At 27.6% G+C, this 208,762-nt stretch overlaps 13 protein-coding genes and 1 pseudogene across 24 annotated transcripts; 11 read left to right on the top strand and 3 right to left on the bottom strand.

Moving 5' to 3' along the window:
• The first annotated feature begins 5,535 nt into the window (after window positions 1–5,535).
• LOC132922371 (protein D3-like) lies at window positions 5,536–7,951 on the top strand (annotated as a pseudogene).
• A 1,727-nt stretch (window positions 7,952–9,678) lies between these two features.
• Window positions 9,679–10,471, top strand: LOC132923269 (aminomethyltransferase, mitochondrial-like). The gene is made up of 3 exons (XM_060987139.1): window positions 9,679–9,735; window positions 10,009–10,402; window positions 10,461–10,471. Exons 1-3 carry the CDS (start codon window positions 9,679–9,681, stop codon window positions 10,469–10,471), a joined length of 462 nt encoding a protein of 153 aa, XP_060843122.1.
• Window positions 10,329–12,298, top strand: LOC132922372 (aminomethyltransferase, mitochondrial-like). The gene is made up of 3 exons (XM_060985859.1): window positions 10,329–10,402; window positions 10,537–10,619; window positions 10,825–12,298. The coding sequence occupies exons 2-3, from the start codon at window positions 10,550–10,552 to the stop codon at window positions 11,055–11,057; spliced, it is 303 nt and encodes a 100-aa protein (XP_060841842.1). The 5' UTR covers window positions 10,329–10,402; window positions 10,537–10,549; the 3' UTR covers window positions 11,058–12,298.
• On the bottom strand, window positions 12,121–19,348 carry LOC132922370 (putative leucine-rich repeat-containing protein DDB_G0290503). Of its 2 annotated transcripts, XM_060985856.1 has the most exons (13): window positions 19,068–19,348; window positions 18,927–19,005; window positions 18,728–18,847; window positions 18,518–18,646; window positions 18,237–18,465; window positions 14,863–14,946; window positions 14,375–14,539; window positions 14,171–14,313; window positions 13,783–14,000; window positions 13,191–13,361; window positions 12,729–12,818; window positions 12,291–12,476; window positions 12,121–12,218 (listed from the first exon to the last, which is right to left on the bottom strand). In XM_060985856.1, exons 1-13 carry the CDS (start codon window positions 19,142–19,144, stop codon window positions 12,176–12,178), a joined length of 1,734 nt encoding a protein of 577 aa, XP_060841839.1. In that variant the 5' UTR covers window positions 19,145–19,348; the 3' UTR covers window positions 12,121–12,175. The 2 variants fall into 2 exon arrangements, with proteins under 2 accessions (XP_060841839.1, XP_060841840.1); XM_060985857.1 differs by lacking the exon at window positions 13,191–13,361.
• A 7,043-nt stretch (window positions 19,349–26,391) lies between these two features.
• On the top strand, window positions 26,392–34,148 carry LOC132921919 (polyphosphoinositide phosphatase). 2 transcript variants are annotated; one of them, XM_060985162.1, is made up of 14 exons: window positions 26,392–26,742; window positions 26,829–27,024; window positions 27,100–27,307; window positions 27,576–27,640; window positions 27,961–28,208; window positions 28,944–29,139; window positions 29,509–29,707; window positions 29,785–30,010; window positions 31,330–31,555; window positions 31,640–31,775; window positions 32,463–32,666; window positions 32,745–32,891; window positions 32,998–33,168; window positions 33,560–34,148. In XM_060985162.1, the coding sequence occupies exons 1-14, from the start codon at window positions 26,656–26,658 to the stop codon at window positions 33,771–33,773; spliced, it is 2,523 nt and encodes an 840-aa protein (XP_060841145.1). In that variant the 5' UTR covers window positions 26,392–26,655; the 3' UTR covers window positions 33,774–34,148. The 2 variants fall into 2 exon arrangements, with proteins under 2 accessions (XP_060841145.1, XP_060841146.1); XM_060985163.1 differs by lacking the exon at window positions 26,392–26,742 and having other exon boundaries at window positions 26,889–27,020.
• A 623-nt stretch (window positions 34,149–34,771) lies between these two features.
• On the top strand, window positions 34,772–37,816 carry LOC132920986 (PIH1 domain-containing protein 1-like). Its single transcript, XM_060983767.1, has 7 exons — window positions 34,772–35,037; window positions 35,121–35,202; window positions 35,300–35,485; window positions 35,946–36,092; window positions 36,744–36,973; window positions 37,042–37,188; window positions 37,642–37,816. The coding sequence occupies exons 1-7, from the start codon at window positions 34,975–34,977 to the stop codon at window positions 37,678–37,680; spliced, it is 894 nt and encodes a 297-aa protein (XP_060839750.1). The 5' UTR covers window positions 34,772–34,974; the 3' UTR covers window positions 37,681–37,816.
• Window positions 37,817–39,129: 1,313 nt separating this feature from the next.
• On the bottom strand, window positions 39,130–54,318 carry LOC132920985 (ankyrin-1). 3 transcript variants are annotated; one of them, XM_060983765.1, is made up of 27 exons: window positions 53,189–54,117; window positions 50,306–50,493; window positions 48,742–48,843; window positions 48,284–48,385; window positions 48,084–48,200; window positions 47,785–47,985; window positions 47,585–47,690; window positions 47,113–47,408; window positions 46,921–47,014; window positions 46,575–46,783; window positions 46,203–46,466; window positions 44,807–45,070; window positions 44,625–44,731; window positions 44,309–44,555; window positions 44,029–44,235; window positions 43,812–43,956; window positions 43,537–43,736; window positions 43,228–43,425; window positions 42,953–43,159; window positions 42,747–42,878; window positions 41,282–41,488; window positions 40,946–41,206; window positions 40,470–40,878; window positions 40,179–40,393; window positions 39,922–40,057; window positions 39,727–39,855; window positions 39,131–39,643 (listed from the first exon to the last, which is right to left on the bottom strand). In XM_060983765.1, exons 1-27 carry the CDS (start codon window positions 53,334–53,336, stop codon window positions 39,381–39,383), a joined length of 5,154 nt encoding a protein of 1,717 aa, XP_060839748.1. In that variant the 5' UTR covers window positions 53,337–54,117; the 3' UTR covers window positions 39,131–39,380. The 3 variants fall into 3 exon arrangements, with proteins under 3 accessions (XP_060839747.1, XP_060839748.1, XP_060839749.1); XM_060983764.1 differs by having other exon boundaries at window positions 39,130–39,643; window positions 39,727–40,057; window positions 53,189–54,120; XM_060983766.1 differs by lacking the exons at window positions 39,131–39,643; window positions 39,727–39,855; window positions 39,922–40,057; window positions 40,179–40,393; window positions 40,470–40,878 and having other exon boundaries at window positions 41,045–41,206; window positions 41,292–41,488; window positions 53,189–54,318.
• A 3,013-nt stretch (window positions 54,319–57,331) lies between these two features.
• Window positions 57,332–74,815, top strand: LOC132920368 (medium-chain acyl-CoA ligase ACSF2, mitochondrial-like). 3 transcript variants are annotated; one of them, XM_060982705.1, is made up of 15 exons: window positions 57,332–57,446; window positions 65,131–65,203; window positions 65,283–65,373; window positions 66,641–66,830; window positions 68,079–68,207; window positions 68,905–69,128; window positions 69,199–69,301; window positions 70,060–70,164; window positions 70,253–70,407; window positions 70,696–70,870; window positions 71,002–71,109; window positions 71,420–71,568; window positions 72,116–72,257; window positions 73,144–73,254; window positions 73,333–74,815. In XM_060982705.1, the coding sequence occupies exons 3-15, from the start codon at window positions 65,306–65,308 to the stop codon at window positions 73,459–73,461; spliced, it is 1,788 nt and encodes a 595-aa protein (XP_060838688.1). In that variant the 5' UTR covers window positions 57,332–57,446; window positions 65,131–65,203; window positions 65,283–65,305; the 3' UTR covers window positions 73,462–74,815. The 3 variants fall into 3 exon arrangements, with proteins under 3 accessions (XP_060838688.1, XP_060838690.1, XP_060838689.1); XM_060982707.1 differs by lacking the exon at window positions 57,332–57,446 and adding an exon at window positions 61,525–61,581; XM_060982706.1 differs by lacking the exon at window positions 57,332–57,446 and adding an exon at window positions 62,345–62,496.
• Window positions 74,816–80,032: 5,217 nt separating this feature from the next.
• LOC132920367 (medium-chain acyl-CoA ligase ACSF2, mitochondrial-like) lies at window positions 80,033–91,058 on the top strand. Of its 4 annotated transcripts, none has more exons than XM_060982704.1 (15): window positions 80,035–80,234; window positions 80,425–80,499; window positions 80,597–80,693; window positions 82,062–82,251; window positions 82,441–82,569; window positions 83,617–83,840; window positions 85,661–85,763; window positions 86,289–86,393; window positions 86,504–86,658; window positions 86,939–87,113; window positions 87,233–87,340; window positions 87,670–87,818; window positions 89,848–89,989; window positions 90,472–90,582; window positions 90,661–91,058. In XM_060982704.1, exons 3-15 carry the CDS (start codon window positions 80,623–80,625, stop codon window positions 90,787–90,789), a joined length of 1,791 nt encoding a protein of 596 aa, XP_060838687.1. In that variant the 5' UTR covers window positions 80,035–80,234; window positions 80,425–80,499; window positions 80,597–80,622; the 3' UTR covers window positions 90,790–91,058. The 4 variants fall into 4 exon arrangements, 3 of the variants coding, with proteins under 3 accessions (XP_060838687.1, XP_060838686.1, XP_060838685.1); XM_060982703.1 differs by having other exon boundaries at window positions 80,035–80,366; XR_009660724.1 differs by lacking the exon at window positions 90,661–91,058 and having other exon boundaries at window positions 80,033–80,499; window positions 89,871–89,989.
• Window positions 91,059–95,805: 4,747 nt separating this feature from the next.
• Window positions 95,806–109,654, top strand: LOC132923121 (nose resistant to fluoxetine protein 6-like). Of its 2 annotated transcripts, XM_060986952.1 has the most exons (13): window positions 95,806–96,811; window positions 100,241–100,461; window positions 101,355–101,572; window positions 101,840–101,940; window positions 102,084–102,277; window positions 104,357–104,520; window positions 105,830–105,998; window positions 106,274–106,467; window positions 106,837–106,978; window positions 107,064–107,253; window positions 108,622–108,764; window positions 108,856–108,965; window positions 109,340–109,654. In XM_060986952.1, the coding sequence occupies exons 1-13, from the start codon at window positions 96,439–96,441 to the stop codon at window positions 109,341–109,343; spliced, it is 2,223 nt and encodes a 740-aa protein (XP_060842935.1). In that variant the 5' UTR covers window positions 95,806–96,438; the 3' UTR covers window positions 109,344–109,654. The 2 variants fall into 2 exon arrangements, with proteins under 2 accessions (XP_060842935.1, XP_060842936.1); XM_060986953.1 differs by lacking the exon at window positions 100,241–100,461 and having other exon boundaries at window positions 96,599–96,811.
• A 2,154-nt stretch (window positions 109,655–111,808) lies between these two features.
• Window positions 111,809–128,069, top strand: LOC132922265 (nose resistant to fluoxetine protein 6-like). Its single transcript, XM_060985683.1, has 13 exons — window positions 111,809–112,591; window positions 119,149–119,369; window positions 120,541–120,758; window positions 121,590–121,681; window positions 121,791–121,984; window positions 123,441–123,610; window positions 124,052–124,220; window positions 124,407–124,600; window positions 125,519–125,660; window positions 125,745–125,934; window positions 126,609–126,751; window positions 127,255–127,410; window positions 127,721–128,069. The coding sequence occupies exons 1-12, from the start codon at window positions 112,354–112,356 to the stop codon at window positions 127,357–127,359; spliced, it is 2,076 nt and encodes a 691-aa protein (XP_060841666.1). The 5' UTR covers window positions 111,809–112,353; the 3' UTR covers window positions 127,360–127,410; window positions 127,721–128,069.
• Window positions 128,070–132,052: 3,983 nt separating this feature from the next.
• On the top strand, window positions 132,053–139,470 carry LOC132922405 (nose resistant to fluoxetine protein 6-like). The gene is made up of 13 exons (XM_060985906.1): window positions 132,053–132,445; window positions 133,069–133,295; window positions 134,290–134,507; window positions 135,653–135,744; window positions 135,909–136,102; window positions 136,334–136,503; window positions 136,636–136,804; window positions 137,499–137,692; window positions 138,061–138,202; window positions 138,292–138,481; window positions 138,606–138,748; window positions 138,932–139,041; window positions 139,263–139,470. The coding sequence occupies exons 1-13, from the start codon at window positions 132,169–132,171 to the stop codon at window positions 139,345–139,347; spliced, it is 2,211 nt and encodes a 736-aa protein (XP_060841889.1). The 5' UTR covers window positions 132,053–132,168; the 3' UTR covers window positions 139,348–139,470.
• Window positions 139,471–143,489: 4,019 nt separating this feature from the next.
• LOC132922853 (nose resistant to fluoxetine protein 6-like) lies at window positions 143,490–150,922 on the top strand. Its single transcript, XM_060986572.1, has 13 exons — window positions 143,490–143,860; window positions 144,382–144,608; window positions 145,656–145,873; window positions 146,445–146,536; window positions 146,701–146,894; window positions 147,126–147,295; window positions 147,426–147,594; window positions 148,517–148,710; window positions 149,019–149,160; window positions 149,250–149,439; window positions 149,567–149,709; window positions 149,890–149,999; window positions 150,222–150,922. Exons 1-13 carry the CDS (start codon window positions 143,584–143,586, stop codon window positions 150,304–150,306), a joined length of 2,211 nt encoding a protein of 736 aa, XP_060842555.1. The 5' UTR covers window positions 143,490–143,583; the 3' UTR covers window positions 150,307–150,922.
• Window positions 150,923–162,995: 12,073 nt separating this feature from the next.
• Window positions 162,996–201,749, bottom strand: LOC132919241 (uncharacterized). 2 transcript variants are annotated; one of them, XM_060980644.1, is made up of 14 exons: window positions 201,348–201,749; window positions 190,247–190,912; window positions 189,109–190,178; window positions 188,834–189,021; window positions 185,456–185,563; window positions 185,261–185,374; window positions 173,825–174,036; window positions 170,608–170,689; window positions 170,306–170,416; window positions 169,870–170,207; window positions 169,576–169,793; window positions 166,292–166,446; window positions 166,116–166,206; window positions 162,996–165,200 (listed from the first exon to the last, which is right to left on the bottom strand). In XM_060980644.1, exons 1-14 carry the CDS (start codon window positions 201,354–201,356, stop codon window positions 164,696–164,698), a joined length of 3,867 nt encoding a protein of 1,288 aa, XP_060836627.1. In that variant the 5' UTR covers window positions 201,357–201,749; the 3' UTR covers window positions 162,996–164,695. The 2 variants fall into 2 exon arrangements, with proteins under 2 accessions (XP_060836627.1, XP_060836628.1); XM_060980645.1 differs by lacking the exon at window positions 185,456–185,563 and having other exon boundaries at window positions 201,348–201,747.
• Between the last annotated feature and the right edge of the window lie 7,013 nt (window positions 201,750–208,762).

The raw sequence follows: 208,762 nt of genomic DNA, 5'->3' as shown, positions 1-208,762 counted from the left end.
ACGACGCCGCCCGATTACTGCAGTACCAAATATTACGGTGATAGAAGATAGTGGTACGTTACAACGGCGGCGGAAATTTTTCACAGGTCAGCGTTGCCGTGGTCAACGGCAATCCCAATCAAATTACCTGCCGGTGAGGCAAGCGTCAGATTGATATATTGTATAATGTATATATACATGCGGCATTCCGTGCGCATGCCGATGCAAAACTGACAGCACGATGCCAGTGATGACGTGATGTAATTATGTCAATACAATTTTTTTGATATTCTATAATGAACAAGTATATAAATCTTCACCACTGTCACTGTCAGGATAATATATATATATATAATATATATGGATCTCGTTCAGTACCATCGTCACTACGACACACACACGCATGCTGACCATTGGCTATGAGTTTCCATAATCCCACGTCACATACGATATTTGATTTATTTTTAATTTTTATATTTTTACAATATCTTGGTGACACGTCTCCGACACTGACATTCTATTTTTGTACGATCGCAAATCACCATTTGCGTATTGGTTCGGCTTCTTTATCGGTCGCCGTATTATTTTTATGCATCATCGCCGATTATGCGTTCGGCCGTTCGTCAGCCTCCTCCCTCCTCCTCCAACGACGTTTTTATATGGACGTGCGTCCGAGTGTGCCACCACTTCATGGCAACCTACTCGGTGTTAAATGCTTCGGTACGTTTTTAATATTTTTATCGTTGTTGTCCGGCTTCTTCGCCGATTGTTCCATCGCCGCACGCCAAATTCTCTACCATTTGTCGTTACCTTTGTACGTGCAATGCAATGCACGCAGTGTCGCTCTAACTATATACCGTTATATTATATGACGTTTCGTGCCCATCATCAAGCAGTCGGTCACATTGTTACGTAACGATTAATATTGTCGATCTCCCGTACATCAGTAACAATTGCCATAACTGATATTGGTATGTCATTAAGGGAGCGTCGGTGTCCATTCCGCAGTACCGCTAGCCACCGTGTCGCCGTCGCCGCCGAGACGATCGTAAAAGGCGGGTGTCGTTCGGCTGGCCGCCGTGCAGAGGGGGTCTTATGCGTCTACAACCGACCGTGCGATACCCGTGAACTCGTTACACGACGGGGTGCCGGAGAACGTGTGTTGGTGGTTTATCGCCAAACTCCGTAGTGCCTCCTCTTTTTCGTACCCGCGATCCTGCATCGCTGCAGTCGTCTAATGCGACGGCTTCACCTAAGAACCACGATTATACGTACGTCGTCGGTTCGCCAACAGCGACATTGTATATCTATGTGTAATTCCACGCTGTTTACGTTAACGCTGCCAATATGGTAATCTGTTACACTTCAGATGCCGGCCGTTGCTATATAAATCACCATAATATATACGTATAACTGATAATGGTAACTGATTACAATATTATACAAAATAGTTAATATGATACCGCGGCGTTTTATATAGATAATTTAGCAGCACCTCTGTAATGAGCACATACAATATTATTATTATTATTATTATTTATAGTAATATACTTATTATTGTCTATACACTATATACACGATTTTTATTGTTTAATATAAACATATCTTGTTATTTACATTTTATTTGACAACCTACAGTAGAATAATAATTAAAAGTAAACAATACATTATTTCAAATTTAATTGGTGTTTGGATGAAGTATAAACTAGATGTGTATATGTTACTGTCCCCCCCACCTCGATACCATCGCCACAAACACACAACTTAATTACTGATACATTAAAAATATGAAAACACAATAATTTAAATTGTTTTCAACTATATACTTTTAAAATTGTATCAATAGGTAATGTAATTGTTAACATTTAATGTTTAATAATTAAACTTTAATTGAATATTATAAGTTATAACAATAAACAATTGCTATAAATTGTCAATATAGTGTTAATAATATTATAATATGCCTAGTAATCATAAGAAACATTTAAAAATAAAAAAATAAACAGTATTTTAGTTTATCGTGTTATACATGGAGAATAAAATATGGTTCGTTATAACTTATTACTATAACATACTATTTTTAACTCAGCAACTCAAAAAACATTTTGAAATATAAAGCAGAACATACGAGACTAATACTTAAAAATATATCTCGATAAAAAGTGTAAGTATTGTGTTTTAAGCTTATATACGGACTCTGAAAATGCAAAATAATCCCCGATATAATACATTTGGATCCATGTATATTTTATTTTTAGCACATAAGTAGGTACGCGACAAAGGACTATCGAAGATAAAACTGTTCCTGCAGTATAGAATATATTTGTAATGTTTCTTGTAACCATATTGCACCTAAATTCCTCAAGACGTGTTTCTTACGAATATAAATAGTTTTAAATTTTTAATATTTTATTATAAATTATAATATTATGATAGAAACTATGCATACAGGACGGGGGTAAGCGATAAGTAACTTGAAGTTGCTAAAGATATTATAGAAGGCTGATTTTTAAAATTTTAAAATTTAGCGTGCCAGACATGGCAGACAGCATAGATTTCTATGCTCAAAGCTAGCTGAGTAAAAAAAAGGTCAATAAAAAGTATCAACATTTATTTATATTTACAGCTTGTTTAAATGTAAGATTTAAGGACGTGTAGTTGCAGATAATAATTCAGTAGAATCGACTTCTATTTCTAAAGTTGAAACTCCTAATAAATATCCTAGGGTTTCATCTGTTGGGTGATTTTTTTTTACTTTAATTGTATATCCTTCGTTGTAGATAATGTCAATTCACATGGTATGTAAGAAGTTTGAAACACAAATAACATTTTCAGTGCAAAATCTCATAGAAATTCATACATTTCAACTGGTAATTATTGGTATTTCCGTCAATAACTTATCATTTTTGAGCGGACAATTTTGAAACATTAAAATTTTACTATAAATTTAAATTTCATTTTAATCAGCACATTAGTTGAAGTTTTATAGGAACCGAACATTTGGCTGGATCATGGACTACCCACCGACGAAAAATTTGTCATTGAGCTGAAGGAAAATGTGTCGGCACTGGGCTTCGTTTCAACCCGGAAGAAGATTGGCAGCATCAATAAGAAGCTCATCTTAATATCAACTGTCGAAAGGATTTGTTTGTATTATATTATAATTTTTAAAATCGTAGTAGGTACAGTATACTATATATTATTATATAATATTTATTAGTGATGAAGAATTGTCACAAAATTGATGGAAAATGTATCGGCTGTATTTCAACACGGAGGACGTCTGGCAGCAGCAAAAAGAAATTCAACTGATAATCAACTGTCCAAAGGATTTGTTTGTATTATAATATAATTTTTAGAATCGTAGTAGGTATAGTATACTATATATAAATATATAATATTTATTAGTGAAGAAGAATTTGTCACAAAGCTGATGAGAAATGTGTCGGCACTCGGCTTCGTTTCAATCCGGAGGAAGATTGGTAGCATCAATAAGAAGCTCATCTTAATTTAGTTGTCCCCTTACGCATTAGCGCTCATCTCTCATCCACTCATCTAACACATTGACTATCGCCAGCCGGCAACACACATATATTATACACATTACCCGTTTTATATTATATAATATTATTAATACCTACATAGTTTAAGTTTTGTATATTTTTTTTTTATTATTTGAATGCATTCATATGATCAGTGGCGTATTTAGGAATTTTAGGATTTTTTCTAGAGGGGTTTGGGGGTTTAACCTCCTCTCCCCTGAAATTTTTTTGTGTTTTATTATGTGGTAGTAAAATAACCTACCTATACAATATTATAATAAAAATTAGAACACAACTTTTTAGCTTAAAACCCCTCCCGATATTAATTTTCAGTTACGGCCTTGGTTAGTAATAATAAATAAATTGCACTATTAAAAAATTAATATTGAAGTACCTACCTATGCTAAATTGCCAAAAAATTAAAAATCTGAGTTTATAACAATAATTTTTTTTTTACAAATTATTTAAAATTGTAAATATAATATTCAGTAGCGTACGCAGGATTTAAGTTCGATTAGGGTTTTCACTATGGATTGATAGAGCTCCGCCCTCACACCTCCAGACCTACTTATAGATAAACTAGTTAATATCACCAACATTTTATAACACAAAATAATTCTTTCAAATTCCAATGTTTGTATTGTCTTCTTTTGTTTTCTTATTCTTTTCTTACCATAATCTATACTTTATAGACAATAGAAATATTATTTAACATATTTAACATAAAAAAAATTTGAGAGGAGGAATAAATTTCGTGGAGGGTTAAAACCCTAGAACCCTACCCCTACGTACGCCACTGATAATATTAGTGGATTATAGTATGATATATCATATTATATTAATTATAAAACCTTCATGGTTGACTAAAAAATATTATTATTGTAGACTATAGTTACCTTGTACCAACAAATATATAGGTACATATGAACCTATTCATTATTAATATAAATGAAAATGGAACCTGTGGTAATTATAAAAAGTATAGGTACCTATATTGTAATTTTTAGGTATGTGCATTATGTGCATTATGCATATAATGACAAAAAGCGGATATTTTAACGTATGGTTTATAAATTATTCATCACCCATACTATATAATAATAACTTCTTAATTCTATAAGGAAATCGCTTTATTGTGTATCTGCAAGGTAGGTAAACATTCTAAACTTAGTATGGAAACTAAATTACTACTCATTTTATAAAACTGAATTGAATAGTGATGGTTATTTGGATATACTGTGTTTAAAAAAATCAAATATGAATAAAATGGCGGGGACAAGTATTTTTATAATGTATATTATTATATTTATTTTCAGCAGTGGATATACAATACTTATACTAAAATCGTCAACTATAAGTTGAACATCCATTCTTTTATTTGGACTACCCAAATGATAAAAATCTTAGAATTTCCGAAAATGTTTCAATATACTCGTATAATAATAATTTAATAGCAAGCACTTTTAATGGATAGCATAGCGCGCATAGGTACCTATTTTATTATAGTAAACCGTTTATGGTCATAATAATTTATTTTTATTGTCAGTGTGAATTATAAAATTAACTATTAAGATTAACAGTGTAAATATTTTGTTACACCTGTAGTAGAATAAAAATATGTAGTGAAGCTGTAAATATTGCTATGTGGTTTTTTATTCAAATGTGGTGAAGAATATATAAAAATGAAGAGTTAAATTAATTTTATTATAATATAATATTATGTCTGAATGTGTGAAGCGTTAATTTAATAGTTACTAAATAATACGTAAACTTTACGTGGGTAATGTGATATTTTATTTTATCAGTCACGCAATTTGTAATTATTATGTAGTACAATATTGCATATGTAATATTTGGTTGTTGTTGTATATAATATGTTTTATGATTTGCACCAATATTTTTTCAATTATATTTCGCTATTACATTTTTAATCATATAGGTATTAAAAATGATTAAAGGTAACAATAACAAAGTACTTATTTTTTTACTCCTGATAATTATGTTGAAATTTAGTTTATATTGTGATATTGATAACTATATGTATAATATGTTCCATGTAAATAATCTTTTGCTGTATATTATTGTAAAATTAATATGACCTTCAGAAACCAAAGAATTAGGTTCTGAGTACCCAGTACTTAGTAGTTTTAGTACATAATATTATTTTATTATTCTCCATGTAAAACTCTGAGTGAGTGTTTTGAGCACATTAATAGTTGTTAGATCGTCAACTAGTACAGATTCTTTAGCTTTATATCTATTGGTTTATTGCACTTTGGAGACGAATATGTGGCGATTTAGCTTATGTATAGTAAGAAATTATTTTGATACAAACATTTTTATTTTAACGATTCTATGTTTTATTAAATAAACTTATTCTGCATTCTACTACAGATATGTATTATGATCGGCGTATCTGCACACACATGTAATATCAATCAAGCAATGGAAAACCAACAAGTGGTTACTGATGTTATTATCGTTGCTCTAAAAGAACTTGTACAAGTAAATAAAAAAAAACATTCACACCTAGCTATATCTATTATCAAATTTAGTCAAAATTTAAATTTCATGCGATAATAAATAATATGAGTAGAATTGTGCCCAATTTTATTTTTTAATTCCAGTTATAAAAACCCACGAAGACCCATGAATTATATTTTCAAGCTTTATACAAAAATAAATATGATAAATAATTTAGGAAAAGTAGTATTATAAGTAAATATTATTACATAACCCAAGATATATTCAAATAAAAATAGTTTATTTTTAACCATACCTACATCGACTCATTGACCTATCAACTAATTGCTAATACTCAATTGGATTGAGTCAATTGATAATTGTTTACAGATATAATACGAGAAGGTTTGATTAATTTAAATTTAAGAACTTCTGTTAGCTGAATCAATTAAAATTATTGAAAATATTAAAAGTAAATTAAATGAGGTATGCAAAAAGGTGTTAAATGTACAATAAATTTAAACAACTACACAAGTCATTGAAAAAAATATGGATTTCTGCGATTCTGAAATACATCAAAAGTTATTATAGACCAATACCTTTCAAGCTATTCATTTCTTACTACTTGGTATGTTCCAATATCTAAGTATTTTCGATGGATCTAGAAAAAAGTTTTTTTCGGTTTAAAAACATGTTTACGATAGGTAAACCGGCATACATTTTCTTTTGAAAATATTTCGAAGTCTTTAATTGTTAATTTAAAATCGAAATAAAAAATATTTTAAAAATCTACCTATATTAAAATTGATTTTTATGTATAGCTTTACCTGTTGGTTTCTTAACTTTTTAGTGATGAATACTTAGTGTTTCAATTTATATTTAGAAAGAATTTTCATTGATATAAATATTATTTATCTGTAAAATTCTATCGGTTTATCAAAAAAAATAAATAATAATAATAAAACAACTTTACACTGTAAAGATATGTATCACGATCGACGTATCTACGCACAAATCCAATGTTCGTCATGCTATGGAAAACCAACAAGTGGTACCTGATGTCATTCCAGTTGCTCCAAAAGACATTTTACAAGTAAATGAAAATAAATCATACTTATCTAGTTAAATTATCTTAAATTGAAATAAAAATAAAAATATTGATTGTAGGTAAATTATGCAAGTGGCATGAAAGCATTACTTGGAAATGAACTTACGCCTGTGAAAGATATGCCATCAGTTATTTGGAATGCTGATCCTAATTAATTTTATACGTTATGTTTGACTGGTAAGTATATTATGGTAATTTTAATAATTAAAAAGTATATTAGCATAATTTTTTAAATTTTATACTAAGAATCTGATGCTCCGACTCGTGCTGAACCTTCAATGAAGGAATGGCATCATTGGTCGGTGGGAAATATTCCTGGTGGAAATGTGAGCCAGGGAGAAACGCCAGGGTTCAGGACCTTCGCCAAATACAGGTATAATAATAATTAAAATATCTATAGACTGATCAGTGATCACTAACTAATAACAGTAATAACTGTTTTAATTTAAAGATAAAAATAACAATTAAGGATTTTGCAGGACTAAATCGTTACGTGTTTTTAGTATACCAACAACCGTCAAAACTGTTATTCGATGAGCCACGTTTAAGCAATAGGTAATATAATATTAAACATAATACAAATTATAAATGATTAGATACCGATATGTCTATATATTATTTTCTATCCGACTAATTCACCAATTTAATGGGTAGCTGTATGGTTAACCATTAAGAATAATAATTTCTTATAATATATTCCTTATACTTTTTGTATAAATCTGTCGAACACCGTGAGAAATTTTCAATCAATAAATTTGCATTGAAGTACAATTTAGGAGCACCTGTGGTTGGTAATTTTTATTTGGCCCAGTACGATGATTATGTTCCAACTCTATACCAACTTATAGGAATCAACTAATTTCATCTTAAATTGTATTCATTTATTTAAAAATTATTGAAAATAATATTTAAGCAGCTTTTTAGCTTTTTGAGTTAGCAGTATTTTATATAATTTGTTAGTAAATTAGTAAAATAAAAATAATTTTTTTTATAAAAAATGAATATTTTTTTTTACTTTACTATTATATTGATGAATATTTCACATTAATTATAACTTATAAGTAATATTGTATTTATTTAATGACGAGTTTATACCATAATAATGATTTTTTAAAATTTTTAAATATGTTTAATGACTATATTAATTATTAAGATTTTTTTTATTACTTATGGAGTGTCCTGTAGTGATATAAACTTCTATTTTCTAAATGAAAATCTCCCTTTTTACTAAAAATGATTTAGAGAATAATTTATTTAAACATTTTGATATATCTAATTAAAAATTCGTGCAAGTAGTTTTACAGTTATTAATATTTTTATATTAAGGATAAAAATCCTTACAAATAGTTTAAAAAAAATATAAAATATATAATATATTGGATTTAGGGTTTTTATAATCAGATAATTTTTATAAATTATAAATATTGATAGATTAATATTAATTACCTACTAACATTTTTATGTTATCATACCACTTATATCTTATAAATCCACTACGTGAATCTATTATCCTTAGTACACAAAGTTAAATAGTTAAATTCTTCGATTTTTTGTAGTTTAATAATATAGATTCAAATTAATTATTAATTAGTATTCATATTTTATAATGATACATAATTGTATTTCTTATTAATATTCTCGTTTACTCTCAAGACCTATTATTCGTGTACTAAAATATTTAAATAGGTGTGTATAATATTCCTTTTTATGTAGTTATCAATATTGTTGAACTTTGACATATCTTACACATTTATTTAATAATAGTACCTATCAATTTTACTATTATATTTGTTGATAAAAATTGATATACATTTAAAGTTGTGAACATTCCCCTTGTACCAATTTGCTACGCTATGGCTGTAACTTGATGGCAGCGCGGGCTAAAGCTTTGCTTAATACCTAAAGCTTGAAAATTTAACTCAAAACTTTTTATTTAGTTTTTTTCATTGGAAATTAAAAAAAAGTTTAGTATAAAGCTACTTAAATTTTTTCGAGTGATATAAGTTAAATGTTGACAACATTAAAGGTGATTCAAATTAAAATAATTAAGTGTTCTGAAAAAATTTTTGTTATTCAACAAATATTAATCGTAGAAACATAAAATATTTGACTACCACTTAAATTATAATTTTCTATAAAAAATTTAATTTTCAAAATGTTGAGACTAATTTTAAGATAATTTCTTTATAGGTATATCTTATCATAATTCATAGATTATTTAATTATTAACTGTTCTGTATTCAATTATTAATCAAAAATTACAAAAAAAAAAAAAGTTGTATAAAACAATAACAATTGTTGAGTGGAATTTTCCCTCCCTCTTTACAGCTTCAAAAAATCCGACAGGCTAATACTAATTTTTGTCAAGGTTCATGGATATACTAAATACTAATAATAACAAAACATATGCACGCACCTGTACCCTCTATTATTTGCCCCTAATAATAATATTATATTTGTATCGATGCAATTTGTTGTTTAGATCTGGGAGCGGGAAAAAGTGCGCTGAGCTTGTTCATAGACGACCAGACGGGTGGTATACTGGACGATTTGATCATAACGAAAACGAATGGGGATTATTTGTATATGGTGACTAACGCTAGTTGCAAAGAACAGGACATGCGAATGTTAACCGAACAATTGGTGAGTATTTTTTTGTTATTCCTGATAACTTTATTGAGCACATGAATGTTTTGACTTTTAATAAAATTGACCAATTAGATCCAATTTTCTACCAAAAATCATATTCAAAAATGAGCATTGAAGCATTTTCATGATTCCTATAAAAGGCAACAGACGAATAAGAACACATCGTAGTGAAATCAATACATACATCGTTTAGTTCAGAATCTTAAATATTATTTTTCACTAGTTTTCACTTATTTCGTAATCTCGCCTCTACCAACACATTCCTAGATTTTCTATTGTGAGCACTGCCGGAAATCGCCATCTCATGTCTTCTCGTTGGGTTTTCAGGCCATTGTCAAATCGAGTGGCCAAGACGTGAGCTTGGAGATTTTGGACAGCGATGAACAGCCACTACTGGCCTTAGAAGGACCCCGTGCTGCTGTCGTTTTGCAGTCGGCAGTAGGCGAATCCATCGATCTGTCGAAGCTTTACTTCATGGACTCGACTACGGCCACGGTCTGCTGCGTGCCGGACTGTCGGGTTACCCGGTGCGATTACACCGGCGAAGATGGTTTCGAAGTGTCCGTGCCCTCCGATCGGGTCGAGGCGATCGCCGAGGCGTTCGTCGCTCACGACGACGTGAAATTGGCCGGACTGGGCGCCAAGGACACTCTGAGGCACTGTAATCGACCGATCTGTTTTATTTTGTTATATTATATAATTATTATCGTTCTCGTCAGCACTGCGTTAGGCGTGCCACGATCGTATAATTATGTAATAATGTCATATACGTGATAATTCAATTTTCGTTTGCAGGTTGGAAGCCGGTATGTGTTTGCACGGATCAGATATAAGCATTGAAACGACGCCGGTCGAAGCTGCGTTGATGTGGACCATAAGTATATAATATATATATATACCTATATAATTTGTATAATATATCTGTACGCCTCGTTTATTGTTTTTCCTCCCAATATTACCGCCCCGTCCATTGTCCGGGATGTTGCACTGCACGGTGTAATATATAATATATATATATATATTATATATGTGTGTATGTTTTGTTTTCACAACGTAAGATTTCTGTCATTTATTTCCTTTCAGGCCGTAAGAGAAGAGACGAACAACGGTTTCCCGGCGCTTCTGTGATTCTGAAACAACTGAGCGACGGCGCACAACATAAGAGGGTCGGTCTCGTACAAAAATCTCACGGTGCTCCAGTCAGGGGCGGAGCTATCTTATTTAATGCAGTAGACGGTGAAAAAATCGGTTCGGTGACTAGCGGATGCCCGTCTCCGACATTATCCCAGAATATACGAGGTGTGGCTAATAAATAACGAGATTTTCTCTGTAAAAACTTTTTATTTATATTTTTTGATGGTTTAACATTTTTCCCCTTCTATATACTCCCCTCCATGTTTGACACATCGCTCCATTCTAATTTTCCATTGGTTGAAACAGTGTTGGAAATCCTTTTCTTGCAATGTCTTTAACATCTCTGTCGCTTTTGTTTTTAGAGCTTCAACTGACTCAAAATGTGTGCCCTTTAACGCACTTTTTAGTTTTGGAAAAAGCCAAAAGTTGCATGGAGCGAGATCTGGTGAATATGGGGGGTGTTGAAGCACTGGAGTTCGATTTTTAGCTAGAAATCGCTTTATAGATAAGGCACTGTGAGCCGGCGCATTGTCTTGATGCAAGATCCAAGAGTCATTTTCCCACAACTCAGGCCACTTTCTTCTTACTCGTTCTCTGAGTGTTCTCAATACTTGAAGGTAATAATGTTGATTCACAGTTTGTCCCTGAGGTACCCATTCTGTTATTATTACACCCTTAATATTGAAAAATACGATCAACATGGCCTTCAGTTTGGACGACCCACCCGTTGATTGTCTTCATCTTCTTCAAGACCCTCACGAAATCGTTTGTGCCACTCAAAAACACGTGGTCGTGATAGGACACTATCTCCATATACTTCAGTTAATAAATTAAAACTTTCGGACGCAGATTTTCCAAGTTTCACTAAAAATTTTAAATTAATACGTTGTTCAATTTTTTCGTCCGGCATGATTTCACATGACATTCAACACGTAAGAGGTCAATTTAAACGACGCTTACACATAGACTACAAAACGGAAACTGACTAAACTGGTATTGTTCGATGCAGTGATATTCATAGATTACAAATATACTACCATTATACCCTTATCTACTCATGCCTTATCGCTAAGTAGATAGTCTCGTTATTTAATAGCCACACCTCGTAGCTGTATGGGTTATGTAGACAGTAAATTTGCCAAAAATGGAACGGAGATACAAGCAGAGGTCCGAGGACAGAAGATACCTATGGTTGTCACGAAAATGCCATTTGTGAAAGCAAATTATTATTCAAAACCCAAAAAATAACAATTTAATATTTAATTTATAATAACATAACATAATAACATAATATTATCCATCACAGAGAACTGCGTGAAGTTGACATTGGTGAAATATTTGATCTAAAAAAAAAGAATAGAATATACAATTTTAGTGGACAATGAACGTACCTAATTATTAAATATTTCTCATACTTTTTATTCCTCCTTCTATTGCGATGTTGTTTTTTTTTGATAATCGAATACTTAGATCTAAATTTTGAATTATCTATTATTCGTCTTAGTTTTCTATTTTTTTTATAAATTTTACAGCAGTTATATTTTAGTTGATTGATTTTTTGTTTAAATCCTTCAATCATATTGTGCATTTCATTTCTCCACCTATAATTTTGTTTATAATTTAAATAAATTTAGTTTGAAGTATTTATATTATTATTATTGATATTTATTGATAAATGATAATTATGTACTAGATAACTACTAAATTATTTTAACTATGTTTATTATTTTATTAATAATGAATAACTACTATGTATGGTTATCACTGTATCTAAAAATTAATAATCATTATTAAAAGTAGTATTTAAACTACTCAATAATAGTTTATTAAAAGAATAATATAATTTATCTTACATCTCCATCACTTGTTTTTGTGCTTCTACGTGTTGAATAAGTTCATTAATTTGAGTTTCTTTTTGCTCAAAATTGTCTTCTGGTCGTTTCCTAATAAAATATGATATTTTATTTTATTTTAGAATATGAATATTTTATTAAAGGTATATATTATTTAATATTTTGAATGTAAAACTTGGAAATCATTAAAATTTCCTACGAATTTATACGACTACATCATACTACTTGGCATGAATCAAAATAATTGATAATACATTTTAATTATGATTTCAAACTTTTTTTTAAATCATAAAATTGTATAACACTTTTTAAACATTGCTCACATAAAACTATTATTAAATTTATGTATATTTTTAAAATTTGTTTTATTGATGTTATTTTTTGCCATACAGACTTAACAAAATCTGTTTTTATCACTTTTTAATTGTAGTACTTGTTAACAGTTCAACGTATTATCCTTACAATTTACTAATTTCCAATTCCAGTGTTTTTATTCTATCTGATGCTCCCAAAATGATTCCATTATTTTCAGATATTTCATTTATTGCTTTGTTTAAATGATTTTCTAGTGATTTTGTTGTATCCTTTAAAAACGCTATTTCCATTAAATATTTATTTTTTTTTCTCGCGTAACTGTAAACATTATCAAGTTTGCCATTTTATAAAAAGCTGTATACTAATACGTATTAAACCAATAGTGATTCTTAATTTGTAATTACTAATTAGTCATCATTTATCTTTGTCAATAATTATATATAAATTGTATTTTTGGAAAAATGTAAATTGATGCAATTAAACATCTGGCTATAATATTTATCATACTTATAATTTACTGGTAAGTTTTTTTGCTATTATTCAAATGTTTATATTTAAGTTTTTACGATCGAATTTCAATTTTTTATTTAAATAATTGATGTTTAATCAATATTAGTTTATTAATTTTTTACTATAGCAATATATCGCACGCAAAATTCAAATAAAAATGACGGTTGTTTTCGATTAATTTTGAAATTGTATGGTTATTATTTAATTAGGCATTTGTTTTTAAACAGACCTCTTTTGTAGTTTCCTATTTGTTTCTTTAAGAATTTCATTATCTGCTATTAAATTGCTGAATGTGTTTTCATACTCTTTGATTTGTTGGGAAAACATTGTCAATTTCTTAGAGTCTGGTTCATTCTCGCACTTCTGACTGATAGATTTATATTTCTTATCTATAATTTCATACTCTTTAGATATCTGTTCGGTTTTATTAAACATAATTTGTTTTTCCTGGAATTTATAGAGTTATTTAAGTCAGACCATAAATTTAAAGTATGCACATCCAAAATGTATTCCAACATTGAGATTATTTAATGTATAGATTTTCTTAATTTTCTTAATAATTATTAATTAGACAATTTTTATTAATGAAGTATTTAATAGGCATTTAAAATACACACCGTACGTAGAAACTCAATTTCAACATTAGCCTCACGTAATTTGTCTTTGTAACATGTTTTCACCTTTTCTACTTCTAAGTTGACTTTTGTACCGGCTTCTTGTATTAAATTTGTAAGCTCATTTTCTAATTTGACAATTTTTTCTGAAATTTGTAATTTATTTAATAAGATACATGTATTTTAAATGTTATTTATAATAATGACCATTTGAATTTTTTAAATCCGTTAAAAGTTTATCTTTTTCTGAATATGTTTTTTCTACCATTTCAATTGCTTCTTTAACTCTGTATCTGGCGACATCCACGTCTGTCTGATATTTATAAACAACTTCATGGCACGATTCTAGTGCAACTTCTAATTCCTTACGAACTAATAATAGTAAGTATTATTTTATCATGACATTTTAATAAAAATTATTATAGGAACTAGGCACTCGTAAACATTTTTTTATTAAAATAATGATAGGTGTATTTTTTTCTATATTTTTCTAGCTATTATTAAAATAACGTTTATATTATACATCTTAATTAAATCATATTTATTTATTAGTGAAATTAAATTAATATTATTTTCTTATAACATAAATGACATATAATATATTATATGATAATATAAAACTAAAAATTAATATTAAAAAAAAAAATTATTAAAACGATTTTATTTAAAAACTATAAAGTTATGTTAAACTTTACCTCGATTCGATTTGTCTATTGCTTGGTTTAGACGCAAATTTTCATTTTCAATTATCTTAATTCTTGAAATTTCCATCTGATAACCTAAAATTTTATGTATAAGTATTGAATAATATAGAATATAGATCCATTCTTAGGCTTAAAGAAATTACAAAAAATAAAAAAATACCTATATAATTACCAGCTGCATATTTATGATTTCTTTTTTTTTTATTTGGTGAGGAGAGTAATTATAAAAATTTAAAATATAATCATTAATAAAATGCTAAAATAAGCAAATTAATGATTACCATAATAATAAATAAAAACAAAGTCGAAGTAAAATGGCCTATTTATGTATCAACGAGATTTAGAATACTTTTGAAAATGACTAATTTTGAAATTATTTGATGTACCCTCTCTAGTCTCTATATAGTATAATTATCTCAACTTCTTTATTTTTATAACATTCTTTTTCAAAAAAAAAAAAAAAATTTTTGTAAATACAATTTTCGAATTAATCAATTTTTTTTTAAGCAATTTTTATCAATCAACTTGTATTCTAAACCCAAAATCGGTAAGACAAGAGCTAGGTATAATTAAAAAAATAATGTATTAAATTTGATAGTTGTATATATTTTATCGTTTTAAGCACTTTATAATACATTATACATTTATTATTAAAGTAATATATTATTTATTATTTATGAGTTATTATTTTATTTTATTATTAGTCACATTATAAAATTATATAACTTATATAAAAACATACTCGTATATTTTCAGAAAATACAATTCTACATTTATACATTTTTTTAACAATATTATACATTTTTATTTACAATTTAATTTACGAATATTATATTATAAATTATGTCATAGGAATTTATGTTTCATTAATCTAGTTCGGGGATATCCCGAGTGCGTCCCGTTTTTAATTTTTACCTTTTTTATAGCCCAAGTGCGTCCACAGTCTTATCGACAAATTATATTACAGTGCCTGAGTGCGTCCGCCGTCTTATCGACAAATAATGATGAATAGCCCGAGTGCGTCCTCAGTCCACAGCTGCTATAGCCCTATAGGTATCTATTTAAGATAAAATAATCGAACTTTTAAGATACCTACATGTTTGACGATCGATATGGTGGTTAAAATGTACAACTATAATACTTTCATTTGTGCATTTATGACTGTAAAACACTGGAAACGGTGGGGAAATTAATTTTAGCTCCGATAATAATTTTCTATGATTACAAGTTAAAACTTACTCAGTTACGGTCAATAAGTGCTATAGTGAAATTGTGTGCGAAATAGTGCCGTAATATTATATAATACAAATTGTCAATTTGCAAATTTTAAAAATGTCATTGCCCGAAAACATGCTAGCCAACACGGTAAGGAAATAAAAATTATTGAAAGGTATAAATTAAGATTTCATAAAATATTAAATAATAATGTTAGACGATGGAATTGTACAAACAAAAAGTGTAAAGCATATTTTAAAACCGGTGAAAGTGGAGATACTGTTATAGAGAATAAATTAGATCATAACCATGAAAAAGACGTACAAGACATTATGGTTAGACAAGTTATTCGTAATTCATTAAAAAGAAAAGCACAGGATGAAATTTGTGAACGGCCACTTAAATTAATACATCATGAATTAAGAAAATTAACACAGATACATTAAATAAAACTGATATGAATTGCTTTCGCAAAAGTATATATTTGGCAAGACGATCAAAACTACCAGCAAGACCATGTAATATTCAAAATGTACATGAAGTATTGGATTCGTTAGAAATAAAAACTTATGACGACGAACAATTTCTCATGGTTAATGACAGTAATCAAAATATAGTAATGTTTTCATGTGAAAAAAATTTAAATACTTTAAGTACTGTTAAGACTATATATGTAGATGGTACATTTAAATATTGTACTAAATTTTTTTTACAATTATTTACAATACACGGCTTAAGTAATGGTCATTACATACCTTTAGTGTATTTTTTACTTAATAATAAAGAATGCGAATCATATGCAAAATGTTTTAATATATTAAAAACTGAATGTGTTAAATTAAATTTATGTTGTTCTCCCGAATATATATTTGCGGATTTTGAATTATCTATTCATCTTGGCGCATTAAAAGTTTGGCCAACTATAATTATTAAAGGATTTCGTTTCCATTTGGGGCAAGCATGGTGGCGTCACATTCAAAATTTGGGGTTGAGTAAAGATTATCGCGACCAAACGGAAATAGGTTTATTTTTGAAAAATATATTTGGTTTACCATTATTGAATCAAGAAGATGTAGAAAACTGTATTATTGAAGATTTTATATCTATAATGCCGAAACATGAAAAACTCAACGAATTTATGGATTATATTATAGAAAATTATATAGATTCTGGAGCAAAATTTCCTATTTCCATGTGGGCCGAAATGAATAGTAGTTCTGAAAGAACAACAAATACCTGTGAAAGCTTTCATTCCAAGTACAACTCATTATTTTATACACATCACCCAGACATATATACATTTTTGGAAATATTAAAAAAAATTCAAATTGATACTAAAATAGCAATCCGAACGGCCACACAAACGACAAACAAACCAAAAGGAAGTACGTGCAAGAAAATTACATACATTGAAGACAATATAAAACAATTTAAAAATAATAAAATATCAAGATTCGATTTTGTCAAAAGAATGGCATTTAAACACCAGCCTATATAAATATATAATAATAACAAAACATTTTTTAATAAATTGTATGCTCACCTAAACTTAACGGTGTAAGCTTAAATAAATAAATAATAATAATAATAAAAATAAATAAATAATAATAATAATAATAATAAAATAATATTTTTGGGGTGTAAGCCAGTTCACCTCCTCGTGGTGCACCCTGGGTAATTCTAAATGAACTGGGACGCATTCAGGCTATGTAAAAAATATGACCTTTTTTTTCTTGGGACGCACTCGGATGATACCTTATTCTGGACGCACTATAGGAACTTTAAAAAGGGGTCATTTCGGGACGCACTCGGGAAACTCCCTCTAGTTCAACATCCCGCTTGCAGAATTTAAAAATATTTATATAGTAATGTATGATAAAGTGTACACTGTTTTCACGGACACACGGTATTTATATAAAATTAGTAATCCATAATTAATATATTTAGTTTTATTTGGATATCAAATAAATATTATTTAAATTCATATATGTACTCCATGTTTGACATTGATTTAGTTTACTGTATTAGTGTATTACTGAACCCATCTATGATTATTGATTAATTAATGTTATTTGACTATTTATTAAAAAATTTAATTTTCATAAAAATGTACGGTATGATTTGTAATAAACGACCACACAGTTTCTTACTACAATTTTCTTTTTCGATGCGAATACGTTTGGATTCCAGTAGCAAATATTTGTCATGTAATTCATCATATTTGTCTATCCAATATTGGCATTTATTTTCTACTTCGAGGATCTTCTTAGTATAATTCGTTTTTTCATCACTAGTTTGATCAAAGTTTATCATTGGTTGTAGTTCGCCAATTTTGTTTTGTCGAGATGGTGTGCACATAATATGATTGTTTTCTTTTTCCTAAAATGTTTTTAAAAAAAATTTATGCTAATTTATTATGATTTCTACTAACCTGCAGATCTTGTTTAATTTCATTTTTATTGTGTTGCACACCAAAGGAAACTAATACATTTTTCAATTCTTGTTCTAAAACTCTAAGTGTTTTAGAGTTTTCTTCCAATAAAAAATTTTCGGAATCCTCCTAAATGTGTAGTTTAATAAAATTAAGACATTTGTATTTTTATTTTCTACCATTATAATAGTATAATAAGTATTCACAAACCTTATTGTATTTATTCTGTGATTGCTTTTTAGAAAAATCATTTGTTTCGATATGTTTTTCATTTGGTATTACTGTAGAACTCATACTAGACATTTCATTTACCATGGACATTTTTTCATCCTAATAAATCAAAAGAAAATTTACAAGATTGAATGAAATGAATGATACGTATAATTTAATAATTAATAATTGCAGTTACTTTAAATTTATTCAAATTTTCATCAATGCCAGTCTTGAATGATTTTGATAATTTCAAAAGTTTTTCTAATGGCAAGTCACTGTATAGAAATTGAATAACAATTAAAAATAATTAGTTGTAAATTCTCAGATTCTGTCAAACTTTTCGATCGTGTCAGATTTTTCTCCTGAATTTAAATTTTCCTCCAACGAGTTTGTGTTGTCTTCTGGTGTAGACATTGTGTAAATAGCGCAGCAGCTTATTGAACAAAACAACAATAATTAATAAATTAATGAAAAAAAAAACCACTAAATGAACGAATTCAAATAGATTATATTTTATTTTGTGTTATAAACTATAAATATTTATAGTATAACATATTCATGTAAGTCTGTATAGGTATAATATGATCAAAAAAAAAAATTCAAAACAACCGATAGTAATAGTACAGCTAGGTAGATCATAACAAACTATTATAGGTAGTGTCGTTTAATTTTGTCTCGATACAGTATTTGTTTGTATATAGTAGTCGCGCTGTAATCATGGCAACACGTCACACGATTTTTGAACACTTCAAAGTAGAAAGATGTGTCCATCGTATTACAGCTGTTTCCTGAAAACCGTTAGACCGAAAAATGGTTTCTATGTTATTGTGAATACTGAATTCTACTTGTATCTTAAACTGTATAGATTTCAAGTTATAAGAATTTATAATAAATAATAATATATTATATTATACGATTTAAAAACACTTAGTATGTAATAAAGTGAAGAAAATACCAAAACAAAAATTAACGATCGTTGTTTAAGGGTTTTAAGGAATTATACAAACTTTAATAAAATAAGTAAAAACTCTCATGGCCTCATATCAAAAATAAAGACACTAAGTTTTTTAAACTTATACGTTCATAAATTCATAATATTATAAGATTAAATCGAAATATATATTCCATTCAACGAATTGTTTTTTTTTAAATATTTTATTTGTATTTTGATCGTGGTATAAATAGGCTATAAATATAGCTCATAGGTAAATTGATGTATGTTATTTTTTTTTTTTATTATATACTATAACTTATAGATTGACTTTTTTTTTTTTAATTTGTAAGTTCACATTATTAATTTGTCTAATTTGTATATGCAATAATGATAAAATAACATACAAACGTTTTTTTTTAAATATAACTTCCTAATTCAATGTTATATAAAATAAATACATCACTCACATTGTTCTGCGAGTTCTGCGACCTTTCTAGAAAAACTAAAACTAGAGAAAATAACTAGAAGTCCTCAACCCAAGAAAGATCATAATAATATGTAGATAAGTATAGATTCTTAATTAGCAATAATTACTATAGATAAGTATTAAGTAATAACTAATAACATATTATGAAAATGAAATATAAAAATAAAATAATTTTATTAAAAAACTTTAAAATCGACAACATATATTGGTTAGCGAACTGTTGCTGTTAAAAAAAACAGTGATCGCTTATAGACTTGTGTATACCTTATAAACGTTACATGACATTATACAGCACGAAAACCATTGGTCAAATGCACATTTAAATGTTTAAATGTTATATTTCTTTAATTTGGTATATTATTAGCGTAATATGCTAAGGTATAAGTAGTTTATATAGGTAAGTACCTCCTAGGCATTTAGTATATATTTATGACGTTACATAAATCTATTATTTTAACAATTATTGTATAGACAGGCGATACCCGTTTCTACCAAAAGTGTGTCTTTCCTTTTTCCATCAATATCCGTTTCCGCCAAATAAGATAATATACCACGTTTTTACTAAAACAATTGTATACTAGGTACGCTTATATTAAAAGCTATAACACATTTTATTTTAACACACAAATTTAAATTGTGCAACTTTTACAATTGTTTATCAAATATTGTCCCGTTATAATATAATCTTGGTTAATCAGCATATAAAAGGTAATAAACACGGCAACGGTTTAACTACAATCAAATACCATAAATGTTACAAAAATATAGGTACATTGTTAATATGTGTATTTATACATTTTACATCAATCCGAAAAACTCACAAAAAGTATATTCTACAATTAAAAACAAAATATATCATCCAATTACATGAGTACACACATACATAACAGCTAAAGTATATAAACCATAATATATCATTTTTTTAAACCCAGTATTAGTATATTAAATAAACTTATTACTGTATTAAAGGTTTTAATATAAGAGTAGTATAACAATTGTTTTGGTGAAAACGTTGTTAAGTTAGGTGGATCTTATTTCATATTTGGTGGAAAAGGGAAAAATACGCTTTTGGTGGAAAAAGGAAAGGTTCACTTTTGGTGGAAACGTGTTACGTTATTATTATAACGCATTTGATTTTAATAACCAATTATTTTTCCTTGTCTGATTTGAACGGAACGCGTCTTACACGCCACGGCCGATCCGTACGTTATATTATACTTAAAATATAGATTCCAGGTAAGTTTATTTTTTAACCAAAATATAGTGATTGATATCTTATATATATTGTATTTTTATTATTTTTATTTTTAATTAATGTGGCAATGTTGCATAAAAGTTAGCAGGTAAGAACGTTCTCAATCGTGCTATTAAAATAGGTACGGCCGATAAGGACCGTTCTCAATCGTGTTCTACCCCTTGGCGTGCGCACGGGAGTGTCATAATGGGCTTGCGAATTTTGAGACGATTACCTCACTTCATTAGCTATAGCAAAACATTAAACTAACTATCAAATAAACTGCAAAACTACTCAAGTTTCAAAATGCTATATTTCAAAAATTAATGAATTGCGCCAAATTCTGACTTCACCATCTTTTTTATTATAACATTTATAACTACATACCTATACAAGTTCAAAAAACAAAATCGCGAAAAAAAGGTGTCCGGTAAAGCAGAAATCTGAAATACACTACATTATTTTTGTATAAACACTATATAAATCCATTATCAATTCGATAATCGGAAAAAAGCACCAGAAAATATCTCCGATATAAAAATACGATAAAAAAGCCCTATACTAACAGAATACATAATGTCATTATTTTTTTTTTTATTATTATTATAGGTATTGTACATTTTATAATTTTAAACTTTTATTTCAATAATTAAAAAACATCAACAAATGACCATGGTAATGAATGATTAATAAAATAATTGATATTGTATAGTGACTATATTTTACTAATAATGCCTATATTTAAAGCTAAAATGATCAAATAATATAAATAAAATAAAAATAATAATACCCTATACATTATTATGACGTGTATCACATTACTTTGCTTGTCCGGCACATTGTACAGACAATTTCACTACATTTATGCGTAGAGCAACACATTAATGATAATAATATAATATTACATATATAATATCTAATCAGTGTTTTAACACACCATCTACTATCTGCAGCTGATTTAACTTGACACTTTGTGTAGTATACCGTTATCGTCGAGAACATAATAATATATAGCTGAATGGATATTTTTAGTTAAAAGTCTTTTGAAAAAGAATGTTAGTTCTTATAGGTATAGTACTAATTATGTTCTTTTTCGTTAGAAGATTATAATCGTTTAAAAATGTTATAAGTATTAAAAAAATTAATAATAAATACACATAACGAAAAATTAGTTAGTGTTGTTTGAGTGACGAGTGTATTGGTACACTTAAAATCATATATCGTTTTGGTGCATTATCGTCGAACAGGACGACTAACGTCACACGGAGAAAATGCTGCAATAACCAATAAGTAAACTAATTATGTCGGTATAAGTCCACTACGCACGTTATTCGGCCACCCAAAGACTTAGGTGGCATGGTGGTTAGCTGTAAAATCGAGGTTAACGATGCCGCCCGATTACAGTACCAAATATTATTACGGTGATAGTAGTGGCACGTTACGAGGGCGGCGGAAATTTTTCACAGGTCAGCGTTGCCGTGGTCAACGGTATTCCCAATCAAATTACCGGCCGTTAAGGCAAGCGCCAGATTGATATGTATAATGTATATACATGCAGCATTCCGAGCGCATGCCGATGCCGATGCAAAACTGACATCACGATGTCAGTGATGTAATCCTGTCACTATACAATATTTTGATATGTATAATAAATAAATATATATCGTCACCACAGTCACAGTCGGGATATATATATAATAAATATGGATCTCGTTCAGTACCGTCGTGCCACCTCAAATAGACGTCGTCACTGCAGCACTCAAAGACATGTTGACTATTGGCTGTGAGTTTCCGTAACCTCACGTCATACGTTATTTGATTTATTTTTAATTTTTATATTTTTACAATATCTTGGTGAGACGTCTCCGACACCGACATTGTAATTTTGTACGATCGCAAATCACCATTTGCGTATTGGTTCGGCTTCTTTATCGGTCGCCGTATTATTTTTATGCATCATCGCCGATTATGCATTCGGCCGTTCGTCAGCCTCCTCCCTTCTCCTCCAACGACGTTTTTTTATGGACGTGCGTCCGAGTGTGCCACCACTTCATGGCAACCTACTCGGTGTTATAAATGCTTCGGTACGTATTTAATATTTTTATCGTTGTTGACCGGCTTCTTCGCAGATTGTTCCATCGCCGCACACCAAATCTCTACCATTTGTCGTTACCTTTGTACGTGCAATGTCTTCGCAGATTGTTCCATCGCCGCACGCCAAATTCTCTACCATTTGTCGTTACCTTTGTACATGCAATGCAGTGCACGCAGTGTCGCTCTAACTATACCGTTATATATGACGTTTCGTGCCCATCATCAAGCAGTCGGTCACATTGTTACGTAACGATTAATTGTCGATCTCTCGTACATCAGTAACAATTGCCATAACTGATATTGGTGTCATTAAGGCAGCGTCGGTGTCCACTCCGCGGTACCGCTAGCCACCGTGTCGCCGTCGCCGCCGAGACGATCGTAAAAGGCGGGTGTCGTTCGGCCGTACAGAGTGGGTCTTATGCGTCTATAACCGACCGTGCGATACCCGTGAACTCGTTACACGACGGGGTGCCGGAGAACGTGTGTTGGTGATTTATCGCCAAACTCCGTAGTGCCTCCTCTTTTTCGTACCCGCGATCCTGCATCGCTGCAGTCGTCTAATGCGACGAGAACCACGATTTTACGTACGTCGTCGGTTCGTCAACTACTGCATCGTCGACATGCGACAGCGACATTGTATTTTCGTATAATTCCACGCTGTTTACGTTATCGCAAAATACCATCATTTACACTTCGATGCTATGTCATTCACTATATATATATATATTATATACTAACTTATTATTGTGTGCGTACGTGTCCGACTGCTGGTGTAGCATTATCTATACTATACATATAGTATATGCGACAAGTCCGTCACAAAAAACGTCGAAATACTTACCTTGTCGGAGTCCGACGGACAGACACTTGGACGACAAATCTTGTGGGTCCACGAGTGTGCCGCCGCAAGGTAGGTTTTTTACGTTATCCGCTACAGGTTGTTCCGTCGCCTTCCGCAAACGCAAACCGAGTATATATATATATGTATATATAAAATAATAATATATTATTATTATTATTATTTATTATAATCAACGCCAGACGGCTTTTACAAAATTAACAGACAAGAAGTACATAGATAACAGTAAAAAACATATACAATATATAAGATGTATAACTTATACTAACTTTAATATTAGAGAGAAGAAAAAGAAATAGTAAGTAAATAAATAAAACAACATGGTGTAAATTATGTGATGAAATTATAAGCAGCTACTCCTGTACTTAAATTTTTTTGTTGATCCAAAATTGTAATTTAACTATTTGAACTGAACTAAAAAGTTTGACTATTATAGTTATTACTTAATATTTAAATAGAAATGTATATTATTTGTGTGTAATTATTTTTTTGTTGATATTTAGAGTAGGTACATTACAGATGAATCCAAAGCTGTATCTGAGTGGGGTCCACGGTGTTCGGACTCCCCCCCCCGAAATTTTTAAAAGTAGAAATATTTTAATGGTGAATATAGTTTATTGACTAAAAATGTTCAGCATTTATAATTTAAAAACATGTTGGCCACCGATAAAAAAGACATGTATAAAAAGACAGATTTATTTCTGTATTAAAAAAATTTATTACAATATATTATTATTTATTTTAAAATTTAATACAATTAATACAATTTAAAAAAATTATACCCAAAAATATTTTGAAAATTAAATTAGGTGAAGAAAATACCAAAATACGTCTTTTTAATTTTTAATAAAAAATATTACATATTTTAAATATTCCTAATATTATTAGTAGACTATTATACTAAATAAACTATATCGCCTGATAATTTTTTATTAATAAATGGACTAATTTTGTACATAAAAAAAACCTACGAAAACATTCAAAACAAATTATATAAAAGTTATAGTGGTGGCTTAACTCAATGGACACTAGATGAATATTTGACAGCTATTGCTCACACAATAAAACTATTTTAATTATTTTTTAAACTTTTATTTTTATTAATTGCATTACATTTATAATGAATTTTTTATAACATTGAAAACGTTATTCAATATAGGTACAAAAATAAATCCATGTCTTTTTAACGTTTTTTGATCAAGGTTTTCAAAAATGTTATTTTTCTATATTGTTTCCAAATATTCAATTTTAATTTTTTTTTCTAACAAAAGTTATGTTACAAACTAGTCAAAAAATTATTTAAAAATATTCATAATCTAATTTTTTAAGAATGAATTTATTTTTTAGTGTTAAAACAAGAGTTAAAACATACAAAAACATGTATAATTTTTTTATGATTATATAATGTTTATATGTTGTTAAAGAAGATGCTCTATAATTTTTTTCATGTTTATATATTGTTAAAGCAATTGCTACAATTTTTTTTTTCTATGTTAAACTACTTAACTTTATTAGAGAAAGTAAAAGAATTATGCTACAATAACGAGAATGTAAGTATTTTATTTAATATTTAGGTTCCTATTAATTTCTTTAGATTATCATATGAACTAAGATGAGTTCTAAGTAAAACGTGTGGTAGGTTTAATGCTCAAAAACATTAAAAAAAATCTTACTGTTCCATGTCACCCGAAACTCAATGTGATGACTTGGATCGTCCACTTTTTATATTTTTTTTAACCAAGTTATGGTTAAATTACATTTTTTTTTTTATGCAAATATATTCATTTATACTGTGAGCCTAAAATAGATTTTTTTCAAATTAAAAAAATTAATATTGAAGCTGTAGGAGCCTGGGAAATTTAAAAATCGTGTTCATTTTACCCGTGTTATATGGCAATAACAAAACGGTTTATACTTCGGGTGACGTCACGGTGTGGCTTCTCCCACTCCCAAAATTTCAAAAATGCGAAATGAGGCAACCTGTATAATCTATAAGCCTTGGGTATTATCTATGGCTGTTTGTTATCAGTTATCATTTTATATTTATTGGTTTGGTCGTCCTGTCTTGAGATTTTTTATTATTATATATTTTATTAAATTATAAATGGTAAATACTAAATATTAAATATTGTTTTGTATACCTAAATTACAACTAAACAGGTCCCTAATATAGTAATATATAAAAATATCGAAACTATTTAAAATTTGTGAAACATGAATAATTATAATTTACATAGTGGTTACTAGTTATTAATTATATACACTTTTATAACATATTAGCGTATCTTTGTTATTATTGTTCCACATTATAGTAAGTATGGACAAATCCAATTGTACGTCCCAAATAAAATGTCTTCCAGCCATAAATTTTGTGCAAAAAATTGGAGTATATGAATCTAAAAATGTAAGTATAATTATAATTTTGTTGTATACTTTGTAACTAATCATTTTTATCAAATGAATAAAAAATGAATCCAATTATATTTTCAGAGATATTTTGTTGTTGGATCTAATAATGCTCGTACAAAGTATCGCATTCTTAAAATTGATCGAACAGAAGGCCATGACCTGACAATTGTGGATGACCGAGTTGAGTATACAGAACTAGATATGATAAATTCTTTGAATGTTGGATTACACAGAAATACCAGTCTAAGTAAAATAGCATCAGCATTTGGCATAGTTGGTAAAAATAAATTTTTATTTAAAATAATCAATGTATCAGTGTATCACTACATATTTGTTTATCATTTATGTTAAGGTTTTGTAAGACTACTAGAAGGATATTATATGATTTTAATAACGAAACGTCGTCGTGTTGCTGTGATAGGACGTGAAATAATATATAAAATTGAAGATACGTCTATGATATACTTGCCTAATGATGCATATCGTATTCCTAATGTAAATGAGCCACGATATTTGAAAATTTTTCAAAGTATAGATTTATCTAGCAATTTTTACTTCAGGTAAGGCTGGATAAATGTGTTAGTTTAATAGCATAGAATTATTTTTTTTCATGTGTACTGTTAATGATAGAATTATAGAAACCCATCTCTTTTATAGTTATATTTAAAAAAATGAACAGTATACATCAATCTTAATTGAATTTTTAAGTCTAATTATTTTGTAATTTTTATGTATTTTTTTAAAGAGTGGATGAGAAGTGATTTTCTATACAAATTTGTGTCAAATGTATTGTAATATTAAATACTTATTTAATTTTCTTATATTTAGTTACAGTTATGATGTTACGCATACACTACAAGTCAATATGTCAATTGCACAAAATATTCCAAATGGTTAGTTAATTATTCAAACTATTTGTCTTTTATTACTATTATTATTGTTTTATTATTTTATCTAGAAATAATATATAAAATGACAAATAGTTAAATAATATGTTACTTAAAATATTAATTTGAATATATTTTTAAGATCTTTAAAACTTTCTTTCAGAACTTTTAAAACAATTATATAATATTATAAATCATATTTATTTTCTAAACTTTGCCATTTAATATTTATTATTTGATTTGACATTGAAAATAACTTTAATACATTGTTTCATAATTATTTAATTTTAATTACTTCATTTATATAATTTATATTATTGTTGTAGATTTGTCTACTGGAGAATGTGTATTTGTTACCAGAAGTTGTCCAAATAAAATATTCGTTTGGAATGACTATTTATTAAAAGATGTACGTGACAAATTGCATCCAGATTGGATTCTAAATATAATGCATGGTTTTATTAGTCAATCAAATGTTTCAATTTTTGGACGTCCAATTTATATAACATTAATTGCTCGGAGATCAAATAGATATGCTGGTACACGATTTCTGAAGAGAGGCGCTAATAAAAATGTAAATAATTATTTATTCAATGGTTAATGTGACATCCCACTTAGCTTTCTACAAGAAAATTCAAGGTTTTATTAATTAGTGTTTATAAACACCCTACCAATATTATGCTTTTTAAAGAAAGTTTTCAAAAACTTATTCCTATATTCATAGAAATAAGCTTTTATTTTTAAATGACAACATTTCCTATGTTTTCAAATCATCATATTTAGATAAGAAGATACATTATACAAACTGTGACAATTTACTTTATACATAAATACTATGTACATACCGATACAATAACATATATAGCCATATAGGTATATACATGCATTATATATACCTATGTGTTATTATGTACAAATATAATTTAATTTATATGTTATGTTGGAGATAAATTTGTAAGGAAAATCCAAATTTATTTTTAAGTTTTAATGCAATATACTAAATATTGGCTCCTTCACAAGTTAGGTTAGTACGTACTGTGTCATGTAATATTGTATTTAAAATGGAACTTAATTATATTAATTTAATCTTCAGAAGCATAATAGAGTTAAAAAATATATATAATGTTTACTTTTCTCTTTGGTCTATTATAAGGGTTAATTAATACTATTGTAATGAATAAGTTTCCCAAGTAAGTTGTTGTTAACTTAATTAAAACATTTAATTATATGTTTGTATAAATATAAGAATAAAAAATTATAAAATGTATTATGTATAGATTGATAATATATTAATAAATATTTATTTTAGGGAGAAGTTGGAAATGAAGTTGAAACTGAACAAATAGTTCAAGATCATGGAGCAAGTTGTCAAAATAATATGTATATAAGTTCATTTCTTCAAATGAGAGGTTCAGTTCCTGGTTTATGGAGCCAAGATATAAGTAAAATGGTACCAAAACCAACAATATCATTCGAATTAAATGATCCATTTCATGAAATACCTGGTTAGTAATATATATTTATTTGTTTTATTGATTATTTTGTTTGATTAATCATTAATACTTATTCAAAAACTAACAACGTGGATTTTACTATCATGATGGTTAAGTGCTAAAATTTTTTATAGTTATTGGTTTTTTTAGAATTGCTAATAACTATAGTCTATTAAAAATGAGATCAGTATGAATAGTCAAGTTATGTGCATAAGTGTGGCTTTGTTCTGTGGGACACGACATGTAAATCAGCAGGCGGTTGACTTGGTGGGGACCGTCTCATCTGCTCGCGGTTGGTGAAAACTGGTCGCCACCCTGTACCAATCTCATTTTGAATAGACTATAGATACTTTTATTTATGTTCAATCTTATTTTTTCAAGGTGCTCATTTCAATAATTTGTATAAAAGATATGGTTCACCAACAGTTATTATAAATCTTGTTAAAAAGCGTGAAAAGAAGGTTCATGAATCGCAACTAAGTGATCATTTAGTATCAGCTGTAAAATATTTAAATAAGTTTTTACCGCCTTGTCATCACATTCAGTATATACATTTTGATATGGCAAGAATGAATAAAAGGTATACATCTTTTTGGATTTTCTTTAATAATTTATTTTTTATTAGTACCTATATATTTTATTTATATATTTTATCAGTAAAAATGTGAATGTCATGAGACGCCTTGATGAAATTGCGCGTATGTCAATTTTTAAAACAGGGATGTACATTAATTGTCCACGGATTATAGAAAAACCTACTTTTGGGCAAGATAAAAATGGTACTATACTTCAAAATGGAATAATTAGAGTAAATTGTGTTGATTGCTTAGATCGTACTAACACTGCTCAATTTGTTATTGGAAAATGTGCACTAGCTTATCAAGTATGAATCTATGTTGTATTTATAAATGTATTTGGTGGTGGTGTGAATAGAGCTAATTAGATCTATAACTATAGTTCAGAACTCCAGTGACAGTTATGGTCTTCTAGAAAATAAGGTTATAATATTTTTTAAATTGATAAGTGTATATTATATTTTTTTGAAATGTACATAGATTGTGCCATAGGTATATAGTTATTTTTATTCATAATCACTGTTTAAATTAATACATTTTAGTAGGCCTGATACCAATTTTTATTACTATAGTCTAGTTTCTTTTAGGTACGACCCAGGCAGTCGACTTCTGCGCATGACCTCGTAGCCAACTTTTGTGTTAATAATCACCACTGTGGGGGAATTGATTGGACGTGATCTGTCCACACCAACAAAATCTGGTCGCTTCTAAAAGTGACTCGACTATAGTGTCAAAGAACTTTCATTCCACCTTCTTTAGTTCTTTAGTCAAATTTCAACTGCATTTTACCTATTAGTTTAAAAAAATGTTTTCAACTTAAAAGATTTTTGAGCTTAGTAAAAATATGATTATCACGAGACGCATGGGTAAATTCATTTTCTTATTGAAACTCAAAAAAGCTAGTGGTATTTAACTTCCTTTATGACAATGTCTGAGTTTAGACCGGTTGCATTTTCTTTAGATGTGATATTCATTATCTACTGACACATCTTTTTACATTCCAGATTTTGTACCCATTAAGCTCATGAAATTTTTTTTGTCAAAAATATTTATTTAAGAACTGAAGAGGTGTAAGAGAAAGTTAAAGAAGCTAATGAGGTGGAGTATGAGTTCTTCAACTCTGATAACAAGATCTAGTGTTACATCTACAAATTAATGTAGAAAATAACTATGTACTTGTAGTAGCAATTACCTATAAATTCCATGAAATATATATACATATCAATTTTTTTAAAATTTTGTGATCTCACTTTTTATGTAAGCCTTGTATATGCCAAGAAATCATCCTTTTTTTATAAATATTTTATACTACTCATTATCAGTGGCACCAAATGAAATTATAACAGGCAGTATAAATAATTTGATTGATCCACTCTTTTCTTCCAATTTACCGACCCCTCGGAACTCTGGACATTATTTTTTTTAAGTATAAGTAACTTAATGACATTATTTTGTTTAATAAAATTATAGCAGAAAGATTTGGCCTTTTGTAGTACTCTCTTATTTTTTCCATTCACTCACCAAATTTTTAAGGTGGTTTAAATAAGCTACCTGGAGTGCAATTTAGGCACCACTGCCTAATTTTGCCACTGCCTATTAATTATATTAATAACTTTATATTTTTCAGCTATATTATTTAGGATTATTGCATAAGCCACAATTAGAGTATGACACAGACTGTGTTAGATTATTGGAAGTTTCATATGAGGACCATGGAGATACTTTAGCTTTACAATATGGTGGATCTCAATTAATTCATCGAATAAAAACTTACCGTAAAACTGCTCCTTGGACATCACAAGGCAATGATATTATGCAAACATTGAGTCGTTATTATAGCAATACGTTTTCCGGTTAGATTTTTGTTAAATAATTGTTACTTATCTTTGAACCTAAGTTTAAATATGTTATACAATAATGTATTTGGTTATGTCTAGATACTGAAAAACAAAATGCTATAAATCTATTTTTGGGATTATTTTGTCCAAATGAAAATGAGCCGGCCATTTGGGAACAAAATTTTGATTACTATTTACATCATCCAGAAACAACTTCTTTTCTTTCGAATGACTGGTAAATAGTGATTGTATTTTATAATTTTTTAAACCATTAAGTATTACTAAGTATTATTAGCACATTATTTTTTTCTCTCTCTGGACAACATACAACATAGACAAAGCATATTTACACAAAATCATATTTTTTTTTTATGTTTTTAAGTATTTTTGAAGTAAAATCATCTATTAAAAAAAATTATAGAGAATAATATTTTTATGGTAATGACATATTGATTTGTTTAAATATTGTTTCAAAACAATTTAATATTAATTTAAATTTACCAATTGATTTTTTTATTTATAAAGTCAAATATAAAGTCACATTTATTATTACATAAATAATAAAAAATAATACAAATATAAAACAGATATGTCAAACCTTCAAAAATATTATCTTTAATAATTTTTGTAATAGGTAATTTTATTAATTGTCAAAAACAATTTTACATGAATGTGTTTTGTCTATATTCTGAATGTGAAGAAAAATAATATTGTGCTTACATCATCTCATTGATAGTATTAAGTAATATAAATAATATTATCTAGATTAGTGTTTCTCAACCTTTTTCTTGATCATGACACCCTTACTCACTTAATAGTAAATTGTTTATGAATGCTTTATATTTTCAATAGTTTTATTGGTTAAGAAACACTGATCTAGACTATTAATTTTATAAATACAATACAATTTAATTGTTTGCAGTGTTCCATTGACAAGATGGTGGGATGAATGTGTTATGGACTGTTTGCCATTATCTTGTATGGAAAGCAAAAAAAAATACTTAGAAATATATCCAGCCAATTCATTAAATATAGAGGACCATGATAGCTTTAGTCACTTCTATAAAACAGACGAATTCAGTGTAATGTCTGAAAGTTATACTTTTGAAATTAGTCATTCTGTGAGGTATAGTTTTTGTAATTTATCATTGTCTATAATTTATAAATAACAAAAAATCAATAATTATTTTTTTTCTATATTTAGAGATTTTATGCCAAACTGTGTAACAGATTTCAGTCCATTTTCTATGCGTATTAGACCTGGTAAAAAGCGTGAACAAATCTCTGACAAAACTAGAAATCCTTCTATGACAGGTCATAGCTCTACAAATTCAATCAACTCAAGTAGCAGGTACCTCCTTTATCAATTATTAAAAAATATAATATATTTGATTGTATTGTTACATTAAACTTCATAATTAGTATTTCTATTTACTTAAAACTATGTTTATATTTAGTTGTGGTAGTGGTGAAAGCGATGAAGATATTTCTTTTTCAAAGCGTATTGATTCAACGAGTATTGTGTCAAAAGATAATTCTATCACATTTGATCCTCTACAAACTGAACAGAGCATTTATGGAATTAATCTAGCAGTCACAAAACCAGCAGAAATTGCTATTTATAAAAAGTAATTTTATTGTTATATGATGATTGATAGTTAAACAAAACATAAGCATTAGTATTGTAAAAGTTAACAATTTATAATTTTTTTATTTTTAATAGTGGTTTATCATTCTTCATGAGAATATATTGAAACCTATTTTGAAATTATTTTCTTTAACCTTCAGAAAATAATCAAATTACAACATTTTCAAAAAAAAAAAATTAAATTAACTACTCAATAAAATATTTATCCTAGAAAAATCCATTATTATTGCTTTTGTTTTGTTTAAAATCTAAATGTATTATATCAGTTCATACTAAATATATGTATATACCTATACTTACAGATTGTATACATTTGTTTTAATTATTGAAATTTGATTACACAACTAGAATTTATTATTTTAACTTTACAGGTATATTCTAATGGCAATTAATCCAGCAAGTGTTTTAGTAGTAACACCAAACAGTCAATCTAAATACAATAGCTCATTTAATGTTCCTGTACCAGAAGTTAGTCCTTCGAATATAAGTCTTTATGAATCATATATTGAAAAAGGTTTAATCGGTGAACCCATTTGTAGCAACAAAATGATTTTTCAATATAAAAATTATGTTCAATGTAATTAATAGACACATAATATGATATTATTATTAATGTACTATTTTTAAGAGCAAATAATTATTCATGTTATGTAATTTTTATTATTTTATAAATAGTTTTATAATTATAAATATAATATGTTAAAGTATATAGTATTAAATATTTATCTATTATATACATGGACATAATAGAAGTGGAGAAGATACAGTCTTTCAATGTGTTACTGTTGTTACTGGTGTTCGATATTCTATTATATTTGTTATACTTCTTATATTGTAAATTAAATGTAAAAATAATGTTATCTCTTAAATGTGTGTACATAGTTAAAATGTTATATTTACTATATATTTTAATATTTATATATAAAATAATGTTCAATATATATAATTTATTTTAGTTTATTATATTATTATGATTTACAATATCTCAAACTGAAGATGATGTTTATATATATGTATAAACATCTGTTATGGACTTATATTTGTGCTGTCAACTTTTTATCTGTTAAAATAATTTATTTTTGTGTTTGTAAAGTAAAATACATTATACATTAAGTGTGCATGTAACGTATAGATTAAATGAAGGTACCTAAATAGGTAATAGAAAAAAAATGTCAGGAAATTGAAGTTACAGTAAAAAAGACACATTTTTTGACACTATATTGTTATTGAAGTTAAAATATGCATTGTAAGATTTACACCAGGATACCTTTATGGCTTTTTTTCAGCGATATTTGATACCAAAATAATGGAGAGTGGAGATAAATTTATCAATCAAGATACATTTTTGTTTTTAATATCTTGTCTTTGTATTTAAAAAGTTAGTATACAATAGTATTGGGCTAACAGACATCAGCAGAAGCAATGTAGTATAATAATTATTACAAATTATAATTATAATTGTAGGGTTTTGCAACTCGGTCAGATAACCCCTTATAAAGAATATATAGGCAACTAAGTATACTCTAGTGTGATTTACCGCCTTATCAAAAAGTGATAAGTATAAATCTTTAATCTATGGGCTCCATTCTTAACGTTTCGAATTCATGGATATTTGATGTCCGGTGCATTTTTTGAAAGAGTTTAAGCTGTTTCAATGACTCATATTTAATAATTCGTCATTAAGCTTAATTAATCGTCTCATTTTTTTTCGTTTTATTTGTGCTTTATTGATTCCCAATTCGTATTTATGTTACATTTTTTCAAATTCACCATATGAAGTAATATTATGTCGTCCAAAAACTTTTTAGACGTCGACGAGTCGATTATTGAAAAAAATCTTTTAATTCAAGTACATATAATATATATATTTGTACTCCTATTTACACATTCCAAACGAATCCAAATGTGTAACATAGTATTTATTATTTTCAGAGCAATGAGGAACAAGAATTCGAACAGTTTGTGAGCGGTTTCCTCAATCCTGACTCAGGAAAATTGGTTAAACCAGCTCCAGGTACGATTTTAACAATCTGTTGCTACTACTTAATTAAAAATTAGTTAAATTTGTATAAACATTTGATTGCATAATTTTAAATCTTGTTTAAATGTAGGACTTTGTATAAAATTATTGAAAACCGATAAGTCAAAAGTGTTCATAAACCTCTGCCACCATGCAGATATCCCACCTCCGGATGATATAACAAAAGAAGAACTTGCAGAGGTTTTCAATTCTAAAGATCCTGAAAAATTCTGTATCCCGTTAAGTATTGGTATAGAACACATAGAGACCGATAAATGTAAGTCTAAAAATTTAATTTTTATAACAAAACTTAGAGAGTAGAACTTTTAAAGATAATGTGTTCAATTCAAAAGTTAAAAGTCAATTTGTGTCTTTTATTTTAGTGTTATTACAATTGCGCTTTAAAGAACAAAAGATCTATGAATAAAGTTTCATTTCATTTTTCTTAATTTCTTAATCCTATTAATTGTGCTTTGGTTTTATTTATGTAAAAATTTGTTAAACCAATGAAGACATTATTGCCTTTAAATATTTTTAGTATTATATACTTTAATTAAAGCAAAATTATAATAGGTAAATGATAAATGCAATATTAAAACATTATAAGTTATAATTTATAACTTATAATACATAAATATTAACATAGATTAACAACGTATTTTGACCTAAGTTAGAAATGTGTTTTTTTTTTTAATGCATTGAATGTTAATAGTTTTTATTTTATTTTCATGTTATAGCTAATTTACAAGTTCCTGTGTACGATGTAGCAGTAAATTCAGAATTTTTCAAAAAGTGTCAAAATGATGATGTGTTTCAAACATTCATTGTTTGTGCTACTATAGAAGGAGTTGCTGAAAAGTTCAAATTAGATATAAGCGCAGAAAGTATTTATTATTTATCACTATCTAATTCTTACCATCTTAAGGGCTCTTTATCCTTCAATACTTTTATTCTTAAATCTCTATCACAGAATATAACAATTAGAGCATTGAAGGAGTGCATAATTATTCATTTTGAGAACATAATACCTACTCATCTCATTAGAGTCTTTTGTATTTCTGATTTTACTAATTTTTGATATTATTTTGTGGTATAAATTAATTAATTAAAATGTGATGTACAATGATTGTACTTTTATTGAAATGCTTTGAGTATGGAAAAAGCGATGAATAAAATTTCTTTAACACATTCAGCTCCGATGACGATGTGTAGTTGTCATTAGATGTCGGGTGCTACAAACCGATGACGACCTGTAGTTGTCATAGGACAATTATTTTTATTTGTTATTTAAAATATTTGGCTGTTTGTGATCGATTATTTTACTTAGTATGGCCATTCAGTAAAACTAACAGAACATTTAGAATAACAACAGACAGCTGGTTTCGATTTCCCGGCATTTTTATGTTTATGATTTGTCTGGTCTTCACGCGGCTGGTAGCGCCTGACTTCTGAAATGGACGTGAACGTGTTAAGCCATAATATTGAACTTATCTAATTTAAATTTCATTTTTTAACTTAGTTATGTTATGTTGTAGATCCAATTATATTAAAGAATAGAAAATGCATTGGATCTTTGCAACAACACAGAATTCAACAACGTCCTCCTAGACCATCAACATTTAAAAAAAAACCTTTGATTCAAGAATTAAATTCAAAAGCATCACTTTCTCAGTTAGACATTCATGTTAAACCTGAGTATAAGATTTATGTGCAACCAGAAGATAATCCAAAAAATATAATTTTAGATGTTTGGATGCCAGAAGTGGTAATTTTATAAAAACAAACATTTTACATTACGGCTTTGAATCATTTTTTGTTTATTATTTTCAATAGCATAGTTCACAAGAAATTGATTTAAAATGTGGTGAAGATTGTCTACTATTAACTACAAACAAACAAACAAAATATGAGTTGGATATATGTTTACCATACACAATTAACCAAAAAAATGTTAATGTAACATTTAATACTTCAACTAAAGTAAGTTATTTATATCTACATTTTATTGTACTCTATTGTTATTTATTAATTTATTAAAGTAATAAGACTAGTAAAATTCATTATAGAATATAATATATACTATAATTAATGTTAGTACTAAATATTATAATGTCTAGATAAAACATAATAACAAATAATATTAGTTATAGAAGTTATTCACTATAGGTTAGTCAAAGACAGATGTAACTTAATGTAAGGCATTTATTTTTCAATGTTTCGATTTAATACTAAGTGTGAAAATTTATTTATGATGTCAACATAAAAGTTAATAAATGATATTAAATCTTATAGAATAGTATTAGATATTTTAGTCTTTTGAGTCTTTAATTAACTTAAAACTATAAATTATTATTATTATTTGTTAAATGTTAAAATGTAGAATTGTTTAATAGATTTTTTATAAAAATATAATATAAATTATTTCTTTTTCAGTTTTTATCAGTAATATCACCCATTATTTCTAGCAATTGATTCTCATAGTAAGTATTACAATACTTTTCAATTCTGTTTTATGTATTAATTTTTTTTGCACTTCAAATTTTTCATGTTTATATACATTTAAATAATAAAAGAAATACATGTATTGAATAAAGGAAAAAAATTTTTATATTTCTAGTTTTGATTTTTAAATAACCAAGCATAATAAAAGTATAACAAATTATTATTTAATTGAATTAAAATGTATATTACACTATAGAATAAATACTTTAATTAGACAAGAAGAAAGATATAATATTTTCATTTTAAATTAATGCTACAACTGTTGCTAGCCTAGCTCACGGTTGTGTAAAATGATTTTTTGTGTATATTGTTTACGCATTAACCTCGCTGTAGCCTGAAATGTGGATAAGAGATAAGACCACTTGTTAAACAAATGCTCTGATTTCAGTTTCTTAGCCAAATGTGCATTTTGTGCACATAATATCCTATAAGAGATCATGTTGTACAAAAAGTTTGCCATTATCACTAAACAACATAAAATACATTTCTTTCACTCCTATATGGTTAGATGTGCAGATTAACTAGGTGAAATATTTGAAACCCAAATGGTTCTACTACAGAATCACCCATAAACTAACATTTACTGATATCACAATTAACCAGTTCAAAAAGAACCTCATTTTTTGAAGTTAGCCGTATTATTGGAATCTTATAATATTATAACTAAATTTTATAAACTTGTAAAATTTATTTTACCCACAAGTATGTAGAGCTATTTATAGAATTGAATTTATCTATTACCTCTTTATTAAAATTGTCATTAAAACAACTCGTTACGTATACTAAATACAAATATTATTTTAAATGATTTATACAATAACGATATGGCAATATAATGTCAACATTCTGGTGTAGCAAAAGATAATAAGTAATCAACAGAAAATTTGCATTCTGTTTGTTTTTTGAAAAATGTGTTATAAATTTATAATCAAAGAATATTTATAGAAACATCTTATTATTACTTACTTATTTTAGAAATAATAATTAATGTTATCACATAATAATATAAACTCAATAACACCAACAATTTGTTTTGACCACGATATTTTTACTTTATACTACATGTATACATAATACATGTCACAAACTCACAACTATAGAAACAAATCATTGTCCTTAAGACTTGAATAATAATTATCGGGTATACGTTTTCAAAATTCAAGTAATTTTTAGGAGTAGAAATCCCTGTTACTCCAAAATAGTTTATTGGGTAAGTATTAAACTAAAATACCTCTCGATACCCTTAAGTAACGGGCAACGGCTATCCATAATACATAATTATACCACATACTAGAAGTAGTAGAATATAATTTATAAGTAATAAGTGTCTTAGGTAGGTACCTAGGCAATAGATGCTGTAATATCGTAATATTGCTACCTATCCAAAAATTGTATTTGATTAACAAAATTAAAAAAACATATTTTGTAAAATAATATAAATGTATTTGTTTTTAGCGTACCTACCTATTTTATTATGTACATTAGTTTATGTTTAGTAGGTATATAATATATATATTATATTTATCAAACATTTATCAATAATAATTATAATATTTTATACTATCTGTACATTTATAATTTTTACATTTTACATATTACACATTTACCTATATTAATGTAAAAATAATTGTTATGAAATTATTTACACGTTTTATATCGTTAATTTTTCCTTATGGGATGTTCTTTATGTTGTTTGCCAATACCGGTTGTGGGTCTGACTGAGCTTCACTGTTACTCCTGGTTAATCGTTCCATTGATGCGTTTGAAGCCTTCGTGTCTTCTCTCTCGTCGTTTTCACTAGCCCCTTGCAGTGCTCGATATTTCTTTGCGATAGAATCCCAGTCTGTGACGGTCTCGATACGGTTCGACAAGCTCGCAAAGCTTATCTGCGATCCGTACGGACTCAGATGTACGACACTAACCGATATCGATTCTACACAGCACGTTAAATCAATATTATAATATAATATATGTCCTACCATTTAATTTTATTAATATATAATTGTTTTATCTTACCTCTTGGAACTACTTGCGCCTTTTTCACCTTTGATAGCCATTTATTGCCCATTCGAGTCCTGGCACTTACTCGTCCTTTTGTTTTCATATCGACCATCTGTGATAAACTTGGGCGCTTTTTTTGCTTAACTGTATTTAACAGTTTAGAAAAATTCGTAAGTGTTTCCTGAATATTTTTCTTTCGCGTATTTTTACCTCTTTTCTTGCATATCTCTAGTAAATACATGAACCAAGTCGTAATTAAGTTCAAAGGCGATGGCGTTGTAGTTGTTCTATGCATATTTCTAATCAATTTTGCCAATCCAAACTTCCATTCGATATCAGATTGTGCCTATAATTATTTAATATGAGACGTGTATTATATCATATATGCACCTAACACCTTTAACAGGTAATTTATATAAATAAATTACATTATTTTTGTTTAAACAACGTTAATATGTTGTATTTACCTGAATTCTTTGATAAGTATCACTCATCATAGCAATGAGCAAGTTAATTAGTACGACAACCGAAACTAACATATAGATACCAAAGACAGCTTTAAATAAGTAAACCGTCCACGGAGGTTGGTCGGTGTTAGAAGCCTGTCTCAAGTCGTTGTGTGTTGCCATACCAAATACAGCAAAAAAAAGTAATTCAAATGCATCTATTGGGCTCATTAGTACTATAAAAAAAAATTAATTACGTTTAACTGTACATATATATTTTTTAAACTTGTTTTGCTTATATTTTAGTTTTACCTTCTGCAAAAAAATCTGTTTGTTTTCTTTCTAATTTCTTAGCGATAGGATGGTTCATTGCAACAATTTGCATAGAAAACCCGAATACGAAAATGCTCAGTACTACGAGGAACCTTGCTAAATCTTTCATCAAATCACCAATTATTATAGCCCAGGGTCCGAACAAATGATGGAATGACAAGAAATCCAGAATCTGAACGCACGCCATTAAAAATGATATAGCGAACATTTGATTCCGAAGATACATGACTGTAGGAAGATATGAGTTGGAAACGAGGCCACAAAATCCGACTAAATGAAATGCCACTCCTATCACACTCCATAAGAGAACAGCCAACTTCACCCAACCCAGTCCACTTTTGTCGCTCGGATTAGTTAGTTCAAACAGTAGCAAACCACTTAACCAAACCTAATAATAAATTGATAGGCACGTAAAAATGATTGCAAATGAAATAACTTTGTTATTGATGACTTACCAAAAGTAACCACTCATACCAATATGGAAATAAATTTTGCCGCGCTGCTCTATAGTACGGCGTGATGGCGACCATTTGTAATAGAAGCATCAAATAAACATGAGACGTCAAGTACGACATAAACTTTATGATTGGAACTTTACTATAATTGTGCCAAAGGGGTAACGTAAACACTATCCATAATGGAGGACAAGCAATAAATCCTAAGAACATAAGTAGTGTTTTCCATCCAGCCCAATTCAGTCTTCCTTGCCAAAGTTCCTAAATTTAAACGTATATTAAATTGAATACATGTTAAAAAATACACATTTATATTACAATTATTAATGAACTAACCTGTAGATACCTTTGAACAACAGTATGAGCGATTACTTCTTTTTGCTCATTTTCAATAAGGACGTCTAAAAATTCAGTATTTCGTCTGTCTGAAGCTGTTAGGATGCGACCTGCTGAATCTTGACCAGCAGCTAATGCTAAAAGTTCTGTTGCCATAGTTTCGCATTGTTTTCCCGCGGCTATTAAGTCTTTTGCTCTCTCTTTTTCCTAGTTATCGTACAATATTAATTAATATAATATTAAAATGTATTTTAAATAATCGATCTTGGTAGATAATACCTATAACCTATAATATGTAGATACTTAATTTTACAAAAACGACTTGTAATTTTATAAAAGAAATTTAAGTTAGGTTAAAAATGTTGACCAAGCAATTTTCATTATATGTATAATATAGGTACATACTATATAATGTATAACACAAGTTGTTCTAAAAGATATCTATTTTTCTCACCTATAGTTTATTATTAGTTATTATAATAGGTAGTTGCAATTGCAACGGACTTTGAATTTTGTACTCAATAATTTATTAGTAATTTTAGGTCCTGAAAAACATGAAACTGAAATGAACATTAAACTATTCACACTGAATTCTTAAAAATCTGTGGTTTTGTTTATAATTAGTTACACACTGAGTTTAATTATATTTATGTTTATAATACTTATTTAAAATTGTATTCTTTAATAATTTATATTCTTTATCATTTTAAAAGTGGTTAAGAAGTACCTATTGATATATATTAATATATTATAAACCTAAAATCTATTCACCAAATTATTATAATGCATTAATGCTGCATGTAAAAACGTAAGTAGGTATATCTTTTATATATGTTAATACATAAACGTCATGTACTCATTTAAAGTGTACATACAATTTTCGTTCAGAGTAGATAAATTAATTAAAAGTTATGAGTTGCTTTGTCAGTTTCAGTTTTAATATATGTATATTATATTATATATTTGTGTGAATGCTTATAAAAATTATAAATTATTTAAAAATATAAAAATGATTAATAGAACATAATATTTAGATATTTATAGATACCTAATATGATTATATTTTATAATTGTATTTGTGAGGTAAAGTTTTTCATCCTGTATGGTTAGAATAAATATTATATGGTTGTTTAAATTTAAATTTTATTTTATTTTAATTTAAAATTTATTACTAATTTTTCCTTTTTTGTTTTCCTGGTATAAATTATAATGACATATTATTTGAAATCGTATATGGGGGTTTGTTTTATTTTTCAACACTTATATATATTGTAGTTAATAATTTTCCTTTTTTTATTACTTTTTTAGACAAAAACGCTCACAACTTGAGTCTATCTATTATTATCTAGTTATTTTAATTAACACATTTAAATAAATTTTAGTAGTATAAATTGATTTTATGATAAATGCTTTCTATTATAAATACACGAATTATAAGAATAAAATCTGTATTATATAAATATACCTTATTTGATAAGTTTATATATATACTGGAAAGTTTTGCTGCAGTGTCTACTGGTGCGGGCGATACTAAAATAAATTCTTCAATAGGCTTGTTGTTATGATTTTTGCTGCAAATCATTAGATTGTAGACAAACTAATACGAAAAAAAAATGTTCAATTTTTATTGACTTGTTTTTAAGTAGATAGTTTATATCTCGGTTTTTGTACCCTTCTATCATCCATTAAACCGTAAGTGTCATGTTCTTTTGTCATCAAGTATTCCAACACATCATTATGGCCCTCTTGAGCTGCAAACCATATCGGCGACGCCCCATAGTTGGTTTCAGCTTTTGGAGAGGCACCGGATTCGACTAAGAGTTTTACTACGTCTAAATATCCAGCACGAGCAGCACAGTGCATCGCCGTCCACCCATTCTATTAATTTAATTTTATTTGTATTGTAAACACGGAAAAATAGAACAGTATTTTTTTTTAACACGAACTTTATCTGTGGCGTTAATTTCTGCACCTTGTCCTAGCAAAACTTCAACCATGGCGTAATGGCCATAAGAGGCGGCAATATGCAGACACGTTTTACCATTGAGATCAGAACTATGTAATAAGTCTGCTGCTCTTGATAATAGTAGCCCAACTACAGTCACATGACCACCAAAACATGCCAAGTGAAGTGCATTGTAACCCTAAAAATATAGGTATAATTTAATAATTTGATATTTATTTTGTACCCAAAAACATATATATAGACATGATTATAATAATATAGTAACTTATATTATTTAATAAAAACGTACAGATTCAACTGTAGATGCGTCGACTTGAACTCCGGCCGAATTGAGCAATAATCGGACAACGTTTTCGTTACCACTATAAGCAGCAAAATGTAACGGTGTCATTCCAGATTCGTTACCTAGTACACCTAATACGCTGACTCCAGATGGAGGATCAGACTTGACCGTAGCTGGTATATGAGATAGTAATTCTCGAACAGTATCTAAAATTAGCAATAAAATTATATAACGATTGAAATATTTTATTTACATTTATTATTTGCTTTTTTATACGGTACCTGTTTGACCACAGTATGCAGCCATATGAAGCGCCGTCATACCAAGCCTCTTGCTTGAAATTTTTAGCGACTGAGACGAACGTAATACTTCTAATACAGGTAAATGACCGTTTTGTGCAGCTAAGTGGACAGCTGTAAATCCTGCCTGAAACAATGAATTTTCAAATTTTGTAAAACGTAATTAATAAAAATAAAATAATTGATTTGTAAGTATCACCTTATTTTCGTCCGAACATGATGCTCCTGCCCTGACTAAAACTTTAACCACTTGTGCATGACCTCCTTCGGCTGCTAATTGAAGTGGTGTAGCCTCCGTGATACGATTTCGAGCCGAAATCACGCCATTTTTGTCGAATTTCATTAGTTCAATGATCACAGTAACTGATCCTTGCATTGCTGCTATGTGAGCGCACGTATTTCCATCCTAACAAAAAAAAAAGAAAATTAATTGTAAATTAAACTACCTACGTTCTAAGGTCTACGGAAATAATATTTACTTTAGTGCTAGCTAAAACTAATTGTGGATGTTGTTGCAAAAATAGGTGGACAACTTCTGGAAAATTGTTCTGTGCTGCAATATGAATTGGTTTTTGTCCTTGGTCGTCTGTAGCGTCTATATTGGCGCCCAAATCTAACAGTAATCGACAAACTTCGAGTTGACCTGCAGATGCAGCTAAATGTAGAGGCGTTTGTTTTCTCAGAGTGAGAATATCGATTACAGCGTTATGGTCGTGAATCAAAAACCTTTAGTAAAAAAATTTCAACTGTTATAGGTAAGTTATATTTAATGTAAAAAAAAAATCAAAAGTTAACCTGCAAAGATCAGCAAAGCCGTTCATAGCCGCTAAATGTAACGCTGTCCAGCCAACTCTTGACTTACTGTTTATGAACGCTTTATGAGTTAGTAGAGCATCACATACCTATATTATGAACATTTTTATTGCTAATAATATATTATAGGTAGGTATATTATTTGATGTTATTAATTTCCATACTTTCAAGTATCCCCTTTCGGCAGCTAGATGAAGTGCAGATCGTCCTTCGTTATCGAATACGTCTACTCTTGCATGGTTGTTTAACATGGTGTTTACTAAGCTCATATGACCCCTATGACAAGCAATCAACAAAGGGGTCCAACCGACGCTGGATTGACGGTTCATCGACTGTTGTATTTCGGTTGGTGACATACCATTTAGCATTGCTGTAAGTACATCGTTGTTGCCAGCTACAGCACAAAAGTGTAAAGCTGTTTCGTGGTGCTAAAATAATACATAATAATATATATGGTATCGCAATATATGTTATACATAATAATATGATTTTTTATAACAATTCTACGATTTTCTTTTGATTTGCCAACAGGATTAATTATTATCTATTATTAGTTATAAAATAAATATATGCTCGCCAATCGTTAAAGTATTGATTAAATATTCTGTAAAAACTAAAAACATAGGTTTTGTCCCTATATATTATGATTATTGGTTAAAGTCTTGATGGAACACACGATTTTGAATAGACAATTTACATAATTTTTTATGAAAATAATAATTTAGCATTTAAAATACATTCACAAAGTAATTTACATTTGGCCTCGTGTCAGTGCTACTATTGATTGTAGCGTTATTATAAAATAATTTTGAAACGATTTTTTTTTGCTTACCAGTTACCAACCCCATCAAATAAATAGGTACTTATAATAAAATAACCAATTTTTTATTACCTACTTACAGATAACAACTATTTATCTGTGATGCAACTGTTTAATGATTTTAATAAGTAGGTATCTGAATCCATAAAGTTAACTATTTTATTTTATTTAAAACATAAAATCACAAAATACCTAATATGATAATACGATCATACTGCAGATACATATTTCTTTATCTTTATTACATTAACATATTGAGAAAGATAATTGATCAACAATAGTAGTAAGGTAGTAGTATTAAATTATATTATTATAATATATTATACGAGTAAAATCCACGTGATGATTACTAAAAGTATACCTAAATAATATGTGTGTTTAATTTATTTCAAGTAGTATCTTGATAATATTATGATTTGTTCATTTAAATTCAAATTGTTAACTAGATAAAAACTTAATATAAAAATAAAGTAAACGATTTAATATTGTCTTGCACAAACGTTAAAGCAATTTACCGTTTATGGATTGACTTAATAAGGTATTATGCGGTAGTTATTACGATATTATTTAGCAAAAAGTAGTTACCATTAAACCATTTATTTAAATAGCATAGTTAGGTGTCATATTACTGAATTAGATTGAATCATTATTCGAATTATACCAATAATACTTTCTTTAATTTCATACGAACGAAAAGTAGGTATATTCGAGTGTAATAAATACGTTACATCGAAACTTACTTGTTTTGTCCGTAAATTGATGTCGGCTCCTGCTTCAAAAAGTAATTTTATAACTTTAGCGTCGTTGTTCGGTTTAGACGCATTGACTTCGGTTTGTTTTATATTGGCAGCATAGTGTAGCGCGGACGCGCCGTCTTCGTTCACACTGTTTACGTAAGAATTGGCTACTTCATCTCCTTGTTTCGACTTGACAAAATCGATGAGTTGTCCGACAATATCAGCTTGACAACTTCTGCAAGCCAAATGCAACGGCGTTTCTCCCACCTATATTCCGTTGATTATATATATATATATATATATACGTTGGATTAGAGAAATAACCTAACGATGAAGTATAATTTTGCAACTGTATAGTTTGTATGTATAACGCACTTTGTTCTTGAAAAGAGGATCGCCGCCGTCGTCTAGTAATAGCTGAAGCGTTATGAGATTACCGTACTGGGCGGCCACATGCACGGGCGTTTGTCCATCGTCCATGGCCAGATTGGGACCGGCTCCAGACTTGAGCAGCATAAGAGCACAGCGGTCGCCGTCTTTGACTCTAGCGGCTATGTGTAAGGGAGTTTCCCGTAACTTACCACCTACAAAAAAAACCGTTTACCGATGGTACAATAATAATACGCGTAGTACCAGTGGAAACGATAGACGATATCAGTCTATTTATTAAATAATAATTAATAATATACCTACGTACTACATATTATGATTCCTAACTAACCTCTTACGTGAACGTCGGCTCCGTAACCCAATAACGTTTCAATCACCGCCGGTTTAACGGATTCGACCGCTATATGGAGAGGAGTGTAGTTGTCCTGAAAGTCAAACATAATACTAGATGTGTTAGCTCGGAGATATTTTAACATAATAAAATTAATGTTTATAATTGGCTTATGCCGTATAAATCGCGTACGTTCGTCGTGACGTCAACTTTTTCTCCTTTCTGTAACAACGTGTTGATAATGCCGACGTGCCCGTACCTGGCTGCTGTGTGTATACTCCGGGCGCCGCTTTTGTTCGGCATGTGAAGGTATACACCCTTTTTGAACAACATCATTGCACAGTCCGCGTGACCGTTTAACGACGCTATGTGCATGAGAGTGCTGCCGTCCTTTGTCCTTTCGTATATGGAAGCCTTGAACTTGTCGACTAACAACTCGATGATATTTGCATGGCCGTTTTCAGCAGCCAAATGCATCGGGGTCCGGTCTAAATGATAGCAAATCAAAACCAATATTAAAACGACTCACAGGTTATACCTACACGGCTACACCCAATATGAGAATTACTACTTGTCTAATGTCTATTTATTGGCATACCTAACTATTAAGTGTATTATAGATACTAATATTTACTACATAATATACTTATAGTATAACGTTTACCTTGATTGTCTGTTATAGAAGCACTAGCTCGTACGCCGTAAAAATATTTAACTAAACTTTCGTCTCCGTCGGCCGAAGCTATATGAAGAGCTGTCTGCCCTTGGCCCTATATTGTCCAAGAGTCGAGTTGTAAGTACGAATACATAATATATTATATTAAACAGTTAAACATCAAACGAAATGTCAACTGATATACCTACGTTTTGACTGTCTACGCTAGCACCGTAGTCAATTAGTATTTTTATCATGTCTATGTCTTTTCGTTTGGCCGCTAAATGAATGGCCATGTCACCGGATTTAGTCTTATACTTTAGCTGCTCCGCTGCTTGGGTCGACAGCAGTTCCCGGCACATCGACTGGTTACCAGTTTCCACGGCCAATAGCAGCGGAATTTTACCGTCCTATACAAACGCGCAGAAGAATTGTTGATGGCCGTTATAATATTAAATATTGTATTTCGAATAATAGCTTAAAAAACAATAAATTATGTAAAAATTACCCCGTCAGCGATGGTACGAATGTCTTTTCCACAAGATCCCAGGAGGACTCGAAGTATGCTCGTCGCCGTACCCGTCTGCCTACTAGCCACCATGTGCACAGCCGTCTGTTGTTTTGGCTTTAAACGTAAATGTTTGATGAGTTAACATTTTCAACTAATATAATATTTTAATATGATGTCATAAAAATCAAATAACATACACCTCCTGGACAGTAGACATCTACGCCTTTTTTGGGCAGTAATACTTTTATTACGTCTTCTCTGGAAAACGTTGAAGCCAAATGCAACGCATTAAAATTTTCCTGAAAATTGTACGTATAATATACATTACTATCCAAATAATAGTATAGAGTACTCCGCAATAGGGGCGTAGTTTATTATATACATATTAACGCAAGTCATATTAAATTTATGGAAGACGAACGATCGAGTATTTTCGCGTGACCGGAATATATTTATAAAAAATACTATCTACACAACAGTCTTAATAAATTTGCAACCTGATGATAAGTTTTATGCTTTGGGTAATAATTCTTTTTCATGAGTCATCCGTTAAGTTTTGGTAAATGGTACACAAAAATAGTTTTAAAACTATGGTAATAAATGCGTTAACCAATTATAGGTAAATAATAATATTTATAATATGGCCAGTGCTTACCATATTTCTAATTGTAACATCAGTTCCGAGGTCTATTAAACGTTCTAGGAATGTAGTTTTGCTTTCTTTGACTGCATACATCAAAGGCGTCATTCCATTGCTCTGTAAATACATAATATTATATTATATAAAATGGTTTAATTTTATAAGAAATATTTTAATTATTTCATCTAAATAATTATTTTTAAATTAATTAATTTCATAAGTATAATAATTTATAATTTATTAACGAGTTAAACAAATCAAAGAGATTTCATTACATATAGTGCATACTATACCTACTTTATTTAATATTACAGAATAAAGTCTCTACTGTATAGACGAATCTACGGGGTGTGCCGGATGGGCATTTTTTTTCTTTATAATTAGGGTGTGCCTTACACCCTAATTATAAAGAAAAAAAAATTAAATAATAATAATTAATAATATACATTCACATTAATTAAATTTTTTTTTAAGAGGACGTTGCACCCGCATAATAATATGTTGTTCCGTCTTACACACGTACGACATGACAAAACATGTTTACGCAGTCTGAGTAGAACTCGCTCAATTTTTGTTCTAAAGTATATACCTATTATAAAATTATAAGAGATGACAATATTTCGGAGTGCAAGACGCTGAGGTTTTTTTTAAAAATTAAAATTTTAAAAAGTTAAAGGTTGACAATGATGATACGATGAAAAGAGAAGCTCACAGTAGTGCTACTCTTTACATGAATATTAAATTATGTAATTACAAATTATTAATTTTTAATTAATATATTGTAAAATTAAACAATAAATTATTTTAATAAATACTTAATTATTACATAATACATAGCAATTTAGTATATTGTACTATTGCTCGCTCTCTATAGTACAATACGATGTAACGTTTTTTTGTTAAAAGATAAAATAGGTACGGTAGGTATAGGTAAACTATTATTATTTTGAGCGTTTGCATGAATCAACGTTGTACTTTAAATATTGACGTACCTTTAACGCCATAATCAACTCAATATGATATTTGTATTTTAACTTTTAATATATAATTTATACTTAGAGTTTTATTTTCAAATGGGTTCGGTTAATATTTGTCTTAAAATCAGAAAAACGATTGATGATTTTTAATTTTTTTTTGTATCAATAGGTATATATTGATGAATACCTATGTTAAATACTTAAATAAACATATAAAATATTAATGATTGTATGTACCTAATTTAGTTAAAATAAAATATATTAGATAGTATAATGTATTATAATTGTTGGAATTTCGTCGCGTTGAGGACATTGAGGTCAAATAAATTTTCCTTGTTAACTTTTTTTAGCCCAATTTAGACAATTTACTTTAATCATGTAATGTATGTGTTAAGTTCAAGTTGTGGCCTTTAGGGTAAATCGCGTGTCGACGGACCATGACGCTTTTCCGGTTGTGCTAGTTTTCCAACGTCCACGCGTATTTTGGAATGGACATCAACCCCTATTTTTTTTTCAACCATAAAAAATATATTTGCGCATCGTGGGTACAATTAAAACTTTAATATTCCAATAAAACATAAAAAAAAAACCAGTAGCTATACCTGATCCACTACACCAGCTAACGGTGTTGACGTCACATCCTCGCCACCAGCCGCTACTAGTTTTTCCACTACTTTTAAGGCCTGATCTAATGGTGGCCATTCTGACTTTTGGCATAATTGTAAAATTCGCTGGGCTCCATCTCTAATGGATGAGCCTGGACTAGGTAGAGTTGTTGGTAATACTCCATCTACAAAAACAACGAAAATTGAAAAAATAATAACATAATATAGATTAAATTATTTATAATTTTAAATTTTTTGATTATGTAAAGCCACATATTATATATTTTTAGTATTATTTGGACTGCTGAATTATTACTATTTTTATTACACAGTAATTCGTTAAGCGTTATAAGTTTATTACAGTTAAGTTGTATATTTTATAGATAAACTAAATTCAATTGCTATCTATTTATAATTGATATTTAAATATTAATAATTAATACAGATTTGATATTTAAGTTTTATGTCATATTCTGCTTATTTAAAAAAAATGTATTATGTGGTTGATATTAGTTTTGAAAATAATTTATTTGTAGGTACCTAATTAATATAAGTTATTTAATTTAAACTCATATTTATAGTAACTTTTTAACTTATTGTTAATCTCAACATAAACTCCAATTCCAAAATAATTATAGCATATACCAGATACCTAATGTTCATAGGCTGCAATATGATAAGTACACAATTGACTTAGGTACTAAAAGCCAGTGATTATTATTTATTTTTAAACACATTATTGTTTTTAAAATTATAATTTTGTTCAAAGATAGTATACGTTTTTATTTAATTTTATTTTTTGAAAGGTTATTCTAAATTTCATTATAATTAAAAATATTCTTACATTTTTATTTTTTCATGTTGTAAATGTAGTTTTTGTTTGTTATTTAAATTTCAAATAGAAATTAATTGGCAGAAATTATTGATACTTGACAAACATAAATTAACAAAAATCAAATAATAAACAGATATTGTAGTATAGGTAATAATAAATTATTATTGTTACGAACAATAAATAGTCGTTCACACAATTTATTGAATTAGAATTTGCTTATATAAAGCATTGAGATTTTTACCTATATCTATTTCAATAATATTAATTTAATACAAATATTAAAAACTTAATTGTACATTTATTGTTTATCTATTTCAAGAAAACTGAGTTGCATTTACAATAGCTCTATATTATGAAACACGTAGGAATATTTTTTATTGATGAAATTATTGAATAATGATACAATTCCATATAATGTTAACTATTCGTTATACTATTGAATGATTACACATCAGATATTATTCACTGCACGTGTTGGGTTACGCTATTGTTTTAAATGGCCTATTAAAGTGGATTAATCGGTATAATCGCTGTTCATATTTAACTTTAAGCAGTGGGCGGAGTACTTATTTTCTAAATATATAAACTATAATAAATTTGGAGATTTTTAAGAATTTTACAGCACCCTACATGAGAAGTATTGAGATGCAAAATTCAGATATAAATATATAAGTGAAAATTCAGGTAGTTGCCGTATACTTATCAACTAATATGTAGGTAACTTGTTTGTATTAAAATAGAGTGCCGACTGTAATATAGTTAAATTCTTAATCAACCATGATAATTCTTTGATACGTATTGGTCACATAGTCTTTTTATCTTTATTACGGGGATTGGGAGCGTTGATTTTCTGTCTTTGTCTAACACACAACATAAGATTATAGACGTGTTCTATTTCCAACGTACCGATTAATATAATCAGAGCCGTGCTGTGGGGGGGCCTAGGGGGCATGCGTCTAGGGCGCACGGTTTAAAGGGGCGCCAAAAAAATTGAAATGCATAATGATAAATAAAATAGGGGGCGAATATTTTTAATTTTGCCCTGGGCGCCAAATCTTAACGGCACGACTCTGGATATAATGAAGCGATAAGAATTCTGAATATAGATTTGAATTCGTCATCAAGTGTTCTTCAGATCGACTTTTCCACATTTTTGATTTTTTGATTTTTATTACTCCAAAAATTGAAATATGTCAATTTTTTAATTACTCTTTTTTAATATAACGTTTTTTGGATTTTGAGAGGATAAAATCAAAAATTTGGGAAAGTCGATCTCAAGAAGACTTATTTATGACAAATTCAAATCTGTATTCAGAATTGTTATCATTTCATTATATCAATCGGTACGTTGGAAATAGAATAAGTCTATAATCCTAAGTTGCGTGTGTGTTAGATAAAGATAGGAAATCATCGCTTCCAATTCCCTTAAAAATATATACATTTTTGATTGTTTTATCAATCATATTAAATTTAACAACAATAATTTGGTTTTAATAAATAATATTAAACAATAAATTGTTTCAACATTATTTCTCGAAAAACATAATGCATACTAAACAATATTTGTAAAAAGGTAACTAACTATGCGCGTTGTCTAGAATCTTTAATACAAAAATTTAGAAGATTAAAATCTGTACAATTTAATAAAAAATAGAAAGTAATTTAAATAAATTTTGATTTCATGGATTTCGTAAAAAAAATTACCTATATATAAAGGTTTTACTGTTTGATAATAATACATCATTATTTTAACCGTGCGATTAAAACAAAAAACGATCACCGAATTTAGTGGTTTCATAATATTTATGAATTAATATACAATATAGCCATAATCATATATTTATACTCTGATTTCTTACGCCGCAATTAATAATATGATATCGTTATGGACCGGTCGTGGTTCATGAAACTCGTGGTATTTGTCGATGATATATCGATATGTGTTTCTCGAGCCCCTCGAGATTTTAACGCGATTCGTAAATTCAGCGTGTAATATCAATACAATATTTTGAATTCAAGTCCCACAACGTCGCGGGAAAACTCACCTTTGGTCTCGTCTTTCTTGTCGTCGGTCTTCGACGTGCCACCGGCCGAGGCAGCCGCCTTGTCGTCGGCCGCCGCGGCGGTGGCCGTGGACGACGGAGGCTTGCTGTTGCCGGCCGCCGAACCCCTCTTGCCGGACCCGCCGATCATGTTTTTCGCTGGCGATACAACAACAACGACGACGACGATGCGCTCGCGAGTCTACATCTCAACAGACCGTACGCGAGAAGTCGACGCGGAATTTCTTCACGAACACGCGCGCACCGGCGGCGGTGGAACCATAGCAGATGGGTCGGTCGGACATGACCGCGTGTTCGTTTATAAATATTATGTCGTCGGAATCGACGTACCCGCCCGCTAACAGTAATAACGATAATGTTATATTGCGGTTTACGCGTCGATCCGGACGATCCGCAACGGGTCTCGGGTGCCCGCGAGCCTTGTCTTCGGCCCGCCGAGTTGCTCCGTAACTGGCACTCTGCACGATTATGAGCGACGCACACGGTGCACAGTGTAATGTACGGACACCGCGCACAGTGCGATACTACTACGAATTGTTGTTACGGGTGTAGTACGCGTATCACGGCAGGGCGCTACGGCGTGTTCTCGGGATTTGCATGTCTCCCGCAGCAGACCAATGAAAGCGAACTTGCCGGGACGGGAGAGGCGGTGGCGTACCCGCTGTATATATACCTACGAAAGTTCGCATGCTTACGTGCTCCTTTATACGACACCCCGCCCGTCCGCCCGCCGCGACCGATCACCATCAGCGCCGCCCCCGCGGTCTCGACCGCTCCCCCACGCGATCGCTCTTTCGCCGTCACCGTCGCCGCACGATCCATACCTGTATATACTCCAATATACCCGCGTGCTATCCACGCGGCCTTTCTTCCGTCTGCGGCACATAACTCTACTTAATTTGGGTTAGGAGTGAATGTACACCCTTTTTTTTTTGTTTTAACTTCATATACGTATACCTACATAATATTATATTGTAGTTTTTTTTCCCCAGTGTGCGCGCGTAATTCGACCCGTTTAATACTTAACTCGAATAATTTTAACGGTGGTCACAGCTGATTTAGGCACACGTTATTACAATAATACATAAGCAATAATAGCGTATGTATATATATATATACTATATATATTATAACACTACATTGTGGTAAAATATTGTCATTCTGTTAAATATCGTGTATATTATCTTGCAATTCTGTAAGGATAGACGACTTCCGTAGAGACATCGATATCATTTTATAAAATATATTATATGTTTTGTGACTTTAAAAAATATTTGTCATGTATAATTATAGAATTATACAAATGTGTGCATTGACATTCATAAAAAAAAATCTATAAATATACTACATAATTATTATGTATTTATGACTCATGATTTAGATTCGTAAAATAAACTGTTTGCAGTAAGTTGGTAAATTGAAATTTTTTATAAGTGGTTATAGAATTTTTTTTAATGTATTTTAGAATAATTTTAATTTAAGCTGTAATATTAGGTAAAAGAAAAAAATTTACCGATGGACAAATAAGTTAGGTTAGGTAAAATCAAGGCTGCAACTTATTTGCGCAATATCTATAATTTTTACCTAAAAAATCGGAATTTGTTTGCGCACACGGTTATATTAAATGCACAACTAGTTTTTGTACACGAAAATAATTATATTTTATCTCGGTGACAGATGGGCACAGATAATCATCGATAAAGAGTATGGAAATGTTATTAAATTCCTTACAAACAGTACGTCTCGAGAACTTATAGTGTGTGTGCATAGAATTTGTGACTCTAACCTATATTTACTGAATATGGATTTAGAAATTAGTGAAGTTTTTGAATCGCTTAGTCAATAGAATCAGTTGAACATCGCATAAACTTATGGAAAAAATATACATCTGGCGAAATTGACCAAATTAAATGCATATAAATAATGGGAAACTGTTATTATTATTATTATGGAAAATAATAGACACGTATATTATCCTACATGTATATTCATTATTAACCAATCATATTTTATAAAAATTAAAATTAACATGCATTAACATGCATTTTTAACTTGAACAAGTATTAAATATTATTTATTAACAATTATTAATAAGCAAGTGTTAACATGCATTTTTAACCACACTTATGAGGCTATGAATACATTCATAGACAGTCCTAAGTATGTTAAGGGGGAAGGAAAATGTATGTAATAAATTACTTATCAATAAACAAACTATTAAAGTCTAAAAGTTAACAAACCATGTGTATGGTTACGGCTCAACTGTTCCCAAACGAGTGGCAGTTTTGTGCCCAAACAAGTTGTCTTTTTGGTTTTGTGCGCAAACCAGTACCGCCCAAAATCAACTTTGGTAGACAGGGATGGTTTTCCGGGTTAAGGGTATTATCTAATTTTTTTTTCTTATAAGTTGAGTGATTCTGATTCGTTTTGCTTAAGACTATTTTAATTTAATTGAGCAATTTTGAGAGGTTTTATATTTATTTGGATACTTGTAATTTTTAAGAATTATTTTGTATATTGCCGTTGTGAGTGAATAATTGATTGGATAGAGGGTTGATTAATAGTGTACATCCTGTTAGAAATAAAGACAGCGATGCTATTCGAATCGGTAGTTTTGAGGATTGTATTAAGTATTTTATTTATTAAGTATGGTAATTTTAAGGGTTTATTTTTGTGTAATATGTGGAAAAGTGTTTTGTCTTGGATATTCAGTGGGCTAGCGAGAACCTTAACACTGGAGTTTCAATTCTTATTATCCAAAATTGTACTTATATTATTTTTGATACTATTTGTGGATACCTGTTGTACTTTATTATACATCTACACACGTTTGAAATTTTAGTGTATTGTACAGCTAGTGGATGGTGACCTCCACATAAAGCATCGCGATTGTTCCTTAGATGAGGTTGATTATAATTAGCACAATGAACAAATTTGGAAGGGTAAATAGTGAGAATAGTAAGATTTATGGTGTGAACATGTTCTTAACAGCTAAGACATTGGACGGTTTAATTCAGTTTATGCGATTCTTTGACTTTTAATTCTATATGAAGTAAGTGAACTAATTATATAATTTCCTTGATAAGTTCGGAAAGATTGAAGTCAATAAATAATAAAGACTAACTTTTTTAGGCAAAAAAATATTGATCTTTGCACTATTTGCATTATTTCAATGTTGATTTAGTATTAATTGAATGCACATTAGTTATTGCTATGATATGTAGATGTTTTTGATCTTGAACTTAGGATAATAAGCTAATTATTAAATCACCACCAGCTTGTAGCTGTGTAACCAGTAAACAATGGACCGGATAAGATATTATGAGTTGGAATATCTGACAGGCAAGAAAACGTGTTAAATTATGTTACGTGTCATAATTGAGTTAAAAATTAAAATTGTATCATTATTATTATAGTATATTATCAATACATAAAGTACAGTATATAGTCAAGGCATATAGACTATATATAGACTATATTCAGGTTTATATAACTAGACTAAATGCAATTAGATACCCTTTCATTAATTTTAAATGAGCATACAAAAATACTGTCTTTCAAGTTTTTTCAATATGAAAAAATATAGTTCATTAAATATTAAGACTCAAAAATTGTTATTTTGAATAAATTTTAATATTTTTGTTAATTTTTAGTTATTTATTTTTAATTATTTATATAACCGAAGGTGACCCTCAAATGAAACTATATAGTATTTAAAATCAATTTACAATACTTTTAGGCTTTGGTGTTAGTGAACTGGTATTAGTCTCCATAATATACAAATATACAGTATTAAACTAAACCGTTTTATTTTATATTATTTATAATCAATATTATTACATAGATTAAAAGTGTACAATGTGCATTTGTACACATATTGGTATAAGTGCATTGTTTTGATAAATCACGACTGAAGTCTGAAAACAATCAGTATAGTTAATAAAAATTGAATATGTATATAATTACGGGAAAGGGACCCAACTAAGAAACGCTATTCATGACTTCATGTATTTTAGTTTCAGATTCAGATTGATTATGTAATATATATGTAAATCAATAATTGTTATTATTATTATTTATAATGGTTTCAGATTCCGATTGATTATGTAATATATATGTAAATCAATAATTTTTCGTATGTGCATTTCAATTATATCAGTTCGTGTATAATGTTTCGTGAAATAATATAGACGGGAGTTTATAGGATGCAAAGTGTTGTACAGTTTACAGGTCGATATAGGTAAGTACCTACCTATGTATAATGCATTTATAACTTTATAAGTATTATGTTATAACATTCTATGTATACCAGTTATACATATAAATATTTACTACCGGACGGGTTACGTTTAGTCATAGAATTAATAACCGTACACCACCTTAATTATAATGATATCACATTTCATCTCTGAATTTGCATAGCTAGTATTGGTACCTAGAGTATAAGTATACCAATATTATGCATGCGTCGAATTCAACGAAGATGTAGCAAATTTATTGAGGTTTTTAGATTAAATAAGGCGTATTACTATACTATACTATTGTGTATTACTACATTTAGTCTATATTTAGATCTCAACACAAAATTTTATAAGTAGATACATTACATATAATGAATTAAAATATTTTATATGTAATTATAAAATGCAGATTTTTCATTAAACAATCAATACAAACAAAAATAAAAATTGACATTATCACAAAAGTTAATCAAAACATTTTTTAAATACATTTAAATTTAATAAATAAAAACTATAATGTATAATAATTATTAATAGATTAAATGTTTTAATATTTCCGTAGAAAAATAATTGTGATGCGTTTTTCTTTTTTGGTACTTTTATATCAATGAATACTCATAAAAAAATTTTTCATCGACTCAAAATATTTTTAATTTATGAAATTATTTATTTTCAGTATTTCTGTAACTTTTATGGTCATTTTCGTAGATATTTTAATGTTTTTATTTTATATATTTGTAGCGCATATTTTTTTTAATATTAAGGAAATTATAAACACTTTAACTTATATCCCTATATGAAATTCGGATGGATGACGATTAATACTTGATTATTATTTATTAATAATTAATTACTCTTGTTGTCCTCGTTGCTTATTGGTATAATGCTATTATTGGAAATCACAGCCCTCCAAAAAAGTATCAGCCAATTGCTTTGTTGTATAATACGTATGTGTCAAGTGTAGGTACTTAGTAATTCAGTATAAGTATAAGTTACTGCAATGGACATTGATAAAAAAAATCAAGTTAATAAAGTTTTATTCTCTAGATTAAAAAAAATAACGGTCGTAATACCGATGTTTTCAAAACCGGTTTCACATTAAAATTCCCGTTTTCTTTAACTTTCTTTTTGTTTTTTCCTATTATTTTCAATAGTACAGGGGATTTTTTTTTTTTTTATAATAAAATGTATATCCTAAAAATCCACATACATCAATGTAAAACAAATGCATTCATTGCTTCATTTGGAATCTATAAATAAAATCCAAAAAAATTCGTAATGCTTTTCCCCGGGATAAGTCATTGCCATTATAAACACTTAGTGACAACCGATCCGCATTAAACTGCAATATATTATATTGATAGAATAAGAATATTGGTAAATATACTGTCGCAAAAAACTTTCCGAGTGCCGCAACTGTACAGCCGTATTATATTTATATTACTTTTTAACAATAACAATATTATTATTATCCGAGAATTCATCCGGAAATACAAAAGTGTTTTAAATGTACGTGTTGTTTTGTCAATAATTTTTGTTTCGAAGGCCTAATAACATGCAATTACCGGAAACCGTCCCTCGATACGCATGCAATGTTTGACAGCTACAAGTATAATCCGAGCTTGATATCATTCTGTAATGTTGTCGTTGTAGCTGATATATGCGTATTACTGAACACACACACACTCATTTTTATATGTTTAATGTATATATATTTATTATAATATATACGCACATTTATGTATATCACAACGTATCCCTTTGAATGCACCCGAACGACGTGGTGTGCACAAGGCACCCCCGAAGAAATTAAACTTTGACAACCCTCTCGCGTTTCGTGCGTTCAAACAAACGATTACCCGGCCGGTACGTCGAATAATATCAGACTATATAATAATATTATGTATTCGTGTGTATATTATTACAACATATATGTATATTATTATCTATGTTCGCTCGCAATTCTCATCGTATATTTACATATTTTACTGTTGTTATATCGTATTGTATGTGAATGTGTTACTTAAAAATCTTGACGTTTCATAAAAAATAAAATATAATAATGCGTAATATTTGCCCTAGGTACGTTCGGTTTTCATATTGTACCTTGCACCTTTCCTCGCCACGTGTGTTTGTACAATATAGAGCAAAACGTCTCGAAAGGGTTACATCATATAATATAATTATTATAATTACAACAATAAGTTAATTGTTAATTGTCGTTCAACACAATACCTTTTGTCTGTATGTATCACCTATAATATATACAGCTGTATACATATCATTGTAATATCTTGTAATAATGATATAATATTATGCACATTGTTATTGTTTATTGTTTTTGCATTGATTTCTCACAATGCCAAATTCCTATATACCTATTTACAATATTATATCGACCTTGTATTTTACGGTTAACTGCAAAAAGTGCAGAAATGCATAGGTGGTGTACGTATACAATAATATATAATATTATATAGATATAGTTCGAAATGTAGTTTAAAATGTTTAAATGCATTAAAACTGAATGCAATATTACTACAATAGACTATATATAGTCTATATAGAGCAGTTTTTTTTTAGGGTAGTTATTACTTTTATTGTTATTTGATCCACAAGCGTCTGAGCGACTATCATACTTTGCATTGTTATTATTTTATTGTTTAAAATGATCAACTTTTACCCCGGTAGAAAAACGGCTGTATTATTATATTATATAGGTAGATATTATAATATATGACTATGTACAATATCGTCACGTGCGCGATGAAGGATTTTATGTAAGGAAACACGAATATTATCAGGTATAATGTATTTTGTTTATTGTTTATAGTGTGGTTATTATTTTACCTGTTCCGCTTACCTACCGATTTCGAATTTCCATATAATAATACCAAACTGTACAGTATTACATTATATTGTATACTAATATACTATAGCAGGCTTATAGTTATATTCATTAATAATTAAGTGAATGTTAACAAAACTTAATTCCAGAATGACTCTTAAAGATATTATTTTGACCAATTATAATTTGTTTATATTTTATATAATTATTTAAATATTTTAGTTTCTTACAAAAAACTACTAATACATAAAACACATAATATAATTGTCAATATTGATCATACATATGAAACGCCCAGAAATATATTTAAGTTCAAATCAATTTTAAATTTTAAAAACGACTAATTTTGAACCATTAAATCAAATTTTTTAGAATCATTTCAGTATTTCACATAATATTATTAAATTACATAATAATTATTAGGTCATATAATATGAAACAATTGAACACAGTCCAAATATCAATAAAATTGATCATATTTAGTAAATATTATCATAAAAATAATGTTATTCAAAAATTCGAAACTATCAAACTTGTGTGATAGAGTCCTCATAAATTAATAGTTTTTACACTTATTAATGTAATCCACATAAAAACTCGAGAAAATTTGTAGGTATTAAAAATATTTAAATTTTAATGATTTTAAACATATTAAGTTTATTGACACGTAATTTTTATTATATTGTTACAAAAACAACAGTAGAAAAATATTTGATGAATGATGGATTTGATTATTGTAATTTAGGAAAGAAAAAAATTAATTAAAAAAACTTTTTTTAGACATAATAATATACCTATTTATTGAATCTTAATTGGAAAACATATCTTGCAGCGAGTCACGTTATAGTAATAGATATTTTTAGAGGACTCCAGAATTGAGATTGAAATATTATGGGTTCGACATCCCTTCCTCTAATCACACATATTATTACGTATTTTTTTATGATAAAATTATATTACATATATATTATATTATATAATATGTACATTAACTTTTTGAATTATAATTTATTATCTCTATGATTAATTATAGGCTGTATTAGTATTAATCATTTATTCCTAATGATATAATTAAGGTTTCTTGTCTAATGAATTTGTAGTATTCTTGATAAGGATTTGTTTCGATGTTTGTAATAAACAAAACAAAGGTTAATTTAATCGAAATATTAATCAGCTCTTTAAAGTTCTTCGTTTAACTGTATTTTTAGTAAGCAAATATCCAGTGTGATTTATATTATTATCATTGATACAGGATGTATGTTACAGAAGTTAGTAATAAGTATCAAGTAAGTAAAAACTAAAGAATAACAATGTATTTAAGTTATCCGGATAAGTGAGTGCATAAATGATTTATTGATACTCGTTAATAAGCTATTTATATTGAAAAATCTAATAAAATGTAAAGATTTAATTTCGTTAAGTATGTTACTTCGTACTATCATGATAAATTAATTATGAAAAGTCTGCATCTAAAAACTATTACAATAATTATGACGATCTTTTAATTTATATTACTCATGTACCTATAAGTACAAATGATTTCAAGCAAACACGAGTAGGTATTAATAAAATACCAGTAAATTTTGTATCACAGTTATCTCAGTTATTCTTAGAAATACAGAAGGACACACTTTCTTTGCTCAGAACTGTTTTTTATACGTATTGAGATATTATTAAATTAAATTTTATATTTTTGTCACATTCATTAAAATTCACCTATTTAAAATGATGAGGTACAATATCGTAAATATATCGAATATCGTAATATTCGTAATGAACTATAGGTACAGTAGTGTGATTTCCATGGTTGTTTTTATAATGAGAATAATTAATAAAATAAAAAATATATTATCTTATTTATCATACTATGTTGAATGTTATTATTATAATAGTCATGATAAAAGATGAAAGGTAATTGTGTTAATAATGGATTTTCACAAGTATAGATATGGTTCATCAAAAGTCGAAAAAAAATATATAATTATTTTAAATTGTTTATAATAATATATTATAGTCAAATGTATTACATAATACCTAGTTTATCGCAGTTGCGTTATTACTGTTGTAGTGCTTACTTCTATTCTACGGTTTTTTCGCTCATACAATTATTTATCTTTTTCTTTTCACTTATTAACATATTTTCGAACACACAATAAATAAAACTAAAAAAGCTTGAAGTACATTTCTACTCTACACGTAAGGTAAATGTCAAAACCTATACTTTTATAACATTGAACTTATTTTTAGTTGGTTTAAACACTTTAAACATGAATAATAGTTACCTTAAGCCAGCCCCCGCCACCTGTGCGGTTGTCATGCAGTCCTAAGTCGGCCTTCTTGTCTCTTATCTATTTCATAATAAGTGTCCCAAATCGTCTCTTACTAAACATTACTGTGAATACAACCAAGAAAACGGTCCCACCGTTGGTTATCAGTGTTATCAGTTATCACCAAATCGTACAATCTGACTGACAATTAAAGTTCATCCTCTGACTTCTTGATACCTATTGAATATTACAGGCAAATGATTGTAACAAACGGCTTTGCTTACCTAATATTTATATCTCACCGTAATATAAACAGGATTCTAACATTTTCATATCTGTAAGTTATACACCTCATTGAAACTACTATAAACGAATATAGGACTATTTTCTGTTCAAGATAAGAAATGTAGTCGGCATCCGATCAATGCGCATTGCGCAGGGATGTGGCTAAATTACACGGCAAGCATAATAAATATAAATGTTGACTCGGTGGAGAGGACAAAATACGCGTGTTATTTAACCTCTGCCTGACAAAAACTGGTCACCGCTAAATATTTTTCTCATTTTTAATAGAGTATAGAATTAGCGAAATACTTTGATTTTTTCAAATGAAGCCCAAATCGTCGAAAATAATAATATACAGATTAGTAAAAACCCTAATCTACTACTTACATTTGTTATATAGTCGAAATAATGCACTCTTAGGTTCTACACAGTAGTAGTCATACACCCTAAAGAAAAAAATAATGTTTCAATACATTCATACCGATTTAAAAAAGATAGATATAAACCGTCATCATTTGTTATTCTTTCACAAAGGAATAACATAATTTTTATTAAAAGTGAACTAAAAAAAAGGGGGGTTTCCTACCAGAAATAATTTAAATGTCTACACTCTATAAGCTAAGGCTCTTCTACAATTTATGTTTATTAAAATGTTACCCAAGCTAATAAACTCGGAAATATTCGATCTATCATACTTACATCATTGAATAATTTAAACTTAAGGAATTCAACAGAATAAAAATCAATATCATCTACCAATGCATGCGATGTAAGTGCTACAGCCAGACCCTCTGTTACACAGAATACAGATAGTAAATATTGTTAGATGAATTATATAATATAAAATAATAAATGATTAAGTTAGGCTCTAACTTATAAGCTACATATTCTTCAGGTTATATATAAGATAGGGGTTTTTAATTTAGTAAGTTAATAGGCAATTAAGTAAACTCTTGAAAATTGTTAACGTTATTGAAATTATATAATTTTGTTTTTTAAATATTTTTGATAATTACTTTTTTGAATAACAGGCATATTTAAACTTTATTTCTTAGAAATATATTCTTCTGAGAAGTTTTATGTATGAAATTGAAGTTTAAACTGGTGGTTAATAAGTTATAAGATTTTTTAATATTTACACTTTAGAGCCGGTACAAATTACGGAACGTTTATAAATCGGACGGTTTTTTTATCATACCTATTAAAATATTATCATGCTATAAAGTATAAGGTGTTGATTAAGCGGAGTAGAGTGCCAACAATGCATCATGGTCTCTGCAAAATGTTGGTCACCTAGCTTAATACTCATGAGTACACGATTACAGGTTACGTGTAATTTGTTTTTTCTGAGCAGTTTATTTAAATTCAGATAATTGTAAATAAACTTTTGTACATTTGAATAAGTAAAAAATATTCAATAAATAAAAAATAACTAGGAATTCATTGTTTTACCTGGATATTGAGCTTAGTAATCGTTTGTTGAATCTACCAATTTATTATTTTCTTTTTACTTAAATCGTGATACAAATATATATGACACATTCACACCAGTGATCCTCCGAACTATACGCAGTGTATCAGCATTTTTATTATGCAAGAAAATTATATTTATTTTAGTTAAAATTCGGCAAAATGTTAATTTAATTTGAACTATACATACATACATTATAATATAAATATTCATAATATACCTCAGAGGGAAACAAACTACATTTTAATAAGTTAAATGAATTACCTATTTAATTTAATCTTCTAATATTATGATTAAAATTATTATGCATAGTTTTGGTTATTCATTGAATAAATGAAATGTATTTTGCTTTCGTTTTCCGTTGATAAAGAATAAATCTTGAAAGTAAAACACTTTATTTTACAGTTGAATTTGCGTATGCTCTTTTCAATGTTATCGCGAACACGAAAGCTTAAAAAGTAAAACTCGGTCAGAACTGTATACATTTTTTCGTTTATGTTTTTGTTAAAACAAAACTGTATTTCTGTATCGTATAAACATTTAAAGGTTTTATTTTTATTATTATGGGTATATTCAAGTATCCAGTTTAATTAAATACTACTGTAAAAATCAACCAATTACATTTATTATACTTTCACTTTACTCTCACTGTATTTGCACTCACTGTCAAGTGTCTACAGTCAAATTAATTTATGTCCTTATATATGAGTATATTTATAGCGATGGTTCATTTTATATATTATATTATATATGTGTATACATATTTTTTTTAAATAACACTGATAAATAACATCATATCATATTATTTTCAGATTTTAAAATAATACTGATATTTATTAATCAATTCCAGAACGTCGTCTAGTATATTGAATGGAACAATAAAAGGTAAATACGAATTTATGTTTAAGATTTAATAATCAAAATTATTACTAGCATCTGTCTAAACGATTTTTTTTCATGTTAGGTGACTATAGAATTATTAATAAAATGATCAAATCTTCGTTATTTAAAATAACGAATCTAAAAGGATTACGTGATATTAAAAGATGTCAAATGTAAGTATTTAATGAAAAGAGTTTTACATATTTTTTTAATATAATCATTTATATTCGATATACGTCTATATACTGTATATTTAGTACAGTACCTATACGTTTTAGCGTCTTAAAAATCTCAAAACATTTATTATATTATTATTATTGTAAACGAAATACATTATAATTTATTGTATGGTATATATAAACGTTTTATATAATAATTTCTATATCGATTTGGACAGTTCAACATTTTAATAATAATAATATAATTTACCTGCAAATTTTCAAAATTTGGCTTATATGAAAAATCTCACGCATTACGGCATGAGTGAATATTAATAGGGCATGTCGTGTTTTTTTTATTTTAACTGTGTGAAAACCGCGTAAAGACGAATAACAAGCTGTAGTATTAAAATATATTATCAAATCAAGAGGGTACATGTCACGCGTTCGCCCTCTAGTTTTTTAGACCATTAGATATTTTATTCGGTTAAATGTACCATGTTTACCACGCAACTGGGTCATTTTCGCATGAATGGCCGTGACCTACAAAGCTTTAAGTCTACGACATTTCCGTACAACATGATATAATGAATGAAAATAATCTTGATTTTTAAACGATTGAATAAACCGGACTAACGTTTGGTCTATTACATCTTTTAGGAACATTATTATCTGGCCTTTGTAAAATGCGTTATTGATAATGCTGAATACAGAATAATAATTATTGTGTGACATTTTTATTACACATAAAGGTAGTTAAAAAATAATCTGCCATTTCTGTAAATTGTAGTGTCGTTTAACGTCAAAAGTTAAATTTTTGAAAAAAAGTTCTAAAAAGGTATTTCAAAAAAATTCCTGGAATTTAATTATTTAAAAACGGTTTTTTCCTTATTCATAATTTTTTAAATCTATAATTTGATTGCAATTAACTAATTGATAATTAATAATTACTAGATGGAGTGATAACGTGGAAGTGAGAGAAATTACTTACTGGGAATTGGTAGGTAAAGCACAATATGACATTTTTAATTAAGTACTTACCTATTTGCCTATTACTAGTACTTTGATAGCGAGAAGGGGTTTTTAGATATTATTTATACCAAGTAGTAACGTATAGGGACGTAGGCTATTATTGAATACACAGAAGATAAATTTGGTGATTTACCTGAAGATTTTTTACTAGTGTACATAGAGTTTTCGAATATTTGATAGTATATTGGTATCGTTGATACCCAAATTAATATAAATATGTACATTTTTAATACACAACTTTTTTTTGCAGTCATCGAAGATTTTCGAAAAATAATCACTGGTCAAAGTATAGTTATTTATATGGGGCTTCGAGTGATCCTCTCAAACCTTATACAATCGGAGGAGTTTTCAATGACGCCGTGCAGCAGACTCCGGACCGAGAGTGCCTGGTTAGCCAACACGAGAACAAACGATACACGTTCGCCACCATGGATTCCGAGGTCAGCAAAAATTAAATAATAAAATTATGATTTATTTTATCGAAAGCGATAATAATGATTTGTCCTATATCTCAGCGATTCCCAACTCACTGGCCGTGGGCAGTGCGGAACTGGGTTTCGGACCATATATATTATTAACATTACTAACGTAAAATTTAAAATAATATTATTATATATCTAATTATATTTTTAGTTTTAATAATATTTAATTAACAATAACTATAATGTACTACAAAATTATTATTTTGAGTACTCTGAATGCGATTAAATGTTTTTTGTAAAAAAATAAATAAATAACTTTGTACAGAAATAGTTCGGTTTTTTTTGGGTACGCCCTTGTATATATATATATATATATATATATATATATAGGAATAACGAATTGAATATTAAGAATTAATTTTAAGGCTAAGAGTATCCAGTTTTAATCCAGAAATTGTCTCTTTCGTAGGGGACAAGTAATGTTAAAAAGCACATTAAATTATCAACCTTTAATTTGTGATTGAGTTTAATTCAGTTATTTTCTTAATAAATGTAAACAATTGTTTTTTAAATTCTTCTTTTTCTAATAACTGACGCATATATTGTATATACAGTAGCGTCGCAGTAATCCAGTAAGAACATAGGTTAATCCGAAAGACGCGGTAATCCGAACGACTTCAAATGTACATCGCCATCGTTCTTTTATTGTACTTACGTAGATCAATAAAATAATAATCATAACGATCATTACGACTGCATATCACACGTGCGTCGTTAAGATTCTATACGTCGATAACGAATAATATAATAATAGTATAATAATAAATGAGTATGTATATAGTTTAAAATAATAATAATAATTTTAATTAATTTAAAAAAAAATGTAATCAATTATTATATTTATTGTGTTCAAATAGTTTATACACAAATTAATAAAAAAAATTTTAAGTTTAAATTGCAAGACAATTTTGTAACAACGTCATAGGTAATCCGAACGACCTTTTTCCTCAATTCGTCCTTCGGATTACCGCGACGCTACTGTATATATATATTATATACATACATATTATATTATAAGTGTACTGTTAGTCATTAGTGGGCCTCAAAGATTTTTTTAAAAAATCGATGGCCCGTACAGCTAAAAAAGTTGGATACCGCTGCTATTATATTATGATCTTTATACAATTACGACACGCAACATATAGAAAAATATGTACTTGTATACTTTAAATGAGCATGTTAATTGATTGCCATTAATTTTGGCAGGTGGATAAGTTGTGCAGGAGCTTTATTGCCATTGGCCTCAAACACGGAGACCGGGTTGGAATATGGATGCCTAATTGCGTATTATACTATACGGCGATTATCGCGACAGCTCGTCTGGGACTGATTTTGGTATTTATTTCATTATTTGTTCATTTATTTTTTTGTTTTAATTATTTACTAATAAAAAATAATAAAGTTTACAGTTTATTTTATATGAATTTTGTTTTGGAAAAAAATACCATTTTTTCTTTTTTGAATGTTTCTAAAATATCCTCACTATGCCAATAATTTAAAAAAAAATATGGTCGAATTTTTTTCTGTCTGTCTTTTACATTTTACGCATTGTGGTACATTTTTGATATTATTCTATGTCATCTAAAATATGTGTTAGTAAGTTTGATGTAATGATAAAATGCGGACAAAGTGGTGGATCATTTTTGATTAAAAAAAGTGAGAAATAAATTGATAAATGTATGTCCAACCTATACTTTTTTGATAGCAATGATATTGACATTAGCTTGATCTGTGAGATGTGAATACCATTTTAATTGATAAAAATGAATTTTTTAATTTGTTTACTGGTGTGTAAAATGACAGTAGTTTTATTCAAGGATCTTATTGTTAGTATACTATGTTACTTATGCGATTTAATGCTTTTTTTATATTATATTTATATTATCAGATCATTCAGATCCATATTGATAGAGTATCATAAATCATTATTAATTTATATCATAACATCTATAACAGTATAGTTTTAGTCAGTAAAAATGTATTGATATTAAATTAGATTCGGTCGGTGTCTTTATGTATGTGATTATTTTAGGTAAACATTAATCCAGCGTATCAGAGTGACGAACTAAAACACACTTTAATTCTGGCTGAAGTAAAGTGTCTATTAACCTTAGAGAAGTTTAGAACTCAAAACTATCCTGAAATATTGGAGAAGATTGATTCGGACATTTGGAAGCGACCGTCTAATACGCCAATTAAGTCTAAAACGATACCTATGCTAGAATCAGTAATTTTTGATTCGGAAAACAGTATAAAGTTAGCGTTTGCAAATAATATCATTATATAGGCAATAGTTTTACATTTGATATCCTAATATTTGTTACAGTGGTGCTTATAATTTACAAACATTCTTGGACCTGGGTTTCAATTCAAATTATAGTATTCCTGATGTTCAACCAGACGAAGGATGCATTATTCAGTTTACTTCAGTAAGTCAGAGAGTACATTTTTAAGCTTATTACGTATTATATTATGATATGATATTGTGATGAAATACTATTTTTTATACAAATAATCGATTAATACCGTTTTATTTACGTATGCAATCGGTTTTTTTTTACTTATCATCTCATTTTTATAAATACCATTCGTACATAGATACCGAAGTCAGATACTGATCGTAAACATATTTATAAGTATAATAATATTCTAAAATATAAAATTTCAATGATCATCTTAGTAGTTATCTACAGTTAATACATTTAATAATGACTATTGACTATAGTATTATAGAATACGAATATAATATAAAATTTGTATAATAATTATTATATTAATATTGTAATATCAATTACTGATTATAAACTATATAAATCAGGCATTACGTACCTATCTTATTTTAATAAAATAAAACTGCAGTTTGTAAAATTATGATACTTTGAGAATATGTTTGTTGAAAAAACAAATAATATAATATTGTAATATATAATATTTATTACCTGCAAGTTTTTAAAATTATATGTTTTGAATTACATTGAGTATTTCCATAAATGTTATGTTAACAAATGTTACTCATATAAATAAAAAAATATTTTTCAGTATTGTAAAGATAAACTTTCTAAATAATTTTTTTTATGGTTTAGATCTCAAGTATATTTTTCTGATTGGTATTAATTGTGCACATACCTAAATGTGTTAAATTCTATGTAATACAATTTTTTGTTTTATCAATTGGTAATATTTTTAGGGTACCACTGGTAAGCCAAAAGCAGCGTTATTGAACCACTTTGCTTTAATGAACAACGCATACTCTATTATGAAGCGTTTAGGAATCATTGATGACATTAGTGAAGTATGTATAGTTATAAGAAATATTTTAAAAATAATGTGGTTATATAATAGCCTATCTATCTAATGGTATGAATACTACTTATGTTTAGGGAAAATTACATAAATTCTGCTGTCCAATGCCTTTATTTCATGCTTCGGGATTATCTATTGGCGCTCTTGGACCTATGGTTACCAAATCAACCATTTTTTTACCATCTGGCCATTTTGATCCGAAAGAAACGGTCGATGTCCTCACGAAAGAAAAGTTAGTAAATGTGTTTATTTTATTTTGTTTCAAAAAATAGTTAATTCTAATATGTTTATTAATAATAGTTTGTATTATTTATGATATATAATAAATACTATGGTATGTACTAATTATTGATACATAATATTATTTTTATTACCAAAAATGTTGTTCTTAAATATATCGATATGACGATACTCTGTAGCATTTTGAATTTTTCGGAGTATCAATACAAATTTGTATTGACTCATTTTTAGATATATAAATAAGTAACTATTAATACGAATAATCGTATTATTATTATAGATGTACAGTTTTATTTGGTGCGCCAACGATATTAGTGGACACCATGTCCATTTTCGAAAAACTTCCGCCAGAAAAACAAGATAACAACATTGAGATGACAATAACAGGTGGTGCCACATGTTCTCCGAATTTGATGATTAAGTATAAGAACATGTTTCCACGCGCTAAAATATTGGTATTTTGAAACTGATTATAAAAACTTTTTTTCATAATTTTTCGTAGCAATTTAGTCTTCAATAATCTTGATAATTGAAACAGTATAATTAATATTATAATTATAATTTCCGAATTATTCAATAATTTTAGTCTTTGTTCGGGATGACAGAAACCAGTCCCTGTACGTTTCAACATCTCTCAAACGATTCAGATGAACGGATAATGTCGACGATGGGTTTCATACAAGATCACGTAGAGGTCAGTCGTTAGTATGGTACTTAACAATATTAATTATTCATATCTTGATTTAAATGGGTGATAAAAAGGGTAGTATAACTTATAATATTAATTGCCATATTACAAATTGTTCAGGAAAGCTTTTTTTTAACATTTAAGTTAGCAGTTTACAGTCTCTTTACCCCCACTTAATACCTGTATGTATTATACGTATGTTGCAAAATTAAAGTTACAGTGAATAACTTTACTGTATTATTAATTATAGACTATCGTTGATATTACGAGAAAAATATTACTACCCATGACATATGAGTGTTTTGTCAATTTCTAGGCAAAAGTGGTCGATACCAATGGCAATATGGTACCATTCGGGACACCCGGAGAGTTGTTGATTCGCGGATACTTGAAAATGAATGGTTACTTCAATGACGAAGAAAAAACAAAAGAGACGATTGATTCGAACGGATGGCTACACACAGGGTAAATATATAGTATTTTATTACAGATTGGTTTTTTATCGTGTCTATATCCTCCGATAATATTCATGGCTCTTGATAAAAAATCATCCTGCACAGTAGGGGGCAGGGGTGGCCAAATTTTTTTTGATCACGATCTACTAAAAATATACTTCACCTTTGAGGATCGACTTGCATAGAACATTTTTTTATTATTGAATAACTCTATAGTCTATAATTATTAAGAAACATACTTGCATAAAGATTAATGTGTAAATAAACATATAGAAGTATTATAAACTAATTACTAATTACTACTAATAATATAATAATAAATAATAATTTCTAAAATAAAATTACTGACGTCTAATTAACATATTATTTTGTTGAATAAGTGTGATATTGCATGATCGACTTTGAAATTGTCTGCGATTGACCGTTTGGCCGCCCCAGCTATATACACATGCAGTATGCGTTTAATTGTACTTATATTTTTATATGTTATTAACTCAGTATGGTATTATATATATATATGATATTGCGAGTTTGTATTATTATATGATTATATTTAGAGATCAATTCGTTTTATACGAAGATGGATATGGAAATCACGTTGGCAGATTAAAAGAAATGATTATCCGCGGCGGCGAAAACTTATTTCCTAAAGAGATAGAATACTTTTTGGAGTCTCACCCGATGATTTCACAAGTCCAAGTAATTATATGCACATTTTAAGTATACACTTTGTATGTAATGTAAATACTAAGTAGGTACCTATAGAGTTGATAAAATTTTTAATAATTGAGTATTGGTATTTTACGTCTATCGTTGGGAATATAATATTTGGTATGTCGATTGTGCCTAATATTATTATAAAATAAAATAAAAATTTAATATGATTATCAAGCACTCGTCGTGCACGAAGTTTTATTTGACAAGTATAGTTTTTTGCACAAACACTGTTATTAGATTTTAGTTTACATAGATGATCTATTTTATTGATTCCTGTATCGGCATAAATTTAAATAAATATACATTCATTGAATTTATAAATCTTACATAGGTTAATATAATAAATAATAATAATAATTAATACTTAATATTTTTATTCTTTTGATGAATTATGTAAATAAATAAACCTAAAATATAAAATGTTTAGTGTTAAATTAAATCCCTTTAAAAATAATAATTAGTATCCGTTTTAATCTATTAGTAGTATCTATCACCAAATATAATACATGTAAAAGTAAATTAATTTGAAATCAAGTGAGTGTATTTATAAATAAAATCTTTTAAACTATAATATATGAATCTATTCTATTAATTAAAATTTTTTCGCCCATCTAAGCTTAATACTTTCAAAATATAATGCGACCCACAGGAATACAATTTGAACGTTTTGTGATTTAATTCTTCACGATAAATGGTCGTAACTGTTGTATACTTGTGTAAACTCGTTAGTCGTTATTCGTATAGTTATATACTAAAAACCACACCCTATGGGCTATGAATGCGTACTATTACTATTATTTTGTCCTAATAATATTCTTCTAATCTAATCTTACACGCACACTATAACGATACTCTCTGTTTACCACAGGTATACGGTGTACCCGATGAGCGGATGGGCGAAGAAGTGTGCGCCAGCGTCATTCTCAAAAAAGGGGCTACGGTCACTGAAGCAGACATAAAAGCGTACAGCAAAGGAAAGGTTTGTTTGTGGCGCAGCTTGTTTTTTAATCTACGGAGATAATACACAGCGGTTGTGTCTGTTTATCGTATTTTTCAGATAGCCCATTTTAAGATCCCCAAATACATATTCATCGAAAAGGACGGGTTCCCAATGACAGCATCGGGCAAAGTGCAGAAGCACAAATTAAGCGAGATGGCGATTATGCGGATTTCGAGCCCAACCTAATATAGTTATGATAATACGACTTATTACATAAGCCACCTTTAATCAGTTCTGCATAATTTCCTTGTTGAATCTATCATCTTATGTGTTACCATGGCGATTGCTAATTTTTAAAACTATATATTAGCTGTGCTATGTTTTATCATAATATATTACCATACATAAATATGGCAGCTATATAATTATACGTAAACAGGAAGTCGTGCCGTAATGTTTACAAAGTTCATTATGTAAATAGGCTAAATAATCGTATTTTAATCAATTATTTTACGTTTTTTTTTTTTTTTTTTTTTTTTTTTTCATTTAGAACTTTCAGTATATAACTATTATAGTTCGACAGTTATTACAATATATAATATATGTATAAAAGATTTACAATAAATAGAATCTTAATTATAGCATAATTTAGATAATTTGGTGATTAGATAACAATATAAAATGAAATGATACAATATATTATGGTGGACGTATAACGGTATATGGAATTACAAATTACCTTTATTTAATAAAGCCGTTAGGAGAGACAGGAGGGGTTTTATGATTGCACTGAATTCGGTAATAAAAGATGTAAATAAAGTTTCTATATTAGGAGATAGGTGGGAATGGTTATGATTGGAGGAAGTGGCTTCGGCATATGATGGTTTATCGGTATTGGAATTTAAGGTGGATTTAAGGAAGTTTGTATGAGATTTGGGAGTAGATATGAAATGTTTACGACGAGGTGGTCTGTAATTAAGTTTTTTATAAACGGGACAGCCTTTGTAATTGGCAGGGTGGCTACCTTGGCATAAAGCACACCTGGCCGGAGATTCTGGTGACATAGTGCATACGTCAGATCTGTGTTCTTCGCCACATCTGATGCATCGTGGAATGTGGTTGCAGTAACCCTGAGTGTGCCCGTAAGACAGACAACGATGGCATTGAGGTGGGCCTTTACGTGGATGGGGCTTTTCGACAACAATTTTGGTGTGCAATAGATACTCGATTTTATATAAATCCATGTTGTTGGTGGCTATTTTGAGGTCGACGAAAAATAGAGGTAGAGGTGATTTATCGGAAGAGCGCTTAATGTTATGAACGTGGGTAACCTGGTGTCCCAGTTCCGATAGAGAAGTAATTATATCTTCAGTAGAGGTAGAAGGGTGGAGATTGCGGATCACCACCCGTAATGGACGCTTATCATACTGCTGGTATGAATGAAAACTGATGCTCTTATTTTACGTTAATTGTGTGTATTGTTACTATATTATTTTAAAAATTGATTTATTTGATTGGATTAATAATTATGTATTGCCGCAGTATTACGATCTGTCGCTATAAATTAATAATTATGATAATATAGTATTAGTATCAATAATTCTATTTATTTTTCTATTACTACACATTTGTGGTAGTTAGGTACTTACTCAAAAATATTTCGGTATCTTATACTTATATTGTTGTACAGATTGGTTATTTCATTGTGTTAATATTTTAATGAAAAATTATGTAGGTAATATAATAGAACTGCAAAAAAATATGTGTGACTCATGCAAGAAGGAAATTTCAGTCTAGTGCTACACCCTACACACAATGACAACGACTGAATAGCTCACTTCCCGTCCTCATCATATAAATACATAATACATTTAATATAGGCACTATTTAAAACTTTGAACAAAATATTAATACAATATTATTTTTTTTAATTACATTTATTTAATTCATTATTGTATAAGATCGATGTATACAATTATTAAACGTTAAAATATAGTATGATCAAATTTTAAACAATCATTATTAATAAAAATTTAAAAGCTCAATTATATTTAATTTTATAAATAAACATTGAATAATTTAATTTAGGTACTTTTATTTTTTATAATTTTATATTACCAATTTTATTTTTATCATAATAATATGAGAAATCCTGTAAAAATAAATACAATTGAGTTTCGTCACTATATAGGTATTATGTAAATGTTTGTCGCTAATTAAAAAACGCTTTTTTGTGTAATATTTTCAAATCATGGAATCGAGTAAGTGAAATATAGGTATATTGAAATTATTTTAATAATTAATTATATGATTTAATGATTAAATTTATCGACACATTTATTTTTTTCTTGGCAATTTGTAAATTGACTTCGCATCATTATTGTAAATAGTATCGTTTTTCAATTTTTGAATGAAATAATTATGATTATATTAGCAAAAAAAAAACTAAAAAAATATTTTTATTAAATAATTAAATAAATTATTAATTTAATTTTAATTAGTTAATTAATAAAGTTAACGATAATTGATATACATGTATATTCTTTTAATTAATCATACTGATTTATTTTCTCATAAAATAATATTTTTTATTTATCAACATCTTGTCTAATGGAGGTACCGGTGAATCGTGTTGGAGTGTAAGATCTAAAATACATTTAATTATATAAACTTTATTTTACATATGTATATATTTTATATAACAGTATAGTTAAAAATAATACAGCCAACGGCTTTTAAATTTAGTCACATATATGTTATAAGTACCAATTTAATGAAATAGGTTTCTAGTAGGTACTGACTTTTTAGCTATCTATTGACTTTCAATAATTTTTATTTAAAGTAATAAATAAAGTATTTACGTATAATTTTAGACATTTGAATAGGTTATTTTATTTAAATTTATTGATATAATTAATTTTACCACTTTATATTAATTTATCGATTGATAATGAATATTTAATTGTTGTATATAAATAATGGTTTGTGTGTGAATTATTTAATTAACATAGAATTGTGTACTATAATCTTTAAAAATAGGTCAATTTTAGTAATTAAAAAATATAGTAAATAATTTTAAGTTCATAGTACAAATTGTCTTATAAATAAAACAAAAAAAAAATCAATAAAAAATACTTTAAATAAATTATAAAAACAATCTGCATTAAATATTACATATTATTAATATAAAGATAACTTACAGAAACCGGATTATATATAAATTATAATTTAATGTTGTGTTATATAGAAATAATTATATGCAAGGTACACTTAATGCATCTTGATATTATGTCTATTCTTATGAATAATTAGAAAACACGATTTAGGAAAACAGATTTCTATCCAAATTCTTAATTTAAGGTAATATAACCTCTCTGGAAATATTTTCTAATGGCATAGTCACAAAACAAAATCCATCGCATAGGTATTATAGGTACAGGTACTAAGGATGTCGAGCATTCGATATTTTGAATTTTATTGAATATTTGTTAACGCGTTAATATAATTTTACCTGTACTAGCTGTACTAGATAGATTCATTCTATATAGCTCTAATATGGCATGAGCTCAACAACCAATAATATTTGAATTAGTTAATCACTGCAAAATAATAATAGCACCATTCATATAGAATTATAGACGGTTAAATATCTTATGGAATTTATAAGTACATATATACTTGAGTACCTATAGTCAATATTAAATTAACAATATAATACATTTAACCGTTTTACATTTTTATTTAAATAAAATAAAAATATTGGTACTAGATACTGGTAGTCCGATTACAGTTTGTAGGTAATAATATTATTTATGATTCTTTACAGGCATTTCAGTAGTTGCTTAAAGTTTTAATACCGATAATAAAATAAGGTACAAGCATAATTTTACATAACATATCATATTGTATAAAAAGAGAAATATTACCCTACAGCGTAAAATTTAGTCAAGTGTAGCTACTATAAAATAGTATTTGGTAGGTAATTAACCGTTTAAAAGTTATAACTTTTATGCCCTATATTCTTCAGTTTATAACTAATTTACTATACTTTCTTTTGATGGATTTAATTTTTTTTTTTAATTTTGGAATATCATTTTTCTTAGGAATATGAAAATACAAATGTACCTAATTCATTCAAAAAAGTAAAAATGAAAACGATTACTGTTAAAAATGTTATTTCGTAATAAATTAAAATTGTAAAAAAATAACTTAATGAGGACATTACTTTTTATACAATTAATGGTTAAGTTAAAATCACCCAGTATGAAAGTATAATAAAATAACATTTTATAAAAACAGTTAAGATAAAAAAAACAAGTATGCATTTATTATATTGGTTTAGTGTTCAATGATTATATTATATTTATTCTTAAGTTTTTATTATTATATTGTAGGTATATGTAATTTGGAGATATATTGCTAATTACTATGAACTCAGTTATCTCCAAATGAATTTGTATAATATTCTCGAGTACTTTCAGGTTACGGAAGTGAAATTTTTTTTTTAGTAATTTATTTAAATTGTGATCTGTGAAAAGAAAAACTACTGCACATTACACTAATATTATTAATAATAATTAACTAATTAGAAACAACTAGGAAATTGTTATATAAACTGAGCTTAGATATAGAAATATATATTTGTACATAAATGTAGCACATCCACTCTAGTATTCCATCAAACTAACTGTACCAGCTAGGGTTGGTACTCCTGAAAATTTGATTATTACTGTCCTGGGAATTTCCCGGAATACCAAAAACTATCAAATAAAATAAAATTTTTGTTTTTATAGACAGTTGTCTTTTTATTTATGTATATTTTATACGAGTATAACTACTCTATTATTTTATATAAAATAATAATTTGTTTCAAAATATATATTAATATTATCCAACAAAAGTATAGGAAGTTATTCCTAAAAAGCGCAGTTAATATGTTTAGCAGAAAAAAAGATTAATTTTGTTCTGAGTAGTTAAATATTTACTTTTTACATAATTATGGTTATATAATATAACTAGCTGTCTCCGTGCACTTCGTCGCCCGTACAAAATGCACCCGTGTTAAGTTTAGTTGCCTATAATGCTATCAATGCTAACATTGAGCGTAAGGATAAAAACTATTTTTGGTTTTCTGATTTGGTGTATAGATGGTATCTCTGACATATCAATTTCACATAACTGTCCCGCCTAGAGTTGTATTTTTTCAATTGATTCACCGATTATGTATCATTCGTTTAAAATAATATATTATTCGAATAATCGATAAATAATCGCATAACCGGGATAAAAACTACCCTATCTTATGACGGAGATAAAATAACACACATATTGATCATAATTTCATCAAAATCGGTTGAGTAGATTCAGAATGCATCAAGAACATATGTATATATACTTGTATATTTATAGGTATACAATTTACACAACTTACATATTTATTTTAATTAGTAGATAACTCAGAGGTTTTTTAATTTAGACAAATGCTATTGCGATAGAAACCTTCTCCGTGATATACTCTTTCGTTTAAAAATCAAGAAGATTTGATAAGTAGTTCCAAAAATTACTCTGTACAAAGATTTTCATTTCACATTTATATAGTTAGATTCATAATTTAATTAATATATTATTTGTTGGATTGAGTGATTTTAATTTATAATTATTTTCAATAATAGTTCAACCATATTATACACTTATAGATTTATTTCTATTTTATATTAGAATATTAGATACATAATTTTATAGATTGAGACTATTTTAAATTTTTATAATTATTTTTGTTTTATATTAGAATGTAAAATTATATCCAAAATATACACTATTTACTTAATTATTTTTGAGAAATATTAACTATAATTGACAATTGAATAATTCTATAACTTTCTTTTTCACAATTATTGCAATGCAAAAATATTGAGGGCCTTAATCGAGATAAAAAGCATCCTATATTTTAATTAGGACTAAATAACACACAGTGTAAAAAATTTCATCAAGATCGGTCCAGTAGTTTCGAATTCATCCCGGTCAAACACTGTGACACAATATTTTTGTATATTCTAAGATATTATAAACTATTCGACTACTGATGAAATCATTTATAAATAGTTTTTAAATTTTGAAAAGAATGAGGAAAAAATTAAAAAAGAAAAAGAAAAGTTAAAACAAATATTTTGCTCATTTTTCATAGTTATCACAACAGTAGAGACTCCGACAAAATATTCATATGACGTACACCTAGTATATTATATAAAGCTCCCTCTCAATCAATTGTATATTTGTATCTGTTTGCTTGTTAATATAGATTACATTCTATAGTTAGTTATACAAACCCATCTATTCCACCAATATACAATTAGTTCCGTCAGTATATGTATGAAGTAGGTACATAATATATATGAGTATATGACGTAATATTTATATATTTATTCTTATTGAAACCTTGTTTTTACTTAAGATCAGTGCTTTAATTAATTATTATAATTTAGTAAAAACTTGAATATTTAAGTGATAATATTATATACGTACACCACTATTTAGTCTTTTATTAACTTACTGTAATTAATTTCGTATTTTTTGTATAATTTCCGTGAAATCCGACACGTTCCCGGGAATTGCTCATCCCTAATATCAACTCTATTTTTTTTCAAACTAGAAAAAAATGTCAATAGAATTGGCTCTGGTTTTATACACACTTGACATATTATATAAATATTCATATACCTCATTTGGGATGATGAGAAGGGAGGGGTCGACAAGTTACAATCCAATAAGTCTTAATGAATTATTCAATTTAACTGCAAAATAATATTGTGACTTACATTAGTCGGATCGTAATTCTACTTTCGTTTACCACTGTTAAAAAATAAATTCAAAATGTATAATACTTTATTTTACAGTTGTGTGCGTTTTAATTATTTTCGATAAATGCTATAATAATAAAATTCGGTCAGAACTGTATAAATTGTTTTTAGTTTTAGTTTTTGCTGTATCATACAAACATCTTGAAGTGTACCTTTACCAAAGTATCTCGTTTAATAAAATATTATATAATTTTCAGATAACCAATCATAAAACATTTAACGAATACGTCCCTCTCTCACGGTCAAATTCGTACTTTCTTTGTGTATATAGTGTTGAATCGTATAACATTTATTGTGCATATATATTTTCAATAACACTGATAATGCAATAACATGTATATATTATTTTCAGAATCTTAAATATTGCTAACAGTTGTTAATTAACTTCGAAACGTCTAGTATATTATACAAAGAAAAAACAGTATAGGTAATATACTAATAATTAGGAACTTAATTTTTAAGTTTTTTTAATTTATAAAACAACTACAGTCATTATACTGTTTAAATGATTTTTTTTGATTAAGTGAACTAGATAACTAGAATTAATAAAATGACCAACAGTTCGCTGTTTAGAATAACGAATCTGAAAGGACTACGTGCTCTTAATGGACATAATATAGTGTAAGTATTATTGCAATTACCTATATAGTATATAACTATATATATTAGTACTTAATAATAATAATAAAATAATATACTAACTAATATATTAGTCATTGATGTAGTACCTACCTAATATACTTAAATAATAATAATAATTAATAATTTTGGTAAAATGTTTGGACTCTTACCAAATCTTGTTTGTAAAAGTCCGAGATACAAAAACCATTCGGGGTTTGACCAAACGATGTTGTGTATTCTAGGTTTTACCGAAATCAATTGGTAAATGTCTAAAATTCGGACATTTACCAACAGTAGTCGGCGAAACCTAGGTTTAACCGGTATTCGTACTTTTACCGTAATATATATATATCATACCTAATAATAAATTATAATTATTATTTTGGATGTAATTTTTTATAATTTATTGTACAGTATATAAATATATATATATTTTATGTAATTACAATATCAATTTAGACAGTGCAGTTGCATTATTAGTAAAAAATATGGTTTAACACGAAAAGTTGTCAATTAGCAATAGATTTTTTTAAGCATTACATCGTAGACACATAGGTACTAGAAGTTTAACTGGGCATGTCGTGTTTTTCTTTTTTAATTGCGCCTGTAATCCATACAAAAATTAATATCAAGCTGCAATGTTAAAATGTAATACAGGATGCAGAGGGTAGGTCACTTGTCACGCGTTCGCCCTCCGGTTTTTCTAGCCCCTTAGCCATTTTATTCAGCTAAAAACCTGGAGAAGTAAGGACTACATAAATATACACACACATATATAAATATATAATATACACCAGGCTTACCACGCAACTAGGTCATTTTCACACGAATGGCCGTGAGTCATGACCTACAGAGCTTCTAGTCCACGGCATACAACGTATTCTACGCGATAGCATGGTATAATGAATGAAAACAATTTTGATTTTTAAACGGTTAAATAAACCGCACCAATGTCAGGTTAGGCTAGGTTGTATTACACATAATCGGTAAGTTGTAAAATTCGGAATAACAACCATACCTATCCAAATTATACAAATAAGATTAAAAATAATAATTATTCTTAGTCTCTTTACATATAAGTACATAATGTATTAACCAATATGCATTGTTTGTATGAGCTATAGTGTCGTTAAAAACTTAGAAGTACAATATTCTGTTACTTATAATATGTTGAATATATTCGTAGCCTACACTGTATAGTTATTAGTTTGTAAGTACAATTTATTGCAATATTTTAGAAAAGAGTAAGAAAATGTTTACTAATATTACACCACTTATTAGTGTATTAAATACATAATATAATATTATATTATAGTGTTATTGTACAACAATGTATCCTAATTTAATCAAATTTGCGTTTTTCTGTAGTTATCATACTTTTTCGAGAAATAATCACTGGTCGAAGTACAGCTATGTGTGCGGGACTTCGAGCGAACCACTCAAACCTTATACAATCGGAGGAGTTTTTAATGACGCCGTGCAACAGACTCCGGACCGAGAGTTCCTGGTTAGTCGTCACGAGAACAAACGGTTCACGTTCGCCAGTATGGATTCCGAGGTCAGCAAAAATAAAATAATAAAATATTATGATTCGTTTCGTCGAAAGCGACAGTAATGATTTGTCCTATTTATTATTATCTTTACACCCGTTATACACAATTACGACACGCAACACGCAGAAAAATACGTAACTACTCGTATACTGTAAACGTGCATGTTAATTGATTTATATATTTTTTTTTTTCAGGTGGATAAGCTTTGCAAGAGCTTTAATGCCATTGGCCTTAAGCACGGGGACCGAGTCGGAATATGGATGCCCAATTGCGCGTTTTACTATTTGGCGATTATCGCTACAGCTCGTTTGGGACTGATATTGGTAGATATTAATTCATTTTTTTGATTTTATTGATTGAATACAAAATCAAAAATCAAAATGTATAATATTAATATTTAAGAATTTATTTTGGAAACACATGATGGTCGTGATGACTTCTTCTCTGTTAAGTACTTCTGCAAAGTCTTAATGTATTTTATATATTTTTAATTTTGTATAAATTAATTGTTGTTATTATTCACGCAAAAACATAATATTTAAAAAAAAATTGTGCATTTTTCTCTCGTTTACCATTTAGGATACTTATGTGTTACAGCACGTCTTACTCGTCTCAGACGTATTATTACATACTATTAAGTCATATATTTAGTATACAATTTAACACACTGAAGTTATAGATCTTGATTAATTGAAAAAAATGTCACACATAAAATCCACATATACTCGTAGTATCATTATAATAACATTATAACAGTTTATAACTTTCTATCGCTTATAGTCTAATTATTTCTAAATAATGATTATCAATTTTTATTTTTTTTTAAATAACTTTTGAAGAATTGTACAAATATTTGGTCTTTGAACTATCGTGGTCAGTAAGTCTGGTTCGATAAATATTTTCAAGTTCGATTTTCGAACAATAACAGATGTTTGATAGTTCTTTTCGAATGTTTTTCGTGCCGAGTTCGAATTTCGAACCGAACCGAACATCAAAGGTTCGATTCGAGATTCGAACAGTTCGACCCATTACTAGTTGTGAGGATTTTTATTGTGATTTTAAGGTTTTGACACTGGAACACGTTTATAAGTAGGTGCAGATATTATTTATTGAAGTAGGCATTTAAAACTATTTTAATGATTTTGATATCCTATAATATTATAATTAATATTATATAATATAGATATACTAATTATAGTGCTTCTCAAACTTTTTTGTCATGTGGGTCCTCCTAAATTTAATATGAAACTGTCAAGGCCCTCTTAATCAAAATCATTCATTATTTTATTCATAACCGCACTATAGTTAGATTCAATAAGATTTCAATGATATTGTATTGCTTATGGTCGACGTCTTTATGATGATTTCAGGTAAACGTTAACCCAGCATATCAGAGTGACGAACTACAACACAGTTTAACTTTAGCTGAAGTGAAATGTCTGGTAACCATAGAGAAGTTCAAGACTCAAAACTATCCCGAAATATTGGAGAAGGTCGATCCGGACATTTGGAAGCGACCACCCAACACGCCGGTTAAGTCGAAAATCTTACCCACGTTGGAATCGGTTATTTTTTACTCTGAGAACCGTATAAAGTTAGTATTTACATACAGAGCAGGATTAATGGAATTAGTGGCCCTGCATGGGCTAATTTATTTTTGACGGCCCTAATATTTTACAAAAAAGTTTTTTATAATAATATGTCAATTGATATTTATTAATTAAATAAGAAAAATAGTTTTCCTCTTAAAGAAAGTTTACATTAGATAGTTCATTTATTAAAAAATACTACTTAATTAAGTATTAAAATATAAAATATTAATATATGGTAATAAATAATAATACAAAACTACAAACAAATGTATTTAAAATATTTTTTCTAGATTTACTTGATGCAAAAGTATCTAAAACGTCAACAGATGAGATTTTTTTACACAATATATCATTTTTAATTGTAATAATAAAATTGTTAATGCTTTCAACTTATTTTCAATTCAGGCTTTATTGTAAGGATTTTTTTCAGCTGTACAAATAATAAATTGATGTTATTGTGACTTAAGAGGGCATTTCATAACTTTGCTTCCCCCCAAAAAAGTACATATATGAAAATATATTTTTAAATGAATTATTTAAAGGGTTTACTATTCCAAATAGTAAACTATACTCTATTTTTATTTCCAAGTTATGACTTGTCACTATGGATTTTAAATAAACTGACTTATGAAGTATACTTATACCAACTATTACTATAATAGCCTATATTTGTTATAATATTGAATACAAATTTTAATACCCAAAAGTTTATTCTTATTTTAGAGAAACTTGTTTTTTACAATCATTGTAGCAAATAGGTGTATTAGACCTAAGTTTAAAAGTTACTTCTTATTATTATTATTTTACACATTTCTCAAGTGCACATTTTCGTTTAGTCAACAGCATATTTTATATTTTCTACTGAACTATTAATGTGTACTGCGCCTTACAATAAAGCCTGATTCAATCTGTGTAGATTTTAGTCAATTTTTAATTAGAGTCAAGTGTCAACTTTGATAATGAATACATCACATTTGTTAACGATTTTCTCAAGTATAAATGTATAATCTCATTGCAATATATATATATTAAAAAAACATCAATGACGTTATTATAATTTCGTTTATAAACTTTATAAAGTTTATAAATATTATAATACTACAATTTTAATTATCTGAAGTAACTGTTTAGGTATAATAATAAAAATGATAAATTTATGTTTTCAAATTATCATCAAGATTGTTATGGTAAAACTAGTTCATTTTCAGTTTTAAAGTTAACTTAAAATCTGAATTGAGAAAAAAAAAGATTATAAAAATAATTATTTAATAATAATATTGTCTTCTATCAAGTTCATAAATTAATTTGCCTATAAAAACAAAGAAATTATCGACTTCAAATTTTTTTTCTCACTTAAAATAGATTGATTTTCACATCGTCTTTTTTTTATTTTACCAACGTCTTCATAGTTGACTATAATTTTTGTACTTACAAATTATCATACTTTTCATTGTTATTTCTTTCGTGAAATATAAATTGTTGTAAATAAAGAATTAGGTCACACTCAGACAATAAATCTAACCCAGTTTTACAGAGAATTATTTCAAATGATTAATATGAATGTATCTTTAAATAAATATTATTAAAATAATTTTTTTTTTTTAATTGTATATTTATAATTGTACAAAAGCTGCAAGCCATAATATTTTTTGGGGGCCCCTTGTTTGACGTGCCTTGGACTAGTTGGACTACTTATAGCTCGTTAGCCCCAAACCTTAATCTCGCTCTGTTTACATATTATAATATTATTATATGGTTTTACATATCATATTTTTTTTTTCAATAACTACAGTAATTTATAGTATCATAACTAATATTATAGCGGTGCCTATAATTTACAAACGTTCTTGGACCTGGGTTTCAATACAGACTATAATATTCCTAAAATTCAACCAGACGAAGGATGTAATATTCAGTTTACTTCAGTGAGTAAAAAAATGAACTATTTAGGTTTTTATTATATTATTTTTTTTTTCGTATAACTATTATCTTATTGATCTATGAATTTCCAAGTAACCATAGGACTTCCGAAATTAGAATTACCTTTCAATAGTGTTTGAAATGGAATTTTTTTAGGCAATGAGCGAAGGTTTTCTTTTTTAATAATCAACACGTTTTAATTTTACATCTATACATTTATTACATTTTAAAATCATACATTGCTCTTAAAATTTTTTACATATAGATATAATGTTATAAACTATAAAATTAAATTTATCGCTTTAATAGTCATGCACAATTATAAATAATATAATTAATAATTTCTAACATACTCGTATAATATAATATAATAAAATATTCAGCTTTTTTTATTAACAATGCATTTTAAATTTCTAAATAATATAAACTATAAATCAAATATTATTGCAATAAATTATAAAATAACACTGTCTGTAAACTATTCGTGAAATAAAATGCATTTGAAAATTCATCTATGAAATTATTTATAGGGTACCACTGGTAAACCAAAAGCAGCATTATTGAATCACTTTGCGTTAATAAACAACGCTTATTTTATCATGAAGCGTTTAGGGATCTACGATGATACCAACGAAGTAATTATTATATATTTTACTACCAACTTTGGTTTTGTATTTGTGATATTATATTTAATATTATATTCTTACTTACTATATCTGACGTTATGAGTATTGTATATTTTTAGGGTAAATTACATAAATTCTGCTGTCCAATGCCTTTATTTCATGCTTTTGCCTTATCCATCGCTGTCGTTGCACCTATGGTTACCAAATCAACAGTTTATTTACCGTCAGCCCATTTTGATCCAAAAGCGACGGTCGATGTTCTCACGAAAGAAAAGTAAGTTAATGTATTCAAATCAACGTTAGTATTTTTTATAACGATGATACAATTTAAATTGTGACAGAACATGGTGTAAAATATATATTTACAAATATAATAATAAATATTAATAATTACGTGTATTATTAATATTTGTATAAAAATATAAATGTAGGTATTTGTATAAAACATTATCTGAAAAAAATAAATAAAGAGTAAATACTAAATAGTATTTTAAATATGACAATATAATATAAGTTACTATAATATAATTAAAAAGTGTTATTATTACTTATAGATGCACATTTATATTTGGTACACCAACAGTATATGTGGACACCATGTCCGTTTTCGAAAAACTTCCGCCAGAACAACAAAATAACAATATGAAGATCGCAATATCCGGTGGTGCCCCTTGTTCTCCGAATTTGATGATTAAGTTTAAGAACATGTTCCCAGGCGCTAAAATATTGGTATTTTGAAACTAATTATAATAAAAAAATTTTCATAATTTTTCGTGGCAATTTAGTCTTAAACTTAAATAGTCTTGATAATTGAAACAGTATAATTAATATTATAATTATAATTTTAGTCATTGTTCGGGATGACAGAAACCAGTCCCTGTACGTTTCAAAATTTCTCAAACGACTCAGATGAACGAATAATGTCGACGATGGGTTTCATACAAGATCACGTAGAGGTCAGTCGTTAGTATGGAACTTAACAATATTATTTATTGATTATTCATATGATATAAATGGGTGATAGAAAGGGTGGTATAACTTACAATATTAATTACCATATTAAAAATTGTTCAGGAAAGCTTTTTTTTAAACATTTAAGTTCGCAGTCTACAGTCTCTTTACCCCCACTTAATGCCTTTATGTACTATACGTATGTTGCAAAATTAAAGTTACAGTGAAGAACTTTAATATATTATTAATTAATAATTATAGACTGTAGTGGATCGTTGATATTACGAGAAAAATATTACTACCCATGACATATGAGTGTTTTGTCAATTTCTAGGCAAAAGTGGTCGATACCAATGGCAATATGGTACCATTCGGGACACCCGGAGAGTTGTTGATTCGCGGATACTTGAAAATGAATGGTTACTTCAATGACGAAGAAAAAACAAAAGAAACGATTGATTCGAACGGATGGCTACACACAGGGTAAATATATAGTCTTTTATTACAGAGTGTGATTATTCTATCGGATATTTATATCACATCTTCTTAGTGGTATCAATCTTATTATTTCAATGAATTGAAAGTCCAGATAGCATACTTTAACGAAAATTTCATATCTTGGATATTCATTTAAAATTTAAATAGTGTGATGTGTATTTTATGAAATGACAATACCTAAATTGAACACTTTGGGTAATTATTGTAGTACAAATAATTATGTGTTATAACTTAATTCGCTTATATCGCTTTATTAACTAGAATAGAATATAATTTAATATTTTATTTTTAATGCGTGTATTATTTATGTATAAAATTGAAAATAATTATACATTTATTTTAATTTCTTTTAATTACTATACCAACTTTTACATTGCCTATTCATGACCTAATCTCATATAAAATTCCTTCAATTAAGAAAATTTTCGTCACACGCCAAATATCTTAATAAAAAAAAAATCGATTCAATACAATTTTTGATATATAGAAGCTTTTTAAAATTTAATTTTTTAAAGCATGTAATTACGTAAATATTTGGTTATTTAAAAACGTATATTTACACAAATACTTGAATATTGAATATGGAGTAGTATAAGTAGTATGAATCAGTTTTATACCGTTATCATCATATACAAAAAAAATTATACATATATATATATATATCTGTTGAACCATAACAGTTATTTTAAAAATAATACACGACCTTACTGGTATATCAGTACACCAGTGTACATCCACTTGGTGTAACATCCAAGTGATTCAGTTCTTCCATTAATGAATCGTGAATGACGGTATCAAAAGCTTTTTTGACGTCTCTAATAACGACATCGTCACATCGACCTGGCAGAGCATCAAGGTTTTCAAAAATGTATGTCATAAAAATAACACTACCAGTGTTGGTTGATTTACCTAGGCGGAATCCACGTTGTTTACTAATATTAATATAAGTTCTTCTTAAGCTCAGGGAATTGTGAAGTTGTAACTTCGACAATTTAGGGTTTGACAAGAAGATATAAGATTGAAATTTTATTACTGTGGACATTGTGATAGTTTTCGTAATATCATTATACTCGTAGTTGGTTGTTAAGAAATCTTAGTAGTGGGAGAAGATAAAGTAAATGAAGATGAAATACTTTTTGATCTGATTTTAGTTGGTGATTTATCCATGATTGGGGGCGTCAAACATAATAACTACTTGCAAGTCGAATATGCAACCAAATTGGATAATACTCCTTAAAGTTTAAGCGATGCAGCACAAGATACATAAGTGAACAAGGTTATTGATACATCAGTTCGGAGAATTATAATATGGTTATAGTTGGTTAATAGTAGACACCTCTGGTGGTAAGGCCGATATGGGTAGGTAAACTGATTAGTAAAGAGTGTAGATAGCAACAAAAAGAGTGCCTTTATATGTACCGTTATAAAATGAAATGAGCGGGCTCCGCGGTACAATCGGTAATCCTATTTATAGCCGTAGATAAGGAGTAAGTATTATAATATTACTTCTTCACGCTGTAAACACAAAATACTAAACTTCCTCGAACGTATTAAATTTTGAGCAAACTGACTGAAAATCGACACCAGTCTACACGCGCACTTTTTTTTTATTTAACAGCATTCAAAATGTAAAAAACAAACATGACGTATCATACGAGAAAAGACGAAAAGAACACGGAGCATAAATTATTAATTAAAAATAAAATAAAGAATAATGTTATATCCTTAATCAGTTATTATATTTTTGTTCATAAAACAAAATATACGTTACAAGTATTGAAGTATAATTTAAATAACTTACAATAATAATTACACGAAGTGAACAATATAAGTATTGTGCTATTGTCAGTTTTATAAAATTGGATATCAGTTAATGGTCTCAATACTAATAAAAGAATCCATCTGTATTTAAAGTATGCGTTTAATTCATCAATTGTATACCTGTATAATATGTGTTATTAGCTCAATAATATATGATGCCATGATGTTTATATTGTTATACGATTGTATTTAGAGACCAATTTGTTTTGTTCGAAGACGGATATGGCAATCACGTTGGCAGATTAAAAGAAATGATTATCCGCGGTGGTGAAAACTTATTTCCTAAAGAGATAGAATACTTTTTAGAATCTCATCCGTTGATTTCACAAGTTCAAGTAATTATACAATCTACGTGTATTAAATATAATATATTGTTATTGATATTAAGATAAAATATCTAATAGGTTTATTCGGATTTAATCTGTTATTATTTAGTTTTATCGTTCACGATAGTTCTTTACATACAAATACATATTGGTACACATAGGTTAATTATTGTTAAAATAGCCAGATTACTGGACGTATCGGATTATCGAACGGCCGGATTACCGAGATTCTGTATATTTTAAAATTAACAATAAATAGCTTTAAAAACAGAATTTATCATGTTCAGTAATGGATTAAAATTAAATTCACAAACTAGTAACGAACTATAACTATTGTGTACTTGTGTATACTCGTTAGTTGTTACTCGTATATTATGCTAAAAACTACACTCTATGAACGCGTACGATTACTATATTATTTTGTCCTAATCATATTCTTTTAATACATAATATCTTACACGCACACTATAACGATACTCTGTTTATCACAGGTTTACGGTGTACCCGATGAGCGGATGGGCGAAGAAGTATGTGCCAGCGTCATTCTCAAAGAAGGGGTTACGGTCACTGAAGCAGACATAAAAGCTTACAGCAAAGGAAAGGTTTGTTTGTGGCGCTGCTTGTTTTTTAATACACTGAGATAATACACAACGGTTGTGTCTATTTATCGTATTTTTTAGATAGCCCATTTTAAGATTCCCAAATACATATTCATCGAAAAGAACGCGTTTCCGATGACGGCATCGGGCAAAGTGCAGAAGTATAGATTAAGAGAAATGGCGATCCAACGGATCTCAAGCTTAACCTAATTTCGTTATTTTATAGTGCAAAATGTAGCAATAATTTATGTATAATAATTATTTATTCGTATTCAAATCGTTGTATGAATTCTATGCGAGCTCCGTGGCGATTGATGTGTTTTTGTAACTATAACCACCTATGCTATATTTAATCATAACATTACCATGTTAGAGCTATGAAAACAGGAAGTGATGTTATTACTTTTACAAAGTTCAATAGGTTTATAGCTAAACAAATGTATTATTTATTTATTAAACGCTAATCGCTTGTGACATTATTAATTTATTATTCATTAAACATATTTATTATTTATTGGATTAACATAATTACATACCTCGGTCAGCGGTTATAAATTAAAATATCAGTTTAGATTCTATTTTATTTCTGGTTGCATCTGAATTCTGTCTCAAAAATAAATTTTTTACATCAATATTACGGTGAAAAACACGTTGTATACTAATTTCGTCCTTAATAAAAAAAGACTAACTACAATATTTTTACTGTTTCATAATTTAATAATTCAAAATCTATTAATAATAATTTATATGAATATTATAATTCTTTTTTTTGCCACATTTTCAAAATCGAGACTTCAGAAAACCTTTTTTTATATTATTTATTTGTGTAAATCAATTTTATGATAATATTTAGCGTTATACTCATGCAGAAAATAACACGGAGAAGTTATTTTTATTGCTCTCCAAAAAGTTTGTAGTAACTTGTCTATAGTTTTACTACTTGGTACGTTGGATAAGGTCAACATAGTTTATTAGATTAAACTATTTATTGAACTTGTAAATTAAATAAAAAAATCATTGAGTATTTATAATAAGTTTGTCGAAAAAATATACGCGAGTATTCTACCGGAGAGTATACACTAGTTTAACACTGGAAAGGTATTCGTGAAGGCGTCAATGCAGCTGTTACAAAGTCTGCAACTCATACAAGTACTGTAATGACGAGATATACTGTAATTACTGTAGAATTAATACTGAGATAACGATTTAATATTTCTGAAGCTCTCTGAAAAAGGGGCTTCTATTTATATGGGCCATGCTGTAATTATTAAGGAGAGGATGATTGACGTTATTATATATTTATTCGTATTGTGCTAGGCGCTAGCTAAGCACTAGCCAACGAAGTGGTAACATCGGTGTCTGATCTGGCGAAGTAATGCTGTTGAGACAACTGGACTTTTGACTTACGTTTTTCTGTAGTATCATTGGTTTACTATACGTCTTTGTATTTGTTGAGAATATAAAAATTAAAAATGAACGTTAATACATTAGTTATTTATGAATTAAACAATTATTAAAATGTTATCTATAATATAAAAATAGCAAATTGTAAAAATGTAAATGTATCTACGGGACAAAATTATCACAGGTTTAAATTTCAGTTTTCCATTTAAAAATGTATCATTACATTTTCCTAGTCAAGCTGAAAATGATTATTTTCATTGTGATAATGTGTAGTAAGTATAACATAAAATGGTCATAAATACTATGAGCTAGTTTTAGAGTGGCTAACATTGTAATAAATAGCCCCGGTCTCACCATTAACTAGGTATGTTACAACTGTTACAACTATATGAAACGTTAAACTAAAAGTTTAAAGGTTTTTCAATGAAGTATTGAGAATTTTTTACTTTTAACCTCCAAAGTAAATACCAACTAGATCCAATTCGTCAGAAACAACCACAAAAGTTGAAAATTTAAGCATTTTTACTGCCCCTAAAGATGATAACAAGTAAAAATTAAAAAAATACTGATCATTGTAGACTGTAAATTCAATTTCCGCTCGGAATCTAAAAATATTATCAACTAGAAGTTATTATAAATTTCATGATTTCTTTTACATCATCATTGTACCACCACAGCACGTCCTTTTATAATAATAAACAAAATAATTAATCATACCAAGTTATCGTATATTAATAAGTATATTTGAATATTCATTATAATATGAGAGGTCTCAGCATAGCATTTTCAATTGTTTTTGTTTTTAATTGGAGTTATCAATCAATTTAATTTTTATGCTTTTGTGAAATTGCAACTCTACGAATTGATGTAATAAGTAATACCTAACCTAACCTATTAGGTATATTTATTAAAATTAAAATTATTTAGATTATTCATAATGTCTTATAAATCATATACAAATTTGAATGATAAATATTTAAAACGATATAATATATTTGTATAAATACATAATTTAAACCACTTAGAAATTTAAATAATACCTATATTATTAAATCATATCTTACAATAAAATCCTGTGACAAAAATCCTGTTCCTAAAAGATTATATTAATAATTTGGATGTTGTCGAACAATTTTCAGTATCTCATTACCGTTCAACAATTTAATGGGCTGCGAGTGACGTAAAGTAATGAAAGTTCATTATTGTTTCCTTATCGCAATAAAATATTTCAATAAATGTTACACCGTCTAATCAAACATAGGAACGACGCGTATGATGCGTGCAAAGTTACCTATTTATTTAGTGTAATGTTTAGTTTTTCAATAAACATGCCGTCTTCAAGGTAAAATCGTACCATATACCGTGATTTGACGATCTATTCTATTAACATGTTAATGTGCACGTTGTGTTTATTGATTATACGACTGCAGTCACCAATTATATTGTTTTGGTGCAAGATCCTATAATTACAACAAGTATTTTTTTAATATTATATTTATACAACACATTTTTTTATACATTAAGATGACATAATAAATTGCCGATGGTTGGTTTATATTTTTACATTTTTATTTTAGAAAAAAACTTAAAGAATATACATAATACGAAGTACAAATAATACATAGATATATGTGATTTTATATTAATTTATAATACGGCTCTAAGGTTCGATTCCTCTTTACCTTAAAAGGTTCTAAAAAAGACCTAAAAGGTTAACTCAAAATTGTTGTAATCCCTTCCAGGAGAACATCGTAATTATTGTTGAAATTTTGCGAATGAATAAAAACCTATAATAACGTTTTTTTTTAACGAGAGTTATAAAAACATTAAAAAATTTTCGGTGGGCCAAGAATTTATACTTTTTCTTTGAAATGAATGTTATATTTTATTTTAGGCACATCTTAATATAGGTATATTAATAAATTTAATTATTTATTATATATTGATTGTTATAAAATTCAATATAAAGATTAAGTATAAATATATGTAATATTAACGATAATACGATAAGACATAAGAAATATTTTACAAACGTTACATTTTTAATAATACATATTTTTTCAAATTGTAATTACTTTGACGGGCCAGTTAATAAATTATCGTGAGCCGTACTTGGTCACCACTGTATTAGAGTATACTTAAAACATCGAATTGAAGATGATCTTATTGCTTTTTTTATTTTTATAGGCCCGCCGTAGTTGCAGGGCGATAGTTAAAACCAATAGGACTAAGGTATATAATACAATTTTTAGGTGATGGTTGATGAACTATTTAATAGGTAACTGTGTGATATTGAGTTTTATTCATGTGCTCCTCGATTGGAGTGGCTGACGATGAATGTGGGTGGGTGGGTGGCTCTGCAGAAAATATTTGTTTTACACGATATTTTCCAAGCAAGCCATGGTGGTACATATTATGTAATATTGCGGTGTACCTATTATAATTGATACCCCGACAAAATAAAGCAACAAAAATGTCGCGAAACTAATATATCGTATAAAGAAATAATACTGCCGTAAATTATTATCAGGTCTGCATAGATTGCATTTAACTTTATCTTATCTAATAGTATATTCACCTTATACCTAGCAATGCAAGAACATATGTATATATACTTGTATATTTATAGGTACAATTATACAATTTACACAATTTACACATTTATTTTAATTAGTAGATAATTCAGAGGTTTTTTAATTTAGACAAATGCTATTGCAATAGAAACCTTCTCTATGATACATTCTTTCGTTAAAAAAAAAAAATCAAGAAGATCTGATAAGTAGTTTCAGAGTTTACCCTATACAAAGATTTTCATTTCACATTTATATACCTAGTTAGATTTATAACTATTATAAAATATTAATCAATAATCAATATTATTTATTTATAATTAAATTACTGCTATATTTCATACTGGCGATATGTATACTAACGATATTTATTCCATGCGATATATTGGCTTCGCGATATTTTGTCGGTGATTCTTATAATTGCGCTACTAAATCTTTACTTCTATAATAGTGTAAAACACTAATATATTTTAGACAGTATTTTTTTTTTGTTTGTCCTTAGTTTGTTATACAACTGACCTTGCAATTCTTGCGTTCGGACATATGACTTATTAGCATATTATTAGAATATTATAATATATTATAATATTAGTACCGGGTTGATTAATTTAATGATTCGACAAAATTTAATAAACCAATTACGGGCTACTCAATGGTGTTTATAAATTATAAGGGTCGATTAGCTCATTGCTCATTATTGATTCATTAAATATTTAGTGATTGTTCATGCAACCCGGCATTAATCATTACAACCACACCAGGAAAACTGAGCAGTAAAATTTAAAATATATTCGTGGCGCTATCTATTCGGTCAGGTTTAAGGAATTTATAATGTTTAAATAGTAAAGTAATTTTCACGAAATAAAAAATGAATATTATATTAAATTATTAATGCATTTTAAATATTATTTATGTTTGTATTATTTTGTTATGTAATGTCATAATCAGATTCTGTTTACACACAATGGTGTAAAAATACGTACATACAAATATTTCTAATGTGATGAAAGAATATACGCTTTATTAGAAATTATGATTTATTAATAATGGTATAATAAAACTTAGAAAAATGTCTAAAATAACCTTCAACTTTTTAGCATTATTGATATTTATATTGTACATGGACATACGAAAAATAATAAACATTAGTACTTATTGCTTGTGTTTTAAAGGTTAACAGGTGGGTATTACAAAATATGTTCAATCAAATATAAAATATACAATATTGACATGACCATAACCTTTGCCATTGACTCCGTGTCGATTTTAAATTGGTTCACGTAAATTCACAAAGTTAACACAGAAAATCTTGACTGTTAAATCATAGAATTTCATCACTATTCCTAGGAACTGCGACGAGGTATAAGTTCCGGTTGGCAATTGGTGTTATTATCTCAATTTTATTATAAGCCATCTACGTGATTGGAGATAACGGTTTCGAATACTTTGATGATCACCTTTATATATTATAATAATATAAGATAATAATAATTCTGTAATATTATAAGAATTATGTAAATGCTGCATAAGCTCCCGATGTCAGCAAAATGCAACCATCATTCAATTGCAAAAGAGACCTGTTCCGGAGAACTTTACCATTCTATTATACCGACGACACAAGGCAGCAGTGTTAAACTTAAATGCTTAACGCATATTAAATGCTTATGTATTTTGCGACCACTTATTGTTTTTTTTTCACGAAAAGTCGTACGGATAAAAATCGTTACATAATATTCTACAGTGCATTAACGGTATATATGCAGTGCGCAGAAGAAAATTTATAACAGTTCCCCAGTGGCAGGTATACGAGTTTATCGGCCGCGGAGGAAAGAACGGACGGCGCGCGGCGTGGAGAAAAAATAATTGTATACTAAACAATTCTAAAATGATCAATATGTCGTCTGCGTTCGTCGTCGGATTGCTCGCGCTATCGTTGGCCGCCCGACCATCCGATGGTCAAGTCGATCGAATTTCCGAGGTGGCGGTCGAGCACTGTCGTCCAGTCGACCGGACACCCGACGTGAAAACCATGGACGATCGGATTGACCGAATTCCCAAAGTGTCAGACACGGATTTTCAAGCCGACAGAATTACCGCGGCGGAGATCGCAGACGGTCTGCCGGACCCGTGGTTACCCGATCTGTTTTACCGAGCACTCTCCGATTTCTCAGTTAAGAATGTCGGCAGCTCCGCTTGTCGGACCCAATCCGACATGTACGACAGACATTTGCGGAACCACACCAGTTGGGCGGTCAGAAGTGAGTATCGGTCCCGATGTTCCCGCATAATATATTGTATACATAAACCTACTGCGTGTTATAATATTATAGTACCTATACTACTACCTATAAACAAATGTCCAAATATAAATAAGTCACAGTAATTTTTATAATTATTGAGAAAAATCCTAAAAACTAATAAAAATTGTAGTCGAAAATGGAAATATTAACGCGATACCATTTTGCGTCAAAATCGATATTTATTGTTGTGCTTAAAGAAATAATCGTAGGATATTAAAATTTCATCAAATATTTATATTTACATTTTCTATACATGATACAATTTACATTTTTTTCAAAATATTTTGTTTTTTTTTTGAGCTTTTCATACATATATTTAGAGTTTTCTACAATTTTTGTTTCTCGATCAAAAAGCTTTTAAATTTAGTATGAAATTCCTCATGAGACTTACAAAATTATAAAAATATTGAAGATGTGCAATTATTTTTAATGCAAAATTAAACTAATAAAATGACGGGGCCTTTTGTTTAACCCAGTGATTTTCAACTTTTTTCGGTCCATGGCTTCTTTTGATTTTGAAATAAAATATACGGCTCCCTCCCATACGAACATTTAAAATAAACAAATTTACATTATTTAATCTAACTTAATTTAATGATGAAATAAACATGTAATTACTAATAATAGGAAACATTTTTAAACAATCATAATAATTTTAATATTTAGTGGGACGGCTGTATTGGTTTTGTTGCATAATATTATTAAATAATGGCGTACATTTTTAAAGCGCGATTCCATTTCCTAATTTCCAGATCGTCCTCAGAAAAATAATTTTGGAATTAAACAATAAGTTGTGATAAGTGATCCTTGAATAACAATTTGATAGATTCTATCAAGTTTTTATTATTTAAATTTTTAGTTTCTACTGCGTACACGGCTCCCTTAATAATAACCGACGACGCCCCTGCGACGCACAAGTTAAAAACCAATGGTAACCCCGAATTGCTAATAGAAAAATAAATTATTAATAGATAGTTATAAAATTATATTCTAATAAATATCCTTAGAAATATATACGCTAATATGTCGTTTCCAATTTAAATCATTTTGTCATTAAATCACCGATTTATCATTTAGATTTTTTAAATTAGAATTATAAAATCTGACCTCGCAATTATAAGATAAGGAAGTATAAATAAACATTGAATACAATTTAATTTAGGTACTTTTATATTTTATATTACTATTTTTATTTTTAATATAATAATATGAGCAATTTTGTAAAAATAAATACAATTGAGTTTCGTCACTATTATGTAAAGGTTTGTCGCTAATTAAAAAACGCTTTTTTTGTGTAATATTTTTAAACCATGGAATCGAGTAAGTGAAATATAAATTGAAATTATTTTAATAATTTAATTTATTGACACCTTTATTTTTTTCTTGACGATTTTTATTGCGACCGCATCATTATTGTAAATAGAATCGTTTTTCAAATTAAATAATTATATGATTCTATTATCAAAAAATATCTAAAAAAATATTTTTATTAAATAATTAAATAAATAACTAATTTAATTTTAATTACTTAATTAATAAAGTTAACGAGTAACTATAAAAGTGATTAGAGTACGCATTTTTAATTGATATACATGTATATTCTTTTAATTAATCATACTGATTTATTTTCTCATAAAATAATATTTTTTATTTATCAACATCTTGTCTAATGGAGGTACCGGTGAATCGTGTTGGAGTGTAAGATCTAAAATACATTTAATTATATAAACTTTATTTTACATATGTATATATTTTATATAACAGTATAGTTAAAAATAATACAGCCAACGGCTTTTAAATTTAGTCACATATATGTTATAAGTACCAATTTAATGAAATAGGTTTCTAGTAGGTACTGATTTTTTAGCTATCTATTGACTTTCAATAATTTTTATTTAAAGTAATAAATAAAGTATTTACGTATAATTTTAGACATTTGAATAGGTTATTTTATTTAAATTTATTGATATAATTAATTTTACCACTTTATATTAATTTATCGATTGATAATGAATATTTAATTGTTGTATATAAATAATGGTTTGTGTGTGAATTATTTAATTAACATAGAATTGTGTACTATAATCTTTAAAAATAGGTCAATTTTAGTAATTAAAAAATATAGTAAATAATTTTAAGTTCATAGTACAAATTGTCTTATAAATAAAACAAAAAAAAAATCAATAAAAATACTTTAAATAAATTATAAAAACAATCTGCACTAAATATTACATATTATTAATATTACGATAACTTACAGAAACCAGATTATATATATATTAGAATTTAATGTCGTTATATATAGAAATAATTATATTGCAAGGTACACTTAATGCATCTTGATATTATGTCTATTCTTATGAATAATTAGAAAACACGATTTAGGAAAACAAATTTCTATCCAAATTCTAAATTTGAGGTAATATAACCTCTGTGGAAATATTTTCTAATGGCATAGTCACAAAACAAAAGCCATCGCATAGGTATTATAACCGCAGGGGTGTTCCCATAGGGTATATATTACATATACGCCGTATACTCTCAAGATTTTTTTTTCAATATTATGGGTATATGCAGTTTACCCATAATATATGCATATTTGATGATATAGTATACTCTCAAAAAAATTCACGGGAACACCACTGATTATAGGTACAGGTGCTAAGCATGTTGAGCATTCGATATTTCGAATTTTATTGAATATTTGTTAACGCGTAAATATAATTTTACCTGTACTGGCTGTACTGGTTAGATTTATTCTGTATAGCTCTAATATGGTCTGAGCTCAAAAACCAATAATATTTGAATTAGTTAATCACTGAAACATAATAATAGCACCATTCATATAGAATTATAGATAGTTAAATTTCTTATGGAATTTATAAGTACTTATATACTTGAGTACCTATAGTTAATATTAAATTAACACTGTAATACATTTAACCGTTTTACATTTTTATTTAAATAAAATAAAAATATTGGTACTAGATACTGGTAGTCCGATTACAGTTTGTAGGTAATAATTATTAAAGATTCTTTACAGGCATTTCAGTAGTTGCTTAAAGTTTTAATACCGAGCTGACCAGTGACCACAACAGAGCTTTTTGCCCACCCTCTAATCAGTTAGTTATATTTTTTTTTATACGAGGATTATCGCTATACATACGATTGTCGATACCAATAATGATATATCGAACAAGTATACTAAATATCGTCAAGTAAAATAATTGTATAAACATTTGGACTAATTTTTAACTCGTCAGTCGTGAACAAACAAAAAACAAGATTCTGATTTCTATATACTATACTATATTATTATAGTGTCGCCCAGACTCAAAAAAATTATATGTGTCTATACTGCCTGGTTGAACATTGCTTAATTTTTAGTGTCAGAATCATGGAACAGGTATCCGATTGGCCTACTAGCGGGCAACACATACCAAATGGGAATATACGACGAATGCGTGGACGTGCGTCATCCAGTGATAGGGCAGTATTGCTTGTCTGATATAAAACTAATCCCATTGACGGGTAAAGATTACAGTTTCAACAGAACAAAAGATCTAGATGATTTCGGGAACATAAATGCCTGGAAAACAATACTCGGGGTATGTTAATTCAAATACCATCTATTGATCGGGGTATTTTTAAACAAATTAAGTTATATAATGGTATATTAATAATAATAATAATATATAGTATCTACGGCCATTTACATAATATCCTACAGCTTGGTCTTTTGTTTATAACGAAATTCCTATACTGACGAGGAGTAATTATATAATATAGGTAAAGTCGTTATTACAATTTATAATAAATATATAATTTAAATATAAATAATCGTAATATATATTAGGTATACGTATTACGTATTCATAAATGTCTAATTTTAAAAACAGTGTTCCAAAAAGAACGTTTTTTTTAAATTGCAGGTTGCATTATTTTGTTTTTAGATTCACTACACATTTAGTACTACATATGTTTTTTCCAAGTGTCACCAATCACCATGGACCGAATGTCAAATATGGTTTAACTGTCATTGATCTCAAAAGCCCCCGTTCGGTTAGGTAAGGTAAAACTTACCAGAGAAAATAGAGAACTGAGAGGCTGTTATTATCTATTAATTTTCTCGACCGCATTTCCGCCTGTCAACAAGTTAGTGGATGACAATCAAACTGTACACATCCTTTTTTTGTAATTTTTTGAAAAATTAAATAGTTTTTTACCTAATTTAAAAAAAAGCATTCTTTTAGGGGAACTCTGTACTAAATATACGACTAGAACTACTTAATTATATTTATTTTGTATTTAAGACGTTTAAGTAGATAATAAAAAAAATTGTGAATCTCTCTTGATATTGTGACCGTAATTACTTTAGAAACAAGACCGTTATCACCGTTAATAAGACTGTCGACCATAAATAATATTAATTTCAAACATACTTACTATCTACTCATACTATTTGCGTAAGTATTGACTACTTATTACTAACTGGTTTCAGTGGGGCGATTACATGGATAAGGTGCAACGAAACAGATTGCTTATAGGAATATGCATTCCAAATTCATGTTCGGCGTTGGATCTACAAACTGCATTGCAAAACGAACTGAACAGGGTGTTCATGCCAAAAAAGTTCAAGGCCATTGTCAAAGTGGATCCAATAATGTGCACAGTCAGTGGAGACATGTATCCCTACGATACTTCGTTCTACTTAACCAGGTCATTCAATATTATTATTACGATTATTATTTAATTATTGATATCATATAATATGTCTAATACATTTGCATTAACACGGTAAACATGCAAAGCCAACGATTTTTTCCGAGTTTATGTTTTTTAAGATAATTATATAATGAGTACAACGATGAGTACAAATTGATCGAAATAATAATAAGACCATGATAAAATATAACTTATAATTAATCTGTATACGTGTAATAGTAATAAAAACACATTTATTTATCTGTTGTTATATTTTTTCAGTATAATATTTTTAGTGCTTGTTTTGATTTGTTGCGGGACAACGTTGTATCATTTCATAAGAATATCATACAATAAAAATCCAAAAGAAACCACTTGTGACTGTGAGTAACGATGATTTAATAGTAACGATTATTTTTGATTTGCGCAGACATTTTGTTTATTCTGTACACAATTGTCAAATTTCTATGAGCATATATTAAATAAATATAATAATATATTAAAATATATTTTGTATTATCCACAGATAAAAATGTTGGCCTATTTTGCGAAACGTTTTCAATTATTGATTCAAGCAAAGCATTATTAAAATTCGATAAAGATAACGAATTGAATTCACTGTATGGTTTTAAAGTGTTAATGATGGTGGCCATTTTATTAGGTCATAGATTATTTTATTCATTCGGAAATCATATAAGTAATCCGAAATTCGTAGAAAGTGTAAGTCAATAAATCTTAAAAAAAATAAGATAATTGGGTGTATCTTTAAATTTTAAAGCAACACGCAAAATATATTACGTTATACTATAACGGTTATACAAGAAAAAAGATTTTATTTACCTAAAAATGGTAAATTACTTCATAATATATAGGCTTTATTTAATAAGTATGTTTACATTGTTTACAAAAATACTTAAGATTTTTAATTAGAATTTTAAATCTCTATATTTCTCACATCAAATGCTAACAATTAATTAATGTAGATTTTTACTATTTTAGATTCTGAGTCGCTCCGATAAATGTATTTATATTAAAATATTATGCGTGTTTGTGTGTGTATATGTTACAGTAAATGACGAAAAATAATAATTTACGTAATTTACCGGTAAATATCGTTAATATCCATTTTTAATTTATATGAGTAGATTTTTATGTCAATTACCGGGAATTTACGATAAAAAATTATACAAATGATTATTGTTGTATTTATATCATATTATATTATTAACTATTTATTTTCACATACATCATGATCCATGACATTTTAAATTACAAAGTTTACTTGAAGAACGACAAGCACATTTATTATTTTTACATTTAGTTTTGCAGTGACATCGTTGGTATCCTTGAGTGCCCGAAATACTGCTTAAACCAGCTGCCTCTCGAAGAGTTAGCTGTTTTTCTTTGATAGATTTGCGCAAAAACATATTTATACATAGTAGATACTAGAAATCTACCTAATGTAAAACCGTGCAGCAGAAAAACATAAAAGTTATGTTATAGTTGAATTTTAGTATTATACACAACATTTACCAATTTGTTTGGTGAATATCGCAATTAACCGGTAAATATCGAAAATCTCCATTTTGTACAATATATATTTACGATAATTCCCGGTTAATTACGTAATTTTCATGTGTTACATCATTTACCGTAACATATACACGATAAGTACCTACTCGAAAAAAAATGGTTAAATTTTAAACTTTGGAGGAGGTTTCTGGTAGAAAATTGGATTTAGTTTAGAGAAGTCAAAATTAAAAGTCCTCAATATTTTTCAAAACAACCGGCAAGACATAAAATAAAAAACATGAAGAAAAAGCGGTAATTTTTACTCAAATTCAGTTTTTGACAAAATTAATTCTGGTAGGTGTATAACTTGAAAAATAATACCCATAGATACTTTAAATTTTTGTAAAAGATTTTGATAATATAAACATAATATGATTTGAAAAATATTTTAACCCTTTTTAAGCTATTTATTATAAACATTAATAATTTTTTTTTTATATATAAACATCGTTAAATAATTATTTACTGGGTAAAAGTTTATAAATTGAATACAAAGTCTTTCATAACTTATAGATTTACCAATTAAAAAATATCAAAAATGTATAGTTTTTAATGAATTTTGCAGAAATATTTAAATTTAGAATTTCAACAATATTCGTAAATCTCGAAAATGTCGTAGTTAGAAATTTATAAATAATTTTCTTATTATACTTAAAATTTAAAAATTTAAAAATTTAATACCTATAATTTCTACTGAAAATAACTTATGTGGGATCTTATATTAAATGTTTAATAATTTTAATGGAGTGTAAACATTTTTATTGATATTTATAGGTAAAAACTAATAAAAAAATCGAAAATTACACATGCCTGTAAATAGTTCAAAAAGAGTAAAAATATTTTGAAAACTATACTATGTATTGAATCTACAATATAAATAATATTATAAACGTTTGGTGAAAATTGAAAGTGTCTACGGTTGTTTGTTTTTAAATTACGAAATAAAAAATAAAGAAATCAATTTTGTTGAAACTGGCTGGGTTTAGTTTTGTAATAATAAAATTGTAGTTAGTGAGAATTATTTATTTTTGATCCCTCAAAGTATTAACAAGATTAACTTTAATCCCAGCAATGATATTGAAGTTTAAGATCGATGTATTTTTACTTTAACAAAAATTCAAAAAAAATTATTATAAAATCCATACATTCATCATGGCTCTACTCTGAATCTAAATAAAACTGAATTAAAAAAGTACACATCATTATTTAGCTTTGTAACAATTACAGATATTTTTTAATGGACCTGATAGTTTGTTGACTATAGGAAATTTAGTCGACCCATTTTTTTTTGTAAGTGGTTTCCTCATGTATTTGAACATTTTTCGATCATTTCAAAAAGCTGAAGCCGGATACAAAAAAATCACTTCGCTAATTATTAATCGAATGTTGAGGTAAGTTGGAACGGCTAATTTAAAATTGGGTTCATAGCGCAAGTTTTTAGACCAGGCGTTCTTCAGGTATTGAGTGAGATATTTCGTACCGAATCTGTTTTTATTATTTTTAAAAACGTCTTTTACTCTTTTAATTCAACACTTTAAAATGATTTCGTTTTTAATTTTATAGTACAGGATTGTTTCATAGGTAATACTTGAAATATTATTTATAATAATATAAATATAATAAAAATATATTTTTTACACACGTTTTCATTTTGAATGATAAATGACTGACAAACACAAGTTATTCTTAATTTCAAAATAATAATGTATAATACAATTTGATATAATGAATAGATATTAGTAGATAAGTCACCTAAACAAAATAGAGTGCTGAGTGAAAAAATGAAAAATTATTTTAAGCTCTCAAAAATTATAGCAGTTTTATTCACACTTCGTCGACCCACCCCATCACCCACTTTAGAAATTAATATGGATAACATCTCCTGATCTCCATTTATAAATTATCTATGTGTTATCCTAGATACAAACTAATTTTGAATCCGCACATTTCTATGAAAATACAACAAGACCAACGACTAAAAATACTTTACCCCTTAATCAATCGTCAAACTGGCTTAAGTTGGAAATGCTCCCTATTTCTTTACAAACAAATTCTACAGTCTTTAGTATTCTATACTGCCCCCCCCATCTGAAGCTATTGTGCCAAAACCATATAAACAAAACTCAAGTTTTCTAGTTCAAAATACTACGAACAATCTCAAACGAGCCAGCGTTTGTTAGAAATGAAGCACTCCACACAGACTTCAAAATATACCCCCACATTTAAAACCTATATACAAAATTAATCTACCAACATTTTTAACCAACTTAAACACAGAAAAAGTTCACGCACTATTTCAAACTAAGTGACAAGCCTATTCTCCGTTCGTTCAAGGGTGGACGTCCGCATGATGCTCGCTTAACAACAATAATTATAAAAATAAATATGTATATATTTATAATTTATATTATATATTATATCCTATTCTATGTACTTAAAATTTATTATATATACCTATGTAAAAGTTTGCAAATAATTTTCATTATCAATTATTGTTTAATTGCCAAAAATAAAAACTGTAATCAATAAGTTAAATAACTTTGTCAGGAAAATTTTATAATAATTTTTGTAGATAACATATTTAACACCAAATATGTGATAGACAAAATGCTGGAATAGTATTTAAATTCTATATCCACAATTTATTGTATTATAATATTTATGTTATATGTATTGATATGTAGTTGAATTGATTTTTAGAATGTTACCGGCGTATTGTGCGATGATGGCAATCACGGCGCATATAGTACCACATCTTGGAGACGGACCAATTTGGCCAAAAGTAATATGGGAAGAAGCTGAAATATGTAAAAATTATTGGTGGACCAATTTGTTTTTCATAAGCAATTTTATTGATGTCAAATATGGAGTAAGGCATAACTAAATATTATTTTATTTTAATCGATTATTATAATATATAACACATATTATTATTTTTTGTTGACCTTTTCGCGTAAATATCAAGAGTAACTTTAGTGATTATATGAGTATAATTTGTAGAGTTTAGGTTAAATATTATAATATTATAGACTGCAACTAACGTGAATGTTAATTATTCATATCTGCAGATATAATAAATCGGTTGAATATGAATATTTTAAAATATTTTATGTCTATTTTATATGCCCAAATTTGATATTACAGTGCCTCGTAGTAAACTATTACGTATCATGTGACGTTCAGTTTTTTATTGTCGGAGGCATAATTGTTTATGTTTACACGAAAAACACTAAATATGGGATCAGATTACTCGCTACGATATTAAGTTTATCAGCATTCGTGCCGTTCCTAGTCACAATTTTGACAAAAAGATTTGGAATAGATATGCTTTATCTTCCGTAAGTTAAATATGATATTATTATAATTATTAATAATAGGTACATAATTACCTAAGAAATCGTAAACTCAAACAACTATAATAGTACCTTGGTCTATTTAAGCATGATAAATTTTTAGAAATTGAATATTACGTACTAGTTTAATGTGTCAAAGGAAGATTTTAGATCTACACTTATAACAAAAATTCTAGTTTAATGATTAAGCCACCGTTTCAAATGAAACTGATGATTTTAGCCAGATTTTAATGATCAAATTATTAAACTTTATTTAGATACTAAAATTGAGACATTTTCATATATTTTTGTCGTATTTATATAATTATTATTTATAGAAAATAACTTAATTATTAAATGTAAAACTTACTTCAGTTATTTAGAAAACTTCAGGATTTACATATCATTAAATAAGTCGTACAGATTAAGTTATATGCGAGCCATGCCGTTCCTTGGCGGTTTAACCACGAGCATTATCGTTGAAAAATTGAAAGAAAAAAAAATAAAATTCTCACGTGTAAGTACTTATTTATATTATTTATAAACGATCGTGATAAACTAATAAATTTAAAAAAATTGAACTTTATCAATCGTATATTTAGATCACAGTCTATGGTGGAACTTTGATTGTTTCCGTAATTTGTATTCGTGCCCAACTTTACGGTGCCATATTCTACACTTGGCAGAGACCTTATTATCCGTTGGAACATGCTTTGTACAAAGTTGCTAATAATTGTGTTTGGACGGTATGGTGCATGTGGTGTTTCATTTGCCTTTTCACGTCTGGATATGGTAATATAAATTAGATGATAAAAATAAGTGGTATATGTAGTAGGTAGTTTATGACGTGTTTCATTTATGTTATAGGTAATGTGTAAAACTGGGTAATACGTTGCCCAGGTATAGTGAAAAGTATATCGACTCTTATACATTACTTATGATTCTATTAGTAATATACAAACATAGCAAAGTCGTTTGTTATTTATTATGATCGAATAATAATAAAATAATATAATTATCATCGTATTAATAAATTGTTATTACTAGTGATTGTATTAGTACAGTATACCAACTGTCGACTGTATAGTTTGTAATTGGTTCACAGCTACTCATGGCAATGGGATAAAAAATATTTTTAAAAAGTATTCAAGTACAAAATTGTGTCGAAAACGGGGAACAGAAAAAAGTCCCGGAAAAAAGTACAAATTGAAATATTTTAAATACAACTTTAAGCTTTAACTTAACATTTTGAGCTACAACTTTTAAAAAATCTTCAATGACCTACTGCACTATACTATATTAATATTATACTATACAAGAGATCACCGTATTTTACTTTATTAAATTACGCTCTAACCGCCTATAATCTATATATATATAAATATGTGTGTATAATCTACTGCAGATCCTGTAAGTAAAAACTAAAAACAAAAAATTATCGGTTTTATTAACTTTATCATTGTTTTATCTACAGCTTTCCACAGCAACCTAACGTATATTAGGTATAAACTAGAAATCTATAAATGTATAATATTAAGTGAATAGTATATTTTATCATTTTATTTTTGGTTTTTTACACCAAATTAACATATTATACAGAGTAATTATAAAAGTTTATATCATAAAATATCATATAGAGTGATTATATAAGTTTTATTTAAAATATTCTAATTTGTACTCTCCCCCCCCGAGACTTTTTTTCCCGTAGACTTTTTTTCCGGATGCTTTTTTTCCTGATGCTTTTTTTCTGGGACTTTTTTCCTACCATCTTCGAAAAATATAGGAAATCTATAGGATCACGAAAGTATCAGGGTATAATGATATTAGATAATAATATACACAATGTGACAGAACAAAAATGAAAAAGAACATTTATAAAATACCTACCTAGTCAAATTGTAATAAGTAATGTTTTATCGGTTTTATTATGTTGGGGAATTCAATTTAAAAAATGCAAATTATTTTATAAAATAACATTCAACTATTTAATTATTTAACGCTTAGGTATTAATGCATCATTATACATCACGAACGAATTAAATTCGAACAATACGTGCATACCTATTACATAATATTGTACTATCGTAATAATTCATAATTATTAATGAGTAATAGGTTATAGGTAATATAATATTATTCAAACCTTGTATTGTTTTACAGGCCTCTTTTCATACGTACTTAACAACAAACTTGTTGTGGTTTTGGGAAGACTTTCGTATTCTGTATTTATGGTAAACATCACTGTTCTTATGATGTCTAAGAGTTCACTAAGATTGCCGTCTTACCATTCGACAAATTCCCTGGTAAAATCCATATTCCATTCATCGCTATATGGATAACGAATTGACGGTTTATATGACATTAAATTTATTGATACATCTTATGTGTTTTTAGACTGATATTTGGATATCTGATACATTTAAGTGTTATCTGTCGGCCTTAGCATTATACTTAGTGGTCGAAGCTCCATTCGATAAAATTATTAAACGATGGATTAGACGAAGGTAAATAATAATTAGGTATTCTATTCCGTATAAAATAATTTGTTTTTATAGTTAATTAAAAAAAAAAGTATGTAAATATGTTAAGCACCTTGAGATAAATGAATATATTTTAAATAGCTGATTTGGGAATGAAGAGATCCAACAATATTAAACTATTATTTTTATTAAATTAAATTTATAAACTATATAATATATTTTATTTTATCTTATATTTGAACAATATTAAAATTAAAATTAATTTGTACCTTTAGATAATAATTAAGTACGAATTCATTTTTATTTTAAATAGTATATGTTTAAACACTGTAGTTCAATAGTTCAGAGTAATTAGTCTATTATTAATATTTTAATCTTTAGTTGAATGTTTTTTATAGGTAAAGAAAAAAAACTACATAAATTGAAAAGTTTTTATGGTGCTTAGCTATTAGTGTTCAACGATGTTATATTGAAATGTTTGCAATTTTTTCTTTTGATTGTACCTACCTACTACTTACTGTCTAAGGAATCCAGTCTATTAAATAAAATAAAATTAATAAATAAATACACAACTTACTCGAGAATGTAACTTTTAATAATTTTTATTGTACTTCATAACGTATGAAATAATGTATATTTATTTTTAGTATAATTTTTTTACTTATTCTAATACATTAATAAAACTTCATTGTATTACAAAATATATATATTATATTCAGTCACCTTACATTGTTATTATTGTGTGAACTACTTGAAATTTATGGATAGAAAACTTATTTAAGAAACTATAAATGCATGTTGTCGTTTAAAAAATTAAACAAAAAACGAAAACGATAAAAAAGTTGTTTTGTAATGACTTTAAATTATCTAAAAGAAATATTTTCAAAAACGTTTGCGTTATCTGAAATGGTGAGTTAAATGGATCATACCGCATACATAAACCTTATTGTTCATATTCCATGTATGTAACTGTAAAATCTTAGCTTATTTTCATAATATCAGTTTTATTTATTTTTCATTGGATCTATCAAACAGTATTATTAAGCGACCGCTTCCAGCGAATTTAATGAAATATGTTTTTTTTTTTTTTTTTGTTACGCCTAGGTATTGATTAAAAATTGGAATGTTAAAATAAATAATTGTTAATAAATGAATAAATAAATGTTAATCCAAATATAAATCTCAACTATAAATCGTTCCATTTCCTCCGTGATATAGGGATTTCCGGAGTGCGTTCTATAATAATATATGTTATTCTACGGATAGCAATGATTATAGTGTTTATAGAAAGCGATTTACGATTTATTTAAATATATTCTTATTTTGATAATAATATTGTGTAGACGATGTACAAGATTAATAAATAATTATCGTTAATGGGATATTATTTTTTCTAATTATGTATCGTTAATTCGTAGGTATACCTATAATGTTTAGAATGTTTAGACAGTTTTTTTTCAAGGTAAAACCGTATTAGCATTAACTCAATGTTTGATATCTATAGTAAAGAATCAAAATTCCATATAGTGTGTTTATGTTCATAATCCGAATCTTATTATAAATTTATAATATATGGATACAGGTGACTATACTTAACTATATTATTATGGAGGTGTATTGTTTTCCTGTAAGTTTAACGTATATACACTAGCTGTAGCTATGAAACATTAATAAAATAATATTATTATTATAATTATTAGCTGTAACAGATATCGGTACTAGGTATTCAGAAAAAAGTCCCAGAAAAAAAGCACCGATATAAAAATACGAAAAAAATGCCCCGTACCAACTAAATACATAATACTTTATTTTATTTTACATTTTATAATTTTAAATTTTTAAACAATAGACCTATATTTCAATAATTATGTAACACTTTAAAACATATCTATATGGCTATAACCATAAATATAATATTATTTTATTTTAACTGAGATAAAATTAGTTATTATTTAATGTCATATAGATGTCTATTCAATTTGTCTTTTAAATCTTATTATTATTTATTGTACATCTACTACATATATATATATATATATATATTATATATCATTTTTTTTTTATAGTTACCTTATTAATAAAATAAATTTAGCAGGTTCCTAGTATAATAAATTAGGTGCATAATAATGTAATAAAATAATTTAATAATTAATGCAAATAACAATGATAGGTATATTATTTAATTAAATATTAATAAAAATATTATGTGCAAATGTAGTTTGTACACTATAAAGGGTATTATGTATTTAGTTTGCACGGGGCTTATTTTCCTAGATTCATGTACTATATTGGTACTAATTCATCAAGTAGATAGAGTATATCGATATAATATTATAGTGTTATTATCGTTTCTACGTAAGTATACGACTTTGATTTGATTTCAGTTATACGTATAGTGGTTTTTACTGGAGCGGTGCATTAAAACGATCGGGTTTAGTATTTTTGTGTTTTTAATTAACATTTTTTATATGCCCAAAGTAAAAACTTCAAACACTAGTCATATCAAGAGCTATCAAGACTCAAGAGCTCTACTTATATCTGAAAATATATTTTCTTCGTATGGGAATATATAGTTTTGTAAAAAATGTGATGCGAAGGTTACGCGTGAAAAACAATTTACTGTTTCCATTATTAAAATCATTAAACATTTTAGTTAGATATCAAATTACTATTCAAAATTAACACACCATTTTTTTTTCTGTTTACATACAAATGTTCATTTCATAACAGGTAATTTAAGATATAGCCGCATTTATTTAATAGGTTTTCAAAATGTATAATTGTCTGGATAATTTGGGTTTACCGCGAAACTTCCTACGTAGGTACCTACGTATTTCCTGCGCTGGCGTGCAGTGTCTCGGCGATCTTGGCAAAATCAACTCCTCGAGCAATCGTATCTACTTATTATCAGCGTCAGAGCAATTCAACCCCGGATTATGTGTTGAACTCCGCCCACCTACCTATAACCGTAGACGAGCTTGTATCGACAGATTCACTTATTTACGCATCATGTTATTCTATCATATATATTACGACCGCGTATATGATGACAAGTCCATAATATTATCGTGAGTGTCATACATTTTAAAGCGCTAGTAGATTTTCGACGATTTATTATTTTTTTTATCCAAACGCCCAATGTGGTCTTATTTGAATCGTCAAGAATTTTCAATACAGTAAATCAGTAGACGCAATTTTTGGTAGTGTACGAGTATTTAATTTCATATAACCGGGCATCGTTCGCCGTATACAATATCGGTGTTTATTCTCACCGGCTGTCATCCTGACATAAAGAAATTCCTTGGCGGTATACATACATTATTTAAATACAACCGCGTAAAATATAGTCCAAAGGAACGATCGTTGAAAGTGCTGAGAACAAATAATTTATAATATTATTATAAAAATCAGAATGTCGATCACGATCTCCGTCGGATTGCTCGCGATACTGTTAGCCATCCGATCATCCGATGGGCAATTCGAACCCACAGCCGCTGTCGCTGATGGTCTGCCGGGACCGTGGATATCCGAGCTGTTTTACCAGGCACTCGCCAACTTCACCGTTCGGAACGTCGGCAACTCCGCTTGTCGAATCCAATCTGACTTGTACGACAGACATTTGCGGAACCACACCAGTTGGGCGGTCAGAAGTGAGTATAAACGTTTTGGTTACATTATTATTCGACTTAAAGTGAATCATATTAAAATTAAATAAAAATTTATCAACCTGAAATGTTTTTCGTGTTTAAAAATAATGATATTAAGTTAGCAAAAACCTAAAACAGATCACCAACCAATCACGTTGTAACTTGTAGGATGGATATTTTTGTAGTTAATAGTTTTTAGATCTCTTTTAATAAGTTATATAAGTATAATAAAACTGATTGCTAATTCATCTATCGAAATTCCGAAAAATTGTTTTTTTTTTCTTCAAATGTTGGTACCAAATAAATATTATTTTCGATAACAAAAATAAATTACATTCTTACAAATATCAACAAAAAGACCTGTTCCAACTTAGTAAATTGTTACTAAATATTAGATAATATTTATGATAAATTTAAAAAATTTAATGTTACAGATTTTTTTTTTTAAAAGCTATTACATACAATTTTTATTGATTACTAATAACAACATTCAAATTAAAAAGTGTTATGTATTTTCCATATTATTTAGGACGATATGTGACATTTATTTTACTAATAATACCTTCTTTAACCTGACTCAACTCATTTAATATGGTGATACTCGAATTACCTCCCAAATTTAGTAGGTAACCTTTTTTTTATTTAAATTGTCTCCAGTTACGTGTAATATCAATTATTATATCGATTTTCGTAATGTTCAAAAATATTATTTTTAAGACATACAGTATTTCCCAGACCGATTAAATTGTTGAATGCAACAATCTTGTCGATCACTGATTATCAGTTAAAGATTATAGTCCATCATTTTTATAAACTTACGTTTTTAACTGTAAAACTGAATAATATTTCATCTAAATTATTTTATGCATTGATTATTTATTATTTATATTATTATTAATTATTACTGCTGAGTCGGTCTATTTTATAAAATATTATTATAATTTATTAACATTTAGGGAATCTTAAATGACATTAAATCAATTGACTCAATTTTCTCAGTTTATTAGTTTATTTAATTTATAAATATTTCCTATAATATGTAAGATTACCTACATTTAAATCGATTAATTATAGTTACCTATCGGAGGCGATTCCACTACAAGATGGTCACTGCCTAACATAGGAGACAATGGTACAAAGAGAATGATATTTTAGAAATCGGGAAGCCATTCGTGTAACCTTATTAAAAATAATTTACGGAAGGAAATTTGAGGGTCAGATGAGAGACAATTCGTGAGCGCCCTTTATACGGTCTTTGATCGATACGTAACAGCTAGTCTCCGATCAATTAATTTGGTATTCCTAAATCGATTTCCGCGAGTAATAATAACTATAAAATGATTATTTTTTCTCTATCATTGTAAATCATATTTATTTCGGATTCGTTTTATGTTATATTTGTGGGATAAAATTCAAAACACTGCAATCTATTTTCTGTATTTATTACTTTTTTGGTACTAACCACCTGGTAAGAAAATGGACAATATATGAGTCGTATAATGTATTCGATCATTAAAACTCGTTGCTGTTGACATTCGTAAAGTAAATGCATCCGTGAATAGTTTAATCAAAAATAGTATGACAACTTTGCAGATTATATTTAATAGCATATACTAGGCTTACGACACTGCGTGGTTTGGCCGAATTAGGCGATTACGGCCTTAACGCTACGGCAGTACGTTTCCGTAACTTCAGTAAACAACTGATTAGCTGATCGAGTGTCATTTCTATATTTTTCCATGATTTTAATGTTGTATATTAAATGTATACATTGTATTAACTTATTTTAGGACTTGAGATATTTAAAGATATTTGAAATTTTGGATTAGTTTTTTTTTTTTAATTTATTTAGGCTGATAAAACATTTTCTTCTCGATCAAAAAGATTAAAAATATTTGATTAATTTTATACTATTATCTATTTATATCACAAACTTATTCATATCGTACCTACTGTGGTGTGTTAGTATTACTCAAAAGTTAGGTGTATAATAACAAAATATAATATACATAGAATGTGTACATAATAACATGGTGTAAATATAAATTAATTTAATAAATGTAATATTGTCTGTAAAAATTCAACTTACCGTATTACTGGAAGCAAAATAAATAACTATACTGCCATAGTTATACCTACTTTCTTAGTAGGTAATATAACTAGATTCACGGATCACCATCTTTGCTCAGAATCGTTTTCCCTTTGCAATGATTTATTATTTAATTCAAATTTAACACATGCATTACACTCACTTATTCAATGATGAGAAAAAATCGACATTTATACTACACTGCAAAAAATGTATCTCTTCTGTGTATTTATTTGGTATTTATTTAAACGAAAAATAATGATTTTGTCTTCGAAAAATGTTAGTTACTTTTTTGTAATTCAGTGAATATAAATGATAAGGACTAAACATTTTTTTGAATTTTATGGAACTTTATTAACCAGAATTATTTATGAATCTGTATTTATATTTATTATAATTATATGACTAATATAACACCATTCTACGAAAAATCACGTCGGTATTGACTTATAATTTATATAATAATATAATATTAGAAATATTAGAAATTCAACCTATTAAATTAAGAATATAACTACCTATTACTATAAAAATAATATTAAAACCAATTATTCTCAGAAATTTTTCTCTTTTAATTTAAATAGTGTTTTTTTATGTATATCTATAATGGTTTATCATTAAATTCAAATTGAACATAATATCCAGCAATCGAACTGCTCTCTTCACATCTGCTTATTATTCTACGTGTGAATATATTGTAAATTTGTAAATACTAAATACCTTATAAAACAAAAATATATATCCACCATTTATATATATTTTTGGCTAATCAATCATTTTCTACAAGCCTAAAATAGGTTCACGATCTCACTCAAATTATAATGTACGATTTTTACTCTTGAAATATTATGCAATATAATAAATTGGAAATAAAATGCAGTAATTCCTCGTTATCCGCGGAAGAGCCAGCGATAAAATTGTATTAATACGGTGACATTTTATCGTTATTATATGAACCCCATAGATAATTTTTTTTAGAAAATTGTAAATAATTGTTGTTACATCGTTAAATATAACTAAACAATTATGTTTGTATGCACAGATAGATATCTATCAATGAGGTTTTTTCTTTGGCCAACCAACTGATTGAACAGTATATGGTCTCGTGATCCGTGGTTTCGATATCCGCGCAACTTTGCTGGAACGTAACCCCTGCGAACAATGAGGGATTACCGTACCCATATTATGAATCTTATAAAATATAAAATAGATAATAAATATATTAGAATTCTTCGGTGTAATAAATTATAGAAAAATAAATTATGATGATTAGATTCATTGCGTTTTATTAATTTAAATAATAATATATTATCGTATTGAATTTTTTTATTTAATCGTAGGTAAAAAAGTTTATCATTTTTTTATCATTTCAATGTAACGTTATAGACTTGTGCATAATTGCATGTTGGTCGATGGTCGTTGGTATTTCACAGAAATTCACCGAACACTACGCATATGTGTATATTAATTTGATTGTTTTTACACTGTAAAACCAGTTTGGTATAATTCCAGTGTATAATTTTTCAGTTGGTAAATACACCACTTTTTCACAATGACTAAGCATGCTTATTATTATTGCTTATTATTATTTTTACTTTAATAATAAGCACATTCGAATTCTGGTTATGTAGCTTTTAATTATACTTATAAACTGATATCATATTTTTAACTATTTAGACTTTTTATATAATTTTAAGAGTTTCCTGTGGCGATATAAACTTATATTTTTTAAATGAGTTGGAAGTTTGAACCAACTGTTTTTACTATAAATTGTTAAGTAGTTTTTGAAAATGTTGATGAATCTTAATTAAAACACGAACTGTTCATTTTTGAGTTATTAAAATGTACATAATTGATTAAGGATAATAGTCTTTAAAAATGGTTTATAAGACTATAGAAAACATATTATTGGATCTAGTAGGTATATATTGTACACTAAGTTTTTATAAATCATAAAATGATAGACTAAAAATAATTGTATTAAATATTTTCAAATCATTGTAGCACTCTAATCCTTTTAACCTATATTGTTATGGTATTATACTCTTATGTACCTATTATTCTTGGTATACAATGTTAAATAACTCAAACAAAGTTTAAAGTTATTAAATATATTTTACATTAAAACAGCAGGCATTTTGAAAAAATAGTAAGTAGTTCATAAACGGGCTACCCCATTGCAAAGAGTCTAGTCTTTTTGCAAAAAAAACTAATTTTCCATATGGCCTACGCCCTACGACATACACAATGCGTATATGTCATAATATGTCATATTAATCATTATATTTTAATAACATTGTACTAATATAAATGTTTTGTTTAAAATTGATGTACCTACTAATAACATTTTCTTATTTGGGATTTTATATTATATAATTAAAAAAAATAATTTAATAAATGGACCAGGTGCTGTAAAAGTATTAAAATGTATGATATTTTTAATTTTCACGTAATCACATGAGCGATTCATTTAATGCTATAGGCCTATATGGCTATATGGCTATATAATATATTTAATATAGTTTATAATGTATAATATGTATGTATAAAATAATAACTATATTCCGTTTCAAAAGGGAATATAATACCAGATCTGCGCATCACAAATGACGCGCGATCCCGCAACTTAAGGGTTTCAAAAAAAAACTGGTTGCCGCCTAGTCCCTAATTATATTCTCTTTCGAAACAGAGTATAATAATAAAATAAAATATACGTATAGGTACACACAAGAAACATTATTGAGGGTAGCAAAAAAAAATTTGAGTCGGCAATTCATAGTTCTACCCCCCCCCCCCCCTCCCCATGAAATATTGTTCGGGACGTCCCTGTATACAGTACCTAACCTATAACTTTTTTTTGAACTGTTAGCAACGGTTTTTATAAGACAGTGTCTTTGTCAAAACTAAAGCTTACCTCGTCTCACCATCGATATCTAACGAGATCTCATCAAAACCAATAATGACAAACTTCCAAACATTATCTTAAAAAACGAAATCGATTTTGTTACACTCAACAAGATCTAACTAGCAAGGTGAGCCAAGAGGGTTTCACATGCAAAACTAATAGATCTAATTTTATCGTACGGACAAACACACGAGCCAAGTTCATGGCCGTTCAATTTTATCAAGTAGACGTAATTTACAAATACCAAATATAATTTATATTTCCTCTGTTCCTACCAACCATTCCAATACTACCTCCACTATTCCACTCGAAACGTGGAAATCGTAAAATGCCTAAGCAACCTTGGGCATAAAGTTATAATTATGTCAAAAATATCATACCGTATAAACAAATTGTCACTTCCTTTTTTTTAAAATTAGACCAGCTCAAAAACATACAAAACTATTGTCACCACTCCCCATCATTTCCACACCATAACACACATCATAATATCTTCCATGAATCAATGATTTAATAATTGTAAACAAATTTCTGAAATTTATCGTAGCATTATGTAATATGTTGATATATTTCGGTTATAGCTTATAATAATAATAAAAAAAAAATTTTCTCGAGATTCTAGAAATATAAGATTTTTACAAACATACACACATACTTCTCCTCTACATAAAATTATAGGATAATTAAAAATAAATAAAAAGCTTAAATGCACAATATACTATTATTGAAGATATAGCATTATTTTATCTTAGTATTTTGGACCGGGTTTGCCTTCAAATATGGTCAATATTTTTTGAAAAAAATTATAAATTTTCTTTTTAAATTTACCTTTATAAAATATAATACTATGCTTTTAAATATTACATTGTATCAAATAATTATAGCCTTATAGATATATAAAATAATTTATAAATTATCGTATTATATCAGAAATTGTTACTTACAGCATTCTTTACCTACAGTTAGGCGGCCTTAACTTTATCAATAATTTTGGCCTCAAGTGAGCGCTTTTTTTCTGGTCTTATATCAGGGCCGGATTAAGGTTTTTTCCGTCCAAAGGCTGAAATAAATTTATCACCAAAAAAAAAAAAAAAAGTTATTTCGTTTCGATCGTTAAAATTTGCCGCCATAGGCTTTAGCCTAAACAGCATAAGCGGTAATACAAGGTCTTATATTCCTATTCTTATTATGTTATATATTTGGATTTTTTGTTTAAACAGATATTAAATTGATTATAATTTAATTCATTTAATAACCTAATAATTTAGAAATACTTTTAAAATTTGTAAGGTAAATTAATATTTGCAAGCAGCTCTATTACAGTAGTACCTAACCATAGAAAGATATAATAATGAATATAAAATGCTCAACCCCCCCCCCCACTGTAAGAAATTTCACAAAATTACTATTTATGATACTTATATTTGCATAACAATATTATATTAATAACATCGTATGACGTATATAATAACTTTTAAGTATCTCGTAATTTATCATATTTCCAATATAGTATATATTATTATATACATTATACATGTGTTTGAAGTGCGAACCGTTATTTTTCAGTGGCAGAGTCCTGGGACCGATATCCGATCGGCATACTAGCGGGCAACACATACCACATGGGAAATTACGACGAATGCGTGGACGTACGTTATCCAGTGATTGGACAATATTGTTTGTCTGAAATAAAACTAATACCTCCGACGGGTAGAGATTACAATTTCAACAGAACGGAAGATCTAGACGATTTCGGCAACAAAAATGCGTGGAAAACAGTACTCGGAGTACGTATACCTAATAAAATATTACACATGGTGTATCAGGACTATTTAACAAACATAGTAACATATTTTTAATGGAAGTTTGTTAAATAGTCTTGTTACACCTTATATACCTATTATATGATTTTAATAGTATCAATATAAAATATATAGAATAGTACCTACATAAATATATCGTAATATTAGTTATTCGTCTAATATAGCCTAGCCAAATCATTAGACACAACAGGGCCTTTCAAATGTTTTATGGCAAAATATTGGTATATATTACTAACTGGTTTATTACATTGAATAGTGAGTTGTATATAGACATTAAAATGAATTATAAGCACCGGGATTTAAAATATATGAATAAAAAGTACAATAAACATATTTAAAAAACAAAACTAATTATCATTTATTTTCAAAATTAATTGGCGGAAAAAAATGCGAATATTCATTAAAATGTTAATATTATTTTTTAAACAATAATTTTTACTTGCGATGTCTTTAAATTACTTAATTCATGTACTGTCTATAAATTGCTCAAAATGTATCAAATATTTCAAAAATTATATACCTATAATGAATATAGAAAATTTTATCATAAGTATTTGGTGAGTAGTCAATAACCCATAATTATTCATTTTTAAATTAGAGCAAAATAATAAAATTGATTTTGTGTAAAAATTCTAGTTTTTCCTTAATTTTTATTTGGTTTTTTGTTTTTTCAAATTATTAAGACAGTTTTATTTATTAATAATAAAATAAAATGATTTTTTATATATATTTTTATTACCAATATTGGACTTTACTTTACTGTCGATAGTCAATAACTTAGACAGAACTTAAATTTTACCAATGCACTTTGTTCTTTTACCATAAAATATTAAATGTATACCAACAAAATATTGAAATGTTCAATATTTTCATTTTTTTAAGGGATAAAAAAATAAAAAAATAAAGAATTAATTTTTTATTTTGATAAACTGTTGGTAGACTAAAAAATACTTTGCATTTTTTTTATTTTTGTTAGCTATAATTTTAATTTTGGATCTCTAATATAATAGTTGTCATATTAGAAAATTAATTATTTACGTAGACCATAAAGGCATAAATATGTCCTGTATGATATTAATTTAAAATATGAAAATATAAAATACCTACATATTACTTGGTTATTTCACTATTTCAGTGGGGCAATTATCCTGACCAAGTGCAACGAAACAGTTTGAATTTAGGAATATGTATTCCAAATTCTTGTTCGGCATTAGATCTACAAACATCGTTGCAAAACAAACTAGACGCAGTATTTGCGCCAGAGGAATTCAAAACCGTCGTAAGAGTAGACCCGATTATGTGCACTGTCAAAGGAGACATGTATCCTCACGACACGCCGTACTACTTGACCAGGTCATTCATCAATATTTATAATATTATATTTTATATTAGTTCGCTATTTAGGTATATTATACTGTTTTACATTTTGATATCTATAATTCATATTAATGTTATAAATTTGAATTTGAGTTTTTAAGTTAATAATTTTTTCTCTTAAAATATGTTAAATAATATAGCTGATATTTACGATAATTTTAACAACCGTAAAATAAAATCTGGTTAGTGGTTAAGTTAAAATTCAATTACTCGTCCAACATCCATATATTATGTAGTACTATGATAAGTTGTCATTGATAACCATAATTTAGCGCCTCTAATGAAATATCCAAATTATTTTAAGCCCCGAGGCAATCATATTATGCATTCTTATCACGAAATATACAAATCACGCGACTGAAATGAAGATAAACTAACTAGAATTTAAAAGAGAGACACTTAAAAGCGGAAGAAAACAGTTTATACATGTTTATGTATGTGGTTAGTGAAGGGTGATCTCTGTGATCAAGTTCGGTCTCGTACAATTGATCACATAACGATAATAATAAAATAAACATAAAACGTAAATTTTGGTATGTAAATTAATAATTATATACAATGTTATTTGATTTACACGTTGCAGAATGCTACAATGAACAACGCGTTTGGAATTTTATCCGATCTCCTAGAAATATTTAATTTGAAATAGATAAGAACAATGTGTTTTGTAATTAAATTATAAATATGAATGACAAAAAATTTCAAACAAAATATACAATAACCACTATTCCTCTTCCCACTTATTACTAATACGTATAAACTACAAAGATTAAAACTGTTTGTATTAATAATAATATATTGTTTCAGCACGTTATTTTTACTGATATTTTTGATTTGTTGCGGCACAACCTTCTACCATTTTATTAGAATATTAAACTGTACAAATTCAAAAGAAACCAGTAAGTGATCGTAATTGCAATTTGATTTATTTTTATTTTTTAGTTTGACTATTTGTTTAATTTTACAAAATGTACATATTGTGTGTAATTTATTTTATTATACCAACAGGTGAAGGTTTAAATTCATTTTGCAAAATATTTTCTTTTATTGAATCAATCAAAGCATTGTTAAAATACGATAAAGACAACGAACTGAACGCATTGTATGGTTTTAAAGTTTTAACGATGTTGGCCGTTTTATTGGGTCACAGATTATTTTATTTGTTAGGTAATCCTATGAGTAACCCCAAACTTGTCGAAAGTGTAAGTCACAAAATTATTTATACATTAAAATTAACTATAAATTAATATGTTAGAATTAAATTTACGTGGCATATTTGAATTCGAAATCAACGAGCTCTCGTTAAAGTTACTCACCTTTTCAGTATAGGTTCCAACCGGCGATAGTAGTCCCAACATAGGAACTTTATTATTAAATAACTGCATCTTGAAAGAGAGTTATTCGAAATAATTTTTACTACACTAGCAAATTATTTTATACAAGGATTTTGGAGTATTCATTACGTATTATTTTGTTTGATGAACGTATTGTTTACATTACATATATGTTACGGAAAAGTGAACTATCGGACAATCTGCATTGTGGTACTGTCCGATTTTAATGAGCAATGTAAACAAAATTATACATTGCTCGAATTATATAGAATAGCCTAGTGTATCTTGGAAATGTAAACCACAGAGGTTATTTTGCTACTTTACCTATGTTATATTATACGAGTAATTGGGCAATTCTATAAATTTGATCATTAATTATATAAATACTATAATAAATTAAGAACATAAAATTGTTATTATTAATAAAGAAAATTCTTAGATGTCACTACTAAACATTTATCATGATTACATAAAAAAATTATTTTAGTACAATTATTATTGGAATAACATTTAGAATTACATTTTTTCCCTGCCACCTTACATTTACATTTATTATTTGAGCGTTTTAAAGTGCAATTACATCTATCATACATGTGTCCTCTTAAATAGTACTAACAACTTACTCACAATGTCATGGATTATCATGAATTGTGATAATGTGATAATTGTACCATAGTTATATTAAAATATGCCATTTCCCACAATAATATTATTAAGTATATTATTATTAAAAGTAATAACTAACAACGTATCATATTGACCGATAGTCTATTTTTGCCGTAACAAATATTATATGTGGTGTAGAGTCACTTATAGAAAATTAGAAACATCATTACATTCAACCAATCTATGCAAAAGAATTCTCCCCGTTGTCCGTTGACCAATTAATTAATCTACAATTAGAAACATTTTTATCTGCCAACTCCATCGCATGTTCAACTAAAATATTCTCCCATGTTTGTCTATTTCATAATAATATGTAAGACATAGGTACTGCCTATATTTATAATTTACGATATTTATTACGTACATCTACCCAGATTTTTTTTGTCATCACTATCGCCGCTATAATACATTTAAAGTTTTTATGTAAACATTATCTAAATAATACGATTTTCTCAATATGAATTAAACTGATATTTCTGTCACCAAATTGCATACTATAATAACTTTTCAAATAAATCATTTTAACGTATTATCCTTAGACGTAAACTAATTAAAAAAATATAATATGATCGTGAATAAATATTTTTTAATAAACAATTGGTAAATATATTTTAAATAAACGTATTAAATAATTAATTAATCATTTCAAAAATTACAGATATATCTCAGCGGGCCAAATATTATATTGACTAGTACGAATTTGGTTGATCCATTTTTTTTCATGAGTGGTATCCTAATGCAGCTAACTATTTATAAGTCATGTCAAAAAGTAAAATCCGGATCGGTTTTGAAAAAAATCACATCGCCTATTATCCACCGAATTTCCAAGTAAGTAACAATAATGAATTTAGATGAGAGAAAAATGTCATGAGCTAGTTTTAAAATCATACAATCAAAATTATCACTTTTTTGTGTGACACACACAGGGCGCAGTTAGTGGAATATAATGAACTGTAAAAACCATTCTTTATACTCAATAGATCACCTAATAACAGTAATAACCTACTAAAAAGTTAATAAAATAAAATAAAATATACATAATATATTATATACTGTATAGTGTATATGTTACGGGCAAAGTAGGAAATCCGGGTATTGTTATACAATGCCCGGGGCACTGTGCACAATGTCCCAACATTTTGGGCAATATAATAATGATAATTTTAATACTCGAATTGTTCATATATTGGCCGGGCATTGTACGAGATCTACTTACTAAAAATGCTAAGTTGACATATTGTAAACTAATATTGTTGAATCATTCTGTAGAATGTTACCGGCGTATTGCGCAATGATGGCAATCACTGCGCATATCGTACCCCACCTAGGAGATGGACCGCTGTGGCCACAGAAAACATGGAACGAAGCAGAAATTTGCAAAAATTATTGGTGGACCAATCTGTTGTTCATAAGCAATTTAGTCGATATTAAATATGAAGTAAGACGAGACCATATTATTTACTTTAATCGATTATAGACTATACAACTAGCATATTTAATAATAACAAAATTATAAATCGGACATTTTTGTATAATACCAATTATATCACTTATATTTTATTTATTATATTTCTATGCACTCGTATTTTATTTCTAATTTATGTGTTTAAATATAATTATTCAGTGTCTCATAGTAAGCTGGTACGTGTCATGTGACGTTCAGTTTTTTATAATTGGAGTCATAATCCTTTACGTTTACACTAAGAATACCAAATACGGAATCGGATTACTCGGTACAATACTGAGTTTATCGGTAACCATACCGTTTCTAGTAACGATTTTGTCGAGAATAGACGGAATAGATAAAATGCAGCTTCCGTAAGTCAAATTTACAATCATTAATATTATAGGTACTTAATACTCTATGAAATTATAAATAAATACTAACAGTATTGTCGTATTAAATTAGTTAATAGAAATTTAAAAATTAATTTAAAAAATATATAAATACTATGCGATTAACAACAGTTGTTTTAAATATTTTTTGTTAGGTTAATTTATATAGTAAATACTAATAAATATTACAGTTACAAGTTATCTGCATAGTAATGAGTAATAAGACGTCATCTTCACATACTCAGCCCTAGTAATAGTTTTTTCATTGTATTGTTAAATAATTTCTATACTATGGACGCAATTTACCATACCCATTAAAGACCCCGAAATATTCCGGGCGCATTTACTATACCTATTTTAGAAACCAAAAAATCCTGGGCACAATTTACTATATTTTTTTTACTACCTGCTCAATGTGGGCGCAATATACAAGCGCCCATTGTCGTACACATCATGCAATGGCTGGACGTTTAGAATAGGTGTCTCGGTCTCCGATTACCAAACCGTCAAACAAGTATAGTATCGATACCAGCAGTAAGCGCTTACCTACTCAACAATCGTGTTCTCTTTAACCTTGACAAAATCGTACTATTTCTCAACTGTTCACGATAACGAGTACTAGAAGAGAAATTAAGTATTATAGTGTCTTACTATATTTTACTAAAGTGTTTCTTCGACACACACGTTTTGGTGCGTCGTGCGTACTTTGAAATGAGAAAAAAAACAAATAGTTATTAATCGAAACATAATAAATATATAATAGCACAAAGGAAACAATAATTAAAAGATGTTAAAACAATTTGTATCTTATATATACATTACTAAAAACAAGACGTTCCGATGTATTTTGGTTTTAATTATAATTATTAACTAATTTATTAAATATTAAACTTATTTCAGATTTTTAGAAAATTTAAGAATTTTCATATCTTTAAATAAGTCATATAGATTGAGTTACATGCGAGCAACTCCTTTTTTCTGTGGTTTAGCCGCGGGCTTTATCGTGGACAAGTTGAGGAAAAATAAATTTAAATTTTCACAAGTAAGATCATATAATTACTTTACAAACGTCCACATTATGTTTATTGATATAGAGTGTATCGAATTTCATTGATTTTTTCTATAGATGACAGTATACTCCGGAACATTCGTTGTTTTCATGATTTGTATTTGTGTTCAGCTTTACGGTGCCAGATTCTACACTCGACAGATACCTTATTATCCCTTGGAACATGCTTTATACTCAATTATCAGTCATTGTACGTGGACGGTACCAAGTATGTGGGTTGCCGTTTGCCACTTAACGTCTGGATATGGTAATATAAACTTTATTAAACAAATAGGTTTTAGATAGTTTAATGTTTAATATGCCTAATATTTTAATAAATCGGTTATAATTTTCGGTAATAAAGCTTCCGAGTATTTCGTTTGTCGCCTACGTAACCGTATTACCACCCGTCATAATCACTTGTATTTTCTCTAGAAAATTCTCAAAAAAACAAAAATAGTTTGGAAATTATTCGTTAGGAGTGAGCTCGTTTTATAAATGAATATTTTATTTTATTAGGTATAATTATGTTAATTAACTGTATTGTAAATCACAATGAAAATTTAGATTTGATATTATTATAATGTTATAACAGCCCTCTATGTTTAACATCGTCTATGATAACTTGGAGCAACCGTCTAAATAACCTAAACTTTATGAAATACTTTAAGTCTTTAAATAATGTTGTATTATTTTATACGTGTAATTATATCATCATAATAAATCCCAAACTAAACGAAAAGTACAAATTTTATAGATCCAATTTAATACCAAAAGTTTAGAAATCTCTCTTGAAATTGAAAATTGGAGCATTTTTCTATTGTAAAAAGTGTCTTAAGACACAAAAATAATATAAAAGTACACATCGTTGTAAAATCAATATACAACACTTCGTTAACCGTTAAAATTCTTTATATCCGGCAATTTATTTATTTTTAACAGGACCCCTTACAATCTTATTTAACAATAAACTAACTGTGATTTTGGGAAGACTCTCGTACTCTGTTTTTTTGGTGAATCTCACTGTCATGATGATGTCACAAAGTTCACAAAGAATGCCAGTTTACTTCTCGGCAAAATCAGTGGTAAGTTGAAATTGTTGTGTTGATTTTATTATTATCTATTATGATTTATTCACTATAGGTTTATTAGCTGTTGACGAGTGACCAGGTGGATAATACATAATATCTATAATATCGGATATTACTTATTTTATATTTACAGATTAAACCTAGTACACTTTTTTTTATTAACTTATATTTTTTTCACGATCCTCTATCAGGTTTATTGGGGAAGTGTCATTTGTTGTATTATGTAAAAATTAATCTATGTATTTTGTTGTTTTGGACATATAAATAAATAAATACATTTTATTAAACTCGATGTGTTATGAAATGTATAGCTATTATTATTTACTTATTATATTTAAATCAGTAGCGTATCCAAGGGGGGCGCATAGCCAAGATATTTGTAACTGTATTTAAATACTGTCTAAAAAATAAAATATATTTGTATCTATATCTAAATACTAATTAAAAGTATCTTACTACAATTCTGACTATATGGTATGAAATTCATTCATTTTTAGATCGATGCTTGGATCTATGATACAGTTAAGAGTTATCTGATGGGCTTAGCGTTATACTTGGTTGTCGAAGTGCCGTTTGCTAAACTGATTAAACCATGGATTTAACAAGAATAAACATTATAATCGTTTTATCATGTTTAAATAAATCAGTTCGTGGTAAGTACAAAAATGTTTGAAAATTTAAATACGTTGAAATCAATTGAATAATCTTAAACGGTTGATATTGACCATTTCTTGTAAAAAATATTTATTTATTTGAATGAAAGTGACCATCCCCACGGTTTACTTGGTACTAGGTACTATATAATAATATTATTCCTGCTATACATTAAAAATTGTTTTATTTATATTTTTTCATATATATATTTTATTTTTATTTTATCTTATATTAAAAAAATTAAGTAATTTTAATACATAATCTATATTATAATTAAACTATATGTATTTAATTTCTAAATTTGTTTAGGTTTAGAAGAGTACCTATGATCGCATTTTTCAATGGAGCACTACATTGAAAATCTCATCATAAATACTGAGCCTTTGAAGGAAAAATATACATTTAATTTATAACAACTGTAGTTAAGTGTTATTAAAAAAAATAATTGATTACTTACAGCTAGTGTTTACATTGTACACTGCATGTTTATTTATTTTTTTGTTAACCACTTTTTTAAGTTGGTTTGACCTAAACTATTATTTGTATAATTTTATTTTATTTAAAATATTTTGTTTTCTATCATTAATTTAAATAAATTATCATATAATATGTATAATAAAAATTGATCATATAGTATATGATACATATTATGTACACATTCTCTGTATACAAGTTCATTTTGCATTATTAGTAGACTTGAAATTAAAATTTTAAAATGTCTTCAATAACCACACATGCATGCGAAAAATATAAAATATGTGCCTACCAATTACCAACTTTTTATATCACTTTTAAATCACAAAATAGTAACATTTTTAAAAATGTAGATAACTAATACATGATGATACCTACCTTAATTTTATTAGGAATAAATAATGACGGATAATGAGAAATAGCGAAACATGCGTATGTTACGAGTATCAACCTTTCAATAAAATTTCAAGTCACTATTACACCTAAGCTGAAATAGATTCAGAATTGTTAGGGATGAAGGATGAACTATTCATCAGTCACTTTACCAAAAAAAACTAAAAAATATTGTTTCTATACCAATTGCGCTCAAAATAATTTACAATACAGAAGGAAAGTATATTAGTTATTTATAATAATTATTATTTATTATATAATAAATGAAATCATTAACCGATTTTCTTGTGAGTGTTAATACATAATCTAATAGAAATAAATAAATCATTTTTTTTTGCATTTCAACTTTTCCTAAAATATAAGAAGAGCAATTGGTATACTGACCCTAAACATAAATTGTGTTAGGCGCAATTGGCCCATGCCCAATTATTCAATAGCTGCATACTACTTAGTGCGTGTATTCCAAAAATGGTATAGTGTATTCTGCAGACAGTAAATTTGGCAGGTAGTTATGTTTAATATTCAGTATACAACAATAGTTATTATTCAACATCGATGTAATTAAAATTATAATTATAGTAACATATGTTAATTTTTATTACCATTGATTTGAAAATGATATGTGTTGTTATAAAATGTTGTATGAAACACTTTTTTAAAAGACAAAATGCTTTGATCATCAATGTCGATGGAGGTTTATTGTGTGAAATTGGATCTAGTTAGTACTTCAGGCCTCTGGGAAGTCGACAATTAAAATGTTTAATATTTTTTTTTAATAATCGGGAAAAACTAATAAAAAAATTCGTTATCTCATCAACATTTTTATACTATTATTAAAAATAATTGTTTGGTTACCTTCTTATCATGGTAAAGTTAAAAGACTACCTTCGATCAGCATTTTTATTATTTGTCATGTAAAATTATACGTCATTCAATATACAGTTCTTACCTAAATTGTCTACTGGTTTTAGGACACTTTGTACAGTCACTCAGAAAAAATGAAAACCGCGGACCGTTTGTACTATTTCAGGTAAAAAAAATTGTCGAGACATGAAATGTTAGACATAATTTATTATTACAAAACACAGGTAGTTAACAATGTTAACATACATAAATAATAATAATAAAAATCAGGGCTAGGATTTATATGCAATAAAAAATTGTAAAATATGAATTTTATTTACCAAAATATGCAAAAATATGTATTTAAATTGTTTTAAGATAAACACAAAAATATAGTTACAAAAAAAATATTGATTTATTAAAATACATCAGTGATTGGCTGTTTGTCTTAATATAATACAATTGAGGAATAAAATAAAATAATTTAGAAATAAAATTTATAATTCACACATTCAGTAGTGGAAATATTTTTAATTTTATGTTTGAAAAATTGGAAAATTTATGTTTGACAAAAAAACCAAGTTTTATACTTTAATCAGCAGGGCTAGAATTCAATACAAAATATTAATATTAAATTATAAATATTAATTACAAAAAATACTATAAAACATGCATTTTTCGTAATAATATGCATTTTATCTAAAATATGCAAAAACATGCTAAATAAAACCACCATTTAAAAACCGTACAAAACGTCCGAGATCGATTTCTATCAATTTATTATCACCGTACAAAGTATCCGCTATATGCAACTCAAACAATAGAAAGTACAAACTGTCCGTTTACCTTTCTACTTGTCTATGATCTATTTAATCCAAAATATATTTTAAGAAGTGTTTACTAGGTAGTAAAACTTATACTAGGCAGAAAAATGCAAAAAAAAACCATAAAAAAAATGCAAAAAATTTAGATTGCGGTCTGATTTTACTTTTTTTTTTATTATTATTATAAAGATAAACCCTCGGAATCAGGGCCATTTGGCAATGTAAATATTACAACATATAATGTATTAACGGGTCTGCAAAAAGGTGTTCTACTCATTTTCAATACTATTATTAAAATAATTGTTTGGTTACCTTCTTATCATGGTAAAAGTTAAAAGACTATATTCGTTCAGAATTTTTATTATTCGTCGTGTAAAATTATACGTCATTCATTATACAGTACCTTCCTAAAATTTCTACTTTTCTATGATCTGTTTAATCCAGAGAATATTTTTAAAAAAATTTACTAGGTAGCACTATAAGCCATAAGGAAATAATAATATTTATGTGCCCCATGATTGGGGCATAACCGCATGGACACAACTACACAAGGCACATTCATTAACTACAAGGTGGCACTCATGCCACCAACTTTATAATATGTTAAAATATGCTCTGATTTAATCATCTATAAATAATAAGTCTATGCATTAGATATAAAAATACACACAATTTAAAAATAATACTAAGCAATATTGGTAAATATTATGAAATAATTTAAAAATAAAAAAAGGTAAGCAAGTTTGTACCGTTATGCTGTAGCTACCAAATGATATTTTGTTGTCTACGAAAACAGTTTATCAGCCTGAATCATTAATAACATTTCATGTTATGTTTTTGATATTTCTAATTGCGAAAGTAATTTATTTTACTATTAGTAATATTAGAGTAGATTGTAGATTCATTTTTGAAAAAACATTACATTTGAAAATAATATCGTGTGTATTAATTATAATGATATACCTATGTAAAAGTTTAAATCTTCGCAAACAATATTTTACTTTTATAACAAAATAATTATTAATTAACTTCGTTATTCGTCGTTAGAATACGTAATTTTGTTAAAATTTAAATTTCTTAAAATTACCATAAATTTGGCTTTCCGGTAGAATTTTTTTTTATATATATATAGGTTGAAAAACTAATTATGAACATTGTATTACATTTTTAAATTTTATTTAGAAAAACAAAAAAATGTATGAATTTCAGCAAAATTCTATATTTAAACGTTTACAAAAAAAATTCTAATAATATAGATTTTTGATATTTTATAATTGAAAATGAATAACGTATGAGAAGCGTTGTATTAATTTTTCAACCATTTTTACCTAGTTATTTCTTTTTATATATAAAACAACATATCAAAAATTGTTTGAGAAGAAATAGTTACCTACTTACCAAAAATATTTAACGGATACACGAAGCACAATAATCAAATATTGTAAAAAATACATAACAATTGCACTTTGAGATTTTTGTACCTATATTGCGAACAGAACAATGGATTATACAAAACAAAAAGTATAAATATTTAAGTAATTATTAAAATATTTTTATATATTTTTGGCAATTAACATTGGTTTTTAATCTATTTTAGACTAAATCTGAACATAAAATAAAAATCGTTAATATTAAAAAATGCAATAATTCGCATTGAAATTATAGTCCATACTTCGGCGATACGAAATTTTAAATTGTGTAAATTAATACATTTAACAAATCTTTCAAAATACATTGAACTTAAGACTATTACGTATATACTATGCTTTTAAGGTTATTTAAAACCAAACTGAAGTCAACCCAAATACTACGTACTTAAACGACATCAAATGAATTTATAATTAATTTTACTAAATTATACAAAAGTCTGCATTCAAATCATACACAGAGTTTTAATTAGTTCTGTGATGCATTGTGTTCAGTATTAGATTATAACAGTAATAAACATAATATTGTCAAATTAATTACCTAACATATTTCCTCCTAATAATTTGCATTATATTATGACGCGAGATCACGATTGCGATATTATAAATAATGCATGCCATATATTCATGTTGAGAATTTCAGCCCCGCCCAATAATCCTCTTCGATACGTTATATTTTTTGACATGCTACAACAAGGATAAAAAGAAACCTTATCGTAATTTTGTGTGCAATGTATAATTTGGATTCCTTTTCCGAAATCGTCCGGTCGAGTATTTTCATCGACTGTTATACAATATGTCACGGCTGTCAATACGGGCCATCGTTATCTTAATGTTGGCATTGCACATTGTTCTGGTGCAGTCGTCCGAAGGTAAGCCGAGAACCAACGTCGGTGAGTGTATCATCTCGGAGGAGGATGTTGATGATCTCATACCCGATGTTTGGGTGTCCGATATGTTTTACCGGGCACTGGCCAACTTCACCTTACGACGAGCGCCCGACACAGATTGTCGCCGCCAATCCGCCGTGTACGAGACACATTTACGCAATCACACCAGTTGGGCCGTCAGAAGTAAGTTTATCATAATATTATGTTATATAATATTCAAATCGGACGATCATAATGATTGCGTCGTCGGTCCTTATCGTGTGTTACTCTACGAGCAGAGTTGAGCTTCATTCGAGTATAATTTTATTTAGATGGTTATAAAAAAAATTTATTCCAATAATTTTTTATCCGAGTAGTATTGTTTTCGAATAATTATCTAGATAATATTTTATCCAAATCCGACTACGAGTGGCGTATTTAAATTGGATAGATGAAGCAGATGAATCTGCCCAATGTAAATACGATGATATGATAAATTATGATATTATGATGGATCTGATTTGAAAAGAATGCTTACGTCATTCAACCTTTCAATAGTAATGGCTAATGGGTATAATAAATTCAGATTTTTGGAAATTTTAAGTATCCTTAAGAACCATAATATAAAATATTTAGATTTACAAGTGAACCATTTAAAAATAAGTGTACTTAATATGCAATGTGGCATTATGACATACTTTGATAACTACTTGATAACTTATACTATATTTTTTGTTATCCTTGGAAAAATTTTGAATTAAATAACTTTAAATAATAGATTTATTTTATTTTGTCAAGTTATAACATCAAATTTAATTTAATTTTAGTGCGAGAATCCTGGAACCGATATCCAGTCGGCATACTTGTAGGCAACACATATCAAATGGGTGACTACGACGAATGTGTTGAGTTAGGAGTACGTTATCCAGTGAAAGGACAGTACTGTTTGCCCGAAATAAAACTTATTCCATCGACAGGCAGAAATTACAGCTTCGAGAGAACGGAAGATTTAGACGATTTCGGTATCAACCATGCTTGGAAAACCGTTCTAGGAGTGAGTTATTGTTGTTTTAAAACCTATCTTTTTGTCTATATAAAATAAACCATGGTTAGTTATCAGTTATTATTTTCTGTTATCCATTATTGAGATGATGAATGGTTTAATTGAAACTTATATTATACTTATATTTCGTTTTGCATATATTTAAATATTTTATTGCTTTATTAATACCAACAACAGTCAAGAATCATATTATCAGCTTATATAATTTTTTATTTTATTATTTTTTGTTATAATGCATTAACTAATAGTTCTTTAAAATATCTATATATTTTTTATAATTTATCTATTAAATTTAATATTAAAAAAAGTTTCCACTACCGCTCGACTGTATTCTAAATGAACGTATGGTGTCGAACAGTCGAATAAAATAACTTAGTTAATAATTAGGTTACTGCTTTAACTAGTAATGGATATTTAAAATTAAAATTCAATAACAATAAATTATTATGTATGATAAAAAACATTTCAGAGCAAGAACTGTTTAATGACATTACATTTATATGAATATCGTCAAAATCATGAACATTTTAAAATAATTTCGTAGTTAAAAATGCAGTATATTTCTAATTTTAATACCCACATCAGAATATAAATGTTAACCCAAGATATCTCATCATAGTTTTTTATACTGTAAAAATACATTGTTTTAATGTTGAGTCAACAATCTTAGAAATATAATACAAGAATCTTTATAAATTATTCGTTAAATATCAAAAATATTCTCACAATGATCTCGAAATATTGTTTTCTATACCCATGAAGTTTGAATTTCAATGATATAGTGTTGAAAATTGTAATAAGGATTTTTTTATTGGTTATGTAATTAAATAAAATAGAAAATGAACAAAGTACCTAGTTAAGTTAAACAACTATGCTTGGACTTTTTAACCAGATCAATCTATCCATTGTCAATTGTTATAGTTTAATAATTATACATCAAACTTTCACACATATTTTAAGTCATATAGTATGCTACAAATTGCAGTGGGGTGATTATGAGGATCAAATACAACGAAACGTTTTGAAATTGGGAATGTGCATACCAGACGCTTGTTCGGCATTAGATTTACAGACATCACTACAAAGTGAATTTGATGAGGTGTTTCACCACGAACATTTCAAAACTATTGTCAAAGTAGATCCGATAATGTGTAGGGTCCGTGAAGATATGTTTCCGTACGACACATCGTATTATGTTACCATGTAAGAAATATTATTATTATTGTAATTATATGCCGTCACTTGTCATAAATCATAAATGTAGTCAAATTCTAATGTTGGAGAAAATTATTTTATTTTTAAACTCCATTAAATATTACAAAATTAACAGTAAAAACTTTTATGTACATGTAACTGATATTGCCTTTTATGTATTTTGAATAATAGATGCATTTCCATCGTTCAATATAATTTATCAATAGTATATGAAATTAAAATTGTAATCCTTCTATAATAGGTATACTCTTTTTTATTTTTCTGATGAAAATAACATTACACAGTTTACTGTACCACTTGAACACTCAACACCCATTAAGACTAGTGATTTATATGTAGCTATACTTTAGTGTAATATAGGTAATTTTATTAATTCGTATAATTTGATACTGCAGATAACGACGTCATCAGTAAAATGTTCATATGAATAATACACATGGGTGTAACAGATAGACTTGGCCCAAAAGAAAAAAAAATATGCCATTTAAACGTATGACAAAAATTGATAATTTTATATGATTAATACCTAAGTAAATTTTTAAAGAAATATACTTATGTCAGCAAGTTATCAAAAATCATATTTTTTAAAAAGTTATTACGTTTCAAATTAATTTAATCGAAAAATATTGACTATAAACTACTTGACTTAAATAAACCTTTTTACAATAAAAATTGTTCTTATAATCGGATTCACAAATTGACTATTTTAAATTTATCCAAAAAATTTTAAATCAATATATAATTTTTTATTCTGAGTACTAAAAAATAAACATAAAAAAATATTAAATTATACATGCAGCTAGGGTCTATTAATGATAAATAAAATTGAAAAAATTTTTTAGAACAAATTATATTCCAAAAGTCAGTTCTATCTGTTACATCATATTTAGTATGATGATTTCTATAGCTACTGTATTATAATTAGTGTATTATAGGTAATTTTAATAATTCGTATTATGTGATACTGATAATCACGTTATCAGTATAATGTTCATATGAATAATATAAAGTAGTCTTAATTGAACATTTTATGTAGTTATTTGTTTTAAAATACTTCATGTAGGTAAAAAATTGAATTGTTAAATTAATCATAATATTTAATAAAATTATAAATAAAAAATTACATTTTTTAGGTTGATATTTTCACTACTCGTTGTGATTTGTTGTGGTGTCACGCTGCATCATTTTATAAGAATATCGTACCAACAAAATAAAAACGAAAACGGTGAGCAGTAAACGAATACTCTACGTATATTATATAATAACCCACTGTTTATTAATTCTATACTATATTTTAATGAATTTATTTATTTTTTATAATATGCACAAATGGCATAAATGACATAGCAGTATTTATGATATTTAACAATCGTTTAAATCTATTTTTAGGTGAAGTTCCTAATTCATTTTTCTACGATTTTTCATTGATTGTATCAATCAAATCATTGTTGAAATTCGACAAAGATAATGAATTAAATTATTTTTATACCCTTAAAACAATGACGACGGTCGGTGTTGTGTTAGGACATAAACTCCTTTTTTTGATATCAAGTCCTTTTAGTAACTCAAAGTTCTTGGAAAAAGTAAGTTGAAAAATATATTGCTAACAAAAATATAATATATTATGTCCTGGCTCTATTTACTTCATACTAGCAATAGATAATAATCTTATATTTTTTTTTTCAAAGTGTATCTTAGATTACATTATGCTTTTTGTATAAAAACCTATTTTGTATACATCCAATTAAAATAAATAAATATACAACTTTATCCTTTTTATACTTTAATTAACTTAATTATGTTAACAATTACAGATATACCTCAACGGGCCAGCTATAATGTTGACCAGTTTTAACGCCGTTGATCCATTTTTCTTCATAAGCGGTTTTATCATGTACATTAACCTTTCTCGAGAATTTCGAAAAACAAAGGACGAATCGGTTTGGAAGACACTTCTAATGCCAATCATTCAGCGAATTCTCAGGTTATTTTCAAATTAATTTTTTATATTTGTGTTATAAATAATTTTCCTAAATTTCCATAGTTATTTATATTTTATAAATATACTATAAGAAGCACTATATAATAAACTTTTAACAACTCTTTATCGTTATAGATTATTACCGGCTTATTGCGTGGTAATGGCAATAACGGCACATATAATACCTCACCTCGGAGATGGCCCTCTGTGGCCGTTAAAGTCCTGGGAGGAAGCAGAAATATGTAAAAACTATTGGTGGACGAACCTGTTGTTTATAAGCAATTTTGTTGACGTCAAGTATCAGGTAATACCTACGATTTATATTATTCTAAAGTAATACGATGTTTTATTTATAGACTTACACTTGATAAACTTGATCTTGAATTATATTGTGTACATACCAATTACAATTGATTAATTAACCTAAACTTAATAATAAAGGTTATCATGTATTCTTAGTAGTTTGGGTGTAGAGCTTCAAAAAGAAAGAAAGATATTCTTACCGTTCATCTGTCTGTTTCAAATATATAGCATTCGAATATGATGTGTTAAATCGTGATGAGTATTGGCGTATTTTTTTTTAAGGGGGCGAGGGATATAAAAATAAAATTGTCGGTGCCAAACATCTCAGTATATTATTATATAGATAATTATAACTAATTATATCGCAATATCGCGTACCTTTTTCTTTTTACTTCAAATGTTTTTGTCTAAATCTAAATTTTTGTTCATCACCATTTAACTAAACTATATCTTTCCATTCCTTATAAAACTATATTTGAATAATTGTACACCTGTGTATTGTAACTTCTTTTTTTTTTATTCCGATTTAATACATTTATGCACGTAACTTGTTAACACCATAATTTCAACTAATATATACATCACTATGTATGAATAAAATTATAAGCATAAATAATTAATAATTATACATAAATAATATGATTGATAAAATTCCAATTTGTTGTTGACTAACTTTGTATTTATTGCTATTGTAGTGTCTATATATGAGTTGGCACCTGTCATGTGATATGCAGTTTTTCATAATTGGAGTTATTGTTGTTTACATTTTAATGAAGAATCAAAAAAAAGGAATTGCATTGCTGGGCACTATAATTGGTCTGTCGATATCCGTGCCGTTCATAATCACGCTTTTGACAGGACGAGATGGAATGGATAAATATCCAGTACAGTAAGTTAAGCATAAGAAAATGTCAATTCAAACATTTAATACAATAATTCAAAAAATCGAATGATAAAAAAAATCTTTATTTAGTAACAACTCTTTTGATAAAGTGTAACATTTTGAGTGCTTTATTACAAGTTTAATCATTTTTAAATAATCGAGGACACAAAGTATTATAATTATTAGTAATGACGATCTTTGACTTAGCTAAAACGCCTTTTATTATTTAATTATAAAATTTTACATAATAAATAATAATAATGCGACACATTCATATATATATATATATATATATATATATATATATATATATATATATATATATATATATGTATGTATGTATATATAACATAATAATAATATAATGTTTATAGATACGTACTGTACATTAGAAATATTCTGTCGTTAAACGAGTCGTACCGACCAAGTTATATGCGGGCAACACCATTCTTCAGTGGCTTAGCTATGAGCATAGTAGTCGAAAAATTCAAAAGAAAAAATGTTAAATTTTCACAAGTAAGTGTTATTGTGTATTTTATAAACATTTAATGGTATTTTTATCGACATATATAATCGTAATGTTTTATTTTGTGTATCGTGTATAGATAGTAGTCCACAGTGGATTGTTTACTATTTGGACGTTTACTTTTTGGGTTCAGTTTTACGGTGCTGTATTCTATACGAGAAACAGACCTTATTATCCACTGGAACATGCATTGTACTCGACTCTCTGTCATTGTACGTGGGCAGTAGCGGGTACTTGGATGACCATAACCTATTTCACGTCTGGTTACGGTGAGTAAATCGGATGAGGTAATACAATTCAATTGTCTCAGCATAACCAATTTAAATATTGACTATCCCAATGATAGACATCAATGGAGCTTTATTAATGTATGGCAATTATATTTTTATACAGGTTTTCTCAATAATGTATTTAACAATAGATTGACTGTATTTATGGGGAAACTCTCATATTCCGTTATGTTGTGGAACATCACAGTTATACTAACATCTCAAAGTTCACAAAGGTTACCCGTTCATATGTCGGCAAAATATTGGGTAAAACATTAATATTAGTAATATTATACACCACGTATATCATATACATCACAACAATGTCCATTGTAAAAAATTAAAATTTATTGTAATTGTCAAGTCTCTCGTTGAAAATTATCGACGAATAAATATTATATTTATTAGGTATTATGAAACCATATGATTTTTGATTTTATGGTATTTTAGATTGATGCTTGGCTCTACGATTTATTCATATGTTATCTGGTGGCCATTATCATATATTTGATAGTTGAAGAACCGTTTGCAAAATTGATTAAAAGACTTCTTTATCAAAGGTAAATTATAATTAGTAATTTAAAAAACTTATTAATTGGTAGTCAAAATGATTTAGACCACTAAATCAATACTATATTAGATGGTGGAATCATATAACCAATGAACGATTGTTTGTTATAACTATGTAAGAAACCATCGTTTTTAGTATAACGACAATATTATGTAATTAAGAGTAAGTAATAAAATATTAAAATTTTATCTTTCTTTTGATATACTCTAGGAAAAATACAAAATCGTCGATCAATTTTGGATCACCGATTGGAAAACCAACTATTAGCAACAGTAATACTGTTAAAGAAGATTAAACTTTAAAAGCGTTATACCTGTTTTCGACTTTTATTTAACCCCTACACTTATTATTGTAATTTTTTTTTTTTGTTAAATCATTGTTATCGTAATTTTTTTTCAATAAAGCACGCTTAATTTCATGCTGAATTTTTCTTTTTTATAAGTTAAATGCTTAAAGCCGTTATTTTTATATACATTTAATGTCAAAATAACGATTCTCCCATATTAAAATTTATTATTGATTATTCCTTTTTTTTATTACTGATTACAACATTGTTCAAATTTTTCTAAAACACTTCCTAATTCACGAACATGATAAATTTAATAGATTAACATCGTACAATATAAATTCTATTGAAGCAACACAAGTAAAAAAAATATAGTATAAATATTGTCATTTATTGTATCCACCTATGTAAACACTAAACTTATACAAATACAATTGTAGGATGAAAAACCTAAAAAACATTTTGAGTGATAAACTTAAGAGCATTGTTTACAAAGCATTAGTACAATCTATTGTATCATATAGAATTGCCATCTGGGGTTCTGCCTAAAAAACCCATACTATTAAATTATAGAGACCACATTAAACTCACTTATAAAGTTATAAAATACTTATTCAACAAGCCGTGGCATTACTCAACTCCATTACTATATAAAGAATTAAAAATATTTAGTTTTACTAATCTTCATTTATTATTTGTTTGTAGACTTTTATTTAAACACAAAACTAATATTATTTTAGCATATAGATTTAAAAAAAAATATTAATATAAATATTCCTAAATTTAGAACTACTTTTGCACAATCAGGACCATATTATGTTTTTATAAATGTCTGTATTAAATTTTAAATTAATCTTCAAGACTTTTATAATCCCCTTCGTTTTAAAAAATCGTGTTGTCGATACAGTTATAAATAAAATGTAAAAATATAAACATTGTACATAATATAATTATGATTAAGTTGACATTTGTTAAGATTTTGATTGTATAGATTTATTAATCTACTTTACTATAGCTATGGACTTTAATCTATTTAAATGTAATTTCGACTTGCATGCATTAATTAGAAAGGTAATAATTTTATTTTATTAGAACTCTCATCTCCAAACAGCCATTGACTTGGAGGTGACCAAATCTTTTTTTGTATTAATGATAAATTGATAATTTTGTTTTCATTATTACTGTTGTAGTTGGAAATTTTATTCAATATATAATAAATAATAGAATTTAAGAAATATAAATATCACTAGTGAGCGATACGCCCATTCCAATCACTAGATCTTCTTCTTTTGATCATTGAATTTATATTGTTAAGATTATGAAGTGTCAATACATTTATTGAAAACATAAATTCTGCAATCATTGAAATGCAAAAAAAAACCGAAAAACTATCTTTCTGCTGTATGAGGTTTGGAGTGTATTTCAACTGCATGAAAACAATTAGGTCACTACTGTAATGAATGTGTTAAATTTTGATTTATTTTTAAAACTATATAGTATACCTATGTCGTTATAGATTTAGAAATTTTCACTGGTGTTACATATAATGACGAATTTAGAAAATTACCATGAAAATTAAAAATTAATAACTTATATACATATATCTATCTCGATCTATCTATAACCTATATATATATATATTGCAAATTTAACACTGTTAGTGTTTAAAAACATATTATATATTTGTAATGAGCAATCATTCCACATCGAATTAGTATAGTTATATAATTTAATTAAAATATTGTTATAAACTTAGTAGCCTTATCATTATTATAATAATAAGCCATTGAATTTGAAATAATGATTCCGCGAGCAATAGTTGATGTATTTAACATTTTTTGTAGATAGATATTAAAGTATTATAGAATCATAATAAATATTCATAAAACCATAATTATTATTGGAAGCAAATTCAATAATATAATATACAATAATAACTATACGTGGTACTAATGGTACTATATACTACTATAGACGTAATAATATGGTAATAGGTATTAAATTAATATATATTTCTTATAAAAATATAATGAATCGTTTGTACAGCTAATATTGTTAATTCTTTTAGTATTTACTAATTTATTTACACAAAGAAAATTCACTGGTTTTTAATATTTTTTGTACTTATTATTATTAATTTAGAAATAAATAGAAGCGCAAAAATACACAGAAAAATGCAATAAAAAAACCATAAAAAAATGCAAAAAATTTAGATTGCGGTCTGATTTTACTTTTTTTTTTTTTATTATTATTATAAAGATAAACCCTCGGAATCAGGGCCTTTTGGCAATATAAATATTACAACATATAATGTATTAACGGGTCTGCAAAAAGGTGTTCTACTCATTTTCAATACTATTATTAAAATAATTGTTTGGTTACCTTCTTATCATGGTAAAAGTTAAAAGACTATATTCGTTCAGAATTTTTATTATTCGTCGTGTAAAATTATACGTCATTCATTATACAGTACCTTCCTAAAATTTCTACTTTTCTATGATCTGTTTAATCCAGAGAATATTTTAAAAAAAATTTACTAGGTAGCACTATAAGCCATAAGGAAATAATAATATTTATGTGCCCCATGTTTGGGGCATAACCGCATGGACACAACTACACAAGGCACATTCATTAACTACAAGGTGGCACTCATGCCACCAACTTTATAATATGTTAAAATATGCTCTGATTTAATCATCTATAAATAATAAGTCTATGCATTAGATATAAAAATACACACAATTTAAAAATAATACTAAGCAATATTGGTAAATATTATGAAATAATTTAAAAATAAAAAAAGGTAAGCAAGTTTGTACCGTTATGCTGTAGCTACCAAATGATATTTTGTTGTCTACGAAAACAGTTTATCAGCCTGAATCATTAATAACATTTCATGTTATGTTTTTGATATTTCTAATTGAGAAAGTAATTTATTTTACTATTAGTAATATTAGAGTACATTGTAGGTTCATTTTTGAAAAAACAGTACATTTGAAAATAATATCTTGTGTATTAATTATAATGATATACCTATGTAAAAGTTTAAATCTTCGCGAATAATATTTTACTTTTATAACAAAATAATTATTAATTAACTTCGTTAATCATCGTTAGAATACATAATTTTGTTAAAATTTAAATTTATTAAAATTACTATAAATTTGGATTTGGATTGGTAGAATTTTTTTTTATATATATATAAGTTGAAAATCTAATTATGAACATTGTATTACATTTTTAAATTTTATTTAGAAAAACAAAAAAAATGTATGATTTCATCAAAATTCTATACTTAAACGTTTACAAAAAACATTTTAATAGTATAGATTTTTGATATTTTATAATTGTAAAATGAATAACGTATTTGAAGCGTTGTATTAATTTTTCAACCATTTTAACCTAGTTATTGGTTTTTATAAATAAAACAATAAATCAAAAATTGTTTGAGGAGAAATAGTTACCTACTTACCAAAAATATTTAACGGATACACGAAGCACAATAATCAAATATTGTAAAAAATACATAACGATTGCACTTTGAGATTTTTGTACCTATATTGCGAACAGAACAATGGATTATACAAAACAAAAAGTATAAATATTTAAGTAATTATTAAAATATTTTTATATATTTTTGGCAATTAACATTGGTCTTTAATCTATTTTAGACTAAATCTGTGCATAAAATAAAAATCGTTAATATTAAAAAATGTAATAATCCGCATTGAAAACATATTATGAATATTGAATGAATATATATATTGAAGACGCCGCGGTAAGAATTTTTAAAGTGTGTAGACATTTAACAAATCTTTTAAAATACATTGAACTTAAGACTACTATATAATTGCAGTTATCTTAAGGTTATTTAAAATCAAACTGAAGTCAGCACAAATAATACATACCTATACAACATCAATTGAATTTATAATTAATTTTACTGAATTATACAAAAGTTTGCATTCAAATAATAAACAGTTTTAATTAGTTCCTTAAATCTGTGTCGAACATACATACAATTTTCAAATCGATTATAATACGATTGTAATGCTATAAATAATTTATGCAATTTATTCATATCAATCAATTTAGTGTCACCCAATCCTGTTCGACACGTCACAATTTTTTACGTGCTACAACAAGGATAAAACGGCACCTTATCGTAATTTTGTGTGTAATGTATAATTTGGATTTCTTTTCCGAAATCGTCCGGTCGAGTATTTTCATAGAATATTATACAATATGTCACGGCTATCAATATGGGCCATCGCTTTCTTAATGTCTGCATTGCACATCGTTCTAGTGCATTCGTTCGAAGGTACGCCAAGTCTCAATGTCGGTGATCATATTATCACGGAGGAGTATGTCGACGATCTCATACCCGATGTTTGGGTGTCCGATATGTTTTACCGGGCACTGGCCAACTTCACCTTACGACGAGCGCCCGACACAGATTGTCGCCGCCAATCCGCCGTGTACGAGACACATTTACGCAATCACACCAGTTGGGCCGTCAGAAGTAAGTTTATCATAATATTATGTTATATAATATTCAAATCGGACGATCATAATGATTGCGTCGTCGGTCCTTATCGTGTGTTACTCTACGAGCAGAGTTGAGCTTCATTCGAGTATAATTTTATTTAGATGATTATAAAAAAAAATCATTAGAATAATTTTTTATTCGAGTAATATTGTTTTCGAATAACTATTTATACTCTGTCCAGCAAGAGAACATTTTAAATTAAAAATCTTTAAATACGCCCACGAAAATTATACGCCGGGATAAATCCCCGACTTCCCCCTCTAGATCCGGACCTGACAAAATATAAAATACTTAGATTTACAAGTTAACCGTTTAAAAAATGTACTACATATGGATGTGTCATAATGACATAGTGTGAGAAAAACTTTGATAATTATTTGATAACTTATACTATATTTTTTGTTATCCTTGGAAAAATTTTGAATTAAGTAACTTTAAATAATAGATTTATTTTATTTTGTCAAGTTATAACATCAAATTTAATTTAATTTTAGTGCGAGAATCCTGGAACCGATATCCAGTCGGCATACTTGTAGGCAACACATATCAAATGGGTGACTACGACGAATGTGTTGAGTTAGGAGTACGTTATCCAGTGAAAGGACAGTACTGTTTGCCCGAAATAAAACTTATTCCACCGACAGGCAGAAATTACAGCTTCGAGAGAACGGAAGATTTAGACGATTTCGGTATCAACCATGCTTGGAAAACCGTTCTAGGAGTGAGTTATTGTTGTTTTAAAACCTATCTTTTTGTCTATATAAAATAAACCATGATTATTTATCAGTTATTATTTTCTGTTATCCATTATTGAGATGGTGAATGGTTTAATTGAAACTTATATTGTACTATTATAGAAAGAATAGAATTTGTTTACATTAATTACATGTAATTTCGTTTTGCATATATTTAAATATTTTATTGCTTCATTATTATCAATAACATTAACAAGATACATTTAATTGGTTCATACAATGTTTTACTTTATTTAATTTGTTATTATGTATGATTAAATTCGTCTTTAAAATATTTACATTTTTTTTTATAGTTAATCTTTTCAATTTAATTTAAAAAAATTTCCACTACCGCTCGAATTTATACTGCATGAACGTATGTTGTCGAATGAAAGTACTTAAAATTCAATAATAATAAATTATGATGTATGATAACAAACATTTCTGAGCAGAAATTGTTTTATGTTTTGGTATCGTATAAAATACATAATCAACATTTTATAAGTGTTTAAGCTTACACTTCTATGAATATCGTCAAAATCACGAACATTTTAAAATTATTAATATAGTTTATATTTATTTATATAATATAGTTAAAAATGCAGTATATTTCTAATTTAAATACCGACCTCAAACTAAAAAATTTAACCAGAGATATCTCATCATAGTTTTCTATTGTGTAAAAATACATTGTTTTAATGTTGAGTCAACAATCTTAGAAATATAATACAAGAATCTTTATAAATTATTCGTTAAATATCAAAAATATTCTCACAATGATCTCGAAATATTGTTTTCTATACCCATGAAGTTTGAATTTCAATGATATAGTGTTGAAAATTGTAATAAGGATTTTTTTATTGGTTATGTAATTAAATAAAATAGAAAATGAACAAAGTACCTAGTTAAGTTAAACAACTATGCTTGGACTTTTTAACCAGATCAATCTATCCATTGTCAATTGTTATAGTTTAATAATTATACATCAAACTTTCACACATATTTTAAGTCATATAGTATGCTACAAATTGCAGTGGGGTGATTATGAGGATCAAATACAACGAAACGTTTTGAAATTGGGAATGTGCATACCAGACGCTTGTTCGGCATTAGATTTACAGACATCACTACAAAGTGAATTTGATGAGGTGTTTCACCACGAACATTTCAAAACTATTGTCAAAGTAGATCCGATAATGTGTAGGGTCCGTGAAGATATGTTTCCGTACGACACATCGTATTATGTTACCATGTAAGAAATATTATTATTATTGTAATTATATGCCGTCACTTGTCATAAAATCATAAATGTAGTCAAATTCTAATGTTGGAGAAAATTATTTTATATTTAAACTCCATTAAATATTACAAAATTAACAGTAAAAACTTTTATGTACATGTAACTGATATTGCCTTTTATGTATTTTGAATAATGGATGCATTAACATCGTTCAATATAATTTATCAATAGTATATGAAATTAAATTTGTAATCCTTCTATAATAGGTATACTCTTTTTTATTTTTCTGATGAAAATAACATTACACAGTCTACCGTACCACTTGAACACACAACACCCATTAAGACTAGTGATTTATATGTAGCTATACTTTAGTATAATATAGGTAATTTTATTAATTCGTATTATGTGATACTGATAATCACGTTATCAGTAAAATGTTCATATAAATAATATAAAGTAGTCTTAATTGAACATTTTATGTAGTTATTTGTTTTAAAATACTTCATGTAGGTAAAAAATTGAATTGTTAAATTAATCATAATATTTAATAAAATTATAAATAAAAAATTACATTTTTTAGGTTGATATTTTCACTACTCGTTGTGATTTGTTGTGGTGTCACGCTGCATCATTTTATAAGAATATCGTACCAACAAAATAAAAACGAAAACGGTGAGCAGTAAACGAATACTCTACGTATATTATATAATAACCCACTGTTTATTAATTCTATTCTAGATTTTAATGAATTTATTTATTTTTTTTAATATGCACAAATGGCATAAATGACATAGCAGTATTTATGATATTTAACAATTGTTTAAATCTATTTTTAGATGAAGTTCCTAATTCATTTTTCTACGATTTTTCATTGATTGTATCAATCAAATCATTGTTGAAATTCGACAAAGATAATGAATTAAATTTTTTTTATACCACCAAATTAATAACGATGCTCTCAATTATGTATGGACATAAATATTTTATTTTGTTGTCAAGTCCTATTAGTAACTCCAAGTTCTTGGAAAAAGTAAGTTGAGAAATATATTGCTAACAAAAATATAATTTATTTTGTCCTGTTTTAATTTACTTCATTCTAGCAGTAGATAGTTATCTTATTTTTTCTTTTGCAAAGTGTTTCTTAGATAACTTTATGTTCTTTGTATAAAAACCTATTTTGTATACATCCAATTAAAACAAATAAAAATACAATTTTATCCAATGTATACTTTAATTAACTAAATTATGTTAAAAATTACAGGTATACCTCAACGGTCCAGCTATAATTTTGACCAGTTTAAACGCCGTTGATCCATTTTTCTTCATAAGCGGTTTTATCATGTACATTAACCTTTCTCGAGAATTTCGAAAAACAAAGGACGAATCGGTTTGGAAGACACTTCTAATGCCAATCATTCAGCGAATTCTCAGGTTATTTTCAAATTAATTTTTTATATTTGTTATAAATAATTTTCCTAAATTTCCATAGTTATTTATATTTTATAAATATACTATAAGAAGCACTATATAATAAACTTTTAACAACTCTTTATCGTTATAGATTATTACCGGCTTATTGCGTGGTAATGGCAATAACGGCACATATAATACCTCACCTCGGAGATGGCCCTCTGTGGCCGTTAAAGTCCTGGGAGGAAGCAGAAATATGTAAAAACTATTGGTGGACGAACCTGTTATTCATAAGCAATTTTGTTGACGTCAAATATCAAGTAATACGATATATATTATTCTAAAGTAATACGATGTTTTATTTATAGACTTACACTTGATAAACTTGATCTTATTGAATTATATTGTTTACATACCAATTACAATTGATTAATTAACCTATAAACTTAATAATAAAGGTTATCATGTATTATTAGTAGTTTGGGTGTAGAGCTTCAAAAAGAAAATAAGATATTCTTACCGTTCATCTGCAGTCTGTTTCAAATATATAGCATTCGAATATGATGTGTTAAATCGTGAGTGGTAATGACGTTTTTTTTTTTGGTGAGGGGGGGGGGTTATAAGAATAAAATTATCGGTGTCATATATCCCTGAATTTTTATCTACGGATAAATTGATAAATGAAAAATCACAACTTTAATCATATAAATTTTTAGGCTAAATAAATAAAATAAAACGGGGTGAGATGCTGTTAGCCATGTAATAAGCGAAAAAATTAAATGGCTAGTTTTTAATTGATGTACACAATACACGACAATAATTTTAATTTAGTATACACAAAAGCACACAATAAAGTATTAACACTCAAAACCATATAAAATTGTGAAGTTGGTTGAAATTACTGCAAGTCTTCTTGACCATTTTTCAAAATGTTGTATATACATATAATAAGCTCGATAGAAATTCAAAAAGAAATTTTAATAGCCGAGGTAATAAATCTTTGTGTCACTAAATTGAATCGATTGAAATAATGTATGTTCATACAATAATATCCATAGCACTGTAACTTTATTTTATGAACTATATAATAGTTTATAGATAATTATAATTAATTAAATCGCAGTTCGTGTATCTTTTTCTTTTTTTATTCAAAATGTCAAAATGACAAATAGCATCATCAAAAATATGATTGATAAAATTCCAATTTGCTGTTGACTAACTTTATATTTATTGCTATTGTAGTGTCTATATATGAGTTGGTACCTGTCTTGTGATATGCAGTTTTTTATAATCGGAGTTATCGTCGTCTACATTTTAACGAAGAATCAAAAAAAGGGAATCATATTGCTTGGCACTATACTTGGTCTGTCGATATCCGTGCCATTCATAATCACGCTTTTGACAGGACGAGATGGAATAGATAAATTTCCAGTACAGTAAGTTAAGCATTTGAAAATGACAATCCAAACATTTAATACAATAATTCAAAAAATCGAATGATCAAAAAAAATTGTATCGATTAACAATTCTTTTGATAAAGTCTAACATTTTGTGCACTTTTTTACAAGTTCAATTTATAAATGATGGAGGACACAAATAATTATAATTATTAGTAATGACTATCTTTGATATAGCTTAACCGCATTTTATTACTTAATTATAAAATTTTAAATAATAAATAATAATAATACGAAATATTCGCTTATGTTATATTTATAACATAATAATAATATAATGTTTATAGATACGTACTGTACCTTAGAAATATTCTGTCGTTAAACGAGTCGTACCGACCAAGTTATATGCGGGCAACACCATTCTTCAGTGGCTTAGCTATGAGCATAGTAGTCGAAAAATTCAAAAGAAAAAATGTTAAATTTTCACAAGTAAGTGTTATTGTGTATTTTATAAACATTTAATGGTATTTTTATCGACATATATAATCGTAATGTTTTATTTTGTGTATCGTGTATAGATAGTTGTCCACGGCGGATTGATCGCTATTTACACATTTATTTTTTGGGTTCAGTTTTATGGTACTGTATTCTATACGAGAAACAGACCTTATTATCCATTGGAACATGCCTTGTACTCGACTCTCTGTCATTGTACGTGGGCAGTAGCGGGTATTTGGACGACCATAAGCTATTTCACTTCTGGTTACGGTGAGTAAACCGGATGAGGTATCACAATTCAACTGTCTCAGCATAACCAATTTAAATATTAACTATCCCAATGATAGACATCAATGGAGCTTTATTAATAATGTATGGCAATTTCATTTTTATACAGGTTTACTCAATAATGTATTTAACAATAGATTGACTGTATTTATGGGGAAACTCTCATATTCCGTTATGTTATTGAACATCACCGTTATGCTAACATCTCAAAGTTCACAAAGGTTACCCGTTCATATGTCGGCAAAATATGTGGTAAAACACTAATATTAGTAATATTTTACAGTTACATATATGATAGATATCACAACAATGTCCATTGTAAAAAATTAAAATTTATTGTAATTGTCACATCTCTCGTTGAAAACTCTCGACGAATAAATATTATATTTATTATTATGAAAGTATATAATTTTTGATTTCATGGTCTTTTAGTTTGATACTTGGCTCTATGATTTATTCATATGTTATCTGGTGGCCATTATCATATATTTGATAGTTGAAGAACCGTTTGCAAAATTGACTAAAAGACTTCTTTATCAAAGGTAAATTATTATTAGTTATTTTAAAAACTTATTAATTGGTCGTCAAAATGATTTAGACCGCTAAATCAATACTATATTAGATGGTTGTATCCTATGGCCAATGAACAATTGTTTGTTATAATAATGTAAGAAACCATCATTTTTAGTATAACGACAATATTATGTTTTTTAGAGTAAGTAATAAAATATTAAAATTTTTATCTTTCTTTTGATATACTCTAGGAAAAATACAAAATCGTCGATCAATTTTGGATCACCTATTGGAAAACCAACTATCAGCAACAGTAATACTGTTAAAGAAGATTAAAGTTACTTACAATAGGTGAATTGAATTAATTATTATAAAAGCGTTATACTTGTGTTTTATCTATATTACTGACACATAGCATGACAAAATGTACGTTAAGAAAATTCCTATGAATATAGATCATAACTTTCTTAGAAATTAAAATATAAAAAAACCTAAGTGGTGCAAGGGCGGCAAATAAGGAAAAAATCATAAAAGTTGCACTTTATAGTTTTTTCTGATAGTTATTGGTATATTTTTGTCTATTCACTTCTTGTCATGTAAGAAATATATTGTCAGTGTTTAATTTTAAAAATAATCTTATTTGTCGTTATTAGTGTTTATAATATTTCAAAATTGCATTCTACTTAGTTTTCATATTATAGATACACCGTTCTTTTAACGGTTTTTTCTTTTTATTATTTATACTTTTAATTATTTATATCATTTGTAGTTAATTTTTGTCATAGCTATATGATATATAAACTATTTAATATAACACATTAACACACGGAAATATTTATTTGTTTTTATAATCCAACTTTTATTTAACCCCTAGACTTATTATTGTAATTTTTTTTTTGTTCAATATTTTTTATCATTATTTATTTTCAATAAAGTACGCTTAATTTCATACTGAATTTTTCTTTTTTATAAGTTAAAGGCTTAATGCCGTTATTTTTAAATTAATTTAATGTCAAAACAACGACAAACCCTAAACATAAACAATAACATTAGTCACATTCGAGGTTTTTCAACATATTTGTTACAACAACATAAATAATAGATTAACAATTTTTAAGTAAATATAACTAAATGGTTGGTCGCTGTGGTCGTCGTTCATCGGTCGTCGCATCTATATAACGCGTCGTCACTCTTCGTACACCGTTACCACCACCGCAACAATATAAGTAATAATTGAAGATATATGATGAGGTATGGTGGCGTGAGGATTATTTATCTACGTCATATATATAAAATTTATTTAATATTTATGGTTATAAACTTGTAAGCTGTTATTTGTAAGTTACCCAACCAATCTGCTCACGGAGTCATGAGTTAATCTAATCCCATTTGCACAATATTTGTGATTGATTTATACCTCATATAACCTATTTATAATGTTCAGTCGTTAGCTTTTTAAAGCTGACCAATGATTTAACAAAAACTAACGGCTACACACGAATTGCGAAATAAAAAAACTGATTAGTGTTTACACGAATTGCGTCCCGCTTTATCTAATTGACTACATATATGAATTGTGTCCATTAAAAGTTGTCCAAAATTATTTACACAATTTTTTACAATGGTTTGAAAAATAATTATTATATATCACTGGTATTTTTTTTTACTTCCTAGTAAAAATATAGATACTTATACTAAAGCATTTACACATCTCAAATCTGAATTAAATAAAAAATAATATCAATTTTCACTTAAAATAATACCTATTTACCGATTTTGAAAAAGCAATTCACTCATCATTATTAATCGTGTAATTTAGGTCAAAGTTGGTGGAGAAAAATTCAAATAGTTGGATTCAGTCAAGAATATAAAAAAAGGTTAGGTTTTCCATTCAAGTTTTTACTAGATTTTTAATTTTTAGATTCTGAACGGAGTGATGAATGTATTGATTTTACAATGATGTGTGTTTTTTTTTTTTTTTTTGTCTGTCCTCACGTTTTGGAGTAGTAATAATGCTTCGATTTTTGACTTCAGCCCTTCTTTAAAAAGGAAAATTCATTTAGTTGGTACTTTGGGGGGTCAAAAATTTCCAATAGTTTTCAAAAGCGTCGAGAAAAACCCTGAAAAAATTACGGAAAAACGGGAATTTTTATGAATAATCACTTTTTGACAAAATCGATTTTTTGATTTTGCTGTACCTAACTGAAAAACGAATCATTGTAAATACTTGAAATTTTCACCAAATGTTTATATTATGGTTATCTATTTGTGATTAAATTTTCAAAATTGACCTTTTTTTAAGCTACTTATTGACAATTGAAATTTTTGACTTTTCTAAGTTTTTTTTCTTAAATAAATAATGATAAAAAAAATTTGGCTATCCAAAAAATCTTTAAAATTTAATACAAGGTTTATTATAGGTTGTACTTATCGTAATAAAAAAAAAATAAAAAATCGTTAGTCACAATTTTTGTTTATAAGCATTTAAAGTTCAAATATTTACGAAATATATTGAAAATTCATATCATTTTTGTAATTTATACTTAAGGTTCAAAAATCCAATACAAGGTTATCCATAAGTTTTCTTTTAAGTAATTGTAAAAAAAAATTCCAGCGTCAATATAGAAAACATTTTATGAGCGTATGAAATTTAATTTTTTACGAAATAACGATATATTACAATTTAAATATAAGTAATAATAATATAATATATCGAACTAATTATCATTGACTGACAAATCATCTCCGTTCAGAATCGTTTTTCGTATACAATGATACCCGTCATCGCATTCAAATTTAACACATCCACACGACCACTGACCAGTGACCTACTCTCCATCTCTACTATACAGCAGAGCGATACCCACTTGCCCACTTTTTTTTTTTAATTTTATATTTATAACTATTTTATTATTTCAATTATTATATTACACTCCTATAATTTAAATCTACACATTTTTATTTTACTTATTTCTAATTGCATAAAAACGACAAAAATCAAAAAATCAATATTTTTAACCTACCGATAGTCATAATTTGCTATTGACAGTATTAAGTCTGCATAAAATACGTTTTTATGTTGGGACGAAATTCGTGTAGTCTTTAAATATTGCCGGAATGCAATTCATGTGATGGATAAGGAATTTCGGGACGCAATTCGTGTGCATGCAAAACTAATACGGTTTTGCAATGGGACAATTGTTTTTAATGTCTTATGATCGTGGCAGCTACGCTCCTATTTTTTTGACTTAGCTTCGCGCTAGATATTATAATATCTAATAAATTATTATATTATTGTATCTAATATAATAACTATATGTAGGTAATGTATAGTATTTTTAATTTACGTTCCACTGTTTGAGATATGCTTCATTACAGCAATATTATGTTTAAAATAGAACATTTCTAAATTGCTATACAGCACGTGTGTTAAACAAAAACAGAAAAGCCGCTTCTAATCCCCTTAACGTGTGTTTGTGTTTTTTGAAGCGCGTTCATTTTCGTGTTGAAAACCTAAAAAACAACCATAAATCAAGTTAAACTTCTTTCGATAATAACATGTTTATGTGTATAATGGTGTGCGCGCGGTAAAAATGCTTTAAACGGATTACATTGACGCGCGTGACTACAATTTTTTTTTCTACTCAGGTAGGTTCCTAGACAATATATTATAATATTATGTACATTGTAAATATAGTATTTACTGCACTGCTATTGGTGTAGTGCATGCACAACGTAATTAAACCTAACAATAATATTAATAATAATAGACACGCGTGTCTGACCGCCGCATCGTCATCACACATATTATACATTATTTTATATTTATATATATACCTATATAAAACACATCAAATTATGGCTGTTGGGAAATTTATCATACTGTAAAAGCTTTTACCACGCGTAATCATTATTCCCGTAGACATTTTCATCATCATAAATAAAACCATTCTATTTTTTTATTTTTATTTTTCCAAGAACCTTATATACAATATGGACTCATAAACTTTCTTCACGCTCTCCTTCCCATAAACACATACTAGTGTTACAAAAACATGTTTTTATCGATGTTATAATAAATCATTATATCAACTTTAAAACCAAAGTTTAACGCGTACTGACAGACACTATTACTATTTATTACTTTTTTAAATATTCATAATTACCTTATACTCCTTATAGTAGTAATGAGATATTATGCATGGAGTATGTTGTTGTTAAACCGTTATTTTTTATTATTATTAATTTATTATGTTTTGATACTTATATGTATTTTATAGCTACTTGATTGTGTACAAAAATACATGAACAATAAAAAATATAATTTTAGATTCTGAACGGAGTGAAGACTGTATTGATTTTACAATGATGTGTGTTTATTTTTTATTTTTGTGTCGGTCATATAATAAAGCTTTGATTTTTAACTAGCCTTTGTTTAAAAATTAAAATTCATCTAATTAATACTTTGAGGGGTCATAAATAAAAAAATTCTAGTTGACCAATTGTTTTCAAAAGCGTTAGGAAAAACCCTAAAAAAGTAACGAAAAAACAGGAATTTTTACGCATAACACGTTTTCGACAAAATCGAATATTTTATTTTGCTGTAACTCAAAAACGAATCATTGCAAATACTTGAAATTTTCACCAAATGTTTAAATTAGCGTTATCTATTTACAATTAAATTTTCAAAATATTTTTAAATGCCGATATAAAAAATTTGGCAATCCAAAAAATCTTTAAAATTTAATACAAGGTTTATCGTTTGGTAATAATTTTTGTTGATAAGCATTTAAAGTTCAAATATTTACGAAGTATGTCAAAATCGCGAAAATTTGCATGAAATTTTTAAGTTGAAAATTCATAAAATTTTTATAACTTATACCTAAGGTTAAAAATTCTAATGCAACGTTATCCATAAGTTTTTCTTCAAGTAACTGTAAAAGATAATTCTAGCGTCATTATAGAAAATCTTTATGAGCGTATACGACATTTAATATTTAATATTTATATAGATTAATAATTAATATTTAATATGACATTTAATTTTTTATAGAATCGCGTAAAATAACGATATGTTACAATTTAAATATATAGATAATAAATTATTACTAATAATATAATATATCCTACTAATTATCCTAGACGGACAAATCATCTCCGTTCAGAATCGTTTTTTTTTATACAATGATACCTGTCACTGCATTCAAATTTAACACATTTACAGGTTACAGGAGAGTAACCTACTCTCCATTTCTACTATACAGCAGAGCGATACCCACTTGCCCACCCTTTTTAAATATATAAATTTAAATTATCTACTAAAGGTAGTAAATTAATCTCTATGTCCTATGGTATGTTGGTAGGTATCTATGTAAAAAAATAAACGATTGCCTTTTACTGTTGTTTATTTAACTGTTCATTTCAGGTTATTCAATTGGTTTTCACCATACAAGCGTTTTCAGATGCAGAGTGATACACCAAACGTCATGTATTTTGTATGCATCATTATTGGAATTGTACTTGGCGTTGTTTTCTTATACAAGATACTCAAAAGGAAATGTCTACAAATTATATCGCATCATATTTCGCAAAAATATTGGAAAACGGTTAGATATGATACCGAACCTGGACATTCGCCACGACTGATACGCTGCAGATCCATATGACACATTTAAGATTAAATAAGTCAATGTGAACAAGCCAGTGCAAAATACTGTATTCGGTGATGTTGAATTCGAAGTATCTGTCTGTGAACTCTGTGACGAGGACGGCTGGCTGGACTTACCTGACGTGTGACCAGAGGTAGGGACACCGGTGGAAAAGAAGAGGACGGAGATGCAGCTGGCGGGGAACTTCTTGAAAGGTAAGAAGAAGGCTAGGAAGCTTATAAGCCAACAATACCGGCTAGCGAAGCACCCCAAGTCGACTTCGAACCTGGAAGCCGCCAGCACACCGGCCTTAAAGAGAAACTAACTCGCATTGTGTACGTTGCGTCGTTGTACCTATAAAAGTATGTGTTTACAAAAAATATGACAATTTTTTCCCTCACCACTTTATTATTATATATGATGTCGCACACAACTCAAGGAGTAGATATTATATGCGTTTTATGCAAATAAAAGAATAATACACGTATACATATGTTTTTTAAGTATTATTTTATATGTATATATAATTTATCCTACTCTTCTTTTTGTCAACATGCAAAGGCTGAGTGTACGTTTATTTAATATTTATATGTATATAGTATGCCGTATATTCATATGTATTATATTATATAATAATTATCGAGCAATTAAAAATAATAGAGCACCAAGAAGGTGAGCGATACAATTTAGTTGGAAAAAATACAAATAGTCGTTCAATATACAACTTTGGGAAATAGTCTGCATACAAAAATCATATAATATATTTACAAAACAAATTATGTTTTGAATATGATTCTTATTTATATTGATGTATTTAAATATTTGAGACATGAAATTAAAATGAGCATTTCGAATTTAATTTAAAAGCTATTTATGATAGCTAGAATCGTGAATTTGAAAAAATGGTTGCAAGCAGAGTTTGGATTATTCAAATTAGTTACAACAATAAGCACATAATGTTTTAAAAATCATAATGTAGCTTCATCAATGATATAAAGCATATAAAAATTAACTGTTGATGACACTTCTAAACTTTTTTTATTATATACGTATGTATAAATCGATTATTTAAGATTTGGGATATATTAGCTAATTGTGTGTGAATTGACTCGGAAGACTTTAAAATTGGTTCTGAGAATGCATTTTTGATAAAAAAATGTTCATGGAGATAAAGACGTCAAATCTATACTTATATATATACTTATACTACGGAGATAGTTTGATACTAAATGTGTAATGTAAGATTTGTGACATTAGAAAGATTCCAAATTGGTGTATAATTATGATTTAATTTGTGAACTAAAATAATTATATTGAAGTGCTTTGAAAGAACGCTTAGTAAACGTTTTAAATTAGTACGTCTAAGATATTTCAAGTTTACGATACAATAATGTATATATTATACACATTGGTGAAGCAGTTTTTAAAATAAACTTTACATGATATTGTTTGAATTTTCTAAGGTCATAAAATCAATATAAATTGTTGAATATAAAAAAAAAATTATTGAATACCCTTAAGAAGAGACTAAATAGTAAAAATCAATAAATTTAATATATTAATATATTAACTCTTTCCGAGTACTAAGATGAACTTACTGTACTATTAAACTGTATAATTCCTAGAAATAATATTTTATGAATTGGAAAGTTCATTAAATTATTACTACAGTAGTATAGTTAAGTATTTGATGTAATGAATTTATTGAAAATATTTAAAATATAATATAAAGATCTAGTATATTGTAAATATATCACTAATAAACAAATAATAATCTGAACATTCTGAACAGTTAACAAATAATCAAAAACCTCATATAAATCACATGTTCACTTAATCTTATATCAATCAGAATTCAATTAGAAACATATGATAATTAAAGCAATAATCCGCGACCTTCACTTTTTTTTAAAAAGGCTCCGGTCAATATAACAATCCATCTACATTTTACAATTCTACATTATTCTTATTCTATCTATCCATAATGTTTGTCATGCACATTAATATATAATAATCACATAAACATATGCATTCACAGATACATGTTTTCCATATAATTACTTTTATTTTTCATTTTAATTAATTCATAATAATGAAAATAAAATAACATTCATATTCCATACCCAAATCTTCCATAAAACACTCAAAAAACATATTTAACAATGGTGAGTATAAGATATATAATTATCTTTTTATAGAATAAAACCATCAAGCTCTCTCACATAATATTATTTATTATTGATTTATTCTTTTTTTTTTTTATTACTGATTAAAACATTATTCAAATTTCTCTTTAAAAAGAATTAAAAATATTTAGTTTTACTAATCTTCATTTATTATTTGTTTGTACACTTTTATTTAAACACAAAACTAATATTATTTTAGCATATAGATTTAAAAAAAAATATTAATATAAATATTCCTAAATTTAGAACTACTTTTGCACAATCAGGACCATATTATGTTTTTATAAATGTCTGTATTAAATTTTAAATTAATCTTCAAGACTTTTATAATCCCCTTCGTTTTAAAAAAACGTGTTGTCGATACAGTTATAAATAAAATGTAAAAATATAAACATTGTACATAATATAATTATGATTAAGTTGACATTTGTTAAGATTTTGATTGTATAGATTTATTAATCTACTTTACTATAGCTATGGACTTTAATCTATTTAAATGTAATTTCGACTTGCATGCATTAATTAGAAAGGTAATAATGTTATTTTATTAGAACTCTCATCTCCAAACAGCCATTGACTTGGAGGTGACCAAATCTTTTTTTGTATTAATGATAAATTGATAATTTTGTTTTCATTATTACTGTTGTAGTTGGAAATTTTATTCAATATATAATAAATAATAGAATTTAAGAAATATAAATATCACTAGTGAGCAATACGTCCATTCCAATCACTAGATCTTCTTCTTTTGATCATTGAATTTATATTGTTAAGATTATGAAGTGTCAATACATTTATTGAAAACATAAATTCTGCAATCATTGAAATGCAAAAAAAAACCGAAAAACTATCTTTCTGCTGTATAGGATGATGCTTGGAGTGTATTTCAACTGCATGAAAACAATTAGGTCACTGCTGTAATGAATGTGTTAAATTTTGATTTAATTTTAAAACTATATATAGTATACCTATGTCGTTATAGATTTAGAAATTATCACTGGTTTTACATATAATGGCGAATTTAGAGAAATTACCATGAAAATTAAAAATTAATAACCTATATACATACATCTATTTCGATCTATCTATAACTATATATATATATATATTGCAAATTTAACACTGTTAGTGTTTAAAAACATATTATATATTTGTAATGAGCACTCATTTACTTCGAATTAGTATATTTATATAATTTATTTAAAATATTGTTATAAACTTACTATAGCCTTATCATTATTATAATAATAAGCCATTGAATTTGAAATAATGGTTCCACGAGCAATAGTTGATGTATTTAACATTTTTTGTAGATAGATATTAAAGTATTATAGAATCATAATAAATATTCATAAAACCATAATTATTATTGGAAGCAAATTCAATAATATAATATACAATAATAACTATACGTGGTACTATATACTACTATAGACGTAATAATATGTTAATAGGTATTAAATTAATATATATTTCTTATAAAAATATGATGAATCGTTGTACAGCTAATATTGTTAATTCTTTTAGTATTTACTAATTTATTTACACAATGAAATTCACCGGTTTTTAATATTTTTTGTACTTATTAATAAATTAGAAATAAAAGGAAGCGCAAAAAAAACATAAAAATACACAGAATAATGCAAAAAAAAAAACCGTAAAAAAATGCAAAAAATTTAGATTGCGGTCTGATTGTATTGACAGGGCTGCGAACAGGTGTTCTACTCGCAGACGCTATCCCACTACTGCTCACCGCGGAGACTTTTGGCTGCTGGGTTTCCCCCCTGGCCCGATGCGCCTCTCCTTAGCTAACCTGGGTACAGCGGGCTACCCCGCTGGACCCATATTGACGACAAGCTTAGCGCGGACGTCCGTTCAACGCGGACCGACCTGCCACAGTTGCCCCCACCTCAAACCATCCACGCAATCCGACCTCCGAGCAGCCGGATTACAGGAGCGCGCCGCCGCTCCCAGTCGAATGAATAGACTAAAATACTTATATTTAAGAAAATTCTTCTCATTTGTTGACGATGATAATCATGTTATAATTTTGTTATATATATATATTTTTTTTAAGAGAATATTTATTCAATTTTTTAAATTTATAAAACAAAATAAATATTGACGTTACTACAATTTTTTACGATATTAGTCCGGAACGTACCTATTTATCCAGGTCGTATTTGACTGGAATCAAAATATTCTATATTTTAACGGAATATATAATCCCGGAAAGTATATTTCCTGACCGTATAATTACTGATTATTATTATACGAGCTGAAAAAAGTTTATCATGGGTCATATAATATATTTTACTATAATTTAACTATTATTATTTGTTATTCATAATTTCTAAGTTGTTATTACTTTTTTGAATGATAACAGATAATGTGTAATACATACATTTTGTTTTAATATTCCGATGCATTTTTCTATAATTCGATAATCGATATCTATAAGTACACAAATTGAATTTTGAATGATTGTTATTTTAAAAGTTTAGTCGAGTGGAGTTATTGGAATCCCAACATCTTGTTAGATGCCTACTCACTATGTGGTCATACTACTCTGGCCTCTGTGCACTCCACTATATTATGCTCATCAAAAATTTTATTACTTATTAAGTTATAAATAATTATAATTTTATTAAAATAAAATTCCTAGAAAAATATTTTAACTTAGAGTATGAAATTAAAAACGTATGTTATCATCTAAAAGTTAATACAGTAGAAAATTAAAAAAAAAAAAAGATAAACAATATAGGTAGTTTTTTTTTTCAAAAATATATTTAGATTATAAACTCATTGTACTTATGCAAAAATGAATATTTTTCATAAAAGAAATACATTTTAAGGTAGCTGCTAATGAATACAATATGTACTTAATGATACATTTCCTCGTTTATGTGTTATATAACTATATATATATGAGTGTAAGTATTAAGTGTTTAGTTATGCCTTATATAATTACATAAAAGAAATGATATTCACCGTACATATTAAAACATTAAATAAGCATTTATTAAATATATTAAATAATAATTTATTTATTTCAATAAACCTAATACACTTGTAAGCTATCATATATTATAATCTTAGGCAAGTATGAAAATATTTATGTTTATGTCTCTTCAGCTGTCCGTTCATTCTGATCATTGCAGTGAGTGGGTCCCATTTCAGTATTTCACTAAGTTGAGTCGTAGAACCAAAAAATAAACATTTACTCATATGTAAATTGAAACATCGATGTGGGTGTGCGACTAAATTATTAACCGGAAGCCCAAAGATTCCATCTGTTCTGCGAATTCAGCACCTGTTCGCCTACACCCTATAGATATGCTACGTATACCATCATGAAGCACAAGCTGTTACTGAACAAGAAAGACAATTATAAAAAACAAGTGCACATTAGTATAGTATGTAACAATTTGTGGTGTACAAATTCTATACCGGAAGTAATTTGGGCTTCCATTGTCAAACTATTATTATAATAGTTATTATGCGGTGACATACGGTTGAACCATTATCAGCTTGACCGTCAGCAATGTATCGAACGAAAATTTCAAATCGTATTTACTATTTTGTTTATAACATGTTTGTGTTAATCAACGCTAATTTTATAGCCAAATTAAAAAAATAGAAATAAAAATAAATTAAGGTTTGTAATTAATTTGTCAAGATTTCTTATATTTTTATTTCAATAAATCAAATCATTGATATCGTTACAGCCTTGCGGCCTATCGATGCATATTATCTGAAAATATTGACATAATTTTTAGTTATACCTACATGGCATAGATACAGTGCATATTATGTTGTATTTTGGTTGACTTATTAGTAGGGAACGGATTTAAAAGCAAATTGCATTTTTTTCTGAATGTCCGAAAACATTGTTTTCCAAGCACAATGTTAATTTATTACATTAAGGAATTTAAAAAAGTAACTTTTATTTTGCATTTTTTTTACATTTTTAATGCGTTTTTTTTTGTTTTTAAATCATTTTTATGTAGGAATTTATAAATTTGATAACAATTAAGCAGCACCTGATTATGCAGTGCTATTATGAAACACTGGGTAAAAGTATAACGAAAAATCTAAATTGTATATTCATTTTTTGTAAATAATTTTCAGAGTAAAAATAAGATAGAAGGACTAGAAGATGATGAAATGATACGAATAATTAATACCTATAAGAATAAAAATTTATATAATTAAACAAATTTTTTCAATATTAAAAATAATTTTAAGAACACATTTAAAAATTTCTGTTGTGAATGTATTAATCGTATTTTTTAAGGCATTTTTCTTGTTTTTTGAATATTTAAATCCATTCCCTACTTATGTCTTATTAGCTATTAATAATTTAATTACGGACGATGATTTAGAATTAAGTAGGTACATAATACATAAGATACTTATAAAAAATGTATTTTATTTTTAACAATTCAAGTAAATAAAATAAACAGATAAAGTAGTTCGTATAGGATCCAAAGTAAATATATTACGTAGGTCAACATTTCAAAACCCATTCTCGATATAAAAAACATTGGATCGATGTATATGATGGAATAACATAATTAAGCCAAATAATGATCATTGTGCATATCTACAGTACCACGACAATTTTACGTAGGTACATGAAAATATCTAACATTGATAATAATAATTGGTAGTTATATTAAAAATAACAAATGTACCTATAACATGTTAATGTATTTATATAATGAAAAAAAAATCAAAAAGTATGGAGGGGAGGGGGTTTAACTCCCAAATGAAGGTACTGAAGTCACACTTGTCTTTTGATCATAGATTTTACAATGAGCAATTTCGTTCTCTACAGTCTACACTACTAATTCAATACCTACCAGATCATATATAAAATATATAAATGCGGTTTTATACATCACCTGCAAACTGCATATTAATGCATTAATGATATATTCATTTATTATTCATTATGATGGTGCAAACTTTAGAACTGGGACTGCATGATTTACGATATAGATGAGAATTTTTTTTTTAATTATTGAAGTATTATAAAAGAAGATTATTAAATTTGAAATATCTTCCAAGCTATTAGAGATCAAACATTCCTTTATTATACACAAAACCTAATGATAAATAGATTTAAATTTAAATACTATTTTACTCAATTAATATTATTGGTTTGTTATACAAATTCAAAAAAACCTTTAAGACAGAAACAAAAGATTTATAATGTTTTCCGCTAAAACACTATTATATTATTACAATATGTATTTTTTATTTTTTTTACGGAACATAGATTACTCAATGTGTATACATACATCATTATGCTAGTTGAAGCCATTCAAATAGCGATCAACCGTAAATAATACCACTTACAATACATACAATGTGAGGTTTACATGTAGACATTTTGTATTGACTATATGAAGGATGTGGCTAAACATACTGTGATGTGTACAAGCTACCTACAATACAGAAAAAAATAATAAAAATATGTAGTCGGCTTACGTAGATTCGTCATTTTGTATAATATATTAATAAACATTCAATAGGACGAACATAAATTTAAAATACATACCCGGTTTATCGGTATAAACATTTTGTAACAAAATCTTTAGAAATCAAACAAACAAACAAACAAACAAACAAACAAAATAATAATAATAGTAATCAAACAGAACATGTTATATACATTACACAATATATAATATATATAAAATATATTCACACATATATCACAAAATAAACTAAAAACTAATTAAAAAAAAAAAAAAAAAACACTCCAAAATGACAATTTTGAAAAACAAAATCTGTCTAAGCTCTTTGGACAAATTGTACAGGTATCTACAATGTTTGTAAATGAACATTAAAATTGAGTATATAAAAATAACATTTAGTGTAAGTACAAGAGAAAAGGTATAAGATAGACGATACATAGGATAGGAAAAGGACAGTATAAGGTTTTTTGAAAAAACGTAATTTAATTCATAGATGGTAAGGATAAATGCATACATGTTTTCCGAAAAATGTTTTCGAACGTCAGGAAAAAAAAGAATGAAAAATAAAATTAAAAAAAGTACATTTTACATGCTCAATGTATTATGTTTGACACATAAAGCATCAGATAACTTATATTTTGGTCAGACAAGTCGAAGTTATACAATACAAATGAAACGCTAGATGAACCTACTCACATAATTCATTTGTGTGGTATTGTTTTAAAAAATATAAATAAATTACAACAGTAAAAACTAACAATGACGCAACACTAAGACACGTAAGTCACAAGATTTAAGTAATATGGTATTGTGGTCACAGGGAATAAAATAAAATTTAGGCATTACACCTCTATCTCTCAAAAACTAACGAATTTAAATAATAAAACGCTGGTTCATTAGAATTCATCATAAACATTTAAATCTTAAAATAAAAACATAGTTACACTGTGTAAGCGATACAATTAAAAATTAATAATTATTATATTCTCTTGACATTTTTAAAAAAAAATTCTCCCTAAGACTCGGTCAATTTTTTTTTTTTTAAAGAATTCAGTCTTAAGAGTTACTAAAGAAAAAAAATACACACACGCTCGCGCTTTTAAAAATAAAATAAAATCGTAATAAAAATTCAAAACGACGTTAGCGATAAAAAGTAAAAGGTATTTTGATTTTTAAATTAAACACACATAATAATATTATATAAATATGGATTGTGGATATAACAACATTCGTACGGTTTTTGGCACAATCTAACGATAGAAAAATTAGTCTAACAGAGAATGCGTATTGTGCGCGAACATGATATAAGGATCTATATATTATATCACTTATTAGGACTTTCATCCTATCCCTCCCCCCTCTATCACCATGGGCCATAGCGTACGACAACGACGATTAAATCTTCTCAGACGATAGCCAATTCTCCACCTTGAGCCTTATCACCGCCGCCGGTCTGATCGGCGACTACCTGTACGTAGGACGGACCGCGGTTCTGTTCGTAGGCTTGCATGTGGTTGTGGTGCTCCGGCGACGAGTTGGACGAGTCCGAGCTGCACGTGAAACAGTCGCTCAGATATCGGTCGGCCGGGCCGGGCGCGAACAACTCGTCCAGATTCCGGGTAAGCGCCGAATCCAATTCCACCGACTTGTCGGACGAGCCGCCACCCGACTGCGAGCTAGCCCTGGACCGTTTCTCACCACCCGCCGGTCCTCGAGCACGCGTTCGCGATTTGCCCACCGACCGCAGACTGCTGGCTCGGCGCACCAGCCGCGTGGCGATCTCCGACGGTTCCTCTTCCACTTCGAACACGTACGACAACGAATCGTTCTTCTTCATCACGCCCAGTATCCGGGCCGGCGCTTCCGAATCCACCTCCACCAGTTGGCTGATCATCGTGTCCTCGTCACCGCTGAAAACCACATGATCGATAATATAATTAGATATATGATACGTTAATATTTCACACTTGTAAAATTGTTGATTGTGTTGGAGGGGGGGAGAAGGCTGGCGAAGCGACACAGGAAATTTATAATACATTCCGGGTTTAAATAAGACATTTTTGTGCACTCGAATACGTGAAAAATTCAAGATTTGTACTATACATAGATATTCGAAACAGGTTTATAAAATATAAATCGGAAAATTACGAAATACTCGTATATATTCGGCGACATTTTTGCAAGATATTAATGCGGACTATATTTATTTAATTCAATTGGATATCAACTATTTTTTTAATTAGGTATTAACTGTATTAAACGTTAAAGTTTTGAAATTTTAACATAAATAAATTTAATTTTTTTCATTAAAAACAATTACACCAATAGTACAAATGGCACTAAAAAAAATATACTTATTATTCGACAAACTAAAAAACGCTTCTTTGCTAATGAAAATTCAAATTTTATTAACTTAATTGGGAATTAGGAACAGTTGAAAAAAATATTTCGTTACTTTAAAGTCATAACACAAGGACAAATAAATTAAGTTCACAAAAAAAAAAATAAAGTTGTAGTGCGTTAAATTAATTAATTTAAATCACTTTAACTTTTTAATGCCCACCTATATTTTATCTTTAAAAGTACAAGTTTACAACCTACAAACTAAGGAAATTATACAATATTCATATAACAGCGATAACATTTTGTAGCACAATAACTTAATAGTGATTATAGATTATACACAATAAATTAATAATAAAATACAATAATAAATGCCTTTATACATATATCACCCCTAAGAACACGCCATGCTCAATTATGTATCGAAAAAATAATAAACAATAATGATGATAATGATGTCGGTGAGCATATAATAATAATACCTGTTTTCCGAATTTGAGCTTTCCCTGCTGCAGAGTTTCTGATAGTTGTTTTGTGCCTCTCTCATAGCTGCAAGATCTTGAGGTGTTTGGCCTATAGAATTAAACATTTTTTCTTTAAAAAAGTTGTAACAAATAGACACATACGACTGTTATTTAAACGAATTCCTGTGACTTACTCAATCTCTTCGTCGACACAGCTAAATGGTTGGCCACTTCGGTGCTCTTTTTTAGTTTCCATTGCAGTTCTTCGTTGTGACAGGACAGCCGTTTCTTCTTTTGTTTTTCCAAATCGATTTCACGAGCCATTTGATCTTTTTCTTGACTGAGTTGCCTGTATAATTCGTTAAGAGCAATGATTATTATAATATCTTTAATTTATACGGCAATATGCAGCGATTCATGTGGTTTCTTTACTAAGAAAATGATACCATAGTATTTATATTATAAAACTAAAAACAAAAACTTTGTTAAAAGTCCGTGATCTTACTAAAGCTTAATATAATTATAATCGGGGTTCGTGACGTACATCTTTGCATATTTTTACTTCAAAACAACTGTGATATATACAGATACGTTAGTGTGTTATATTTCAGAATACGAAGAGTTAAGATATATAATTTTATTTTGCGTATTTCGAGGGTAAGTGCATAATATGGCGTCAGAGTTTTCGTATAAAAGAATTATTTTAAGACGTTTGGTTATATATGTATACACCAATGTAAAAACAAAAATGAAAAAATTTAGATAAAAAAAAAGATTTACTATAAATTATAAAAAAAACTCATTTCAGAACACTTGGTAAATATGCCCAAGTAATTTTTTTTTTTATTAATTTAAATCTAATAATAAATAAAAAAACTGTTTCATATAAATAACTTTAGTACAATTAATTAATTATGACTAGAGCTCGGATGTTAATGACCAAAATTTCATTCAAATATGCATTTAAAAATTTAAAAATATGCAAATATATGCCTTAAAATATATCAAATATACCTATTTTTCAACAAAAATATGCGAAAAAATATACGCAAAAAAGAGGTTATTATTAATTCAAAATAAATTATAAAAAAAAATGCATGGTAGAAATTAATTACTATAAATATAAATATATAAACTAAAATACATGTTACGTAGGTTAAATAATTTAAATATTAAGATTACACTGTATAACAATGATTTTGGATATATTTTCAAATTTGAAAGATCTTCGACGATCTGACAGTATGTTTTTGTAAGCTGAAAATGACCTCTCCACGTCTACAGAGTTGACCGGAGCATACTTAGTTAACAATGTCGATAGTTTCTATACCTTCAGGAAGTCCATCAAACGAATCTGTTTTGCCATCTATTATTTTAGAAATTTTGGATAATACTTTATACCCAGAATTTTTGTCCAAAACTTTTTGAAATTTTGTGTATATTGATTTACCTTGAGGAGATGAAGCTGCAATTGATAATTTTTCTGAAACAACGTTTATAATGGCAACTGAACTTGATAGAGATTTCCCCTTTTCTTCGAGAGATATTAGAGCCGAAGATAAGAATGAAAAATTTGATTTAATAAAAGCTAAATTGGCTTCAACTCTACGTTCACCCATAACTTCTTGAGCTGTTTTTATAGACAAAGCATCATCGGGATCAAATTTTTCTATAATTGTTTTAATTGTTTTATATGAGTCGCAGTAATAAATAGCCGCATTCAACCACGTCCCCCAACGTGTAATCACTGGTTCTGGGGGCAAACTTAGTTCTGGTGCTTCGTCTTTAAATATGTTTATTCTTGCTGGACATTTAAGAAAGACTTTTTTGACAGAAGAAATAAGTTTGTCAACCAACGGAAAATCACTGCGGATTTGCTCAGCTACACGATGTAAAGCGTGAGCGAGACAAGTTACATGAAGCATTTTTGGGAAAAATGTTTGAATCGCTGATCCGGCCTTTACCATGTATGGTGCGGCGTCACTAACTAACAATAAAACATTATTGTGTTCTACTCCTTGAGGCCAAATTAAATTCATAGATCTATCAAAGAGTTGAGCTATTGTTGTACTATTTGTTTTTTCTAAATGTTCACAATTAACAAGCATGACTTTACCAGGCATTTCAGAATCAAGTACGCCCACAATAACATTGGCTACATAGCGGCCATCTACATCCGTGGTCTCATCGATTGATACCCAAATTTTACGATTAAAGACCTCGGCCTGTATTTTAGTTAAAGTTTTTTTATAAATATCATCTACATAATTTTTCCTTAAGGTCGATTCGTCGGGGATATTTTTAGAAGTATAATTCTCTAAAAACTCTTTGAATTTAAAATTATTTACCTTGTACAGTGGAATATTAGCTGATAGTAATGCTTCAGCAAGATCGGAATTAAAATCACTTTTCTTGTTTGTATTTTGTGTAAATAACGGTTGAACTGTACTTTGTTCGCGTCTTTTTCGGAGATTTACTGCACGCTCATGCTTTGCAGTTTTCAAGTGTTGTGTTACTAAAAATCGTTTACTTGCAGATACTTTAACTTCACACAATTTGCAAAATAATATTTTACCATCGGAACTAAATACATATTCCCCAAATTCTTTCACAAAACTACTTAAACTTGACGAACATTTCGGCATTTTGTGAATAATAATTAAAAAAAAAAAACGTGTATCAGAAAAATTGTATAGTTGAATAAACACAACAACACAACATATGAGGACTGCAGCAAACTGAAAATATTTAATGTCAACAAAATATAAACTCGTCGAAAATATAGATAAAACCCACCCAAGCAGTCAATCTATACTGTTATATAATTAACTTACCTATACCTAGGCTATAATATTAATCTATTAACGATATGCGATAAGATAATGGTCGTCGACAGGCGATTACGAGATTCGTGTATACATAGTGATATAAAATAATTAATAAATATGTGAGTATGAGATAAATATGCCATTAAATCTATAAATGATCAATATATGCATTTATATGCTCAAAAATGTCAAATATGCAAAAATATGCAAAAAAAAGTTGCATATTTGTAATATAGACTTCATGAATCAAATTTGTATCCCACTTCGGTGTAATTCTGGCTGCGCGAAAAAAATATGCCAAGTCATAAACATCCGAGCTCTAATTATGACGTTTTATTAGTATTTTTATTTTCATTGTTATTGTTATGGTATTACGGATGTAAAATTTAAACAATTTAATATTTTTTTAATATATTTTCAGTACATGTTTATACTTTTTATGAGAATTAATTAGCGCATAATTTAATGGTTTTGAGCGCTAAAAATCTCGAACTCTTGTTATTATTTTTGTGAGCCAACGCCCAACAACAATATTATACATTCGATTTATCTTTACGGTTAGGTTAAATTATAGAAATTACTATATTACTATGTTATGAATTTAGTATAATTTTATAACTATAATGGAATGCATAGCATAATATACGTACATTTCGATTTCTGACTTTCTCTGTAGCTGTACGTTTAAATCTTCTACTCGAGACTGGGCCGCTTCTAATTTTTGCAAAATTGCTGGTAAATCGTCGCCTTCTCTCTGTAATTTTTCGTTTTGTTTACGGAGGTCTTGCATTTCAGAACTTTTCAATTCTAGCACGGTTCTCAATGATTCTACTTCGTCCAATAACTTTTGATAGCCAAGACTTGTGTTCTATACAAAGAAATAAAATAGTAAAGAAATTAATTTATACTTAACGAAAATCGATTATCATGTGTAAAACAATTACTTGTAGTTTTTTGTCATCGATTAACCGCTGGTTGTCTTCTTTTAGTACGTCTCTTTCGGACTTTAACAAATCGCGTTCGTTCTCCAACACTAAAATCCTTTGGGTGAGTTCGATCTGTTTTTCTGTAGCAGACTTTTGCATCTGAGACAATTCAAGTTTGTTGGTTTGCTGAAGCTCGACGATTTGTTGGTCATGCGAAATTATTAGTTTCATTTTCTCCTCGTCAGATTCATTCCTGTGTCTATTGAGTTCTTCGTTGAATTGCAACCTCAAGTTATTGGCTTGTGCTTCGAGTTTTTTTTCTAGTCCATAGATTTCTGTTTCTTTTAAAGAAGTAACTAAAAACATAAAATATAAATTAATTTTTAGCAAGGGGACGTATGAAATCGTATTTTATAGTTTAAAAAAGTATTATATAAGACGCGACGATTCTTACTTTCATTGACGAGTTTTTCTTTAATTTCCAAATTGTTTTTATAGTCGTCGATTTCTTTTTGGAGTTTATGAATTTCTTCTTGATATTGAATACATTTTGCCCGAGATTCATCTGTAACAGTTATTGATATGTGTGTTTTATATTACTGTTATACTATATATTTATATAATTTTGATTAATAGGAAAACATGTTCTGTTGTTAAACATGCGTAATAATTTATTTTTCACTATAACGTAACGAAAAAAATGACACGGTTATGTCTGTTAAATTATATATATATCCATATACAAAAATTACATACCCAATGAACATTTGGTTGATACTAAATCGTTGTGATTTGCGTCCAACTGTTGTTTCAGCCTTGTTGTAGACAGAGCATCCATCTGAAAAAAAAGAAAAATATCGTATTGACGTAAATGACGTGACAAATCGAAATAACAAAATCAATTACCATGTTAAGACTGTATGCAAACAAACTTAACATAATAATATTCGCGTTAAGCCTCGGGAGGGTAATAGTAATGGGAAGGTAGGTACGTGTATAAAATGCCGCGAAACGAAACGGAACGACGATCGGTAGATCAAGAAGACGCAATTAAACGGTCGATCGTCCAAAGTTGTACCGATTGACATTAATACGCGTTTAGCGCGTGCATATAGGTATAATAAATAAATACCGTCGTACAGGTCCACTCGGCGGTAGACAACACTGCTACAGCTGTTTTATTATATAATTAGAAACTACGAATACGGTATATCGCTAATGGTAAACCATCATTGTCGCGTACCGTACTCGACGAACGATTCCATTGACTGCAGTGAAACATGCTCGAAAATGCGACTAGACGCCTCCCCCTCCCCCCACAGCTACTTCTCCTATCCACTACATCCGTTGGGATGCGCTCCTCAGGTTATAATATTATTATTGTTTACGGTATGGAAATTTAAAATAGTTCCCGGAAGTCGGGTCGTCATCGTCGTAACCGGAATAAACACAAGATTTATGATATATTTTTGTTTTACTCCCCCTGTGCACGATGTATCCAAAAATAATTAGATTGAAAAAAACAATCGAGTGATGTTAGAACAAAAAATAATAATAAAAGTTGTTTAGCCATATTTTTTTAACTCCAATTTACGTATATATATAAATATACATATTAAATGTTTTCACGTCGAATTCGTTCCATTAAAAATTTAACACGGACGCTTTAACTGCGTTAATGGCGTACCAAATTAATAAATAATATATATATATAAAGTAGTAAAACATTTGCGTAGGAGGCGTTTTCTATCTCTCTCTTTATGATGTATATATATATATATATAAATACTGTTGAAAATAACGATATAATAATAATAAAATAATACTTTTGATTTTCACAAAACACATTGAATAATTTCGTATTTATTTTGTTTACTATAGCTTAAAAAATATATATATTATTTTAAACAATGTACGAGTTATAAATATTTTGAAATGAATATTTGATACATTGTATAAGATACATTTTACTTTCGCCGTTGACCGCAATGATGCAACCAGATTTTTTTTAAGCAGATGTTCGTGGTAAAGTTTTATTTTTGAAGTGACTATTATTCTATGGTTCATTTTGAGAAACGATGATTAAATTATAATATTATTAATTAATAAAAACGATAAATTATGAATAATAAGTTAATAATTTTGAAAATATTACATTTTGAAATTCCCTTCTTTGCAGTATATCAAAACGATTTTTCACTTTCTCAGTTAAACGTATTTCTAATTTTTCTTGTTAAAATATGTAAATTTGGTTACTCTTTCAATGGTTTTAACAAATCGTATATGTAAAGTAAAATATTCATATCTATAAAATATAGTTAGTTAGTATTTAGTTTTGGATTATTTCTATTTTATTATTATTATTTTTTCTTTTTAGAACTTTAATTTGCTTTAAGTAATAGTTAATTAAAATATTTACACAGCGTTTCATCATTTCGAATAAAAAAATTATCTCCATAAAATGATTGATTTATAAATTGTAAAATTGAAATGTCTATGTTGGATTACTAGAAGTGAGTAAAAACATATTGTTTCAGAAAAAAAAATAGGTAGGTATAAGTACCTATACAAGATTGAACCAAATCTTGAGAGATGGGATGGAAATCGAAGTGGTGTGCAGTGCGCATAACTACAAGTACAACGGAGATGGTTTCCACTAGGTACCTATATTAAAACCGTTTTCGATAAAGAAAGAAAAAACAATACCATCGATGTCGAGAAACGTAAACATAACTCACTCCGGTACTTATCCCAACCATCACAAAACTATTCTATACTCGTGTCAGGTTTTTTAGATTTTTTTTTTTTTGTAATAAAGAAGGAGAAAAACGAGAAAACGACTTATCCTCGCCGAAGAATGTATGATATATTATTGTGCGTCGGCATTCAGTTTTTATAAATTTATAGTAAAGAATCGTATTTACTATTATTATTATATATTATGTATATGGTTCGAACTTCGGAATCAGAACGAGTTGCATGCTGAGGTGTGGTAGATGGAGAGGTTATTGGGCGGGAGAGGGGGGGTTAACTCAACAACAATAACAAAAACAACTATACTATACTGCACTATAGGTACTATAGGTACTATATCTATAACATACCATTATTATCATAAAAGTAGTAGGCACATACAGGGCGATTCTTTAAACAATGTACGCTCATTACTCAGAAAAGAATTATTATTATTATTATTATTACTATTCATTACCTATACGGGTACTATACTATACACCAAACTATTTTGTAAATCTAAGAAGCACATTACACATGCAATTCTAACACTTTAAATTTTCCGTAATATTTTTTCACTGTTATGTATTGTTGGTTGGTTATTATCGACTTTTGATTTTTTAAACGTTAACCTATATGGTTATATGTATCATAACTCATAACTCATTATAAGCAAAATACTTTTTTAAAACTGACAACGTAGTAATTTATTTAATGAATAGTTTTTTATTATTATTATTATATATAAATACAAGCATTTTTTTAAATAGTTTAATAACAAATTTTGCTGAGTACCACATCGTTTATAAATACTTAAAAATTTAAAACTATTCGTTCAATATTTACACGTTACAATATTTAGAAAAGTAATCCATAGATCTCAAAATAAAAGACATACATCTAATAAATGATATAGCCATAGGTTTTCATTGAAAAAATCAAGTTGACAGAAGTATATTTTTCTGACAAACGTAATAAAAGCGAAAAAATAAAACAATATAAACAATATTAATATTATAGAAAATATTGAACGTAATTTTAAAAGAAAATTCTGATGAAAAAACTTATACTTTTCAAGGAAAAAAAAGAATACTTTGTTGGCTGTCAAAAGAATCACACTGTATACTCCATAAAACATACCTATGCCATAATGTCTCATGTGGTCACTATAGCGATATTATGTAAATATTATCAAGGATGTGCTCGATCGTAAACAAAATCGTTAACATGTTGTACTCACGTCGTTGACGAGGTACTGGAAGAGTACGGATACCGCGTCGAAACCCTTGGTGACATGATCCAGCTGTGTCTCAACGAGTTGTAGAGTTTCTCGATCCACAACATCTCTTTTAGCGCCTTTGACTTTTGCCGCCACCGCAGTGGGGGCTGCGGTTTTATTGACTTGTGATGGTATCGTTTTGCCATCGGTTTTTGTTATCGTTAAACTGTGATCTGTAACCGATAAATTATGACGTTTTATTTTGTTAAGTTTACGCTTGATAATGAAATTTGGTTTACACTCATTACAATTATTATACGAATAAATACAATTTAACAAGTAGGTATATTCTATTACACTACACGGAACTACTAATTGCTTATACATATACTGTTGAAATTATATTGAAAGTATTTAAAACTATCAATAAAACATGTACGATAATTTGACCATTTTTTATTACTCGCATATAGAACAATAACGTTTTTGATTATAAACATTGATTAAATAATTGAACAATTATTTAATCAATGATTTAGAAAAGTTTAAAAAAAAACTTGTAATACTTAATGCACACTATACACCAGTAGGTTGTCAAATTTATATTCTATTTTTTTTTACGTTTATATGAGCTATGAATAATTATACTACCTATTTAATAAGTTAATAACTGCTAGTGTTCCTCGAGAATCAATACTATTAGCCCTACTTTACATAAGGTCAACATTTCTGACATCCCATAGACGCCACACATTAATCTAACCCATTTTTTTCCTGATACAACAATCTACATAGAAGCAATAAATTATAAAATCATTTAAATATTTTATCATCTTAATTAAATAATGGAGAAGGGGAATAAATAAGGGAATAGTAATAAATTCCTAAACAATTTTGAGCGTATTGTTCAATCTACGCCGTAATCGTATTCCATCATCGTTCATTTTCAACAATTCCCTGAAAGCTATCCGGATAAAATTATTAACTTTGGTGGCCGCACTTATATGATTTAAAGCTCAACGAGGTTATCTATACCAAGTTATGTTGTTACGTATTATAAACAAAAAGTTGAAAATTTAGAAAAAAATATTTACTGCTCATTTATGATCAACTATACCCTATAGGTCATATTATACTATTATTATTATATTATAGGTTATATTCGTATTATATATTGGTAACCAGCTTACATATTATTATTGCTTATCCTATTGGGGACAACAAACATTCTTAAAAAAATTCAAATAATACTTAAACATACACAAATATCTTAAAATTCATTCACAATTCAACAGGTACAAACACTATCGTCCACATAAAACAACCACTAGAACGCCACTTTAGACAAGTACGTCCTCGTTACTTAATTTTTTTATAAATAATAATACCACGATAATTTAGTTTAATCTATACTAATTACTTAATTACTACAACTCACTTCATAATTTAAGATAAATTATATTATTTTATCGCAGTTCATAAAACCATTTATATTTATAGATAGCGTAAGCTACAAATGTCTTATTGTAATAAATTTAAAAAATAATAATTATAACTTATGATTAATAATTTCATAACTCAAAAGATTCTATGAAATATATTATAAGTACTTGATATATAGTAATAAATAATAAAAATATATAGGTATATTAGATTATTATAATTAAAGACGCAATGCATAACTATGAGAATTATAATTTATAATATAGTTTTAAAATATTGTATAATGTAAACCTCCTAATGTAAGACACATTTTATTTAGTTATAGAAGATATTTAAAAAGTTATATATGTGTGGCATTAAATTTAATGTTGAAGATACGAGTATAAACTTGAAACAAATTAAAAGTAAAATAATAAAATTACCATAAAGTATACATTTTAATATTTTATGGAATAATCTATAAAAACCGTGTCTATAAATTTAAATAAACGTGTGTAATGGCTGATAAGGATATGCATTTAAAATCAAAGATAATATATCTTAATACAGTGTTAAAATAATTTATGGTTAATTTAATATCGATAAATTTGAATATGTGCATAAATTGATTACCTAATATTATAATAACACAAATACGAATACCGAGGGTTGTTTTTCTAAGTATAAATATCAAAAATAATAACAATCAATATATTTAATTTAAAAAAAGTACAATAAATTAACGTGTTTAACATGTCGAGTTCCACCACAGAATAAAATATATAAAGTTTAATATGTAATATATATATAGATAATAATTTTTAAATGCATTTGTTTTTGTAGCATTATATATAATAACAATTATCATATTTATATTAAATCATTTAAATCCATTATTAAAACGTGAGCGATTAATTCCAATAAAATACGTTAAACTAGAGTCATTGTATACGTGTATATATAATATTAGAAATCAATAGAAAGTTCACACAATTCGAAAAATATTCTAAGTTGAATCAAAAAAGTTTAAGATTTTATTGTAGCTCGGAGCTTATTTTTTACTGTTAAATTTCTTTTATATAGTTATATACGCCAAAAATATGAAAAATGACCTGCACATCTTACGATTGTCAAAACAGTATATTATATATTAAGTTTCCCATCAATATAGATGTTGTACAAAAACGTTTTAGATTACTCAACGAAAACAACAATATAATATATTATAATGTATGCTAGACCGAATATTATAGGTCCGCTCAAATTTCAATGATATAATATGGATTAATTTATTTGATACCTGTCACAATATCGTTTTCATATAATGATCGAGAATATTTTAATATGATTACTATTATGCCGTTGAAGTCGTTATTTTTATTTTTAGACAATAATACATAACATTAACGATCGTTAACAGTTCCAACTCTTAAATGGTCAGAGACAAGCACTGCAGCATTCTGGACACATATATGTTAACATTGTTATTTATTATGTCACATTCGAAAACACTATATTATGTAAAAAAAATATATCTAATCTACATGTAGTTGTTAAAAAATCCTATTAAGGGCGTATTCATACCTAGGAAACACACCATATTGTAATTCCGAATAAAAATCACAGTCGAACAAATTGCGGACACGGCTAAATTTATCTCAGTAAAATGCAGGTCATAGATCGAAACGATAACATAAATCATTAATAGACCAAAAAATACTAGCAAACAAGTATTTAAACATGCCCAGAAGAAGGATTATAACGATGAACTAAATAAAAAGCGATTATATTATATCGCTATCGCTATAACAATATTATACTATACTACATACCTAATATAATTCAAGTTTTAATAGCATTAGATACCACTGAATAATATCTAATAACTACAAAATTATAATTATTAGTTGCTAGGCTATTCGAACCAAATGGTGTAGTACATTGTAAATTTTTTTTTTGAAATAGGTGGGGTATGGAATACTGTTTTTGTCTCTAATTTTGTGTGTTATGAATAAAATATGATGAATTTAACAACACAACAATTTACTTAATTTAATTTGACAAGTAATAATAAACAAACAATTCCGAACAAGTCAATTGCTATGATCGCCGACTATAACCTATGTACTTGGGGGGTCCGGTTTATTCTCGCATGAGGTGGAATGTTTCAAGGTTTTGATTTTTCAGCATCATAATAATATATACATAAATGACCTACATATAATTTAAAAGTTTAAAAATTTATGAGATCTAAAATTTGAAAATATAAGTACGTAAAACACTATGCACTGCACATGGTGACATTGAAAACAATTCATGTGCACACATCGGTATACTAAATTAATAATATTATATAATATAATATATAAAAATACTGGTATCGAAACGAGATTATTAATTGTGCTTCAAATGACGTGTAAACACAAAATATGTCGTCATATCGACACGATTTAATTTATGTATATAATATTATAACAGGTATACGAAACCATAAAAAAATACAAAACGTTTCTCGATGAAATACAAATTTTAGATCGCGGTCGACGCGTTTACACAACATATCGATAAAATTACACGGATAATTAAACACACGCGTCCATCGTCGAAGTTGTCGGTCATTATACATATATGATGCGCCGCGGCCGTCGGGTACAATATATAGTCGGCTGCAAAAGGTAGGTATATAATAATATATGGTTATAACCAAGTGGACATTATTCCTATTTTTAAATAATACATGTCAACCGCTGGCCACCGGCCAAAAAACAAATATATATATACGCATACGAGCAGTATATAGAGTCCGCCGCCGCGCCGGTGCATCCAAAATTACACTTCCAGGAGAAGATATGTGCGCGGTGGAGCTTATATTAAATTCGTTTTTTTTCCCGAATTGCCACATTAAGAAACTCAAGAGCTTTTTACTTCTGGAACATTATATTAACATTATATTACACACACACGAATTTGTTTTATTGTTAGACACGTCGTAATATTGTAATCATTATCGTTAAGTGCGTCTCGCGAGAACTCTACATTTCAGCTTTCAGAAGCAGTGATGGACAACACAGGATTTTCTCATACATTATATACTTATATATAGATTCGTTTTGAGTGTGTGTGTATGTGTACGCCGTAACTACGTAAGACTCGATGGCCTGGCGGGAAATGGCGATGTACGGCAGTAGTGAGGTGCGGAAGTGGTGAACGGCGGCAGGGCATCGAACCGCATCGCACATCGTTACAAATTTATCGATGGACATATAATATATTATTTTATATCGTTGCGGGACTAGAAAAGTACTACGATTCCTATTAAGGGAGCGGGACGGCGGCGGGTCACATAACGGACGGATTGTGTCGGTCGTAAGCTAACACAGACAAGCCGCGACTTGAGTCTGCTCAGAGGTAGCGCAGTTATCCATCAAGCGTAATCCTCCAGCTATAAACCTTTCCCGTACACGTATAAAATCGAATTCGTTTACATTTGTTCATACGGGTACAAATAAGACGGTACTAACCGACTAGCTATATATTACTATTATAGCTACTTACTTATTCTTGACTATACAATGTGATATCTAGCATATAAAATTGTTTGCTTGCACATGGTTTTTAAGCTGCAATTTGTTGTTCTAAATTTTCAACTCTATATGAGTTATTATATAGTGTCTCAGACCATAAATAATGCGACTACAGAGATATAATTATAAAGCGCGTATTGACTACTACCATAAACACCTGCAGTCCACCCAGGATAGTCACCGTTCCCCGACGGTAATACCTAAAAACCTCGCAAACAATACGTATATTGGCCGAATATTGTAATTATTACGAATGACGTAGATGACTATACGGTTTTCGAATTTATTCCCAGAGTATAGGCACTATAATTTTTTCTCCCGAAGACACGACTCACACAATATTATGTTCTGCTATTTTCGTCATTCTATGCTACAATCATATTTTTTGGAAAACATAATACCTCTTCTACATTTATAACTACTTATTGTTCGCGATGTAATTTGATCCGAAAAGTCTTCAACCGAACTGCGACAGACCAGGAACAACTTTATAATACGCATATTGTTCCAAAATCAACAATAATTATTATTATGTCAAGACATGATAAATAAAATAATTAATAACAATGACTGCTTATAGACTAAAAAGTATTAAAAATCATACAACTTAATCGATTATATTGTATACTAATATTTTGCGTGTTTTCAATGAATTACTGACAAGCGTTATCCAGCAATATCAGAATATCACACTGAATTTTATTATTAAAAAACAAGTTCAGGTTCATAGTGCGCTTCATCCTCATCAATATTCTAATTTTGCGTACAACTTATTTTATTTGTTCCAAAAAAAAAAAAATGACAACATTTTTATAAAAGTATATAACTAAATAATATATCATCATTCATCATGAATAATCATTAAAAAATCACTTTTTAATTTATGATAAACCATACTTTTATAAAAATTAATAACCCAAGTGGTCAAGTATCAGTAAAAAATATCTACTACAACTACACAATTGACGTACTATGTTATGTAATTATTTTTTAAATTTAAATAATTGGTCATAACTTTTGATCGAAATTGAATAAAATATGATATAATTCACTAATTTTCATTTGATTCTAAACTTAATTCTTTACAAATATAATTTGACCAGTGCATCAAATACTGAACTGTAAGTTCTAAAAAACTCAAGCATTAAAGTGTAATTATTTAAAATTTAAATTATACTAATAACATTGTAAACAATGCAAAAAATATTAATTTTTTCAGAAAACTTTAAAAAAATGAAAAATAATAACAAATCTTATTAATATGTATAGATATGATAAATTATTATTGATAATAATATAAATAACACATGTTTATACGAGGTGTATCTCCCGCTCGGGAATATTATAGGGACTTCACTGCTTTTTATTTAATTTAATTGTTGGTATATTTTTGGTAACATCAGTATCGTTGCCAAAAAAATTAATATTTAAGAGCCATTTAATTATATAATAGTATATTATACATTGTTGTAAATCAAACAGAAAATAATTTCACTAGAACAAAACAGATATATATATATACAAAGGATTTTAAACAACATATATAATCTATACAATAAATCTATATAAACATTGCGAATTGCAAAAATGTATTTTTAGCAATAATCTATATTGATACGGTCTGCTGATTAGCCCAGTTCCCGTTCGGACGAGCGAGCCCGAATTTTAGATTGTCGACCCATAACACTCTGGCAACAAGCCCGATAAAAAAACGGATTTAGTTTTTATGCTCTATTCGTTTAATTACACTTAGGCGAAAATTAAAATACAAGATTTTAGAAAATATACATACTTTTATGAAAAACGGAAAAGCAATAAATTTAATTCGAAAACTAAGTGTGTTTATAAAGAAAAACAACGAAACTATGTGAATTATCAAGAAAGCATCTGATTAATAATCACATACCGGAACAGATGTATACACCTACAATCTATACATACTATGTATAACTCATTTATAAGTTTTCTTTTTCAAACATTACATGATAGCTACACACAATTTCGAGTTAACAGCACTTTCGAACACAACTATAATACATTTAGTAGTACACGTATACTATATTATTATGTCAACATTGAGATCCAAAAAATACTTAGTCAAAATCAAAATTCATTAAAACGCCAATATTATTTTATCTATTTTAAGCGTATGGATTCTTAAACCATGATTTGTACTGCATTGATTTTATAAGACTCGTGGATAAGAGATTATTTACTTACCCTGTTGCCGAGCTTTTCGCCTGTGTAATCGTAACGACGACCATCTCTGCAAGTGTGGCACATCCGCTTTGTCAGAGAGTACGACTGGCGGTGGCGTAGAAATTACACTAGGTCGCCGATTAGATGATTTCGAACTAGAATTTCCGTGAAACAGGGCCGTCAACTTGCCCAAAGTGCCTACCATAATTGTGTGGATAATACTAATCCGATAACCAAACTGAATTTTCAATCAAACCACGTCCGGTCTCTCCCTCATCGGCTAGATCTCACGGCCATAGGAGCAAATCATATTCAATTGGATTGCGCGAACCGATTAATTTTCAAATCGCGAATTTGTCGGTTTTTTTTCTCAAGTCATTATTCGATTGAAACATTATGTACGACGGGTGCACATGTGAATTATGCATGGAATACTAGAATATGAAAAAATACTGTTCACGTCTGAAACCACATTAGGAATCATTGACCCACGATCGTGATACACCGTTGTAATTACCTACGTCCTGGGGCTCATAATACTGCAGCAAGAATGACGATATCTTATAACAGTCCATAATAAAAATCTGAATATTATATAGATAGGTGGCTATAATATAGTAACGCAAAAACCTTAAAACGTTTAAAAACTTTTCGATATTACTGTTTTACATACAGGTTTTCGGTCCAGAAGTTTGTGTGAAATATTCTAAGTAGGTGAAAGCATGCGTGCATTGTATACGTTGTTTTATATAGAGAAAGGCCACTTGGTCCGGTCTACAGGTGATTTAATGAAATTTGTGACGTGTATAAGAAGTGGTATCTGCAATACGTTTTTATATTTACACTGTTGACGAAAGATTACAATAATTATTATACAGTCGTATATATTAATCGAATAAATAAAAATCAACACGTTTTAAATGATAACAAATAAATTTTTAATTGCACAGGAAAAGAAAAAATTAAATCTGAAATCGACCTTCAAAAAGCAAGCATCTAAATGCACAACTATCGCGTACCCGCTGTTATATCAACGGCGAAAAGAAAACGATATAAATTACCTAGGTATACACGCATAAAAATGACATTATTAATTTTCAATTAAATTATTATTATTTTAATCTGTGATGGACGAAAACAATTTTATAGCTTTTTATCTAGAGTTCAAAGAAGTCTATATATTATTATAATTTATATTGTAATCTAAATATTTGTATTGGTTTTATTTTATACTCAATTTTTATCACTTTAAATAACTAAAAATACATTTAGAAAATTGATATAATTATAAAATAAACATTAGATTAAAGTTATATTTTATTAACACTACCTAACATTGTTATCAGTTTTAATATTGATATTAAAAAATGATAATTACATATTTTTTAATTTTAACATGGTAAAAATCTTAGAGACTTGGTAAAAAAAACTATACTATTGTATTTAACAATATGAAATATGCGGAAACGTATGCATATAATATATTTATATCAGCACTCATTGTGTAATAAAAAAAGAGCAAGCTTGTCAATAAGGTCAATGAATTCCTAAGTTTCTGACGGAAATCTATCTATTGAAATTTTACCTTACCGACAAGTAATCCATGAATGTAGATTATTATTAAACATCAATTTGCACTAGAACTGCATAAATACGAATCTGAATAAGACGGCGATGTTATTGATAACACACCGGTACACGTATACGCGGACGAGCTCTCACGAAAACCGGCCGATTAAAACTAATAGCAGTGGCATCTCGAAGAGAACTTCCGCTACGGCCCGGCTTCGCTATAGTACCCGACCTTCGAATGCTGAACCGTCGTTGGCAACCATTCCAGTCACCCACACAGTGATGGCTAAAATTTTTTTGTTTACTATATTATAATTTTGACCCATACGATTCGCATTAAACGTTACGACTAACAAACAAACGTACGTACATGTCGACCGCGTAAGAGACACAATCGGATTGCCGCCATATCGATATTGTACAATGGTTACTAATTATAATGATTAATGATGTACCTACGCATTATATACCTGCGCTTACGTCCGAAATAATTACAACATAAACGGGTAACACGCACGTGTTTCGGCGTCACGATGAATGACTCCCACAGACCTCCACTACTTTTATGAAAACACACAGTCCATCCCACCTAAGATCACGCCACGTGACTTGTTGAAAAATCTATCAACTGATCTACACACCTATATAATGTCATCTCGTCTATCACTAAAAAACACGATAAAATAAATAGTATATATTATGCCCCCATAAAAATATGTTCAAACGTAAAAAAGCAAGCCGATACAAATATGGTGTAGGTAACTGTATATAAGTATATATATATTGTACGTATCAAATATTATAGGAACTATAATAATAATTGATAATAAAAAAACAACAAATATATTTACCCAACTTAGAAATGCAATAAATGCAATGTCTAAAACTCTACATCTTTGATTAAACTACTAGTAATGATGATGATGTTATTTAATTGAATACGAAACTAGGTAGATACCAACAATTTAAGCATTCATTTGATCAAATTAATTTTCAGTAAAAATACCCGAGTACCCATACAGTAAATTGATATACCTATAGTTTATACTACAATTTCGTATATTATTATTATATTTGACATAATAGAAATGATAAACATATACAGTCGACTCTCGGTAATTCGAAGTTCAAGGGGGAACAAAAATTCGACTTATCAAAAACTTTTAAAAAGTATGTTTATTTTTAAATTATTTTACATTAAAGAAATAAAAAAATGTTTTCTTACATTCCTACTTACATATTATCATTTTTAAAGAATTGGTGTAAAGTTAATTGTTTTTGTTTATTTAAAACATTGTTCTCAATTCTATTTTCTAAAATACCTAGTGGTTTAAATAAATCTTCCATACCTTCATTGCCTTCTATATATTTACGTAATGTTTCTAATACAAGTGTCGCTTCTTTATTTGTAATAGTGGATTATATTTGTTGGTCTTCTATCTATTGTATGGAGTTATCAAGGTTTAAATTTCAAATATGTAGTTGACTACAATGGTCGGGTTTTACAAAAAATAATCGCCTTGATAAACTATTTTTCGTATACTAAATTTGGATAAGAAAATTCGAGATATCGAAAACTTGACAAATTAATTTTCGAGTTAACAAGATTATTTAAACATTAAGTGTTATTGTTATTTGAAGGGGAATTTTAATTATTATTTATTCGAGATATCGAAAATTTCGAATTACCAAGGTTCGAGTTACCGAGAGTCGACTGTATTTTAAAGAATAAATATAAAATTAAGAATTTTAACTAAAAAAAAATATCAAGCATCAGTGTTAAATTAAACCAGAAGATCTATTAAATAATAATGCCAACACGAAAAAGACAACATCAAAGAGGTAGAATTACACTCGGTATACTCGTATGTATGTAGATATATAAGAAAACTGGGCTTCCGCAAGTAAAACTAGTTCTCGACATTGATTTTCATTGGTTCAACGCGCTCATTGGTATCGTGTATTTTAAAATTGCAGTAGTTTTTTATGGTTAAAAATAATTGCAAGTTGTTGTTTTTAATCGCGAAATGATTAAAGAGAAAAATAACATACATTGCAGTCTACATAACATTAGTCTACTAATTTCATTCTGTTTATAATGATTTTTGTATTCATAAAATATCTAAAAAAATTCAATAACCACGAAAATGTGTACAGGTTATGTTACGTGGCTTTTTCGAATAGTTACAATTTTCAGATGCATAATATAATCAGGGGCGTATTTAAGGGAGGGGCCCATTGGGCCTGTGCTCCCCCCCCATTCACTATATTTTATACTTTTTTATATTATTTATGATATATTTTACAACTTTACGCCCCATGTACGCAAATTTGAACTTATTGTTTATGCCCCCCCCCCCCCCATAAGACATTTCTAAATAGATCCCTGAATATAATATAACATCTAATATCAATACATAATCATTATACATGAAAAATCGTTTAGGCTATTAAAATAAATATTAATAAATAATAATGAAACAATATATTATATGCATATATAAAAATACAAGTTTACAACATATAACAAATTTAATTAATTAGTTTATATAGGCTTATTAATTATGAATAAAGTAAGCGACGATTGCATTTTGTAATAAAAATGTAATAATATTTAATCAACACACACGCGCGTACGCGATATATTTTTAAAAAAATTGAAAGTTTTTAAAATATATACCTGAGTTTAATCTTCGGTTTTGAGGAGTTGCTTTTGAAGGCGTAGTAGTCAAATGTTTGCGCACCGATGGTACAACGACATTTACTGACGGCGAACGCAGATTAAAATTTTTATCTGTAAAAAAATAATACGCATCATAAATCATTTATTAGAAACGCTTCAAGAATAAATATAATTAAGTCAATCAAAACTAACCTAAACATAAATCTTCAAAATAATGGTGACCATAATTTCCAATTAAAAGAGTTTTCACTCGGTTGAAAATACTAAAGATACCTTGCAGTATGCGTATCATCTTAAAGACTACCAATTAAATAAAAATGTATTAGAAGAATAAGATATATTTTCGCTCTAGTTGGCCTCGGTTTCCTTATAAAATGAGCATATTTCCACTACTTATACTATAGTTTCCTAACACGGATAGACGAGATTGCGTCTTCATTAAACACTGGCGAATGGCGATTAAATAGTTCTAATAAAATATGATAGGTATAAGTAAGGTGAATGACGGAAACTAAAAACATTTTCTTTTAAGTAAAACATGATAAATGAAAACCGCATTTTACTTTCTAATGCAGTGTTGCATAAGGTCCACTGTGGCTCTGTAGTGGAAATAGTTGAATTTTCTTATTAAAAGGAAATAGTGATAACTGATAATATATTAACACTACGGACAAATAATTACCTAAAAGTTGACCAAAACAAAAATATTGCAATTAATTAAATTCAAAAATTCAAATGTTCAGAAAACCGTATTTTTAAATAAAACAAACACAAAAAGGCAAATTAATCGTACCTACGTACATTATCATTGCATCAAAACATCTTCAATATAAATACCGAAGCATAAACATTTTTTAATTCAATTTTAATCGGTGTTAGTATATTATCGGTCAAATAATAATATAATAATATAAGTATAATTTACAATAGCACCTTCAACTTCATGAAATACAAAAATATTTCACGAAATAGCCACACCAATTTGACATCCTGTAATTATTTTACTTAATGAAATATAACATTTACTACACAGTAATTATAAACTATTTTTTAGATAACCTCACTATTAACCTAATTTCAAATATTGAATATTTGAATATATTATCATTCAATAGCGGGATGTAAAAAAAAGTATATTATACAACTACGTAGGCACCTACTTGTTTTTTTCTATAGAAAATTAAAAAAACAATGGAAAAAGAAGTATCTAACTCAAAAACAAAAATATATTGTAAACTGTAGTCCAATTGAAAATGTAATTACTAATTAGTTGAAAAAATAATTACGGACACTTTAATTTTTCTCATACATAAGAAACTTTCCCATGCTAAGTCAAATTTAATTATCAAACGTTCATTTAATAAAAAATAATTGAAAAAATAAACATTTCATTTCTTTTATATAATATACTTTTTGAAAAAGTATTTAAATGCATGTTCTGAATAATTGTTTTATTCTTTTTATTCGCTAAACAAAATGATTAGTTCGAACTCCTGAAATAATTACAAATTTAAAATTTGTGACAGAAAAAAATGTTTCTATTAAAAATATTATTAAAAATTATTAACATTAAAATATTAGTTTTTCTTTTAAAACGAAATTTAATTAGCTTATAGTAACGATATATGACATTAATGTGGTGTATCCCTTATGGTTGTATTCAGTGGCGTAATTTGGTTATTTTTGTGGGAGGAGGGGGGATAATGTGTTTTTACATTTTACGTATAAGCCCCACTCCAAAAAAATTGTGTTTATCATATCATCTCCTATCAGTAGAATAAATGTATGTACCTACGCGTGTGGCAGGGTCCACACAGAAACAAATAATTACAAAAATACATTCAATAATATTTATTGTTAAATCAGTAAATAAATGTAGTTAACCCGTCTTTAAGAAAAATGTCATGATAGAGGGGGGAGAACGACACCCTAATCCCCCCTTCCCCGTAATTACGTCACTGGTCATATTACAAGTGGTTTTGGTCTTGTATAGATATATTATTATGTATTGATTAAATGCAATTAGAATAATGTATTGTATTTAAAGTATTATAAATTTTTATGTAAATATTACCTAACGTTAATTTTAAACTATTCCAAAACTGATGAAAATTAAAGAGGAAAAAATATATATTTTAAAAGTATTAAAATACATATTCTGAATACCTTAATATACTCAAATTCGAATACAAAATATAGTATTTTTTAGAAGATTGGCAATTTGTAATACAATTTATGAAAATTATACAATTTTCGTTCACGATTAAAACATTTTATTTATTTATTTATTTCAATGTAAACAAATTAAACGAAGTATACGAGTAATATTAATAAAAAAACATTTTGTAGTGAACATTAATTTGCACTATATTAAAATGATACTACAATTAGCTAATCAAAGTATAATAAGTTGCCTATACTACGGGCGTATTGCTTTGTCTAATTATTTTAATAAACTAATATTTTTATGTTGCTTTTTAGTCTAATAGTATTATATTCATCATATTTTATCAGTAATGAGGATTACAAGATTCTTCTTTTCTTTTTTATTTTTATTTTCATATTTTTAATATTATAATTCATTATTTTATTTCCCACCAAAATGTGATTAATTAGTCAGCAGTTAGTATAGAAAAAAAATATATAAGTAATACAAGATCTAATATGAAATCATGATCGCATTATTTATTATAAAATATATAACTACTATACATAGACAATTATAATAGACAACTATAATAGACAACTAACTATTATCATAAAATATTTAATACTTTGATTGTTGTAAATTTTCAATTTAAAATGAATTCACCATAAATTTTATTTGTTTTTACATTCTTATTGTTTTAACAGATATAATATTTGTGTAGTTACCTAATTAACATATTTATTTTTAAGCCATTATTTATCATGAATATTAATTATTTAATGTATTACAGTAATATAATGTATTTGTGAATGTTTAAATAAAAATAATTTTTGAAAAAATTATTTTGTTACTACTAATATATTTAGTAATTTCTATAAGATTATAATAAACACGTAAATGTTATAAACACCATTACACTAATCATTTTTTTATAAGACCAAATTAATTATTATACTAATAATGAACTCTTTCTGCAATATAAATAATTTAAATTCCATTAACTAAATATAATTAAATTATTGCTTTTAATAATAAGAAATAATAAGACCTACAATGTTTATAAATTTATTAAATAGGTTTGAAAATTATTTAAACAAGACAAATTTTAATTTTTAAGTTATTTCATTCTACACTTATTTTTCTTCAAAAGTTTAAAATATAAATATTTTAAACTTAATATAGAATGATACAAAATGAACCGTTAAATATAATTAATTAAGAATTTAATACTTTTATTCCAAACTTTTAAAAATATATGTATATATAAATGTATATTATACATTTTTTTTTACTGATAAATGATAATAAAAAAAATTATTACACAGTTAATTAATTATATTTGTCAGTTATTTCTGTTAACACTGTATATTATATTAATATATATATTTTTTATCATTTAATTTATAATATGTATTACTTACTGGCTAAAGAAGGATGTGATGTTGCTTGTTTCAATGTAATTTTGGTTTCTCCACTAAGATCACTAAAAGAACTATCTCTAGAGCTGTTTTGAGAGCTCTTAGGAATACATCTTTGCCTAGAAGAATTAGGTTTTAGGTCTGACATTGGTAAATTAGATTCTGATCCACCACGAGCTCTAGTTCTGCGACTAAAAATATAATTAAATATTATATTAACTGATTAATAATTAATAAATATTATATAGGTAGGTGGTAGGTCACTATACAACAAATACCTTTTGGCTTTCAAAGGTGTATTTTCTCTATGAGATCTGACAGGTAATGGTTCACTATTTGTAGGAGATTCTTTTAACCTGTTAGTATAAGGTATTGTCAATGGATTAATAGAATTAATCTTGCTTTTGACATCCTTCAATCGATTGATACGGATCTTCTGATCAGTTTTACTTTTTTCTATCTTATTCATTACAGCGTCCCAACGGCCTGCTGGTTTTCTAGTTCTTGGAGCTCTGTTTTCCTGATCTTGTCGTACCTCCAAGGTTTTAGGTTTTACTGGTGTTGGTCGTTTGTAACGTTTACTAGCAGGACTTGATGCATCTTCTGTACATTCCGGTATCGTTGAACAAGATGGTTGATCTATTGCATCTATATGAATTTGTTGACTGTTAACAGATGAGGGAGAAGTTGAATTATTTGAAGAAACTGGTTCTGAACTGTCTTTTAGTACAGGTGGCTCCTCAAATATTCTATCAAAATCAGAATAAACACCGCTTGAGTCCATTTCCTCAATAGTGGGACCAGGGTTGTTGTGATTATCTGGTTGAGTTTCAGGTTTAATATTATCTCTCCTAGAGTATAATGTACCATCAATAACTATAGCTTTACGATGACAATGATCTTCTGCTTCACTCTCAGTAAAAAAATCTGAATCTGTCATTGGTTCAGTTGGTCCAAGTCGTTTAACCGTAGCTCCACGACTTGTAGGACGACTAGTTTCACAATCACCTTGATAACCAGTATCAAGACTACTAACACTGGTTATGCTTGTAACAACTGTGTTTATTGTAGGAATATTAGGGACTGGAACCACAGCAGTTGTTGTTTTTGATGAAAAATCATCCATGGGTAAATCTTCTAATGATGGAGTTCGATCTATTGTAAAATTATCGTAAAAAACATGTCCAAAAGAAACAGTTGAGCGTTTTGGATAGGCACTTGCACTATCATGTTCAGACACTGTATGATTAGAGGGGTCTGAAGACAGAACTGGAGAAACTAAATCGTCATCTTTAGGCATAGAAATTGTTTCTAAATCATTCATTGTTACATCCCCATCAGAAATACACTGAAACATAATAACAAATAATAAGTAACATAAAGTTTTTGAATAATTATTAAAATTAATATACATACTTCTGTTAATTGATGAGGTGACATTTTAAAAAGAAGACCTGGAACTTCATAACTTGCTTCATCGCCTCTAAATTCAACCATTTGATCTGGTGACAATATTCCAAGACTGTCAGTGCATTCAAATGGAAATTCTGTTTTAAGAATATCTAAATCCCAATTTTCCAAAGTAGATGTACAGCCATCATCAGACATGAGTTCAGCTTCGGTTTTGTCATCAACAACATTTTGACACTCGGATATACGTACCAAGTGTGCCAAGACAAACAATGCACATTGATCACGACAAGAAAAATATCTTACTCCGCATATAGATCCATCACAAACTCCGTGTCCACTATCAACTTCTACTCCACACCAATCACCAGGACCCAACACAGTTTTACCAAAATACCTAAGAATGCCGGTTTTTGAATGTCTCGTTAATTCAACATAACTTCCAACATCTTTTTCAGACACTGTGGTACGACTAGTTGATTTAAAAAGTGATGATGGGCGAGTGGGTGGATGTACTTTATTTTCAGTATTGCTAAAAAGTCCAAACAGCATTGATGGAGACGAAGTTCGATAAGAACCATCAAGATGCGAACGGACTTTACTTGAAATATTAGAAAATCGAGATCTTAGTTGATTAGAATGCAGTACAGGTATCTTGCTTTCTCCTGGAGCCTAGAACATAAATAAATATAATCATTAGTATAAAAATATTAAATAAGAGTAAAAACTAATATTTATAACATACATGAGTAAAATACTCAGTAGATATTATAATATGTGTCTAGTGAATATTTAATATGTTTAGGTTATATAAACTACATTTCTTGATCACTTTAAATTAATTGTTATATTTTAAACACCCTGTTCACTATTATATAGCTTAGTTATATTATAATAGGTATTAATTAATTAAAATATGTAAAATTCATAATTAGAACATAGAAAATTAAAAATACAAAACATCATTAATACTTCTAATTTCCATGCAAAAACATTAAATTTACAAAATTATATATACATAATAAAAATTCTAAATATTTTTAAAACTTTTATATGTGTATCAAATCTTTTAAGTTTGCCTGCCTATGAGTTATGACTTGGGGAATAATAATTCTTTATATTATGTGCTCGAATAATCATGTTTATTGTTAGATTATGCTTTGAATTATTTGTTTAATAACAAACTAGAATTAAATTGTTAAGCAGGTATGATCGTTTTTATTTTTATTTTTATTTTTTGTTGGATAGAATATACATATTTATGTAGAACACAGAGGAGCAAGCAGGAACTACACTGTCTGCAAACACTGTGCCCTATACAAGTGAACAATCCCATTTAGTTGTTAACAGGTGCAGTCACTTCCTCTACATTTTTATTTTTTATATCATAACCATGACAACTGTTTCAATAATTTGATTGTCTTTTATATAAAACTAAAATGTAATAATATTATAACAAATAATTTTATTTGAACAATTAAATCAAGAATTAAATTATATCTTAAATTCACATAATAATATTAAAATATTAGACAAATGCATCATATGCTTGTATAATATAATATAATATAATATAATAATAGTATATAATATAATATAAGTGTATCTATAATAATTTCATTAGCCAATATCTGCAATAAATACCTACTTAAAATACTTTTTTATTTTTTTTTATTCAAACTAAAAATTATAGAAAATTATAAACATTTGATTAGTTGTCTAATATTATATTATGATTTAAAAAATGTGAATAATTGGAAATTTAGAATTTGAAAATTAAATAAAGATTACATTAATACATTTAAAACTAAACAGTTATTAGAATTCTTTTAACAATTGATACTCATTAAATACAATAGTTTAAACCTAACATTTAAAGCTTTAGTTTTTGAGATTAAGTTAATGTAGGTACCTTTACTCTAAAACCAAAATGTCATGAAATATTTACTTTGCCGGATTTCTAGTACCAGAAATAGATTATAGTACTCGATTATGGACATTTTAGCACTATGAAACTAATTTGTGTTTTTATAATATTATTACATGGCTAGAACCCAAAAAATTATTGGCTACATTTTTTGCCGACCTATTTTTTCAGGGCATAGGCTTCAACAATTGAGAGCATAATTTAAAATTATTCACAACAATTGATACCCAACAATAGGTATACACAAACAACTGCCAATCCCAAATGCATATACACTAACTACCTACCTACTTTTACATAAACAAATTATTATTGGCCTGAGAGAAAAAGTCCAGTAAGACAAAAACAAATACCATATCATAAGAAAAAACACAATCAATTTTTCTAACTTATTATGGAACATATTAGATAATATGCATAAAAGGAAAAATATTAATAATAAAATAAAAACAATTGAATATATTTTAATAACATTAAATTATGCTGATTTATTAAATCTTAAATGTATTAAGATATAATTTTTTTCAGATGATTAAAATTTAAAATTGTATTGTAAATATAGTTTAATTTTAATATGTTAATAGTTATAAACGTATAACTTATTATTAATTTTTTTTTTCATGTAAACCTATATCATGAAATATTTTAATTAAAATATGAATATGATTAGATATATATAAGAAATAAACCATAATATAATAATATTCTTTATTTTAGAATAATTTTCAGTGATAAAATGAAACATAATAACAATGTATCATCTAGATAGATGTATTAGAAAGTAGTACATGAACAATCCACCAAATACAAGAATCATTTATATGTACGTACAGTGTACAGAGCCTAGTTTACTTTCATTTTGTACATTTTCTAAATAATACAATTGTAAAATAAAATTGTAATCATTTTTTTTTTTTTACACAGTGTATAATTTAAGTAGGCACATAGTTGATTATTAATTACTTTAAAATACGTTTATATAATACCTAAGTAATTAAGGTTTCCAGTAGTCTTCTTAACAACAACTTGGTACCAAGGTTGGTGTTTAAAACATGTTCAAGAATTTCGATAGATTTATTCATAAATGATTAAGAAATAGATAGTGTTTATATAGTTAATACTTATAGCTAATAAGTAATAAATATTTAAAACAATTTAAAAAAAAACATTTTCGAAGGACACATAGATAGTATATCTTGTGTCCATTACATTTATTATTTAATTTTCGGAATTTACCATTTATTCACTTACAATGTCAAACATATTTTTATTAATTTTTGCTTAATAATTAAATAATAGTCAATGGAATCAAATGTCTATTACGAATTTATAACTGATGTTGGCTAACATTTTTTTATTGAGTAGGTAACTTGTGTTTAATATAAAAATGACGAACTTATTATGACTTTGCCGATTCTAATATATAATAAGTACTTATAATAAATTAATATTAGTTACCAATTACAAGAGGTAAATTATTTCCCTTATAATTTCACTACACTAATATGAGTATATTGAATTTTTTTTCTTATTAGTAAGATTTACATTTTTATTTGAAAATTTAGAAATAATTATTTTTATAGAGTATATTATATAGGTGTATCAAAATAAATAGTAAAGGTATTGTTTTGTTTTATGTTAGGTCTTTGTATTGAACACAGCTAGCCGACCCCAAACTTCCCAAGAAGACCTTGGAATGTCCCCAACAACGAACCGTGCAAGCGTAACATTATTATACATCGGCGAACCGTGATGTTTTTTTTATTAGGTATAATGGTATCTACACCATTATGTAGTAGGTATACAGCATAGTACTGACTACTGACGTACTGTAATAATGTATATAGTTTGAACAAGCTAAGAAAAATAAAGATTAAACATCAATCACAATAGAAGCAAGTCATTTTGAACATCAAGAAACTGAGAAAGATAATCTATTGAAGTTTTCAACAGAAGTTGAGGGCAAAATAATTTTTAAATTAACATTTCTTATAAACTCGAAATACTATATTATTATATGCTTTGAAATACTTCGCATAAGTTTTTAACACTTGACAAAAAAATAATCGTCTGTAAAAACAGTTTGTTTTACACGGAAACGTGTATGAATAAGAATAGGTAATTGAAGAAAACAAATTTCAATTTTAATCATGCCAAAACATTTTATTTGTTTTCTACATAAAAAGTAAAAACAGAATGTGATATATTTTTTAATTTCGGTAATGACTTATTGCAATACCTAATGATTACGTTTTATTACAAATCGCATCACACACACCGTACCTAGTCAGGTGACGCCCAATTAAAATTGAAAGGATAAAACATCATTGATGCATATCAATGGGACTAGTTTTCGAGTGAAATAAACATTGTACCTATAACACGTCATAATAATATTATATGATGTGTACGTGTATCACCTCAGGAACTGAATAAATTAAAGCTAAATACTATAATACAATGCAAAATAATAAGTTGTAGTATTATGTAAATGTCTGATATACCTGTGTGGCTGTGTGCACCATACAGTCGCAAAACAGTATGGAAGTATGCCAAAATAAAAATACTAATTATCAACGTATATAACAACCATTTACACTATAACATATGGCTTTTAAAATACGGTCTAAATGTTTACAAAACCTACGCGGTTCGGGAACACAGAAATTAAATTTCATGGGTGTGAATCTCTCAAATTCATTCAAATAACATCTAAAAATATATACAAAACTAAAAAATACATTTTGTACAAGCTATTATAAATTATATTAAGAAAAAAATTTAGATATTCCATTATGATACTTTCAAACAAATTTATTTCACCAAAATTTTAGTGTCATTACCTACATATTTAATCAATATACGAATTTGCTTATAAATAAAATATTTAAAATTTAAATTAACTACTTTCATAGAATACAATAGCTACTTTAATATTATTAGGTAGTTTAATCGATTTGTTAAGATTCTTTATAAAATACAAATAGGGATCACGATAAAAAATAATAGGTATTATAATACAGAAAATTAAATATTAAAAAAGCAAGGCTATGATTGAGTAAATCCAATTTGGCTAAGAATCGTATTTCAAATTCGAAAATTATCTCTTCAAAGTTAAAATAATAATGTACTACTTTTCTATAATGATATGAAAGAAGGACTAAGGAATTTTTAATTCTTATTATAAAAGCACCATCAAATTAAAAAATATATATATCTTATTTAAATATTTTATTGTACACAATTATTACTTAATGTATAAACTATAATGAAAATTAACAGCAGTTTAAAATCTATACAAATTTAAAGAAAAAATAGTCTTAAACAAGTTGGACTTAATCATTTTAAACTACATTCAATATACAATAACACAATATATTCTATTTATATTCAGCAAGAATCATTACACTAAATAGGCCGAATATTTTACAGTTATATTTTACAACCAAAGTCTTTGTGCATGTTCAATGAAGGAGCAAACGTCAAATAGCCTCTTTATTCATTTTATAACGCATTGAAACAATTTACTAAACAGAATGTTTTTAATGAGCTACCGACCAATTGTCATAAACTAATATACCAGAGTATATAGTCATTAATATTAATTGGTTTTAAGTTTAATTGTATTTGTTTTATGCTTTAGCCACAATATTATTTTACTAAATGTATTTACAACAATTTTACGTTTATATTGTTATTAAATATTATTTAAATAATACATGATGCTACAATATTCTATAGAATATATATAGGTCAATAGTATATGCATATTGCATACATAAAATGCATAATTTGCCTTAAATTTTTTATCCTAAATATTTAAACAATTTTTTATTCAAATTTCATATTTTAATAATCGACTTAATAATGGACCAAGCAAAGCATTAGTTAGATTATAATTGTAACAGAGTACCTACACGGTTACATGTGTTGTACAATAATAATTTTACCTATATCTTAATGACTAAATAAAATTGTATACTCAAATAAATGTTGAGAAAACGATAAGAAGACAAAGTTTAAACTGCATAAACAATTTAACGTTATATCAGTATTATAAAAATACCTAAATATTATACCGAACTATTTATTGTTAATTGACAATGTATCATAAAGCTAAGAAATATACAGGAAATATACGTTCGTTAACAACAAATTAGTTTATACTCGTAAGTTATACTACTTGGTACTTACAATACTCAAAATAAAGAATCTTCAAATAGATACTTAAATAATTAGAAATCTAATAGGTACTGTGTTCTAAGAACTGTGATACAAAACAAAATAATCAAGCTTAAATTTGTTATTATTCTTTTGAAAATAAATAATAATTTTAATATGAATTCTAGATAAACAGGTACCATAGTAAATAGTTGATTTTAGTAATCAAATAATAAATATTTGATTTCAGAACTTTACACCGATGAGTATTTGTAATCTATTGTAATCTTCTTTAAAGTATAATACCAACATGCATTTAGTATAAGTGTGAAAATTAAATTAAATTAAAATCAACCTTTACAACAATAGATTAGTATTTTTACATGTATATAAATATATTGTAAAATTATAAACAGCTACCCTTATATCTAATGTCTAAATTAAAAAAAAAGAAAAATTATTGTTTTAGTCCATCCATTCATCGTAAAAATTTAAGAGACTTGAAACCTAAGACATCCGTATTTTTTTATTTGAATGATTTAGTCGTCATTGTTATTTGTGTTGTTTAACACTTCGTCATATTTATGTCATTTAATATTGTAATATCTCTTATTGAAACTATTATTGTTTTATACGTAACTACTACATATTTATTATTTAATCTGATATTCTGATTTTAAGATGTACCTACCTATTATTAAATATTTTACCGCGAGGATTTTGCAATGCTCTACTAAATGTTCTATTTTCAACCTATAATCTAAGAATTTATGATAACTAATTACTAATTATTATTAAATTTAGCACAACGGAAATCCGAAATTGTAATATGCACCTACGAAATTTTTACATAGATTGTTAACTTTGAATTCAATGAACAAATAAAAAATGTAATTTATATCTATACAAATTTAAAATAGTAACAAGAATATTTACAACTAAACTATTTAAATTAGCTTAACATATTAAAGCTGTTAATTATGTCAATCTTACATTTTCATTTAAATACTCTCAAGAGTTATTTAGTTTGTATAGTTGTATATCTAATGCTAATCCTTAATATTATTAAAATAATAATAATAACATAATTATTACATTATTTATAAAATAAGATGTGACTCAATAACAAATAACTCAATTCTATGAACAAAACATTAAGGCAAATATAAATTAATAGCCTGTATTATAAATTCAACTATCAATGAGTATCGTGACGACAATTGGAAATACAATTTTAAATTGTACGTACACAGTATACTGTTACGGAGGGATTTTTTTTTAACAAGAAATAGTTGAAACCTTACACAAATATTTCAATAATTTGGTATATTTTAAAATACAAAAATCAAAAAATTAAAGTTAAAGTTTCAGTGTCTTGCGTAGGTAATAATTCACGTCATAGATTTATAGGACGCTTAAAATGTATCACTTTTTTAATCATTCTGCACTACCTTATTTTTCAATTAGGTATTATAGTTTAATTAAAAATAATAAACTTATTTTATCTACAGTCCACAGGTAAAATACGTATATTATAATAATACATTGATTTTATAATATTTGTTTTAAATATAATATATAATATGAAATCATAAATGTAAACATTTAACGGCTTCACCTTCCTTTACCTTAAATATGAAACTTAAATTAATCAAGAACATTGATAAAAAAAAATGTATTTAATTCCAGCCGGGCTTATCAGAATAAAATTCAAGCAAGTACTAAATTGGCATAATATAGTTCAGGTGAACGTAAATTAAAATGATTTCACAGTTAATTCGGAGAATGTAATTAATAATATAGAACACAACTCAAGGTATATTATTAAATGTTATACAATATATAATAGCATATATTATTAAAATTATCTTTAAGGTTAACTCGAAAAAAAATCAATAATTTTGTAATATGCATAAAAAGTAGTAAAGTATACCTAATTAATTTGTTAGTTACCTTAAAAAAATATCTATTAATTTGATTACATCTTTCAAATATATGTTTGAAAATAATATTAATATAAAAACTAATGATTTGAGAAACTTTTTACAACGAGCGAATAAAATATCTACTGTCAATATAATAGCGTATTACCCATATAATATTATATTTAATAGGGATAAAATTCTTATGAATTGACTGTGAAAATAATTTTTAAATTTGAAATATACACGTATAAGTTGATCAACAGCAGAGGTAGTAAACCATTGTATTTTGAAAAACGATTTTAGATTGACCAACTATATAATAACCATAAAGGATAATTTTAGACCCTGAATTTGAATAAAAAAAAATTAATACGTAAACAATTCAGAAATAATACAACTATCAATTCAATTGATCTCGAGTCTGCAAAAATAATTACTTGTATCAAAATTAGTATCATGTGAAATATTAAATTATAATATTGCGTGAAATATAATAAACTAGTTTTAAGAATATTACGTAAAATATATAGTAAATACGTTTTATTTACAAATGTATTAATAAGTAATTAAATGCATAATTGTTGAACTAATTGTACCTAACCAACATTACAATAAGATAAAATAATAAAATAACTCAAGTCTTAATTTAAGTTTTCAAAAAAAAAGAAAAATTACATTTTCTAAAACCGAATATTGATTATATTAGCTTATACATATTTTCAACTTAAATTATATTAATTTAATGAAAAAAAGATTTAAAGTAACTATTGTTTTTTTTAAATGGGTTAACAATGCGACGTTTTTACCAACCTATTTATTAAGAAATAGCTTAAAAGTAAGCTACTATCTACATTATTATTACCTCGATTATTGCATATTTGTATCAGTATAATGTATCATACCGAAGACTTGTTGCATGGTCCAAGATCGCATAACTTTTTACGATACTTATTCATAGTTCATACTTATTATTAATATAAATCAATTCAATTAATGTTATTATTTCTTATATTGCAATTAATAATGAATACGCAATTCTTTATTAACAATATATTCATTGAAATACCGAAATACCTAATAATAATATAATAATTCAAGTAATAAAAAAATAAATAAATAAGTGAACACAAAAACTTAAATAGGTATACTACCTAATGATGTATTTATTATTCAACACAATATTATATATTATGTTATAAATCAATTAAATCTTGTAGACTAGTTACGTAACAATTACGTGAGATCTCACTTACCTATTAGTATCAACATTCAACACTACCAACATCCAACAAAATATAGGTCTATACTTATACATCTTGATACGTAAATAGAGTAAAAAAATAATAAAAATATGTAAACCTTTTCAGTATTTGCATGTATTATAACACTCAAAAATTATTTATATCTATATTTATTATTTTTAACCATAATATAGGTAAATATTACATATTATTTATACTGTTTATTAGGTTGGAAAATTGTTAAAAATTAGTAACCTAACGTAAAGCAACGATTTTCATTACTTCCAAAAGCCTTAACATATTTTAAACAAAAAAACAGCACCTACATTTTTGTAACATCACAGGAACCTAGATGTCCTAAATAGGAATAATACCTACTACAAACTGTCAATTCGCAAACGCAGATATTCAAACATCGAGGATTCACCTGAGTAAATAAATAGGGTAGACCGTAACGTTTGAACGCTTTGAACTGTTGGTTTTGTGTTACAGGTAAACATACTCGTGTATAGATTATAATGATGTGATAATATAAAACACATACGTGTTGTTCAAAATTTTAAAATAGGTCGTTTCAATGGTAAACATGAATATTAACCAAGTATATTATACCAATACTTATCTCAAAAAAAAAAAAAAAAAAAGCAATAGCTTTATAATATATTAGTACGTTGTGCAATTATAGACGATGGCACAAACTACAAGCCGTGTATCATTCTATTATTATTATGAGTACCAGAGTACCTATTGACAATTAGTATCACGTTAAAAAAAACGTACCTACTATATTATGTCTATGTGTGACAATTATATACTGTTGGATATCTCTACACCCATTATACAACAGTACGTATTATTATTATTATCATCGTTCGTAAATTATATATTGGGAAATGGCTGGTTGGGCGAGCTCTCTATCAAGGTTATCATCACCGACAAAAATACGATTCACACAATATATCCGATAAAATTGGTAAAATTTAGATTCCAGTATAGAAAAACCGAAACGAACTGTTTTGTTTCAAATGTTTCGATAAGACGTAGAGTGGCATTATAGAGACCTAGAATGCGATCGGAAATTATATTTTTACACCGCAATTGATGTTTTTTGATCCGTATTGACATTCGATAATAGCCACCATCCGCGTGTATTCATGTTTAAGTTATCAATTATTAATAACAATATTATGTTATTATCGTCCGCCCGATTCCGCAAATCCGTACATTACAACGATCTGTAGGTAACAGTAATAGCTTCGTCGAACAAATGCAGCACGCGGGTTCGAACCATCGTCCGCAGAAAACGCTTATTTCCTAGAACCGCGCGAAAAATCCACAGCGTTCCTGTTTCCAGAGGTGAGGCGCCTCCACCGGGAGTTACACTGCACAATAGCCACTAGACGAGCTACTCGAACACTCGAAGGCATTTCCGCACGGGCCGGCACTAACGCCGCCGCCACAACGAATCCATACGCGCGGAAAACCGCACGCGGACGGCGGACACCTGACCCGAATATTATGTAAAAATAGACGACAGCACGTCGAGCATATACCTACTGAAATTACACGATTTTGTCGTCATCGTCGTCGTCCGATACGCGCGAGAAACGATAACAATACACGTAATGTTATGATTATTATGTGTCGAGACAATCGTTCGTTATTTTATACGTTTATTATCATAATGGGTATTATATTTTGTCACGGCGTCGCGTTGTAAGTCGGACGCGATTTCCGAAAACAATGGGACGTACGGACGCAATTGTTGTGTTATTATTTTGTGTGTCCCTCTCCCATAAAACCAATTTTTATCACGACTAATATTATTATTTATTGTTCTTCAGTTTTCTTACCTTGGCCATTTCGCCGAGACTGTGCGGCGAGGCGATTGTACGCGAACTACGACGACTGCTGCAGGTGTCTCCGCTGCGGGTTACCGCGTTGGAAAACGGTGAAAATCGCGCACATACAAAAAAATCCTGTAAACGACGAAACGGAAAGGAAAAACAAATAATCAGATATCTTAGCAAATATCGTCCAAATATACGGCGACCAGCGAGCCGCGAGAAATGTTTTATTATAACTTCGGAACGAAAAACAAAATCCGCAAACGGGATAGTGGGGAGGGTGTTTTGCGTTAGTTGTTCTTAGGCAGTGGCGGCGGCGGCGGCGGCGGCGACGACGGATCAAACAACGACAATCGACGCTGACACGGACGGCGGTGGACTGAGGGCGGTCGCGTCGTGCTGCGTCCGTCGTAGTCGTTGCAGGAGTGAACGGCAGCGGGGTGGGGCGGTTCGGCGGCGGCGCGCTCGTTCGGCGATCAATACAACGGCGGCGGCGATGTTAGCGCGCGTCGAGCGTGTGCGTCTATGTACCTTTACGTATTGTTATTATTATAGGATAACATTATTTTTCCCGTTTTTCGCGCAACTCTTCCCGCCAATATAATAGTAATAATAATGATCGTCATAGATCGCGCCCCGAACACAATCTGGACTCAGCGCTCCGGACGGACAACAACCGGTAGCCGGCAGATCCTTTTCTTTTTTTCCCGGTTCACGTCTTAAACCTTTCCTAGAGACGGACGCAATTCACGTACCTTACGTACCTATAATACGTATTAATAGTATAATATATTATAATTTATAACTGATGGAGTCGACAAGACGTACTCCGTCAACGTTTCAGGGCACAGTATATTATAGTAAGAAACCACCGTAGGAGCGTAGGACACCAGTCACCAGGACATTGTATGTTCATATTATTTATTTATTCTAACGATTCCTCCGTATTTCGATTTTTGTCGTCTCGTCGTGCGCCGATGCGATTGCGATTCACGAGTTATTTACGAGTGTCGGGGTGTTACGAACACCGCGATAACCACACGTCATACGTGTTATTATAAATAGGCATTAAGGTCGGTAATTTTATTCGATCTTATGCGATTCCAGTCAATCGTTATTTTACGATTAGATTTCTTCGCTCGTTAAGGTACTATTATAGGCACACCGGTAGCGAATAGCTTTACATAATAACCTTTAGGAGGTGTACCTCTACACTACGTATTACAATGGCGTACGGGTGGTTATGCAAACGACGACATCGCATTTTGTTGTATTTATGTATATAACAATATATTATTATGGAAAAACGCTGGAGAAATCGAAAACATTTAAACAAAAAATATTCACTACTTTTCACATAATCGGGTATTATTATTACATACGCCACGCGTAAGGTGTCCTTCATGCCGATCAATTATTGCCAATAAATGCGTGTATAATATAATATCATATTATAGGTAGGTTATGACGGTTATGTACAATAAATAATAATACACAAATAATAAGTGGGGTACATGCGTATAGCATATATCTCCATACGAATATATATATGATACAATATGTATAATAAATTATTTAGTTTTTATTTTCTCCTCGGAATATTATTATTTTATTAGCCAATAGTCTAGGTACTATGTATACTACGTCTATGATGATAATATTGCGTCGTTTATTCCATTGCGGTTAACTTAAAATATTACAATAGCCTTATTTGCACGAAAAGCAATCCTGTACTCTGTAGAATGGAATAATATCCTGTTAATTTGTTTTTTAACTATCTTTATTTTATTTTACTATACACGATATTTTTTTGAAGCCTTATGTCTGTTATTGTGATCAAAAGTGTTCCAAAAGTTGTATACAATCCAATCTATAAATTATAAAATTGATGTGAGTGGTTTGGGGAATTCAATTATTTTTATTTCCCAGGAGTATTATGAAAAACCACAAAAAAAACTGTAAAAAGATTCCAAAATTACAACAAAGTTGTGTCAAACAAAATCAAAAACAAAAATTAGCATGAACCTATGAAAATTAAAATATAAAAATAATTGAATAAGATATTGTTATAAATAGCCATTAATTTTTGGGTTAAGTAATAAATGGTATGAATCGATGATAAAATACATTATAAAAGGTACTTTTTCCTCCTGTGGAACTGATCTGTTGGAAGACACAACCGAATTATTGCATGTTTTCTTATATTTATTCCATCATGATTTAAAATCAAAAATACTTGAATGTGTTATAAGATTGATTGATATTGTTATTTGTTAATAATATACACTGAGTGTTACAATTGATTTTAAAATATACTTTATATTTAAAATCAATAGTAATACCTTTAAAATATGTTTTAAAAATAAAATCTAGTACGAATATATTATTATGGATCAAAAGATATTGAAGACGTTTTTACACTCAATGCATAGAAACCCATGATTAGTAACTAGTATACGTTTTTACTAATATCTCAATTTCCTAAAATACGTGACTAGTAACGTTTCTGCAATCATTGATTCGTATAATCATTCAAATCATTGTAACAAATATAATATATAATAAAATTCTAATAATTCGGGTTTTGTGTATTTATGAACATTAATTTGATAAACTTCCCATAACATAATATTATGTACAATATATGCGTGATTCACCAAGCATAGTCTCACTCCAATGTATTTCTTAATGCTTTAGTATTGAATTTAATTTATTCAAATTAGGATTTTTAAAATTTTAAAGTAGGTATACTTGAGAACCATATTTCAAATTATTTAGATTTGTATTCCATTTAATGAGTGTAAATATAATAAATGGAAAAAAAACTTATTTTTTTAATGAGAACCAACTATTTTTACTGTAAAATGTTGATGTACCTATTAATTATTAAAATTAATTAAATCACAATTTGAACGATTAGTTTCTTAGTAATACATTATACAAATATATATATAACAAGGAATTAAAGAATAAGAATAATAATCTTTAAAAATGGTTTTAAAAAATGAAATATACGTTATTATACATTCATAGTATTTCTTATAATCAAACAACTTTTACAAATAAATTATAAAATCTTGATGGATTAAATCATAAATAAATAATAAATCATAATCAAAGTTTTTCAAAGCTATTGAAAACTACACTAAGTTAAACAATTCGATAACTGTTCGTGCGAATTTCGATTTAGATTTATCAATAACGTTTAAAAAATGTTATTGTTGTAACAATTTACAGCACAAAAAGGTGGTTTACATTTGGAAAAAGGGTTGTATGCCTTAATACACCAATGTTGTGTAAAACCTAAGCTTATAGTGGTTTATAAAATCTAAGTATTTAAAAATCCAGTCCTTAACTTCATAGATAAGAATTTAAATAAATTCATTATTAAAGAAATAGTAGGAGCAATTATGTTCAGTAAATATATACTAATATATACTCTATATAGTATAAGTATATATTATGATGGCACATAGTACATAAAATACATTATAATATATACTCCCCGTAGAGGTTGAATATAATAATATATACATTGTATTGTATATTATATTGCAGAGAACAGTGTCCACTCAGGATTACCAATTTCGTACTATTATAATATTACCTATCAGAATAGAAAAAATAATTTATCATTCTTTACATTCAAATTAAAATGTTTACAATATCATTATTATTTCGTTTTTAAGAAAATATATTAAAATATCTAAATAGAACAAAAAAAGTTATATAATAATACATTGAGTTTATTTAGATGTAATATTGTCATATGTATTATTACTATTATTTATATTCTCTTATGAAATTAATGGATTTTATGAAGAAAAAAAAACATTTAAAAAAAAACAATATTTATGTTCATTAGTATATATTATATATTTTTCTTCGAGGCTTCTTCATTAATTTATTATGTATGACGTATGACATTAAACGTTGTCCCCAAAAATAACATTTAAATGTCCTTTAAGGCTTTATAAAATTTGATTAATAGTAATAGTTAGGTATATAGGCACTAAAAATATTATTCAACAAAAAAATATTTAATACAGGATTATTATTTTAACAATATTATAATAATATAATATAATAAAAAATAAATACTCTGAATACGCATTATCTTAAATTGTATTATCGATTTTGAAAATGATTTTTTTTCATTTAATTTAAAATATAAATTGACAATCATAAAATGGAACGTGACAGTTACCTGTTGGTTGTCATTGGCACTTGTAAATACTAAATCTATTGACTCTTGATTTATCAAAACTAATGTACAGATATGAATAATACAATGTAGCATGCTGAATGCATAATATCCTATCTATCACTATTATATACTTCACATAAGAAGAAAAAAATATTTTTGAGCTTATTGGCTATCGTCCGATCATTAAATAATGTACTATAGCAAGTTACCGTTTGCGATATAGCAGTTTAATTTTAATATATACAAAAGAAATAATGTCTCGGTCGCCATTTTCGTATTTATACATTATACTTTTGATATATATATATATATATATAGGTAATATTATTCTATTATAATAACATTATTAACCGTTATGTGATTTCGTCCCATAGGTATAATGGAAATAAAATCAATTTCAATAATATTATGAATAGGTTTTCGATATAGCGTATAAACTATAGATTGGTACTATGTTTATATTATATCTGTAACAGGTTACCAAAAAATTATTACTGCACGACGCACATTTACGTCACATAAAATAGTAATAGACTACCTAGTACCTAATAGAATATTATATTTTATTTTATTTGAATTTACTTTAGTAATGACTAATGACATATATCTAATGCAACAATAGAATATTTATATATTATATTATTATATTATATCGAACACTATATATACCAATACATCATTAATCATTATTATATAATAGTATATAAACAACTAGGTAGGTAATTCATAATTTATTAATTATATTTATATTGTTAAATGTAATGGTGCAATTAGGAGAGTTTAGACAACTTAGCTCCAAGTATAAAATTAGCCCCTTTTTGACTAATGTCAAAAAATAAATGTTTATAAAATTCTATAAATATGCAAACATTTTTACGTGGTGTGAACAACCACGTTCATTATCATAATTGTTAATACAATATTATTATGACAAACAATTATAACTAAATTTGGCGCTGAATTTATAATATGTTTATATTTGTATATATATATCAGTATAAAGTGGTTATAAATATATGGTACTGTTTATAAGATTATATAATAAAATAGCTGTAGTGCATAATGTTATTTTAGCGGTTACTAAATCGTTACAGTTGTTATTAACCATTTACGATATTTAATTTTATTTATATGACAATTATTAATTAATAAGTTAGAATAAAAGAAGAATTTTCGGTACTGTCAAGTGTCAGTGTGTCTCTTGAAAAGAGATATATAGGTATATTAACATTTAATTTTTACCTAAATTATTGTATTTATTATATTGTGATTATTATAAGAATATAAGAATATATTTATATAAATTATTTTAGTTAACTTTTATTAACTTTTGAGTTAATACAGCCGGTTATCATATTATATAACGGTATGTAGAACGATACGATGTGTATAAATAGGAAACAATTTAAAATTTATTTAGGTTCCTTTGTAAAATATATATAAAATATAATAAATATACATAAAAGTTTCAAGTTCCAATGAATAATAATGCTGAATTACAATAAAATAATTAAAATTGTAATTTTTTGTTTACATATATTATATCTATTCAAATGTATCAATTGCAAATGTTTATTGCTTTAATGTATTTTATCAAAATTTGAGCTTCAAATGTGTGTATAAAATTATAATATAACCACTTATTGGAAAATTCAAGTACCTATCTACGGTAATTGGTTTTCGAATTACAATAAAATTAGAAAATCAATTTTTTTTAAACTGGTTTTGTGTAAAAACGTACGTTTTTCCTATTTTTATCTAAATAATTATTAATAAAAGTAATGAAAACTTTTAATTTGTATCCCTTAAAGTACTAGATAACCTAAACTCACTGTACTACTAAAAAAGTTATAGAAGTAAAAAATTTAAGCATTTTTGCTACATATAGATAACCATAAATAAATACATTTTAAATATTAATTATAAAATAACATTTGTATTATATATATTTTAACATTGTTTATTATACATATATACAAAACAAAATAATTTAATCTTATATGCACTATAATAACTCACTGCACCACCACAAGCTCAGCTTACGTATGTTGAGAATTTTTGTTATTTTAATTAATACTTTGCATATTTTTTTAATTATAAACATTTTTATCTAAAAAAAAATGGCTCGAGATCACTGCAATGTAGTTTTAATTTGTCCTAATCCATCAATAATGTACAAAAGATTTCTTATCTGCTATACCAATTTTTTAATTTTAACCCAAGATTGCAAAAACACTATTATTTCAGTTCCAAGTACTTACGGTCTTACTATACAGTCAATTTATGTTAGTATTAAAATAGTTTTATAATACTGCGCTATATTAAACGCCTTTACTGAATCATATTGTTAGTAATAAATGACGCAGATATGATAATAATATAAACATTTTTTACGAATAATGAATGAACTCCGTTTCTGGCACTACTTGCACTACATATAATAAATTATATAAAAAAAAATATGATATTAACTAAACTAGCTGTTATTAATTTATTAATATATCCAGATTTAGAACTGAAGACTGAACTGTATATAAAACCCGTTATATTCTTCTATACTAACGTACGTATAAGTACTAGGTTGTATATTTATATTTTATTATATTTTAGATATGTGGTAATATAAATTATTATAGATAATAATACAATTTAAAAATCATACCTATATCTATACCTATACCTATACCTATTTTAAATTAAATATTTATTCAAAATATTAAAATATCATATACAATTTAAAATATTACGTAAATACGTCATTAATAATTAGCGAAAATCAAAATGTTTGAGTTTATTTGACGTGAGACGATAACATCGTTTGAAATATATACATACAAATATTGTGTATTTATTAATTCGAAATATGTACATATTTATTATTATGTAATTCAATTAATTTATAACTGATAACATTTCACCTGATATTCTGCTAACGATTTACGTCACGCACAAAGTGTTTGCCTACTTGAGTTCCTTAATAGTGTAAAAATATTTTTTTCTTATGATCGACGATGACGAGTCAGCGCTTTGCGTGTATATTTAGTTAAAACTTTTAAATTAAGCTGTCGACTAAATAAAATAATTAACCACAATAATAAAGTACGTTTGATACTTTTTGTTTTTCAATTATTTGTTTTGGAATCAAAAAAGTAGCGATTGGAATATTTGTTAAGGATCGTAAATTCGTAACCTATAACCTAAAGTATGTGCATAA

This window comes from Rhopalosiphum padi, chromosome 2, assembly GCF_020882245.1.
Source record: "Rhopalosiphum padi isolate XX-2018 chromosome 2, ASM2088224v1, whole genome shotgun sequence".
NCBI lineage: Eukaryota > Metazoa > Arthropoda > Insecta > Hemiptera > Aphididae > Rhopalosiphum > Rhopalosiphum padi.
This window is presented reverse-complemented; position numbering and strand designations above follow the sequence as displayed.

Coding starts and splice junctions, on each gene's coding strand:
- LOC132923269 (XM_060987139.1), top strand. CDS start 9,679: ATGGTGACTAACGCTAGTTGCAAAGAACAGGACATGCGAATGTTAACC. Junction 9,736..10,008: donor GAATGTTAACCGAACAATTG/GTGAGTATTTTT, acceptor ACACATTCCTAG/ATTTTCTATTGTGAGCACTG.
- LOC132922405 (XM_060985906.1), top strand. CDS start 132,169: ATGTCACGGCTGTCAATACGGGCCATCGTTATCTTAATGTTGGCATTG. Junction 138,482..138,605: donor CTATTTCACGTCTGGTTACG/GTGAGTAAATCG, acceptor ATTTTTATACAG/GTTTTCTCAATAATGTATTT. Junction 138,749..138,931: donor ATATGTCGGCAAAATATTGG/GTAAAACATTAA, acceptor ATGGTATTTTAG/ATTGATGCTTGGCTCTACGA.
- LOC132920367 (XM_060982704.1), top strand. CDS start 80,623: ATGACCAACAGTTCGCTGTTTAGAATAACGAATCTGAAAGGACTACGT. Junction 82,252..82,440: donor TCGCCAGTATGGATTCCGAG/GTCAGCAAAAAT, acceptor TTTTTTTTTCAG/GTGGATAAGCTTTGCAAGAG. Junction 87,114..87,232: donor TCCCAGGCGCTAAAATATTG/GTATTTTGAAAC, acceptor TTATAATTTTAG/TCATTGTTCGGGATGACAGA.
- LOC132920986 (XM_060983767.1), top strand. CDS start 34,975: ATGTCGTCCAAAAACTTTTTAGACGTCGACGAGTCGATTATTGAAAAA. Junction 36,093..36,743: donor ATTAGATATAAGCGCAGAAA/GTATTTATTATT, acceptor GTTATGTTGTAG/ATCCAATTATATTAAAGAAT. Junction 37,189..37,641: donor CATTTAATACTTCAACTAAA/GTAAGTTATTTA, acceptor TTTCTTTTTCAG/TTTTTATCAGTAATATCACC.
- LOC132921919 (XM_060985162.1), top strand. CDS start 26,656: ATGGACAAATCCAATTGTACGTCCCAAATAAAATGTCTTCCAGCCATA. Junction 27,025..27,099: donor ATCAGCATTTGGCATAGTTG/GTAAAAATAAAT, acceptor ATTTATGTTAAG/GTTTTGTAAGACTACTAGAA. Junction 29,140..29,508: donor TCCATTTCATGAAATACCTG/GTTAGTAATATA, acceptor TATTTTTTCAAG/GTGCTCATTTCAATAATTTG.
- LOC132920985 (XM_060983764.1), bottom strand. CDS start 53,336: ATGATCGGCGGGTCCGGCAAGAGGGGTTCGGCGGCCGGCAACAGCAAG. Junction 48,844..50,305: donor TAGCTGGTGTAGTGGATCAG/GTATAGCTACTG, acceptor ATGTATTTACAG/AGCAATGGAATGACGCCTTT. Junction 43,957..44,028: donor CATGTTCGGACGAAAATAAG/GTGATACTTACA, acceptor TCATTGTTTCAG/GCAGGATTTACAGCTGTCCA.
- LOC132920368 (XM_060982705.1), top strand. CDS start 65,306: ATGATCAAATCTTCGTTATTTAAAATAACGAATCTAAAAGGATTACGT. Junction 65,374..66,640: donor GATATTAAAAGATGTCAAAT/GTAAGTATTTAA, acceptor TTTTTTTTGCAG/TCATCGAAGATTTTCGAAAA. Junction 69,302..70,059: donor GCATTATTCAGTTTACTTCA/GTAAGTCAGAGA, acceptor TAATATTTTTAG/GGTACCACTGGTAAGCCAAA.
- LOC132923121 (XM_060986952.1), top strand. CDS start 96,439: ATGATCAATATGTCGTCTGCGTTCGTCGTCGGATTGCTCGCGCTATCG. Junction 96,812..100,240: donor CACCAGTTGGGCGGTCAGAA/GTGAGTATCGGT, acceptor CTTAATTTTTAG/TGTCAGAATCATGGAACAGG. Junction 101,941..102,083: donor AAAAGAAACCACTTGTGACT/GTGAGTAACGAT, acceptor TATTATCCACAG/ATAAAAATGTTGGCCTATTT.
- LOC132922372 (XM_060985859.1), top strand. CDS start 10,550: ATGTGTTTGCACGGATCAGATATAAGCATTGAAACGACGCCGGTCGAA. Junction 10,620..10,824: donor TGCGTTGATGTGGACCATAA/GTATATAATATA, acceptor ATTTCCTTTCAG/GCCGTAAGAGAAGAGACGAA.
- LOC132922370 (XM_060985856.1), bottom strand. CDS start 19,144: ATGTCTACACCAGAAGACAACACAAACTCGTTGGAGGAAAATTTAAAT. Junction 14,540..14,862: donor AATAGACAAATCGAATCGAG/GTAAAGTTTAAC, acceptor TACTATTATTAG/TTCGTAAGGAATTAGAAGTT. Junction 12,477..12,728: donor CAAAAACAAGTGATGGAGAT/GTAAGATAAATT, acceptor ACAAAATTATAG/GTGGAGAAATGAAATGCACA.
- LOC132922265 (XM_060985683.1), top strand. CDS start 112,354: ATGTCGATCACGATCTCCGTCGGATTGCTCGCGATACTGTTAGCCATC. Junction 125,935..126,608: donor CCACTTAACGTCTGGATATG/GTAATATAAACT, acceptor TATTTTTAACAG/GACCCCTTACAATCTTATTT. Junction 126,752..127,254: donor ACTTCTCGGCAAAATCAGTG/GTAAGTTGAAAT, acceptor ATTCATTTTTAG/ATCGATGCTTGGATCTATGA.
- LOC132919241 (XM_060980644.1), bottom strand. Junction 190,179..190,246: donor CACCTCATCAATTAACAGAA/GTATGTATATTA, acceptor ATTATGTTTCAG/TGTATTTCTGATGGGGATGT. Junction 166,207..166,291: donor TGTGTCGACGAAGAGATTGA/GTAAGTCACAGG, acceptor TTAATTCTATAG/GCCAAACACCTCAAGATCTT.
- LOC132922853 (XM_060986572.1), top strand. CDS start 143,584: ATGTCACGGCTATCAATATGGGCCATCGCTTTCTTAATGTCTGCATTG. Junction 143,861..144,381: donor CACCAGTTGGGCCGTCAGAA/GTAAGTTTATCA, acceptor ATTTAATTTTAG/TGCGAGAATCCTGGAACCGA. Junction 145,874..146,444: donor ACATCGTATTATGTTACCAT/GTAAGAAATATT, acceptor TACATTTTTTAG/GTTGATATTTTCACTACTCG.